The sequence below is a fragment of the Micrasema longulum genome, unplaced genomic scaffold (assembly GCF_059751315.1).
Source record: "Micrasema longulum isolate JH-2025_06_02 unplaced genomic scaffold, ASM5975131v1 h1tg001033l, whole genome shotgun sequence".
Taxonomy (NCBI): Eukaryota; Metazoa; Arthropoda; class Insecta; order Trichoptera; family Brachycentridae; genus Micrasema; species Micrasema longulum.
This window is the reverse complement of record NW_028278221.1, coordinates 197,340-477,245: the sequence shown is the minus strand read 5'-3', so window position 1 is coordinate 477,245 and position 279,906 is coordinate 197,340. Positions and strand designations below refer to the sequence as shown.

The window sequence follows — 279,906 nt, the reverse complement described above, 5'->3', positions numbered from 1 at the left end:
TAAGGACCTTTTACCTCGCTTGCGACCGTGACCCCTCAACCGAGGCTGACCCCCCTGGGGGTCGCGACCTACAGGTTGAAAAACACTGCGATAGGCGATATTCTTAGCCTCTTCCGGAACTATACGAAGTACTTAATTTGAAATTAAGAACAAGTTAATTATTTGGGATCCTATTATGATATGTTCAGTTCAAAAATGAATTATATTTAGTTAGGTATATGTCCACTTCATGTCAGCGCGTTTGCCTACCGTGCAAGAGAGACTCGGGTTCGATTCCAAATATGGTTGATATGATCGAACTACGCTGCACGGGCTGCATGCTGACTGGGTGCGGAAAGGGGGATGATGATAATTTGAGCCAGTATTTTTTTCGCAAATCAATATTTATGTTGATAGAAAAACTGCTGTTATTGTAGCATCTACATTGAAAATTGCAGGATGTGACCCTTTAGAAATTAATTACAAAAATCGAAAATAGAGTCTCTTATAAGGGAGTTCACACCTGATTTGCCATTAACGATTCATTGAGATGGCAAGTTAATTGAAGATATAAATGGTCATGAAACTGTAGATCGTCTGCCAATTTTGGTACCAGGACTTGAAGTCGATCAGCTTTTAGCGGTTCCAAAATTGGATCGTGTAACAGGCGAAGCATGTGCGTCAGCCGTTTACGAAACAATAAAGTCATGGGACTTGAGCGATAAAACAAAAAGTTTATGTTTTAACAGCTGTAAACACAAATTTGAGAAATGGAGCTTGTGTTCTTTTGGAACAGAAAATGGAAAAAGATATGCTTTGGCTGGCTTGTCGCCATCATATAATGGAAATTATGTTAGAAGCTGTAGTGAGTCAATCGTTTGGTCCGTTTAGTTGTCCTGATATCCAATTGTTTAAAAGGTTTAAGAAGAACTGGGACAAAATTGATCAAAGTGATTATAAAACAGTAATTTGTAATACCACGTACTCAAAAATAATAGAAAACGTTCTGCAGACAGGATTTCTTTTGCTCAAAAACAAATTTTGAGTAAATCAACCTCGAGATAACTATAAAGAGTTGTTGAATCTTACGATCATTTAATTGGGAGGAGTTCCTAAAAAAGGAGTTTCATTTGGGAGGCCTGCTGGTCTTCACCGTGCTAGATGGATGGCTAAAGCTATGTATTGCTTGAAAATTTTCCTATTAAAACATCAGTTTAAACTGACGAAAAAGGAAGAGAAAGCAGTAAATGATATGTGTTTTTTCAGTCATAATATATTTAAAATACTGATTTCAAACGTCTGTCGGATATTCAGCTCCGAGAAACGACTTACAATTATTAATTATAAACCAAACAATGGCCAAAGTCACCATGAAAGAAATACTAGGCCATTAATGGTACTTGACGGAGGAATTGGTGTTTTTTGCATTTTTCGACAACGAACTTTCAGTTCAAGATAAGAAAAATAAGGTAAATGCACTAAAAATCGAACTTGTAGAGCATTGCTCAAAAAGAAAGAGCAGTGATGTCAAACACATTACTGAAAAAAGAATTGAACTAGCAAAATAGTTATTTTACTATTTTTAGTAACAATCAAGTAATCAGCCTTTGAAATGCAGTGAATAAAATGTTTTTAGATCGCAGCACGCTCCAATTAAAACATGTACATGCTCAAGATAAACGGTTAGTTAAATTTATTTCAACAGAGAGGGAAAACATTTTTGAGTAGGGAATATGGAAGTCTAGGCATTTACAGGTCTTATGACCTGTCATTGGTTGGTTTAAGTGGCCACTTTACACACACTGTGTAACATTCACCATTCTGCCCATGTTTAAACATCCATATTTCTTCAACTCTTCCATTTGTTGACTTTTGCGAAGTAAAAGAGCTGAAATCTTTATCACGTGAGTGAGATTCACCCGGCTGAACCAAATCACCTACTAGGCAACGCCTGAAAACAATTTTCCAATTTTGATACTTCTTCCTTTACCAGGTAGTTAATTCAACAATGTTTGAGTATGTCCAAATGCTTGCAGACTGGCTGGATTTACTCCCTAGGGAGTTATTTCATATTAATAAATTTAAATATGAATCCCTATTAATAAATTTAAATATGAATAATAATTTCTAGGGAGGAAATCCAGCCAGTCTGCAAGCATTTGGACATACTTAAACATTGCTGAAAGATGTTGAAACTTGGGAGGAAGACTCTGATTTTGAGGCTACAATGAAAATCGTCCATTCTATGCGGGTAGTGAATGAGCGCGGTGTTGCTTTAATGGAGGAATATAATAAATTGATGACAATCGATGAAGAGCAAAAACAATATTTGCTTTTGTTGGTAAAAAGAGTACGGAAAAAAAATATCGTCATACAAAAAATCAGTTTGGTTTAGTTTGATCTATTGAACTATTGACAAATATATATTTTAAACACTGAACTTCCTCATTGGAGCACCGCCTTAGGCAAATACGGAAATAATAATAGTTTTTCGAGTGGCTTTGTGATGGTTATTACCTCGTCATCGAAATCGTGCTCGGCTTCCTCCAAGGCGGCGCTGAGGGGGCGGCCGCGTGGGGCGCGCCCTCCTCGGGAGTCGAACAAGGTATCCTCCGAGATAGCTTTCTCCGCTCGACGGCGGGCGGAGTTCAAGTCATCATCAGCGAATGCCAGGGAATACCTGCAGCGAATTATACGCAGTATATTAATATATACTTCCACATAGATATAGGAAACATGGAAGTCTAGGCATTTACAGGGCTAATGACCCATCATTTGCTGTCATGTTTATAGGTAAGCTGCCAATATCAAGAACCCAAGTATTTATTAAAAATATAAAAAAACCAGTTCCATAACAAATTATTCAAACAATATATAGCAACACTCGAATCGGGTTGTGGTCTTGTGTGGACCAAAGGCCCGAGGTTCAAATCCCAGTCTACCACAACTCGGTTTCCATTTTTCCAGCACAAGTTATTTACGACTTTTAGGAAATGATCTGAAAATTTAAATATTTGAGTAAATAATTATAAGTGATTGTCCGGGCGGATGAAGAATAAAGTTCTGAGTGTGAAATAGATCTGGAACCCTGGACTAGTGCTTTCGACTCGATTGCTAATCTCAGGTAAAAATCCTGAAAAGAGAAATCAAGAGGAGATAAGTCCGCTTCGTAGTGTAGTGGTTGACGCGTTCGCCTCCATGATTGAGGTTCTCGGTCCGATTCCTGCATATTTTCTGGACTAGCAGCTCACCTTCGATGTAACAAAAATGATTCAGATAGGCTGTAGTTCAGGCGGATAGGGAAACGACGAATGATAAGAAATGATTCCCACCTGTCTTCCAGAGACCTGGAGGGCGCCGGGGGCTCCGGGTCGGGCCTGCCCCTCCTGTCCAGGCGGTCCAGGGTCGGCTTGTAGTAGCTCTCGCCCATGTTGTAGTTGCAGTCGTACACCCGCGTGCGCCGACCCCGCACTCCAGGACGAGACATGATGCGGGCTGAAAACGAGCGCTTACTAATTTACGGCCGGAGCCAATTTCAACAGAGAACATTGTGGGCTGTTCTCTTCCATCGAAGGGGAGCAGCGTTGTAAGTGCGCAGAAAATCCTCTCGCTGTGACTAGATTAAATTGAAGTAGTTATTAACATGGAAATAAGCGCTGGTATTTGCGTGATAATGGTATCAATCTTTAGGTGACTTGTACGAAGGGCGTCGAAAGAGTTAGCTTATCCTTTAAAATAATTATAATCTTATAATGGTAGCCGCTTTTGTTATTGGATCATAAAGGTGAACAAACTTAATTGAAATTCGGTATGTATCCGACATAAGCACTCATAAACATAGGCAAAATGGTGAATGTTACACGGTGTGTAAAGTAGCCACTTAAACCAGCCAATGACAGCTCATAAGCCCTGTAGATGGCTGGACTTCTATATTACCTTCTCTAAAATGTTCTTCATCTCTGTTGTAGTATGTTGAAATGAATTTCGTTTTATGTAAGCAAGTCGCATTATTTAAATACAATCTACATAGATGTACAAGTAGATACATATCGCAATGCGGGAATCGTGGTCTCGGTGCGTTATTTTATCTACGATTGGTTCATATAAATGATGTTAGAGTTGATAAAAGTGAATGATGAATCCGATAAAAAATATTCCACAGGCACCTAATATTACTAGAAATAAACTATCGACCACCAGTCCCAAGCGAGAGTTGCAAGTGTATTAATATCTGGCCACGCTTTAGAGTTATTTTAGTATTGCGTTTCGTCCCGTGCGTGTTACAAGCCAAGTTAATGGTCATGATGCGAATATTTCAAAATATAAAAACAACGGTTTTTAAACAAGCGTAAAAATTTAAGTAAAAAATAAAATAATTTGGAAGAATCTCACAATACAAGAGAAGACAATACTAATATAATCTCATATTTCGAGTATGTCTATTTTTTTTAACTTACATCTGTAATTCAAAATTGTTAACTCTATATCTTTGTAAAAATCAACAGATGGGAGAATTTACGATGAATACATTTTCAAACATATAATATACGGTTGTGAATGTTACAAAGATAAAGAAATTCTAAAGCAATAGAAGAGCTTTATCCCTGACGCTAATACTTTTTATTCGTTCCAAGAGAATCAAATGAGAAATTGTGTCGAAAGCTTTAGCAAGGTCTAAGAAAACTGCTATAAGCTTTCTACCACTATCGAGGCTTTGTGTCATATTTTGAGTAACAGCAACAATTGCGTCTGCCGTCTCAGAATGGTTATTTTAAAGATCTTTGCCACTCCCAAGGCATTTCAGAAGTCTTTTTCAAACATTTTTTTTGTTAATTGTTATTATTACACTTGAAAAAGAGATACGACGATAATTTGAGACCAAAGTCTTTTCACCAGCTTTGTAAATTGGAATAATAGAAGCTTCTTTCAGGCAGGATGGGGAGCACCCTGATTCAAAGCTAGTATTTACTATACAGCCTGTAACTGGAAGGTGGATCATCGGTGGCAGAGTTATAGGGGACCTTAATGCCTATCGATTTATCGGAAAATGATTTTCCGAACTATTTGTGTTTTTTATAGAAGATATTGTGTCTATTATTTCTCGAGTGGTTGCAGATGAGAATTTATTTAAGAGGTTGGTTGAAGCTTAAGTCAATAGCGTGTTTTAAAATGTTCTTTGCTAAACTTGTCTCAACTGAGGAAAAATAATCTTTGAAGGGATTAGCAATTTTATCTGCATTGTTAGTAACGTCAGCCATTTTTCCATCAATAACAATATTTTGTATTGTCTGGCTATGTTTTCGAGTATAGGAAATCTCCTTGATGATATTCCAAATTTTTCTGCTATCGTTCCCCGCTTTTGTGATTTTATTTCTTAATTTTTATCAAACAATTTAGATTCAATTTACTTTCCAAAATGTATAAAGTGTGTCCCTCTTACAGATGCATCTTATTATCCCAATAGTTATCCGTGGTTAGGGAATTTTAATGAATTTCGCGTCACGGGGTTAAGAATTTAGAGACGCATTGTTTACACGGGTACTTAGATCGTTAATAAAGAGCGCGCATGAAATATTGGCATCGTTAGTTTCAAATGTGGAATTTCAATTTTCTTGTGCAACCAAACGATTTAAACATTCATAAACAACAGTTTTTTTTTAATAATCATTTTGTTAGCCGGTTCCGGTTTTTTAAATGATATCGCTTCTATCACTGCGTAATGATCAGTTAGACCACATTGATATATAAAAGTACAGTAAAACCTCGATGTAACGGACTAATTGGGGGGAGGGGGTATACGTTAAAGCCGAAAGTAATTAGATGTAAATAAACAATACAAAACACAAACAGAATTATATTTATTGTCTTCGGACACTCGTCGTGTAGTGACGTTGGTGTTTGATATCGATGCGCTTGCTTTCGGTAATCCTGCTTTGAAAAAGAAATCACTTTTTGTTTGCACTTTTGAAGCTTGAGTTATTATAAGTTTTCTGGGATTTCCATTCTCTCCTACATCACACACTAACGCAATTTTATTTATTTTGCTTTAGTTTTAATTGATGTCCGAAACAGTTTGCTTTTTTATGCCATATTGTTCACATGTACGAGACGCAGACATTCCAGACTCCAACTTTTGTACAATTTCTAGTTTTTGATTGATCGTTGGATCGATTTTTTCTGTTTTTCCATATTTAAAGGGTAGGGTTGGGAAAATTAAAATTTATTTACTGGATTACACTAAATGCATTCATTCACTTCGAGTAAACAAGTTAAACTGCTGTAGAGTTGCGGTAATCCCCGGCCAGCGTAGCAAACAGCCAACACCAGTGTGCTGCGTCGAAATCTACATGTTATTATATCGGGGAATCCCCTAATATACAATCGCTCCGGCTAGGTGCAGTCCACGAGCAGGACGGCATTATGTCTCCAATTTTAGGTGCTAGACGTATGACATGATTATCATGGCCGCTAAAAATTGTTTACATGTGACGTCACTTGAATTTAAGTATGTATAATATTAACAGGACGTTTTTATTTTTTTTACATTTGACCGGATATTTTGTCTGTTATATCCTAAGTCCGTTAGATAGAGGTCTTACCGCACTGAAATTGTTTTCAATTTGGCAAAGACGTGATCAGTACAAGTGGAGGCCGTTCCTACTTCCCGCGTGGGAACATTAATCGATGTAGAAAGTCCATGAAAAGATAGCATATTAAGGTAATCATTTGCTTGGGATATTATTTATAATATTTACATCAATGTCTCCCATCACTATGATATTTTGGAGATTCGCTATTTAGTAGAGTAAGATTTAAACTTTCTAAGAATGAAGGAATATTTCAACTACTTGGAGATCTGTATATAGGAAAACAATGTCGAATCACCTATATCGATTTCCGAACAGTTTGATTGCACAATTGATATTTTGTTAATAGAATATGACATTTGAGTTGCAAATCCTTCAACAGTCTGCCAGAAAATGTTCGCGACATATCAACATATTCAAAATTCAAACAGAAAATAAAAATTATGTTCATGGACAGAAATGGAATCAACCCGGAAACTACAGTCACCCTATAATTCTAATAATCCAAGCTAAGCTACCTACACAAGGTTGATACTTGTAACAATGTGTTTGTATTTTAGTTAAATTATTTTCTGTATATTTATGTAAAAAATCTATAACAATTCATTATGTAAAAAAATATATATCACACTAAAATAAAATTATAAAATGCCATCCTCGGCACGGGTTTTCCCAGTGAGGAATACATTGTAAATTCAATTTTGTAATATGTTTTTGTGAAATATTGAATAAATAAATAAATGAAAAGAAAAACTCCATCATTTTTAGTATTGTTTTGTGATGGGTATATTTATTAATGTGTTTCGGTATATAGTTACTGCTAATCCAGCATTCATATAAGATTATAGTATCGAAATCACAATCAAGGATAGGTAGCAGAACCACGAGCTCATAGAAATTCTTATTTATGCTTCTAATATTTAGTGAGAATATTCTAATACATTTTTCATCCAGCAACAAATTGTTCGAAAAATCCAAAATTTGAGTTCTTCGGCCTCATTTATTACAACACACGGGAATGGGCTGAAATTTTCAATCATATCATTGATTTCTCTCATGACGAATAATGAGAAAGATAACAGTTGAGTGTCACAATATCGGCCTTGTGGTGTTGTGGTCAGCGCATTTGCCTACCATGCTAGAGGTTTCGGGTTCGATTCCCGGCATAGTTGATTTGAAATATTATTTAAAAGGGTGTTTTTACATTAGAATATTTTATAATTATTAATTAATAAGATTTACACTATATAGTCCCTAGACTGGTACCTGAAGCGTGAGACTGATCACCTTACCTTCGTGTAACGAAAATGATCAAGATACGCTGAGATTGGTGTACCAATCCAGTGCCCTATGCACCATTAGATGCGGAAAGGGAATGATGATGATGATGTTACAATATTACCAGAAAATGATGAAAAATATATAAGAACAATCATGAATAAAAAATGTTTAAAATTGTGTTGGCTATACAAGGTGTTCATTAACCCTTAGACTGCTAAACAACGATATATCGTTGTTCTTAATCCCTATCATAAAGTTCTAACTAGACTGATGATGACGTCATAATCCCCAAAAGGGTAAATGAATTCGGGAACTGCTTGTTGCACTTAACCGTCAGTGGTATAAAACATTTTCAAAACATAAAAATTACTTATTCGACGGGTTATTATTCAGTTTCGTACCTATTTCAGCCCTACGGAAAATTTAATACAAAAAATGTTTTCTTACGCGCGGTAAAAATTCGAGCATTAAATTGTATGGCAAAGTTTCTTGAAAATTAATAAAAAATAATATAAAATATTTTAATAAAAACGAACTACTTTGAACGACGTCACTTGTTCATATGAATCATCCAAGATATATTTTACTCAAATTTTGTTTAGCATGCATTGATGGAAGTGGTAGCTTTGATAATAAGGGCACTTTGCCCCGCAATCAACAAAAAACCATCATAATACTGTCGTTTCAATAATTACTATTAAAACAATGCGCCTTGAGATTGCTGTGCGAGATCGTTTTTGTTTGTTTTTATTTTCGATTAAGAAAGGGTTTACAACCGCTGTACGAGAATGTGTTGCGGGCGGCACGAGTTGTCTATCTTGCTCACTCCACTGGGCTTGAATTAGATATTTATGAAATGGAAGATTTTTCTTGGAATTGCTATTAATTTTTAAAACAGTAGTGTGTTTGGAAAACAACGTATTCGATAAAATATTTTTAAAATGTATTAATAATAAGATTTCTGATTAGATTCTTGAAAAACTGCGTAGAAGCGTAAGGGTTAAACCCCGTCATATACGAAACCTCGATGATCAGTATGAGCAAGAAGACATATTGGCACATTAAAATAAATTTTTAGAACGATTAATTTTTTTTTAAATATAAAAAAAAACAAATGGTTACTTACTTCTGCAGGGGAGAAACGAAGGGTGTCTGATACACCGTCAACACCCCCCCCTCACTTCTTTCCTGCAGAAGTAAGCAACCATGTGTTTTTTTTTCTAATTTTCTTCGTTTTAAATATTTTTTTTAATATGCTAATATTTCTTTCTTGCCCATACTGATCGTCTTGGTTTCGGATGTGACAGGGTTTAAATAACACCCTGTATACTCAGTTTTTCAGGGCCAGAAGACCACGAAACTTCAGAGGAACATTCCTTACAATATGCTTTAGTAAAAATCATAGCAAAAGATTCCAAAAAGTCATAAAAAAAAAAAATTTCATATATATAATATTAAAATGGAGTAAATCTTTAATTTCTCAGACTCCCTTTCCCTTTCCCTTTCGCAAACTCTACAAAAAAATTGAGATAAAAACGTAGTTGACCAACGCGCAACGAAGTGATACGCTCCAGACGCAGATAAGGTAAGCGGCCGGGTAGGAGAGGGGTAGGGGTTTGTGGAGGGCCTGTTTTTCCGAGAAATTAAGGATTTACTGCATTTAGAATTATAATTTCTTTTTTTTTTTTTAAATGACTTTTTGGAAAAAAACTCAAATGGATTTTTTTTAAAGCTTACCATGAGGAATGTGTCTCCGAAGTTTCGCAGCCTGGCCCTGATAAACGGTGTAAATCAATAAACATGTCGCTATATCAGCGTTTGCAGTTTCCTTGCAAATAATTGCAATATTTTTGGAGCACGTCTATTCTATCTTCATTTTCAGCGTTAATACAATGGAAGGTTTTTTATCTAAGTAAGGTGCACGATATTATTATCTTTAATTGTGTTAATTCAGTTCTAATTGCGGGGATTGAACTGGAAATGGAAGTTTTGCAATGAAAGGATTACTTATATTTTATTATTAAATCTGAACTAAATACATTTTCGTCTTGCAGTTGGCAAGCCTGTATTATTGATTGCGAAAATTTTGGAGACTGTTTGTGGATACCATATCCGCCAACTAGGAGCAGACCCTTTCACAGTAGAGAACTCATTTATATACTCATACATTCAAATGCAAATTAGAAATTGTGGCCAGTTCAGAACGATTTTTTTCTCGATTCATTGCTTTGCTAGTATACAAGTATGTATACATACATACAAAGCATTTTCGAACGGACGTTTTTTTTGTACTTCAGTTTGTTTTCACGGGTCTGGCGTTCTTCACAGTTATTTTTTCGTTTTTATCATTTGTGTCTTTAAAAAGTCGATACATCTTCCCGCAGTAGCCTCGTTTCTAATTACTTCCTCTGGATTATAAAAAAAAACGCCATACTGTGCGCACATTTTTTTGCAGCTTTACCCATTGGACAATTTATTGTGGAATCGTGTAATATACGGAGGACGTGTAGAGGTTAGTCCTCCGCAAGGGCAACAATCATTTCCTCTTCTTTTTAACTTATGGAGATACTTTCTGGAAGCACCATGACCCAACCCTAACTCGTAAGTCCGTCCGAAAGTATGCAATCTCAGCGTCTTTCAATAAAAAAAAAAACAATTTCGTGACTTCGCGTGTAACACTTGATAAATATATTTGGTTCTAAGTATTATATCTGTACCTTAAAAGGGTAAACCACGGGAGTCACATTGAAGTAAATGTTCAGGAAAAAAGTTTTAGCGATTGTGCGATTTCCTAAATATCACAACTTGAATCAAATCAAAAAATAGATAATGTCTACACTTTCAATGTAAAATAATGATTATTTTGATAGTTCGTATCTGGAACTGGTGCATTAAAATGCAACAAACGTCACCAGTTCCAGATTTGTTTTAACAAAGCGGACTTTAGATTTTTATTTCAACTTAAAAACGCATTTTGATGATGAAATTGGACTTGTTTTGACGGTGTTTTATTCACGCATAATTTCTGCATAACTTATAATAACTTCAAAATCCTTGTGTTTTATTTAATCTCTAAGGTACAGTGATATTAATATGCATTTTCTTGCACTATTTTTTAAATGTGTGACTTAAGAATACGGTCATAAGTAGGGAGACTTCTCATTTTGGATGCCTTTCCCCATCATAATTGAAAGATAATTATCATCATCAAACCCATATCCGCACTTCATGTGCATACGGTACTGCATTGGTAAAGTAAATCCAGCTTATCTCGATCATTTATTACAGGACGAGTCGTCCGCGTGTATATTTTAGAGAAACGAATACAAAAATAAAATGCTAAAACAATAATGTAAAGTAAGTATTGATAGAAAATAATTTTCTTTCGCATTCAACTGAGATAATTCAAAAGATATTTCAATAAACAACGGTATAAATACACATAATATCAACATGTTGTCGGCGAAAATTTAAAGTGCTACGAGGGATAGTGCGTAAATTGCCATACATGGGAAAATTATGGTTTAAATTTTTTTTTTTTTTTTTTTTAAATACGTAATTAAGCATACCTAATTTTCGCTGACGTCGACGATATTATGAATGACCGGTGCGACAACTACTCGTACCAATTGATTTTATCAAACACAAAAACTAGTAGGTAGGGTAAAGTAGACAATGATTGCCCACCCTATAGTGATTGCCCGCTATCGCTTTGATCGCTATTTTTTCAGAACGTAAATGCGTTGTTTAAATAAACAGTTTACCAAAAATGACTCTTTTGTTTACAAACACAAAATCTACTTTACCGACAGAAAGCGTGACGTTGCCGAGACGTGAAAAAATATGTCGTGAAGCTCGCCGAACTTTTTTTAATTTATCAAGTATTTCTTACGGAATTTGTTAACGTTTTACTTTTGTAAATATGTTTCTTACTTATGTTTTTTTAATGATAAATTCATGTTTTTACTCTTAGATAAATAGTACCAGGGGTAAGTCAGTTAATTTATATCCTATAAACCTATCTTACTTTAGATTTAACTGGGTGGGCAACAACTGTCACATAAAATTTTTCATATTTCAATGATTGCCCGCCGGATAACCATTGAAATTTGTGGTGAGCAATCATTATATTTCGATTTTTGTTTCTTTACAAGAAGGCGGTTCAGAGTCTGTTGAAGAAATGTATCAAAATTATATAAATTCCCTTTTATTGAAATTTTAAATGTTAACATATATTTTAAAATATATTTTTGGCCAAAAAAAGTTTTTGTAAATATTATTTATATTTATTTTTTCATTTTTAGATTAATGTAAAAGTTTTTGTGTTTGAAATTAGTTTAATTCATAGTTTTTTAACAATAATACCAAAGTGGGCAATCACTATCTTTAGTTGTGGCAATCACTATCTTTAGTTGTGGCAATCACTTTAAAAAAGTGGGCAATCACTGTGATTCTATGAGCTTTATTTTTATTGTTAAAAAAAAATATCGCTATTATACAGTGGAAGCTATTAAATGCAAAGGTGTACGAGATAAATGGATGAAGATTTGAGCGTAGTTATACAGAAAGCAGCCAGTCCACAATTTTGAAAAAATAGATATTGGTGTCATCGGGTGCAGTAAGGTCATTTCTAAGTTCTGCTAAAAACAGCCAGGCCGCTTTCATACAAAAAACTGTAATAATCATCTTTTGAAAATAGTACCGATCACAAAAACGGCATTTCTCAATTTGCAGAAAACACGTGGAGCACTAGAAAAATCTTACGGTACATAAAAAATATTAAAACTGGTAAATACGTAATTAGATTCTTGTGCATTATATTTCTTAAAAACTTATGTATTCACTGTTTATTATTTATCAAAGTTAAAAACATTCCAACTGTTAAGTAGATTTGAATATTCACTATTTTCACTTTTCCGTGGCTGGCTGCTTTCTGTATAACTACGTTCATTTGATGCTAAACTTTGTTATTGTTATTGGATGAGTATGGGCAAACCTACAACCATTTAAAGTCAAATTTTCCTTAAGCGGGCAATCGTTACCTACTTTACCCTACTCTCCGACCAACAAAAATATAATATTACATTTTAGATCCATTCTGACAAAAAATATTCAATTCATACTATGATCATATTTCTATCCGCACCCAAGGGACAACCTTGTTGCTTCGACTGCAGCGAATCTAGATTATTTTTCTATCCGCACCCAAGGGACAACCTTGTTGCTTCGACTGCAGCGAATCTAGATTATTTTTCTATCCGCACCCAAGGGACAACCTTGTTGCTTCGACTGCAGCGAATCTAAATTATTTTTCTATCCGCACCCAAGGGACAACCTTGTTGCTTCGACTGCAGCGAATCTAGATTCTAATCTAGAATCTAGAAAATAATACGATCTCATCGGGGATCGAACTTGGAACCCCCGTGTGTGAGACAAGCGTCTCGGTGCTGCCATAATAGTTTCATGATTTGTAAATATGGTCAACATTATTTTATTTCCCAAAGCTATTGATATTTATAATGTACATAAGGTTTTTGATTTACCGATTGATTGATTGAATGAGCGTCTAATTATAATTTCAAATTCTTAGTTATTCAGAGATTATTTGAGTTTAAAAAAACCTACACAATTTATCAAAATAATTTTAATTTATTATGAGGGTAGATAGATATGATTTTTTAAAATTATAGTCAATGAGGAAGTTCAGTGCTACAGAAATTTGGATATAAAAGATGTTTTCTCATACACCGTAAAAATTAAAGCATTTAGTTGTACAGCGAAGTTTCTCGAAAATGTGCGATAAAATACGTTTTGATAAAAATGAACTATTTTAAAACATGATAGGTTCTGGTCAACAGCTGTTTAAAAATAGCCAATCAAATATGTGTTGTGATAGATTTCCGGTTTCCGGGAAGCCAAGTTTAGCGAGTTTCGTACGTACGGGGTTTACTTTTTAAATGTCAGCTCAACTCACCGAATACAACTCATGACGTCACGGGCGGAGTAATTTCAAAATGACAAAACTTTAAAAATCATGGTGATGATAATACGAAACATAAAAAAATATATATTTTGGCTTAGTGTGATTGAAAGTCCATTAACAAATAATAAAATAAAATAAAAACACCGAACTTCCTCATAATGATATATTATAACGAAGCTACCATAGCAACGTTCTATATATTACATTATTTGATTTCGGTTTTCGCTCGCACGTAGAGTATAATATTGTATTATATCGTCATGTAATAGTTTAAATACATCCTATTACAATTCCTGAAAGTTAATAGGTATATTTAGGATGAGAATCTACAGTACTTCGTTTGCCAATATAATCCAATAAAGTTAATATGGAAAATACGGATGTTCAGTCACGGAAACAATGGTTCACGTAACACATTGCATAAATTGATAATAATTGATAAGCCGCTTAATGGCAGGTTATGATCCATGGAAATCCACACTCCCTTCTCCATGTTTTCCCTCTTTGCTAAGAATCCTATCTAAGATTATGTTTACTTTTAGGCTGAAGCTATTAAAAAAAACAAGTAAAAATGTTTTATTAGAAAGCAGTGAAATGAAAATAGCAAATGCGCACATATTGTATGGCAAGTCGCAGATTTGGATATAAATAACATGATGTAGGATTTGAGGTAAACATTTTGCTGGGCAAAGCTGTAATTCGGATCATCAGAAACGCAAACCTGTCAAAATGAAACAATCGCATTAAATAGGTCAACACATGAAAGCATTATTCCTAGAGAGGACGGAGGGAACTCTCCGGATATAGATAGATCCCTGGGCAGTGCTGAAAGGTCATAACAGGAGCTATTCTGGTAGCAGTTAAATTTATCGTTTCCAAACATGCCCTCGGCTACCCCCAATTGCCGCCGTGACGCGCGTCGTGACGACTCTCAGCGTGCAGTTACGTAAATATCGGGAATCAAGACGATTCGTCTCGAACTCCTAAATAGTTCCTGGCGGAGGTGGTTTAAGTTTCAGAGGATAAAGTTACCGCGCGAAGTGCGCATTACTCGAAACGAAAACGACGACAAATGATTTTAGGGTTCTTGATAACATACAAATATTGTTGTTTTTATCTAGGGCTTTAATCACTGTACATACATAAATGTGAAAGATTCGACGTATTGCGATGCGTTCAGGGTACGTAGACAACAAGCGCAAATCTAAATAATCAACCAATATTCACAACGCGGTCTTAGAGATATTAATCACAACACTTGTACGCACAGAGAGAAAAGTGGTTCTCCACCCTTGTGCAGACGCAGGGGTACAGATATAAGTTAGTGGAAGGCGGAAAGGAAGCGGCCGGTGGATGGGCAGTCTCACCTGAGTGTGGTGTGGACGTGGTGCGCGCGGGAGCAGCACTGAGCGGCCCCAGAGACCAGACCACAAGGGTATAAATACTCCGCGCGCCCAGTACCTCTAGCACAACCGAAATCGCACATCTGTTCAGCCTCTCGTTTGCGTTAATCTTATGTTTAAAACTAAAATTTTGATAAAGAGGATTTAACAATTATTTGACTATGATAGATCTGCTTAGAATACAAGACTAGATATATCCCCCCAATTTAAAAAAAAAGGTGGTATTTTGCTAAAATAGGCCTCAATTATATGATTTTTTTAATAAATTATGGAAAAATTATTAAAAAACAGTATTTACGTACCTATAATATTATATTCATATATGTTAAATATTGCTTTTTAATATCTGTATTAATGTACATATGCATTGTTAGTTTTGTGTCGATAATCCGATGATTACATAAATTATGAGGATATGCGGTGACAGGGAATTGTGGTAAATAGATATTTGAACATGGTTTTCCTGTCACTGTCTTGAAGATTATGCCTGCCGATGCTAAGCGAAAAAGACAACTGCATTTCGGATCTTTTATTCCTAACTATATAATAGACCAAATCGACGTTTCTTTGTCCCATTTTCCGAACCTCAAAACTGAACCAATTTCGTTATTTTTTTTTACTACTGTAGAATGAAATTTTCTGTATCGGTACGTTTTGTGTTTTACAAAAATAGTTATCACATTTGTATACCGGGCGCCCGAGACCTCAGATAAAACCTGGACTTCTGTATGGGTTTTGGGATGATTTTAGTTCCCATAATAAACTGTTCATTAATAAAGCAAAACTATTGAGACATGTCGATGGTAAATATTTATAGTGCCATAATCCAGGGTGAAGATACGGGAATTCGTTTGTATGAAGTAAAGTCAGACCCCGTTTCTTACAAAGTTTGGTTCATAATGCTTTTACCATAACCAAAGAAACAGGTTCGGTTTTCTTAAATGAAAACCATTGACTTATTAGTACACATAGACGCACCACGAGCCCTCTAAAATTATGACATTTAACTCATGCCCAAACACTGAGTCATAACCAACGCGTATTAAGTCGTTCTTTTGCCAGCCGGTTTTGACGTGAGCTTGCTATTTCATTTGAAACCCAAATGCCTGATTGTGCGTGAAAGCGTTTAAAAACTGTTCGGATAAAAGAAAAAAAGATGGTGTAACTTTTTGTATTGAATTCCAAATCTAAAAATAATAAATAATCAAGTATTGAATTTAAGTAGGTACCTAATTACTTGTTTATGTTTAAATTCCAATACATAAAATATATATTTTTTTAAATATATAACTATTTTGCCAATTCCTTTGCTCTTCTACCAATAGTAAAAATGCGATTTTCAAAATTTTGTTAAATGTTAGTTAATATTATTCTATCATTACTGAAAATCCATTAAAAAGAAATACACGGGTAGAAATTATAAGGAATTTAAGGAAGTAATCTAATTGGGATCCATTACAAGCGAATGTTTTTTGTAAACGTTCAAAAACAAACTTTTTTATACAAAAAAAAGCAATGTCCTTCCACTTTTTTTTGTATATATACATATACTCTCGTCGAATGCAGCCCTGGTCAACGAAAAATAAAACATTTACGCTCCTATTTTTTTCCCACCTCATAATTTTGTTGGAAACCGCACGTAAATCGGCCCAGTAGTTATTCAGTCTATCAAGGACGCACATACGAACATTGCCTTTTATATACATATATATATATAAATTATTGTTTATAATTAGAAAAAAAAAAAAAATAATGTTTAGTTCGTGTTTCTGACAAGTCTGAGGTCACGGGGTAGATTCCCGGCAAGGCCGCTGGGAGAAATGTTTATTTGTATGTACGGGTATGACTGTTTTATTACAATATTTTATAGTCCCTGGATCGGTGAGAAAGCTTGAGACTTATCATTTTATTTCATAAGGCGTTCGAATCTTTTAATAAATAAATAAAAATATATTATAAGCGAAAATGTAGTGCCGTATGCACAATATTGTGATCACACGAGGGAATGCTTGTGATATGTTGCAACTCGGTTGATGCTATTGTATTGTACTGCTTACGCGCGGTAGAGTTGTTTCGGTACTTCCCATTACGGCACGAATTTGACATAAAATATTGATTTACGACTCATATTTCACAGCAACATTTCGTAGTTCCTAGGCCGCGATTATAAAGGCTATCTTCATCGGTAGATACCGAGACGGTATACTTAACTTCTTTACTATCTCTAACTACCTTGGTATGTTCTACCGACTTGTCATATCGACATCATATGATCGAATCCAACCAATGAATGACCCCGAAAATTTAGTCCGCATTCCTTCGGGTAAATAATTAAATATTTTTGAAAAATTACAACATTTTTGGGAAAAAATAAATATGTATAAAGTATTTATTATTAAAGTGTAGGTACTTAATTGAAATTTAAAATAGTTCTCATATATATTTCAAACTAGTGGATCCGACAGACGTTGTCCTTCCCGAGCGTTAGCTTGCCTGCTATTAGCTGGTTGGACAAACATTTTTTTCGTAATTAATTACACACGTTTTTTATTTTGGACTTTTTCAAGACATTTATATATTCGTAATAAGGGTTTGTTTTTTTGTTTTATCTCCACGTGTAATTGTCTAAGAGGCCTTAACGTGCAAAATAACTACTCTAGTGCCATAATCCATGGAGAACATACGGGAATACGTGTTGATAAATAAAAGTCAGACCACTTTTCCCCTGAGAGTTCTAAAATTATGACACTCAACTCATGAGCGACGCGTATCTAGTCATTCTTTAACCACCAGCCAGGTTTTGACGTGACCTTGACATTTAATTCGGAATCAAAATATATGAAAAGAAAAATGCCCAATTGTGTCGTAAAAGTGTGCAAAAACTGTTTCGATAAAAGAAAAAAACTTATATTATATATTCGTAATAAGAGTTAGTTTTTCGTTTTATCTCCTCATGCGATTGGTTAAGAGGCCTCGTCGAGTTCAAATCAAAATAATGCAAAAATCGCTCCTCTAGTACCAATAATCCATGGAGGAAATACAGGAATATGTATTAAAAAAATTCAGAGCGCGGTTTACCCTGAGCCCTCTAAAATAATGGCACTCAACCCATGCTCAACGCAAATTTAGTAATTATTTAATCGTCAGCCGTGTTTCGACGTTATCTTGACATTTAATTCGAAACCAAAGGAAAAGAAAGAACTAAGATAGACCAGATCTTGTCTTGAGGTAGTAATTTTCTTATTTTTTTGTCCTAGCTTTAATTTTATTTCGTTGTATTTTATTTCATTTGTACCTGTATTTAGTACCAAAAAATGTGTTTACCATTGTTGGAATGGACTGTATAAGTCCGTCAATAAATAAATAATAATAAAAGAAAAATGACTGTATGGTGAAAACGTGCAAAAACTTTCCGGATAAATGGAAAAATACTTTTTATTGATATGTAGGTACCTAAGTACTTGTTTGTGGTTGAATTCCAAAACATGAAATAATAATTTTTCAAATAAAGAATTCTTTTTGCAAATGTCAAACTCTACGCTACTTACCGGCAGTGGGGCATTCTGTGTAAGAATTCGTTTTTCAAAAATGTCTCGAATGTCGGTTAAAATTTTTAAAACATCACTAAAAATCCATTAAAAATATGTTAACGTGTAGAAATTAAGAAATTGTTTGGAAATTAATCAAATCAGTATTCATTGAAAATAATTGATTTCTGTAAACGTTAAAATACAAACTTTTCTAATTTACAAAAAAATAACATTCTCCAATTTTTTTGGAATATGCATTTCAGTCGAATGCAACCCTGGAAAATCAATGAAAACACATATATGCTTCTAACTTTTTTTTTATTCAATATATTGAAGATGTCATTTTTTGTAAACCTCGAGTACGTGAATTAGAAAATTTTGCAAAAACCGCACGTAAATCTGCCAAGCCATTTTCGAGTTTTTGCGAGACAGAACACGGCGATTCGTTTTAATATATATTTAAGATAGGCCTCTGAGATGGAAAGTGGCCACTTCAAAGCGATTATAAACTCCAATAAATCCTGATTCAAGCAAAACACGCTCGCTTGAACATGATTTTTATAAGACTTTTAACAATTACCAATACGGTATGCTTAATGCTTAATATGCGGTCTGTATTTATCTACCGAGCGATTACAAAGCCGGCTCCTTTAATGTCTCGATAGGTACACACTCAGGTAGATAGTAAAACAGATGGAAACAATATTATAACTAAATTCATTTTTAAGTGGCATCATTTTTACGCCTAGACGCTCTTACATGTTAATAGGGCAGAATCTAGCCGATGAAATAATAAATGATCGAGATTAACTGCAACGGGGCATTAATCAAGTATTATGACAAGGTATTTCCATTTTCTACTTGTTGGGAAAATAGCATAATGCTAATATTTATTTTAAAAATGCGAACCCTCGAGAACGACAAATATTTTATTTTTCGTGCGTCGAAGTTAAGTTGCTCAGCAAGTTGGTGCGGGTGCAAGAGAAAATTATAAGCGCCGTGGGCTGGAGGGTTTCATTACATAACGTTAAAGATAGCGAAAAGACCGTGTCGGTTGAAAATTCGACGGTTGGACACATGCTTCGAGCTCGACAGTCTGCCCACCCGTTCTTGCGATCTCTCTCTCAGTCGATACGATAGTTAGCGCTGTAAATCCGTTGTTAATCTAAAACACGCTCGCTTAATCTCCCCATATCACGGGCGAAAATTTTCTCTGGCCTTTTTGTTTGTTTTTAGAGTCGTCATCATCGTCGTTTCCCTATCCGCACATGGTGAGGCACATGACTCTGCGTTAGTACATCAACCGCAGCGTATCTCGATGTTTTGGTTCCACGTAAGTCTGATTCAATTCTCACTTCAATTATCACTCCAAGTACAAAAATATATGCACTTTGGCGGACTTATTACTAAAAGCAGTACCTTCCAGCCAACCAAAGAACACAATGGTCAAAAGAAAGTTTGATATCAGTTATTGTATTTAGTTCAAATTAGATATGTATGTACGCATACATTATTATTGGGTTCAATTTTTTTTTTTAATGGAATAACCCGCTAAGCCTCTATTTTGAGGCTTGTCAGCAGGTGGGATAGAGGGGATATGAAAGGAGGTAATAAAAAATACACCACAACACCCAGAACAATTGAGAAAAAATCTTTCTTGGTTTTTTTTCTTGCAACTGGCGGGAATCGAACCCGCGACGCCAGTTTCACAGATAGCCGTCTTACCAACTGCGCCACGGCGCCTGTTAGATATGTAATTAGATATGTATGTACGCATACATTATTATTTAGTTCAAATTAGATATTTATTTATTTATTCATTCAAAATTACGCTAGTTTAAATATTAATGAATTTATTAAGGCTTTTTAGGCTATGCCCGTGTCAAGCTACAATAAATAACAATAAAAATACATAGTAAAATTAATTAGATCAAATTATAATGACATGGAATAACAATCTATAAAAAAAGGTAAATGTAATAAATAATTAAATTCCAAAGAATACAATGCAAAAAAGGTAATCAGAAATAATTTTTAAAATATAAATTATAGATGGTATCATTAAAATCAACAAAGTAGTTTTAAAAAAAACAATATAAGAGTATCATTGAAATCAACAGAAAAAGAATATATATATATAAACATAATTGAAATATGCAATATGCCAAATAATAGTACGTACTAAATTAAATTATACAAAATTATATAATTAAAAAAATATAAAATATCAAGATATATAAAAAGCAAATAAAAGTAAAAGTATGGAAGGAAGGCAGATTTGTATTTTTTTGCTAATCTCGAACTTTAAAAAAATTGACAACCTCGTCCCTATCGATGTGCAGCAACCAATTGCAAACATTTTTCTTAAATAAATTGGCACTTGTGGAGTTTTTTATGGCTGCCGGAAGTTGATTAAAAAATTTCGGAGCCAGGAAGGTAAAGTTTCTTTGTACTAAAGATATGTATGTACGCATACATTATTATTTATTTCAAATTAGATGTGTATGTACGCACACATTATTATTTAGTTCAAATTAGATATGTATGTACGTATACATTATTATTTTTGTGTATCGGTTTAGATAAATTGTGAGAACAGAGAATTTTGATAAATAGGTGTTCGAGCCATAGAATTAAGAATAGTCCAGAAAATGCATACGCGCATCAAACAAAAGGCGACTAAACTACTCCTAAAAGGGTAGTTTTACGTTTTGACCCATTAGTTTCTTTGTAGATGTCGCTCAGTACTAACTCCCGATTTGAATTCAACTATGCCGTGTTAAGTCGTTTTAAAGTAAAGTAATACTGCTGGGATCTTAAAGAAATAGGTTGGGATCACATTTCACGTGTAAGTAGCAAATGCATAACTTAAAAATTTAATTATTTTTCCATCTGTCAGATTGTCAAAGAAAACAAAATGGAAATTTTGTTAGTGTTGCCAGGGTAGTCAAATTTTTTACACTACTTTGGTAAGCTAATGAGAGAACTAATGAAAATTGGACCTCTTGGATTATACAACGCTGTGGTGGATATTTGACCGACATTATCTTTAAAACAGCAAATATTATTTAACATGACATAAAAATATCCGTTTTATGTTAAATAAAATTTGTTTTATTTTTTAAGTTCAAAGTTCATTCATTAAATTAATCTTATTCAATTACCATTACATTTGTGTTATGATTATATTTTTCGCGATTTGGCAACATTACGCGGCGACTTCACGCATGCGGGCGGCGAAAGTGGAACGAAGAGGGGTTTTGGACACAGTCCGATGTATTCAAGTATTATAATTCTACGCTCCATCTGGACTATTCTTAATTCTATGGATAAAACCTTTTTAATAAAACCATTTTGTTTTGCTTTTGGAGCTCATTTGAAAAAAACGGACACACGATATTTTACAATCTCATTTTATTTTCTGGTTTTTAATTACTCGTTATCTCTAATTATATTTTACTTACATAATAAATTCTTATATTTACTATTAAAAAAAAATATATGCATTTTTAAAGATAAATGATCGTTATGATTTAATAGTACCTGTTTTAATTAAGTTTTAAGGATGTTAATAATCCGCAAATTGTACTGTGAATAATAATATTTTTTATTATGTATTAGCTCTCTCTGCCTTTTGGTCAAATGGAAAGCGCGTTTGTCAATCATGCAAGAGGCATCGGGTGTGATTCCTGACATGGTCGACATGAAATATTTATTTTAAATCGTGTTTTTTTCACTTTAATATTTCAAAGTCCCTAGACTAAAGCGTATCTTGCCTTCATGTGAAAATATAATATTATGTATTGCTATTGGGGTACTAATGCAGTGCCTTATGCCTCATTAGATCCAGAAAAGGAACGATGGTGTAAAAGAAAAGGACATGCATTTCTATATATTAAGTGAGACGTGCATTCGCCTTTTTCGAACAGTATCGGGGAGGCATTTGAGTGACTGAAAAACCATGTTCAAATTATTCATTAAAACTCCAAGACACCTTAGTCCTTTAAGGCCGTATGTATGTTCAAACGAACTAACTTTGCGATTTTATTTTTCTTCCGATAAATCACATTAAAATATTGGATATTTGTTTTCTAATCCCTGGCAATCTTCTCCATGGCGTCTATTTTGACCGCCAGGTTGCGATCCGTAATCCCGCCAAAAATGGCATCAGTGTTGCCAACCCTACCGATTTTTGGGTTGATCTACCAATTTTGGGTGAAATCTACTGATCCACAGAATTTGGTCGAAATTATTCCGATTTTTAAACATCCTTATATATATAATTTCTCTGTACGTGTGATGTCACCGTACTCCTCTGAAACGGCTTAACTGATTTACGTGTGATTTTCAGAGAAATATAATGCATTTGCAAAAAAATGGAAAGATGTTTTTTTGTGTTAAAAAAATATTGTTTTTGAATGTATACAAACAGCATTTGTTTTTTGTGGATCTCGATCAGATTCTTTCCTTAAATTCCTTATAACTTCTACCCATTTATTTATTCTTATTGGATTTTTGGTAACACTAAAATAATATTAAATTCAATACATTAAAAAAAATCGTTTTCTTACATAAGTACACAACATTGTTGGTGAGACGACCGGAGTTTGACGTTTGCAAAAAGAATGCCATATTTGAAGAAATATTTATTTTATGTTTTGGAATTCAACCATAAACAAGTACCTACTTAAATTCAATATTTTTTGAATATTGACAATTTTTAGTTTTGGAATTTAATCACAAACAAGTACTTCTAAAACGAAATCTGAGTTTTACTATAGTTTAGTTTATTAACGAATTCGGTTTAACTATCGTTCTACTATCAATGCGTTGTTTCACCCGCGTTTTTACTTGAGTGAAATATAACCACAATTTTTTCATTTCAAATCTCAAAAATGGAATATTATGTTTTATTAATTTTTACACATTGCTACACTGTGGAGTGTGACCTTGCAAACGTCAAAAAGGCCAATATATGTAAAATGAGTTAGAAACTAGCTTAAATATATCTTCTCTTGAAGACTGTTGAAATAAATCCAACCTTCTAGTCCTATTTAAAATTCTCAACTCACTCTTTGAAGCGTCTGAACTACTGAGCTCAATAAAATGAAATATCCCAACTAGAAAACTCAGACAAAACTTACCTTTTCATACCGATAACCATAGACCTAACTATGGTTTTTATTCCCCTATGCCCAGAATTCTCAGGTCTGCTAACAAACATACCAGTCTTGATTTCTTTGATAACAAGTTGTCTTCTTTCATACGATCATTAAATCAAATTTAATTATAAACACCTCTCTCCCCCTTCCACTTCCACCAAGTCTTCTATATACCATTGTGCCTTTCTACTTTCTTTTGTAATAATTTTCTATGTATAAATATGTCCTTAAAAATGTCCATTGGGCGTACATATAAATAAATAAATTAATTAATCAAGTGTACACATTATAGTAACCCAGTAATGGAATGAAATTAATTTGAAAGTTAAGAAATGTTAGCAATGCAGAAACTGCAAATAAAATATGTAAAAATAATAAATAAAATAATAAAGTAAATAAAAGTTAAAAAATAATTATAAACAAATATAATAATAAATAAGTGCATTTATAAATATGTTTTTAAAAAAATAAGAACAGAAAAAAAACAAATTATGCAATAATATTGAAGAAAGTCCAAAACATGAATATAAATTTTAATGACATACTCATATATACAGGCGTATTATCAACGCCAATAAGTTATCTCCTATATTATTTAGTATAGGAGAGATGAAAAACGTCTGCGTGACCGGAGAGAACGGTATTGTAATAATGACATGCTCCATAGAAAAAAACATTACTTCTTAAATTTGTCCTGGGTATCGGTAAATTGAATGTAGTTTGGAGTATTGTCCTGTTGGGCACGAGATATTCTAAATAGCTTGTAAGTATAGGGCAATCGATGACATTATTCACAAGTTTAAATAGGAATAATAATTGATCTGCAATCACTCTTCTGTACTCCAGAGTTTGAATTGCATTTGTAGTACAATCAAATTTGTATTTGATTGAATTTGTTTTTCTGTATTCTTTCTAGGTTATTAATATGTGCCTTATATTGGGGATTCCATATAAAAGAAGCAGACTTTTGACTTCTCACATATGTGTTATAAAGCAGTGTTAGTGTTTTAATATTTTTGAAGTCGTTATACATTCGCATTAAAAAACCAAGCATTATATAATATGCTTTATTAATAATTTCATTAATATGAATATCAAATACAAGCTTGGAATTTAAAACTATTCCCAAGTCTCTGATGACGTTCTTTCTATGTACAATTTGATGGGAATTTAGTGAGCTATCGTATGATAATTATGTCAATTTATTTTTATATTTGGCGCCTCCGCTTGTGCGTCCGCGCATCCCAGGTTGGGAGCCGCTGCCTTAAGGAAAAGTTACAGATTTTAAATGTCAACCATACCGGGATACCAAAAAAGACGAAGATTTCAACAAAATACACGTAAACTCTGTACATGAAGGAGCCGGTATATAAACCATCATTAGGTATAGGACTATTATTTATTGACGTCACCCATGACGTCATGGATGTAAGTCACAGGCCCCATGACGCTTGCCCCGTGTGCGATCAAAACATCGAGACTATACTGACAGAACGCATTAAGTTAACAGTCTTTATATATTTGAAATATTTTTTAATATAGGTGGAAGATGTTGATTTCAAATTGTATGCTACGCCAAGAGTAAAGATTACTCTTTTAAAGCTTTAAAAAAATATACAATAAAAGCAAATTGTGGGAGGAATATTTTTTTTTTTTTAAATATATTTGGACCCCTGTATTTAGTAGCCTTACGTGTCATGTACAAGGCTAAGGTACTCGGAAAAAAAAAAGTTTTTGTTTGTCTTGGAAATGGGATGTTCGATCACTGATTTTGGTTTATTACCTTTATGAGTCCAATCACCATTGTTGCAAAGTTCAAGAACAATGGCGCGTGATAACTACTTTTTACTACAGTGTGGATATATGTTAAGGATATTCCATCTTTCCTGCATTCTGCTTCAAGATTATGGCGTTGCAAACTGAAAAATGGGCACTGAAATAACAGATGTTCTATACTCTGTGAAGAAATATCATCGCATGGACAATAGTCATCATTCCTCAATTTAAACCTATATAGATAACTTCTCATAGCTCCGTGTCCGGTAAAAATTTGCGTCGTTTCGAAAGTACTTTGGTGATGATGACGGAAGTTTGCTGCATCAGCCAGCGTTGGGAAAAACATTTTAGTGATTTTACCTGCAGAAGAAGCGCGGTAATGATCCTCTGTGGGAGGAATAATGCGTTGAAAGAATAAAAAATCTTTAAATGCGATTATCCCACAACTTGTTTTAATGACTTATGCATTCTGTCAGTGAAGCCTCGATATGTGATCATTCTCATCCCGTGATGTTCTGTGCAAAAATGTACATGCGTAATTGAAATATTCCATCAGAGATGGAAAAACATTTTGAGAAAATAATTTTAGGCAAATTTGAGACTTACGGCCCGTCATTGGCTTTTTTTGTTTTGAATTGTGGTGATTGTGAACATGTGAACTGATATCTTAAATATGATAAATTTCTTTAAAGTATCGTTTACATGAGAACAGTAAAAAAGATATGACTATTTCATTTCATTTCATTTCGTTTTTTGCACCACAACAGGCCAGGAGGCCTAATTACAGTGGTGAACCATATTACAGAACAACCAGGCTTGAGAAAAATCACATTTTAATTTTTGTGTTCTCACCGGGAATCGAACCCGGAACCTTCCGTGCGTGAGTCAAGCGTCTTGACCACTACTCCACGGAGGCCGCCTTATCTCGTGTCATTGAACTCTGAGAACGGTCGCAGCAGCCTTCTATGACGAGCGTGTTGAGGATGCGGCGGTGGACGGACGCGTGCTGCGCATTAGGCTGGATCGTTTTCGTTTTTTTGAGATTTTTGAAATGGCCATATTGGGGAAAGATGTTCTAGAAACACACAATCTGATACGTGTAATTATCATTTTGAAATTCTTACTCTAAGTATGGCCACAAAGGGGTCAAAGTTTTTAAAAATCTGTATTTTAGGCAATATTTCAAATTGCAAAAAAACAACATTAAATCTCATATTTTAATTACAATAATGCTTTTGTTTTATTTAAAACATTACAAATAATATTTTAAAATATGAGAACCTAATCCCGAGTTGTCTCTTCTTTACATCTGCGGGCTCCCGCCGCGTCATCCTGAAAGCCCGTCGTTGACGGCCTTACGGCTTTATTTGATGGAACTAAGGGACGCGGGATTTACGTGGGACTTCCAGAGGCGTCTGGCGAAGAAATCAGTCTCGTCCCGGCTCCGTGGACAGCCTCGCCTGCGCAGTGCGCAGGACAAAACGCGGGGACAACACGGACAACATCCGGCCGCAGTTCACGCTGCACTTGAGCGCTGCGAAAATTAAGACACGACGGCGTTTAGTACAAGCGAGTTCACGATTTTTTAAAAATATTTGAAGCACTAACTTTGTGGAACATTATTATCTAATATATTACAATTAAATAACTTCGTTTTTGTGTGTATACCGCTTTATTTTTAATAATTATAATTGCCGAAACTAGTTAGTTATTACATTATTTAAAAAAAACTAAGTTATTTCAATGCAATATATTGAAAAAACAAATATGTTCAAAATGTCCAGATTCTCACATTATTTTCTCAAGGAGGTTCATGTTATTCATATTCCTTCAATACTTTCAGGTGTTAAATTAATAGAATAAAATAACAAAAACATAACATAAACTATACGTTTGTACTGCAGGTGATTAAATATTAGTTTGGGCGAATGAGAGATTCCATTTTACTTTTACCCACTCCACTATCCATTTTTAGAGTCCTTTTGAAAATTTTCTCGTTACTAATTGTTTAAATGGATGGCGGTGGAGTAGGTTATAAATTTTGATTGTATAGTACTCAAAATACCTTTGTCTGAAAGTGGTATTGGTTTGTATATGTTTAAGTTATCTTTGTGTTAAGAATCTATTGATAATTCCATTTGCATGTGTTGTATTGTTGGGATTTTTCGTTTGAGTAAGAGAAGTAAAAGTAAGATACATGCGTTTCGGATCCAGTTCAAAATATATGAAATGTCAGAGTAAAAATATATGTAAAAATAATAAGTAAGTTATATTTAGTTGTTATTGTTACAATGAGATTATTGTGATTGAAATACACTCTAAAAAAAGGTACTTTCAAACCAAAACTTTCAAACCTCAACCGGAAACCAACAGTGTAAAAAACTGCCGTTACGTACTCGTATATTATGGCGCTGTGACGACTGATAACACAAATTAACGTCTCTCACAATTTTAATCAGAACAAATCCGTAGACATAATGAAACAAGGTAAGTATAAAAAATAACTAGATTTATCGATTAAATAGGGATAGTTAAATCAAGACTTTGAACATTAAAGAAGTTCGATTCATAAACGTAGTACTGAAAATCTCTCGGTGAAAACTGAAAACCCTGCCCTGCGCACTTTGACAAATCAATAAATCATATGCAACCAGTGCAGCTGCAGGCACGCAGTAAAATATTCCTGTTCATGCTCTCATTATTTACAGGGGTAGTGATAACGATTTATATTTTTTACAAGTAACCTTAGATTTGCTTACGGTTTTCCTCCTAGATTTCATACACGCCTGATACTTTTTCATGTGATACACGAGTATGAAAGTGAATGTATTGATTTTAACGAGATTTCAACCATAGTTTTCCCTTCATCTTCATGCGTTCCGGATACTTTTTCACGCAAAACACAAATGTTAAGGTTTTCCTGAATTTTGATATCGATTTTCTAATTTCTAAGATACAATAGGGAAATGGAAAATTAATCCTGTTTTAAAAAGAAGATTTAAATGGCATTTAAAATTTACTAATGGGGTTCAGAAAAAAATAGGTTTTCATAGTAAAATTCCCGATAGAAAATGTCGTAAAAGATAGGTTAGGAAGTACATTTTCCGCCGTACGGCGCCGGAATTAACGAAGTATGTTCATGAGAAATTAGTTTCAAAGTTTAAAACTACTTTACAAAAATATTTAAACCTTTTTCAGACAAACTGTTTTGTTAGTTATAAGTGTTGATTACGAACTCAAATTTATTTGTTGTAAAAAATATTGAAATAAGTAAGTTTTATTTCAACTTATAGTTAAATTAAATTATGCCGAAAAAATCGAGCCATATTGTTAATAATTAATGTTTTTTTCTTTCATCATTATTTTTTGAATCTGGGTACGTGAATCATTTAATAAATTTTCCGTTATAAAGAACATTGATTTAACTTTAATTAATTAGTTGGTAATGCAATACTCATGTTCCATGAAACTGTTTTGAAACTTCAAGAGAAGATTCTTTAAATTACTTCAAATAAACTTTCATTGTTCTTGCAACAACACACTATCATTTAATGTAAATACACATAATAAGGAAAAGGTGTATGGTTACATATATTACATTAAAGGTTAGCAATGAAAACAAATCAAGTTGATTGATTGAAAAGATATAAAAATATGTAGGTGTGTATACCTACTACTACTATTACTACTACCATCACGCCATTTCCCCGTAGGGGTAGGCAGAGAGAATGGACCGCCACACACGTCTATCCTGGCATACAATCTTAGCCTCTTCCACATTCATACATCTTGTCATACATGCCCTTCAAATGTCTCAAACATGTTTACGTTACTTTTATTTCATTTTTAATTAAGCACTAAATTCGAATACAAATTTGAGCGTATCATAAATATATTCTCTATGGAAGTAAATTAATAACTTTTGTAAAGCGGTATTTGAAACGTTGCTACATATTATTATATAGATCAATCATAACATATTTAAATACACATGAATGGTATTTTTTTTAGTTGTAATTATTTTGATTTTTAATTATTTGGAGAAGAGCGGAGTTTGACATTTGCAAAAAGAATTCTATATTTGAAAATTAATTATTTAAAGTTTTAAAATCCAACCATAAATAAGTATCTAGGTACCTACTTAAATTCAATATTTGAAAATGAATTATTTTGAGTTCTGTAAATCAATCATAAATAAGTACCTAGGTAGCTACTTACCAATGAAAGGTAACGCCATCATTTTTACGCTTATCGGAACTATTTTAATACACTTCAAGACACAACCAAGAATTTCAGTTTCAAATTAAATGTCAAGATCAAGTCAAAACCCGGCTAACGCGGCGGTTAAATAACGGCTAAATACACGTGGGGCAGGACTGAGTTTTTGGGCAAGAGTTAAGTGTCATAATTTTAGAGGGTTCCGGGTGCGACTATGTGTATTAATAGATCGATGGTTTTATTTAAGAACACCGAACCAGTTTCTATAGTTACATAAAAGCCTTATGAAGTTAAGTTTTGTAAGTACACTTAATAATGTTAAATCTTAAGAGGAAATGCGGTCCACAATCCAAATTAAGATTTATTCCCAAGAGATTATTCGTAAAAGTTGGGAGAGTATCATGAAATATGTCGATTTTTGTATTTCGCCAGTATACGTTATATTCCCGACACATGCAGGCCAAATGTACTCATGTAGATTTAGAAATCCTGATGTAAGAAGTTGTGTGTGTGTGTGTGAAGGGTTAAAATTAATAGCATACACATATACGCATAGAGGGCTTATTCAGAAGATAATAGATAATACCTATAAGCTGTTCTCTATTCGCACCCAGTGATGCATAGGGCAATGCAATACAAACTCTGCGTATTTGGATCAGTCTTACGCTTCAGATGCCAGTTCAGAAAAAAATAAATATAGCAATGTAAAATCACATTTTAAATCGATATTTCCCATCCCTTAGGATTCGAACCCGAGACCTCGAACATGGTAGGCGAGAGAGCTTATCACTCACTACACTACGAAGCTGATTTATCTTCAGTCGGATTTCCTTTTCAGGATTTTTGTTTGTGTCAAGTGTACTAAAAAAGAATGATCAAAAAGTACAAAAATAATACTCGTCTTTATGTAACATAAAAATAAGATAAGTAGTTACCTCATCATCAGCATTGTAATTCTATGTCTGTTTTCTAGTTGGAGCATATGGTGTGCACAAACAGCTTACAGGCCTTTCTGTCTGCTGACAGCTCCTGTACATCTTCCCAAGTTAGGTTCGCGTCCCGTAGAAATGCCGACAAACAGTTAGCAGCAGACATCCGAGACGTCGAGAACCTGATGCATTGTAAAGCAAGCAAGCATGGTTAAGGCTCCCGGAAGTCATCTCCGGGAAAAATATAATATGCAGTGTTAGTAATGTAAAAGTGAAAAATTGTAAAGCGCCCTTGGGGTGGTTTTTCACCAAAATGGCGCCATACAAATCAGCCTAATGTATTGATGAGGCTAGCTAGCCGTATCGCATCCGCTTATTACCGGAGGTTGCCGCATCCGTTATCTTATTAACAAACCACCACATATACAAAATCCTTATCATAGTAAGGATACACCTTTTCTCAAACCTCAGTATTTTGTGGTTTTGTACTTTAACATTACTTTTCATTGGACTGACACCTGAAGCGTAAGACTGATCATCCCACCTTCCATGCGTCAAAGATGATCCAGATACGCTGGAATTGGAGTACCAATGCTGTGCCCAACGCACCATTTTGGCACGTGAAAAAATCACCCTTTAAAACATCTATTTTAAATTAATATTTCAATATAAATGCAAAAAGGTTTAAAAAGAAGTTAGTATAAACGTTCATTTTTTTATTTAAATTAGTAAAAAAAACAGAAATTACGAAAAAAAAACAAGTATTAAAAAGTACACGCAACCAGTCAAAGTTTTTCACAAGTATAATAGTCGAACATCTTATATAAGGAAGAAAGTTATTAGAGGCTATTCGATCAGGAGTTTATCTATATATACAGGAGGCCAAATACTTGACGAAAAAACAATGTAGGGGAGCGGGTAGAACACCCCCAGTTAGTTCGATCAGAAATGTTTTTGGTATGTGAAAATGTTTGTAGACAGGTTGGATTTCCTCCCTAGGGAGTGATTTAGATATAAATTTGTTGCAACAGAGAGGGAAAACCTTTTTGAAAAAGGAATATAGAAGTCCAGGCACATACAGGGCTTGTGATCTGACCTTATTTGTATATGTTGAGTTCACATATAATTGATTACCAATATCTAAACGTGACAAATTTGGATTATTAGACCAATATCGTATGAATTGTATATTTTTTGTGCACCATAATGAATTAAATGTAATACATTGCTATATATTTTTTTTTTATTGAATACAACTAATACTGTTTTATCTCTTATGTACATTGTAAAAATAAAAAAATAAATCTCAAACTAAATGTGGGTAGCTTGGACTACAGAATGACCATGGTTTCAAGGTAAATTGTATTTTAATCTACAAATGTATTTTTTCTTATTGCTTTTATTTAGAGTATTTTGATTTAAATTTAGTACTTGTCTTACTCAGCTCTATATAATGGTGCATAGAGCACTGAATTTGTTCATTACTACGTATGTCGATCATTTGTAATTTAGGTGACAAGTGGATCAGTCTTCTTAGCTTTATATCGTAGTCTTGGGTAATAATAAAATATATTGAAGTGATTTTTTTTTCTAATAAAGGAAATATTTGCGTCCTTATTATTTACCCAAATATTTCAATTTCAGGCCCATTTTCAACGGGTGGTAAATAACTCCCTATTAAAAAATAGGAATTAAGTTGGAGTAGAGTGGGGTTTGAACCTCGGACCTCTGATCCGTGAGTCCGCAACACTAGCCACGGGACCACAACCCGATTCACAATTTAAAAACAATTTATGACTGTTAAATATGAAGTATCTACCCTGGACGAGCCAAATGTGCTAACCTCTATACTACGGGGGGGACTGCGCCATTTGATATTTATTTGTTTTAGTGTTTAGCCCGTTTGCGTATCATGCATGAAGTCTATGAAGCAAATATACTATCTAAATTTGTTGCAACTGAAAGGGAAAAGTTTTTGAGAAGGGAATATGAAAGTGAAGGCATTTACAGGGCTAATAACCCGTTATTGGCTGGTTTATATGACCACTTTACAGACTGTGTAGCATTTTCCATTCTCCATACATTTAAACATCTATATTTTATTTTGTTTTATTTTATTTTTCTCATTAAAACAAAACACATTATGGAACTTGTACAATATGTCGGTAGAAATATAGGTATATAAAATGTGTCTCAATTACATTATGAGGATAACTTTCACAATAACATAATAATATTTATGCTAAGTACTTGTTTAAGTGTATATACCTCAACTCTTCCATCTGTTGACTTCTTCAATTTGTTCTGCGAACTGCCAGGGTTTGTAAAAATACCCGCGTACTGAAAACTCTTTACAACTCCTTGGTGCGAAGTAGGCTCGAGAGTGGCTCGATGATTTGGGAGCCACGTGAACTGAAGTACTCTCTTATGAAAGAGAAAATCCAAAAGAAGTTTCTGAGATATATCTACATGAGAGAGTGCGGGTATTATCCTTGGCTCTACCCGAGAGAGTTTTTCCAGAGTATGCTTGGCTACAACAGTTCAGAGACTAGAAGGAATGTGTATTTGACTACACATTTTTATCGATTGTTGCGCAGTATGATCGATAATTCTGAGATTATGATGAGCATTAGTTTGTATGTTCCTGATAATTACCTAAGGCAGCGTCAGCATATATTGTTTTATATTCCGATATACAGGACCACCCACCTGTTAGAAGAGCTACCGCTATGGTGAACAACATCGCTCTGGATGTTGATCTGTTCCATGGATCCGAAGCGATTTTCCGGAACAGGATTCTCCTACAATTTTGACAAGAGTTTCTTTATGTACTTTTTGTCATTTTATAATATGTACGTCTTAAAGTTTAGTTTGTAATGCATGTATTATTTTTTTTAAATGAATTGAATTTAATTCTGTGAAGTAAGCGAGCTGAAACCTTTATTGATGAGGATGAGATTCATCTGGCTGAATTATTTCCTGTTAATACCTAGAGTTCAAAAATGTTTTTCTTCTCTGTTGCAATACATTTAGATTCCAACAACTCCCTGGGGAGTGAAATCCAGCTTGTTTTTAAACATTTGGAAATACTCAAAATATCGTCAAATGTTCAGCACTTCTTAAAACTAAAATTATTTATCACTATTGTAAAAATCATTTTTATCCTCGGTCCTTACGCAGTGGTTTTCTTTATCTATTTTTACACCCTATGGGCTATTACATTTATTACTAATAAATTCAACTGCAGCAGAATAAAATATAAATGAAGTTAAATGTAAGAATAACATAAAAAACCATAAGAAACGATAACAAGTTAAAATAAGAAAATGTACCCACATAGGTATATAGGTATACCGTAAGATATTAAATATATTTACATATATAAATAAAAACACATACATACACACACATAAATATGATATAAATATATACACACACACACATATATATATATATATATATATATATATATATATATATATATATATATATATATATATATATGTGTGTATATATATATATATATGTGTGTACTGTTTATGAAATTTGGTCTATATAAATTGGTTATGTTTTTTATGACTATATTTGTTTATATTGTTTATTATGTTAATGATAATTAGGTTAATTAGATTAAGTACGTTTTTGAAAATTATTATTATGTTAACTTTGTTAAACAAGTAATTTAAGGCATGTTTCCCTCGGCACGGGAGGGAACATTATTCTGTATAAAAAAAGGATATAATAATACATTTCTATATAATTTTTTTAATTGAAATAAACGGCACTTTGTGCCTTTTACATATTAGTTACAAATACAATTAAATATACATACATGTAAGCATAATTATAAGTAATACAGAGCATTTAAAACAATATTATTAATTAAAAAATTAAGAAAGTCTAAAAAAGATAAACCATATAAAATATTACCAGTTATAGAATTATCAAAAAAAAAAGATAATTTGGTATTAGAAATACTTTGAACCAGTTAAAAAAAAACAAAAAAAAACAATTTTGAATAACATAAAAAAATAATATATATATATGTATTATTATTTAAAACTAATACTTAGGTATATAGTATTTATTTATGTATAAAAATATATAATGATGTAAAAAAATGATGAAGAGAAATATTTTGTACTTATAAATTAATTCAAGAAAAGAAATGAAAAAAGACAAAAAAAACAATAATAAAGAGGTTTAAAACAATTCTTAACAATAGTAACAAATAGTTACCTAGAACTATTACCAATGAAATAAAGAAGAAGAGCCGTTCTATATGTACTAAATTTCATGTGAAATGAGTCACCAACGTAATGGTATATATATATATATATATATTTCTTTAAAGAAACATTTAGTTAAATTTAGTAAATAAAGAATTATATTAAGAAATTTGTTCAGGTTAATTTATATAATTATATAAAGACAAATATTTAATTATAAAGAAGTATTAAACGAGTTGTAAATAACTAAATTAAGTTATAGAGTGGGGTTTGAACCTCGGACCTTTGATTCTCGTTCGTTTGCAATATGACTTCAACGTGTCCTACTCATTATAATTGAGCATAATTTTGCGATTGGATGCATGAACTACTTTCAAAATATATTATTTTGTTTAATTGGATAATTTTTGTTGTTTTTCCTAATGTGTATAAAATTAAATTGGTGTAATCTGGAAGCCAATCGGTGGCAGCGAAATATTTGCATTGAAGCTAAGGTCAAATAATAAAAATTAATAACGGAACCTGGTTATTGCGTTACTATAAAAATATTTTCAAGGTGTATATTATAATTATTACTTTGATGGCGTGATGCTCTAATTATTTAGAATTAATATGCACTATAATTATGTTTTAGTTTATTGTTAGTTTCTGTGTCCGCCATTTAACTGCCTTAATATGCTTTTGTTTTCTTATATTTTATGTAAATATTACTTTATTAAGGAAAACAACCACTTTTACAATGTTTCTTGTGGTCTTCTCATAAACTAGGGTTTCCTAGGACAGCGGTGCCCGTATCTTAACGGCCGTAGTGAACGGTGATGCGGTGGACAGCCGTCGGCGTCGTAACGGTGACTACAGAATGGTTTTCTGTGAAAACGGTGTTAAAAGGTGTTGATATCGCCGTTTTCCTAGGAAACCACTCTCTAGTCACCGTTACCACGGCTGTCTACCGCATCACCGTTCACTACGGCCGTTAAAATACGGGCACCGCTGTCCTAGGAAACCCTAGCTTTACTGAGCATTACTTGAAACTATGTGATGATTAAAAAAATAAATAAAATACAAAAATAACGTAAAAACGAACCAAAAAGGCGCTAAAAATCAACAAATTTACTCATTAAATTGATCCCTTTTCAATAAAAATAAATACAGAAGAACTTCGTTTATCCGAACACCAGACATCCGGATTACTAAATATCCAGATCGTTAAGAGGAAATAAAAAATAAAGGATAAGTTTTTAATTTGTATTTAATTGTACAATTAACTTCGCTATACATGTTTAAGTAACAATATTTTGAGTTTGTCCAATTTTTTGTAGACAAGGACTGGATTCGATTCCCCGGGGAGCTGTTAATATTAACATATTACAGCAGAGATAAATAACATTTTAGAGAGGTTATATAGAAGTCTAGGCATCTACAAGGCTTATGAACTGTCATTGGCTGGTTTAAGTGGCCACTTTACACACTGTAACATTCACCATTATGCCTATATTTAAACATCAACATTCCTTCAATTCTTTCATCTGTGGATGTTTGTGAAGTTAAAGTTTATTTATGCGGGTGAGATTCATCTAATTGAATTATTTCACCTACGTACTAGGCATCAACAGATGATAGAATTGAAGGAATATAGATGTTTAAATATGGGCACAATGGTGAATGCTACACAGTGTAAAGCGGCCACTTAAACCAGCCACTGTAACATTCACCATTATGCCTATATTTAAACATCAACATTCCTTCAATTCTTTCATCTGTGGATGTTTGTGAAGTTAAAGTTTATTTATGCGGGTGAGATTCATCTAATTGAATTATTTCACCTACGTACTAGGCATCAACAGATGATAGAATTGAAGGAATATAGATGTTTAAATATGGGCACAATGGTGAATGCTACACAGTGTAAAGCGGCCACTTAAACCAGCCAATGACAGGTCATAAGCCCTGTAGATGCCTAGACTTCTATATTACCTCTCTTAAATGTTCTTTATCTCTGTTGTAATATGTTAATGTTTAAATAAGTTTTTAATATGATTCCAATTAGCTGTATTATTTAAAATGTCTACTATCTATTAAAACAATTAGTAACGAGAAAATGTTTAAAAAGGTTTTTAAAAAAATGGATTGTGGAGCTAGGTAGAAGTAAAATGGATTGTCTCATTCGCCCAAACCAATATTGAATCAACCGCTCCACAAGTGTATAGCTTATGTTAGGTTTTTGTTATTTTCATTGTGCATTTTGTAATATAAATAATAAAGATGTACATATATACCTAGTTTTTAAAACTGTGAATATTTTGTTAATTATCTCTGTTTATTAAATTAGTCTTCTTTGTTTATTCTCAAATGTAAAAACATTTCAAAAAGTATATTATTAAGTGTCCTCGGCACGGGTAACCCCGGTGGGGTCACATTATTCATATTATTAATTATAGTTTGTAAGAGAAAAATAAAAGAAAAATAAATAAATGCAATAAAATAAGGCACTCATTTATCCGGATAGTTGAAGTTTTACTGTGCATACAATATTACACGAAAGCATTAGATAAAACCAGTCATGTGTCTCACATAATTACAATTTTAAAAATCCAGTTAAGTTAGGAAAAGAAAAGAAAAAATACTAAAAATAATTATGCGCATGAGGGTGAGAGTGTGAGGGTGAGAGTGTGAGGGTGTGAGGGTACCGGAAAATAATTTGGTTTTGGAAAATGATTTCGCGTGTGTTTAATACGAGTGGTTAATAAAGATGCATTATAATTATTATCTTTATTTCTGCAAAGCAACAATTTACATATGTGTTTATTAAAAACATTATTGTGCGCAAAATGAGCAACGGTGTTTAAGAGGGTATGCGGTGACGGAGCAATTTGATGAATAAGTATTTGAACATAGTTTTTCTGTCAATCTCTCGCTTTTTTCAAAAAGAGTTACTATATCAGATAAAACTGGCGTTTAAGGAGTTTTAGCTCCCATAAGAAACAATTTATTAAAAAAATACAAAGCGATTGGGACACAGCAATGATGGATATCTTTAATATGAAAAATCATCGCTCTAGTGCCATACTCCAAGGAGAGGTAACGGGAATCCATTTGTTGAAGAAAAGTCAGACCGCGTATCCTCTTAATTAAAGTTTAGAACACAGCAATTATTATGTACATACAATAAATAAATACGCTTTTGATTTTTTCCATTAAAAACATTAATTTCAAAATTTCAGTAAAATGTTAGGCACGTAATGTATGATTAGATTGTAAAGAATCGCTTATTGGCACAAACTTGTATGTATACACAAAGGATAATCAGCGTTACGTTTTCGAGAAAGACTAATCTGCAATATTGAAGAAAACTGCAATATTAATATACACAGAAAATGAAATAATGGATTAACAACATTGGCGATTTTCAGCACCATTCGTGTTCTTGTGATTTGCCCAAATATGCCATCATGAGGGCCATTTTAAGGGGTTGTAAATAACTCGCCATAAGAAAATGGGAATCAATTTGGGGTAGAGTGGAATTCGAATCGCGGACCTTTGATCAGTGAGTCCGAGACACTAGCCATATAACTGAAAAAACAGTACTTTGTTATACATATTCCTTTATTATATATTTTTTACAAAAGTACATAAAATGTAAGCAAATAAAGAATTGTTAATCCTTTGATGAATTTGTTTATTGACTGACTACTGACTATATAGTAAAAACACCCTTATTCCAAAGTCAGTTATTAGGTTATAATGTTTAATTCGTATATTTTTTATTGAGTTCGGAAATAGCGATGCATAATTCTATCGTCGAGCTATAGGTTGGCGTGGTAGCGCTTGTACTGAGCCAAGCCGGCCTGCACCCGGCTGCCGAAGTCCGCCTCCACCTGGGTGAAGTTGGAGATGGCCCGCTCCTGGATGAAGGAGGCCGCGCCCCGCAGGTGGTCCACGATATTGTCCACCAGCCGCTTGCGCTCCGCCTCCGTCAGCACGTCCCGCCAGAGGCGCGCCGGCTGCTCGTGGTTATCCTCGGTGTCGCCGCTGTCGTAGCGACCCACGTCGCCCGCGAGCGGCGCGTGCGGCTGCAGGCGCTCGGCGCGCGCGCACTCCGCGGGCCCGCCGAACGAGTTGGGGAAGTAGTTGGGCGCGCCCTGCTGGTTGTCCGTGGAGCACATGGGCCCGTCGCGCTGGTAGTTGCGGGCCGTCACGCGGTACGGGCAGTTGACCGGCAGCTGCAGGTAGTTAGCGCCCAGGCGGTGGCGGTGCGTGTCGGCGTACGAGAACAGCCGGCCCTGCAGCATCTTGTCGGGCGACGGTTCGATGCCGGGCACGAAGTGCGCGGGGCTGAACGCGATCTGCTCCACTTCCGCGAAGTAGTTCTTGGGGTTCCTGTCCAGCACCAGTCTCCCCACGGGGATCAGCGGGAACTCCTTGTGGGACCAGACTTTGGTCACGTCGAACGGGTTGTACTTGTGGGCCTCCGCCTCGGCGAAGGTCATCACCTGGATGTAGAAGGTCCAGCTAGGGAAGTCTTTGTTCTCGATGGCGTTGTACAGATCCCTGATCCCGTAATCGGGGTCGGTGGAGGCTAGCTCGGCAGCGAAGTCCGTGGGGAGGTTTTTGATCTTCTGGTCAGTCTTGTAATGGAACTTGACGTAGTGGGGATCGCCTTTGGCGTTGACGAGCTTGAAAGTGTGCGAGCCATAGCCGTTCATGTGCCTGTAGCCGTCCGGAATGCCGCGGTCGGAGAACAGGATCATGGTCTGGTGCAGCGACTCGGGGCGCAGCGTCAGGAAGTCCCAGAACATGTCCGGATCCTTGAGGTGGGTGGCGGGGTTGCGCTTCTGCGTGTGGATGAAGCTGGGGAACAGCGTCGGGTCGCGGATGAAGAAGATCGGAGTGTTGTTCCCCACGAGGTCCCAGATGCCGTCCTCCGTGTAGAACTTGACCGCGAAGCCGCGCGGGTCGCGCACGGTGTCGGCGGAGCCGCTCTCGCCCCCCACCGTGGAGAAGCGAACGGCGATGGGCGTCCTCTTGCCGACGGTGTCGAACACCTTGGCGGCGGTGTACTTGCTGATATCGTGCGTGATCTCGAAATAACCGAAGGCGCCGGCGCCCTTGGCGTGCACCACCCTCTCGGGGATGCGTTCCCTGTCGAAGTGCGACATGTCGTCCAGGAACACGTTGTCCTGGAGCAGCGCGGGCCCCTGGGGCCCGACAGTCTGGATGGCGGTCTTCACTCCCACGGGCCCCCCGTGGCCGGTAGTTATGGTGCCGCCGTTACCCTGAAATTAGTAGAATATTATTAGATTAATTGGCTCATAAAAAACAATAAAGATTATAATATTCTCGAATATCTATTATGTATAGACTAATGATTGCAACTACCAAACACTGCCGAGGTTTTACTAAATAAAAATAACATTTTCAATGCATAACTGTCGACTAATAATATAAATAGAATACATATCTACACGCATCATTGTGTAAGGGTGAAACGTCATTGTATATAGATACTTGATTACAATAAAACGGTAACTCAAGTTCCGTATACGTGTGTATAAATGCCCAATGAGTTGGCACTATTCAGTTTCAGTATAATTAAGTATTTTGGTCAACGAGCCAGTTAAATAGAATGACGTGCATTGTATTCATTATGCTAATTACATTATCTTATGTGAGTACACATTCTGATATAAATACCTTAAAAATATCATTTTTATGAACCTACATATCCGAATATTTTTTCCTAATGTATTTTTTATCAGTTTATTATTTTATTTCACGGTTGATAAGTTAAAGTTATATTCTCATGATTATAGTACCTGTTATTTACAAGGGCGTTATTTCTAACGGAACTGTGCGAATATTAGAGAGAAGGAGAGAGATAACAATAAGCTGGTACTCTAAGATTCAAGGAAAACAGTACCTACTGATAACAGAAATATAAAGGTTTTTTTTCAAAGCAAATTTCTGCAAAATATTTAAGCAAAAACGAGAGTAAGTATTATTTGTTTAACAATAAAATGATCACATTTTTCTCGTTATTTATTTAAATTAAAACTCCTTAAAAAAACACCAAATTATGCACAGTTATTGTTATAGCTTAGGTCTGCTTTGAAATGACACTCCTTTGCTTAGGACTCGGAAGCAGGCGCAAATAGATGTAACGTCGTGTTGCATTAAGCAAAATACGACATATTTTGAAATAGGTTCATGCATTTAAAAACGAAAAATTATCACATATTTATACTGTTAAATAATGTAATACCCATAATAAGGAAATACCACATTTTTTTACAATGTTAAATAATTTGTGATCTATGAAATACTTCAGAGATTATTTTTTGTATTTATTAGTGGAATAAAAAATGTTTCTAAATTTATATTATAATTTATTTTGAATCCCCGGGAAAATGCTTTATTAGATTGGCAACGCCTCTTATACGCCATACGCCATGATCTGCAATATTTTTTTATGTTTTCTCGATCCAGTACAAATATTTTGTATAAAGAGACCGTCGAATTATTTTTCAACTATTTTTTGTGCATTATGTATAGAACTGATACACGATAACATACGCTTTTTAAAAATATTTTTTTTAACAACCGAATGCCCAAATACTTTATCAATAAGATAGTTTTAAATAAACATTTCGTAACCGTGTCAGCAAAAATAATGATAGAATTAGGCTATTTGAAATAAAAATAAAAACAGAATCCCAAAATTGTGTTATGTATAAAGGTTTAAAAATGTATGAAGAGACGCCTGAATGTATGAAGAATTAAAATAATCGAATGAATTTAAAAAGAAATGTTACGTTTACTGTAAGATGATGTAAATAATATGTAATTGAAGTAAATGTAAATATTAGTTTATGTATTAGTTGTAAGATAAGCTAACTTAATAAATAAATTAAACAATACGCACACCACATAGCACACTTCACTCACCACTCCAAACATACAAGCAACAAAACATTTAAGTTTGTAAGTGAAAATTCTTGATGGAAGTTCACTGTGATTTATTGTAGAAATAAAAGACGAGGGATACTTTAATCCACAAATTTGGAATATCCAGTGAACGGTTTTATCGCTTTCGCGACATATGATCAATGACATCCAATCAACGATCAATGATCCGACAATGATCCTTAAGACAAAAATAATTTAATTTAATTTACCCTCATATAATTTTGAATTCTCTATCCTTACCTCTGTTTTGTATAAATACATTGAATTTCTTCATCTTCGAGACTGGTATCTTTACCAGTCTTGAAGATGTCGCGAAAGTAATGAAACCGGTCACTGGATATTCTAAATTTGTGGATTAAAGTATCACTCGTCTTTTATTTATATAATAAAATACGAACAATAGTAACAAAAACATAAATTGATAACATATTCTGTATTCTCAATACAAATTGTTAGAAATTTATATTGTGTAGCGATGCTGTGTTAAGTTTATGTTTTTGTAGTCATTTTATAACCAATATTATATCAACAGCACCGTGTGCTAATATAAAAAATATTACGAATGCATATTATAAAGCGCAAAACATAGTACGAATTTCTTATTTTATGACCCCGAGACCAGCTCGAGGCGAGCGCAACTTTAAAATTGAAGATCGCCGATACTCTGTGTAACAAATGGATTACATGTTCATTATACGTACACACACCTACGTAATACATGCCTAACATATACGGATAGGATTTTGGCAAGTTTTATTGTGCGACATGAAAACTATGTTTAATTACTATATATTAATGAACACGACACTTTTACCTTCAAAAACAACATATTTGATTAGATTTAGATTTATTTATTCGTTTAAATTAAGTTACATCTTACATACATTCGTGGTGGGTTTGTTAGGCTGTGTCGAGTTATTTATTTATTAACGGACATTGTCCATGTATACAATTTATAAGGTTTAAATATTACAATAAAATAATAGTTTAAAAGATTTTTAAAAAAAGAAAGAAGCATTGACAAACATAACGGACATCGAGACAAGATCTGGACTATTTATTTAGTGCTCGTTTAAATCGTTGTAAACTTAAATCAAAAAAGTCCAGATCTTGTCTTGAGTTAACAATACGACAAAGGCGGGTCATTGGAGAATTTAGGCCATAGTTTGTTCTATGCTGATCGATGAACAGTACTTCATTGTTTCTCAATCTACGAGTCAGAATATTGAATTTTACTTGTCCCAGTAATGATGGAACATCGATTATACCATTTGGTATGCCGAACATATATATGGAGTCAATATTAGTTCTACGTTAAGCCGTTAATTTACTATTTTATTCCATGTTTTGTGAAGTCTTTATCGTGTGGGTGAGATTCATCCGGCGCAATTATTCCACCAACATCTAACATAGCAACGCCTGAAATTATTTTTCAATTTTCGTACTTCTTATATTGTTGATAAATCCAACTGGTCCAAGAAGAAATATAAAAATTGAAAAATGTTTTCAGGCGTTGCCAAGGAATAGCGCAGTCAGACGAATCTCACTTGGATCAATAAAGTTTCAGCTCTTTTTCAAACATAGGCAGAATGGTGAATGTTAAACCAGCAAATGACAGGTCATAAGCCCTGTAAATGCCTAGAAATGCATATTCTTTTTTCAAAAATGTTTCCCCTCTCTGATGCAACAAATTTATATCTTATCCAGACTGTCTACAAACATTTGCGAAACACTGTTGATCGCATCAACACAAACACACTTACTCTCATACAAATACACACAAACACACCCATTTGTTGTACCACAATTTAAAATGTACTTTTTATTATTTAGAAACTTCGCTGGTGTCTTTAAACCGTATCTTTTTTATGTTATTATATCAGAGAAAGAAGTCTGCTGAGAATCTGGCATTTAGAACGTTGCTTTTTATATTGAAATTGTTTGTGTTTTTCTTTTTTATTTGGACATTTTTTCATTTTCGATGTACATACTTTTCTTTTTTTCCATAATAATAAGAGTTTTTATATGTATATAGAATTGAAGAGATAATATTATGTATATATATTAGAACTTAACTATAAGCACCTGCTGACGAACTGTATTTTATGCAGTTCAGTAGGACTTGATAATTTATATGTTAATTTTTGTATGCTTTTGATAAATAAATAAATAAAAAAATGAAAAATTGTTGACTTTGTTTCTGTAAAAATAAATAATTACTTTACATTTAGATGGATATTAGGCGAACCAATTTTTTTAATGTTTTTTTTTATTGTTTGGGAAATTAATGCCGTTTATGTAAAATAAACCAATATTTGTTTTATCCCCCGAGCGTTGATTCCACTTTTTTTGAATTCTAAGATCTGGACATAAAAAACATTAAAATATATATATATATATATATTAACCTTGTTTTTTTTCAACGGACCGGTTTCAAAGCTACACAAGCTTCTTTATCGAGGTTTACTTAAATAATGAATCTTATCCTTTGTATTTTATTAGTGAATTCTAAATATCATCGAATTATACATCGAAATATATGGAGCTAATAAGTCACGTTTTTTTGTCTTATTGCTCTTGTTAAGATGGGAATTGTAAAATGAGATGGATACGATCTTTACAACTAGACAGGAGTGGATTAAAGGAAACACTGTTTATTTGTTTTTTTCTTATTATTAATCGCTTTTTTAATTTCTAAGATTTCCAATTTGTCTAATTTTAATATTTTATTTTCAACATGAAGAACTTTTAATGCAGTGTCTTTATTGAAGTTATGTATATTTTTATCAGGTAGTTTCCGAATTCAGAAAAAATAAATTATTTAGGCACAGAGTAAGACTAAAAAAAAGAAAATCCCTTGGAATTGACAAAATCCCCAATGAATCGATAAAATATGGAGGCACAAAGGTGGCCACGGAAATAACGAAGTTGTTAAACAAAGTATCAGAACAATCTGAAATACCAAATGAATAGAGGCTGAGCATAATCATTCCCATTTTAAAGGAAGGTAAAAAAAAACACTTAACCTTTCCAACAATAACACTTAAACAAATCATTTGAGTAATATGCAGGTATGTAAATGTGTTAGTAAAATCACGTCGTTTGATTGGCTAATGTCCGTTCCAATGGCTCACGAAATACCTGTCACTCCAGTACGTTTTTAACTCTCTTTAAAGTGATAGCACGTCTGTTTGTTTCAAGAAAAATACAGTAACCATCCCGAAGCTACCAATTTCCGAAATTCAATATACTAGCGAAAATTTTTGCGACATTCACATTATTTAAATATCAGATAATGTACTATTTATATTCCAGAAAGGGCACGTATTTTTTTCGTTTACTGTAGTTACGGAAAGATTAATATATTTATACAGGGTGTTTATTAAACCCTGTCACATCCGAAACCTCGATGATCAGTATGGGCAAGAAGACATATTGGCATATTAAAAAAAATATTTAGAACACAGAAATGTTTTAAAAATAAAATATTAAAAAAACAAATGGTTGCTTGCTTCTGCAGGGGAGAAGCGAAGGGGGCGTGGCCACGTGGTTGACGGTGTATCAGACTCCCCCCTCCCCTTGCCCTCGCTTCTCCCTTGCAGAAGTAAGCAACCATTTGCTTTTTTCAATATTTTATTTTTGAAAATTTTGTTAGTTCTAAAAATTTATTTTATATGTGCCAATGTCTTCTTGCTCATACTGATCATCGTGGTTTTGGATGTGACAGGGTTTAAAGAACACCCTGTATAATGTCCTACAGCAAATATTTCCTACAAATTACCCTGCCAAAGTCCACGAATTAGGTCACTAACTCCTCCACTAGTTAATTACTGAAGAGTCTTATCACAACTGGATAAGACCTTCTCGGAATAGAAATAATTTGAAAGAAAGTTAAAGTAAATTTTAAATCATTTTCGGAATTCCCGGGCATTATTATTCGATTGGAAAAGTATTCATGCAAATACAAGGCATTAAAAGTAATTCTGGGTAATATTCCCGCAAAGCAATGTCCTTTGTGTATACATTATTGTGCATGTCAAAATATGTACATAAATTGAAAATGAAGTATTTATAATTAATCATTTAACGGTTATTAAATAACGTCTTATTGAAGCTAATTTCTTACTTTATTATTTAAACAACGAGATTTATTCTCGTGATGTTTTTCTGGGTTATTGTGCCGTGTATTATGACTCCTTCGATCATCTGGGTTGATGTAAACCAGTGTTTTTTAACCGTATTGAAATAATCGCCCCCTTTAGCACAGTATAATATTCGCCATTGAACAAAAATCAAAATAAAAAAAATACACTTTTCTCTATGTAGGTATGTATTGTATGCAATGTATTTCCTACTGCAAATAAAAAATGATGAGAAGTACAAATAAAACACATTATTATTTTTATAAACATTGTGTATTTATTCCTTCATGTGATCCCTATTTATTTGGCATCATGTTATTGCGCCAATGTCGTAATATTAATAAATATAAATAAATATAACCTCAAATCTCCTCTTGGACTTTGGTAATCGATTTGATGATTTTTTCAACATATGCATTACTGCACTAAAACCCTTCTTTGCTGAATATGAGGATGGAATGCTATGGTGGGTAATTTGACTTCTTCCCACAGAAGAGGGTATTGATGGCGAAAACCCAAAAAGCATTATAAACACATTGATTGAATATTATTTTGGCTTCGCAGTCATTTTGTAAGTAATAAACTGCTCTTTTAAATTTGAACTGATACTTTCTGCGTCTGATAAAAATGGATGTACTCGGACGGTACAAATTTTTCACTCATAGGTGATGTTTTTAACTATTTTAAATGGACCAATATTTCATATGAAGAACATAATAAACCCATTTTTCTATATTGACAAAATGCCCACTCGATTTTCCGTAGCGCCCCCTAAATGCTAAAAATTTTAAAACGCCCCGCCAGAACTTCAAAACGTCTACAAAAGGGCGCTGGCGCCCCGGTTATGAATTACTGATGCGAACGCTGTAACGCTGAACACGGCACAATAACACAGAAACACATTACAAGAATCCGAATGGTCGTGAAAACCTACGAACTTTGACGAGATTTTGTCTTAATTTAGAAATACAATGTATAAAGTTTCGGCAGCTACTGGTTTTTCCTCCAGAACAATAAGATCATTATTATTTTTAACTTTAAAATGTAATGGCAAAGATAATGCTGTCTCGTCGCCAAAAAAGAAAAGAAACCGGTCCAGATTCGTTCGACAAATGCACAATAAGAAAGAGTATTTATGATTTTCACCTAAAGGAATAAATATTACCAACGATCGGAAGGGTATTGCCCGTTCTATGAGAAGTCACCGGCTTCAATGGTTCCGAGATGACACCATTGAAATAAAAAATATTTAAAAAAAACACAAAAATACTCCGTATTATTAAAGGGCAACAAAATAAATCATAGAAAAAAAAGAGTTCATATCTTTAGTTTGAATCCAGGATACAGCATGTTTTTTAAAAGAAGGAAAATTTTGATAGTTTGGAATCAATGAAATATTATCAGTAAAAAAAGAATTAAAAATTTTTGGGCCTATAAAATACGCATGTCTCTGTGCGAGCCTCGTTTTACAATGTGGTATTTCTAGTGCACGATTCCTTCTTTGACTTGATCTATTTGAATTACTTGTAAATAAATTTTGGTTCTTAAATATATATTTGAATGAGGAACTTCAGCCCTACGGGAAATTGAATACAAAAAATGTTTTCTTACGCGGGGTAAAAATTAGAGCATTAAATTGTACGGCAAAGTTTCTTGAAAATGTACAGAAAAAATAATAAAACATATTTTTATAAAAACGCACTACTTTAAATGACGTCACTGGTTCATGTGAATCAACCTATGATCTATGGAGAGCTATGGAAGATTTCCGGTCTGCTTGTCGCTTCTGGACCAATGGGAAGAACTGAATGAGAATAAGCGGAAATGAACCTCTGACGTTACACGCGGAGTTATTTCAGAAATACAAAACTTTGAAAAATCGTAGCGCCGACAATACGTTAATAAATTATTTTTTTTTACTTAGTTTAACAGTCTATTAACGATTTTATTTTTTTTAAACCACTGAACTTCCTCATTACATTGTAAATTAAATGTAAGTAAACAAACTATGCACACTAAACATCACGATTGTATATGACATAAACAACTTCATTTGAATAAATAATAGTCTGGATGACTTGCATGTACTTGGAAATGTATTCAGAATAATTTTAAGTGAGCGAAGCGAACTTTGAAATGACATAAAATAAAATGATGCATAAAAATATTACGAGGTATAAAAAGTACGTGCGTTGTGTTCACAAAACCAAACAAACCATCACGCCATTCCCCCATAGGCAGAGGGGATAGAACGCCACTTTAATCTATCTTGGCATAAATAACTTGCTTCCTCTACATTTTTTAATATTTTTTATTGGGGATATCAACAGTAATACATGTAACAAAAATACAACAAATAAAATATACAGAGAATAAAACCAATGACAGATATCCACAGAAATACATTAAATACTCGTACAATACATACTAGTGTGTTTGTGTGAGTGTAAGTGAGTGAGAGGGTGGGTGTTATATTGGAATGAGGGTGGACATGTGTGTAAATATTCCACAAGTGTCGAAAATATAAATATATTTAAAATATTAAGAATTAGAGATAAAATATAATAAAATAAAATAAGACTTTATTACTGAAACTAAGTATAAAAAAAAAGTATGTTTTAAGACGCGCATTTTAAATGTTATTTTTTTACAATCAAATGGATCAATAAGGGGAAAGTTCAAATTATATTCACTAACAAAACGTATACCTAAGTGGAGAGTTCTGGGCATAGTTCGTACGAACTGCTGGCAGAGATCATCAGTATCTCCGTGTACGCGTAAAAATGAGGAAGATCAGTGGTTTTTATTTATTTTTTAATAGACTACCAAACTAAAACAACAACAAAAAAAACGTGTTATCACCGCCATGACTTTTAAAATTACTCCGCATGTGACGTCACAAGTTTTCCTAGGTGAGTTCGACTGACTCGGGAATTGGCTTCCCGTAAACCGGAAATCCATCACAACACTCTCATTGGTTGATTCGGAGCTCGAAGTAATAATACGCCACCTGCTTATAGTCGCCCACACAGACAAAAATCATTCTATGATTATCAACCACGAAGTTAGCAACAGTTTACAGGAAGACAGCGGGTCGTAGGTACTAAGGTCGAGAATTGCAAGCGCAAACCGAAACCATCCGTTACACGTTCACCAAACCAAAAATACACTATTGTTTTATGCAATAGAGCGAAAAGGCATTTCTTTGAGTGGGAGCGAATTATTATTCTGAGATTCGTAAGAACTAGTGACGTTGTTCAAAGAAGTTCGTTTTTATTGAAATCATTTTTTCATAAATTTTCAAGAAACTTCGTCGTACAATTGAATGCTCTAACTTTTAACGCGTGTAAGAAAACGTTTTTTATATCCAATTTCCTGTAGCACTGAAGTTTCTCATTGATACAAAAATTCAGTACCTTATGCACCATTGTGTGCGGATTAGAAATGATGATAATGATGACAGAAGAGTTTTTTTTTTCAACAATATTTTAACTATCTATGTCCTAACCTTTGTAGGCAATGTAGGTATCGAACGTAAGCAGAGTGGTAAATATTACGTGGAAAAAAAAGTCTGACTCGTAGTGTAGTGGCAGGCTCATTCGCCTATCGTGCCTGAGGTCCCGGGCTCGATTCCTGGGAAGGTCGACTCGAAATATCTGTTTGTACGGTGCTTTCACATTGAAATATTTCACTGTCCCTGGCGCCTCATCCCGCTGAAACAGATAGTCGAGGTATGCTGCATTTACTTTGACAATGCAGTCCCCTATGGACTTTTCGGCGCGGATAAGGGTATGGTGATAATGACCGTTCTATAAATGTTTGCATCTCCGTTGAAAATATTTGTTTGCATTTTGTTATTGTTAGGCAACCGTCTTGTCTATACGGATTATGTAATTTGATATTACTCGCTCAAACGAGTGTTATTTCATACTTTTTATCAAAGTATTGGGAAAAACCAGTTTATTTGTCCACTAGAAACAAAATGGCATATTCACGATACAGCATTATCTTCTCTTATTTGATTGGTTTGTTCATGTGAACTGCGTAACATGTAATACAATTTATGCTTATACAATATAATTGAGTTTCCCTTTCGTTTGATGCTGCCACTGAGATGTTTATAGCTTGGAGAAATAACGCGCGCTACCACTCACAGAGCCGTCCGTACGCATTAAAATCGAAGTAGGATTATCAGCTACGAAGTAGCTACAGTTTGCAGCAAAATAATGCTCCATACTATTAAATATGTACACACTTCTGTTTAAAATTTTGGTTTGGTATTTATTTATTTTTTATCTTAAAATTGCGTGATCATTCACTTATTTTTTGCTTTTAAGCATCAATTACATGTACTTTTTTTTCGCTCCCTATATCTAAGTTAGTAGTTATTATTATTATAAAACCATGTAGGACTATCATATGATTAATTGTAAAGGATCTTTACCGACAAGCCATATTCATTGGCTTGGTGAGTCCTGTAAAAAAAAATTTCAAAAATGTCTTAAAATAACTAAAATGTAATATTGTATGTAAATAATAAATAAATAAATTAAATTAAAAATTAAAAAAATACTCACATACTCGGGCCGAAAATCGCCAAATGGTATGGTGTACCAGATTTTAGACGTATCTCAACATATACTAATAATAACATTACAACAAAGATAAAGAACAATTTAGAGAAGGTAATATAGAAGTCCAGGCATCTACACGGCTTATGACCTGTCGTTGGCTGGTTTAAGTGGCCACTTTACACACTGTGCAACATTCTGCCCATATTTGAACATCTATATTACTTCAATTTGTTCATCTGTTGATGTTTGTGAAGTTAAAGAGCTGAAACCTTTATTTATGCGGGTAAAATTCATCTGATTGAATTATTTCACCTACATACTAAGCAACGCTTTTCAGCAGATTTTTTCAAACAAATTTTCAGGCATTGCCTAGATTGTAGGTGAAATAATGCAATCGGATGATCTCACCCGCATAAATAAAGGCAAAAAAGTTAATTTTATGCAAAAAAGTTAATTTTGCAAATAATTTAGGTTACTTTCTTTTCCCAAACACGGTCGATAAAAATAAATCAAGTGACGTTGATTTCATGAAATTTTCGCACTTCAATTAATATTTGGTATCCGCCGGGTATTTATTTAATCTCTATCGATGACTCTCTTGGGGATGGAATCCAGCCATGTCTACAACCATTTGTCGATATTATAACCCACTTACTTTTGTTAACCAAACACCGATTATTTCTACGAATCTGACGATTTCGCAAGAGCGACGAAACCCGGTATTTGTTCTATAAAACTAAGTGAATTTGGTATAAATCGGATATATCATATTATGCACAAATCATGTTATTCTGATCACAAAGAAATAGGAGAAAAAAACCATTTTTTATAATTTTCATGTTAATTTTAATTGTTACTGTTTTACTGTACAAAAAAAAATGGATAAAGGAATTGGAGAAATATAGGTGTTAAAACATTATGTACATAGGCTGTAGATATTAATTTCGCCTGTGTCTAGGCAGACGAAGAATACAGTTATATGTGTGAAGTAGAACCAGAATCCTGAATGAGTGTCTTTGATTCGATTACTACTCTTAGGTAAAAATTCTGTAAAAGGAAATCGAGCTGAGAAAAGTCCGCCTGGACTGGCACCTGAAGCGTAAGACTGATCACCTTAACCTATTTCTGTAACATATGTAAGACACGCCGCATGCACTTGACTAATTTAGAGCCCTATGCACCATCCGGTGCATAAAAGGCGTTGATGAAGATGATTATGACATATGGTAAGCAGAGTTGTTAATGTTACTTGTTAAAAAGATTACTTAAACCAGCCAATAGGGAAATATCAGTTTTTTTTTCATTTTTAAAGTAATGAAGATATATGAAATAATGACCAGTAAAAAAATTTTTTTTTTACAATAAATTATTTTTAATTAGTAATTTTGAATTCCCGCAAAAACAATAATTATATTGGCCACGCCCCTAATACGTCACGATTCATGTTTATTTGTTTCTGGCCATTGAAATTTGTTTAGAAAATTATCACGAATCTTGACGTCACAACAACCAAGGCCAAAAGTCGCGTTTTTCTTGCAAGGTATTTTTATTAAATTTCTTTTTTACATTTATGTATGAAATCATTTCTCCACAATATCCATTATGATTTTGAAAATACAATTAATTATTCTAAATCCATTTCATAATATATTTTTATCAGTACTTATAGTATGTGATATTTCCCCATTACAGGATATAAGCTCTGTAAACGCCTAGACTTCCATTCCATATTCCATTTTAAAAAGTATATCTGTCCATGCTGAAATATCTATCAACAGCTGTGAATGTTGAAGAGAATATGGAAGTCTAAGCATTTATAGGACTTATGATGTGTCTTTGGCTGCTATTGGGACAAACTCAAAATACTGCTGACGAAACCAATTGGTCAAAGAAGTGTAAAAATTAAAAAATATTTTCAGACGTGGCCGTTGTATTCCGTCGAATGAATCGTATCCGCATCAATGACGGTTTCAGCCCTTTAATCTCACATAAATCAACAGATGGAAGAATTGAAGAAATACGGATGTTCAAACTTAGGCAGAATGGTGAATGTAAACCAGACAATGACAGGACGTAGTAGATAGCGGAGGTGGGTTGCCCACAGATTTAGAGAGGATTAGGGCAAACAGATAAAAAAAGTGTTATTTTTTTGTAGTGTTACATGATAAATGTGGAATTAAAATTTGGTTAAACATTTTTAAGGCATGTTTTAATACAATTAAAAATGTTTCTCTTGGCTCGGGACACCCAATGAGGAAACATTATATTAAATAAAAAATGTAAAATAATAAATAACCCGTAAACGCCTAGACTTTCGTAATCTCTTCTTTAAAATGTTCCCCATCTGTTTTTTTGCACCACAACATGCCAGGACACAGAACACCCAGGCTTGAGAAAAATCACTTAAAATTTTTGCGTTCTCACCGAGAATCGAACCCGGAACCTTCCGTACGTAAGTCAAGCGTCTTGACCACTACACCGCGGAGGCCGCCCTTTCTTTGTCGCTCTGTTGTTATATGTTGCTCTTTTAACACGTTAAAAAACATTTTAGAGAAAAAAATTAAACCACCGAATAAAATATTGAAATATAAATCTGTACCTTAGAGGATAAAACACAAGAGTCCACTTTTTGCCGTTTTGAAGTTTAAAAGAAATTATCGCAACAAGCTATTTTTATGTGAATAAATCGCCCAAGTCCACTTTCGAAATAAAAATCGGAAGTCCACTTCGTTTTAATGCAAAAAACATCAGTCGTCCCAGATATGCTATATTAATATGTACTATTATTATCAAGATAATCATTATTTTACATTGAAAGCTCTTTATAGACTGAAATTAGCTCATTCGGTTCAAACGTTATGTTTTGGAAATCGCACAATCACAAAACCTTTTATCCTGAACATATCCTTCAATGTGACAACCATGATTTATCCTTTAAGGGGGTTCTCTGGTGTGGCGGTCGGATATTTAAGCATTTTTTGGGATTTTTTTGTGAGAACCAATGAAGAGATAGAACTTTAGAGTTTTAATCATTTATTTATGAGGGTTTCAAAAGTATACATATCAATTTTTAGCTAAAAATATTAATTAAAACCAAAGTTATAGCGCTCTAAAAATTGGCGAATTTCTAATTTGTAAGCTTATATCCACGGAATGGACCATTATAAAAAGAAAATTTTGAAAATTGTATTTTTGACAGACTTGGGAAAAAAATCGAATTTCATGTCAGCTTTTTGTTTAAAAAAGAGAGAAATATTTTAAAATTTGGGGTTATTATAGATCATTCCGTCCGTCTATATATGTTGAGTCGACTCTATAAATTTGAAGGGAATCGGCCAAGCCGTTCTTAAGATATGACGGAGGAAAGTTAGTATTGAGAAAAACACGTTTGAAGTTCAAGTACAGTTACAACTCGTACCAGCGCCCCGAATACCTGCCTCTTCTAACTGCGGTATCTTTATAATGGCTTCAAATTTTAAAAATTCACTTTACCAACATATTTGAGATATATAAGATTTTTTGATTTCATCAAACCAGAGAATTCCCTCAAGGTACAGAAATATATTAAGTATGAACGAAAGAATTCCAGCGCCACAGGGCTCTTTTACACGCCTGTTGCCAGGACCGTTACCAACGACAGAGAACTTTTAAATAATGCTGCATATTTTTGTTTTATTTCAAGGTAAATCAATCAAAGAATAATAGACCTATCAATTAAATTATAAAATCTACACGCACATCACAAAACACCGATATGAAACAAATCAGCTAAAACATTGAAAAAGTGAAAAACATTGAAACAACTCAGCTAAAAATAAGTGTAATTGAGATAATTTAATCGCTTTATCTTATTATGCAAACAGAGGATATAAACATATAAAGTTCATCGCAAACAAACACAAGCAAAGTTAAAGTGGTTTATTTTCATTTTCGCTCTTTATTCGCTATATTATCTCATAATAAAATAAAGCGCACGGTGCCAATATGTAACAGTAAAACAATATTATAATACTACGTATAAGTTTATTTGACAAATAATAAAAATCAAATGTCGTAAAAATGTAGGTGTTCGGGGTATATCAATGTGTCAAAGTACGTCAAATAAGTTGGCGAAGAGTGGAGATATGAATATACTAAACAGTGAAAATAAAACAATATTATTATAAATGAAGACATAATGATAAAACGACGATAGTAAAAATAAAATAAGAAATGTAGCATAAAAATACAATTTAATATTTTATAAAGTCATCAATAAAAATATTACAAATCAAATTGTACATTATATATTATATACATACAAAAAGATAAGATATTAGTGATATCACGGAATAATTATTATTGTACTGAACAATCGTTCATTATTTCATTATTCGCACCGAATGCAGCGTATCTCGATCATTTGTTATTTGATGGTAAGATGATCGGTCATACACTTTAGGTGTCTATGAAATTACCTAATGATAAAAACACTTCAAATATTTTACAATAACTTTGCCGGGAATCGAACCCGGGACTTTACGCATGAGAAGCAAACGCGCTCACTACTGTACCACAGTGAAAAATAATAAGGGCTGTGAAAACTGTGGCTTATGGGCAGATATTTGAAATAAAGAAAGCAAATTAGCGGGCTGAATCGAAAATCTATGATTTAAAAAAACTCATGAACGATAGGTCACCAGCAGTTAGTTATCAACGAGTAAATATCAATAAAATGTGTGTATAGTAACAATATGATTTTAATTTATAACATAAGAACAGATGGAGAGTACTAGTCTGGAGTCCCAAACAACATAATTATGTCAATAGAAATATATGAAAAAATAAAAATATTTTATTTTTTATTTATTATTATGATTTTTCGTTTTTTTTTCAATATACATAAGAGGAAAAACAGAGTTTTAAAAAAATAAAGAATAATTACACAGCAAAGAAATATATATTAAAAGTAAGAGTAAACAAATAATCCCACAAAGGCCTGTTTGTGGGTATACAAGAAATGTTTATGATTTTTTGCTCCTATAATAAATGGACAGGTATAATATTATATTTGTATAATTTAAGAAAGAGAAAAGAAAATATTGAAAATATTCTGTAAAGATAAGGAGGTACTTCTTTATTTTAAAGTAATTAAAAAAGGAAATAAAAAATATAAAAAAACATAGAAATATTCCTTATTATTAAAGGGCAACAAGTTAATATCATAGGAAAAAAGAGTTAATATCTTTAGTTTGAATCCAGGATAGTGCGTGTTTGTTAAAAGAAAATTAATTTCATTAATTAACTAAATAAATTTTATTAAACAATAATTGCCCCCCATTGGGGCTATTGCTCTACTATATTCTATTTGGCCAACGAGGAAGACAAAGAGTTATCCCGAAGAAAAGCAATTGTATTAAAGTTGAAAAGATTTGAATTGGATGGAAACAAAAAAGGACTATTGTATAATGTATTTATATTTTATAAACTTATGCCAAAATATTTTAAAAGTTAAATTGTATTAAATAGAAATGTACACAACTATAGATCTACAAATAGGAATAGGATATTTTCAAAACAGCTTAATGTAAATAAAAAAAAAACTGTATGATAAGTATAAGAAATTAAAGAAAACTTATTGATTTAAAAATGTTATGTTTCTTTTAATAATGTACAATAGATTTATAAATTAGTACACAGTTATTAATAATATAATTGTAAATATTAGTTAATATACACATTATGAATTATCAACTAACTAAAGGATTTTTTTGAAAAAGAAGGGGGAAGGGAGGAAAAAGTAATAGTTGATTGTGATTTGTAATATAATTTTTAGGTATTTATGTTTTATCGGCTTATGGAAAACAGCTATTAAATTATTTAATATTTTGCAGAACCACAAAGCACGGTTGGAGTTAGAAAAAATATGTACAGAAATGTGACCTGAATTAAAAAAGATTTATTTCCAAATACATAATATACTTTAAAACGTTTACTTAGCATGGAGGTAGTTTTGTCAGCGATTAGTCAGAAAAAAATCATTAATACTATGCGGACATAACATTCTGCTTCAAACTTTAATAAAAAGAGAGAGAGGTTGTAAGATTCTCTATTCTATATTCTAATAAGGTTGTAAGAGGATGGAAATAGTTATGTTGGAATTAAGTCTATATTTATTACACTCTTGGGAATGATTTAAATGCATTTTTATCGATGTGATAGCAAGTCTTGGTAGTATGTTTTCATTCTTTCACAAAATACTTTTCTTTTTTCTTTTCTACATGAACACCTCACTGGGCACTACCCGAATTGAGGCATTCATTTACACTATTCATATTGTGTTTCTAGTTACAATACTTGGTATCTATAACAATATATGTGCATAATATACATACATGCATGACTGTATACATACGTACACACATAAATGGTCAAAAATAATAATAATATAAAAACATAATAGTAATAAAATATAGGCACAAAAACATACGTACTGTGCAGATATTAAGCGGAGAAACAAGCCACTTTCACGGGCTATTAGGCTTTTATATTAAAAGTGTTTTCACACAATAAGATACATCCTTACATTGCTATATTTTTTTATTTTTAAATTTTGTCTAACAAAATTAGAATGGCTGATGTTTGACCACACGTAGGTAATAAGAACAGGATACGCAAATAATTTGTGTCTGTGTAGATAATACTCGTTACCACAAAATGTACTTATATAACCTTTTTCCTTTTTATTATAAGTATGGTAAAAAAATACCGAAACAGATTTAAGATTTTAATCGATAAATAATTTTATTTTCTTACACGGTGAAATTTGGTTTACAACATTCAACCATATTTATGATTTATTTTTGAGCAGGCATTACCTATGGTAATGATTCAAGAGTGTACATTAATATTATGTTACGTTTAAAAAAAAACTTTATGAAATTAATTTGAACTAAAAAATACAGGTAGATATTGAAAGTTGAATATTTTCCAAAGTTCAACGAAAGTCATTTTACATTCAGTGAATAAACATGAGGAATATAGAAACAATGAAGTAATCAATGCCTATAGGTTAAGAAATGCATTTATCAGTAATATTTAATAGACAGGTATTTTTAGTTGGAAATATTATAAACGAGAATAGCTTTAAACTTAGGTAGATAAGTTTGTTAAAAATATAAAGAACTCGAGGAATATTGTTTTGAATATTTGATCATTTTTTATATTCGTATAATTTGGTTCCATATTACTGTATTTTATATTATTATAACCTTTAAGAAGAGTTTGTTATCATTAGGAATATTATGTACAATTCTTAGGTAGATGTCCAATAACAAGTTTTTTTAACTAACGGGAGTTATTTATTTTTATTTAGTGGTGGATTTGTGTATTTTTGATTACCAAATTATGAAGAAAAAAAACACTTTGCTTAAAGAACACAAAAAAACTAGAGGAAAAATATGTCCTTAGAGTAAAAACATCATGTAATCTTATGTATCTTTGTTTTTAAAGAGTTTGAACACAGGTCTGAAAATGAATGATAAGCAGAATTCTACAGTTCAATAGTTCACAATAAAAACAATGGGTTTATCAAATTCACACATTTAAAACCAAAGTATTTATGTGTATTGGCTATTTTTATCTAAGTGACTTATCTGTTTTGATTGATATGCAACAATTTGAAAATAATACTGTCACAAATGTTCGTAAAAGCAAAACTATAACAAGAATAAGTCGAAAATGGGATTTTTCTCAAGCCTGGGTGTTCTGTGATGTAATTCACCACTGTAATTGGGCCCCCTGGCCTGTTGCGATGCAAAAAAAGGTATCACAAAAATACACACAAGTTCAGTTACTAATGTACTTATTAGCCTCCAAACCCTAATAAATATTTTAAAGATTCTACATTGTTAAATACATAAGTAGGACTTGTTTGAAACATTTTGGCACCTAATACAATAATTAAAAGATATACAAATAAGTTCGTATTTAGAATACTACTTGATATTTTATATTTCAAAAAATGTTTAAAGTTATTTGTAAAAGTACAAACGTATGCAAATATAAAAATAAAAAAAACAAGTTGCTACAGAGACCTTTGGACGCAGCTAAACTGCTTATAATTTAAAACATCAATTTTACAGGCTCTGAATCGATAAAATATTTTTCCGTAAAAGTTATAGTATCGTTGTGTGGGTATTAGAAAACATGAGTAAACAAAATACAATGAATGAAAAAGTGGGCTGAACGATTTGCAATATTTATATTGGAAACAAATCTTACCTTGACGGATTTTTTAAAGTTGACCAATTGGTCGGCTGCTGGATTTCTACCGGCCATTTTTAGACTTTAGTACTTATACTGCGAATCAATAATCAACGAAATCCACAACGAAATGCGACACGTACATGAATGCGGGCCAAACGTCAAAATGATCCTTATATACAAGTTGTCATTATCGAGCAAAGGTTATCTAAATTATCTATGCAAACGAATCATTGTACTACCACAGATTACTAACATAGAACGTGAACATGTACAGTAGGAGACCAAATTATCATATATTTTATTTTATTTTTAATCTTTTAGTAGGTGGAGGGCACAGATATTTTTTTTATTATGTGTGCTCTAATAATTACACTGAATATTTATATTATATATATATATATAGTGCTTCACACATATGTCTTAACCTTATGTTTGAATTAGGATATTTTCTATCTTCATAAATATTTTTTTCTACATCATATTTTTATTACTGTGTTATATAAATTTTTATTTTGTGATTATTGTTTAAATAAAAAAAAAAATCGTTTAAACAATATCGTTTTTCTTCTAATTATTGAAGGTTCAAAAGTTCTTAATGAACACAAATTTGTATCATGAAGCACATTGTCGCATTTTTTTTCATTTGAACCTTGGTATTCCTGTTTACTTGTTGTGGTGACATTTATATGAAGTTGAAGGTGTATCATTCTTCCGTGTAGGGTCAAACCATATATTAAACATTACCTGTCGAGGTTGTTATTTTGTGTTTTTTTTTTGTTTGGACATTTTAAAAATAATGTTAGTACCTAATGTAGTGTAATAAGTGTGTAGTTTAAATTCAATAAAATATTTTTTTGTAGTATCCAATAAAGTCAATTCTGACCTCGTTATTTCGGATATGAAAACATTTATGAGTTGTGTTAAAGCTATCGATATCCCCGTTTTATTTCAGTAAAATATTATAAACGTGTATCTCAGTAGAAGTATATTTCGAACAAAACGCAATTTTTAATTAACAATAAAAACCTTTTTGTATTGCAAAAAACAGATTCCTTTCTACTCGTTATAAGTTCACTTTGAGAATTTTTAATCGTATTCCTTATTTAATCACGCCAATAAAGTTCAAATTGATATCAATGTAGACACTAAAATTATGTACAATAATATTTTAATATTATTTTACTCAAATAAAGTTTACTTAAACATAAATACATCGTTCTTGTAAATATGTGAAGCTTGTTGTGGTCGTTGTTATGTAATTTTTGTAGTAACGATAAGATAGTATAACTCTGTTTAAATATAGTTTTTTATCCATATATGTTTGGAAAGTTTTTGGAAAAATTTGTAAAAACAAAAAATATCCTCCTAGAATAGATATTGGAAATTTTTGCATTATTGAAGCATTCAAATCATCCCAAAGTAGGATTGCCTTCCTTAAAAATAATGTTAATGTAATTTCATGCTTCCACTTTCTATTATTTTGTATCCCAACTCAACAGAGGGCTAATAAAGTTGGGGATTCGTTATTATTCGTTTGTAATACGCATCTTTATACGAATAAATAAAAATATAAAAAATAACACTGAATCAACAAATACTAAATTTTATAGAAAAATACCTCTAAATCAGGGAATTGGAAATTGTGGACGAAAAAAAACCACCATGTCTACAGATGAATGAAACTTTTTTGACTTTTGACAGAAAAACATAGGAAATGTGAGAAGAAGTTGACGAAAATCATAAATGAACTAATTTTTTCAATTTCATATTTTTTTCTGCCAGAACAACTAGGCAGTTAGTCAGATTGAAGAAACCAAAACTGACTCCAGCTATTCACCATATATTCTAATGAAAGTTAAAATTTATCTGAAATTTTATCTTAATAGTAAAATTAAGTTTTCTTTATGAAAAATTTTATGTGTTCACATTTTTTCCCCAAACATGTTCAATTACAGGTTACTGACGAAGATAATTTTCATACAAATATACACATTTTCGTATATAAATATCGATGTTAGTTTAAACCGTCTCAATATGTACCGATGAAGATGGCGTTCACAATCGCGGCGCAAGACTGGATCTGAAGCGTTGAACTATCTTGTCTTAATGCAACAAATTATCAAGATACACTACAGTTTAAGTACCAATGTATAAGCATAACTTGGTGCACATAGATACATTTTGGTGATGTGTTCCATTGAGTTAAATAAGATTAATATTTTCATTTTTTTAAGTTTACTTTTTAGGCAACTGACGCAAGTATTACGTTGAATTTACTTTAGTTACTTTCACAGGGAATGAAAATAGAAAAGTTATTTTTCATTTATATTTTATTTATGTTCCTTTAATTATATTTGTTTTATCACAATATAAAAAAATTTAATTGGTCAACTATATTATGAAAATCCCTCTCCTCCAATTTTCTCATCCCTTAACCTTCTTACGAGCTCTTTTTTCTTCTTCTTTCTCATGTCTTTTATAATATATTATTTTTCTCTTTACTGTGTAACATGTTCTCTCATTATATTTGTGAAAAACTTTAACTGGATGTATGTACTATTTTTTTATATTTTCTATTCTTATATAACAACTGTTGTTTTTCCTTAATAAATAAAAAAAAAAATCTTGTGTTTTAATGTTTTTTACTTTTTACTATGTAAATAAAAGACAAGTAATACCAGTCACCGGTTTCATCGCTTTTACGACAGTTTAGATGCTGATATCTTTATTGTAAAATTGAAAAAGGCTATTTTCAGTTAATCATAGTTTTTAAGTACATATTTGAATAATACTTTTTCTTAATACATTTTTTTCTGCAAAGCGAGTGCACATATCAAGTGCGCTTCGTTCAACTCCGTGTTTTCTACTGACTTAATTTGTCCTCAAATGCTCGCGCGTTGGTACGCGCCTTCTAGACGAAACGGTCGCGTGTATTACGCCTGAGATAATCACAGTGAATTCGCCTTTTCTGGACAAGCTCTTATTTTTACCAGAATTTATACAAATATTTTATCTGCAATTTGAAACATATAAAAAAATGTACGCGCGTGAGGATCCGATTGCTCGGCGTTTCATATATACAATATTTTTGTCGTCCTCGTTGGCTGGAAGCGTGGCGTCTTTTGTAATCCGGCTACTTGGTGATCGGGGGTCTGCGGTCGAGTTTGCCCACGTTGACCGGACGTCCAGTGGGCAAAATGGGCCCGCGCAGAGAGAGGACATACGCAATCGATAATTTCTAGAGTAATAATATATGTAAAACAATGCATTTAGAGCATGCCGAAAAGGTGCAAGCTGTAATAATGCCTAGGGAGGATCATCTGAATACTAAGCGATTTTTGATACTACATTGCTTTTATTGTTATTAATTTTGCTTTTGTTTTATGTTGTCTTAAACCTGTATATGAAAAAAATCATTTTAAATTGTAGAAGAAACACCTAATTTACCCAAAGAAAAATATGAAAATATGAATTCCCATGATTTTAAAATATATTTTTTATAGGTGGAACTAATAATATTCGGCCACGTAGTGTAGTGGGTGCATTTGCCTGCCATGAAAGAGGCCTCAAGTTTGATTCCCAACATGGTTGTCATGAAGCATTTATTTAAAAAAAATGTTTTTACACTATAATATTTCATTGTACCTGGACTGGCATCTGAAGCGTAAAGCTGATCATATTACCTTAATGTAACAAAAATGATTGTGATACGCTGCTATTGGTGTATCAATGCAGAGCCCTATGCACCATTAGGTGCGGAAAAGGAATAATGAAATGAATGAACTAATAATTTGGCCACCCGCTGTATATTCTGACAGTTGTTGGCGCTGCAATCGCTCGTTTCTTTGGCGGGAAACAGATTACCCTTGAAGTTTTCTTGCGCATTTGATTTTATCTGTCAGCTTTCACTAAATCAACAATTCGGTATAATGAAAATTAGGTTTTTCATAATTAAAAATATTCTTACGGAGCACAGACAAGTTTATATGAAACAAAACTTGTAAGCATAATATTTCAAGACAAGCCTTCTTTTTGTGTTTTGTCCAAGATCAGGCGTTGACGAGTATCCCTCCAACCAGTTCCCATTACCGCTACCTGCTCTGGTCACTGAATCATTAATTAACAAATAGACGCTGCGCAGCGGTAAGTTCTGCTGTCCTATTTTTTTGTTGCTGATATTCCTTTGAATACATTGTTTTAATTTTTTTATTGCTAAATTACTTTTATTATTATTACTTTATATTTTTAATTGTTTAATAGCATTTATAACAATAAATAAACGATAATTCAAGGATTAAAAAATATATATATATATAATCTTACAAAAAAGAACGTGGCGTGGTTAGCTTTGAGATGACTGAAAATGGGAATCTAGGAGTACTAATGGATGAACATCTATGCTAGCGAGCTCATACTAATGAATTAAGCCACAAAATATTTTTCAGTCTACACTCACTTAAATTTTTTTACCCAGTAATACCAAATACTACCCATTCTAGATTACTATTATTATTATATCTTCATGTTTTTTTGTTTTTTTTTCTATTAAATATGTTTGGTAATTTGAATTTGAATATTAAAAATAAAAAAAAACATTTTATTGGTTGGTTGTAAGAAATTACCATTTGGCAATACGCCCGCTAATATACAATTTACATCATGTACAAAAAGTTAAATAAATTTTTAAAAAACAGATTTTCGTGAAAATTAAAAAGATGAATATGAAAATATATCATTTTCTGTAGAAATTGAAAAATCAATATAAATGCATGTTTTGACCTTTCATTTTGCAGATTTCTAGAGATATTTGGCCTATTAGAGTATTCTGGTCATGTCTTATTGCGTATGCACATGGATATTTTAATCCGATTGCAGATTGTCTCAATTGTTTATATCATCTCCATGCAGATATTTTTATTTTTTATTAAAATCTTAAAGTAGGGCAAACATATCATACATATTGTTATGTGTGTTCTAATAATAACATTGCAAATATATTTAGTTTATAAATTGTTTATCACATATTTTATTTTTATTATTTTTTATTTTAAATTTTGATATGTTTTTTTCTTCATAAATATTTTTTTCCATTTCGTAATACTTTTTAATTGCTTTAAATAAAATTGAATTTTGTGACTTTGCCTTTTTTCCTAAATGGAAGTCTAATTTTGTTCTTTTCTCTAGTATTGTGATCGTGTTCATGCTGGTTCCGATCAATTTTTTTCCAAAATTCTGTTTTTTTATTAGAGTTTAGAGTTGGAGTTGGTAGCAAGTTTTGATTTATATCTAATGTATGGGAGCGAAGTATGGAATTGGAAAAATAATGATGAAAGTAGGTTGAATGCTGTCGAAATGCGATCCCTCAGGCGAATGTGTGGTAAAACGATGTATGATAGGTGCACAAATGTCGAGATCCGTGAAGTGTGTAAGGCTGAGACATGCATTATTGACAGAATTAAGAAAGGGGTGCTGCGTTGGTTTGGACATGTAGAGCGAATGGACAGCGAAAGAACGGCTAAAAGGATCTACGATGCAAATGTTGATGGATGCAGAAAACGAGGAAGACCGAGAAAGACATGGCACGATCAAGTCCATCAAATACTTGAAGATGGACATGTCAAAAGTAGGAATAATCGGCGTCCGTGCATAAGAAGATGTATGAATGTAGAAGAAGCGAGGTCTGTATGCCAAGATAGAGTGTTATGGCGTTCTATCCTCTCTGCCTACCCCTACGGGGAAACGGCGTGATGGTTTGTTGTTGTTGTTATTAGAGTTTATAATTTCATGAACAAATATCATTGTATTGTAAAATATTCTTTGTTTATATGTTAATAATTTCATTTCATTTACCATCGACTTTACCCTAGTGTATCTGTGCCTGTATGTTTTCTTTGTTTGATAAAAATAAAATGCTACTACAGTAGTTAACGTGTAGTTCAATAATTGCTTTGTAAATAGTTTTGCAAGTTTTGATTTACAACTATATCTTCATTGCAGACCTGAAAACACCAGCGAAGCAATAGAATCGATGTCTAATACACTAAATTGCGTGTCAACATGGACAAAAGAGTATGGTTTACTAATAAACCCATCTAAAACACAAATTATGTTTGCGGGTAGTCAAAGATTGCTTAGTAAGCTAGATGTATCTTCACTTAACCCTCTTAATGTCAATGGTACCAATATTCAATACAGGAAATCCGTAAAAAATCTAGGAGTAAAAATGGATGAACATCTCTGCTGGCGAGCTCATACTAATGAATTAAGCCGCAAAATATTTTTCAGTCTACACTCACTTAGAAGGTTGCAAAAATTCTTACCCATTAATACTAAATTCACCCTTGTACAAGCATTACTACTACCCATTTTAGATTACGCTGATGTTTCCATGACTGATTTAAGCTGTGAGCAACTCGATAAACTTGAAAGACTTCAGAATACATGCACAAGGTACATTTTTGGTCTTAGGAAATATGACCACATTTCTGATTATCGTAGGCAACTGAAATGGCTCAAAATTAGACAGCAGAGAGACTATCACTCTCTCTCACTTCTGTTCAATGTACTTCATAGTCCTAACGCTCCTATATACCTACGTGAAAAATTTCAACGCCTATCAGTTCATGGTTTACCTCTTCGTTCTGATTCTCAAGGCACTCTTTTAATACCCATCCACAATTCCTCTTTCTTCTCTAACTCATATAGTGTCCATGCGGCTCGACTGTGGAATCATCTCCCATCCACCATCAAAGATGTTACTACATTATCTCTGTTTAAATCACGTCTGAAGAAACATCTCCTTTCTCTTCCTTAATCTCTCCTCCTTTCTTTTTTCCTCTTTCCTCCCTTTTCCCTTTTCCCATTGAGTAATAGTTTTGATTTATGGTAATTTTTAAACGAATTCGTTTATTTCTATTTTTATAAATATATCTAGCTTTTTAATCTTTTTTTTCTATGGAATATGTTCTGTAACTTGAATTATAAAAATAAAACTTTTATTTTATTGGTTGGTTGGAAGAAATTGCCATTTGGCAATAAGCCCGCCAATGTACAAATAACATTATGTACAAAAAGTTAAATAAATAAAATATTTTTTGTATGATATATCATTATAATACTAGTATTATAATATAAAAATTTTCTTTGTACTTGTATTTTAGTTTTAAAGCTGTAAAGATTTACTCTTGTCCAATTATTATTTTTAGACTAATGTGTAATGAATAAGAAAGCTCTTAAATATTTAGATTAGCCGCATAGTAATTGATTTTATTTATTTTAATTTTACTTATCAAAAGTAAACCACCATTGAACAAAAAAAATACAATGTTTGCAAATAAACCAAAATTAGAGGCCAATTATAGTTTTCTATATATAAGTAAATACAATAAAAAAAGGAAAAAAAAACATACCCGTGAAAAGCCACTCCATATAATTACACAGAAAAAAAATTAAACAACAATAATAATAAAAAACAACATGAAAATATATTTATTTTTTTGTTGACTCTGTCTTAAAAATTTTTTTTAGTGAGCTAATGCGAAGGAGTAACCCCAGATCAGCCTTTCTTCCTTTCTTCTTTCAAACAAGAGACAGTAAATATACATTGTCTAGGTGTGAAGGTGGAATAATTCAGTAACGCGAATCTCACCCACATCAATGAAGTTTCAGCTCTTTTCTTCCAGATGGAAGAATTAAATAAATATATATTTATTCAAACATAGGCAGAATGATGAATGTTACACATGAATGACAGGTAATAAGCCCTATAAATGCCTAGACTTAAATATTCCCTTTTCCAAAATGTTCCCCATCTCATGGCAGAGAAATTTCTTGCTAAAAACTAAAAGCTTTTCTGTGCATTTGTCGATCTGCAAAAAGCATTTGATAGAGTTGACAGAGAAAAATTGTGGAAGGTGTTATTCGAGTATGGAGTGAGCGAATTCTGACACGAGCTATTGCTTCTCTGTATAAAGACAGCACAGCATGGGTTAGGGCAAATAGATCATACACAACGTGGTTTGACATTCATACGGGAGTCAAGCAGGGATGTGTGATGTCGCCATGGCTGTTCAACATGTATATCGATAACTTAAAGGCTTAAGAATGGGAGCAAAAATGGATGATTTAAATGTCAATTGTCTTTTGTATGCTGATGATGCCGTGTTTCTTGCCTTCAACAAAGAGGAACTGCAATTCTTGGTAACAACGCTCTACGATGTATGCAAGGGAAGCGATTTGCTGATGGATCTCGATAAATCGAATGTGATGGTTTTTGAAAGAAATTAAAGTATGACTAAATGTGAAACCACTGTGAATGGAGTTATACTAAAACAAATAGAGGAATTTGTGTATCTGGGAAGTATGTTTACTAGGGATGGAATGACTGAAAAAGATATTGAAAGGAGGGTGAGTGCCGGGAACAGAGTGAACGGTGCACTTAAATCAACCTTGACAAATAAATGTGTAAATGTCGCAAGAGGCAAAATAACAGTTCACAATGGAGTCCTGGTCCCGACCCTGATGTATGGGGGCGAAGTATTATTACTTGGAAAAACAGGGATGAAAGTAGGCTGAATGCTGTCGTAATGCGATCTCTCAGGCGAATGTGTGGTAAAACTATGTACAATAGATGCACAAGTGTTAAGATCTGTACATTATGTAAGGCTGTGGTAAGCATTATTGACAAAATCAAGAAAGGACCTCTGCGCTGGTTTGGATATATAGAGCGAATGGACAGCGAAAGAACGGCTAAGAATATTTACAGTGCGAATGTTGATGGATGCAGAAATAGAGGAAGACCGAAAAAGACATAGCATGACCAAATCCAACAAATACTTGAAGATGGACATGTTAAAAGTAGGAATAATCGGCGTGCATGCATGAGATGTATGAATGTAGAGGAAGCGAGATCTGTATGCAAAGATAGAGTGATGTGGCGTTCTATCCTCTTTGCCTACCCTTATGGGGAAACGGCGTGATGGTTTATTTTGGTTTTCTCCATCTCTGTTGAAACATACAGTTTTTTTTATATATTTTAATACATTTTCAGGTAGCAAATATAAAACAAAATTAATTTTAAAAGTGTTTACAAATGAGGAATATTGCTAAAATAGTCTTTATGCTCCTCTGGCACCCCACTCACTGCAGAGCCGTCATTATGTCGGAGATGGAATTTACATTCGAGATAGGATTTCTCATTCTTCTCAATGAAGTGTTTCTGGAAGGTCTCCTCACATTTCTTCTCAAATAGACAATTAAAAAATCTTCGCCACTAAAGAATGTTGAATGAAAAAATTATGAGAATGAAAAAAGTTTAGCAAAGTCATTGGAATTACATAAAATGAATTTCATCAAAATTGCACCAAAGCATGTGAAATTTTGCATAGTTCGAAGGTATCTCTTTTTCTTTCTATAATGCTATGGCATGCATCAACCGCCATATACATACATGGTGTGTCCAGAAAGTAATGTCATTACAAGTTATTGAACTTCGTGACAACACATTAAAATCCTTCAAAAAAGGCTCTTCGTGCGTTGATGCATCGGCTCCGGCGATTTTTCCAGGCATCGAATGCGCCACGGTAGGCCTTCTCCGGAATGCTCCTACAAGGCTGCGGTACAAGCTGCTTGAATCCCCTTGAAAGTCTCAAAATGCTTTTCTTTCATGGGTCCTTTCAGGCGTGGAAACAAAAATAAGTCGGGGGAGCCAGGTCCGGACTTTAGGGGGGCTGGGGAATTGTTGGAACCCCAGCTTTGGCCAGGTAGTTGGTGACGAGGAAGGCACTGGGGGCCGGCGCGTTCTCACGATGCAACTTCCAGGCGTCTATGATGTCTAGCCGGATGCACTGAATCCTGTGTTTCAGTCTTTTTAGCACGTTGACATGAAATTTAGCTTACCGGGTGGTACAAACTGGTGATAGTCGGCAATTCACATTGATAAAGGTCACACTACTTTCGCTGAACTTATGAAGCCAGGCATATTGAAATTATAGATTGTACTTGACGTAGACAAAAAAAGTTACATATTACGAAGAATCACTTTTGATGTTTCAAGTTTATTTTGAAATATCTGAATATTCATTCACTATTTAGTAAAGAGAATCTGAAACTTTAGGAACCGTAATATATGGCTTGGTATGCGGTAAAGGGTTAATTACTCCATAGAAAAAAATTGTGTGGGATTTTATTATTTATTTTATTTGGTCATAGGGTTTTTCAGAAGCTCGGGGAGATAATTAAAACAGTATGCACGTTAAATCAGGTATATTAAATTTTGGGTTACCGACAAAATAGACCTACTTGTCATACACACTGTCGATGCTACTCTACATACAAAGTATTAAGAACAAGCATTTTATTACTAAAATTTATAAAACTTTAAATTATATACCAACGAGGCCTCTCTCACTTTAGCGAATTTGGTTAAAACATTATATTATATATATTTTTATACAAATTATTTGGATTCAGTTTTGACATTTATGTTTATGGTAATCCGATAGAGATGTAAAATACATAAGTATATATAATCACTTTAAAATTATGACATGCACTCTATAAATCACACTTAGTTGTATATATTTATTATAATATATACACATAATGCCATAAGTGACGTATGTCGAGCAAATAAATACAATATTATTATGGATCACATATATAATGAAACATATTGTTTCTTATGATGTACACGGTGTGATGTACATATTATAGTAAAAATAGTGTCAATAGTATTGCACAAAAATCATCAAAGAATATGGAATATCGAACCAATGTAATACAATATAATAAAACCTTACAATTAGCTAATAAATCTAGCGTGACTGATAATTAGTTTAAGCCCAAACCACAAAACTTCATGGGGTAGTTATGATATAAGATAATAAAGTAATATGATTGTGATGATTTTACACTTATAAAAATGGATTAGATTAAAATTATTATTATACAAAACAGAAAAAAAAATATGTACCTATGTAAATAAAATTTGAATTCATAAAAATTTAGCTGGCAGTAAACACTTTGAAATGTACAATCATACCTAATATTACATATTTATTTTGCTATACTTCAGATGTTTTGTGACATTATAAAGTGAATTCAGTTGATTAATATAGCATGTATTTGGATTTGTGATCATGTAGGCACCATTATATTTTGAAACATTGTTTCACTAATAACCTAAAGCTGTTTCGAGTTCAACGAATCGATTTGGATACTAAATTTACATAAATATTATTCGAGTATACTTATTTTTTAAATTAATTTTGACATATTCTAATCATTCATATGTGCACAACATGTTCCGTTATCTTCTTAGATAAATAACTTAAGAGATTAATGCAATTAGACATAAGATTAGGTGCTTACTTATGAAATTGTCGTTTATAAAAACTGGCTAATTTAAAAGTGGCTAACTTTCGTTTGCGTAGGAGTTCCAAATTAAGCATTTATATTTTAAAGCCATATTTTTTTCAAACACAGTTAAATTTCGACTAAAACAATGAACCTACAACTAACATTGAACCCTGTAGATAATAGAAGACTAAGGTTGAACATGACCTATCTCAAACTATGACTGAGCTAGCAGCAGCTTCTAACATAAGTAACAAAAGAATCTTAAGTAATTTACATAAAGTCGGCAAAAAGTAAAGAAACTTGAAAAGTAGGTATTATATGAAGTGAATGAGCGACAGCGGCTAGCTTACCTCGATGCCTGCTTTGCCGAGCTGACCACAATAATGAGGGATTCTGATTCAGATCGTGAGCATTCATCGCAGTAGTTGGATAAAGGGGCTTTCATAAAATAATGCCCAAAATGAAAGATCACCCAACAGAAGCAGAACGGTGGTCCTGTGTCGGTGTGATCCACTATAGCTTCATAGCATACTCGCCGGATCTGGCTCCAACTGATTATTTTTTTGAAAAAATTGGATAACTTAAAAAGGGATTTTTTTACTGCTATAAGTTAGTAAAAAATGCCTTCATAGCATTTGTTGACTCCCGCCCACAGGACTTTTGCAGTAAAGGCATCAATAACTACCATTCAAATGGCAAAACTGTATAGATAATATGGGACAGTATTCCGATAAATTCAATACATAAGATTTTTTTTATTTTTAAAGTTGCATTTTTCTATACAAAACAGCAATTTCATGTGTAGGCACCTAATGTATTTAAGAGAATTATTAACAAGATCTCTTTCAAAGCAATAAATACAAAAATCAATCACAAAACCACAACAATACAAGTAGGTCACGCATCTTCCCCTCGTATCAGAACAAATACAAAAATTAAACTTTATTTCCGTATGTCGTTTTAAAAACAAGATTTTATTTGCAAATGAATTTGTCATAATCTACTACATACATATTATGCGGAAATTCCCATATATTAACAGTGGTTATTGCACTATGTATCGCATTTTTAAAATCTAGCTAAGTGAATGTAAGTGGGGATAAATACATATACAAATCAAAACAAAAAGGACATACCTATTTGATGACCTAACTAATGATACATAATATATTATATCATCACCCTAACTTGTAAAACTTGTAAGTTCACAAATGGTCGAAAATGATGGATTAGCATTTTTTGTTAGGACTTCAAATAATTTGTATATTTGAGAAACTTGCATATTCATACAGCGTTTCATTATTTTTTAAAAATATTGAAAAATAAATTGTCACCATTTGCTACAGAAGTAAAAACTGTTTTTACTCTCCCCTAAACAAAAGTAAGTTTGGGACTTGCAAGTTCAAGTTAGGCCGACGATATGTAAATGTATAATTCAAAGCTAATCCATGGTGTTTATAAAAGTAATATACAATTTCAAACCATCTTAAAACTAAAATTTTAGAGTCATTTTTGTTAGATTTATCATAGTCAAATAAAATATAATTTTAACTTTAAAAATAACTATTTCATGGCAATCCATCTCTGTCAATCTATAAAAAGTGAAAGCGTAAAACTATATCATAATAATAAAAATGTTATAACACAGATAAAAAATAGTAATTGATATTTGGGACACTTAATAAATAATTCAAAACGTGTATTTTGATATTCCCCAGACATCTTTTGCTATATAAATTTTGTAATTAAATTTTTAGCTTAATAACATTGAATGGTATCAAAAGTTTTAATTATATTTTGTGTCTTTGATTAAATATTTAGTTTTATTATATTTCTAAAGACTGTGGTTTAGTAACACTATGTGAAATATAAGGCATTTAATATTTACTTTAATAAATAATTTCGTATAAAATCTGCAATATTTTTTTAGCTTTTGAGATCAATTCAAAATTAGACTCTATTCTGAGCAATTAGAAGCTATAATAAGCCTGAAAACATACCATAAGCAAAGACCAATAGTTTCTAGATGTATCAAGATAATGGGGTTGGATGATTTTATCTCTTAACTGAATAAAACAATTAGATTTTTATAAATAAATCATTTTAATACTTCTATACATATATCTATATGTATATGTACGTATATAGTCAATTAAATTTAATGTCATCAGTCAAAATATTGAGGTCTCTTTCGCATTACATACATCGGCAATTAAGTCTAGGGATAAATAATTATTAGGTCTAGGTAAATTAATTTAATTCCTAAATAATAAAGGATAAATAGAGTGAGTATAAATAAAATCTTCAATTTACAGAAGGCAAACGTTGTAAGATGGTGCAACTTGCCATACAATTAAGTGGCTCCTTTCGACTTTAGTTTCTTGAGGATTACCTTCAGTACCTTCTATAGTTTCTCCTTCTGGTAACACAACGCTATCTTCCATTTCACCATCGCCTACAACAGAGTAATAAGTATTAAGAAAAACTATTTATAAGGCGACCGAGTACTCACCTATATTAATTATCATTAAATATTGTGCAAAAATCTGGAAATAAATAATGTTAAAGGAAGGAAAGTATTAAATAACTGTTTCAAATATAAAATAATGGAAAATTAATATTGCAAATGCAAAGGAATATTTTTATAGTCTTATGATTATAATTGAAAACAAATTCAGAGCCAATTATTCATTATCCCTCTTCCACACCTAAAGGTGCATGAACAGTCTATATATATATATGTGTATATATAAAAGGTGATGTTCGTCTGTGCGTTCGCTATATATTTAAAAAAAAAAAACAACTGGATTGATTTAAGATTTGAGAAAGTTTTAAGCTGTTGAAATCCTCAATCTGACCAGTAGAAAGAAAGTTAGGGGCTTAAATGTTTTATTTAAGAAAACTGAATCTGTTTTTCTTGTTATGTAAAAGCGTAATGTATGTATAGACACAAAGACTAATGAAACTATTACAATTTCCAATTAAACTGGCTTTTGCCATCACCAAAAACATTGTACGCTTGGGGTCTTGGGCGCATTGCAATTAACTTAAAGTTGAATACAACAGTAAACACAATTTATGTAATCCACAACATAAAAATAATAATGTACTACATATATGTAAATATCTAATTTTGACTTATTACTTGATATTAAATTTTGAATTGAGTTAGTTTAATCTATATGTATGATTATTATTATTATTTTTATAAAAAATATAAATACTTGAGTTCTTATTACGTATTAACTCAAATATTTTAATTTTCAGACCATTTCCTAAAAGTCATAAATAACGTGCTGGAAAAATGGAAATCGAGTTGTGGTAGAGTGGGATTTGAACCTCAGACCTTTGGCTCGTGAGTCCACATTACTACCACGGGACTACAATACGGTTCAAATTGAGTATATATATATATATATATATATATATATATATAATGTACTCAAATATAACTATAGAAAAGTATTGCAAGGTTCAGCTAGCATTATATCATATTCAATAAAACTTCACATTCTTTGATAGATAATTTTGAAATCCTTTAATTGTATACATAATAGAAAAAGTATTAAGTAAACCAAGGTTATTTTGTAAGCACCATAATAAAAAAAGAGTGCGTGTAAAGCAACTGTGAAGAAAGTGTATTGCATTGTGCATCTTCGAAAATGTTTATTATGTCTTGTGTTGGGTAAACCGTTAAGAAAAAAAATAATTATGCCCACGTAGGAGGGTATACGTGATTTTTTTTTAAAATTTCTAAAGTAATTCAACAAAAACTTTTGGGCAAAGCTCGGTTAAGTCAAGTTTATTAATTTTAAAAAAATGAAACAATGCTTATTTCACAAAATTCTATGATTTTCAACGGTACCTATATACTATATACCATTTTATGTTTAAATAAAACTCTTTACGTTTAAGTTTGTAAGTGAAAATTCTTGATGGAAGTTCATTGTAATTTATTATATAAATAAAACACGAGTGATACTTTAATCCACAAATTTGGAATATCCAGTGACCGGTTTCATTTCTTACCTCTGTTCTGTATAAATACATTTAACTTTTTAATAAATATACCAGTCTCGAAGATGTCGCGAAAGCGATGAAACCGGTCACTGGATATTCCAAATTTGTGGATTAAAGTATCACTCGTGTTTTATTTATATAATAAACTCTTTACGTTTTTGATTATATGGTATGTGCCATTCTACATGGGCACAATTCAATTACCAATAAATATTTAATATGTATGAACACAAATGTATCAAAACTTTACTATGTAGCAAACATACAAATAAACATATTTGTATTAAAATAATACTACAAAATATTGTTAACATTATAATAGGTTAAGAGCATTCAAAATTATTAAATAAAGGATACATACACAAAAATACCCTACGTAATTTTAAATATTAATTTTTTAAACTACAAAATACTTATCTACTCGCAGATTATATTTATGAAAATATTTTTTAATTTACTATACATAATAAAGGTACAAGGTAGATGGTACCGTGAGCCATACTGAAGTAACGGTGTTACTCGACCCATTCCTTTAAATGTTAAGTTAAACAACCAAAAATTATTTGGTCATAAGCTGCACATTTGGTTGATTCACCTCTACATCTTTTGTCAAAAGAAGGGATAGTTTAGTGTGAGAAAAAAGAATTGAGAAAGGCAGATTCTTCCTCGGCGGGTTTTCAGAGTGGTTAGAATTTTGCAAAAGGATTTGTTAGCACAGATGGTTCTAATGAGCATAGTTACGAGTAGGATGAAAACAAAAATGCATTGTTAAATTTCTTAACAGGGTTAATACAATGTGCACAACACAGTTGTGGGTATACATCATCATATACATCATATACATACTCAAATAATGCCTGTTAAAATGTTCAGCTGATACTTTGAGAATGTAAATATAAGATATAACATCCAATTTTATATAAGATGTATCGAGATAAGGGTCTTAATTAACCCGACACAGAGTAACACGTATCATAAAGATTTATAATGTAAACGTTCTGTGGCAGTGGTTCGGTTCTTATGTGAATTTTCAATTAAATCAATTGACGTGGAAAAAGGAAACAAAAGTATACTTTGAAATTATCATTCATCCTTTTTATGAAATGATTGCACAAAAAAAGGTGACATGTTTTTGGTGTCACAATGAGTTGACACTCGCAAGCGTAAGGTGTTCATTTTGGATTACATATTTATCATATTATTATATTTATAAGTAAAATCCTCCTTCTATTATGAATATTTTTAGTGATTTTATTATTTTTAAAAAAATAAATATTTTTTATTGTTTCAAACCATATTGTAATATTTTTTTTATTTATTAATCATTTTTAATGTAAATAATTTGATTTAGAAATACAAAAATACGAGGTGTGTTAAAAAAATAACGGGAATTTTTAAATTTTGCGGGTTTGGAGAATCTGATTGTCAATTTTGCTGCCACGCGTTTTAAACTCAAAACATTTGAAAAAATTTCATGGCATAAGCCAATCGATATGCCAAAATCATCAGCGACTTTTTTGATTGTGATTCGGCGATCGTTCATAACCGTTTCATTCACTTTTCCCATGTTTTCATCAGTTGTTGATGTGCTGGGGCGTCCGGGCCGTTCATCATTTTTTACGTCTTCATGGCCATCTTGGAAACGCTTATACCACTCGTAAACTTATGTTTTACTCATAGCAGACTCACCATAGGTCTTTGTTAACATTTCACACACTTTGTTACACTTTATTTAATTTTTTACACAAAATTTGATACAAATTCTTTGATCCATTTTTTTTAACAAACGAAAATGCCGAGGTCATAAAAACACATCTAACCTTAGCAGCTGCCACAGACAAAGTAAACAATGAATACAGCTGAAAATTTTAGCATACTTCAAGGGCATGTCTTCTTCTTCTTATCAGCCCATTTCTCTCCACTGCTGGATATAGGCCTCTTCCAAATTTTTCTATGTTTTTCTGTCCTGGGCACTCCGTTTCCATCCATGATCCACGAGTTCGACGATGTCGTCAGTCCATCTCCTCTGCAGTCTCCCTACTTTCCTTTTACTTTCATAGGGTCTCCAGTTTAGTATTCTGGGGGTCATCCTATCGACTTCTTGTCTCGCCACATGACCTGCCCACTGCCATTTTTGTTTTCCCACTCTTTCTGCGATATCGGTCACCTTTGTACGGCGTCTTATCTCCTCATTCCTCATTCGGTCTCTCATGGAGACGCCCAACATTTCTCTTTCCATAAACCGCTGAGTGCACTTAATTTTGTGAACACTTCTAGCAGTGAGTGACATGGTTTCAAGACCGTATGTTGCCACCGGCAGAACACAAGAGTTGTAGACTTTGGCCTTCAGATTATTTGGGATTTCCTTATTTCTGAAAACGTGTTTCAGCTTTCCAAAGGCAGCCGAACTTAAACGTGGCAAAACTGTTTCACTCTTTCTAAACTATCTTTCACATCATGACTATATCCTTTTATAATATTTCTATTGTCACATTTTTAAACTTTCTGAATTGTAAATTATTGATATAAAGACTTTATTCTTCATAAACACATGTCACAGTTCAGTAAAAATATGAATATGGTTGTTTTTCCTTCAAAAAACATATTAAGATTTGATAAAAACTAACCCTTAAGGAAAATGGAACGTCACTAAAGAGTGTATTTGTTTGAAAAATGTACTGAAATTAAATACCCATTAAGAAAATAGACAATTAAGGCTGTAGTCAAAATGAGGAAATCATATGATTTGCCATTTTGAAACAAATGTTTTTTTTTAATCGCACAATAATAAAAAAAATAAAAAACATAAATTAGATTAAAACAATAATTTTTTAAAGGTTCAAAAATATACTTAAAATTTTTATGTAACTAAAATATAAGTACTTTTAGAGCGCAGATTACGCCATTTCAAATTTAGACTAAACTTAGGTATCTGGGATCTCAATAAAGACTAAGTATTGAACTAAAATTTGTTTTAATAATTTTAAGATAATAAATTGAACATTAAAGTGTCCGAAGCAAAATTTTAATTTTAGAAAAGAAATACAAGCATTTTAAATCACATACACTTTTGTAAAAATTTTCCTTTATTTCTATGTAAAATTATGTCTTCGGTAATATATTAAAAAAATATTTTTATTGAAATATTTTAGTTTAAACTTTTTTTTATAGAATTGTATTCTCTTTTTTTCTTTTATGTGATTTAAAATGCTTGTATTTCTTTTCAAAAACAAAAAAACAAAAAAATTTTTTTTGCTTCGGCCACTTTCATGTTCAATTTATTATCTTCAAATTATTACAGAAAATTTTAGTTTGATACATAGTCTTTATTGAGATCCCAGATACCTAAGTTTAGTCTAAATTTGAAATGGCGTAATCTGCCGGTCTGAAAGTAATTATATTTTAGTTAAATAAAACTTTTAATTATATTTTTTAATAAAAATGCCTTTAAAAAATATAGTTTTTATCTAATTTAATTTGTTTTATTTTTTATAATTGCGCGATTGAAAAAAATAAATCGTTTTAAAATGGCAAAATTGTAAGATTTCCTAGTTTTGCGTGCGTTTTACCAGACTACAGCCTTAAACAAAAAGAAATTGTCAAAATTTGTGTACATACTGTTTGTTTACCCAATAAAATAAATAAAATAGTAGAAACAGGCCAATTACACTCCACCAACTTTGAATTTAGTTTGAGACAATAGTTAACCCTTTATTTGTTTTTTACATGATTTTATTTTTCAGTTTGGACGACATAATTTGGAATTTTTTGACACATTAAATGAATTTCAAGGGTGACGAAAAAAGTTAAGTGTTTTGCATTTGTATGAGAATGTATGGAAAACATAAAATTGAGGAATAAAAACGAGGTTTTACTGTATATCTTTATACAGATATTGATATTATTAACGGATTGTGTGAATACTTTAACTTAACTAACAATTTTATTATGTATGCTTAAAAAGCACAAGTTTTATGTAATAGTGAAATAATAAAAAATTCTATCAACGCCGATAGTAATATCTTTCACGTACGTAATTTTACGTCAGTTATTATTTCTACTGAAAATAGCTTAGTTAAATCAAAACCAGAAGACAAATAAATAATGATTTGTTGTAAACAAGAACCACACCCAAATAATGTAATACATGCCCATATTTTATTTACCATAAATTGGTTAGTTGTGGTTTTTAGTATGCAGTGCAGGCAAATTAAAAAAAATACATACAATAAGGAAGTTCAGTGCTATGGGAAATTGGATATAAAAAATGTTTTCTCACACGCAGTAAAAATTAGAGCATTTAATTGTATGGCAAAATTTCACAAAAACTAAATTAGAGCATTTAATTGTACGGCAAAATTTCACAAAAACTAAAATAAGAACATTTAATTGTATAAACAAATTAACTACTTTAAACTGCATCATAAGGTCTTCCGCATCAACCAATGGTAGAGTGTTGTGATAGATTTTCGGTTTCCGGAAAACCAACTCACTCTTTCAGGAGAACTCTCGTTGGAGAACCTGTGACGTCACGGGTGGAGTAATTTAAAAATTACAAAACTTAAAAAAAAGTCATAGCGCTGATAATTCAATACAATGAAATATTTAAAAAAATTAAGCTTACTGTGATAGTCTATTGACAAATATATTTTTTTTAAATAACACTGAACTTCCTCATTAAAAATAAATACATATTTATGTAATGTTACAGTAATAATAAAATGACGATATGATGTGATATGAACAAGAATATCAATATTATTTGAATATCTAAAATACTATTTTGAAATAAATAAGCAATTAAAGCAACTTCACGCGAAAAAATAAGTGTAAATAAAAAAATAAGATAATGTTAGACTGATTTTCAGTCTTTTACTAAATAATTCAAGGATATTGAGTTATATCTAGTTTTTATACAGGATTAAGATCAAACACTATAAACCGGCGAATTAGAATTAGGTATGTTTGTAATAATTTTTACAGTTGAAATTTAGAATTCATAAGAAAACATTTCTGCTTAAAGGATAACTTTGTAACAAACATATAATTTTTGCATTAAGTGGTTCTGCTAAGAGTAAAACCCAAAGAAAAATGCACCCAATGACACGCAACCAGTGTGAGTAAATACATAGAACTTGTGTTAATATACATGTGGGTGACAAAGGCTAGCAGGATACAAGTGAGGGTCTCGGCCGGAGTTGGAACCACACCGGAAGGAATGCAATGCATACAGCACCAACAGGATGTTAAAATATTCCCGGGATGACTTCACAAGTGGAACGCAAGTGTTATATGACAAAGCAAACGGGTTAGCTCAGGACATAGAGGAACATTGTCTCGTCCAACTGGTGAGACAGTTCCGAAGGAGGAATGTTGAGGTAAATAAACCAGCTGTGAAACATACCGGTGATATGTTTGTCTCGGAGTAAATGGGTAACTAATAAAACAGAGCCCGAGTAAAGTCAGGTTTCGGGGAGTATCTGCCAAACTATGAGGTGGGAAGCAACATCTCGCGCGTCATCCGCATGGTCTTCTAATGAAAACAAACAAAAAAGACACCAATCTCCATAGATACAACAAAAATATAAACTCAATTTTCGGCATTTAAAAATAATAAAAGTAAATAAAAAGCATCAAAACAAAGGGAAAAGAGTTGTGAATATGTGCACCCACGTCCCTAAGTATTTTATTTTTACTAGAAATAAACCATTTTAATAGCGGGTTGGGTATAATTAAAATAAAATCTTATATGTAAATGGTTTCGGCATTAAAATGATATAGCTGTCTAATACAGAACTGTAGCGAAGGGAGGACAAGTATGGGCAGAGTAATACCTATTCTGAAGTCTATGTAGCCTTCTCCTCCTGACATGACGAGCATAGGGGCGGGGGTGTTAGGAGTGCCACCGGATCCGGGAACCGTCACGAAGAACTTTACAGCGTCACGATGGCCATGGAAGCTCAGCTGAGCTAATGCCATGGAACAGTATGGCACCAGTCCCACAGATTTACCACCTGAAAATTGCAATTAACCATTTAGATACATACCAAGTATATTACAAATCCAATATTTAAACTTGGTTGTGGTCTTATAGTAGTGTTATGGACTCAAGGAGCAAAGGCCCGAGGTTCAAATCCCACGCTAGCACAACTTGACCTCCATTTTTACAGCACAAGTTATTTTTAAAATATGGACTAAAAATGAGAAGAAATATGAATATAAAGGAAGGGAAGTATGCATGCAAAGAGTGATGTGGTGTTCTATCCTCTCTGCCTACCCCTTAGGGGAAACAGTGTGATGATTTGTTGTTGTTGGTGTTGTCTAAAAATTTTGATATTTGTATTCAAATATTAAATTTTTTATAGCAGGTATAATATAATGTCTAATCTTGGTACAAACTCAATTTTTTTTTCATAAAAAAATAATATAGACACTAAGGCCCGGTTGTTTGGTCTTTAGTAAAAGTAGAGTTTTACTATAGTTTAATTTACCAACGATTTTGGTTTTACTATCGTTCTACTATCAGTGCGTTGTTTCACCCGCATTTTTACTGTAGTAAAATGTATCGATTCCAAAGCTCAAAAATTAAATATTGTACTTTTTTCATTTTTTACAAATGGTCACACTGTGGAATGTGACTTTGAAAACGTCAATACACGGAACAAATTAAACCACGTGACAACATGGCATGGTATTGAGTAAACGCAACACAATAACATCAGTAAACAGAATCTTATAATTATTATTTTTTTTAATACAATTTAATAAAATAAAACCCGAGTTACAATAACAATATTATAATATCTTATTTGAAAGCAAGAATGATAAGAAAAAATAAATGACAACTAAAATACTGTCAATCCAACAAGATAGCAAATTTTAGCTCTGGAATATTATAATGTAGGAATATAATATAATATTTATATGTTCTTTGTTCATGCTATTATTTATAATTTATAAAAATATTCTAAAAGTTTTTTAAAACTTTAACCGAATTATTTTTAAAAAGAAGACAAGATTTGACTGACACAAAATTGTCCGTCCGAGGTTTGGTGGAATAATACTGCCAAATTGTTTTCAATATGTTTTCGTTTTCTTGACAATAAGTACAAAATTTTATCATTGAAAGAACCCTCCGATTTATATTGATCATAATAAGCGTAATTCATTCCGTATTCGTAAATAAAATCAATTCTGAGAGACGTAAGCAAATAACGACAACCGGTAAACGTCAAAAAACGACGCCATCTTGATTATTCTACTATAGTAAAACGTTTTACTCGCCAACATTGGCGGGTTAAATTTTCAACTAATGGTTAAAGACTTTTACTATCCACCATTAGTTACTATAGATGAAACAACCCATTTTGTCAATTTTTTACTATTACTAACGATCAAACAACCGGGCCCTAGTTTAGTGGATATTAAATCATACAAGGCTCACCTCACCTTAATCAGTAATTTCATTTTAAACTTGGGCAATACATAAAAACAAAAAAAAAAACTCCCTCCCTAAACACAAACATTTTTCTCTATTAGAAATTATGTATGTAATGATTGTACATACTCATACATGCATATTTAAAATAAAATTAAAAACTTGGTTTTATAATGTATGTTTTTAATATTTTATTTTGTTGTTTTGTTTTAGGGAATCCATCCTTATAAGGCTGATTTGTGTCATATTGGTATAATATATCTATTCCCCAGATTAAAATTTTATGTCATTCAGAATAATAAACTTTGAAATATACCTAATAACATCTGGAGATAATGCTGAAAGATCATGAGAAGAATTTTATGCGTGCCAAATTGTATTCAAATAACACATGATCACTGAGTTCCTCCGCCAAGGCCGCACTCGCAGGAAATATTATTTATTTATTTATTATCGCCCAAAGGGCTTTTACATAGGTTATAAACAATTTACAAATGCAATTTAAAATGAAAAATAAATGTATAAAAACAAATGAAAATCTTAGAAACTCAATTTTTTTTTTTTTTTTTTAAGAATAGTTGATTCTTGAAGTTTGATAAAAGTATAGCAAATGCATTTGTTTTTTTGGTCATCGGTGTGTTTGTTCCCGAGAGAGTGAATTCTCGGGAACAGAGAATTAATGTGCGAATTTGATTTAGATATATTAATGTATCTAAAATAAATACGAAGCCTCGTTAGAGCCTATCAAGCACATTTAAATATATACATTTGACCAAATCAGGAACATCAAAAAGATTATTTACAACTTTATACAAAACAAGCCGATATGTTAGCTATTATTTTAAAAACTTTATTATTAAAAACAGATGTTAACTGAATATAAAAAAAAAAAACAGATATCTTGCTATTATTATCTAATAAAAGTTATATGTTTGATACTAGCAAAAGATATACATGTTTTTTTTTTAAAATAAATATTTAAATTTTGGTGGCCATTTTCAATGAGTTGTAACTTTAATTCAAATTCAAATTCACTCTTAGAAAATGGAAATCAAGTTGGGGTAGAATGGAGTTTGAACCTCGGACCTCTGATACGCGAGTCCGCAACACTAGCCGCGGGACCACACCCTATACATATTATGATACATTAAATGTGATTTTATGAATACTGATTTTTATTTGACTTAAAATTTAAGTAAAACCATTTATTTTGTCATCAAATGCTACGAATTTATTCACATGGTTTAGAGAACAGGTTGGTTTTGATTATTCCGAAACATCATTTCACTATAAGTTTGGATTTACTTGGAGAGCACAAATGCGCGCTCACCGATTTCATTAAAATCTTTTCTGCATTAAATATTCTTTTAAATGTAAATAGTGGTGATCCCGTTTGATTTGTGATTTCGGTATCAACACTATGATATAACTTACTTTTATTTGGTGTAGTTGGAGGAACTTCTCCTGCTTTGGATAGTGGAACAGAAATGATGACTCCATTTCCAGTACCGATCCACAGTCGGCCCGCACTGATGAGAAGTGCTGTGATTCTCACTAAAGAGAAGCCTAACTTGCCCGTCCCCAGCATCTTGCCGACATACGGTTCGATATCCACATCTTGAAGGTGCTCACACGTGTCAGCTTTGTACAGTCGAATGGTTGAATCCAGTCTGATAAGAAAACCAAGTATGTAGTCTTGTTTTATAGAATGGAATAATCGTAGTAAGGTTGAATATTAGAAATAGTGCAAGATAAATACTTTTAGAGCTAAATAATAGACGGTCAGGCAGAAATGACTCGCTGATTTAAAAGGTTAATTATACCAAAAACAAACATATATACATATTCTGAAAAAACAGTGTCTGCCATTTATTTTCGGATATGCACCCTAATAGATTGCTCATAATTATTCTCCCTGATAAATTTTCGTGTACCCACAAGGACCACCAGACTCCAACACATGTTCCAGTCTGAGTACAATAGGACAAACTTTACCCACCATTCTCCCCTCCCCTAGTGAGCATCCACAGAACGGCTAGTAATTATGATGAGCTGATCAGCTATCCTATCCATGGAATGGTCACCCCCTCAATTCTCCTCGTTTTTAATGTGTTTCTTTATTCATCTTCACTTTATTTCCTTTCTTCTTTCTTTCTTTTTTAGAATAAATAACATATTTGGTGTAATAATTATGATTTTATTTTGTTATTTTCTGTAATACTTTATGTACTTTTAACTGTATATTGTAAGAGCCCTCTGGGTGTTTATTAAATAAATATATAAATACCTTTTATTAATTTTTAAAATTATGCACATATGCTGACCTTTACTAATAGGGAGGCGGTTACGAACGCCATCTTCATCTGTACATATGAAGTTTTCTAAAATTCTTCAAATCCCGCTTTATCAACATTTTGATACACGTTTTTAGGAAGCTATGGCTATCGATGAGAAAAATGAAACGTTTTATTTAAAAATTAGTAAAGAACATGTTATTGAAAGTATTGTCCATCGCTAGCGACTAATTTCTCCCTTCTGGCAATATACGAATACCATCTCGAAAAAACAACTTATATTTTAAGATTATCCAAGAATCGAACCATTTTTTGGCATCTTCATAAGAATGGAAGTGCTGCTGAGCAAGGCCATGAGTCATGGATTGGAACAAGTAGTAATCGCAAGGTCCGGTGAATACGACGGGTGAGGTAGGACTTCCCATTTGAGCGTTCCTTGGTATGTTTTGACTGACATTGCAACACGTAGCCAAGCATTGTCATGCTGCAAAATGACTTTATCTTGTATTTTTCTTTTGGCCGTTTTTCCTTCAATGCTCAGCTCAAATGCATCAATGAGGAAGTTCGGAGGTTATTTTATTTGTTATGTGACATAATAATAGAAAATCATACTGATTTTTTATTGTTTTACGATTTAATCTCTTCCATTGAAAGATGCGTCGTTTTATTCTTCTTTTTTTTTTCATACAACTACCCTTATTCATACCTAATGGTGCACAGATGACTGCTTCGTAAAACTGCCGTGCTGAGGCAAAAAGTCGCATCTGCAGAATTGCAAATTTTACATTAGATTACTGTTTTATGCTTTGCCAGTCTGATTACTTTATTATTTTTTCAGAAGAGAATATCCCATATTAGTGGAGCAGAAATGACTTGTTGATCTAGTAAATATGTGAGGCTATCGAATATCTATTACAAAAAAACGCAAAGCTATTTTTTTTCAGTTACGACTTTTTGGCTTAGGAGAGCAGTACATAATTTTACTTACATGAATGTAAAATAATCAATTTAATGTTTCAACTATAATGCGAGTGGCCTGTTGTCTTTAATTTCATATATAAAGAAAAATTAAGTTTTCAGTATGAAAAAGAGAATATGCATAATTTTTTTTTACAAACATGTTCAATTACGATTGACATAAATTTAGATTTTACTTTATAAGTAGTCAAAGATAACTCTGTTAACTCCCCATTGTATTCGGGGCCCTGGGATTAATACAAGGTGGATAAATTTGATTATTACCTTATTGAAACCCAAACGCCATCACCAAGTGGAGCCAACTGTCTCACTTGACTCTCTTTTCTGGGATGAGCTTCGAAACTGTGCAAGATCTTGTGAGTCCGCGGAGAAACAACGTAGATACGACTGCGGTGACCGCACCACACAGTGTCTCCTACGCTCGCCAGACACCTCACTGTAGACAAAATAAATAGTTGCAAACACACAACAAAAATAATCGCGAATAGCATTGTAACACGATGAGTGGTCAAAGCTTAAACGGGATATTACCATGGGTAAATACATCGTTAAGTCAACATCCCAAAGTTGTTAATCCATGAATAAATAAAATTAATAAAAATGAATATAAGAATCAGCTGACGAATTGCATGCTTACAATTCAGCAGGATTTATACCATATGATCAAAAATAAACGGGAATCTCTAATTTTAAATGCCCACGCTGCACCAATCGGTAGTTTTTTTGCAGTCACGTTGGAAGCACTGTTTTTGACAATCTGTCAAAGTTTGACGGCGATCGGATGTTCAATATTCTGTCAGCATCTGTTTGAGTGAGTGGAAAAATTGCTGTGTGGCGATTTTTACAGTGGATAAAAAATTGGAACAAGTGTGACTCAAATTTTGTGTTGTTAATGAAATTTAATGTGCCGAATCATTGAATGTTGAATAAAGCCATTAGAGAATCCTGTACGTCAAAAACACGGGCATACAAATTGTATAAAAGGTTCAAAGACGTTTGTGAATGTTTATATGATGATAAACATACTGGACGTCCAACAACATCAGTCACCGAAGAAAACATTGAATCGGCAAAGCCAATCGTGTTGAAAAATGTATGTGTACCAATCCGAGAGCTTGTTGTGTTATTGAGCACCTCATATGGATCGGCAGATCATATTTTGACAGATGTTTTGGGCATGAATCGCGTCGCTGCACCCCTCGTTCCAAAAGCATTGAATTTGTGGATTCACAATTCAATTCAACAAATGGAAGGACAATTCGTGGATTTCACACCGCGATAATACGCCATCTCATACAGAGTTGATTGTTTCGGAGTTTTTGGCCAAAAATTCAACTAATGTCAATAATAATTTGCCAAGCACCGCATTCTCCAGACCAGGCCCCGTCTGAATTTTTTATTTTCCCAAGACTAAAATTGTTATTAAGAGGAACGCGCTTTGAGACGATTGATGTCATAAAAGAGAATTCGCAGTGAGAGCTAAAGGCCATACCTTTGCAGGCCTATAAAAAGTGCATGGACAATTGGATTAAGTGTTGGCATCAATGTATCGCCGCAAAATGGCGAGTATTTTGAAGAGGATAATAATGAAATTTAATGAAAATTAAAATTTTGCATTTTTTTGGCAAATTCCTGTTTATTTTTAATCACAAGGTATAATTGTAAATATATTTTTTAATCTTGCTTTATATTTTTGAACAATTTTTTTATATCATATATTTTGAAATATTATTGAGATTGAGCTTTAAAATATATTTTGTAGGTAGTTAATTATCTAGTGTAGTCACACAATTTTATGTATTATATGCTGTTTTAGGTAGTGTGTTTAAAACCTTCGCAGTATATATAAAAATTGAGTGAAATGCAGATTTGCAATTTTGGCAATGGCTTAACGATATATATTTCTACTTTTATATTTTATGTATGACAATTTTAATGCCTGACTAAGGAAGGATTGAAACGGGGGAAACGCTTAGGATGACAAAAGAAGATAAGGAAGAGGTCGCATACACAATTAAGTCAGGAAATTAAAAATTAGAATCAAGATATTTCACATCATCTATATAATATTAAGACATTTCACAGTGCACATAAATCGCCTAATAAATGCAAACGCAAAATTCATTCAAAACGATAAAATAAATCGCAATACGATGTAGACATATTTCCATTACGCTAGTATATTTAAATTATATGATTATGTAGGGAATATCGTGGCATATATTGTAGGATTATCTGGTCAAGGAAGAATGAATGCATTTATAACAAAATTCCAGGTTTCATCATTCGATACTAGAATTTAAAACCACCATTACAAAATATAAAAAAAATAAATGATAAACTTCTTATAAAAAAAACTGACAGTAAAAGTATATCACACCCCGGCGTAAAAGCAATTGATTAAACCATTTTTTGTATATGTAGTAAAACAGTTCTTTCAACTGCACAAATTAAATTCACAACTGAATTTAAGATAATACGTATAAATATTGAAATATTTAAAAGCGTGCATAATTTTTTGCCATGAATTTTTTAATATTTTTTCAGCAATAAATCTTATTCCTTAAAAAAAAAACAATTTCTCAAAATAAAATTCCCAAAAAATATTTCCAAATGAATTATCAAATTTTGCAATCCATAAATTATTTTGCCAGGGTGTGATCAGAACTCATTTATTTATTTAAAATATACATGTAAATTACATACCTGCCAATTACAATGTACATATAAGTATTTAACACAAGCAAGATTGTGTTGATTTTGTTATCTTGCATATATACGTTTGTCTGATTCTTATTCTTATTCTTAAAAAGTATTATTTTTTGAGTGTTAAAAAACTGTTAAATTTGGAACTGAATTGAAATTTATTTTAAAAAATGTAGATTACCTGTCTGGCTATCATGACTGGACATACCTGAATGCTGCGGACCGCCGAGGGTGATTAAGTGGTACCGGGACAGATCCCAGGTCCCATTGGATGCCCGGGCAAACACTCCTACTGTTCCATCCGCCAGAGCAACTACTACTCGTGACGAACACTCCACTATTGCCAAGACCGCATCCTTCAATTGAACTCTAAAAAGATATATCATAATTGAGATCAAAGATGTTTATCAGTTGAGGTATTAAGGTGTTTGTTAAGACGACTGCCTCACGCATGAAGATTTCGGTTTTGATTTTTAGTAAGATCACAATAATAATATGATTATTCTCAAACTTGTGTGTTTTTCAGATTAGTACAAATTTATTATTGAATTAAAATGTACAAATTTGGAATAACGTTGGCATCATCAAGACTGGTATCTTTACTGTTGATACAAATCTATTAAAATCAGGAAGGATAAGGAAGTATTCGTATTTAGAGCATTAGTTAACTTAATTTTATGAAAAATTGTGCACAAAACTATACCACACGTCTTTTCATGATATAGAGCATATTGTGATGAAAACAAATATAATAAAATCTTCAAAAAAGCCTATAAGAAGACATTTAAAACCGGGTATAATTTGACCCAACACCGCCACGTACATATTTGTTTGACCCAGCGGGCTTTAAGAGTTAAAGGTAGTGTAACGTACGCGTTACCACGTGTGTGTGTGCGCTGGTTCGTCACCCGCGTCTGCCGCAGTCAGGCTTCCCGGCGTAAACGAGAAGCCGCGCTCCCAGACAGAGTCAAAGACAAAGTCGGAAGGTAGGGGCACAGCTGCGCCGACCGCAAGTCAACCTCAATAGCCCTGAAAAGGACTTTCCACCTGGTCCAAGTGGTGTAGAGAGGCGAAGGCAGTCAGCTGGCAGAGCGGAGCAAGTGCAGGAGGGCGAACAGGGCGGACGGCTGAATAAAATACGTCTGAACTGTTCAGAGTTCGGAACTCAACTGATTTAATTATTGACAGGTTACACGCCTTATAAAGCGATGCGCGTCGGGCCCCGTGAGTCAGCCGTCCCACCCGCTTCGGCTGCCTGGGAGTGGTGGGGGTAGCTCACCCCCGCCACTAGCCACATGCCGCCGGCCGCAGGTGGCGTAAATACGGGCTATTTCGTCGGCAGCCGCGACGCGCACAACATGATTACAATTTTATTTATGATATTCTGTGGCTATATTTTGCCCCGGTAATACTGAGGCCAGGCTCGAAAGTGAATACTTTAGCTTTATTGAGAGCCTAGCACTCAGTCGTACATATACCGGGGATTCTATCTAGTTATTTGATTACATATACATATTTTATATTACGCGTCCGGAACAGGTAGCATTGTGAATGTTACACAGTGCATAGTAAATAACCCAGCCAGGTGACACATTTCACATGGCCACTTGTCTTCATCGCAACCAAAATATAAACGAAGTGAAGATGTATTATTTGCAATGAAATTACATGCTGAGATCAGTGTTTGTACATATTACAACAAATGATTTATAGTTAACAGACACGTTACAAGTACTAAGAAAATGGCATGGTGGGTGGGTCTTCCGTGCCTTCCTTCTCTAACGGACTTCTATCATTATCAAACATGATGCTATGCAGAAATACGCCATTTTGTGTGTTAAAAAAATGCTTTAATTGCACTGCAATTGTGAAAAACAAAAAATACATATCATTTCATTCTTAAATACAATCCAGTTTGTGGATAATCAGTTGTATTTTACAGGAGATCAAAAAGAAGAATAAAAACCTTATTTGTGGAACACTAAGTTCACGTATGTAATCAAATGGGTTTTCAATGAATGTAATATATATTTTTATATACAATCACAGAAAAAAACTTTCTAGAAGTTCCGAAAACATGCATGTTGGAGAAATTGTCGCACTTTGACTGTTTTTTGCCAGCCATATTTATTTCCTACAATTTACAAAACAAGGAGCACCATTTTATTAGTTTTTAATATTACATTCGATTGAACTCATTCAGGAGAAAAAAAAATTACATTAATATCGCAAAAAAATGCAATGAAACCATTTTCTGCTTTATCTTAGACAAGCGGAACCCGGCAATGCTTTGCTATTGGTAGATTTGAGTACATACTCGTATATACTTTAAATGAACACAATCAAACATTTGATATCAATTATTGTATTTAGTATTTTTGTGTTTCGGTTTACATAAATTGTGAGGACAGAGAATTTTAATAAATAGCCGCCATTTGAACATTGTTTTCCTGTCACTGTCTTGCAGAAGCCTCCCCGATACTGTGCGAAAAAGACAACTGTATGTCAGACCTTTTGTTAGAATATACAAAATTGACGTTTTGTTGTCCTGTTTTCCGCACCTCTAAACTGAACCGATTTTGTTATTTTTTTTAGAATAAAAAAAATTGTATCGATACATTTCGTGTTTTTCAAAAATAGTTATATTTGTATACCGAGCGCCCGAAGACAGCAGATAAAACTGGGCTTTTTTACGGCTTTGGATGGTTCTAGTTCCCATAATAAACATTTTTTATAAATACAATAGGGACATGCCAATGGTAAATATCTATAGTGTGTAAAAAATCACTGCTCTAGTGCCATAATCCAAAGAGAAAATACGGAAATATGTTTGTATGAAGAAAAGTCGGACCGTGTTTCCTCTTAAGATGAAACATTATTATGTATACTTGAAAAACTTTACTAAAAAATCTTCAGTAAAAACCATTTGGATAAACGTAAAAAAGATGCAACTTTTCATTGGTAAGTAAGTACCTAGGTACTTGTTTATGATTGAATTTCAAATCTAGAAATAATTTACGGAATTTAAGGAAGTAATCTGATTGGGATCCATAAAAAACTAATGTTGTTTGTAAACATTCAAAAACAACTTTTTTTATGAACAATAAAATTCCATCCTTCCAATGAGGAATTCCAGCCCAACCCGGAATCAAATTTAAAAAATGTTTTCGTGTACACGTGAATATTTAAAAATTTTGAAGTAGGATGAAATATCTCAAAAACGCACGTAAAAATAAATAAAAAATGTTAAAAATAGTATTCATTTTAAAATCGTAAATAATGACGTCACTCCTTATATCTACATGTAGTATTTCCGGTTTCCGCTTTAAAGCCCCCGCACCTTGTAAGGAACGTTTTGACCATAGAAAAAAAAGAGTATAATTTGTACAATTTGACATTTCAACCAGAGGTTATGTCAACTTTCTAGGTTTTCCTAAATCGAAACGTTCGTAAAAACAACCATAACATAGAAATAAGCAAATTATGATCAACTAAATGAAGTAATCAAAGCAATATTCCATAGATTCTTGTCAGGTCAGTGAAAGTAAGAACGCCAACCGTTTCATGACGTCACTACTGAAAAGTGACACACTGATTACAGTCATTTGGCGCGGTATTTGATAAATGTAACTTTAAAAAATCGTATCTTTGTAAATAACGCACAAAAAAAATATATATATATTTTTGCTTAGTTAAATAGTAAGCTAATAGAAAAAAAATAATTAGAAAACAGTGGAATTCCTCATTGTTTTATATGCATTCTGGGCGAATGCAGCCCTGGTGAAAGATAAAAAAAACATTTACACTTCTAACTCTTTTTCTACTTAATAAATTGAAGATTTTAAGAGCTATAAATCGGTAGTCAAATGGCAGAAGGGACCATCTGTATTTTTGTCTATGTTTTAGTTTTCAAAAGTTTTAATTAATATTTCAGTAAATACACGAAGATTTTTTTTTGAAAATCAGTGTCATTTAGAATGGTAATTTATTATTAAAAAGCAACACTAAAATATTTTAGTTTAGGATTAATGTCTTGAAATTGAGACGTATTTCAGCACTCCTGAACATTTTTGAAAATTACAGATGGTCCCTTCTGCCATCTGACTACCGAAACGAAAAAGATCTACATTTTGCTAAAAAACCGTACGAAAATCGGTCCAGTAGTTATGCAGTCTATAGACACATAAGAACATTGCCTTTTATATATATAGATGTGTAGCTGGTAAATGAAGAAATTGTATATTTATTATATATCAGTGTTGATAACCATATTGATCAGAAATCGCTTTCATGGGTTCAAGTAAAATTAGGTTTTGTTTAGCATTTTGTCAAGCATCTAGTTTAAAGATGCGAGTATCCTAACATTTATAGATTCTGTGTTATTTAACGAGTACTTTACCTTCCGAGACAAACATTCCACTCTTTGACAGCGGAATGCAGATAAAGCATCCCACTCTGTGCGCCGAGCCACATGGTTGGTAATGCAGTCGAAGGCTTCGGGACAAATGGTTTGTTTTCTTTCTCTGCGGTAGTTTCTGGAGGATCGGTAAGTGGCGGATCGTCATCAACATCTGCTGCAACTTCAGCTTTATCTAATTCATTATCGCTTAATTTATTTTCCTCCGAGTCAGTTGGTGTCGCAATTGTGTCTTCTCCAACTGTTATCTGCAACGAAAATAAAATATATTCCTCACAGTTTATAAATAAATTCATACTCATTACTACATACTTTCAATCTTCTTTACTTCACTTAAGCAAGGAAAAAAGCTTAAATATATATATTTTTTTAAATAAATATTTGCGCTCTTATGATTTACTCAAATATTTCATTTAGAGGGCCATTTTCAACAAGTTGTAAATAAATCACTGTTAGAAAATGGGATTTGAACCACGAACTATTGATCCGTGAGTACCCTCAATACAATGAATTATAATATATTTTTAAAAAACTGTTTAGTCAAAAAAAACTTGAAAAATCTATTTCTCAGCATTTCCCGGTAAGGAATACATTATAAGCAAATCATATGTATGTTTATAACAATAATCTAAAAAAATAACAAAAAAATGGATGTTCAAACATAGCCAGAATGCTAAATTGTTACACAGTTTGATCATTGGAACAGGGTTGTGGTCCTGTGGTAGTGACCCGACTCACAGATTAATGGTAGGCGTGTTAGCCTACCATGCTCGAGGTTTGAAATATAGATCTTCCATCAAATGAAAATTATTTAGGTGTGCTGCAATTGGAGTACTAATTCATTGCTCTATCCACCGCCAGGTGTGGATAGGAAAATGATGATGATGATGTTTGTAGTTACGACAAAATAAGATTGAAGATACAAGTAGCAAACAAGAATTATAATTACCAGAGTAACCAATCCCGCCGGCATTTCTACTTGGCCAGGATTGTTATTAAAGGGGGCAATGGCAGCCAAAGCGGTATTCTGGAGTTCCGTTGCTGTTGGCTCAATTATTGTGTTGTCATTATCATCTTCAAAGTCCTCGGAAGTAACACCAGCCACTGAGGCGATGCACAGAAGGTGGTTGTCACACACACTAAATGTTGACAAGATGTCGGCTGGATTATTTGCATCGATAACCTACAAAATAGAAAATATCATCTTGTATGCCGAGTAATAAAGCATAACTGTTACTTCATTTCGTTTAAATATTTATATCTATACTATTTATTCAAACTTTGCTTCCATACTGTAGGGATTGCAAGGTTCACACTCGAGCCTTTTTTTCAATGTGTATATTTATGATATCGGAGAATGTTCAAGTTTGCGCAATTCCTGATCTGACATCTCGGCATATCATATTGGATATGAGGTTTCTTTATGAAATTGTAAATAATTTAATTGATAGCCCACAAATTGTCAGAAGCATTATATATATTGAGTCCATGTCTGTCATTATGTACTTTTCAGCATTGCATGCTCACAGACTAATTACACGAAAAATAGCCATTTTCTAATAATACAGGCTACCTGACAGATTTGGTGACACCCACGTATTACACTGTAAATACAACATTTTTGTCAGGTCTAAATATATCTGTAGGATTTTGGTTGTTGATGCAGGGTTGTGAACATAAGAAGCAAGGTTGGCTTTCAACATGCATTTATTAAACAGATAATAAATGTGTGTGTGTCATTGATTACTGGACTTGATTTTTACACACACTACCTACATCTAATGAATTATTTTGAAATGTTTATAATAAATCTAAATGTACATGAAAACAAGATGTGTAAAAAGCTTAGTTGCGTTTTTATGAATTAGATTGAATTTATCCTAGTAGAAGCTGGGTATAAAGGCTAAAAATCAATAAATCCTCAGGCAAACGCCAATATTGTGAATTTGCATTTCAGAAAGTTTTAAAATACATATAAACAAACAAACAAACTATCACGCCGTTTCTCCGTAGGGGTAGGCAGAGAGGATAGAACGCCACAACACTCTATCTTGGCATACAGACCTCGCTTCCTCTACATTCATACATCTTCTCATGCACGCACGCCGATTATTCCTACTTTCGACATGTCCATCTTCAAGTATTTGATGGACTTGATCGTGCCATATCTTTCTCGGTCTTCCTCGTTTTCTGCATCCATCAACATTTGAATCGTAGATCCTTTTAGCAGTTCTTTCGCTGTCTATTCGCCCTAGATGTCCAAACCATGCAGCACTTTCTTGATTCTGTCGATAATGCATGTCTCAGCCTTATACACTTCACGGATCTTGACATTTGTGCACCTATCATACGTCGTTTTACCACACATTCGCCTGGGGGATCGCATTTCGACAGCATTCAACCTACTTTCATCATTATTTTTCCAATTCCATACTTCGCTCCCATACATTAGAGTTGGCACTAGAACTCCGTTGTGAACTGCTAGTTTAGCCTCCTGCGATAAACATTTGTTTGCCAAAGTAGATTTCAGTGCACCGTTCATCCTGTTCCCGGCACTAGTCCTCCTTTCAATATCTTTCTCGGCCTTTCCGTCCCTAGTAAACATACTTCCCAGGTACACAAATTCTTCTACCTGATTCAGAATATCTCCGTTCACGCTGATCTCACATTTAGTTATATTTTCATCCCTTTCAAAAACCATCACTTTCGATTTATCAACATTCATAAGCAAATCGCTTTTCTTGCATACATCGTAGACTTTTGTTACCAAGAATTGCAGGTCTTCTTTGCTGCTAGCAAGAAGCACGGCATCATCCGCATACAGAAGACAGTTAACAGTTATACCACTCATTTTTGCTCCCATTCTTAAATCTTTCAGTTCTTTTATACAGTTATCGGTGTATATGTTAAACAACCATGGTGACATTACACATCCTTGTTTGACTCCTTTCAGAATACTAAACCACGATGTGAATGATCCATTCACCTTCACACATGCTGTGCTGTCCTTATACAGTGACGCAATAGCCCTTGTCAGGTTACCATTCACTCCATACCCGATTAAACCTTCCACAATTTATCTCTGTCAACTCAATCAAATGCCTTTTGCAGATCGACAAATGCGCAGAAAAGTTTCTGGTGTTTAGCCAGAAACTTTTCTGTCATATTTTGCAGAGCAAATATTTGATCCATACATCCTCTTTCATTCATAAATCCACTTTGTATATCCCAAACTCTATCTTTAGTCACTTTTCTTAGTCTCTCAATCAGTATTCTGCCATAAATCTTTCCAACAGCGCTCAAAAGGCTGATAGCTCTATAGTTTCCGCAGTCCACCCTAGAGCCTTTTCCCTTGTATAGAGGCATAACAACAGCTCTCCTCCAATCAGGAGGAGTGTATTCCTCCTCTAAACATAGGTTAAAGAGCTTATGTAGCTATACAAAAATTATTTCTCCACCCGCCTTTATAAACTCTGTGGCAATGTTATCATAACCTTGCGCTTTCCCATTCTTCATATACTTAGGAGCATTTTTAATTTCTTCCATACTTATCTCATTCTCATCGTCATCTGCATTTATGTTTATTTATTTATTTTGTTTATTTGGATAACCAACAGCTATAATTATCTTTTATATATATTACAAAACAAATAACAAATAAGCCAATTACAGGTTTTCACATGTAGCATCACAGTGAGTTAAAAAAGATTCTCGAACATAAAATGAATAGTAATTAAATGTAAATTCAATAGAAAAGAAAAAATACTATGAATTATTTCGAAAGCAAACGCCGTACGTCATTAAGATTATTTGCAAATAAATCTATGTTAAATGATTTATTTATTACATTAAAATTATTAAAAGTTCGCCATAAATATGAATTTTGCCTATAATTAGATGAAACAAGAGGTATGTTGGAGAAGATGGTTATTTCTTAAAACTTTGGAAGGAACATTGATAGAAAGTTTGCATAGTAGTTCAGGACAGTCAATTGAACCAGAGGCAATTTTAAGTAAATAAATTATATCCGCTATTTCCCGACGTTTTTGCAGAGGCAATAGGTGATGTTTTTTACATACATGAATATACTGGTCGGATTTAAACTCAAGTTTCAACCGGAAACACATGAACTTTACGAATTTTTAAAAAATATTCTCAATGCGTGATATCTGCACATTGTACATAGGATTCCATATTTGTGATGCATATTCTAAGTTGCTTCGCACTAATGTACTGTAAAGGATTTTAAGTGTCTTTGCCATAGTGAACGACGTAGAGCTACGCATAACAAAGCCAAGCGCACGCGATGACTTTTTTATGATGCCGTCAACATGTTTACTTGAGAAGGTGGTACGCTGGTTATATTTTCTGTGTGCGTTTCGTACACCTCCTCAAAATATTCCTTCCATCTTGCTTTAATTCCACTATCATAAAATTTAGTTTTAAGCAGATTATACTTCACTAAAACAGTAGATCTGATGGAATTTTTTTAGAAAGTGTATGTATTTATATAGAGCTAGAATATATTTTATCTACATAAGATCTAAAAAACATTCAAATTTTCATGAATCATAATCAACTCAGACTGTGCTAAAAACTCCCTTTGCAAATGGTGCTGTAATGTCTTGTTACATTATGCAAAAGATGAAATATTCTAAAACAAGGGTATCTTTAAAAAAAAAAAAAAAACAAGTATTTTTTGTTAAATAATCTATTTTCCATAACTTAAAAAAATAATCATAAAACTTAAATTGGGTATAAAAAAATATGACTTCATTATTTACAAAACAGAGATATAACAACATTCTATGTAGACTTATGTGACATCATAGCCATACGAGTTATGGGTTTAGTTATCTCAAAATTCTTGTAAACAAATAAGTATAGATACTCGTAAGTACCCCCCAGAGAAGGTAATTTTTTTTTTAACAAAATTTTTGGTATGATAAAAATACTTTAAAACTCTATTTTACTTTATTATTATTATAGTATTATTTTACTCTACTTTCTTACTTTTAAAACAAATTTTTCTTTAAACTATTTTTATCTGGTTTTGTTGAGTTTTTTTCTTCTTAATAATATTTTTCAGAGCATCATAAACAAAATTATATATGTTCATTATTTTATACGTATACAGTATTTTGTCTGTACTCTTTTTATTTGATTATTAATTAAAACTAATGTCTGAGCACCCGATGACAAACTATTAATTAATAGTTTGTCGGGACAAAATATATTTTAATACTTTATTTTCTTTATAATGTATTAATATTGTAAACATGTGTATATTTGATTGAATAAAGACTATGAAAAAAATTTTTTTTTTTAAATCCAGAAATGTATAGTGACGGCAATTTCTGTTAAGTAACATTTTAAAGATTGTTCAGGAGATTAATAAAACAATGTACCTTTTAATTAGAGATGAAAATAATCGACTAAATTTACTAATCGAATGATTAGTCATCGAATGAATGAAATAATCGAATGAATCATTAATTTCCGGTATAATATAGACAATAGACACAGAAATTTATTCAAAGACAAACTCCGTTTTTTGGGAGAAATATCCATGCTTTGGAAATGCTAAGTACTTTTTTTTCCTTTATAAGAAGAGCCTTCGAGCAAAATGTGATAACATTGGCCAAAAACAAGTGACATAGATTTACAAATTAAAATTAAAAACAACACAAATAGAAAGAAATAACAATATGGACACAAGCAAAAAACGATACCTACATTGTATGAAAACTTCAAGTTAGTTACATTCTAGAATATTTTCAAATGTTTTGAATTTTTGTTTTACTTAAACTAATAATATTATATGAAAAACAGAAGTCACGTTCTAATACGGATTTTATTTCTAGAAAGCCAGGACGTGAATACGAAAAAAGTCGTGTATTTATTGTAAGTAACCCTAATAAAAAAAGTATTACAAAAAATATATTTAAAAAAAAAACAAATTAATACTGTTTTTCAAACAAACAAATGGGAAAATGGAGACATGGTTTGAAAATTTAAAAATACCACCCGTAGAGCAACAAATTATAAACCTACATAGGTAGGTACGTCAGTTTGTTTTTTTTTAACTATGGCAATAATAATGTAAACCATGATCCTTACTTATAATTATGGTCTGTGGTTATCATTACTTGACATAACCTAATATTTATCTGCCAAACAAAGGATGAAAATTAAAATATTTTTGTTTCATATTTATTGTTTAGGTCACGCGTGTAAAACTACAATCAGCTGTTATTGTGTTGATATTTCAGATCGGACGGATTTGATATAAATTTTATTATTATTAAGTACACAAATAGGTTAGCAGCAGACCTATAAAAATACGTCACTTTATTTTCAACTATCACGTCTGCCAGATCCCAGCGCCCATTGCGTCATAACGAATTAGTTGGCGATGAAAGTAGTCGAATGAAAGTAGTCGGCGTAATGCTCGCCTATTGGTCTATTTGTAGTCGAATGAATTTAACGCACGCCTATTGGTCTATTTGCATTCGAGTGAATTCATTCGACTACATTACTGCATTCGGGCTTTCATTCAACTGAATCAAGTAATTGAATGTAGTCGACTACTTCCATGGCTACTTTTGATCATGGATATTTTTTATTGATAACCAAAAGGAAAATTACGTAATCTGATTTTGAAAAAACATTTAAGGATATTTCATCACTACGAAATTGTGTAATCTTAAAGAAAAATTAAAAATATTTACTTTTAAAAAGAAAGTTCACTTAACAGATATTGCTGGCGCAACAACGGTACATTAATTAAAGTTGAACTTACTGTAACAGTACTATTGGAGTGCGTGCTAGAGCAAATCCACACAAATGAGGACATGTTTGTTTGCTGTGGCTGTGCCCAAAATGTCAGGTTGTCGGGATCCCCATGAGCTTGGTGAGTAGTTGCTCCCCTAATCTCATCAGCCAGGGAGGAAGGACCCCCTTCACCATCTGGGAGGTGGCCTCCTGACATGTTGACACCAGCACCGCACCAAAACTTGACTCCGGGATTAGTTTCAGTCAGGGGTCTGAGAGGAAACAAATTCATTATTGACAGATATGTTTTAACAGAGATGAAGCTCCTCTCTAGGCATTAGCTGGTTTAAGTGATCACATTACACACTGGTAACATTCACCATTTTGCCTATGTTTTGACATCCATTCTTTCATCTGTAGTTTTTTTGTGAAGTAGAGCTGAAACACTTATGACTATGAGTGAGATTCTACTGAATAACTTCATCTTACCCTCATACCAGAATTGGAAAAATGATGAATACATATGATATGTTGGATGTGGTTCGCTTCAAGAGAACAACATAAAATATACATATGGGACTTCATTGCATCGTTCCAGCATAATTAAAAATTTGTTTCGAAGCATCTTTGAAGAACATTTGGACATGCTTGAATACAGTTGATTAAATTAGTTTTTTTTAAATCAAGTTATACAAAAAACGCGTCATGTTTTATTTGATGCATCAAGGTATATTATTATGTTTAACTATTCTTAAATCTCTGTAACACTATCGAATGTTGGATTATATGCGGAGACGACGGCTTACTAAGGATGCTGGGTTATGACCTCATGGCAAGTGTTGTGGACATACAAATCAAGAGATGCGAGGTTTGAATCTCGCTCTATCATAACTTCATTCACCTTTTCTAATAGAAAATGATAATGACGTCAACCTTATAAATGTGTTGAAATTATTTTTTCAACTCAAAAATTCATGTTTATATTTTTGTTCAATGTTGAATCGACATAATGATGAAGAAAACAATTACTTACATCACCATAATTAGTGAAAAAAAGTGTTATTTAAAAAATTCACATTACATTTAATAATAGAAAGATGGAATATTTCTGTGTTTGAATCTTGTGCAGCTAATTGTTTATCGGCATAAAAATAATGTTTAAAATTTACCTGCAAAATACTGGAACAGGAACTGGGACTCCAGAAGACGAGGATGTTGGTGGCGTAGGAGCTTTATTTGGACGGCTTGGTAGACTCCACCCGTAAGCATGCATTCGGCCATCTTCTTTACGAACATGTGCTCGAACCTGGAAAGTTCACATAAAGTCAAATGCATGGATAATTTAAAATATTAAAATAAATTTTGTTTTCAATTGATACCTAAATCACTAATATGCTAAAAAAAGGTCTCCTAGCATGGAAGATCGAAAGAGAGGAGACTACTTTTAACATTGAAATATGCATGCAAATAGCAGCTTTATTTATGATAGTTTCTCCAGAAGTATAATATACAATTGTAATATAGGCTAACTTAGGAAATAAATAAAAATAATAATAAAAAACAATGAGACAAATCAAAAATAGAGGAAATATACACCACAATAACACACACACATATATAACGAATAACAAAGTGTGATTAAACCTGTCGGTACTGGTCTCGTCTCTCATTCTTCTTCTTCTGCTGTGCGCGGTCTGATGATGCAGAGTTGTGGGAGGAAGTGTCTAGAAAGTCAGCGTGTGTGCGTGAGTGTCTCATGCGCGCTGGGCTGCCCGATGGCCGGCTCTGGGAAAGGTGAGTTGGCGGTCGATCCCCAGAGCTAGAAGTATACACAATGCGTATATATAAAATCATTCTCTCAAATAATATTTCATCCAGTTTTATAACACAACAGTTCCTTTGTCGAGGCATAGGAGACGACAACTGGAATTAAACTTACCTATACCAAGATGCATAGAAAAGTATTAGTAATAGTGAATTTAAAAGACAGTGTAAACTGTAAAAATTGTAAATAAGACACAAAATTGCTTGCATCGTTTTAATTGACTTAAAAAGGTTAATTAAAAAAAAAATATATAGAAGTGCATGAGTAAAATTAATATTAATAAGCAGCTTGATTTATACGTGGGGAATCCATAAATTATGTCTTGTTTTCTCAACGCTACAGACTAAAAAATATTTACACCACAGCGCGTTCTTATGGGTTTTTAAACCGTTTTAGTGCTACGCTTATTTTGCAAGTATGTTTGTAATTTACCACGGTGTTTTTGTGTTGTAAGATAAAAAAAAGGTTGATATTAAATTAAAAAAGGCTTTTGGTTTTGTATCAGAAGGAGGAAGGCTAAACAATAATTAATAAAGTTTTCAAAACACGCACCAACCGCCATATATGGAATACCACACCCAAACAAAACGCGTGCACGCACAACGACTGACAAACGCTCACTAATAACTGCAGCGCGCAAGCGCCACACAGCAATATTCGCCACTGATGCGTGCAACGCGACAGCGCTGCTTAGCACTAAAACGGTGACATTCAAAATAAATTTGCAAATAAATATTGCTAATTCTGATATATTAAAAATACCAAAATATCACCGATATATCGGTATCTGATGTATCCTCAAATTAATCATCTAAGAAGTTTGAAGAGATGGAGACTTTTTTGAGGTCAACAAAGGTTTTGGTTTTTTTGCATCACAAAACTCAATAGATGGAAGAATTGAAAGATATATAAATATTCCATACATAGGTAGAAGGTGAATGTAACATTGTGTAAAATGATCAGTTAAACCAGGCAATGACAGATTTTAAGCCCAGTAAATGTCTAGACTTATACCTTCTGAGATTTTTCTATTAAAGAGTTTAGACAATGGATTATTGGAAGGAAACAATGAGGAAGTTTAGCATTATGAGAAATTGGATACAAAAAATGTATTCTTAAGCGCAGTAAAATTTAAAGCATCAAATTGTACAGCGAAGTTTCTTGAAAATGTATGAAAAAAAGAATCAAAATGACTTCTGAATCAACCAATGAACCAATGATAAGAGAGTTGAAATACATTTCTGGTTTACAGAAAGATAACTGGCCAATCAGCAGAAATCATCGAGAAGAAGGGGAAGAGAACATGAGACATCACATGCGAAGTAATTTAAAAAATACAAAACTTTAAAAAATCATGGCATACACAAAAATTTAAAAAAAATAATTTTTGACTTAATTTAATAGTCTATTAAAAAATATAAATAAAACCACTGAACTTCCTCATTGGATTAAGAAACATTCCAATAGTTTTTACTAAGGGGGTTATTATTTAAATTATAAAGTTAACACGTGCATATTTACTTCAGCATGCATAAATTGATTTTGAGTATTGTTCATATTGGATGCATATAAATTGATAAGAAAATGTATTATTTACCTAAAAAGCTTGTTAAAAAAATTCCATATGGTTTGTTTTTTATCTAATGATACATTTCTATTTGCTCGCATCATTTCAGTTAGACGAACGGCTTCCTGTAGTTCCATGAAACGTTCCTGAAATATAAAATTATTGAATTAAGTCAATTGACACATCAAATACATTCGATACTATCCGTCTCGTATCTGTATAGTGGTTAGAGCATTTGAACACCATGCTGATAATATAATTGATTTAAAAATGTGTTTTTAACTGTAATAATTCATACTCATAAATATTACGATTTATCATCTAGCTTTTATACGATAAATTTACTATACACATTATATTATAATTGGTGCACCAATGCTGTGTATTCTTGTGATAAAGTCATGAAGAATACTTTAGAATTTATGAATAAAAACCTTTAAATAATTATATGTATTATTTATTATCAATATATTATATTGGCCAACATTAATTTATTAACGGCTGCCCAGTAAAGCTCCATTAAAGACTCGGTACACCAATGCCGCAAGTTCGTCCATCCGTCTTCATTTTGAACTCATAACTACCCATCGAATTTCGAGGATCCTTCTATATACCCACATCTCAAAGGATTTCAACTTTTTTATACTTTTTTCGCTCAGGGTTCTTCATTCTGTACAGGAGCACAGGGAACAAATAGCATCGCACCATATGCATTTGAAGGTTACGATTAATATCATATATATCAATATCATAACTGGACAACACTTTTCTCATCTTAAAGAACCTGGATCTAGCCAACTCTATATGGAAATTTATTTCAATGTCACAATCACAATTTTCGTTCAAGTTGCATCCAAGATATTAAAAAAATTTCAGCTTTCCCAGTTTTTCTCCTTTAACCATCAAAACCCTACCGTATATTGACTTGAATAGGTTGTTTGTTAATAGTAATATATTTTGTTTTACTTGCATTGAGCTTAAGACCGGATGTGTACAAAAAATATGATAAAATGTAAAAATAAATCAATAGATATTCTTTACAAACATTGGTTCAGGAGTAATTGAGGGTGTTCCGGTGAATTGGCTGTGATAACTTTATTGTCAGCATATTGTATGTTATTTAGTATCTTTTAATTGATCTTTAATCCTACCTTGACTTTGAAAAGCGTGGCTTCAAATATTTTTTCGGAATATAAATTGAAGAGCATCAGAGAGAGAATGCATCCCTGTATGATTCCTCTCTTTATCTTTACCTCTTCAGAGAGTTGTTCAACTTTGACCGCAGCTTTTTGCTGCCAGTATAAATTGGCAATTATCCTAATGTCCTTATCAAGTCCGGAGGATTTTAATATTTAGATCATATTATCATGTCCCAATTTGTCGGATGTCTTCTTAAAGTCGATGAAGCGTGAATCTACATTGCGGTTGACGTTCCTACATCTTTGAATCACGACTTGGACACCAAACAGTGCCTCACGAGTTCCTAGGTCGCTTCTAATTCTAAATTAAGTACCACCAAATTTCTCTTCAACTTTCCTGTAGATTCTTCCATAAACAACCCGAAGAGAAATTTTCAGAACATGACTCGTTAAACTAATTGTCCTATGATCACTGCATCTCTTAGCCTTATCTTTCTTGGAATATCAATAAATGTGGATTTGAGCCAATCTAATGGAATATGTCCAGTATCATTATTTTTTTTTCTTCTTCAATTTTTTCTACATTTTTAATATTATTTCCATTTGTAAATACGAACTGCAAACTTTTAAATACTTTTTTTACTTTGATTTTAATTTTTAAACAACTTCCATTTATGTTTTTTTTTCCTTCTCTTTTTTGTACTTATTATTATTGTATTAAAAAATAGTTCATTGATAACCTTAGATATAATTATGATATAATATGGAAACTTCACTGGTCCATTAGAGTTAAGTCTAACTGTGTAAAATATAAAACTATGTAACCGTATTAAATGCTTCCAGAATAAAATAAAAAAAATATAAAAAAATCATAATAAATTGAATTAAACATATTTATCAGTGTTCGTATTCCATTTTTGGCTGAGAATTTTCAACACTTCAGCAGGTATCCCATCTGGTCCTGTTGTTTTATTATTTTTTGCTAGATTTATCCATTTTAAAACTTTATCCCTTGTTATCATGGGCCCTGTTACTGCATTTTGTATATTGGGTTCTAGTAACATTAAATAATTTAGGATGTCAGAGTTTCTAATAACATTAAATAACGTATTCATTCCATTTTTCTAGCTTTTGACTAACACATATTGGCAGTTTGTCATTCCTGTCTTCTAAATTACTAGTGACAGTATTGTTTCTAAGATTTCCAGAAAGTTCTGTAAGTTTTATATGCATATTGAAGATGCCATTTTTTTTTATAGGTTTCAATTTCTGCAAATTCTTGTGCGTGCCATTCTATTTTTGCTTTTCCGATTTCCTTCCTTACACATACAAATAATTTTTTAAAAAATTTGGCAAATACAAATACACACATTACAAATAATAATAGAATAATAGACACATTAAAAATAAAATAATAATATTGGCTAACATGCATGCCTATTTTCCTTTCTATTGACATCTAAGTATTTTTTTCTGCAACTCATCAACTAAATAACTAAACCTGTCACAGTACATCTGAATTTTAAATATTTGTCTTTGAGTGACAGTATGGCAGCGGAGAGTTAGTATTTATCATTATTTCGATTATCGAATTATTACATCAATCGCAGCATATCTCGATCATATTTTGTTAAATGAAGACAGGGTGACCTGTCGTATGCATCAGCTTCCAGTCCAGTCACTGAATTGTAGTGTTAAAACACATTTAAAAAATACATATTTCACTCCAAATACATCAAGAATTGAACTCAAACGTCTTGCAAGGTAAGCAAATGCGCTAACCACTAGATTATTTTATTTATAATATCCGGTTAATTAAGACTCTAATCTCAATACATACATATTAATATGTTTTTTTTTCTTATCATATTTTGACAGTCTCAAAGTATCTTAGCAAGCAACAAGGTTGAATCATTATGAAGTTTATGTATATATTGTAATTGAATACTTATAGCCGTGTCAGACATAATCGACACGAGGGACATACCTTATATTGGTTACGTTCCATCAAAACTCGAGCCATTTCAACCCTTGTAAACTTCTTTCTTTGAGCCATGGGTACATCGGCTTCTTCGTTTTCACCAGATCCCTCTTGGCCTGACTTGTTGGTTCCGACAATGCCTTCTTCTTTTATTTTCCTTAATTCCTCTTCCAATTCTGAAATATGCTCCCTTTGCCGTTGTCTGGCTATATTCAAGGAGGATACTTCTTCACGCAATATCTCTTGTTCACCCATTAGTTCATCGACTTTTACTATAAGATCGTCCTTTACTACATTTAGGGCATTCCTATAAAGATGAAAACCAGAAGAATTAGAAATATTCTACCAAGTGGTGACTATTTACAAACATATTAGGTACAACAAATATTCATTTATTTTTTCGACTTGTAGTGATAAAAATAATTATATATCAGGCTTTCTACTGTAAACATTTATGTAATTGAAAGATTCCTCGAATAAATGGGTACATAGCTTCAAACTCACTGCACCCTCAATGTTAATTAGGGATATTCTTTTGGTTGAACCCGAGGTTCAATGTAAAAAGATGACAGACCTAAACTAATTTAAAAACAAATATAAATTAATTCTTGGGAGTAAAAGTCGAAAGACCAAAGTCAGTATTAGGTGTTTCCCAAGAAATTGTCTTATTGTTTGAATCAGCATTAATTTTGTGGAATAACATGATTAAATATATAATTAATAAAACACTCTGTTCTTAGACCACTGAGTTTATTTCAAAGGACTCCTAGTTTTGGAAGACAAAGATCCTTCAATCTACTATAATTTATTATTATATTATTACCGCGAACCCACACTCACTGATAATGTAATCCCATTTGATAACTCACATCCTATCGCATATAAAATGGCTAGCTTTCATTCATTGCTTAACCGACTTATTAATATACCTATTATTACTATAAATTACGAACATAAATTCGATATTATAAAACAAATCGCTAAAAATGATGAACTAATAGAAAAAATGATAAAAAAATAAAATTAGAAATACATTTATAGATAAATACTTATACACATAATAACGGTAGAATTGAAAAATCTTGGCAAAATTTTTTATATACTGGCCGGCCTACTAACTAAAAAAGTTACTAAACTATTTCCTTTACATATTCAACTTGAGAATAACAAAAAACTTGAGAAGTGGGTACCATATGAGCTAAATGAACACCAGCGAAGGGCTCGCGTTGATGCCTGCAATGCTTAGATGAGTCGGCCTAATAATGAGGGATTTCCGAGTTGGTTCATCACTTGTGATGAGAAATGCATCTTGTACAACAACTGTAGTGTTCATTGCGGTGGCAGCGATTGGATAAAAAGAGGCTCCAGCCAAACAATACGCAAAATGAAAAATAATTCAAAGGTCACTTATAGTAACGGTATGGTGGTCCTGTGTAGTTGTTATACACTACAACTTCATAAGATCTTACTCGACTGTTAACTGCAGATTAGAAGAATTGCAGACAATGACAGAGAAGCTTGCAGCAAAACAACCGAAGGTGGTTAACTCTCATCGCCGCTGCTGCTTCATGACTACGCCAGGCCATACACTTCACGGCAGACAGTCTCTCGAAAGACTTTTTCAGCAAAAGCACCAATCAAAAACTGATTAGATAATATGGGACAATATTTCGACTAATTTTCATACAACAGCAATTTTATAGGTATGCACCTAATAAAATCTACTCAATTGATTATATTGTTTCAATTGAATATAACGTAACATTTTCAATGTAATTCATATTCAATTAATTATTAATAATATCAAGAATGATAAAAAATAGTCAAAATCAACTTACTTAGTAGCTAGGAGTTCGTTGTTTTCTAATATGAGATTCTCTACCTCCTTACCCATTCCTGGAAAATAACAAAATGTATCAGACAAGAGCAGATTACGACTAGTTGAAAAATAATAAAAGTAAAATTTCAATTAAGGAAAATGAAAAAAATACATGTTTTGGGTTTGATTAAAACTAAATTGTACATAATGTTAGTAATGAATAATTCATATGGTGCAATTTTTTACAATAACATTACTCTAACCCTCACTTTGATCTTGTAAAGAGAATATTATGTTTTTAAAAATATTTTCAGACAGGCAACATTATTTTTGTTCTGTCAAGACATTCTAGACGCTGACCATCTGTAAGTTCAGTTGGCACAAAGAAGCAGGCACTCACTTACAAGGGAGGGGAGAATCTAAGCTCGTATTAATTTACAAACATGCATATTACCTGCCCTTTTTCAGTAAGTGACCGAAAGCTAGATCCTGTCAGATTCGCTGCTGGCCACACCATCAAACCAGTGGGTTAAATTTTTAAGCGAAATTTATTTTTAAATCTAATTACAAACTACGTTGTCAATCCAGTTAGCTTTTTTTTCTATCTGGTGGTTGGTTTAATGATTAAAACAGATCACTCTTTCTTTTCACACACTTCACTAGCTCACAATAAATATGTTCATACACAAAAAAATATACAGTTCACAATAATAAATGGTACATTCAGGGGTTAAAATTATTTAAATTTTACTCTAATTTATGTACTTCATATTTATTTATCATGGTTGCAAAAAAAGTAAGTATGATAAAATTGTTGTAATGTTCATTAAAAGTGAATTCCTGAAACAATATTTTCAGTACTTTTGACACTATTAAACTATGTTCAAAAATATCATTTTCAACTAAAAGTTGTATTATTGGTTTTATGAGAGACATTACACGAGCAAAATTTGTTGTTACTTTGTGTGTATTATTGAATTTTGAATAAATGTATTTGTCAAAAAACTGATTGAATGTCTTGTACCAACGGTGTTTAACCAGCAGGTGTTGATTTAATAGACGTATTTCAAATGCACCTAGTAGGTACTTTTTTCAATTAATTTAAATTCTAAAGAATAATTCGACGACTGGTTGAATATGGAAAGATTGTAGATAACTAATACATAAATTATTCATCTTTTTTAAAACCTCGTATGTTTTTGTGAATCTTACTACATATTAAAAAAAAGTTTTATTATAGAACACCTCCGTGTTAGTAAATAAAGATTTTAGGAGATACACATTAGGAATAGACAAAAAAGATGCACATTTACAGATGGCTATAAACTTAAAACTTACCAAAGTAATTGTCATTGACTGTTATTTGAAGAAATGAATCAGCGTTGTCCAAGGCAGGAGGCAACAAGACCGGGAGAAGAAACAAATAATTTAAATGTAAGTGCAAAACTTATTAGTAATTTCCATTAAACACAATTTCAGAAGCGTTTACTGAACTCTGATATTATTTAAGGAAATAGCTCAATAGTGTGACAAAAATTATTCTAGTCTGTCTTGCATAGGGGCAAATCGAATGAGGGGCTCAGTGCCACGGAAAATTGGATTTGAAAAATGTTTTCTTACAGGCGGTAAAAATTAGAGCATTAAATTATAGGGCAAAGTTTCTTAAAAGTGTACAAAAAATATATTTTAATAACAACAAACTACTTTGAACGACGTTACTAGTTCATATGAATCAACCAACGATAAGAGAGTTGTGGCATATTTCCGGTTTACTTATCGTCAACAAACTAATCGACAGTACTGACCGAAAAGAAACGGAAGAGAACTTGAGACGTCACACGTGTAGTAATTTCAGAAATACAAAACTTAAATCATAGCGCTGATAATACAATACACAAAAATTAAAAAATTAATTTTTTGGCTTAGTTTAATAGTCTATTAACAAATAAAAAATTTAAAACACTTCTGAACTTCCTCATTGAAAAGTTTGTTGATATTAATTCATTCAGCCCGTCAAGTTTATCAGTATTGAATAAAGATAAAATAAATATTACAAATATCAGAATTCAACAAAGCGTACTGTTGACGAAAAGCGGACTGTAACGAAGAAACGAATTTCATTCAGTTTTGTAAAAGGTTGGAAATATTTGAAGAAAGGAAAGGAACATGGAAATGGACCTACCTTTGATACGATGAGGATGTTCTTCAATTTTAGGCACTGGATGATGAAATTCACTATGAATTATGCAACGATTTATGATAACTTTTACAACGACGCGCAACAAATCCAAGAAAATGTATGCAATCTAATGTAATGCCAAAATGTTGTTTTGTTTTGTTCCAAATCCAAATGTTTTAATTTTGTATTTCTTCTATCTTGATGTAAGGTAGGTACCATAAGGATGGGTCAAGGGAAGAATGGGAAAGAAAGGTAATTGACCAGGAATAATATAGATAAATGCTGTTATTTACTAAACACATACATCATGCAGCAGAATTAGTTGTTCTAGAATGGTATATGTAGTTTCACAGGCAAGTTATGTGTATGTAGTTGGTATAATGGAGATTCAAATAAGCTGGAGAAAGTTAATTTTTAATATACATAATGAATGCCCATTACAGATGATGATTAACTCCCTACCAGTAATTAATTTATACATCATCTATGTAAACTAGAACAAAGAATAAGATTTTGTCAAGTCAATAGTTAAATATGCTTCAGAGGATTAATAGACATTTTAATGCAATCATATAATCATGGGCATCATATTTGAATTGAAATGTTGTTTCACCATTAAAATAATATGTACTTAAAAGATTTTTGATAGTTAAAGAATATGAAACAAATCGTAATTTAGATGGAATAATAATATTTTTGTAAGGCGTAAAAAAAATGTGTGTTAGTATACAAAACAGACCTGAGGAAGCGTATTCTCCCGGGTGTACCCAGCTCCCTAGAAAAAAGGAACCATTCAGTCTGTGTTTAGTCTTTGAGAATTTTAATATGCAAACATAAAGCACTTCTGTTATTGAGAAAACAATTTGAGTGGTATTAATGATAGCTGGTATTAAGAAAAGACTAAACTATTTTGAGTACCACATAGTCAAACTCAAAAAATGGTGGAAAAATCAAAGTAAAACAAATGTTGTTAACACAGTTACGTTCTATGTTTCTCGAAAGCAGAAGTTCAAGTGATGGCTAATTACTATACACTTCAGAGGACGGTTAGTCACTGCTCGGCAGAAATACACAAATATGGCAAGCACCTGTAATATCTGTGGAATCGTCCCCCTCGTTGAGATTTGAGTCTGCATCGTGGAATGACAGTTCTTGATAGAGAGTATTACCACTTCGCTGCTCTCGTTTTGTTTGCGATCGTCCAGATACGACATTATTTTGCGGTGTAACAGGAGAAGTTGCCTGAAAATTGATGAAAAAAATAAATTACTATCAGACATCAAACAGAACAGACAATACCAATATTATTAATAAGTCCAAATATTTGTAGACTAATACAGGAAATTAAACCTACAAAGGATATTTTTTTAAATAGATAGATATCTCAACAGAGATGAAAGAATTATCATTGATAGATATCAGAACCAAGATGAAGGGATTAGGTAATGTGGAAGTCTTTGTATTTACAGATTTTATGACTGTTCATTGGTTGGTCTAAGTGATCAATTTACACACTGTTTAGCATTCACCATTTTAAAGAATAACGCCAAAAAGTCATCTAAAACTGAGAAACTAAAATTAATTTACAAATAGTATGTAGAACTAAAGAAAAATAGATGTTTAAACACGGGCAGAATTAAACACGCTGTGGAACATTCACCATAATATTGTGTTTAAAGTGTAGCCAGTAAATACCTAGACTTCCGTATTCCCTTCTCAAAAATGTTATCCATCTCTTGATGTCATCTTCGAAATTCCCTTTTCCACACCCAGTGATGCATAGGGCACTGAACTGGAAAACCAAATGCAGCGTATTTTGTTCAACCGTTACATAAAGGTATTCAGGAAAAAGAATAATACATGACGGTAAGGTGAACAACTTTACGCTTCAGGGCCCCGATTACAATGAGAACTTAACAGAGTTATCTTTGACTGTCTATAAATAAAAATCGATATTTGTGTATGAAAATGAGTATATTTGCATGACCATTTAAAGTATCTTCACTGAAAATCTATAATTGAACATGTTTAAAAGAAAAAAAATGTATGCATATTCTGCTTTTCATGCAGAAAACTTAGGTTTACTTTGTAGATGAAATTGAAGATAAATGTTAACTTCCCATTGTAATCAGGGCCAAGGTGTCAGTCCAGGAACGAAATATTGAACGAAATGAGGAACGAGAAATGAACCCAGGACCTCAAGAGTAGTAGGCGCTCGCGCCAACCACTACACAACACAACAAGACATACTTATTTCCACTTGATTTCCTTATTCAGGATTTTTGTAATAATTTTCAAATATCAGGTGAGAGCAGCCACCGAATCGATAACACTCAAACTATTTAATTATTTAACCCGATAACTTGTTCTAATTCACACACAAAACTGTATTATTCCGCCTGGACACAGAGATGTAATATCTTTCAATTTTCATCAGGGGGAAAAATCCAGTACCTAACTACAAACGATTGAACGTACTTAAAATATCGTTCTTCTCTTAGTGAGAGCGGCAGGTATCCTCAAAGTTGGCAATCACTCTGGCAAAAGTCACTTTGTCCTGTGCTACCTGGAAAATCTGTTCCATAGTTGTGAAGCCGGTCCAGTTGTATATTACCCAGCTAGAACATCTCCTTCTTCCAGCCTCTCGGTGACTTGCCCTCCAAAATTAAATGAAGGGAGTGGTACTTTTCTCCACGCATTATGTGGCTCAGATACGAAATTTAAGAAAAACTTTTATGGTGGTTGGGGTAGTGATTTATGATTAGCATGGGATTATTTGATTGAATTGTTGATCTGTGTTAATTTTGCGGGGTAAGAAAATGGTAGATGCGGACAAAAACAGCCTGCAGCCAAACAAACTACAGCAATAAAAAATCCTACCTTTGGAAAGTCAGGAAAGGGGATCAGTGATAGAAATCCGGATACTAAAATCTCTAAGTCCTTTCTTCCAGTAGTGCTCCGTTTTTGAAGGCGCACGGAACACAGCACTTTCACTAAATTCAACTCCATTAATATTCAGACCTCTTTCATTGTTGTTCAGCACTGTCTTAAAAACATAGTCAGAATACAAGGTGAAATTATTGTTGATTAATTAATTTGTTACCTGATTGTGTTGTGTAACAGGGTCTGTCTGATGAGCTCGTTCTACGGTCTGTACAGCTGCCAGCTCATCTCCTAGGGGTGGGGAGGGAGGGGATGGGGAGGCGCTTACAGGACTTCCCCCCATACTCTCTGTGTGCTCCATACCACCCCCTTCCAGACAAGCGTAACCAAACGAAATTGGACCTGCAACACATCAACCAAGATTTTAGAAATTCTGATAAAAAATGCTACAATCAGAATGTCATCATCGTCATTTCCCTAGTGAAGCATAGGGCACTGCATTATTAAACCAAATGCAGCGTATCTTGATCATTCGTTACATGAAGCAAGATGATCAGATCACAGGTGCCAGTCCAGGGACAATGAAACATTTCAGTGTAAAACTACCTTTTAAATCAGTTCGTCGATGTCATAAAACTCATGGTCAAGCGAGCATTTTTTACCTAAATTGAGATTAGAAATTGAGAGGTAGATAAAGATAGCGTTTATAATTGCGGCCTAAGAACCTTAAGCGTGGTAGGAAAATACACCAACCAGTACACACTACGAGGCCGAATTATCTCCACTTGATTTCTCTTTTTCTCGATCTTTATCTGAGAATAGCCATCAAGTTAAAAACACCTATCCGGGATTCCAGTTCTATTCCATACAGAATTGTATTATTTGTTTAGCCTGGACACAGGAATATTTATATTTATTATTGAACGATTAAACACTCATTTTTTTCAGAACATATCACATGAAGACAATATAGTAATGCTTCAGATCAAGTCCAGGGACTAGAATATGCCGGGAGTTGAACCTGAGACCTCTGGTATGGTAGGCAAACCCTTTAGTCAGTACAGGAGACATACTAATTTCACCTCGATTTCCGTTGCCAGGATTTTTACCTGAGTAGCCATTGAGTCAAAAACACAAAAACACACGTTCAGGGTTCTGATTTTTCAATTTCTTGGAAATTCTTAAAATGAAGCCCAGCATTTGGTAAGCCTTTTCAACAACAGAATATATATTTATAAATATATTTTATACCTTCTTATTCTTGTGTACACGGGGGTCAGTGCTAAATAAGCTGATGTCACTGCGACCTGTGTAGATCTATTATGACGGATCCCTGTAAATTAATTCTCCCCCTCCAAGTCCAGGTCTTTAAAGGAGCTGGCTAGTGTGTGGAGGGCAAGCGTTCTCATATTGTTTTCACATACACAGCTATGCTGAACAACATCGCTCTGGATGTTGATCTGTTGCATGTATACGAAGGGGTTCTCCGGAGCAGGATTCTCCTACCACTTTGACAAGAGCCTCTTTCCTGTGTTTTTTTTCTTTTTATAATATCTACGTCTTGAATTTTAGTTTGTTATGTATGTGTTATTTTAAAATAAATTAATGAAATTTAATTGAATTTAATATTGTCAATCTCTTCCTCCAAGCCCAGATCCATTAAGTATCGGGCTATTAGGTAGGGGGCGAGCGCTCCAACATCCTCAGGTCTGTCAGTGGTACCCTGAGGATGCGGCTCCTTTTATGATATAAATCACATTTACATGGAATGTGTAAACATCATCTGCAATGCAGAACCTACATCTAGAAATTTTAGAGGTTCATTCTAGCGCGGTGTTTATTCAATCTGCAAGAGCTCTAGTGATAAACCTCATTTAATTTATGATATTTTATACTAAGTATACATTATACAAATATTTTGTAAAACCTGTATTCATTACTATATACATATTTCGTTTTTCGTGGAAAAATAAATGGAATATTGTTAAAGTCCGAATCGAATGACTGAATGAGTCAGTAAATAAATAAATAATTGTAATGTATCTTACCACTTGATCTTGTCATTGGGTTTAATCCCATCCGACTTCTATTTTCTACACGGTCACCGGCAGCACCTAACAGTAGTTTGGTTCGTTCCATATAGTCAACATGAGTCTTGAATAATTCTGTGTATCTATCGTGTAACTTGGCGTACTCCTGAATTCACCAAAAATGGCACAATGAGTAAACAATGAAATCAGACGAGGATACTATTGTTACACCATTATCACTATCACCATTATCAATTTTAGTTTTATCTCTGTGACTTTCTAATTTGATAAAGCTTTTGTAACAAAGGTGTAAACTACCACTTTTCAGATAAAATAATCTGGCAAAAGAGTTCATATTTACACTAGCAATATGTAAACCAAGATGGATCATAGATATAAAGTAAACACATTATAATTCAAAGAATCTTTATCTAAAGCGGAATGAGCAGGAATGAACTTGCCTTTTTTAACTCATTCTCTCTTTCTTCAAGACGACTAGCATGTTCCAGGGAATTCTTATGCTTAAGTTCCAACATTCGAACAATGCTTTCTAAAGCTTCCAACCTTCCCGATAGTTCTTTGCGTTCCCCTTCAGCAATGTCTTCAATTTCCAAAAGCTGAAAAATTCACATAGTCTTTGTAATATTTAAAACAGCATACTGAGCACAATATTTACATTAAATATCATTGTTTTTACTTCAAGGTGAGATGTATTTAACACACAACATAATATAAATAAGTTTATTAGAAAGTAATTCTTATCGGTTTACAGATTAAATCACAAAACACATTACAATACAAATATCAAACTAAATAAATATACTAAATGTTTAACCACAAAGTTCACGCTTTAAATATTAATAAATATATATTATTATAGAGCTTTTTAATTTGTTGACAAATTAAGAGAAAGCCTTAAACTTGTATATAATTAAAATTGCGCTTTTTGGCCATGCAAAATTTACACAAATAGGACTGTAGAGTTGTACAATGTAGTGCAAATAAATCTTTTCAAAACTGAGTATTTAATTATGAGTAAAAACAAGTCAACAAAGATTGCCAACCTTTTGTTCAGATTGCTTCCTGGCGCCCTTCTCGCGCTCATATTGGGTGACGAGTTGCTCGTTGTCCTCTCGCAGAAGCTCGAGCTCCACGTCGTGTTCCTGGTTACTCTGGTAGGCGGCGTCCAGGCACTCCAATACGTTGACCAGAAGAGGCATCAACTTCTTCACCACGTCCTCGTCGTATCGAGCGATCATGCGCTCGAATTCGCGGTAAATGCTTCCCGCCAGGTTCTTCACCTTCTCCGACATCACAACGCGAGGGTCTTCGTGAGTCCCGTAAATTATCTCCGCACCCAGACTACCACCAGACCCGTCGTTCATATTCATGATGACTAATCGAATCACTTGCGTCGTCCGCACAGACGATAAGTGGATAGTTCAATAGAAAAACTAGAGAGAGTATTATTAGAATATGAAGATTAACGAAAGGTATGGGTGATTGAGCTCTCCCATGCTACTTTTTCTTGACCATTCGTGTGACAATATGTAATGACAATCGCCGTCACCGAGAACATCACTCAACCACAGAACTAGAATAGTTTTACAATACCATAGAAACAGCGATGAACAAAGGTAAGTTGGGTAGGTAAGAACTTCTATTTCAAACGGGGTATTATGGATCAATATTTTCACCGAATAATAAATATAATATAACATAATTTATTTTTATAGGAAACATTAACATAATTCTCAAAAAAAGTAAATTGAGTATTTTTACTACAAACAGTATGAATTTACCTGTGGCATCGATAATTGAGCATAAAAAGAGTTATTTTTTTTACTCAGCAGAACGATATGAAAGAAAATTATTAATAATTTGCAAGTTAAATTTTTTAATGTTTTAAAGGACTATGTTTTACGTTCACAGCATATCACATTGAACGTGATTACTTATAAATCTACGTATTTATTTAGAATCATACATATATAGATACATAAATTTACATGCCTATTATGTACCGGTGAATCACGACAGATTATTGATGTAAGTACACATTACTGAAGATCGATGGATAAATATATATCATTTTATATTGTACGAAAAGTTATATACAATAAAAATAAACATCATTATGTCCTGCAGTATCTACCTAGATTCATGGATACAGTAGCTTTCAGTAGATGATTTGAAATTAGTATTGTCGTAGTTGATTCTGGTAAGATTATGTTTGTTAATATTTTAATATTTTGCTGTAAGTTTCTTTTTTCTGTTAAATAGGCGCTATCAGGTTTTGGCAGGTTTTTTCTGTAAGTGCCTATTTCAATAAATGTTGAAATTTTGTTATTTTAGTTTTATGTTTATTATTGCAATTATTATTTGATGCTATTCTTGTATATATATATATATTTATATTTATGTTGTCTATTGTTTGTATCTATATTGTTATTCCTTTCTGTTTGTGTTAATCTTATGTTTATTGTAAATTCATGTAACTTGTTTTTGGCCGATGTTATCAAATTTTGGAAGAAGGCCCTAATAAAGGAAAAAAACAAAAATACAGAATCGTGTCAATTTTGGTTTATACTAGGGTTGTATTTTTATCAAATTAAAACGCAGTTTCACAGATACCATAAAAATTTATTTTTAGATACTACATTGAAAAATTTGTTCATATTCACATTTATATAATATCATTTACTAAGCACACAGTAAACCACGCGTCTCTTTTAGGGCGTATAAAGAACCAAGACTAGTAATTGGCACTTAAAATAATAACACGCTACTGCTATAGAGCCGCCCATACGGTCAAAAATCATTATTGATTGTATTATCAATCACGCTATAGTTTACAGCAAAACAATGAGCTATATGTACTCAGGTCGAGAATCGCAAGCACAGTGACGAAATCGTTGGTTGTAAGTCTTTTATTTAACAAAAAAACCATGTTAAAAAATTGCAAAGTTTTTGTTCTATGCAATAGAGCGACATGGCATCTCTATAGCTGAAGCGCGTTATTACTCTGAGAATATGTATAATGAAGAAATATATTCTTAGAAAAAAAATATCTTACACGTCATGAGAAACACATTTGACATTGATTTATAAATTGAAAGCATCAACGTTGTTTGGTACGACAATATATTAAACATTTCAATAAATTGGCTTCATGTATGTATTATGTGTCTCAAAATTAAATAAACAATAATTAACTTATGTTTGACCACAAAGTTAATGCTTTAAATATAAATAATATAAACAACAATTATTTTACGAAGATGCAGCATACAATAATACATAAATATTCTTTAACAACACTTAGACAACATTTCTTGATAACACCATAAGAGAAGCGAAATGTTTTTTTAAAAATATTTTCATTGTATTCCAAACATAATTTCGAGTACGTAAATAAGCGTATGAATTTTTTTTATTATTATTTTGATAAAAATAATGTATTTGTCATTGTAAGCCTGTAGATCCTAATCATCTTTGTACTAAAATATGCCGAATTTCGGTACCTGTAATAATCAAGGTATATACATATTTTCTAAGTAAATAAAAATATGAATATAAAAAATATAAAAAAATACTCTTTGCTTCTTTTGGTAAGAGCTACTTTATTATTTTTTTAAACAGTAAGTAAATTTTAGTATTCGCGCTATGACTCGGCAAAACGAAAAATATGTTATTCTTTTTTTTATCTATGAATGGCAATGTTCGTACGTGTGTCCTCAATAGACTGAATAACTACTAGACTGATTTACGTGCGGTTTTCAGCGAAATGTAAATCTTTGCCGTGAGCATATTTAGACGTAGTTATGCAGAAAGCGTCCAATCCTAAAAATGCCAAAAATGAGTTCAATTCCGATATCGATAGCATACTACGATATCTTTATGTGCTGAAAATGTCCAAGCTCCAAGTGCTATACGTTTTTGCCAATAAAAGAAAAAAAAAAAAATTGAGCTGCAGAAAACGGTCAAACCACTTCGGCGTTTTTAAATTTAATATAACAGTGATAGCCGTGATGTGGGTTAGAAATTTCGTTATTTGTCAAAAAAATATTACACTTGGTGCTTGGACGTTTTCAGCACATAAAGATATCGTAGTATGCTATCGAAACCGCCATTACTCATTTTTAGCATTTTGAGGGCTGGTCGCTTTCTGCATAAATACGTCCATTTATAGCTCTTAAAATCTTCAATGTTTTTAGTAGAAAAAAATTTAGGAGCATATATGTTTTTTCATCGTTTACTTTTTTTATTATTTTTTTATTTAAGTTTTTGTACATAATGTTATTTGTACATTGGCGGGCTTATTGCCAAATGGCAATTTCTTCCAACCAACCAGGGCTGCATTCGTCTAGAATGCATATTTATACAAAAAAATGGAAGAATGTTATTTTTTGTGAATAAAAAAGTTTGTTTAAGAATGTTTACCAACAACGTTCGTTTTTTATGGATCCCAATAAGGTTATTTTCTTAAATTCTTTATAATTTCTACTCTTTTTATTCTGGATTTTTGGTAATACTAAAATAATATTAACTGACATTCAACACATTTTTGAAATTCGCATCCCTAAATAAAGTACACCCCTGTTAGTGAGAAGAGCAAAGTTTGACATTGACAAGAGCGAAGACCTTAAATTTTTTGTATTCTATTCTTTAACGTAAGTACATACATTGTCTACCTTTAGTTCCAGGGTATTTTGATTAAAATATAAAAAATGGCACGTTGTAAAATATATCAACTAAGTATAATAATGATAATTATCACAATTGGCCTGAGTATAAAAAACAACAAAGTAGGTACTCAGTTATACATGAAATAAACTGCCTCGAAATTAAATTACACTTATAGAAACAAATACAAATAGTTAAATAGCATAAATATTTACAAAACTACTACATTTATATAAGTCATGTGTTTATTAAAATTTTGTCATACATAAAACTAAAAATTAGGTATACCTAATAAGCAAACGCAATTTTGATAATTCTCAAATTGTAAATTATTATAACAAGGAACTAAATAATAGGTACATTGGTACATACGTATAAAAACATTACACACGAGTCGGGTAAATAACCATGACTTCTTCGTATCCTCTAATTATAAACGCAGATTTCATTTCCAAGTCTTGGGTTCGAGATCCCACCTTGTCACAACTTGATTTCTATTTATTGTGATTTTGACTTATCCTAACAACTCAAAATAGATAAAACATGTTCTACATAATATCAAATTACATTTGACAATAATAATGAAATGAAATCGTAAAAGATGTAAAAACGCAGTCTTTCATTACGATTGATTTGTAAGACTGTCAAACTTTTTTGCTATAGAGTTTACTCTTCGATTAAAACACTAAAAATAGAAGTTTAATAGGTAACCTTTACACTCCCACTTGGTACATTGTACACCTGTGGAAATTAAATAACAACTTGAAATGTCAAAGGCAATTCCTTGTGAAATTTTAAAAATCGCCAACGGAATGTTTACATTTGTAAGCATTCCGTCAACATTTGTTGAAGGAGGTATTTGGTGATAATAATATCATGTCACGTGCGCGAGTTTTTGAATGACATAAACGGTTTTCTGATGGTCGGGAAGAGGTCGAAGCTGATGAACGTCCCGGTAGACCTGTGATTGCAAGAACTAAAGGAAACGTTCAGAAAACAAATGAAATTTTGCAGTAAGATCAACGTATGAGCATTCGGGTGATCATCTGAGTAATCAGAAATACTACAGAGAACCTAATCAAGCTAAGGGAAAGAGCAAGAAAGAAAGGACCGGACAAGTGAAATAACGAATTATGGATTATGTACCAGGACAACGCACCAGCTCGCAATGCCATACCCGTGAAGCAGTTTTTAGGAGATAAGCGCATTCCTGTGCTTGATCATCGTCCGTGTTCGCTAGATCTCGTACCGTGTGACTTATACGTTTCCAAAAGTGAAAAATTTAGTCTTTGAACATGTAAAAGCCAAAACGGAAGAGTTGTTGAAGAGGCTGACAACCGGTGAGGTGCAGTATTGTTTTGAACAATGGAAGACACGTGTGCAGCGGTGTATAGACAGGCGAAGAGAGTATGTTGATGGAGATAAAAGTTCATTATGAAATTATTTGCAATAAATCAAACATCTCACTCTAGTTTCGTTATTTTATTGCCACATTTTGTAAATAATTAGTACGTGGTATGTAATAAGTACATTTAATGGAAAATCAATCGCTTATTCGAAATCTCAAAAAAATTAATCAAAATATATTTTATTTTTTTTAGTTATATATATTATATACATATATATATATATATATATAATAAAAAACACAAAAAAAACAGTTTTTTTTTTCTCAATTTTCTCAACAACTTATTTAACATTAAAGCATTATTGAATTTCGTTTTTTACATTGATTACTAGATAACATGAAAAAAATATTTTTTTATATTGTTGTATCTATTTTAAAATCAGTATACAATTAACAATCTTCGCTAGAAAGGCGTAAAACAAATTTAGCAAATGTCGACTTATAAAAATAAGAAGTATTGTCTTAATATTTTTTTTTACAAATGTAATTGTGATGTTAAAATTTTGATATAAATATGATTTTCACTCCTGTTGAATATATTTTAATAAATATATTTGTTTACATTTTATCATAGAAATTATGTATAAAATTATATATTTGATAAAAAAATAAATTTGCAAAAAATCTGTACTTTTGTTTATGTATCAAATGTCGTAGATTAAATTAAAACTAATATAAAAATAGATCTTTTATTTAAAAATAAAAAAAAAAACATCAACAGAGATCAGTTTTAATAAAAAATATTTACTTGCATTTAACCTTAAGATACTTTCTTCTGAAGTTGTGTGTTTTGTGATATTTCATGTAGCAACAAATATCTGTACAAAATATACACAATGCTATTTATGTAAGATGTCTTAAGCGTTAATAATAATTTCGTAAATAGTAAACATTTATTGTAAAATAAAACATACTCAAATATTATATAACTTATTTAGATGTAAAAAAAACGAAGATACAAAAATAAAGAAATAGATATTTATGAAAAAAACATACCTATTAAACATTTTATTTTACAAATCGTTCAGAAATTTACCAATAATTTATAGATTACAAATATTTTTTAATGTAGAACTGCAATCCTGATTGCTTTTCAAATAAATCAACTCACATATTCACATATTTCAAGTTTCACATGGAAAATAAGAAATCTGTGACCCGAGTCGACTGAATCGAAATAATAACGATAATTCTACATTATTGCATCTTTTTAATAATAACAATTATGAAATTAAAAAACAATACAATTTTAGAAAAAAGATCAAAAATTAAGTTTCTAAATTAAACACAAAGCTGCCAAAAGCTGCTATTATAGTAAAATGACAACCTTACCATTTAAGTTAAAAGTACAATATTTTAAATTGATTGTTTTAATAAATAGAATAAGTAAATCAAGATTGACAAAAATCTCAACAGAGATGAAGATCGTCCTTCAGAAATGAACATGCATGTTAATACATGTTTTTCAAATTTACTATTCTGCTTATGTTTGATCATCCACGTTTCTTCAATTATCTGTTGATTTTTGTTAAGTAAATGAGCTGAAACAAACATGTTCTTCATATCTGCTGAAATATCCCTCGAGGGTTATATCAAATAGGTGATGTCTGTAAAAAAACGGCATTTTTCTGAACTACATTTGTTTGTCCATGTTGAGATTTTGGCTCTGGGAAGAGAAGAGGAGTTGCGCCTGTTGTTGAGACATTTGCATAGGAATGTATTCATTTGGGTCGACTATTTGCTGCAGCGATTGGTCGATGATCGCGCGCTGAGACTCAGTTGGAAACGCTGGACCATAAATATCCGCGGCTTCGGTGCTTGGTGATCCCTGGATGCTGTAAGGCACCGACACCTGGAAGGAAATAAAGGATTTCAGAAATCAATTTTCAATTTCGACATTTGAGGGTACTACTTGCAAACCCGGCAAAATCCAAAATTTAAAAAAAGTTACATATTAATGAGGAACTTCAGCCCTACGGGAAATTGGACACAAAAAATGTTTTCTCGCGCGCGGTAAAAATTACAGCATTTAATTATTCCCGCAAAGTTTCTTGAAAATGTACGAAAAAAATAATAAAAAATATTTTTATAAAAACGCACTACTTTGATTGACGTCACTGGTTCATACTCGTATGAACCAACAAATGATGCGAAAGTTCGGAAGGATATCCGGTTGATTTACCGTAAACGAACCAATGGGAAAAACTAACAGGGAACAACCTCTGATGTCTCACGCGGAGTTGTTTCAGAAATACAAAACTTAAAAAAATCATAGCGCTGATAATACGAAAAGTAAAAAAAATATTTTTTTGGCTTAGGTTAATAGTATTTTAACAAATAAAAAAAGAAAAAAAAGACACTGAACTTTCTTATTGAAACTTATTCAGAATACAATTTTTTACAACATTTTTTACATTGTCATTTAAAAATACGGCTTAATTTATAAGAGTTGACTTTTAAATTTTCGGCTTTGTTGCTAACATGGCAACCAATACTCGAGTATTGCAAAGTTGGTAATGTGTAAAATTAAATTTATTATTTCACTACTGTTTCTTGACACAATCATGCTTATGTCATCACTGCTTACGTATAAAATATTTATTGATTATAATAACAAATAAGTTGAAGTTAAGTATTCTATCAGTTTTTTGTGATTTGCTCAAAATAAAGAAAGATGGATTTTGCCGGGTTTGCAAGTAGTGCCCTCATTTAATCATCGGTGCGGCCATTATGCGAAGCAAAGTGTCATCGCATTCTTCCCAAACTAACCACTCTCTAGAGACGATTCAGAATACCACCCCTGGGCTGGAATTCCAAACGCTCTCGCGGCCGTAGAAAAACCATTTTTCTCATGTATTTACAAACAAAATACACGAGATAAAGTGTTTTCTACGGCCGCGAGAGCGGTTCAGAACACCACCCCTGGAATGATAAAACGTCAAAAATTAATGCGAATCGTGACGTATAAGGGGCGCGGCCAATGGAATGAAGCGTTTTCGCAGGAGTTCAAAATTATAAATTTTAATAAATATTTTTTATCAATGTTTGATTATGTCCAAATGCTTGCAGACTGGCTGGATTTCCTCCCTAGGGAGTTGTTCATATTTAAATTTATTTCAACAGAAAGGGAAAATTATTGAGAAGGGAATATGGAAGTCTAGGCATTTACAGGGCTTATGACCCGTCATTGGCTGGTTTAAGTGGCCACTTTACACACTGTAACATTCACCATTCTGCCTATATTTGAACATCTATATATATTCCTTCAATTCTTTCATCTGTTGATGTTAGTGAAGTTAAATAGCTGAAACCTTTATTTATGCCAGCCATACTTAAACCAGCCAATGACGGGTCATAAGCCCTGTAAATGCCTAGACTTCCATATTCCCTTCTCAAAATTTTTCCCTCTCTGTTGAAATAAATTTAAATATTTTTTATGTTCACAGAAAATTATTTTTTACTCGAAATTATTTAAAGTACATAATTATTGCAAAAAAGTAATATTTCCCTATTGTCGCTAAAGCTCCTTATCGTCGTCAATTTAATGGTTTTTTACTTGAAATAGGGAGAAAATACACAGATCTTCCATGTAACGTAGTTATGCAGAAAGCAGCCAGTCCACAATTTTGAAAAAATACAAAAAACTGTAATAATCACCTTTTGAAAATAGTGTCGATCACAAAAATGGCATTTCATAGTTTGCAGAAAACACCCACCGAACTTAAATTTTTTATGGTAGTTTAAAAACTTTTAAAACTAGTCCAATACGAAATTAGACTATTTTTTATTATACATATAAAAAACTAATGTATTCATTGTTAATTATTTGTCAGTCAAAAACGTTCCAACTGTTCTGTAGATTTGATTATTCACTCTTTTCACAAAGGTGCAATTATCTCAGTTTCACTTTTTTGTGGCTGGCTGCTTTCTGCATAACTACGTTTGATGCATAGTAAGGTTTGTTGGCTATCACGAGCAAACTTAATATTAAAAGCCGTCTGGGCGTATATAGACAATAAATAAACTACAGTGGGACCTCTTTTATCTTTAAACCCGATTTTCATTGTTTTCGTCATATTTGCGTCGATTTTCGTCATATTTTGATAACATAATCATCATTCCCTTTCCGCACCTGATGGTGCATAGGGCACTGCATCGGTACACACATCGCAGCGTATCTTGATATTTTTTACCACACGAAGGTAAGATGATCAGTCTTACGCTTCAGGAGCCAGTCCAGGGACTAAGAAATGTTAGAATATTTTTTACACTAGAGTGTAAAAACACCCTATTAAATAAACTTTTCATCTCAAACATGTCGGGAGTCGAGCCGTGATAGGCTCGCATGATAGGCAAATGCGCTAATCACTACATTACGAGGCCGAAATATTGCGTATTGTTTACTATTTTAAATATTCACTGTCCATTTTCTAATAGTGAGTTATTTAAAACTCATATTTAAATTTATTTCAACAGAGAGGGAAAAAAATTATTTTGAGAAGGGAATATGGAAGTCTAGGCATTTACAGGGCTTATGACCTGTCATTGGCTGGTTTAAGTGGCCACTTTACACACCGTGTAACATTCACCATTCTGCCTATGTTTGAACATCCACATTTCCTCAACTCTTCCATCCGTTGACTTTTGTGAAGTAAAAGAGCTGAAACCTTTATCACGTGGGTGAGATTCATCCGGCTGAACCAAATCACCTACTAGGCAACTTTCCAATTTTTATACTTCTTCTTTTACCAGGTAGTAATTCAACATGTTTGATTATGTCCAAATGCTTGCAGACTGGCTGGATTTCCTCCCTAGGGAGTTGTTCATATTTAAATTTATTTCAACAGAGAGGGAAAAAAACCTAGGGAGGAAATCCAGCCAGTCTGCAAGCATTTGGACATAATCAAACATGTTTATTTAAAACTCGTTCAAAATGGCCACCAAAATTGAAATATTTGATAAAGAACGCTAATTCTTCTTCCAACCAACTGAAAAAATGAAGGTGTTATTAGATAATTTAAGTTTTCATATTGCTCTAAAAAAATATTATTTATAAAGTATTATTGTAGCATTATTATTCTTTTTCATTACCTAGTTAAATACTAGCCACTTAATTTTTATGTTAAATTATTCTCAACTTTACTTTGTAGAATTTAGAACATAATACGAGTATTTTCTCATGTAGACCATCAGTAACAAAGGCGCAATTGTAACAATAGTGATTTACAGCAATTAAAATAGAATAAATTTTTTCATAGGGTTGTGGTCCTGTGGCTAGTGTCTCGGACTCACGGACCAAAGGTATGTGGTTCAAATCCCACTGTACCTCAACTTGATTCCTATTTTCTAATAGTGAGTTATTTACAACTCGTTGAAAATGGCCCTCAAAATGAAATATTGGGGTAAATCATAAGAACGCAAGTATTTCGTTTTAAAAAAAAAATTACATAAAAAAAACCATCGGTTAAAGGAGGGATGTAAAAAAATATATCGAAAATTGTATTAGTAAGGGCAAAAAATAAATACTGTAAAATGTTCGCAGTACCATATTACAAAGTTTCTAAGAGTAATCACTCACATGATTACATTTTATTCATTTTGTTCATTCTGTTCATTCTGTTCATTCTGTTTATTTTGTTATTTTATTAATTTTGTTTATTTTATTCACTTTTGTTAACTTTTGTTAACTTTTGTTCACTTTTATTCACTTTTGTTAGCTTTTGTTAACTTTTGTTCACTTTTGTTAACTTTTGTTCATTTTTGTTCATTTTTTGTTCATTTTTGTTTATTTTTGTTTATTTTTGTTTATTTTTGTTTATTTTTGTTTATTTTGTTTATTTTGTTTATTTTGTTTATTTTGTTTATATTGTTTATTTTGTTTATTTTGTTTATTTTGTTTTATTTTGTTTATTTTGTTTATTTTGTTTATTTTGTTTATTTTGTTTATTTTGTTTATTTTGTTTATTTTGTTTATTTTGTTTATTTTGTTTATTTTGTTTATTTTGTTTATTTTGTTTATTTTGTTTATTTTGTTTATTTTGTTTATTTTGTTTATTTTGTTTATTTTGTTTATTTTGTTTATTTTGTTTATTTTGTTTATTTTGTTTATTTTGTTTATTTTGTTTATTTTGTTTATTTTGTTTATTTTGTTTATTTTGTTTATTTTGTTTATTTTGTTTATTTTATTTATTTTATTTATTTTATTCATATTATTTATTTTTGCACCACAACATGCGAGAAGGCCCAATTACAGTGGTGAATTACATCACAGAATTACATTACAATTTACATGTATTACATCACATTTTCATGGATGTACCTTTTTTATTGAATACTTACCGACCTTACTGTGTGTCAATGAATAAAATTAAATATAATTTTAATGAACTAATAAATAACGGTTATCCTTCATACCTGCTAACTTTGTGATTGTCAATTCCAATTATTTCTTGATACGCAACTTTAATTAAAATCACCATTACTCGGGTAAAATTGATCGCTGATTGCTTCAGAAGTCAGTTAACCTATATTTTACGATTCTATATCGGCCAGTCATTAATTACATATCTTAGCTGACGAATGGGTACTTTGCAACGGAAATGGATAAACAAATAATTACAACAGGGATGGAGAATACCTTAAAGAAGGGAATATGGAAGTCTAGGCATTTATAAAACTTATGACCTGTCATTTGCTTGTTTAAGTGGCCCTTTACACACTGTGTAACATTCACTAATTTGCCTATGTTTGAACAAAGCACTCTTGCATAGTAGGCAAACGCGCTGACCATTACACCACGGGGCCGACAATGTTTGTATGCTTTTACGTTACTTTTATTATTTTATTTTATTACCAACCTTCTAAATGGAATGTCAAGTAGACGAAAGTGAGCATTTTCAATACCTCTTTCTGTTCGCATTCAATCGAGGAAATAAAGCTGCTAAAGCTTCTTGCGATATTTGCGCAGGGTATGAAGAACTTGTTGTTTAATAATGACGGAGAATACATTATTGTCTATTTTTTTGCAATTCTTTTTCTGTCCTGTGTCCTTCCTTTGAAAAAAAACGGACACATCGTATGTTTACACCTAAGGTTATAAGACAGGTCATATATGCGTTATGACCTGTTATTGTCTGGTTTATATGATCACATTACAAATAACGATGTCCATGTTTCAACGTCTTTACACATTTAAAAAAAAAAAAAAACAATTGATGTATTACTTTTTTACATTAATGATATGTCGCCTCTGGGTGTCAATCTATGGACGTATGACATGGTGGTACTCATACAGGAGTCGGCTCATCAGCTGTCAATTTCGAAAATACAAATATACAAAGGCTCAGAAATCAACAGTACGGTAAAGTCAGTAGGTACCTAATTATGTGTCTATTTTACAGATTTTACCTATTAAATAATCACGCAAAAAATCTGTCCATCTCTATCTTTCTCATTTTCGCAAATAAAGTATGAAGAATACGTAAGAAATTGACGAATGTAAAACGTAAAAGGATTTTTTTACTTGCTTCGTCTTGAAACGGTATATTTGACGTATTTGGTGGCAAATTGTAGAATTCGAATGACCGACCACAGCCTATCTAAGTGATTTCAAATGAAGAACACAAGAAGACAATCTAAAAGGTAATCGAAGAAAAACTTAATAAAAATGACGCAATGAAGCAACAGGTAAACAATTTGGAGGAATAAGGATAAAGGCGGAATATAAAATATCAATAGTTTTATTGAATAAAATGACTTACATTAATAATAGGCGGTTGAAGTCCATATCTGGCCATTACTAACTGCTCTGATACTCTCCTCAGCTCTTCTTGTTGGTGAACAATCATTTGTTGTAATTCTTCGTGTTTTTTCTGGAGCTGCAATATAATTTCTTATATCAATCAGAAAGTAATAAAAATAAACTAAATAAAGGATTAAATTCAGAAATAAGGTTAACTTGAAAATGATTTATTTCAAAATATTTTTTTGTCAGCAGAATTTCCTATATATGTTTTGAGACTGCATTTTTTAGTACCCACTCGTATAAACACCATTGGCAGAAATAGGGTAAAACCGGGTAATGCCGGTCAGGAGGTAATACCGGTAATTACAATATTACTCGTATTACCACGTTCCCGCGCACGCACACTTATAAAATGGGTGGCGTAACTATATCCCGTGCCGCTGCGCCGACTGTCGATGTCGCTCAGTTTCCAGCACACGTTTGGGATAAATGTGCATAAATTGTTTTCACGCCAAATTGATGTAAATTTTCGAGGTCAGACAATAAGAGGTGAGCTTTTTTTTTGTTACGTTTCTTACATTATTAGTTATAATTATTCTAGTCTAATTATCAAGCATTTCAAGTATTCTTCGATTTTGAATTTGTCTCAACAGGTTTTTAACCTAAAAATATATTTACAGAAATGTTGATAGGCAGGCAATTCCAGTCAAGTTGACCGGTATTATCCGCAAGTAAAATTAGTAGGTACATAGTCAGTTTTTTGGCTCATTTTAATTTAGTATTTCAGAATGTCTTAAACATGAAATAGACCACGTTCAAAGGCATCATGGAGCCAAGATCGGTTACATAAAGCTTTTAAACTAGTCGATGAAAGGAAACCGATTAGAGAAGCAGTTCGATCTACTGGCGTACTATTTTCAACGCTTTAGAAATACTGAATAACAATAACTGGAATAGCTCACAGCTAGGAAGACATCCAGTCTTCACAAGAGAACCAGAAGATAAAATGGCTTCCCAGGTTAAGTTCCCAGCGAAAATATTGTATGGCTGCACTTCGCTTCAGATTAGAAAAATTGTCCTATGCTAATGCTTTTTTTAATTATTATTTTTTTAGTATAGAAATTAAAGACGAGTGATACTTTAATCCACAAATTTGGAATATCCAGTGACCGGTTTCATCGCTTTCGCGACATCTTCGAGACTGGTATCTTTATTAAGGAGTTCAGTGTATTTATACAAAACAATAGTAAAAATGGAAATTCAAAATTGTATGAAAGTAAATTAAATAAAATTATTTTTATCTTAAGGATCAGTCCTTCCACATCTTTAAGATAAAAATAATTTTATTGAATTTACTTTCATACAATTTTGAATTCTCTATCCTTACCTCTGTTTTGTACAAATACACTAAACTCTCTAATAAAGATACCAGTATAGAAGAAATCGCGAAAGCGATGAAACCGGTCACTGGATATTCCAAATTTGTGGATTTAAGTATCACTCGTCTTTTATTTCTGTAATAAATTACAATGAACTTCCATCAAGAATTTTCACTTACAAACTTAAATGTTCCATTAATATGCTCTAAAAAATAATATTACTAAGCATAATTTTAATGAAACTCTTGAATTAGCTGGCAAGGGATCATGCTAATTGGGTCTGGGTGTGACTCTCCCGAGGGCTATATCTGCGACTTATATTTGAACAAAACTTTACCGGTATTACCAACCTAGTGATCGCTATTACCTGCTCTGGTGTTTAATACCGGTGAAATCCGTTTTTTTAAATTTTTTTACTATGCCGAAATTGAATAACTTATTGATCTCAATGATTATGATTATGTTTAAAGAATACTTAAAGTATAATAGGTAAAAAGTTTATTAAACAAATAATGATTAACAGCTGATTAGTGATTATTTCTCCTTAAGTGACCGGTAATATCCATTCTTACCCTACGAGATGTGTTCATAAATACTATTTAATACCGGTTTATGATGCTCCACTCCTGACCTGTTTCTATGTTTATATTAATTTATAAGTGGAGCATATGAATTATAAATTTATTTTTCTTATTTTATATTTTGTTATACTACCTGGACATACGAACCTTCGTAGATTACCGTATTTTGCGGACAATAAGACGCATCGCGACGACGCGCCCCAATATTTATTTATCAAACTTTAGAAAAAAAAGCACCTTAATTTTTGGTTCAATTTTCAGAGTTAAAAAGTGTGTCTTGTGGTCCGAAAATACGGCATATACACGATATTTATTATAATGTTGCTCGACCCGACACACGACACCCTTTATAATTGTTACAAACAGAATATAAGATCTTATGATTTTGAAATCAGATAAACAGTTATTTAAATTGCCATTGTTCTAACTGAAAGATTCTGTAGATACCTAATTAAAATTAAATAAATTAACTATCTATGTATGTCGACTTTCCACTGACATTATTTCAAACTCGAGTAGAAAGGAAGCCAATGTGTGTTCTAAAATATGCGGCAAATACATTTTTAGCACTCGTTAATTTGAGTGTTTAATTGAATTAAAATTATTGTTTTTTTAGTATTTTTGTTTCTTTCAAAGACACACATTTGTCTAAGTCTTTTATCCACCGTATCTCTTCGGATATCGACATCTTTCATGTTATTGAAAGAAAGTTCAAAGAGGATAGCTTTCATAATATACGACTGCACTCTGCAGGGTACTTTTATTTTACATTATTTCTTATTCAAATTCTATTGTTATTATTTTTCTAGTAACGCATTAGCTATTGAAACGTATTTTTTTAGTGCATATTAACGTATCGAATAAATAAATTTTAAACCTATTATACTAATGATTATTACACTAAACCATTATTATTATTATTATTATTAATCATAGTTTATTAACAAAATCAAAAATTACTTTATCTACTACATACACACTCAGGTAATAGATTTCTCTGAATCATGTCTAGTCTGCTTAACTAGGTACAACCTGTTTTAAGGCAGACATTTTTATGCAAAAATAAACAATAAAATTACTACCTACTAGTTAATCTACTATACAGTTGTACGATATTAATTTATTATTTAGGAATGTATTTTGAGTAAATTTTCCGATTTTTCTTGACCTTAACCAAGTAACGAATTTTTTACAAATTTATTAAATTAAATCCAGGTCATAGTTTTGCAATCTTTGGGTAACATATTGAATATTTTGGGGCCCAGAAACCTGAAATTTCTTTACCCGAATTCAGAGTTTGTGATAAACCCCATGACCCATCCACTAGTTTAACTTCTGGTAGTGTGGGGGTGTTTCTTTTGGGATTTGATAGAATAATTTACTTTCACAAACATTGTTATTCTAAAAATATATAATTGCCTTATATCTAAGATCTCAAATTCCTCAAATAACTTGATGCCCCCGGTACCTGAAGGGCTTTTTAAAAATTATTTTAATGATTGATTTTTGAGCAGATTCGAGAGGTTTTAATATCGATTTATTAGTGCTTCACCATCCTATTATGCCATAAGTTATAATTGAGTAACATAAAATAAAATATAGTTGTTTGAGTTTAATTAGGGATAAGATGTTACGTATCAACTTGAAGAAATGGGAATGTTTTCTAATTTTTTGTGTTTTATATTCTATGCATTCTGAATTAAAAGATATTTTGTCATTAAAATGAGAAATTGAAACGGTAACCGCAATCCGGTGGTTCCAGCCCTCCCTACATTGGCTGGTTCAAGTGGCCACTTTGAATATTGCATAAATAAAGGTTTCAGCTCTTTAACTTTAAAAACATCAACAGACGAAAGAATTGAAGGAATATAGATGTTCAAATTTGGGCAGAATGGTAAATGTTACACAGTGTGTAAAGTGGCCAATCAAACCAGCCAATGACGGGTCATAAGCCCTGTTGATGCCTAGACTTTTAAGTAATAACCTTCTCTAAAATGTTCTACATCTCTCTTGTAATATGTTAAAATAAACAGCTTCCCAGGGAGTTAAATCCAGTCCTTGTCTAAAAAAATTTGGACAAGCTCTAAATATTATTAGTTAGTTTTAGATTGAGAATTCACCTGTTCTTGCATCTGCGCTTGCACCGGTGTGATAAGGATCCCTACCTCGGGAGAAGGCGGAAGGGCTTGGAGTTGGGGGAAGCCGATGACGGGCTGGACCGGCAGCGCCAAGTATTGCGAAGGTTCCAGGTACTGTGGGTTATGAACCGGCCTGTGGACAGCCAAGTCCTGCGGCTGCTGTACGTCATGCGTCAAGTTACTCGGGACGATGCACGTGGAGTTCTGGTGACACTCACGAGACGAGGAGGCCTTCTCGCTCTGTCTTGATCTAGCTCTCTAGAAAAATTAGACGCGTGTTTTTATCAGGGAAAAAGTTAAGCCGATTTACGAAAAAACACGGGAACTTGAATTCAAAATGAATCAATACTGGAAAGTATACGTACTCGTATATACTCTAGGCATAGAATTAAAATAGTCCAAAAACCGCATACCGGCTCAGTACGCAACTCCTGATTTGAATTCAACTATGCCGTGTTGTGTCCTTTTAAAGGGTAGAAATACCGCTAAGATCTTAAGGAAACAGGATGCAATCACATTTCATGTGTAATTAGCAAATGAATGTGTATGTAGCAAATGTATTACTCAAAAATTAAATTATTTTTCCATCTGTCAGATTGTCGAAGAAACAAAATGAACATTTCGTTGGTGTTGCCAGGGTAGTATTTTTTTTACCCTACTTTGCTCATCTAATGAGAGAACTAATGAAAATTGGATCTCGGATTAAACAACTATATTGTGGACATTTCACCGACATTATCTTAAAAACATCTGATATTATTTAACATGATATAAAAATATCCGTTTTATGTAAAATTAAATTTGTTTTATATTTTATATTTGTTTAATTTTTTATAGTTTAAAGTTCATTAATTCAATTACTCTTATTAAATAACCCTTTACTTATTTACTCTGTTGTGTCAATCAATATTTTCGCGTGCACAATAAAATTTTAGAGAAATTAACAGATTCTTTTTTTTTACCTTACATTTGTGTTATAATTATATTTTTTCCCATCGTGCAACATTACGCGGCGACATCACGAATGCGCGCTGCGAAAGTGAAGCATAGTGGGGGAATTATTGGGCACAGCCCGATGTATTCAAATATGATTCTACGTTCCTTCTGGACTATTCTTAATTCTATGACTAATCATAAAGATTGAAGAAACGAAGGTTTACAAAATACATTTATTTATTATCAACTAGAGACGTTCACTAGAGGTGCACATTCATATCTTAAACGTTCACTAGAGGTGTGCATTCATATTTCATATTTTACACGTTTACTAGAGGTACAAATTCACAATATTCTAAATCTTACACGTTCACTAGAGGGGCACGTTCACATCTTACACGTTCACTAGTGGTACACATTTACATCTTACATGTTACATGGCGTAAAAATTCATATCTTACATGTAAGATGTATTAGAATTTTCGACTACGAGTACTATTATAATTAATATAACTGTTTTATAAAAAAATTGACAATATATTATATTAAATAGTACAATTACGCATTCAGTTTGTGAAAATCACAAAGTTAGTGCTTCAAATACAAATTTGAATACATTGTGTATCTATTTTATGAACATACGAAAGTATGGAAAATACAATACCTTAAACTGAAACGATCTTGGATCTGACTCATAATATAGGTTCTGAAAAGAAAGTAAAATTATTTTAACGGTGTTTTACAAAAAGGTAAATAAAAATTTTAATAATAAAACAATAATAACAAATAATTCTTTAAATTATTAAAAAACAGTAAATACAGTTATTAGTTTTTCATAGTACAGTTGGAAAACTCCAAGAGTTTTTTTGGGGAAGATACATTTTATTGACACAAAATAAATACATAAATTATATATTCAGTCAAAATGGTGCAAATATGAATTATTTAAGGTACCATTGGTCGATAAAATCCGTAAGCAATATTCAATTCTATAAATTCAATATTGATGGTAAAAAATAACTTTAAACTAAACTTTTCATTAAGATAAAATAAAATTAAACGTTAAACATTGTGAAAATAGTTATACGGATATACCTTGTATATCAAGGTGAGGAACTAAAATTATCGAGGTTCTTAATAAATTTAAACTTAAGTTTAAAATATTAAGTCATCAACCACCTTCATTAGTCGTTCCTTTCTAGAATAATATTTCAATGTTTCATTTAAAAAAACGTATGTATAAGTTTTTTTTTTGTTAAGCAACTCAAAATATTATTTTATTTAAAAGATTTATCACTATTTTGTGTGAAATAGAACCAGAATCCTGGACGAGTGTTTTCGACTCAATGGCGCCTTAGGTAAAAATTGTGAAAAAGGAAACCGAATAGAGAAAAGCCCACCTTGTAGTGTAGGGATTAGTTCTTTCGCATACTATGCTTGAGGTCCTGGGTTCGATTCTTGGGAGAGTCGACATGAAATATTTGTTTATAAGGTGGTTTTACACTGCAATATTTCATTGTCCCTGGACTTGTGGTACCCGAGGCGCAGGACTTATTTTTTTTTTTTTTATATATATATTTGGACCCCTGTATTTAGTAGCCTTACGTGTCATGTACAAGGCTAAGGTACTCGAAAAAAAAACGTTTTTGTTTGTCTTGGAAATGGGATTTTCGATCACTGATTTTGGTTTATTACCTTTATGAGTCCAATCACCATTGTTGCAAAGTTCAAGAACAATGGCGCGTGATAACTACTTTTAACTACAGTGTGGATATCTGTTAAGGATATTCCATCTTTCCTGTATTCTGCTTCAAGATTATGGCGTTGCAAACTGAAAAATGGGCACTTAAATAACAGATGTTCCATACTCTGTGAAGAAATATCATCGCATGGACAATAGTCATCATTCCTTAATTTAAACCTACATAGATAACTTCTCATAGCTCCGTGTCCGGTAAAAAATTGGGTCGTTTCGAAAGTACTTTGGTGATGATGACGGAAGTTTGCTGCGCAGGACTTCACCTTACCTTTTTGTAATAGACGATCGATATACGCTGCATTTTTTTAATAAATGCAAAGCCCTATGCACCATTAGGTGTGGATAAGCGTTCACTGTACACTAAAACGTGTTTTTACACGAAGGATACGTTTTACACAGTTCCGTGTAGAGGTGGTAATACAAAATTAAACAGTTTCACAAAAATAAATTAAACTACTCACGAAAAACTGAGGTACGAAAAAAGTCGGGATATTATTAAACGATATTGATCAATCGAATATATTAAACTTGTGTCCGATAATGAACCAAGAGCCTATATAACCAAAACAAAAGCACTGCTTAGAACTGCAGGAATGAAGAAATTGCACAGTATTCTGGGAAAGACGCTAAGGAACAGGATCAGAAATACTGTCATATGTGAAGCCTGCAACATCGAAGGTATCGCGAGAGGGGGCAGGAAAAGGCGACGATTCTGACGCAACCGCGTGGAAGGAGGAGATACCAAAAGACTTCATAACGTGGTAGCGAACAACATGCCAGAGGGTAGTCGTCAACCTGGAAGACCTTCAAAGAGTCGGCGAGACTATTGAAGTTCAGTGTCCCAGAAGACCTCTGTGTAATAAAGAGATCGCCGGTGTATAGGGTATGGGCACTAACAAAGCAATGTGTACGTACATAATATATGTTTATGTTCCTAGCGGCGCGAGGCGGCCGGCTCTATTCATTCGGGTTTTGCCTTCCTAGTCCTTGCTATTATAATTGCATTTAACGAACCAATTAATTGTAATCACTTGCGCCGGGAGTACTTAAAGATCCAGGCAAAGAATTTCACAGTACACTAACTTGAAAAATATCTGACCCCTCCTAAGGAGAGGGAGAAGCGTCAGATAGGAGCAGTTTCATAAAACAGCTCAATTTATGAAACGATAACTTTTACTGCTACTATTATCGAATAACTAAAACGCCCATATCTAATTCCGTATAAAAAAATATAAAACATGACATCAAATTACTTTAAAAATCTCATACGCCAATTTAGTAAAAGTGTGAAGTAGGGAATTATATCACTAGTATACATACATTATATGAATTATTAAATTAATGTTTAGAAAGAAAAAAAAATGTCCTGTGTAAAAAGAGATTCCAATGAATTCGTCGACAATTAGTTTAGTTACATATTTACCGAGCTATGGTATGTTTTGGAGGATAGTCTGGAGATGACAGAGTCTGCTGACATGGAACCCGTGTCGGAGCCCGGACCCGAGCTGTGGAGCATCGAAGACTGCCTCTCCTTATGGCTGGACGGTACAGGGGTGACCGTGAACCTGGCCATCTTGGGTGCCGCTTTGCATCGGATCCGTTCGCTCGTCTTTGCGCTGGAGTGGTTATTCGGGTGCAGTAACACATTTTGCTCCATGTCCAAGTGTTCATCCCCACCAAAATCTTGTTCGCAGTTCATCGAACCATTTTCTACGTCTTTTAAGATGTCGGTGTAACTGAAATGGTAAAACAAAATGCAATTTAACCTAAATTTAAAAAAAACTTTGTTTTTAACATCACACGAGTTTATTAAATAATGATCATAACTGTTTTCGGACAAAACACTTTTATATATATATTCAGTTAGGTTTCATCATCATTCCCTTTCCACGCATAATGGTGCATAGGGCACTGCATTGGTACACCAATTGCAGCGTATCTTGATCATTTTTGTTACACGAAGGTAAGATGATCGGTCTTACGCTTCAGGTACCAGTCCAGGAACTATGAAATATTCTAGTGTAAAAACACGTTTTTTTTAAATAAATGTTTCATATCAGCCATGTCGGGAATCGAACCCGAGACCTCTTGCATGGTAGGCAAAAATACCAAAAACAACTCAATATAAAAAAAAATAAAGACAAATATTTGATTTACATAAAACAAACAACTTAAATAACTAAAAAATAATTACGGTGTTTCCAACTCAAATCCCCTAAAGGAAAATCTAGTCCTGGGCTCGCATTGAAATAAATTAACATTTATTTTCAAAGTAAAATTAAGTTTTCCGTATGGAAAATAGAATACGTACACATAAAGTTTTATTTTCTAAACATGTTCAATTAAAGGTAACCAATGAAGATATTAAAATATAACACACAAATATACCTTCACATTTTCGAACAGAAGTGTCGATTTTACTTTATACCGTCTCGATATTTACCGATGAAGATAGCGTTTGTAATCGCTGCCCTGAACCTCTCTCTTAAATATTGATTTGTTCCTCGAGAGCATAAGGTAATTCTTAACGAAAATATGAAACTAATTATTCATTGATGGCTGAAAGGATTTTGTTTTTTTTTTGAGAAATCGTATCAGAATGTTTTTTTTTGCGTCGGCACTTTTTCCGTTTTTCAAAATGAATCATAATAATAAATATATATTGTATACCGTAACCTCCGAAGACGTCAGATAAAACTGGGCACAATTATAACAAAAATAAGATAAATTATTGCTATTTAATTTTTTAAATTGAATACTACGATAAGTATTTTAAAAAAAACAAAATTGTTTCAGTTTTGAGGTGCGGAAAACAGACAACGAAATCCCGATTTCGTCGATTTTAGTGAGGCATAATCAGTCCGATGTGCAGTTGTCTTTTTCGCACAATATCGGGGAGGGAACTGCGAGAGACTGACAGAAAAACCATGTTCAAATACCTATTCATAAAATTTCTCTGGTACCGCATATCCACTTAATACGCTCTTCCAAAATATGAAGCACCTCGGTACGATAAAGGAGAGATGCCTTTGAGCAAAAGTTAAATGGTTGCCTCGATGTAGCTGGTTTAAGTGGCAAAAATTCCATTACTTGTCAATTTGGACATTCTCATAATATTGTTAGTAGTGTCGCTTTATCATCTTATCTTCATGTAACCAAAAAGATCAAGATACGCCGTGGTTGGTGTGCCAATGCAGTGCCCTATGCACCGTTGGGTTCGAAATGGAAATAATGAATTGATGAAATTAGGTGTTATTTCCCATACCTGATTACACGATGCGTACAAACAACGAACTCCGGCTTGGAGTTCCACTGATGATATGTAATATAAAATCTTGTTTGCAACCAAATCCACTGTTGTCCTTTGGTTAGAAATCTATAGAAACACGACGTTCCTTCTCCCTTTTGCATCACTAGAAAAAGGCCAAGTAAATGCGCTTAAGTCAGCATCACAATATTACCAAAATTCTCTTGAAAGAGTCCAAAAAAAATTCGTGAGGTGTATAAATTTTAAACATAGAATCAGTCATGAATTTTTAAATTACGATTTTTTACTAAAAACATTAAATTTGTTTAAACTTAACGATAGAAGAAAAATTAAAGACCTTTTAAATTTATTCAAAATTGTAAATTCAATATGGGATTGCCCTGAACTTTTATCTCTCATTAACTTCAGGGTGCCTGGAAGAATGACTAGACAGGTGCCACCGTTTTGTAGCAACAATTCACGGACAGTGTATATTTGAACTCAGCAATAGTTATTCCCACGTATCTGATATATTTAGTGTAGGGTATTGTTCCTATAGAACAAACCTTTTGAACTTTTTGAAAGATGGTGAATGGTAATTATATTTATTTATTCATGCATTTCATAATATATACAGTTTTTTGCTCACTTTGCCCAGCTGTATAAAACAGTACTTATGATTTTCTTGTTGTATTACTGTAGAATGTTTTATTATTTAATTTAGTTTTTTACATTTATTATTGATTTTTTTTAACTTTCTACTGAATATGCTTAATAATTTTTAGGTTTATTTTTTTTGGGTATAAATAAATTTATGTTTTTTTTTAAATATTAAGCCAAATATGTTAGTATTATAAATTTTTGTGAAAGGCAGATTTGCCGTTTATATTAATAAAATAAAATAAAAATAAAATTACCATTATTTTAATTTTCTTTATTTCTCAGAGCAATGAAAAAGTTTAGTGGCTTTCTGATATTTGTTTTAATCAATTAATCAACTTTTAAACTAATCATTTTTCATATAAAGTTTATATTTGAAGCACTAACTTTGTGGTTATTCATTATAATAAAATAAATAAAACAACTTTTTTGGTTAAACAACAAATTAGTGGTTAAAAACAAAGTTGTTTTATTTATTTATTTTAAATTAACTAATTTAAAATTAGTGGTTAAAAACAAAGTTGTTTTATTTATTTTATTCATTTTAATCCTTTTTCTTTCAATTTAATTTTTATGCATCGTATTCTCTTTTAAAGTTTTGTAATTCTGAAATTACTTCGCGTGTGACGTCTCAAGATCTCTTCCGCTTCTTCTCGATCAGTTCTGCCGATTGATCCGTTGACGTTTAGTTAACCGGAAATCTCCCACAACTTTCTATCATTGGTTGATTCATATGAACTAGTGAAATCGTTCAAAGTAGTTCGTTTTTAGTTTTAAAAAAAATGTTTTTTTTCGTACATTTTAATGCTCTAATTTTTCCAAAATTTAAAACCGTTTTTCCCTTATTATAATTAAAAAACAGTTCTAGGAAAAATTAATCTAATTAAAAACATATGGCACAATCTGCATTGCGAAGTTTTTAAATATTTGTAAATAGTCCTAGTGTGACAAAAGCGATTTGTTCTTAGATTGATAACACGCCTATGGCTAATAGAGTCGCCCATACGGACAAAAACGATTCTACGATTAATAACCACGAAAATAGTTACAGCTTACAGCTATACAACGGGTCGTAGGTATTCGGGTCGAGAATTGCAAGCGCAAACCGAAACCGTCTGTTATTAAACTAAAAACCTAACCAAAAATTTGGAACACTTTTGTTCTATCCAATGGAGTAAAAGGGCATCTCTATAAAATTATTACTCTGACGATTTATTTGTATTTGTGACGTATTTGGAAGTCTAAAAGGGATTAAAAGGTACTTCTTTATTTTATAGTAAATAAAAAAGGAAATAGAAAATATATTTTTAAAAAAACATAAAAGAGTTAATACCATTGGTTTGAATTCAGGATAGTGCGTGTTTTTTAAAAGAAGGACAATTTTGAAAGTTTGGGATCAAAGAAATATTATCAGTAAAAAAAAAAGAATTAAAATTTTTCGGGCTTATAAAATATGCATGTCTCTGTGCTAGCCTCGTTTCACAGTGTGGTTTTTCTAACACACGATTCCTTCTTTGAATTGATCTATTTGAATTACTTGTAAATACATTTTGGTTCTTAAATATATATTTTAAACATTGAAAACAATATAAGTTTAGCTTCCTGGAACAATTGGAAAGAGGGAAAAGTGCGATTTTTTTTAAGCATTATTTTTAAGATAAATTTTTGAACAGTTTCTAACGGTTTAATATGGTTGTTATAAGCTCCCCCCCATCCAATTTTTCCATATGAAAGCGATGACTGTACAAGTGCATAATATACTATTTTAATAGTATAAAGCTGGGCGTAAATACTTAACTGTTTGACCACATAGGTTAAATATCTCAGTTTATTAACAATTATTTCAATCTATTATCTATTCTCTCTGCCTATTTCTATGGGGATAGTTTGTACGTTTAAAATAAAATGGGGGTTTTTGTACTCACGGGCTTCGTGGCATGTCACCACTTTTTCCAAATCATCAAAGTGATAATAGTCATAGCCAGACGTCCCTAATACTTCGAAAGGTAAGTATCCAATGATCGGGGGTGCTCTGTGATCCAAGAAAAGAAATTTCCATTCCAAACTGTGTCTTGAAGTGAACTCACTTTTAGTGCAGTCTATCACCGACATTTCTCTAATGAGCAGGGGTGTTGTGAGTCGACCGGTACAAATAAATAATGATCTGAAAACAGGAATGAGTGAGAGTCTTGATAAAGATATTAAGCCCTGTGCCCCGATTAAAATGGGAAGTTAACATTTATCTTCAATTGTATCTACAAAGTAAAATTAACATAAACATATTTAATTTTTGGTTACCGACAAAGATACTTTAAATGTTCAAGCAAATATACTAATTTTTGTACACAAATATCGATTTTTCTTTACATACTGTCGAACATAACTCAGTTAATTTCTCATTGTAATCGGGGCCCCGGATCTTATACTAAATATTACACCCTAAAAATATTTATTTATTCATAACATAAATTTACTTTAGACAAACGATTTGTAATAATTCGTCATCATTCCATGTCCGCTCCCTAGTTGGAGCATATGGCATCCACAAAAAGTCTCCATGGATCTCTATCGGCTGTCAGCTCCTGTGCGTCCTCCCAAGTTAGGTTCGCGTCCCGTAGTTCTGACATAAACTGCCGCAAACAGTCAGCGGTGGACGTCCAGGACGTTGAGAACCTGATGCCTTGTAAAGTAGGCAAATGTAGTCAAGGCTCTCAGGAGGCAACTGGCTTGGCCCAGCCAAGCGTATCGCCTCCGCTTGATGACAGTTGTCACTGGAGTTTGCTGCGACCGATCTCTTATTTCTACTATGTTCACAAAGTAAAACCACCGCGCACCCAAGATTCTTCTGAGACACCTAATCTAAAAACTCAGTTCTTTACTGTTTTGGCCCCAGTGAGGTGCCACGATTCGTATCCATAGAGGAAAATAGGTGTAATGCGGGCGGCATTTGGTTTTCACTGAGTATATGTCTGTAATAATTACACCATTGAATCTTTAATACATATTCAGTTGACTGATAAAACTCTCTAAATGAGAAAATTTAAGAAAACCAGTTAAAAGTTATCTATTATTTTTCGAGCTTTATCAACTGATAAAATTCTTCGAGGCCTAGTTTTAGAGTTAGCGTGTATAAATTCACTAAAAGTACTTTTTTATATTATTCTGAAAAATATTTTTTTCGAAATTTCATTTACTGAAACAATTCAAAGGAACTAAGATAGTTTCGTGAGTATTTATCATGTCCAAAGTATGAAGAAAGAAGACTGAAAGAGACTTTTATTGAGTCAAACATTCAAATAGATTTTTTCAGTATAGGCAACAATGCATTTAAAGGGTTTTATCAATATACCGATGATTTAGTCGTTTTAATGTTTTTCTTTTAATATTAGTTAATGGCGCATTTATGTGCCGGGTAAAATGCTCTATAAGAATTAATTAAAGGCAAATTATACGACATCTTGCTGACATAACTTTATTAGCATAATATGATATTCATGCTAAAAATAATCTAACGTTTTTCACAGGGTTTGTACTGTAGTGAAGAAGATGTTATTTAAATAAAACAATTTTGTACAAATGCGCAGTACATATAAATTACGAGATAAAGATAAAATAAAAGGAACAAAATAAATAAATAATAATAAACAAATATTCGTATTAAATATAGGACATACATAAGCATATTATTATGTATACTCTCGTAATAATAATACTGTATGAATATAAATCTCATTTGTAAATAGTTTAACACATGTGTCTTAACTTGAAGTCTGAATTTTAATATGATATTTATTTATTTAATAAACGCACAGATTACTCTTAAAATTTGCCAGTGCCAATGTTACATATTTAAAAACTACATATATATTTAAACTTATGAAGGGGGGGTAAGGAGGATATCACCGACAAATTTGATTGATTTTGATAAATTCCAATTAAAGTTTGAGGATAAGAAGTTTAGGAGAGTGAAGAAGGGTTTGCATGTTAGTAGGAAGGTAGGAGTGTTTTGATATTTCAGGAAGGAAGGAAGGGAATATTGTAAAACATATCTTAAATCTAATATTTTAATATTCTTATTATTATTACATATTCATATTATACAGGGTGTTATTTAAACCCTGTCACATCCGAAACCACGATGAGCAGTATAGGCAAGAAGACATATTAGTATATTTAAAAAAATATTTAGGACGAAGAAATTTTTTTTAAATAAAATATTTTTAAAAAAACAAATGGTTGCTTACTTCTGCAGGGAAGAAGCGAGGGGGGCGCGGCCGTGCGGTTGACGATGTGTCGAAATACCCCCTCCTCGTTTCTCCCCTGCAGAAGAAAGCAACCATTTGTTTTTTTCTATATTTTATTTTTTGAGATTTTAGTCGCTCTAAAAATTTATTTTAATGTGCCAATATGTCTTCTTGCTCATACTGATCGTCGTGGTTTCGGATGTGACAGAGTTTAAAGAACACCCTTTATAGAAATAGTTAGCTTTATAACAGGTATTTACGTATAGAAAAAAACAAAATCACAAAATAGCTTAATGTATAAAGGGTTAAAACTGTATGATGAGATGCCTGAAAGTATGAAGAATGAAAGAAAACTTACGGATTTAAAAAAAAAACGTTATGTTTATTGTAATAATGTAGTTATGTAAGAAATATTTAATAAGTATTTGTTATAATTGTAAATATATTAGTTAATATACAATGTAATATTAACTAACTTAAGTAAATAAATAAATAAATATAATGGAGCTGCAAGGAATATTTTCTTATACTTTTTTGTATACATATTTTCCGAAAATGAGGATTTAAGATTAATAATTATTTATTATTCTTTATTATTTGAGAGTATTTATACACTAGTAATATCTATGTAGACAATAATATTTTTTATTGTAGTGTAGTGTGCAATTCGGAGTAAAGTTCCGAGGTTTTTTAAATTAGCTGTTTTTAAAAATATATACACAGCATACTCACCATAGTATTTAATTTTCAAATAATATGAATCAGTACCTATGCAATATATGTTAATTTTATTTTATTTTTCATCCATCGAAAAGTCTTCTGCATATTGAGTTAGAGCGCACCTATGTGGTCTAATGGTGGAATATTGGGGTTGAGAATATGACAAGGGTTAGAAAATACTTTTTTTATTTACCTTGAATAGTTATTATCCTCTGCATTTGAATTGAATAGACTCCCCGGGGAAATCTCTCCCATCTCCCGAGAGTCAATATTTGACCCTAAAAAATAATAAAATTAAATATACAAAATATGTTAATACTAGAATGGGTCAGACTGATAAAGAAAGTTATTTGGCCTATCATTTAAATACTTAGAAAATCATCATCCCCCTTCACGCACTCCGTGGTTCATTATCAAACCAAATGCCCCGCAGTTCGATCATATGTTACATGAAGGTACGGTGATCAGGCTTACGCTTCAGGTGCCAGTCCAGGGACAATAGACAATAAACAACAAAAAGTTTATTTAGAGACTTTTTTCAATGTTTGTTTTTATTGAGCTGAGGAGTTGCATTACATTTTATTTGCGAAAAGAAATTTCTGCGGCAGAAACGTTGAGAATATTGCAGAAGGCTTTTGATAACCAGGTTTTGCCACAATAAATGTTTACAGGTGGTATAAACAATTCAAAGCAGGCAGAGAAAGCGTTGATGGCAAAAATCGCCCCGGACGACCATCAACACCAACTGATGAACAGCACGCCAAGTAAATCGAAGATCTGGAGCTCAAAAATTGTCGATTGACAATAAGGTACCTTGCTGATCCTGTTTACATTTCATTTGGAGCAGTCCAGACCATTATGAAAGATTTTTTGTCTCCGAAAAGAGTGAAATCTCGTTTGGTACCAAAAAGACAATTTTTTGGGAAAAACAGCGTCGCGTTGAAGTCTGTGAAACAGTGCTTTTTGACTATCAGGATAAGATTAAATGATGATAACTGGAGATGAGACTTGGATCTACGCATACGACCCGGAAACAACCAACCAATCAAGCGAATACCGTACACAATGTGAGTCAAGACCGAAAAGATGGCGCCAGCGTCGTTCAAAGATCAAGATTACGTTAAAAATTTATTCGTCGAGACTATTTCGCCAAAGATTCAATTCATATCGTTCCACAACCATCGTATTCGTCTGATTTTTCAATTTTTAATTCATTTATTTAAATATAACGTATACATTACAAACATACGTTTAATACGTACATATTATAAAAAATTTAAAAAAATACATGAAAGAGATTCATGTCAAAGTAGTAGGACAATCCTGCTCCGGAAAACCCCTTCGGGTACATGGAACAGATCAATATCCGGAGCGATGTTGTTCAGCATAGCGGTAGCCCTTCTAACAGGCATAACCATCTGCAGGTTAGTCCTGTATATCGGAAAATGAAACAATCTATGCGGACACTGTCTTGGGTAATTATCAGGAACATACAAATCAATGCTCATCATCTCAGAATCATCGATTATACCGCGCAACAATCGATAAAAATGTGTAGTCAAATACACATTCCTTGTAGTCTCTAAACTGTTGTAGCCAAGCATACCCTGGAGAAACTCGGTCGGATAGAGCCAAGGATAATACCCGCACTCTCTCATGTAGAGATATCTCTAAAACTTCTTTTGGATTTTCTCTATCATAAGAGAGTACTTCAGTTCATGTGGCCCCCAAATCATCGAGCTACTCTCGAGTTTTCTTCGCACCAAGAAGTTGTAAAGAGTTCTCAGTACACGGGTATTTTCTCTGGCAGTACGCAGAACGAATCCTAACATCTTCAATGCATTATCACTGATTGTCTCTGTGTGTTCATGAAATGTCAGGGTGCTCACAAATCTAACGCTTAGATCCTTAACATTTGACGTTCGTATCAGATTCTGGTCATTCATTTTGTAGCGAAAAAACTGAGTTCTTTGGGCCCTAGTGAAAGACGTGACCGAACACTTGGAAACATTAAACCTAAGTTTGTTACGCCTGCACTAAACACCGTGTGACTTTTGGCTTAAGACACCGCTCCGGGGAGGACACCGTTTTGACACGATTGAAGAGATAAAAACCGAATCGGTGCGCGCTTTAAAAAACATTCCGAAAATCTACTTTAACATTGGAGAAAACGTTGGCATAAGTGTACTGTATCGGGAGGTGAGTACTTTGGAAGGCGATGAAAAAAATTAACAAGAGTAAATAAAGATTTTAAAAGTTATAAACAATTTCTCCTTATTCTTTTATCACAGTATTATGTTAATTAAAAATAATGTAATATTATACCTTCTAAATATTATTCATCCACAAAACATAAACAATTGGTGTATTTTTTATTATGGTTAGGTATTCGTCATCATAATTCCATTATTTACATTTACTGGTGCATAGGATAATAAATTGGTACACCAATTGCAGCTAATCTAGATCATCCTGTTACATAAAGGAAATATTTAAGATTGTAATTTAAGAAAATAAATACTATGAATATAAATTTGTTGCAACAGAGACGGAAAACAGTTTTGAGAAGGGAATATGGAAGTCTAGGCATTTACGGGGCTAATGACCTGTATTGGCTAGTTTAAGTGGCCACTTTACATACTGCGTAACATTCACCATTCTGCCTGTATTTAAACATCTACATTTCCTCAACTCTTCTATCTGTTGACTTTTGTGAAGTAAAATAGCTGAAACCTTTATCATGTGGGGAGTTTTATCCGGTTGAACCATTTCACCTGATAACATTTTTTTTACTTCAACTTAAAGTGTATCCAACTCTTTTTGTGCTATGACAACTAGAAGTGTCGACATAATGAAGAAAAGAGCTCTGCGCTGGTTTGGACATGTGGAGCGAATGGACAGCGAAAGAACGGCTAAAAGGATCTACAATGCAAATGTTGATGGATGCAGAAAACGAAGAAGACGGATAAAGATACGGCACTATCAAGTCCATCAAATACTTGAAGATGGACATGTCAAGAGTAGGAATAATCGGCGTGCGTGCATAAGAAGATACATGAATGTAGAAAAAGGGAGTCCTGTATGCAAAGACAGAGTGATGTGGCGTTCTTTCTTCTCTGCCTACTACTACGGGGAAACGGCATGATGGCGGCCTCCGTGGTGTAGTGGTCAAGACGCTTGACTCTCGCACGGAAGTTCGAACACAAAAAATAAAAATGTGATTTTTCTCAAGCCTGGGTAATCTGTGATGTAATTCGCCTCTGTAATTAGGCCTTTTGGCCTGTTGTAGTGCACAAAAAAAAAAAAATTAAATGAAATGAAAAAAATGAATGGTTTGTTTTGATTATTTTTGTTTTGTTTAAGTTAAGTGAAAAATCTAAACCTTCATTGATGATTTCCATATTCCCTTCATAAAAGAGTTTTCCCTCTCTGTTGCAATAAATTTCAATCTTAATTCCCTAGGGAGTTAAATCCAGCCAGACATGGCATAGACATATAAATACGTTTTAATATACTCAAAATATTATTGATGATATTTATGAATTTTATATTATTAGTAAAATTCTATTGAAAATTACAGTTGCTTTAAAAAACCTATTATAGCAAATCATGGCTTATTCACTGTGTCCAGGCGGACAAAGAATGGCTGCTCTCAGGTAAAAATCCTGAATAAGGAAACCGGGTAGAGATAAGTCCGCCCGGTTGTGAAGAGGTTGGCTCGTTCGCCTACCATTCACGTCCTAGGTTCGATTCCTGACAGGGTGGACGCGGAATATTTATTTCGAAGGTTGTTTAAACGGCAATATTTCATTGTTCCTGGACTGGCACCCGATGCGTAAGACTGAGCTCATTACCTGCATGTAACATACTGCATTTGGTTTACAAATGCAGTGCGCTATGCCCCTATTTATGGAGAAATGGGAATAATGATGCTCATAGAAAATAATATTATGCAATTAAATAGGGCTAGTACAAAGGTAGGGGAATTCAATTAGCACATTACATACTTATAAAATTTAAGCATATATTTACTACAAAGGATAATAATAACACTATATTAATAATAATAATAAACAAAAAAAAACAAAACAAACCATCACGCCGTTTCCCCGTTAGGGTAGGCAGAGAGGATAGAACGCCACAACACTCCATATTTGCATACAGATCTCGCTTCCTCTACATTCATACATCTTCTCATGCACGCGCGCCGATTATTCCGGCTTTTGACATGTCCATCTTTAAGTATTTGTTGGATTTGGTCATGCCATGTCTTTCTTGGTCTTCCTCTATTTCTGCATCCATCAACATTCGCATTGTAAATATTCTTAGCCGTTCTCTCGCTGTCCATTCGTTCTACATGCCCACAAACCAGCGCGAAGCTTCTTTCTTGATTTTGTCGATAATGCTTGCCTCAGACTTACATAATGTACGGATCTCAACATTTGTGCATCTATCGTACATAGTTTTACCACACATTCGCCTGAGAGATCGCATTTCGACAGCATTCAGCCTACTTTCATGCCTGTTTTTCCAAGTCCATACTTCGCTCCCATACATCAGGGATGAGACCAGGACTCCGTTGTGAACTGCCAATTTTGCCTCTTGTGACAAGCATTTATTTGCCAAGGTCGATTTAAGTGCACCGTTTACTCTGTTCCCGGCACTCACCCTCCTTTCAATATCTTTCTCAGTCATTCCATCCCTAGTGAACATACTTCCCAGATACACAAATTCCTCTACTTGTTTTAGTAAAACTCCATTCACAGTGATTTCACATTTAGTCATACATTCATAATAATAATAATAACACAATATTATATTTATTGATATGTTTAAACTGCTTTAATAACTTACCAAAGTATCCAATAAATTGTATTAATTCATAATATAATGGTTCGTTTTGAAAATACAAACTACCTCTTCGTAAATGGCAGAAAAACGTGGTTTGGTTATCTAAAAAGAAACAAAGAATAAAACGTAATTACATATAATATACATTTTAATTTAATTTCATTCATGCAACTGAACTATTTTTTATATATATTTTATATTTGTAGCACTAACTTTATGGTTATTCATTTTAATAAATTAAATAAAAACAGCTTTGTTTTTTACCACTTATTTTTTATTTTTCCTACCGACCGGTTTCAAAGCTATACACGCTTCTTTATCAAGGTATACTTAACCAATTAATTCTAACCTATTTTATTTTGTCAGTGCTGCGCATGAAACTAATAAATCAAGTATTTTTGTCTTATAAGGGTGGGAAGCGTAATGTGAGATGAGATTAAACTGTAATGATCGCGACTCATTTATTTATTGACACTTTATATACATATACAATAAATATACATATAAGGGCGGGCATATTGCCTTAAGGCAATTTCTTCCTACCTACCCAAACCGTTCAGTTTGAGAAAATTATAAATACATGGACATATTGAATCTTACAATTTTATACAAAAATTAAAAGCAAAGATTAACAAAAATAAATATATGTAAAAAAAAAATAACACTTTACTATGAAGAGAGGAGAGGGGATGGGAAGGAAAGAAGAAGGATAAAGGAACAATTTAAATATTAAGATAGTGACATTTCAATCTTGACTTAAATGTAAATAAAGAAGGGGCGTCTCTAACATTAGTGGGTAGATTATTCCACAATCGAGCGGCTACTACTGTGAAAGAGGAGGCAAAAAAATTAGAGCGATGACAGGGTATTAAAAGAGTTCTCTCGTTACTAGAACGAAGAGATAGTCCGTGTTGTGAAGACTCATTCTACATTGAGAGAATAAAAGACACTTTAATATTAGAGTAAAAGAACATTTAACATTTTTTTCTGAATTTGTAAACCACTGATAGAAAATAATCACAATTTCAATAAAGACATTGGACCAAAAGTTCTACATGTTGAAAATAAAATATTAAAATTAGACAACTTGGAAATCTGAGAAATTAAAAAAGCGATTCCTAATAAGAAAAAAATATATGTAAAAAAAAAAACAATATTTTCCTTAGTCTACTCCTGTCTAATTTCAAAGATTGTACGCATCTCATATTACGCTTCATACGCAGCATTAAAAAAACAAAATAGGATGTAATTCATGAGTTAATTATACCTTGATAAAGAAGCTTGTATAGCTTTGAAACCGGTCGGTATCAAACACATCAAATGGAAGGCGATCAAACTACTCTTCAAGGAAGAGTTTTACGTTTTGACCCATTAGTTACTTTGTAGACGTCGCTCAGTATGCAACTCCCGATTTGAATTAAACTAGGCCGTGTTGTGTCGTTTTAAAGTGTAGAAATACTGCTGGGAACCTAAAGAAACGGGATGGGATCACATTTCATGTGTAAGTAGAAAATGCATTACAAAATGAACAAATTGTTAGAGTTGCTAGGGTAGTCAATTTTTTTACGCTACTTTGCTCATTTAGAGAGAACTAATACGAATTGGACCTCTCGGATTAAACAACGCTGTGGTAGACATTTGACCGAAATTATCTTTAAAACATAAAATATTATTTAATATGACATAAAAATGTTCATTTTACGTAAAATATTTTTTGTTTCTTAAGGTTCGAAGTTCATTAATTATATTACTCTTATTAAATGACCCCTTGCTTATCTACTCTGTTGTGTCAATCAATGTTTCCGGTGTACAATAAAATTTTAAAGAAACAAATATTATCATCTTACATTTTGTATTATGATTATATTTTTCACGATCTGGCAACATTACGCGGCTACTTTACGCATGCGCGCGGTGAAAGTGGGAAAAAGTGGGGGGTTTTTTGGACACAGTCTGATGTTATTCAAATATAATTCTATGCTCCTTCTGGACTATTCTTAATTCTATGATTACAATATTGTTAGAAAATGGTTTAAATTAACGTGTTCTCTTGAATAGATATCTAACCTGCGCATTTTCATAAATAAGTATTGCAGAAAATGTATGTTATCGAATAACTGTCCTCTCATAAAAATTGAAAGATATTTTATTATTATGAACACACTTCAACGAATTCGACCTAAATATTTAAGATGCTACTTTGCTACAATATTTTAAAAGTATTGTCTTACCTTTGTCGGGCATACCTTGTATTCCAGCAAAATTATCGCTTTGGTTTTGCAAAACATCAAATAAGTGTTTCTTGTCATCATCGTATGTAATATCAAATACGGAAGTATTTAAAATATCGTTCTGTAATATGTAAATTATTATACATGGTTAGAAGAACAAGAAATCCATATTGAAAGGAAATAACATGATTATAATATACATATTCATATCGCATCAAAAAGATACTGGTTTGTATCCTTCGCACAAATAAAATGTGTGTCTTTATTAAATGATGGAAATTAAATATGAAAAAAGGTTTTCCTACACGCGGTAAAAATTAAAGCATTTAATTATACGGCGAAGTTTTTCTATAATGTATTAAAAAAATTGACTACTTTGAAGGACGTCACAAATTCTTCTAAATAAACCAATAATAGAGTGTTGTGATAGATTTCTGGTTTACAGGAAACTAACTCACCACTCACTGAAAAGAACTTGTGGCGTCATACGCGGAGTAATTTCAAAATTACAACACTTTAAAAAAATCGTAGCGATGATAATAAGATACATAAAAATAAAAATGTATTTTTGAGCCTAGTTTGATAGTCTATTCTAGTCTAGTCTACTAAGAAAAAAATATGTCGTAATTACAATAAAACTCCAATTATCCGGATTAATGAGCCATACGTTATAACATACAAATGTATTTAAACGTGTCCAGGGCTGCTATTCTGAACGCATTTATAGCGCGGGATAGCGCGTACTTACATATTAAATACGCATATTACTTTCACAAAGAAACGCGATGGCCGCTAGCGCCTTTTTTATTTGTTTTTGTAAAATGTCCTTTATTGTTTATTTCTTGATAACGATTCTGATATTTGTCAATTCGGATATTTGGCAATTCGGATATTTGGCAATTCGGATAAACGTAGTTCTACTGAAACTACTTTCATACATTTTATTTAAATGGTTGCATTATTCCATAATAATATGAAAAACAGTTGGAAAATTTTTAATATGGAAAAAAAATGCATTAATTCTATAAAAATAACATAGAAAATATAAAAAAAATTAAAACATAAAATGTAAATAAAAAAACTAACACATCGCAGACATAACGAGTATTTGACAATTTAACAATCGTAAAATTTACTCTAAGACCGAAAAACATTTTTTTTAAACTGGATTTATCTCATTTTAATTAATCAGACAAAAAAAAATTAGTAGGTAGCGTGACCAATATCAAATAGTATTCTATGTTTTACAGTGAAACTGATAATTGACATTTTATAAATTTTACTTAGAACAATACTTAGAGTAATAACCTAATAGAGTCGCCCATACGGAGAAAAACAATTATATGATTATTGACTACGGAGATAGCTACAAATTACAGCAATACAACGGGCCGTAGGTACTTGGGTTGAGAATTGCAAGCATGAAACCATCCGTTACACGTTTGTTGTTAAACTCAAAACCAAACTAAAACCAAAAATTTGGAACGCTTTTGTTCTGTGCAATAGAGATTAAGGGCTTCTCTAGAGAATTATTACTCTGAGGAATTATATTATTTTTTCTTAAATAAAATATTTGAAAAAATTCTACACCATGAATGAAAAAGCAGAAAAGCCCCAAGTTGTTTTTACGAGTATATTTCAATTTATTTATCAGTATATTTTAAATAACCTACCTTGAAAAAAAATCTAACATTTTAATTGCATAAAAAATATCAATAAAGAGCGATTAATTCGCACATAATTTACTCATTAATTAATTAATTCGCATATTGCAACATAATTTTAATACATATATTCGCATTGAAAAAGGAACATAAACAAAAAAAATTTGACTAGGATCTATAAGGGCTAATGTCGAAAATCGTAATATCGCAGGTGGGTAAATTATTTAGACATTTGTTGGCGTTATAATGAACTGTTTGGCGTATTTAACAACATATATTAATAAAAAACATTACAACACATGTACGTGTGTATAAAATAGTTAAATATCCGAGTTTTCTAATTGACATTGAGCCTCTACAAAATGGTGGCAAGAAAAAAATGAAATCTGACATTGGCCCTTCTAGATCCAAACCACAGAATTATCAAAAAATAAACCAATAAATTAGATCGAAGTTATGGTCATAGACTGAAATAAAAAACAAACCTGATTAAAAAAAAATATATCATGGTCCCCTAAGTAAAAAGAGATAACTTTGCATAATAGAAAAAGAAAAAAAAGTAGTAAGGAATGTGGCGTTTTTAAAACGAGAATCGAATCAGAAAAAAGAAAAATATATTATTTAGAGTATTTTTTTTTATATAATTGTTTCCGGTGTGTTAGCTCATTGCGAAGAACTGGAAGTATTATTCAATAAGTATAAACCATTTAGGCTGATGCTTAGCCAAACATATATGTAACTAAAGAAATAACAAATAATGAGGTAATGTGTTCGAGTTACAAGACTGTCAGATGTGATTCGTTAAGTTGGCATACAGGAGGCGTAATTATCGTAATCCTAAGTAAAATTATTATAAGATAATTTCTAATGAGGTTCTGCAAGAAAAAAAACTCGCGATACTCGTTGTACAAATTAAGAACAAATTTATAACTGGAACACAAAATGGAGAGGTGTGTTATTCTCCAAATCAAGTAATTAATAAAATTAAAGTAAATAAAGTTTTTATTTTATTTATGAAAGCTTTTTCGACTTGCGTCAGTCCTTTTTTGTTCCATCACTTTTTGATGCCGTTGACCTAATCTAAATTACCGCGGTTTAATATATTATATTGGTAGATACAATTTTTAGTGATAAGGTTATTTAATCGGTAGTCAGATGGCAGAAGGGAAACTATTGTGTAGTTTTTTGTTTTTTATTTTTAAAAAGTTTTAATAAAATTTTCTTTTAATAAACTTAGATAAAAAAATAAAAAAACATCATCATTTAGAACAATAATTTATTATTGAAAAGTAACACTCAAATATTTTAGTTTCTGGATTAAAGTCTTGAAACTGAGTCTTATTTCAGCTCTTTCGAACATTTTTGAAAATCGCAGATGATTATTTCTGCCATCTGACTACCGAAACAATATTTGATAACTCAACTTAATGGAATAAGTAAATAAACTATAGTCCTTAAAATGTAGCATGATTAGAATGACAGTTGTCAGAAAAAGTGACGAGATAACTTTGTAGTAACGTCAAAGGAGTTACTTATATTGACACACGAAATATCATTTGTATATGGCGTGTTAATTTATTTTTTTAATACAATGCTTGAAACATAAATCAACATTTATGTATAAAATCAGCTTTAAAACTTAAGAAAAACTAAAATAAAATCAATTATTAACGACGTTCTTATAAGGTTACATCATTTTGCAAAAACGTTAGAGATGGGACAAATAGATCAATGTTAATTGATCGAATAAAAAAATAATTCATTTGATATTTTTTCATGAAAAAAGTAAAAATGTCTCATCTTTTTGTGAATAATTGTGTTAAACACAATATAATAGGCTTGTTTTTGCGTTTTTTGTATCAATTTTCGGAAACAGAGTTTCATGATTGCATGAAATAACTGATCAAATCTATATTTTATTTTATTTTATTTTGGAAAGCCAACAGATTACAATGTTTATTAATTACAGTGTAGGTTAAATTATATATTAAGATCCAATTACAGGCCTTCTCGTAAGCTAAAAGATAAATATTACCAATAAGAAGTTAAGAATAGATATTAAATTTGGATATGTATGTACATTTTACAGTGCGGATAACATAATAATAAGTATACATACATATGCAGCGAGTATAACATTTGCGATAATTATTGAGCCTTATAAGAAGAACAACTTAATTGAAGAAAATAATAATTATAAAAATAAAATAAAAAAACTCAAAAACTAAAATAAAATAAAGTGTTTATAATAATTAACCAAATATCAAACTCACATACACATGTACATGTACATATCCATACACAATATAACTGCACAGGTAGGTATTTCGGTTAAATAAGATATTATGTAAGAGAATATTAAAAAACATTTATAAAAAAAAAAATATAAAAAAATAAAAATTAGTGTATGATCAGTGATCAGTAATTTTCCTTCACTAATGAAATTCGTTTGACAGCTGTCATTCTAATCAAGCTATATTTTAAGGACTATAACCTAACTAACGGTAAGGTTATGCTTTGGTAGGTGTATGTAATATGTACATACATTTAGCAAAATACTAGTAAAAAGATAATTTAAAGTTTGAAAATAAAGACAAAGCATTATTCAAGCCTAATTTTAATTCTCGTTGCTTAAGACATGCATAGTATATTTATTCTAAGATCTGCATAATATATTCATAGCTTACAAAATAGTTCTCTTATGGATTAGAGATACGGGCTCGCAATTTATGTTTATAATATGAAGTATTTTTACATCAATAATGGTATAAAAATATTCTCGAAAATTTGTGTATGAATTTTCAAACTATTGTAGGGCCAATTTAATAGGTCACATTTGACACTTCATCAAAATTCAACCACATAACCTTGTAAGGGCGGTAGTAAAATATTATTTATTTTTTCGAATTTAGAACTGCTCAATTGCTTCACTTTTTTTCAATTACGATTACATATTTATTGTAATAATGACAAAAGAAGGTAATTTTATGATTTACTTTCACTAATAAACCATTCTAAACATAATAAACTTTTTCTGTTCTAAACGTCGTTACAATGTTGCATCAGTGAACCCTTTTTCTTTTTAAACACTAGGGATGTTAACCAGAAAAATCGAATGTTGATAGTTTTGTTAAATTATGTATATATTTTATTTTGTTCCTTAAATTTAAGATAGAAAATAATAATGGGACAGGGATTCGACTTATGACTTTGAAAATAAAATTACAGTACCTATAAGTACTTTTTTATAGCAACTGAATTCAATTGACATATATTATGTTTAAAGTCCGAATCGATTCATTCACTTTAATCGATGTTTTTAAGCAGGTTACCTCACTATGAAGCTAAAACTGACAAATGTCAAATGTGACCTATTAAATTGGCCCTACTATAGCTGTATTTTTTTTAGCTGAAGCTATGATATAGCAGGATTTCCGAAGACTTTTTTTAAATATCAAAGGCACTGATTCAAATTAAAACAAAATTTGTTCAAATATTCAAAATTATACGTTTACTTTCACACATACATATATTATGTAAATTCATATACTGTTTAGGATTAATATTTTTTCATGTTATCATAAATTAATAAACGCCAATAAAGACTAATGCAAACTGGTATAGGAAACACAAACTCGTCAATTAAATAGCAGCGCTAAGACAAAAAAATACAAACATGCTTAAATTATATAAAATAAAGTAAATTCCTCCTTCAAATATTAATTTAATTTTTAATACCAGTATGAATAGTAAAAAATACTCGTACTGAATTAAAGAAAAGGGTGTGAATATCAGTATTTAATAATAACAATACCTTAAAAAAGCAAACAACGGGTCATAAAACGCGGTTGATAAAACTACAAAAATAACAGATTTCAAAATAAAATACCGCCAACCCTCTATTTACTACAATCCTACTGGTAAAGATTTTTTCAGAGTTGTAAGTATTTACAAAATTTATTATAATAATTGAAGGCATGTTTGTCTTAACATTTATAATGAAAAGTGATGGGAGGAATTGATCATTTAACATCTTAAATACTTAATACGAACCGGTAAATGGCCGAGAAGTGGTGTTATACTCTCTGAGGCGTAACATATTTTTCCGTCTGTAGAAAATACCATAACAAAACCATCTAGAGCTTCTAGAATCAAATGGGTGAATTCTTCGTTTGAAAGAAATGACGGTTTCCAGTCCTCTTGTATTTCGTATACTCTCGATCGCACAGAAATTTCTGGGAAATAAAAAAATTGTATTCATCTATTAGCTATTGCTACTTTATTGTATTGAGATAACCAATTGCTTTTATTCACAATTTAGTGGATTCTAAATAGTCAAAAGAAGACAATTTTTGTATCAATATAACCTGCTGCGTACATAATAAAGAAGCATTAAAATATTAGACTTCTTCAGGAAGGTGTATTTAATAATATAGCTGGATTTTATCATCAATAATGCACATTGAAATAAATATAGATATACTTGGTTTTTTATAGCCATACCGTGAAACTTCAAAAGAACATTTCTTATTGTGTGCTTTTAAAAATATCCTAAATTTTTTTGGGAAAACCGCATTTTTAATTTTAAAAAAAAGACGTATTTGAGCAACGAAGCGATACGCACCGTACGCGGAATAGGGTAACGGCTGGGTAGGATAGAAGAGGGTTAGGGGTTTATGTAAGGGATGCTAGTCCGAGAAATGAAGGAAAGTTCTAATTTTCAAATTATAAAAAATAATAAATAAAGTTTTTGCAAAAAAATTGCTAGTATTTTACAAATGTTTACCTTGAGGAAATGTTGCTCTGAAATTTCGTGGTCTGGCCTTAAACCACCGTTTATTTTAGCAGCGTTTTTTGTATTCAGACATTGATTCTGTTAATTTCAGGGAGTTCAATCAGATTTTTTTTGTAACGGTACATTTGTTAAAATTCTTTACAATAAAAAAAAAATTGAAGACGGGGTATGAAAATAAGTTTCGTAAGCGCTTGTTATTAATACATGAGTTCATAATTTAAAAAAATAAAAAAAAATCGCTTTCAACTATTCATAAATCTTGTAACAAATCCTTGAATTCGAACAGTTTCTTGCCCCATTTTCCGTCCCATATCGGCCTAAAGTAAAATGATAACTTACCATTGTGGTTCTTGAGAATTGAAATAGTTGATTTGAGGACAGTAGACTTGTCCATCTTACGGCTATTTGTTGAGATCATGGAACTCAACTCGTTCACCAAAGTGTTAAATTGGTCCCTCCTTTTCTTCTCGCTAAGGTTGCGCGATTTCCTACAACAAAATAAATAGACGGTAAATAAATGCATTGACTTTCATATTCCAAACGGTTGCATCGTATGGAATGATTGGATGGCGTAATTATTTGGCTATTCTCCGAAAAATAATATTTAAATATTTAATTACTCTGTACGTGTGATGTCACTCGACTCCTTCTAAACGGCTTAACCGATTTACGTGTGGTTTTCAGAGAAATATAGATCTTTGCGCTGTGCGTGTTCGTGGATATTAAAGGCTTCAATATAATGTGTAAAAAAGAAGAAAAGAGCATAAATGTTTTATTTATCGATCTACCAGGGTTGCATTCGAGGAGAATGCATTGATAAAAAAATGGAAATTTTTTGTTTTTTTGTGTATAAAAAGAAGCTTTTTTTTTAATGTTTACAAACAGCGTTTGTTTTTTGTAGATCACAACCAGATTCTTTCCTTAAATTCCTTATAATTTCTTTCTATTTATTTCTTTTTACTGGATTTTTGGTAATACTAAAATAATATTAAATTCAATACATTTTAAAAAACCGTATTCCCACATAAGTACACCCCTTTGTTGGTGAGAAGACTGGAGTTTGACGTTTGCAAAAAGAATGCCATATTTGAAAAAGTTTTTATTTTATTTTTTGGAATTCAACCATAAACAAGTACCTACTAAAATTTAATATTTGAATATTAACAATTTTTAGTTTTGGAATTCAATCACAAACAAGTACCTAGGTACCTATTTATCAATAAAAAGTATTTTTCCAAGGCATGCCAACGTTAGGGCAGGACAACGTCTGTCGGGTCAGCTAGTACAAAATATAATGCAAAAACTGCCCCCCACGTACCCCTCAGATACTCAAGTCAAATAATTTGCAAATAACTGTCAAACAGCTTTATGACAGAGCAGTTTTAATTCATTACTGGTTCAATAAAGAATGGAACCCGATAAAACGTTCAAAAACGATTTTCAAATAGCATGATTTTATTTTTTATTTTATTGAATAAATTCACGGACAATGTCCAATTTAAACAAATCATGAATCGAAATAAAAAACAATAATAATACAGTAAAAAATAATAGAAGCAATACAACAAAGAAAAGTTAATACATTAGACAGGCATTATAGAAACCGGGTTAATTCTACAAATATACGATAAATTTACTGGGAATATTTTTTCAGTTTATTAGTAAAAAAAATCAATTTACAATCAAAATAATTAAGATCTTGATTTTCATTTACAAATCTAATCATTCGGGGTAGAGGCGCATGGAAACCATAATTAGTCTCACGATGACCGAGGAACAGACTTTAATTATTTCTGAGTCTACGTGAAGGAACATCAAGAGATATTTGTTGGAGAATAGTCGGGACATCAAATAAACTATTAAATATTTGAAACGTGCAAATTACGTCTGCATTAAATCGAAGTTGTGAGAGACTGGATATATTAAGAAAAGTTCCATGTCGGTATAGTTATAGTTATCTCTTGTGATTCCTAGTTTATACGCAATTTTTCTTATAAATTTATGCTGAACTGATTCGGTACGATTTATATGAGTAACATATGAAGGAGACCATATTACGGAGCGTATTCAAGAATGGGACGAACAAATGAGCAGTCAATTGTTTTTAGAGTTAGCGTGTATCCAAAATCGGAAGTAGCTATATTAACAAATCCAAAAAATTAGAGAGATTTATTAATGATATGGTCAATATGTTCATGAAATGTCATTTGTTGTCTAGAATAACCCCAAGATATCTTATTGAAGTTACAGCGGAAAGAATTTAGTCATTAAATTTATAATCAAAAGTAATATTTTTTTAGATCTACGGTAAGAAATTATTTGGCGTTAATTTTTAAGTTCTCATTAATTATCTTTATTTCTTAAATAGTATCATCATCATCCCCTTTCCGCACCTAATGGTGCATAGGGCACTGTATTAGTACACCAATCCTAGCGTATTTCAATCATTTTTGTTACATTATGGTAAGATGATCAGCCTTACGCTTCAGGTACCATTCCAGGGACTATGAAATATTCCAGTGTTAAAACACACAATTGTCTACAGAACTCAAATTTTGCAAAATGGGTTATTATTTAGAGATAATTTCATTTGTGTAACAAGATTCAAGTAATTTAACAAATAACAGAAATATTCCAGATATTCTACTTGAACCATTAAAGATGCGACAGAAATGAGTCTACTTATACGGTGTTTGCGGACCAACTACTGCTTTACAAAATTATGACAGGAATAGTTGACTGTACAGAACTACTTAGTTTAATAACAATACATGTGCCAGCCAGGATTTGTAGACGGTAGCACCTGTTTCATGTACCAATAAGTAAAACATCGTATGTTAAAAATGATTTTTTTCGTAGGACTTTTTCAGTGTACAATACAAAATTTAAAGATATAGATTACACAAAAATCACACTGTCAGATTAAAAATTTACACTAAAAATGCATTATGTAACTTAGTAGACATTATAATAATAAACATGTACATCTCCCTTCCCCTCCTTATCCTCTCTTCAAGCATTCTTGTCCTAATCCCGCCCAATTTATCTGTTACTTCCAACCCAATGGAGATCGGCTTTCGTTATTCCACTTCCTAAAAATGGCTCCCCGGCATCCAAAAAAAATTATAGACCCATCTCCATTTTGCCTATCTTTTCCAAGGTTATTGAACGAATAGCTTACAAAACAAATTAATTGTTATCTGACACTCCATAATCAACTTGATCCTCTGCAATCTGGTTTTCAGGCTGAACACAGCACTACTACCGTCTTAGTTAAAAATAACTGACGATATTAGACAAGCAATGAATGATAAACGTCTAACGCTTGGGTCCTACTTGATTTTAGTAGTGCTTTTAACTCTGTTGATTGACTGTTGATTGACCTTCTTCTCGCTAGACTTAAGTCCTTAAATCTATCTCCATCTGCGATAAATTGGTTTTCAACGTATTTATGTGGCCGTCGACAATGCGTTACAATGGCAGATGTCTTTTCAGGTTGGATTGATCTTACCGCCGGTGTGTCACAAGGGGGGGGGGGGTACTTTCTCCACTTTTATTTTCCCTTTTTATCAATCCAATAACAAAAAACCTCCCCTGTTCGTACCATTTATATGCCGATGATTGTATATTCATTTCGAACCAGTTGACATTGTTAAAACACATAAAGTAATGTCACTTGCACTCGAGCATATCTCTTCATGGACAAAAAAACATGGACTTCTCATAAATCCAACAAAAACCTAAATTCTACTTGTTGGTAGTAAACAAATGTATTCAAAAGTGAATTATTCCACACTTCCTCTTTTCAAAATAGATGGTACAGAAATTCCATTCATGACTTCAGTCAAAACGTAGGTATTTTCATTCATAAGCATTTAGGGTGGCACGATCAAGTTAACGAAGTTAGTCGTAAACTTTATAGCAGTTTGCACTCACTTAAAAGATTACAGAATTTCTTGCCAGTTGTTGAGCAAACATTAGTCCAGAGCTTACTTCTTCCACTCCTTGACTATGCGGATGTATGTTATCCAGATGCTAACTCTGAATTACTTGATAAGTTGATAGCAGAATATTTGTATTCGTTATATCTTTATCTTCGCAAATTTGACCACATAACCGAGTATGAAGAAACATTCACATTCTATCACTTCTTCACAATATTTCAAATAATCCCACTTCGCCTGTTTATCTGAGAGAGCTCATCCAACCTCTTTCACAACACGGACTATCTCTTTGTTCTAGTAACGAGAAAACCCTTTTAATACCCTGTCATCGCTCTAATTTTCTTGCCTCTTCTTTCACAGTAGTAGCCGCTCGATTGTGAAATAATCTACCCACTAATATCTAACACCTTCTTTATTTACATTTATGTCAAGATTAAAATGCCACTATCTAAATATTTAAATGGTTCCTTTATCCTTCTTCTTTCCTTCCCACCCCCTCTCCTCTCTTCATTGTTTAGTGTTAATTTTTAATTATTTAATTAATCTTTGTTTTTAATTTTTGTATAAAATTGTAAGATTCAATATGTCCGTGTATTCAATATGTCCGGGTAGGTAGGAAGAAATTGCATTAAGGCAATATGCCCGCCTTTACATGTATATATATTGTATATGTATTTAAAGTGTCAAATAAATAAATTTACAATAACTAAATGTTCTTAAAAAATATATTTAAAAAATTCTCTGATTATTGAAAATTATTTACGAGTACATAAAAATAACATTTTTATATGTATAATCTTATATGTATTTATTTGATAGTAATATATTTTCTTTACTAACTTTGTATACATTGTGGAAATCTGTTATTAGTTCTGAGTTTATACACTATATCTGTTTGTTTACTATAAATATGTATCTAGAACTGTTGATTTCCCAAATAAAATAAAATAAATACTACTAGAACTAACTAATACTATTCGTACCACTTAACGAATGATAGAAATGAGTCTACTTATATTTCTGAGACCGTCTTATACTATTTGTGTTGCTGAAAATATGACACACATTCAATTCAATTCAATTAATTTATTTTAAATATAACATATACATTACAAACATATATTCAATACGTACATATTATAAAAAATAAAAATAAATATATGATGGAGATTCATGTCAAAGTAGTAGGAGAATCGTGCTCCGAAAAACCCCATTCGGATACATGGAACCGATCAATATCCAGAGCGATGTTGTTCAGCATAGCGGTAGCCTTTCTAATAGCGGGCAGGTTGTTCCTGTATATCGGAGTATGAAACAAGCTATGCTGACGCTGTCTTAGGTAATTATAAGGAACATACAAACCAATGCTCATCATGATCTCAGAATTATGGATCACACCGCGCAACAATTGATAAAAATGTGTAGTCAAATACACATTCCTTCTAGTCTCTAAACTGTTGTAGCCAAGCATACCCTGGAGAAACTCAGTCGGGTAGAGCCAAGGATTACACGCACTCTCTCATGTAGAGATATCTCAGAAACTTCTTTTGGATTTTCTCTATCATAAGATAGTATTTCAGTTCATGTTGCCCCCAAATCATCAAGTTACTCTTTTGAATATTTATTTTATTAAAACCAAAGTTTAATAAGCACAAAGTTGTTGATTTATGTTTTGAGTAGTCATAGAAATGTACTGTTAATACCATTGATGCAGACATATACAAGGAAATTTTTTACTTAAATTTGTCTTTCTTGCTTACCGTAACACTTTATTTACTGTGTTTGCTTTAAAGAATTTATTTCATAAGCTTATATCTTTGCATTTTTTTGTTTATATGCTTACTGTTTTTTCTTGCATACCTTTGTTATTATTGTTTTTTTTTTACTTTGTAAAACTTTTCATTTTATCCTTTCTAACTAATTTCACATATTTTTTCTGTATATTCTGTGTTTATTATTTAGTATGTTAGCATGTATTTTACTTTTATTTTTTAAATGCCTTTTGGGCGTTAATAAACATAATAAATAAATATACTCGTAAATCACAAAATGAACAAAAATGCTGTTATACTCTTATGTCCGCCTATCAAAGATATAAAGAAAGATAAAACTTAATAACTAGAAATATTCATCATCATCATCATCATTCCCTTTCCGCGTCTAATTGTCCAAAGGGCACTGCATTGGTACACCAATCGCAGCGTATCTGGATCATTTTTGTTATATGAAGGTAAGGTGATCAGTCTTACGCTTCGGGTATCAGTCTAGGGACCATGAAATGTTCTAGTGTAAAAACACTCGTTTACATCATATTTCATATCAACCATGTCGGGAATCGAACCCGAGACCTCTTTCGTGGTTGGCAAATGCGCTGACCATTACACTCCGAGGACGAGTAGAAAAATAACAATAAATTAATCAAAATAATAACCAACATAATCTTATAATAGTGATAAATTTTAAATTTAAAAAAAATAAACGCACGAGAGGAATAATGAAGTTAAAATATTACCTTCCTAATACAAAAGTAAACTCGAGATAATACTTATTTCTTTCTTGGTAATGTGAGTAGGTAATCCTTAAAAGTAGTACCTAGCATTGGATTTTATATCTGACTTCATTGCCAAATGGATTTTCGATTTAAGCATTTATTGAGAATAAATGTAAGGATTTCATTTTAGAAAATAATAAATTTATTAATTAATTAACATTTGTTATTATTATTTTATTTATTTAAAAATGAATTTATTCATTTGCGTATTAAACATACTATCACATACAAAAATATTTGTGCATCAAAGTAGAAAAGATCCAAATTATGTTTGGTACTGCTATTTTATAAATAAGATTCAGTTTTCTAGATAAAATCGATTCTTTTGTCATTCAATGAAAATTTTTAAATGTTGGTGTAAACAAATTCTCAACGAATAAGAATAAAAATATAAATTAAAAATATACGAGAATTTTAAAACATAAACCGAAGTTAAAGCATACCCATGTGTTATATTATTTTTAAAACAATAATCACATGTTATTATTGGAATTCACATAAAATGTTTTAGGGCAGAATTAATTAATGTTAATAAATAATAGAGTCGTGAGACTACAATAAGACTGTATCTGAGTTGAATAATCGTATCGTAATATTTGTTAACTTTACGAATTTATCGCATTTATAACAAATACGTGGGCAACGCCAACGTGCCAACATTTCAACCCCAAACACTGCATAACTTCAAGGGAAAATCAAATAAATAAGGCTTCTATTCTGAAAACAAATCTTTGTAACTTTAAAAAGTTAATTGAAACTTTTACAATTTTCTGAGTTAATTAAGAAACAGTTTCGTCAAGATTCTTCTAACAAATTTGATACTCTCCATCACCTACCACACTCGCCAGATCTTAATCTAACTAATTACCTTTTTTTTTAATTTGTAAAACATTTTATAAAGGAAAAAAATAGCCCGAAGAGTCGGTGAAAAATGCCTTCATAGCATTTATCGACCCCGCCCACAGGCAGTGGGCCAAAGCTGTACAGAAGTGTGTCATAAGATATATTATGTATTGTATTATAATCATTATTATGGATAACTTATAAAGCCCTAAAATTCATTAATATTGGTTTCATATTGTCCAATGGATAACTAATATTACGCATCCAAGATCCTAATTAAACAAGTTCCTGGAGTTGATTAACTCAGGCCCGTAGAGCCAATTGAATAAGACCATGAGAATGGATTCATTAATAGAGCTGATTTAATAAGGCCAATAGGACAGATTCATTAAGGCCCACGGGGCCGACTCATTGAGGCCTTAGGGCCAATTTACTTTTATGTATCAGTCGGCAATAGCTCACTGTTATAATTTATTTAAATCAGATTTTTCTCTTTTCTGTTTTAACCAAACTTTTAGTTTAGATATTTGACATATGTATTTATTTTGTGTGGCTTTGGTAGCGTTATTTTTTAAGTGAGATATTCTTCTTTAAACCTGCGTGCTCTCACCTTCCTGGAAGACCGTCAATGAGGATCTTTAGACTTTATTCAGCGAAATTAAGGGGCGCTGGATTGCCGTGGAAAGAGGCAAAAATGCTGGCTGGCGATAGGGTCTCCTGGAGGCAACTGGTAATGTCCACATGCTTCACATAGGAGCGGATGTAGAAAATAAGAAGAAGAAGATTCTTCTTCTTTACTGAATAGAAAATCGATTCTGAGGCCCAAAGAGCAGATATTTTTAGGTGCCCAAAATCCTTATCAACTGAGGCCCAAAAGACCGAACAACTGAGGCCCATTAGGCCGATAAAACGAGGCTCTAAGGACCGAATTTCCTGTTATGTAACAGAAGTTATTATATTCAGTCAGATGAATCTCACTCGGACCAATAAAGGTTTCATCTCTTTTACTTTACAAAAGTCAAAGGAAGAAAGAGTTAAAGAAACGTGAATGTTTAAAAATAGGCAGAATGGTGAATTTAACAGTGTGCAAAGTGGCCAGCCATATATGCTTTGTGTACAAAATGAATCAATTAAACTAAACTAAAATTATAAAGTGGATTCCTCGGTACGGGGTTTCCCAATAAGGAATACATTGTTATTTCAATTATATAATGTATTCTGGTGAAATATTTAGTGAAAAAATCCAGTAAATGACAGGTTATAAGCTCTGTAAATGCCAAGACTTCCATGTTCCATTGTGAAAATGTTTTTCATCTCAATTACAATAACTTTTAATGTAATACATTATTTTCATATTTAAAATTTTGGGAAGGATCAGAAGATTTATTGATAAGGACTCTTGCAAAACTATTTACAAAGAAATTATTGAACCACACGTTAACTACTGTAGTAGCATTTTATTTTTATCAAACAAAGAAAACATAGATAAACTAACTGTATTACAAAATAAAGCCTTTAGAATCATTTTGAAAAAAACAGATACACGAGGGTAAAGTCGATGGTAAATGAAATGAAATTATTAACATATAAACAAATAATATTTTACAATACAATGATATTTGTTCATAAAATTATAAACTCTAATAAAAAAACAGAATTTTGAAAAAAAATTGATCGGAACCAGCATGAACACGATCACAATACTAGAGAAAAGAACAAAATTAGACTTCCATTTAGGAAAAAGGCAAAGTCACAAAATTCAATTTTATTTAAAGCAATTAAAAAGTATTACGAAATGGAAAAAAAAATTTATGAAGAAAAAAACATATCAAAATTTAAAATAATGGTCAAGACATATGTGATAAACAATTTATAAATTAAATATATTTGCAATGTTATTATTAGAACACACATAACAATATGTATGATATGTGTGCCCTACTTTAAGATTTAAATAAATAAATAAAATTTAAAAAAACATTTTTCAATAGAAAACGGCAATTTCATAGATTACCACCTAATACCTACATGTCTTCAACATATTGCATTATTTATTCACAGATTGTGTATTCTCTAAAACGATCTCGATCTCTGCTGTAGTGTGTTGTATTGATCACATTGTGATTCATAATCGTTTCCTTCGAATCTAGTGATTGAAGTGCATTTCAATAAATTATACATTCTGCTCTCTAACTACTCATTCTGTAACAACATTACGTATGGAGTACTATAATTTAATAACTTCATATGAAACCATATGAATACTCGTTTTAATCACTACATACATATCGACGGTAGAAAGGAAACAAAAGGAGCCAATGAAAGTTTTTTTTTTCAATTAATAAAAAATCTCTTGTTTCAAATGTTTCTTTAAATTATGTAGTAGGAATTACGTCAAAATAATATGTAAATATCGAGGCTATACTGACAGAATGCATTGTCAACAGTCTTTGTATATTTCAAATATTTTTTTTTAATATAGGTGCAAGATTTTGATTTAAAATTTTCCGCTATGCCTAGAATAAAGATTACTAAAAAAATCTAATAAAAGAAAATTGTGGGAGAAATAATGCGTTGAAAGAATAAAAAAGCTTTAAATGCGATTATCTCGGAACTTTGTGCGGAATGAAGTAATAAAAGAACGGACGCAGCAAACTCCGGTGACAACTGTCATCAAGCGAAGGCGATACGGTTGGCTTGGCCATGTACTGCGGATGCCTCCTTAACCACGCTAGCCTATTTTACAAGGCATTAAGTTCTCGACGTCCTGGACGTCCACTTCTGACTGTTTGTCGGCAGTTTATGTCAGAACTTCGGAAAGAAAACATGACCTGGGAGGACGCAAAGGAGTTGGCAGCCGATAGAGATACATGGAGGCTCTTTGTGGATACCATAAGCTCCAACTAAAGAGCGGACATGGAATGATGATGATGTTTTAATGATTTAATGCATTCTGTCAGTAAAGCCGCGATGTGAGGCTTAGTAATTTTTACCTTGGTAGGGGAAAACGAGGTGCCTTGATACAGGGGGAGGGTTGATAAGTAAAAGGTTTCTTCCTTATTAGCAGAAGAAGAAGCTCTATATTTGCACCATAGAAGGATTTCATCTATTCTCAGATCCATACTAGCGCTGCTCTCACCAAAATGTTTTTTTTTTATATTTGTGTGACACTTTCGGCATACCACACAAAAATATCTTTGCTCCAGGAAATTTCATAGAAATCTAAAAAAAAAAACTTTTGTGAATGTCTTTGCGATTTAGTTAAGTTCATGGATCACTTTGTTCTACACAATTTTTACACAATTTCCATGTTGTGTAAAATTGACGAGTTACATGCATTTTACTTTTACATAAAACTTTTCTGGCAAATGTACGGGGACGCTTGAAACGATTTGAAACAACATGAAAAAAGCGAAGTTGGCAAATCTTGCTCCGTCGGGAAAGCAGCGCTGAAACACAAGCTGAAGAAAGTGACATTACCGCACAGAATTGAGCGAATGTGATTTTACATCATTCTAAATTCAGTTCCAAAGAAGTATTTAATAGATACTAAGAAACTGCATTATATGCAACAATACTTCGACATCATATGGTAAAAATGCAGTCATCAATAGGCTTCACTCTCTAGGCAATGAGTACCAGGACGTTGGTGACTCATTTCACATGAAATTTAGTACATATAGAACGGCTCTTCTTCTTTATTTCATTGGTAATAGTTCTAGGTAATTATTTGTTACTATTGTTAAGAATTGTTTTATACCTCTTTATTATTTTTTTTTTCTTTTTTCGATTCTTTTCTTGAATTAATTTATAAGTACAAAATATTTCTCTTCATCATTTTTTTACATCATTATATATTTTTATACATAAATATATACTATTTACCTAAGTATTAGTTTTAAATAATAATAAATATATGTATATTTTTTTTTTAATGTTATTCAAAATTGTTTTCTTAGTTTTTTTAACTGTTTCAAAGTATTTCTAATACCAAATTATCTTTTTTTATTTATAATTCTATAACTAATAATATTTTATTATTTTATATAGTTTATCTTTTTTAGACTTTCTTAATTTGTTAATTAATTTAATTGTTTTAAATGCTCTGTATTACTTATACTTACATGTATGAATATTTAATTGTATTTGTAACTAATATGTTAAAGGCACTAAGTGCCGTTTATTTCAATAAAAAAAATATAATAATAATAATAAAAAAATATGCATATTGAATCGGGTTGTGGTCCGTGGCTAGTGTTGCGGACTTACGGATCGGAGGTCCGAGGTTCGAACCCTACTCTACCTCAATCTAATAGTGAGTTATTTGCAACTCGTTGAATATGGTCACCAAAATTGAAATATTCGGGTATATTAAAAGAATGCTAATATTTATTTTGCGATAAAAATAATAAAATAAATCGTATTTAACAAAAATATTTTTTAATTTATTAATAAAGTAAAATTAGAGAATAACATAATTTCTTCTTCATATCAAGACTACTATATTAACCCGCTTACTTTCCCCGTATCTTGGGCTTGCTACAATTTCCCTCATATGACGAAAGTACAAATAACATAATAAGTATGAAAAGTATTGCAATGTTTGTTTAGAAGAATGAATTATTATTAAATACACAAATGCATGGTGCAATTATTTAATCGTCACGATTATTAGTATTTTAAGTAAAAATCGCTAACTAAAAACTGCACCATGCCACCCCGTTTTCCCCTAACGATTCCGTGTCCGTAAAATACAGTTACGTGTGTGAAATAGAAACTAAGCCCTGGACGAGCGTTTTATACTCGAATGCTACTCTCAGGTTAAAATCCCGTGAAAGGAAATCGAGTGGAGATTAGTCCGCCTCGTAGTGTAGCGGTTGGTGCGTTTACCAACCACGCTCGAGGCCCTGGGTTCGATTTCTGGCGGGGTCAGCATGAGACTGATGACCTTACCTTCATGTAATAGATAGTCGAAAAGGCTGCATTTGGTGTACAGATGGGGTGCCTATTCACCACTGAATGCGGAAAGGGACATTATGATGTAACCCACTAATTATTTCAAAGTTCTGGTGTAGTATACACAGAAGTATGCAACAAAGTAACCTTACGCGTCTACTAATGATAACATGGTAAGGTTGGTACTTTTTTTGTATGTTTTTAAATATTTAAATTTTTTGTTTGTATTCGATTTTTTTCTTCGTATACCTCTTTACATTTGGTAAAATTTGTTCACTGCTGTATAAATATTCAAAATATATTTTGCCGCAATATTATTATCTTTTACAGAATATTTTATTTTTTATTTCTTATGTTACACAAAAATATTATAACTGTCCATTATTTATTAAAGGAGCAAAAATTCATAAACTATTTCTTGTATACCCACGAACAGGCCATGCCTTTGTGGGACTTTTTTGTTTACTATTTTTACTATTGATATGTATTTCATTGCTATGTAATTATGCTTTATTTTTTAATACTCTGTTTTATCACTTATGTTTATTGTAAAAAAACAAAAAGTAAAAATAAAAAAAAGTAGGGGAACTTTTCTCTCGGAATGGGAAAAGGGGCTGCTTAAGATAATTCCCAAAGGGAACGAAAAGCAAAGATCTGACTCTGGCGTTTATCGGCCGATCACTTTCCTCCCTCTTTAGGGGAAGGTCTTCGAAAAGCTGATAAACAGAATATTTGAAGTTACTTTATCTCCTCCTTGTGGTCGTCAGTTTGGTTTGGCTCTAGAGAAATCGATCGAGCATGCCACTTATTTTGCTAAGGATTGGTTTAGTGGTAGAAGTGACAAGTATATTGTCGGGGTGTTTCTGGATATATCTGACGATGATTCACTCTAAGCTTTCTAAGGTCCAAGGCCCTATTCCGGGTAATTGAGGAGTATTTTTCAGGAAGAAATGTGTCGGTCATCATGGTAAAGTAAATGTTGGAAACCTTAAAGGTTGTCCACAGGGATCGGTCTTAGGACCTACCCTGTGGAATGTGCCCTTTGACGATTTGCTTCTGTTTTCGCTTACGGAAGGGAGCTCGATTGTAGCCTACGCAGATGATGCCTTACTTATTGTTACAGGAAAATCGAAAGCAGATATAGAAGCAAAGTGCGAATCAGCGATTGACACAACAGTCGAATGGAGCAAAATAAACATACTATATTTTTCACTCGAGAAAGCAATGGCGATGCTTATGAAGCGATACTGAAATAGAAGCAGAAACCAAGTCATTAAAAGGTGCGGGAGAAGCATCCGTTTCTATGGCTTTTTCAGATACCTCGATCGAACTCAATCATACCTCAGTCATGTCAAGATTGCCTCTGAAAAAGCTAAGAATCTATTTGGGAAATTACGAAGACTTTGCTGGGCTGAGTGTTATGCAAGTAACAAATGGAGCTTCAGTATAGTTACATAGACTGGATGTAGGGAGCATTATTTCTGCTCTTCTGTGTGGGCAGAGGATTTTTTTACAGGCGCGACTGGGGCATGTGATACAAAATAAAATGTTTGAATTAAATTACAAATTAAAAAGCTTTAGTTGAATTTATTTATCTATGGAATCACTATGTAAAGCGCCCTTAAGGTATTATATTACGAAAATGGCGCTTTATAAGTTATCCATAATAATAAGTACTGAACTGTGGCACCGGACGTACATCCGGTTATAACGGGGATTTTACCAAAAGATTTATAAGTTAGAGAACATCATTAAATGTGCTTTGAGATCAGGGACTCCGGTGACCTGGGAGTTGAACTGAGGCCCGAAAGAGGGGAAATGGCTTCTTTGTTAAAGACACGAGGATAAGACATATATAAAAATTGTAATATAGTTGGGATGCAAGCAACGTGGTCATTCATGCCGGATTTGTCTGACAGGATGGATAAAAGCTTTTCAGTGTGTGATCATCACACCGCACAAATGGTTTCGGGTCACGGGGAGTTTAAGGACAAGTTGCATAGCTTAGGCTTTGCCCCAGACCCGAACTGTGTGCGGTGGTGGACGTTAATCTGCAGAACGAATTCCGTGACATTATGACATTATGAAAGATGAGAGAGATGTTATAATCGCAAGTCTAGGTGAAGTGATGAGATTTGTGTAAAACAAAAATCTTTTCTCATTAAAAGACTATCTTAAAGCCTTCAAACGATTTGTGGGAACTTAGGTGTAAGGATGGGAGGATATTGCCCTGTGATGACAGGGTAATTGCGCTATTGGATCGTTTGACCTTGTTGCAAGTGCTGACTGTTTTCGTTGTTCAGTCCCTCCGGGAGCGGGGGCGGGAATGTCAGAATATCCCACGGCCATTATTATTTCACATCCAGCCCGTGTCTGGGCGGATGACGAATAAAGTTCTGAGTGTAAAATAAAACCAGAACCCTAGACTATGTCTACTTATAGGTAAAAAAAATAAAAAAATAATCGAGTAGACAAAAGTCCGCTTTGTTTTGTACTGGTTTGCTCGTTAGACTACATGCTTGAGGTCCTAGGTTCGATTAAAAATACATCATAATTTTTAATACAAAATTTTGTGACTTCAAAAAAAAACTTTTTGAAACACTGTAAAATAAAACATATGTCAGTGTGTAATAAGTTTATGTTCCTTTAATTATGTTTATATTATTATAATATCAAAATTTTGAATTGGTCAACTATATTCTGAAAATCCCTCTCCTCCACTCCTCCACTCTATTTCCTCATCCCTTAACCTTCTTAAGAGCTCTTTTTTTCTCATGTCTTATATAATATATAATTTTTCTCTTTACTGTGTAACACGTTCTCTCATTATATTTGTGAAAAACTTTAACTGGATGTATGTACTATTTTTTATATTTTGTATTCTTATATAACAACTGTTGTTTTTCCTTAATAAATAAAAATAAAAAATAATAAAATTATTTATATAATTATTTATTCGGATTTATTATTAGTTGCTGTTTGGCTCACTGAACATTTATTGGTGAATTATTGTGTTTTTATCTGTTTTATAATAGGTTTTTTCTTCTCTGCGTTTTAAATATTAAAACATAAAAAGTTATATTGTTTTCGAAACGGCTTTGCATTACATTGATTTTTTTTAATAGATTAATCAAAATAAAACAAATTAACACAAATAATAATAAAAAATAGTATGTCTTCACGGTGTGTGACTTTGCTATTTTGCATGTGTTTGATTGTTAATAAATATTTCGTGAAGTAAAAGAACTGAACCCTCCAGTGAGAACAGAACATCTTTACCCATTTTCAAATTTTCACACTTTTAAACCAGTTACAATAATATAAATCTTTTAGATGATGATTTATAATTATGCATTTTATAATTCAATTATATTTTTTAATGGAGTAATATTTTCTACGTATTAAATAATTAAATTTAAGAACCCTGAATGCAGAATAAATTTACGAGAAATTGCTGGACTTAAAATTTAGTTCAATGTTTTAATAAACTAAAACGTGACACTGGAAAATATTCACGCTACATTTATCTTGGTAGAGTTATTCACCGCAGTTTTTCATAGCACGTGTCACTTTAATCAAACACGTGAAAATAAGATTTTATTATCATTTGGTTTGATTTGGTCAACTTTTTTCTCCAACAATGTTTGAGTAAGTCCAAATGCTTGCAGACTGGCTGGATTTCCTCCCTAGGGAGTTATTCATAGTTAAATTTATTTTAACAGAGAGGGAAAACATTTTCGAGAAGGGAATATGGAAGTCTAGGCATTTACAGGGCTTATGACCTGTCATTGGCTGGTTTAAGTAGCCACTTCACACACTGTGTAACATTTACCATTCTGCCTATGTTTGAACATCCACATTTCCTCAACTCTTCCATCTGTTGGCTTTTGTGAAGTAAAAGAGCTGAAACCTTTATCATATCCATATCACTTCCATATTCTCTTCTCAAAAATGTTTTCCCTCTCAGTTGCAACAAATTAAAAAATGAATAACTCCCCAGGGAAGAAATCCAGCCCGTCTGCAAGCATTTGGACATACTCAAAACATTGTTGAATTACATACAGAATTTTTTTCTTCATCTGCCTGGACACGGAATCGACTGCCTGGCAACCCTTTACCTGGGACCAAGATATGCTGAGATGTGGAACTTCAAAATGGGTGAATGTTGGTTACACAGTATAATGTAATTGTTGAATAGGGAAATATCACATACTACGAATACCGATAAAAATATGTGTAATGGATTTAGAAAAAATAATTGTATTTTGAAAATCAATATGGATATTGTAGAATAATGTTTTCATTCTTAATTTTTAAAATAAAAATGTTAAAAAACACGCCTTTATAAGAACGCGATATGATTGGTCGTGACGGTGGTGACGTCACAACCCGCTATCGTCTATGATGTTTGTCATTTAGTCGAACTGTTTGTACAGGCTGGTTAAGTTGCGTGTTTTTTATATACGATTCTGACGTTGTGAGTTATATATTAAGTTATTTTTGTAAATTATAATTAATCTAGAGTGATATAGAAGTAAATTAAAATAATGGAAGACGGATTTTCAAAAGCTCAATCCGATAATTTGCCGAAAGTAGATGCTATAATGTTGGCGTCTTTTTTTTCTACTAATATGCAGTATATTAGTGCTGAAATCCGAGGAATAAAGGCTGCTAGGTAAGTAATTATTATAAATATTTATAGATTTTAATGTATTTTTCAATTATATGTGTTGATGTTTGTCATGAATCATTTAAATATTATATTAAACATTCCCCGAATACAAGTGTCATTCTAACCTCGTTTTGTGTTTTGGATTAGAAAACCAGTTGGCATTATAAATTGTTGATATATTAAACATCCTACACTTAAAACGAAAGTATATAAATAGTTAACAATGATGACAAAGTAATATCGATGTGTATCATTCATTATGTAAAATATTGATTGAAATATTACTTGACAAGTCAGTATCATAACCTAATTTTTCGTTCCCGAAGGTTAAGAACGAAGTTTATACTATTGTATGTGTACATTTATAATCCGTGTTCTTTCTAAAATGTATGATTTGCTTTTTAAATCTATACTTATTATTAGCATTAATGTACTTGGCATCAGATAAATGTTATGTTCAAGACATAAATATTTTATTTGAATCACTAGATAGATACTGACGGTTATATATTTTTTTTACACAGGTCGTCCAGGGAAAATTATGGCGATAATGCAATTGGCTACGTGCAAGTTAAACGAATTGGAGCGTTGTGTTTTGTAAAAGCACGTGTCACACCGGAGCATAAAGTACGCCAAAAAGCATATTCCGTTACTTTGGTATGTAATGAAAGGGAGGAAATAGTGGAGTCCTGTGTATGTGAAGATTGTCCAGCAGCTCAAGGTTAGTAGCAATGTGATTTATTGGTGTTTCTAAAAGTACATTATCTGACTTGTACTTTGTTTAGAGAAAACAAGAATAAAACCATTTTATTATATTATTTTCAATGTTTGACCTGTCATAAAACATACTCAGAAATATCTATTATATTTTCAATGGACAACTAAAACTTTTTGGTATAAACAAGTATTTTGTCCATCAGATTAACTTATCCCAGATTAATATTTCATAATATGAAGAAAAGAAAGGTGTAAAATAGACACAAATAGTCCTTTATTGAAATCAACCGTATTTGACGCTTTTTACAGTTTTTAAATTGCATACCATCTTTTAAAAAGGAGTTAAAAGATTTTTACCTGAACCTTTCTCATGGACTTAAGTGAAAAGAATAAAACATGTTCATGTAATCCATAGAATTTAAGTCCAACATCATATTTAAATGGTAGGACCAGTTATTTAAAAGAAAGTAAAAATACTCATTTATTTTCAGGAGGTTGCAAGCACGCCGTTGTTATTTTGTCATGGCTTCATCGTCGAAGTGAGGAACCATCTACAACATCAACCGAGTGCTACTGGAAGCGCTCAAAGATGGCTGAGATTGGATCTTCCGTTAAATTTATTACCGCTCAAGAATTAAGTACCAAAAATCCTATTGTAATCGAAAAAGGTGATGGTTCATTTCTTTTCAATTTAGTGAAAAACACTGAACCCTGAGACAAGGGATGTCATTTTGATGGGTTATTTTAATGAACCAAAAGGTGTTGAAAAGTTAACAATAATGCATTTGATGGATGATTTCTCATATAGGAAAATTGGATCTACAGCTGAACAATTCATAAATTATTGCAAGAATAATATGAACACGTCATCTTGCAAGAATGCTGAAAAAATCACATATAAACAATCCAACTGCGCGCTATGGCATAAATTACGCTTTGGACGTATTACAGCATCCAAAATGTATGAAGCTGCACATTGCAAAATGATTGATGGTTCGTTGGTTGAAAACATTTTAGGTGCTAAAATTGTAGAGACTGAAGGAATGAAACGAGGTCGACATTTAGAACAAGATGTTTTCCAAGAATTAAAGAAAACAAATAAGAAACTAAGAAAATGCGGATTCATAATTTTAGCTGAATATCCTGTTTTTGGAGCTTCTCCCGATGCTGTATGTGACGACTATATAGTTGAAATAAAATGCCCAACCAAGAAATCATCTGCAAATAAATATTTTACAGGTAATGAACCGAGCCCCAAATTCATGGCACAAATGCAAATACAAATGCATCTCTCAAAAAAAAAAAGGGGGCTTTATTGTGTGGCTAGTCCAGACTTCGAGACCACAAAACAAACCACACAATGCTTTGTGAATTATGATGAGAAATTGTGTGAAGATTTATTAGCTAATGCTTTAACTTTTTGGTCCGAAGCCATATTCGACAAATTGAAGTTTCAGTTATAATTTATTGTTATGTTAGTAATTATTTATACCCTTATTGGTACTGTTTAATGTACCAATAAGTAAAACACATGTTAAAAATGCTTTTTTCCATATGCCTTGTTCAGTATACAATACCAAATTTAAAGATGTAGGCTATACAAATATCATTCTGTCAGCATTAAAATTCACACATTCACTCTGTCCGCATTTAAAATTCATTATCTAGCTTGATGGATGCTATAATAATAAATATGTATATTTTTTAACTCTCCCCTCCCCTTCTTATCATTTCTTCATGCATCCCATCCTAATCATGTCCCATTTGTAAATAGCATTTTTCTCTTTTATTTTTTTGTTACCTGTTATTTTTATATGTATAATATTTCTTTACTAACTGTACAATTTACGGAACCTGTTATTGGTTCAAATTCCATGCAATTAATATGATGTTATGAGCTATAAATACATAAGTAGGACTGTTCCGTTTTCCAAATAATTTATTTTTTTAAATTGTCAATGCACCCAATGTTTCATCTTTTTTATATATTTTGATTATTTGTAAGAATGTACCTTTTTTATAGAACAAATAAAAGCTGATTTTGTCAGCATTTAAATTGATTTTTGACTATTTATTTCATTTCTCTTTTACTTGCATACTTATTGTTTTGCTTGTTAGTTTACTATTTCTTGCTGCTTTTTTTTAGTTTTCTATCAGCTGCGGTGGAGGTTGCCACCTTGCAAAATATCTGAGCATGTTCCATTTGATTGAACTCTATGGCAACAAATGTGTAAAATTTGCTTGTAGTGGTTAACCAATACACCATTTTTATTTATTATTTAAAAAAAAATCAATTTGGATATCATTTTTTTATTTCAAGAATATGATATGGTCATAATATGTTTTACATACTGTTTTTTGTTTTGTTTTTTACTACTAAGGGGCATTTACAAAAAACATACATGCTAACGTACTTAAAAATAAAACACAAATAGGTAAATGTATAGAAAAAAAAAAGTGAAAGTAGAAAATATTTGAAATTTTAAAAAAAGAATGAAGGTAAACACAAAAAAAAACAGTAAATATGTAAACAAAAAATACAAAGATATAAAATAATAAAATGAATTCTGTACAGCAATCACAGTATATTTACTTTATCAAGTGTTTCGGTAAGCCAGAAAGAAAAATTGTGAGTGAATGAAATAATCGAGCAAGCGTATTATCACGAAAACAAAACAAAGAAAAAAGAAATCCGTGTTTGCCGATACTTAAATGTGATAAGATTAATTGAGTATATCAGTAAATAAAAACAATTATAAGGTAATACAAATAAACAAGTATCAGAAAATGGAACTAGAAAATTATAATATATGTGATATAAACCTATAAGTAAAAAGTAAATGAAATATTATGAAAGTAAATAAAATAAACTAGATGCTAAAACAGTTTCAAAAGAAAAGTAGAAGGATACAAATTTAAAACATAACGCATACATACATGGTGAGATTTTTTATATTGATAAGAGAAGTAAGATATAAAATGAGAATAAAGAAAAGTCCATAAATAACAATGACAATTGCGGTTAAGAGATATAAGTTTTTAGTTTATGTAAAATTATCAATATTAATAAGAATTGCAATAATTATCAATAATAGTTTGACGAGCTGTTACAAATAAACGTGATATTTAAATACAATAACAAAGAACTACTGGTCGAGAGGCAGCGGTCCAAGTAAGGTTCACCGGAGGATAAAGTCTTATTCGTCACTTAAATTTTGATCAAAGTATCCCTCAGATTTATTAATCCGCAAACAATAACTATGATACAATCCAGTATTTGAATAAGGTTGTGGTCGACGGTGGCATGCATTCTAAGCATATGGAACTCTCTGATTCTACTAATTACACGTTCCACATGTATCCGCAGAGCGGCAATTCTTTTAGATTGTTTCACCTCTTGTGGTGTACAATTTACATTGGCATAAACACTTGGTGGGCGTACAATTTCACAACCCTGCTGTTGCAACTGATGTGCAATATTTTTAAAACCTCTGTCCGCCATTACAGACATTCCCGGTTTGAGGAAATTAAAAAAACCACAATTTTCTGCAATGGTTGAATCAGTGGCACGTCCTCCATATCCAACTGATATAAAATTAACCATACCATCTGGTGTGCATGAAATTAAGTATTTCAGTGTATTGCACCCTTTGTAATCAGACCATGTGAGAGATTGATGCAACGGATTTGAAGGTCTTTCAATTTGAATTTCGAGACAGTCAATAATGGATTTTACCTTTGAATATCTTGCAATAAATGATATTGGTAGCCGTCGCCTAATATTACGCGCAGATGGCCAAATTATCAATTCGTTTAAATACTTAGCTAATACAGGCACAGTTTTGTTAAAAATTCTACCAACAGTAGCAGGTGATAAGCCAAAATGTGCTCCAAGTAATTTATAAGAAAAATCAAGCCTAATCTTTTTTAGTGTAATTAATATATGCAAATTAGGAGCTTGAGAATGGCTGCATAAATGTGCTATGACATGATACATTTTTTGAGGTATTCCCAAATACAGCTGAGGCAATCTTTCTATAGTCAATAAAAAGCAGGTTCGAATATTTTTTCCTAGCAAGTCATTATCCACTTCAATGTCATTATACTCCGAGTGGCTACTACTTGCAGTGCTATGGTCAGAAGAAGAATCTGAATTTTCAGTTGTCATGGCCTCTGACAATGCTGTTTCTTCTGAATGAATAAGATTAACTGGTGGAAACTTTATAGGAGAAGACCCAATATCCTTGAAGTCATTCTTCTGTACTCCTATAGAGACATTGCATTCTTTGCTCCTGTATTTAGCCTTTATGCTAACTTGGATAGCCTTTTCACAATTTTGATTACACTTTGAAGTCCAAGTCGAGGGTTGAGTCGAAGTTGAAGGTCGATCTGAAGTAAAAGGTGCAGTCGAAGTAGAGAGTTGATTTGAAGTCAAAAGTGCAGTCGAAGTGGAGGGTTGATTTGAAGATAAAGGTGCAGTCGAAGTGGAGGGTTGATTTGAAGTTGAAGGCGCAGTCGAAGTAGAGTGTTGAATCAAAGTCGAGGATTGAAGAATTTCTTCAATTTTTTTTATACGATTTCTTCTCTCACCACTTTTTCGGGACATTTTAAAGGCTTTCTGGCAATCGAAGATGCGTGGAATAACGTTTTTTTTAAGTAAAATCTTGCCTCCCATCATTTTATACCTCATGTAATTCTCCAAATCATCTTCCAACTGTAACAAATAGAAAACCTTATGTAAATAGCAATATGTTATTTATACACTTGAAAAAAATATCATTACAATACAGAAATGATCCGAGACTCATTGGATAAACAAAAATACTCGCTATGAACGTAAAAATGTATAATATATCGATAGTGTGTCGAAAAAATTAATTTCAGGTTATACGAAATGTCAGAATGTCCGTAATGAATGACAAACTAAATACGTATAAAAACATATTAATACTTTAAATAATACTTACATTAAAGTGATCTTCACAACAATAGATAGTGGATTTGGAAGTAAACTTCCTATTTTTCTTTATATCTCTCTTCATAGCGAGGCACCATTTTCTTCGAATTGATGCATCTTTGGGCACATATAAAAACAATTTTTCTGGCGTTGTCTTCGTAGTATTCCTGCATCTGGGTACGATACAGTATTTATAGTGCTTTATTCCAGACATAATGCACAAAAAATAGTTGTAAAATCACTAATGTATGTAAATAAACTCGGATGAAATAAAACACAACGGTATCTCCGTACGAAATGACACAACATCAAACTCAATAGCGGCTTGTGACGTATGAGGGGCGTGGCCTATGTAATGAAGTGTTTTCGCGGGAATTCAAAATGATGAATTTAAAACTACTTTTTCTGCTACTAATAAGCGCAAAAAAAAATTTTTTTTTAATTGAAAGTATTTCATATACCCTTATGTATTCATAATTGTAAAAAAAAAAAAACGTGATATTTCCCTATTGGCCATAACCCCTAGAAACGCATATACTTTTGTATTCATCAATGTTGAAATAAGCACTTATTCAAAAAAATATATTATATATGTCGTATTCTTCCAGAAGCCTTGATTTAAATTTCAAACAAAATATAGACCCACTCATAGGCCATGCCTTCGTGGGATTTTTTTTCGTGTTTATGTAATATTTTTTTTGTATTTGTAACTTATGTATACCTATTGTAAAATGCGAAGAAAAAAATATAATAATTTTTTTAAAAAAAGTATATGTCAATCTTGATGAACTCACTGGGGTGTTAAATACGGTACTTGTCAACAAAGATTTGGACTTAGGTACATTCTTAAAAAGGATTTTGAAAAAGGAAATCAATTACACGGTTGTTGAATAATATTTGGAAGGGTGAAGTATTATTTTGATAACATCCCCACTTACATAACCGTATTAGAATATATTTTCTAATTGTGTCAAGTGAATCTTTTCCCTAAATTTCAGATACTTAGACACGCGTAGCAAATAGGGTGCTATTTATACACACAAACTCAAGTTATAGTAGTAAGTAGTTGTAGTAATAAATTTGTATATTATTTCACTGACTCCATTGATCAAATGTTACACCACTGTGATTTAAAACTATCTGACTGTATTTTGGTGAATCAACCACAAAGTATGTTTGTACCTAGAGCGAGTTTATGTGATTGTTATTACAATTGTAAGGAACATAAACAATTCTTATATGTCAGGTATACATGGAATACTTGTGAATGATGTTTATCATTAGCGGAATCAATCATTAGGTACGTTATTACCAGTTGGGGCCTTTCTTGTAAAACCAACATGAAAAAAATTCAATCTTTACAAAAATCGGCTCTTAAATTAATTAACAGATCAGCTAGAATTGATAAGCAGAGGTACCCGAACTTTTAAAAAAGCAAGGATGCCTGTCCGTAAATGCTATTCAATGGCTCAAATTTGTTACTAGATATCGATTTGATAGCAACTACCAGAAAAGGTATATACATACACATAATACAAGGCTAGCACAACGTTAAAGCTTGTCAGTACCGAGGTTTGTTAACAAGTATGGCCAAAGAACACTTCATTATACAATTACTAAAAATTTTGATAAGATTCCAAAGCAGATCTTAAAAGAAAATGTTGACAAAACTTTTAAGGAAAAAATAATTAAATGGCTCATATGTAACAAGGCTTTATATTGATTATTATTTTATGTTAACAGTCATCTATTTAATTTTTTGTTAATAAATTTTGTGTTAAAATACGTATGCTTTTAGTTCTTAATAATGTTTATATTACCTTTTAAAATTATTTAATTTCGTTAATAACGTTTTTCTTTGTAAAAGAAAAATAAGAAACCTGCTGACAAGCCGGTTTCGCGGTTTAGTGGGTTTCATTATTTTTCCTTTTTTATTTTCTGTTCATGTTTACCTTCTTAAATATATGTATATAATTTTTAAATGAAATGATTTTAATTGAGGCCCTCTGGCCTTTAACAAAAGACGATCGTGATGCGGCGCTCAATTCGAAGGCAACTGGGACATGCAGTTTTTCCGGTGACTCACCCAGAGCTGCTACACCGATCGATCGATCGATTATTGTGGTAACACCCAAAAGCAAAGAGTTTTCAATTGGATTCAGGTAAAAATTCCGAATAAGGAAATCGAGTGGAGATAAGTCCGCCTCGGTGTGTAGTGGTTGGCGCGTTCACCTACCATTTTTGAGATCCTGGGCTCGATTCCTCGCAGGGTCAAGGAAGGACGTGAAATATTGATTTTAAAGGTTGTTTAATTTGAAAATTTTCATAGTTCCTGGAATGACATCTGAATACATGTAGCAGATGATCGAAACACGTAGCATTTGATTTACAAATGCACCACTGGGTGCGGAAATGGAAATGATGATGATCTGCTTTGTCAATTCTCTTTTTATTGAAACAGTAATTTGAAAATGATTTTGGCTGTAAATATTTAGATCCTCTGATAAAAACACTTTTTTTATTGACACCCTCAATTTCACCAGTTATTTTTAATACATTTTTGTTCCCTCTTCACAATAAGCTTTTTGTAATAATTTCAATACAACCCCGTCGCGACCCCCAAAAGAAGCCACAGTTCATTTCAGTACGGGGACGTGGAGGGTGAATGCTGTTTTATTTCAAATTGTCACTTCGGGCGTAAAATTAAAACTCAACAATAAAACGTAGATATACTATACGAGTACAAAGTTCAAGCCTGTAAGCGAAAATTCTTGATGGAATTTATTACTGAAAAAAAAACGAGTGATACTTTAATCTCAAATTTGGAAAAAACCAGTGACCGGTTTCACTGGCAAAGATTTCTCAATTCGACTGCTCCAAGAAAACATAACGAAAAACCAATACATGGGCCAAATATTTTGGGTGAACCAGTGAAGGATTGATTTGCTCCGATTTTTCTAACCTCCGTTGCAAGAGCAATCTTCGGGGTGAACTCATTTCCCTTTCGCACCCAGTAAAATTAAAATATAAATAAAATAAAAGTTGCAAGCAATGGAAATAAGTTAATTGCAGTGTTCTCTGATCGTAAATTATTTGACAGCAAAACGATTATCCTTACCCGCATATTATACAATAAGCAAAAATATAGCAAAAATACCTCCGTGGAGATTTAAAAAGAATGATTTTGGAGCGCCTTTTGGGCCATACTTGGGACATCATGAATGATAATCAGCATTGTGAGATACTAGGCCAGGTTTTTTTTAAATTTATTTATTCATACAAATACAAACATATTACAAAAAAACATAATAAGGGCCCTGTGTTGAGTTGAGATGTTGAGGATACAAAATAATGGAAAGTGGAAGAACCTTAGAGTATATGTATATACTCTAAGGGAAGAACGTACATAATTAAATAATAGCAAAAATAAAAAAATAAATATTATTGCCCACAAATACATATCTTTCAAAGGGCATCTGGAAAACACGCTTAATAGTATATAAATCTATGAAATATCTCGCAGCACTCTCCTGCAATGGTCTCTTCCCTTAAGCTAGGGTTTCCTAGGAGAGCGGTGCCCGTATTTTAACGGCCGTAGTGAACGGTGATGCAGTGGACAGCCGTCGTAACGTCGACTAGAGAGTGGTTTCCTAGGGAAACGGTGTTAAATGGTGTTCATAACACCGTTTTCCTAGGAAACCACACTCTAGTCACCGTTATGACGGCTGTCCACTGCATCACCGTTCACTACAGTCGTTAAAATACGGGCACCGCTGTCCTAGGAAACCCTAGCTTTAGACAAAATCATGATACCAATGTTTTGAGGTTTTTTTTTTAAATACATCGTTTTACAATAATTATTCAAGAGAACAAATTATTAATAAAGTTAGAGACCTGATTTTTAAATTGGGTTTAATGTTCAAAGTGTGTTACATATTTTATTTATTTATTTATTTATTGATTTACACGCCCAATGGGCTTTTACATATTTTAGAAATTACATTTAAGTGCAGCAGTGAAACATGAGTATGTAAATTTGGTTAAAATTAAAGATAACATAAGAAAAGCTAAAAGATACAATAATAAGTAAAAATCAGGAAATGTACCAACATAGGTATATGGTACATAGAAAAATATTTAAAAAATTTACATATGAAAACATTCACGCATACATATACATATATATAAGTTTATACATTATTATAGAGATACATGAGAAAAAAAAATAGTAAATAAAGAAAAATATTAAGAAATTTTACATAAATTAATTTATAACCTTTTGAATACTTAACCTATATTTATATAAAGACAGACAAAATATATCAACTTCACCATACTCGTTACCTAGCCGGTGTAGTCTAGGTATTGGTGAATTGTAATAATAATTGTGACTGCCAGGAGATTCAAAAAATAACGTTAGCTGCCGAGTATTTCGAAGAGGTACTTTCAAGCTGATAACACTAGTTGATTCCGGGACGTCCAATACGCCATTTGCTATTTTATATAAATTTAATAAGTCATTTATAATTCTTCTTTTACATAGAGTTGACATATTTAGTGTAGATAATAAATGATCATAATCAATATTTTCAGTGGGTATATTAAGTTTGTAATTGATGAATCTAAGGAATTTACGTTGTACTCTTTCTAACTTTAAAATATGAACATTGTAATAAGGTGACCAAATTGTTGAATTGAATTCTAAATTACTTCTAACCAAGGCAGTAAATAGCTTTTTGAGGGTAGTGATGGAATTAAAATCCTTTACAGTTCGCTGCAAATATCCAAGACATTTCATTGCAATGATTATTGCGTCTGGTATCAGTAAAATTAATATGTTCCGTAAAAACATAAAACATTCCTGGGTACGCATTCTAATAGGAAGATAAAATGTATCTTCAATTTTATCTACAAGGTAAAATTAAGTTTTCTGTATGAAAAATATAATATGTTTATATATTTTTTCTAAACATGTTCAATTGCCGAATACCGACAAAGATACTTAGAATTTTCATATAAATGAACACACTTTCATACGTAAATATCGATATTAGTTATACCGTCTCAGTATATACCGATGAAGATAGCCGTTCATAATCGCGGCCCTGCCTCTATGAACCTCCTCCGACTCCCTATAAAAATATTGTGTCAAGGCACGAACGTCAGGGAATCTATTCTGTGTATTTACATCAATGTCATCCACTAGAATATTTCACAGTCCCTGTCCTCGCGCCTGAAGGCTGCAGACTACAGTCTGATAAAAAATAAGGAAATCGTGCGATTTTGCCATTTTAAAACGCCGATCTTTCATAAAACATTACAAGAAAAACTTTTTTTTAAGATATTAAAAAAATACTCTAAAAAGTTTTGTATAAAACTAAAAAATAATTACATGTCGACTGGCAGATTGTGTCTCAAAATTCAGACTAAACTATGTGCCTACATTGGTAATTGGTACTCATATACACATAAAAAATGTTACAATGATTCAAAGAACACAAATTAATTAAACGGGTAAGCTCTTAAGGGAAAATATTAATTTTGTTTTTTTTTAAATACAAGAATTTTAAGTCACAAAAAATTGTAATTTTCTTAAATGGCAGGTTAAATTATGCCTGGTCAAAAAAATTGTTGATATAGTTAAGTTCTTATCCTTTTTTTATTCATCTCGGTCATTTTAAAATTTTGCCAAAAACATACTGTAGATATGAAATATTTTCAATCAAAATATTTTTCTTAAAAAATATATGAAAAAACATTATTGTGTAAAAAGGTGTTAAAAGTTTAAACGAAACTATTTTAATTACTATAATTTTATTGAACGATTGGTTAAGGCTAGGTTTTAAATTTAAATTTAACTAAGAATTTAAGGAAAATACCGCAAAATTTGTGTTATTTAAAATACTTGTAATTTTTTTATAAAAATTAAAATTTTGTATTTTCCTTTGATAATTTTCTTGCTTTATTTATTATCTTTTGCAACAAATTTGCGTAATCTGCCGATGGAAATGTAATTATTTTTTAGTTACATAAAACGTTAAGTATTTTTATTATACACAATATCATATTACATTTTTGTTTTCATTTCATTTTCATTGACTTAATCTTATTGATCACGCGATTTTGAAAGAACGGCGTTTGTAAATGGCAAAATCGTATACTTTTCTTATTTTTTATCGGAATAAGACCAATCATCTTATCTTCAAGTGACTCAAATGATCAATATACGTTGCGGTTAGTGTACCAAAGCAGTGTACCACTAGGGAATGATTACATAAAATCAATTGTATAATTACAATATAATATTATATTATAAATATCGGCATTTCATATTAAGTATCGAGCAATGTGTGTGGGTAAAATGTATTGTGTGTATTTGCGTGTGTATAGCTTATAGCGAGTAACACGTAATAGCGATAATTGATAATTGGCGGAATACATTTCATTGAGTAGTAAATTATTAAATAGAAAAGGTTAATAATTACCTCTTCGTGTCATCTTTATCATCGGTGTCATCGTCCATCATCTTGTTTATGCAATTTCGTCTTCCAGATTTACGATGTGTCCCGCGCACTCATAACCAACTGTAAATTTCCTATTTTCACCCGATTAGGAAATAAGCAGCGTCAATTACATATGATCATCTTACAAATATTTTTTTATGTTTAGTTTTAAATCACCCCAGTTTCGAGCTTAACAAAAGAAATATGTCATTAATGTTTTCTTTTTATTAGATGCATTAAAACAGATGCGATAAATGTAGCGATTTACGTTTGTAATAAAACAACTTTGATTCAAAGTTAATTGGATAACGTAGTACACGCTACAAGTGTTTTCCGAGGAAAACCGACGGTCCGGTTTTTCGCCTTGGCTGCTAGTTTTCCGACGAGAAACCCAATCTTCACATTGTCCCTACACTTGTGACCGAGTCAGCTGCTCCGGTTTCGTGCACAGGTGTTCACGAATAACCGCATTGTTTATGCGGTTTGAGACTCCGCGAGTTCGGGAAGGAATGGCCTGGCGCCTGGCCCGGTGTCGCGTCTCGCACTGAAACTGCAGCGCATTGAAGCATCGTCTACTCGCGGTAACTTTGCTAAATGTACTCCTAACTACGTACCTCGCGGATCTGCTCATGCGCTAAAGTACGTGTACAACCATATTATCAGTTTACGTAATCAATGATTCCTCTATCACTCTATACGACTACATCTGCTTACAATCAACTAAATATTCCTCTGCAATAACATTATTCTACGATGCATTATCTTCAAAGCGAGACGTTCTGTAATAAAGAACTAATTACAACTTACCGGTAAAGGAAAATCTAAATCATAATACATTCATATTTTCACATTTTATTTGGGAGTTTTACAGCTACAAAAATAAGTCATTATCATTCCCTTTCCGCAACTATGGTGCATAGGGCACTGCATTGGTACACCAATCGCAACGTATCTTGATCATTATTATTATATGAAGGTGAGGTGATCAGTTTTATGCCTCTAGGTCTAGGGACTATGAAATATTCTAGTGGAAAAACACCCCTTTAAATAATATTTCATATCAACCATGTCGGGAGTCGAGGTATAAAATAAGTAGAAATATATTAACAATACTAGAGCCAATTAAAAAAATCCACTGTTAATCTAATAATACATAATATAAGTGTTTATAAAATTGTAAAGGTGCGTCGTTTGAGGGTGCGTGTGTGGGGGTGCGTAAGTTGAAAAAAAGTTATCTAAAACGCGTATTTATGTTGAAAGGGGTGTATAGTAGAGAACTTAGTGGGAGGTTTGACCATTTAATAAAACTAATAAAATGGTTTATACCTACTTTCGAGACCTTTTTAAAAATATTTATCCTAGGTACTGCTATTTATTGATTTAATTTGTGTTTTTTTTTTCGTTTTTTTTTCTTTATTTATTTATTAATATACACGGCACGCAATGCCTTTTACTCTACATAAATACAATTAATTTTTTAGAATATAAACACTTCAATGTGGAAAAGAAAAAAAATACACATATAAATGTATAAATATAATATAATATATAATGTTACATAAATACTATAACACGGCAGTTTCATATAAAGAACATGCTCAGATATAGATTATTAAAATTAAAATAAATAAAACAATGTGTAAATATAAAAATTTTAATTTGTTAAAGAAAATGATTTTTCTAAGGGGTACAAAATATAAATATATTAAATACAAAGAGCAATAAAATTATTTTATATCTCAATAAAAAAAGGCATAATTATAACAATTGAAATTATTAAGTTAAAGTCGGCCTCGTTGTGTAATGGTCAGCGCGTTTGCCTACCATGCGAGAATTCTCGGGTTCGATTCCCGGTATGGTTCATATGAAATAGTTATTTAAAGGGGTGTTTTCACTCCTGAATATCTCATAGTCTCTGAACAATTCCATGTAACAAAAATGATCAAGATACGCTGCGATTGATGTACCAATGCAGTGCCCTGTGCACCATTAGGATGATGAAATAATAAAAAAAATGAAGTATACAGATAATAACAATGGTACCAAAAGAGATGAAAACATGGTATTAGTATTTGAAAGAAAAGTATTAAGGAATATATTTGGTGCTGTCAACCAAAACGGAGTGTGGAAGAGAAGGTTTAATCGTGAATTAGAGGCACTGTATGGTGAACCCAACATTGCACAATTCATCAAAATAAGAAGATTACAATGGTTGGGCCATGTGCACAGAATGAATGATAACCGTACCACAAAAAGGTTCTTTATACCACTCCGGAAGGCAGACGGAGCAGAGGCAGACCAAAATTAAGATAGCTGGATGATAATGTGGAAAGTGACATTAGAGCGATGGTGAACTGGTGAAGAGCCGCAGGGTGCAGGGACGAATGGAGACAAATTCTGGAGGAGGCCAGGGCCCACAACGGGCTGTAGCGCTACTCGTACGGATGATGATGATGATGGTACACAATAAATAGTACCCACACAAAATTAAAAATACAGGACACTGTTTCTTTTTTAAAGGAATATCCCGCTAAGCCTTTATTTTTAGGCTTGTCCGCAGGTGGGACAGAGGGGATATGGAAGGAGGTAATGAAAAATACACCACAACACCCAGACCAATTGAGAATAAAACCTTTCTTGGATTTCGTCTTGAAACTGAAAAATATTAATTATAATTATGTATTATAATAATAAGAACCTTATTTATTTATCGTCAATTTATTTTATAAATATATGAATGGGCATGCGACAGTTAAAGCGTACATTTAATGTATTTTGACGTCTCTGCCTGCGGCGGGAATCGAACTCGCGACGCCAGTTTCACAGTTGGCCGTCTAACCAACTGCGCCACGGCGCTGTCTATGATTTAACAAATGTGAATTACCGTTCACCATTTTTTAAATTATTAAATAAAGTTGAATTTTATAAACTATACTTTATGTTTAAAAATATCAGCAACGTTGGAATAGTTATTGCCGAGTACACGGAGTCGATTCAGAATAGCATTATAGTACTTGACGAGTCCTTCGTCCTACCTTGAAGTTAATGAGTGCTAATATACATACATGTTCATGGAAAGAGAGAGAGAAGAGAGGAGAGTAGGGACGATACTATACTATGTCTTCTTCCCTTTGTATAATTTTTATTTCATTTTATAATATTTTTTATTGAGGTATTTAATTTGTTCTCCTCTCATTCTGTATTCATAATATGTAAATATGAATGTGAACTCTGTAATTGGTCTTAATCCATGAAATTTTTTTTTTACCTAGTATTTATTAAAAATACTATGATTCTATCGCAGATTTAGTTTTTCTACTGACATATCTTAGTGGAACTGCATTTTAATTATAATAATAAAAATACGTATACAGTTTTATTCCACTTTTATTTATTCAAACAAAACTTAAATTCATACAATGAGAAACTTCGGGAAATTAGATACAAAAAATGTTTTCTTGCGCGCGGTAAAAATCAGAGCATTCAATTGTACAGCAAAGTTTCTTGAAAATGTACGAAAAAAATAATAAAAATAATTTAATGAAAACGCACTAGTTTGATTGACGTCACTGGTTCATATAATTCAACCACCGAACAGGGGTTGATCAAATTTCGTATTCTAAATTTTGACTAATGTTTGACACAAGACCACACCCACTTCACAAATCTAGGTATTTAATATATCTGTGAAACCAACTAATGATGTGAGAGCTGCGAAGGATTTCCGGTTGGCTAGCCGTAAACAAACCGATGGCAAGAACTAACAGAGAACAACCTCTGACGTCACACGTGGAGTTGTTTCAGAAATACAAAACTTCAAAAAATTCATAACGCTGAAATACGATATGTAAAAAAAAATAAAAATTTTGACTTAGTTTTGTAGTCTTTTAACAAATAAAAAATAGAAAAAAGACACTGAACTTCCTCATTGTTATTACTTTATACTTAATTTAAACTCTTTCATTTCCATAATAACATAAAATTATGATTTACAACTCCTGCTTGCATTTAAATATAACATAGAAATTTGTTTGTTTTTTTTTCAAATTTTTACCAGTCTGACGATGTCAGTCACAACGAAACCCGGTCACTGGTAAAAAATATAAATAAAAGTGGGATAAAACCAAATACGTATTTTTATTATTACAATTTCCATAGTAAATAAATATTTTTGAGATTTTTATCTAATCGATTTCCTATTTGAGTTTTTTTTCTGAGGACACTCGTCAAGGATTCTTAGTTCTATATCACACAGAATTAACTGTATTCTTCATCCGCCCGGAGACTGACAAATATTGCTGTTAACGCCACTGAACTTGTCAGGAATGTAAAACGGAATCGTTGGCACCGTTGACTAACGTGCTAATCACTAACCCATGTGGCGGACTTATCTCCACTCGATTTCCTTTTCAGGATTTTTACCTTGGAGTATCGATCGAGTTGAAATCACACGGGTTGTATTTCCGGCAATGTCGACGCGAAATATTTAGTTTTCTTCACCGCAATAGTTCATGGTCCCTGGATGCCCGAAGCGTTTGACTGATCACCTTGCCTTCAAATTATGGCTGATACACTCAGTACCAATGTATTGCCCAATACACCCTTAATAATTCATCAATCAATTTATTTATTCATATTTTTTCTCTTATAAACTATATTAATACTAAAAATAATGTGACCTCACTGGGGTTACCCGTGCCGAGGACACTTAACAATATGCTTTTTTAATATTTTAACATTTGAGAATAAACAAAGAAGACTAACTTAATAAACAGAGATAGTTAACAAAATGTTTAAATAGTTTTAAACACTACATATTTATGTTTATAATTAATTGATGTACATCTATATTATTTATATTACAAAACACACAATGAAAGAACAAAAACCTAACATAGGGTGTATACACTTGTGGAGCAGTTGATTCAATATTGGTTTGGGCGAATGAGACAATACATTTTACTTCTACCCAGCTCCACTATCCATTTTTTATAGCCTTTTTGAACATTTTCTAATGGTGATGAAAGACTGAAAACAGTCATATTTCTTTGGTTTTACATTGTAAATATTATTTTTCATAGTATGTTAATTCTTTATTATACGAATCTGAAAACTGATCAACAAATTGATTAGAAACCACAATGAAATTCTTAGCAAGAAATCTTAATAATTCAGTCAGATGAATCTCATCTAAATCAATAATGGTTTTAGGTCTTTAATTTCATTAAAATTATCAGATGGAAGAATTGAAGCGACACAGATGTTCAAACATAGACGGAATGGTGAATGTTACACAATTAAAGTGACCAATAAAACCAGGGCCCCGATTACAAAGGCAAGTTAACATTTATCTTTAATTTTATCTACAAAGTTAAATTATGTTTTCTGCATGAAAAGCAGAATATGCACACATTTTCTTCTTCTAAACATGTTCAATTATAGGTCACCGACGAAGAAACTTTAAATGTTCATGCAAATAAACTCATTTTCATACACAAATATCCGTTTTTCATTATAGACATTCGAAAATAACTCTGTTAACTTCCCATTGTAATCGGGGCCCTGGTACAGGTTTGTTAGGAAGAGCTGGCGCAAACAATACATTTATCCATTGCGCTTGTGTAATATATGTAAATAAGCGCATGGTATGACATACGCGTTATGAAAATAATATCTATCTCTCTCGCGCTCGTGAGCGTGAAGAGACAATTATTGCTTTGTTTGTTGCTAATAATATGGTAATAAATATAGGTACACGGGATGCTCCTGCGGTCGTCTGAATTTTGCTGCGATTCTTAACCGTGAAAATATATTAATACATGTTCAATGTATGGGTGTCGTCCGAAATGGCGAGTCGTAGCGGCCTGAAATTTGGACACGTCATTTTAAATGCGATTAAAGGTTACCATTGCTATTTTCGAGTAAAATTTGAACTTCATATGTATGCTTAGTGCGGCCCTGACATTTTGCCCATAATCAACTGTCATTATCAACAGTAAACATACTTTAATTCACAAATGTATCTCCCAAATTGAGAAAAAATAGTATCTGAAGTAAATATGTTGATATAAGGAAAGTTTTTAAGCAACATAATACATGTGACGGGACAATAAATGCCAAAAATCAATGTAAATCATGGGAAAATTTTCAGAATCAATTACCTGTGAAAACTGAATCCTTTAACACCCTTGACGTTCCTACTGCTGCAACCAAACATACTGCAATTCACCATAGTCGATTTTTATTTATTATAACGTAAATATCCAAGTTCTTCACCATTCTTTAGATTTAAAATGCGTTTGTGTGAGGTTTGTGAATGCGCCAGCACTTGTAAATCGATATGTAACTGTTGTAACCAAACATAGACCTTGGAAAAACTTAGTAGGGTAGAAGAGCCTCAGAGTAATAATTCGCTAGAGAAGCCCTTTAGCTCTATCACGAACGCTCTGTAGCGAACAAAAGCGTTCCAAATTTTTGGTTTGGTTTTGGTTTAGTTTAACAACAAACGTGCAATGGACGATTTCGGTTGACACTTGGAATTCTTGACCTGAGTACCAACGGTTCGTTGTATTGCTGTTTATTGTAGCTAATCGTTATGGTTGGTAATCATAGAATGTTTGTTGTCCGTATGGGCGACTCTATTAGCCAATAGCATATTTTGACTCTAAGGATAGAGCCATGGATTATATCCGCATTTTCCCGTGTACAGAAATCGAAGAAATTTTTTCTGAACTTTCTCCGCCACATATATTTACATATTTTTTTTCTATTTAATATAATTTCTTTTTTGCATTTATAATTGGTTTACATTAGTTGAAAATACACAAAACAACTGTTACATTAACACAAAAAAACCCACAAAGGCGTGACCTGTGTGTGGGTATACATTTTATTTTTAATTGAAATAAAGGCTACTGGAAGAACACAATAGATATTAATAAGTTAAAAAATTAGTTCTGATATTAGAACACAATTTCTTGGCACTAAAAATGGAAAAATTATAGTAAAAGTATATTCTATTCATGAAAAAAGAAAGTATTTAAATCCGTTTTTTAAATCCATAATTTCAATACAATAAGAGTACAATATATTAATAAGAAACATTGTAGCTAATTTTACAAAAGGTTTACTTTTTTAAAGCCAATCAACAGGCTTAAGTAAGCCCCAATAGATTTGCATTAATGAGTAATACATAATCTAAACATTCTTAAAATCTACTCAAATTAACAAAGTATATTATTAACAAAAGGTATGTATATAGCATAATCTAGGCGGAAATTGCAAGTGTGACATCGCGAGTCAGGAGAGACAACACCGCTTGCTTCTTAAATGCCTGCTCTTGCTGTAGGATCACATCGACAGTACCTTATTTACTTGCTTAACGAGGTTTATTTTTTTATCTAAAATTAATCTTGGGACATGCTTAATAATCAACAAGCGTTATGTGCACATTACTGGGCAACACACGCGTAGATACTAAAAAAAAACATTAAAAAAGTAGTTGGTATTTGGCGCGGGCCTTTTAATTAATTAATTTATTTATTTAATAACCGCCTAGAGGGCTCTTACAGTACACAGTTAAAAGAACATAAAGTATTATGGAAAATAACAAAAATAAATTAATCGTAACCATTACACTAAACACGTAATTAATTTATTAAAAAAAGAAAAAGGAAATAAAGAAAAGATGAATATAAACACACTAAAAATGAGAGAATTGAGGTGATAGCCAATTGATGGATAGGATAGATAATTTGATAGCAGCAGGAGTGGTGTGGAGCAAGTCCAGCAGCTCAGCATAATTATTAGCTGTTCTGTGGATGCTCACTAGGGGAGGGGAGAATGGTGGGTGAAGTTTGTCCCATTGTACTCACACTGGAACATGTGTCGGAGTCTGGTGGTCCTTGTGGGTACACGAAAGTTTATCAGGGACAGTAGTTTTGGGCAATCTATTATGGTGCTTATCACTTTGTGCAGAGTGAGGTCAGCAATTGTCCTTCTGCGGGAGAGCAATGAGCCTATGAACAAGACTTCAATTAATTTGTATTTAGGTATGTCGCAGCCAAATAGTTAAATCAGCCACTCGATTGGACGGCTCGGCTGTTCATTAAATGCCGGCATTTAATTGAGTGATTCTCAGCCAAAATGTTGAAAGCAACATTTAACGAAAAGGCTAACGTCGGCGTCGCTTAGACTTCTTAATTTGAATACAAAAATAATAATAGTTTTATTTTAAAATTTATTTTGCTGTGTGAAGTTAGGTTAGATTAAGATAGGTTGGGTTCAATTTAGTTATAAAAACTGTTTTTTATTTATTAATCTAACTCCAAACTATCCTGAGCAAAGTAATATTTGCGTTTTTAAGTTTTACCCAAAATATTTTAATTTAGTGGCCATTTACATTTAGTAATGTTATAAAATGGGGAACAAGTTATGGTAGGACAGAATTTGAACCTCCCATCTGATTCGGAGTCCGAAACCACAGGATCATAACCTGTCTCCATAGAATTAAGAATAGTTCAGAATGAGCGTAGAATCATATTTGAATAAATCGGACTGTATCCAAAAAAAAACCCCTTTGCCCCACTTTCGCTGCGCGCATGCGTGAAGTCGCCGCGTAATGTTGCCAGATCGCGAAAAATTTCATTATAACAAAAAAAACGTAATATAATTGTATTATTTAAAAAAAATTCTCTTACTTTTTTTTACACGCGGAAACATTGATTGACGGAAAAAGTAGAAAGGTAAAGGGTCATTTAATAAAAGCTATTGAATAAATGAACTTTGAACTTAAAAAAAGAAACAAAATTTATTTTACATAAAGCGGATATTTACGATCATACGTGCAGTTTTCAGATAAATGTACATCTTTGGCACGAAAAGGTTTATACCTCATAAAATCTACAATTTATTAAGTACGAAAAAAGTTACGAGCGTAAATGTTTTTTTATTCATCACCAGGGTTGCATTCGGCGAGAATGCGTATACAAAAAAATGGATGGATGCATAGAATTAAGAATAGTCCAGAAACCGCATACGCACATCAAACAGAAGGCGACTAAACTACTCATAAATGAGTCGGTTTACGTTTTGACCCATTAGTTTCTTTGCTGTGTTGTGTCCTTTTAAAGTGTAGAAATACTGTTAGTAAAGAAACAGGATGGGATCACATTTCATGTGTAATTAGCAAATGAATGTGTAAGTAGCTAATGCATCACTTAAAATTTTTATTATTTTTCCATCTGTCAGATTGTTGAAGAAACAAAATGGAAATTTCGTAAGTGTTGCCAGTAAAATTGCAGACTATATCAAGAAATCGAAAATATAAAAATAAATTTTACATTAACTAGATTTAATATCTTGTATATATATATTTCTTCTGTAGGTGTGATGTCACCGTACTCCTCCTAAACGGCTTAACCGATTTACGTGCGGTTTTTAGAAAAATATAGATCTTTGCACTGTGCGTGTTCTTAGATATTAAAATCTTCAATCGAATATGTAAAAAATAAGTTAAGAGCATAAATGTTTTATTCGTCGATCTACCAGGGTTGCATTCGAGGAGAATTCATTTGTAAAGAAATTTAAAGATATTGTTTTTTTGTGTATAAAAAAATCTTGTTTTTGAATGTTTACAAACAGCATTTGTTTTTTGTGGATCTCAGTCAGATTATTTCCTTAAATTCCTTATAATGTCTACCCATTTAAATATTTTTATTGGATTTTTAATGACACTAAAATAATATTAAATTCAATACATTTTTAAAAATCGTATTCCTGCATAAGTACACCCCTTTGTTGGTGAGACGACCGGAGTTTGACGTTTGCAAAAAGAATGCCATATTTGAAAAAATATTTATTTTATGTTTTGGAATTAAACCGTAAACAAGTACCTACTTAAATTAAATATTATTTTAATATTGACAATTTTTAGTTTTGGAATTTCATCACAAACAAATATCTAGGTACCCACTTATCAATGAAAAGTATTTTGTCAACGTTTGGGCAGGACAACGTCTTTCGGGTCCGCTAGTGTAATATAAATTGGCGATTTAAAATTTTGGATGTCCTAAAATAATTTGAATCCAATTATGTTTTTATAACGTGGAAAAGGAAAGAAAACAATATTTCAGTTTATGCGCGCTGCGCACAGTTTTGAAGGATCTCCAAATTTGAAATTTCGGAATGCTCCTGAAATGTCATAGACGAGAAAGTCATCAGTATCTTTCTTATTTAGGGTAAAGCGAGCAAAGAGTACGCACTATCAAAGAGTACGCATCGCAATTTATTTGGTGGTTTCAAATTACAAAACTACGATTTTCATAGGTGGTCCAAACTGTCAATCGGTATGCCGTTCAAATTGTATTTCTTATAAAAAACCGTTTTATGTTTTTTTTTGCGGTTTTTATATTAAAATCGAAAAGAAAAAATTATCTGTTACAAGACTAGGACTATTATGGCAAGTGTATTATTTTGTTTTTTAAAATGATAATTTAACTATTTTCAAGTGTATTTGTTTTTGTCACGAATATGTCGTCAAATTGGTGCCTAAGCAAAGAGTACATATGCGTATGCTCTTTGCTTGTATGAAAAAAATAAGCGTATTGTTACTGAATTACTTACCGGGGGATTCTTTGCTTCTTGTAGGGTACATAAACTCTGAATTATTCTTATAATGATTTTAACATTTTATCAAAATGCTCTACGCTACTAAAGAAACACATGCTTTATTAATTTTACACAATCTCTCGTTACATTTAATCTTAGTCGTTATTGAAATGGCTCGAGAATTTGGAGTAGTTCTCTTGAGCTTAGCACCATACACTACTCATAAACTGCAGAGTGTTGATTCAGGCTTTTTTGGGTCCTTAAAAAAACTTATGCTTTAGCTTGTGATAGCTGGCAAGTCACTTACTCTGGCTTTGCTATCAAACAAGTCAATGTGGCACAAATATTTGGATCTACTTACTATAAGGTGGTGTTTATAGAAAAGGCTATGAAAGCTTTTGAAAGTTGGGGAAATTGACTTTACAATGACAACGTTTTTTAGCGGTATTAATTTCGCTCCGCCGGAAGTAATGCATTTGCCAGTACCATCAACTCTATGGCCATCGACTAATATGACTAATAATAACAATCAAGAAACAGATGTTGTTCCTATTATGGCACCACTATGTTTAGCTGGTTTAGCCTATTTGCTACCATCTGAAATTAAACTTACTACCAAAATATTGAATGCAAAGAAAACAAAATACAGAAATGTTCTGAAGTACTAACGAGTTGTTTTCCTCACAAAAAACAATTAGAAAATAAAAAAGAAAAAAAAAATATCAATAAGGTGGAAAAGGAATGGCAAAAAATTACTGGCAAAATAAAAAAAAGCAGGCAATAAACCAAAAACTGACGATAGACCAAAGAATTCAGATGATCAAACTAGCCAACAAGTATTCCGTTACCCTTATTGCAAAGAGGTATACGTTGAACCACTGGAAGTGGATTGGATACAATGTTTGAGGTGTGAAACGTGGTTGCACGATGAGTGCAGTAACTACATTGGTTTTGGAGCATTAAATTCAAATTAATTTGTAAAAGACAAATTAACAAGTGTCCTCGGAACGGGTAACCCCAGTGAGGTCACATTATTTTTATTATGGTTGTGCGTACTCTTTTCTAGTATACTAGGTAAGAGTACGCAGAAAAATGAAATTATGTTTCATTGCTTATTTTTTTATACTTTTTATAGTTCACTTACCAAAAACATTTTATTTCGTTTCCAAAAATGTAGTATTTTCATAAGGTTGTGATTTTTTGTCTGTTTTTTCATTATGAAAATTATTGAATTGAAAATAAAATGTTTGTTCCGTGCGCACTCTTTGCTTGATTTACCCTATGTCAAATGTTTTGGTCTTGGTTTGCGCGTTATGGTCATCGTTCCTCTTTGCTTTTGCTGTCACCACAGACTAAAGATATCTCATTATTTAGTCTGTGGTCACTACTGTCATTTGTCTTGTCATTGATCGTCGTCATTTTTCAGGCAGTCATTTTGTTACGGTTATATTGATAAGATAATCAAATTATTTGTAAAGTTAGTATTTAATAAATGTAAACCTTTTTTCAAATTGGTGATTGCATTTATAATGATGAGTAATAAACTTGTACTTATCCTCTCAGTGACGGTATTTCTTGCGTCGCAGATTGGAGTAAGCCAACTTTCATTTTATTTTTTTGTTATTGTAATAATTTCGTGTATAAGTATGAACTACCAATTACTGTTTTATGTTTGTTTTTCAAACATTACTCTTAAACTGTCGACAAATGAATGGCCTTTTTATATTCAGGTTGTTGTTTCGATTATAAGTCTTTCAATATGTTTTCGTTTTTCTTGTTTTCAGGCCCAGTCATACGAAGACAAACGTTGTAAATGTGTTTGTCCAAGTCCTTCAGCTGTGATAAATAGTACTCAAAGTTCTCATTCCGGACGCAAGCTTTACATAGCCAACGTCCCACCAAATAAATGGTAAATATTTAAAACTTCAGATGACTTTTTAGTTTTTTCTAGACTCGCTCGGACTAAAGTTTTTTTTTTTCAGCAATTGTGATGGTGTTATATTGCCAAGTGTCGGTGATGAGATCAAAGGAAGAGAACAAGAGTTTTGTCCCCGATGTGAATGCATTTATGAAAACCGCAACACTACTATTATAAAGGTTTGTGTATTACTTTTACTGACAGATAAATTATATAAATTACGGTCCATAGAGATGTACGTCCTTTACATGGAAATATTGCTAAATCATTACTAGTTCAGCGCACGATACTGCAACATTGTGAATTGTTACTCCAACCACACAAGTTTTAAAAATACAACCACAGTATTATCGCAATATGAACTCTAGAATTGATGACAATTGTTGTATAGTGGCCAAACATTTAATTGAAATACATAATGCAAATTCATTTTTTAATATTTATTTTTACCTGAGGCTGTAAACCTAAATAATCAATGTGTAGGATTAGTTTGTTGAAGTTGGTGGAGCTTCAACCCTGGTTAGAGATTGACAGAAGACACGAGGTTGCTGTTTAATGCGTATTTATTACATGGCAAATAAGATACAGCACTTGGTTGTGTAGCGTGAGCGTAGCGGCGATGATGGGTTGAGGAGAATGCACTTGAACTACATGCTGGAACTGAGTGACTGTGTTGAGCTGAGTCTTTGGACTGGCTGAACCGACTGATGCTGAACTGAACTGCCGCGCGTTACCACGCCCTGTGGTCTGTTTATAGGCCTTGTTCCTTTGTTGTTCATATCTCCATGGTAGGGACGATGTTAATGCACTGCAGAACGTTGATCTCGTGTTTTGCAGAATATCAATAGAATTAAAAGAATTCAATAGAAAATGCTGACTTGCTTCTTGGAGTCATAACTATATTTCAGATGAAATTATTTAGCATGTGTGGGTGTTTCATCGATCATGGACTATGAACCCCACAAATGTACGAACAATAAAGACATATCTAAAATGTTTGTTAAATTTTAATAGCTTTTCCCAGTTCACAATATCGTTTTCATAAATTTATCTTCTCTTGATGTTGACCAAATTAATGCTCCTATTTCTTGTATTTTTTATTCCTTTAATAAAATTCATATTTTTGTATCTACAGGTCGTGGTTATCATCGTCATCTGGAGCATTATGCTTCTCGTAGTGTACATGGGATTCTTGATTTGCCTGGATCCACTATTAAACAAGAGAGCCAAATCATCGTATCAAGAACATACTAATGAAGAAGTAAGAATGCATTTACTTTCACCGAACTGAGTGTTCAATTATAGTTTATTAATTTAATGTCATAAAAATATTCAGAGGTCGGAATTTTTTTCCTACAGAGCATTATTTATAATCACCAATGTTTATAAAAAAGTAAGTTAATTTTATTTTGTAAGGGCAAGAATTCTTTACGTTGTAACTACAGTAAAAACCATGTTATTTATTACAAAATGCAAACTTGTCATATTTTTTCTTATCACATTGGATGACAAGGAAAATATGATCTGCTCTGCCTATAAATATTTTTTAAAAGGTTGAAATTTAAGTCAGTACCGTTGATTTATAATCGAGTGCTGTTTATGGAGTTTAGAAAAAATTTACATTTAGTTTATTATGAGAAGAAAAGAGTTTTGAACAAAGTCAGTAAACAATACTAATAGCAGAGTAAAATAATTACTATGTATCACAGCTTTATATTTAAGATGGCTGACATCAAATTTATTTGCTCATGGTTTAAAAAAGTGAACACATAAGAAACAAAATTAAACTATAAATATCATTTACATACTGTGAACACTAAATTTATTTAATCATTACCTGGATACATAAACAACTCTGCTAATCAGAATTAGCTTTGAGCAAAATTATTGATAGTAAAAACATGTGTTGTTTAAAAATACAAATTTCTAATGTCCTGCCAATGCCGACCTCTGTTCTATGTACTAGAAATCACATATCATTTATATTGATTTGTATTAGTTTAAGAATTTATCAAATTATTGTTAACTTTTAAGTCTGTGATAGCAAAAATGTGCCTTATATAAGATGTAAAATGTGATATATTTTTTGAATAAACGATTTTAAATATTTGGTGAAGGTGTAAAACCATTTCATTTTTAAGGAGGATGGCTCCGTTAGTCCTGGTGGATCTGCTCACCCCATGGGTACTAGAGGAAATGTCCTCAATCGCGTCGGTCATCAACAAGATAAATGGAAACGGCAAGTTCGAGAACAACGTCGCAACATCTATGACCGACATACCATGCTCAATTAAACACCAACTTATGCAGGAATTAAATCTTGAACAATGTATGTTTAATTAAATGCAATAAATTGAAATTATTTTATATATTAAAATTTAGGCGAGGCCAGCCTATAATTTGTTTTTCACCAAATAGCGATCATTTCTTTGCTGTTGAATTAAGTTTTAAGACTATTGACTTTGAATTGTGCGATACCCAATGTGAATTATGTAAAAGCAAAACCCCGAGTCCATCTGCGGTAATGATTTTTTATTTGTGTTTCTATGATAGCACCCACAAAATTCAATATTATTTTCTGTCAGTTTAAATATATTAGAATTGTTTCTTCTAAATTCAATTAATGTTTAAGAGGTACAACAAAAATGTTTATCGAGTCTAAATTTCAATTTATTTCATGACCTTTTTGCTTTTATTTTATACAAATTATTTTCCTGGAAAATAATTTGTGAAAAAACTCCTCGATTTAATCTACATATTTGATATAATGTGTTATTAATTTTGTTTATTTAGATTTTTGGCAAAAATTGGCTTTAAAATCCTATTACGTTCTTCTCGCCCAGAAAACGTTTTTATGAGATGGCATTTTTTTTATACAGGAAATTCTGTTATCATTAGCGTGCACTTAAATTTCATATTAAACATAAAATTATTTAAAAAAAATAACCTAACACATTTATCAAAAATGTAAGCTAGATTTTCATCAAACGGAGTTTACCAGTAAAAATTGACTAATTGAATCTGCATTCAGTTCAAACAATTCATAATAATGAATTATAATCTTAGAAAAACTTACTATGATTACTCGGCGTTAAATTTTTACATTCTTTCAATATTTTTGTAATTGGTATTGGTGAGAGAAGTAATCCTCCAAAGTTTTCTTTTATTTATTTCTATAAGTTAGTTTACGTTAGGTGCTAGATAAAAAAATATTTTTACTAAATATAAATATATATGCATGGTAAATTACTAAAGTAAACAAGAGACTTCTGAAATTGTTTCATATTCTTTTCATTTGTAATAATGTTAGGCATCTCATCATACATTTTTATAAAAAAATTGTGATAATTTAGTGAAAATTCAACAAATCAGTCAAAATATGCATAATATTTTTTATTTCTTATGTAAAGTTATGTTATTTTTCAATTGATACACTAAACTTTAAATAACATTGCAAATTACGAGTACAATATTTTCTTAATGGGTTATATCCCTGCATAATCAGTTATATGTATATATACAAGAACATAATCTGTTAATTAAAAAAATATTTATCTTTGTGTATTATTAAATTGTATTTACATAGTACCTTTTAATTAAAAAGTTTTATTTACCTGTCCCATTGCTGGCTTTAAAATGGTTCACTTATTAGTGTCGTAAAAACTTATTTAATAAAAGGCAAGTTGCGAGAATGCATCACAAAGAATGTGTTTTTACTGTTTTTGATCCTTCATAAATCAAAATTATATTTTGTAAGTACCATTCCCTTTCTCACTTTATCATAGTACGATTTTTCTAAGAATGGTTCCCTGGCATTTAAGTGACCGTGATGTATATTATTGATCAAATTCCAATTCAGAGTAAATCGATTTGATTCCTGTAAAATTATAATGCTCTCAGTATTGATGTAGACATTTCTGACTGCTCATTGAATTTTTATAGAAAATTACTTCATGCAGCTAATTATTTAGGATAGTTGCTGAATGCATAGTCATGGTTTACGATCAAGGAGCATGGAAAAAATGTGATAGTGTGTTGTGACACTGTCAGGTTGAGTTTAGATAAAAATTAGCTGGTCAATATTCACAAATATATTATATTCTAACATTCAAAATGGCCATTCTTAAAAAAGTTGTACTGTTATAACCAAAATGGTGGAAGATAATGCATAATAGTGATTCGAAAATTACGTACTAATTTATTTGATTTATTATGGTTCACAAACAATACGTACGAAATTGGTACAATAATCACAATTTGTTATGTTTAGATATTGTTCATCAATTATATGTGAACGAAACATGCGCAAATAAGTCAAAAAAAGGTTATACACAAATATATATTTTTTATTATGAAATGATTTATTTAGTATATTTGTTTTTTAGTTATTGTATTGCGAACACTTGGTGTTGTATGCGAAACATGTTGCGAATCATTCTCATAAAAATTGTACCTGCACAATATGATGAGAAATTACTTCTGTATTTACAGTAGGCCCTCGACTTTCGCATATAATTGGTTCCTGAAAATGTGTGCTACGTTGAATGTTCCAAAGTCATTAAAAATGGAAAAAAAGCATCAAAAATTGTATTTTCAAATGTTTTTTAAAATTTTTATTTATGTTAATGAGTCATGTTTAAGCGCTTTCAGGTGGTACCTTTATCAATTTGTCAAGAATTAGTTAAGGCTGTAGTCTGGTAAAACGAACGCAAAATTAGGAAATCATACGATTTTGCCATTTTAAAACGAATGTTTGTCAAAAATCGCGCAATAAAAAAAATTAAAAATTATGTATGAGATAAAAACAATACTTTTTATAGGTATTTCTATCAAAAAATGTACTTCAAAGTTTCATATAACTAAAATATAATTACTTTTAGACCGGCAGATTACGCCATTTCAAATTTAGACTAAGCTTATTAATCTGGGATCTCAATAAAGACTAAGTATTGAACTGATTTTTCTTTAAATGATTTAAAGATAATAAATTTAAAAAGGAGATGGCCGCGGCAGAATTTTATTTTTTTGTTTTTGAAAAGAAATATAAGCATTTTAAAGCACATAAATTTTTGTAAAATTTTCCTTTATTTCTACGTAAATTATGCAATCAGTAATACCATAAAAAATTTAAAAATATTGAAATAGTTTAGTTAAATCCTTTTTTTATAGAACTGTATTTTTTTTAAATTTATTTTTTTATTTATATATAATTACTTTCAGACCGGCAGATTACGCAATTTCAAAATTTAGACTAAGCTTATTAATCTGGGATCTCAATAAAGACTAAGTATTGAACTTAAATTTTTAATAATGATTTGAAGATAATAAATTTAAAAAGGAGATGGCCGCGGCAGAATCTTATTTTTTTGTTTTTGAAAAGAAATATAAGCATTTTAAATCACATAAATTTTTCCTTTATTTCTACGTAAAATTATGCAATCAGTAACACCATAAAAAATTTTAAAATATTGAAATAGTTTAGTTAAAACCTTTTTTTATAGAACTGTATTTTTTTATTTTTTTTCAATACGATAATTCTAGTTGTAATATTCAATTTTAAACAATGTCTTATTTGGGTTTTTATTACATTCAGATCGGCCCTCAGACAGAGATAATGTAGAACTATTACTAGTTCAGATCTGCCACTTAGTACTACGGCGCCGTAACAACTAATTGACGTTTAGGTATAATAACACATTCCTATTGGTCAAATTTTGTATTTGCGCTATTTCACGTTGGCGCTTATATCCATCGAAAAAAAAATCCGCGGGAAATTCAAAACTTTCCCTAAAAGTTTTTACAGCTCATAGCTTGATCATGAGTAATAGTTAAAAATCAGAAGTATTCACTTTTTTTCCAAATTGTTACTTTTACCACGGATTTTTAATTATTACTACTGATCAAACTACAAGTTTATATTATGAAGGAATTAAAGCTTCTCTATCATTAATGATTCTGCATTTCGAAAATAATGAGTTTTGGGAATTGATTGCCAACCCATAAAATTTAATAAAAAATCTTACTTTCCTTTTTTGTGATTTAAAAGTGAATTCACCACATTTAACAACAAACTTTTATAAAGCAAACTTGCCCTAACACTGATCATTAATGGTAAAGAGGCTTTGAAGACAGAGGAGATGAAAAAAAAGACACTTTATATGGAACATGATTTTTTTAATAATTTAGTTTACGTTGTTAACTTTGATTCAGTGTTAAGTTGGATAAAAAAACGCCAACATGGAACACATACTTAAACATGACAATTTTTATTTTAAGTTCTGGAAAGAAAAACATGCTAATTGAACGCTTCAATACATATATGGATATATTTAAGTTGATATAATACAGATTTATGCAACAAAAAAAGATAACATTGGAATACAATACTTTCTGAAGAGCTAAACTTATTTGAATTCTATATATATATACTTATATAACATGTTTATAGTTTTAATGTATATATTTTAGTCTTTATTCAGAATAAAACATTACATTTAAATTAAATTTGATACAACTTTAAAACGCATAAAAGAAAAATAATGTGTCGTGGTTCAGATTAGGGCTTCCAACCCTGCAGCTGATTTTCAATCTAGGTTTTTGCAGAATGAAAAAAATTCAATCCAGTGAAATCCTCGTATTAGCGGGATCCTGCATGTTTTAATGCATAGCTTAAAGTTCCATTTACAGGAGTACAATATAAAAGATATGAAAATATTGTCTAATAAACAGCATCAACCACATAAGACAATATTCTGGGACAATACAATAATTCCACTTGGATCCTGGGAAAGAACAGTGTTGTATTGTTCACTTGTAAACGGTTGTTATATTTTGTATTTAGTGTATTGTATTATCGAGACATAATCGCAAAAATATTGTAACCAACAAAAACAATATTTTTAAGGAGAACACTAGACTTATTCCTATCAATGAACAAGGAATACACTTTGAGAATCAATCTCTGGACTATTTATTTTATTGATACCATAATAATATCTTGTTAAAAGATATATGACTGTTGACAGATGTGGATAAAAATCTATATCAACCAATACCGTGGGATCTTGCTACAAGTGGGATCAGAAAATCAATAGGGATCCTAGTATAACGGAATGTGCACATACTCCCAGTTCAGAATACATCAACTTTATATAATACAAAAAATTTCAAAATAATTAGCCCCTTTTCACATCAAAATTTCTTTCTGGAAGTTATGATTACAGAAAAATTTAAAAATGATAGAATAGCTCTTATCTCAGAATATAATTGCAACAGCTTAATGCTACTTATTAAAATAATATCTACTTATTGCACATTAAAAGCAAAAATGTCATATTTTGTGTACTGAACAAATAAAGTGAAGTCCATATTTAAAAAAAATACTGTATGTTAGCTAAAAAAAGACATAACATATTTAATTTGCAATAATGATGTGAACAATAAAGGTCCATATTTAAAAGAAATACTGTATTTTAGCTATACAAATACATAACATATTCATTTTGCAACAATAAATAAATAAATAGATCAATAAGAATTGTTTATTTAAAAATATGTGATAAAAACCATCTGTATTTATATGCAAGAGTAAATAAATAACAGTTACTTAAATACAAATTAATGATTTTAAAATACAAATTAATGATTAATATTTTTTGCTTTTTACAACAGCCAATTTTTGTAAAACATTTAGATTCGAATCAAGTAAAATTACTTCTAAAATTACTTACATTCTAAATAGAATCATATTTTCCTGACAATATTTTATTTATTTCCTGTGTCTAATTGAATAGTTGTAATTTGAAAATCAGCTTTACAAATTTTACTTTTATTACATTTATAACCACTCAAAATTTAAATTTTCCTCTATTATATACTGCAAGTTTTTATGGATATTTGATTGAATAAGATTATTTGGATTATTTAAATACCCATTAATACTTTCAATCCACCTTGTAAATAAATTCAGAAGGCTATTATATGCTAATTTTAAATAATAACCAGTTCTCTCTCTCAACAATACATATTTGTGATGAATTGAAGCTTCTGACTGAGTAAGGGATTGTTTGCAGGCCTCACAAATATTGTCACTTAACAATCTACGACAAATCCAACCAGCAGAATATCCATGGGCTCCAACTTTACTTCTCTCCTGTTGAGAGCGTAAAATAGATACATCATGCACAGTAATGCTATTGCATTCTGCTATTAACAAACTAGATAATGACATCCTAGATTCATTATTGAGCTCAGGTTCTGAAAGTAATGTGGGACCATCACGAGAGAAACTTAAAAACTCTTTCAGGTTTAGTATCATGCGCCCTCTATCGTCTTCACAGTTAAGTGTCGGAGAGTGTGACGACAAAAAATTACTAATAAGTGCAGACTTAAAAGTGTTGACAAAGTCTCTGCATGTTGGATTCACATTCTTTCCATTGTACATTCTTATTGTACCAAAAAAGTTTTCCAATGGATCTTGGTTGAGACGTCGCAGAACTAGTTTTTTATTACCAGCCTGATGCAAGTCTGCCCAGAGCCCTTGAACACCTTTGATGGTCAAAATATAGTTTTTTAGAGATGGTACAATCGTCTCTCTTCCTGAATTCAAATTTCATTTTCTTCAATTTGTTAATAGCATCAATCCAAAATGCATGGTGTGTAGACTGCGGTGTAGTAATGTATCTCATTTTACCCTTGGAAAAGTTGGTAGCACCATTTGTACTGTCGGAGAGTTTGTCGAAGAATAAGACGACATCACTGGTGGCTAACAAACTTAATTTTTTGGGTGATGACTCTGAAATAGAAAAAAACAAGTATTTATTAAAGACTAAATATTTTTAATTCATATTTTGATCTCATCCGGCACATTTAGATACATACCAAATTCTGCAGCAAAACGAAGAGCAGCAACCGTCCTTTCATTCAACACTCAGTTGCTTACTTTCATTTTTCGGATTTTATCAGGTATAATGTGTGCATCGTGTATTGATTTCAATAACCTCACATCTCCAATCCTTGCGTCACCGTTCATACACAAAAATTAAATCATTACAACTTGAAATTTTAGCCTCAGTTGATGTATTTTTATTGAGAAAATTATTTTTTAACCCCTTTATCAAATGGGGGAGGTCATAAATTATAAAAACCTTATGACTACATATTTCAAAAAATGTTTCATCTGCAAACAAATTTCAATAAAACATTAAACATAATATAAAACTGAAGTAGTATTATTTAAAATATTTGTAAAGAAAATCTGAATGTAATTTTGCATTTATAAACTAAGGAAATAAAAATAATTCTATCTACCGTTTTAGAAATTAATTTGTAGAATTAATTTTAAATAAAAAACACTTTGTATTTATACACCACATACGAGTTTAATATTAGTTAGTACACAAGTCTTGGGTATTCAGAATTCATCACCCATCATTAGGTGTAAATACAAACCTTTGCAAGTTTATGTTAACATTTGATGATGGGTAATTTTGAATACCAGAACCTTGTTTTCTAACTAATATTAATTTCATGATTGACGTATAAATGCAAAGTTTTTTATTAATAAAATATTAAAAATAATTATTACCATAATCTTTCCCATTAATCAAATACATTCTTCGTGTTTCTTCTCTTAAATATTTAAGTGCTCCAACATTCGTTGCACCTTGGTCACATATACTGGCCTTAATAATAAAACCAGTGTCTGAAACAGCAGCGTACACTTCCCGAATACATTTAACTCAATGGCAGGAGTTGTCCCTTCACAGAAATAGTAAGCAATATCATAAAAAATCTCCCTTATCATAAAAACCAGGGCATGGTCCGCAAATCTGAAATAAGAAAAAAATATATATTCTCAAAATTATGACATTACAAATGGAACTAAATAATTTGTTTGCAATACTAAATTTTTTTTTAAAAACAAACCTGGCTTTTTCTCAATTCCAAAATCGAGAAGCCTTTGGAGTCCTTCATTTTTCACACCAAAAGATAGTTATGGTGACAGCGAAATTATTAAATATTAATTAATATTTTTAAAAAATGCTCGTGTTTGCATTTATTCCTGTTCGGAAACTCAATCCTCCAAGAAGTCTATATAAGGTTCGTCTTGAAGGCGATGCAAAAATTTTCTGCACGAGTATGTAACCCTTGGGAGAGTTTTTCAACAAAGCAAGGGACAAAATTAGCGCAGTTTTGTGGTATATAAAATTTTTATTTTTGCTTCCTTGGCTATATGTTCTTCAGTAAATAAAGCCGGTGCTGCTTCAGGAAGTAGCCTACAGTTTCCCTCAATGAACTTTGCCTGAAAATGTCTTTGACATACGCGAAATGCATAGCGAATTCTACTATGTGATGTGTCTAATTTTGGCAAAGCGATATAGTTTGACGATGTCCCCGGATACATGGCAAGAAAGCATACTACACTTTTTTGACATTGTTATAATTATCACAGGCGAGAAAAATAGAAGAGAAAAGGTGAGAAGACACACGCACGCCGTAGATTTAAGGTTAACACACGTTTTAAATTTAAACCATTTTTCACACGCGCTTTTTGCTTTTAATAGAAGAGAAAAGGTGAGAAGACTGACACAAACCGAAAAAATAACGAAAACAGGACACGCACGCCGTAGATTTAAGATTAACAAAGGTTTTAAATTTAAACCGTTTTTCACACATGCGCCATTTGCTTTTTCTAACTGTGTGACGTCATGATGCGACATCAGCGCTCGTACGTAGCAAGTGCGTAGCGCTTACTCGAAATAGCGATGCGATACTACCAATTCCATTACTACCAACACAAGGGGGGTAAAACTCCATGACTACCAACACAAGGGGGGTAAAACACTTCGCAATAGGGACTGTCACCCCAGTGCCCTCAGAGCGGCCGCAGACGGACGTGTTTTCTGTGCTCAAAATTTTAATGCCTTTTTCAAAACAAAATTTAGTTCGAAACATATTATTTTTGTGTTCCTTCTAACACAATTTAAACCAGGATCAAAACCAAGTTATTTTTTGAATGAATAGTTTGTTCGAATTTGATAAATCATTCAAAAATGTAATTTCACGTCATATTCAAATAACAATTAACGGCGTCATTTTACTCGTACACAAAAACGGTCAAATTGCACATTTATCTAGGACATACCAGCACTCGGTAGGTACTATGTACAAAGTGTACACTAAACAGCCATATAATTATTACAATGTCGCGAACGCAGCCAACTTCATTGTGATGGTTTGACGTTTTGCTTAGCCGGCCTCAGACTAATAATATTTTCTATCAATCAGAATTACTTTATTATAGAAATCAAAGACGAGTGATACTTTAATCCATAAATTTGGAATATTTAGTGACCGATTTTATCATAACAATGCCGAAAAAACCAACGAAAAAACCAAACGAAAACTAAATCAATCCCAATTTCCAAAGGAGAAATGCAATGTAAGTTGGATTTGATTAATTTATTAGTATTAAAATTTAGAATACAAAGGACAGACATTTGATTTACATAAATCATTGTATCACCATTACAAATAAATGTAACAGTTTATTATTTGCTTATTTTAGGATTCAAAAAAGCTCAAATTAACTAAGGCCTGTGGAGAATACACTGTAAGTTATTGTCTTATTTACTTAGATAAATAAAATTCCTACAACATTTTACAAAACAATACTAAATGTACAAATAAGTTTGAATTTGGTAATGTATCCCTAAATAAAACACGTTTATTGAATTTTTATTTTACTTTATTTGTTTAAAAAGACCAGAGTTTATATTGTGACGCATTCCGTCGTTTGAAAATGTCCTAACAAGACGAAACGCGTCACAGTATACGCTCTTATATATTTAAAAAAATAAAGTACAATAATTAATTAAGTAATAAAGTACAAAGAATTCTACCAATTGTCTGCATTCACAATAAAAAAGTACAAATAATAATTATTATAACCCTTATTTTCTAAATATTGACTATCAATAAGTAGGGTTATATTTGCCTTTTGGGTAATATGCAAATTGAAATGTTTTAGGGTGTTCCAGCGAAATATCTTTCAACTGATATTCTAGAAGATGACGGTTGTCAGGTTAGTATTCATATCGAAGTAGGAATATTTTAAGTATTTACATTAAAATAGCTAATGAAATCTAAATTGGATTATGATTATTAATTAATCTGTATTATTTCAGGCGCAACAGCTAGTTCCAGAACTGCTAGCACAGCCATTACACCCCTTTAAGTTGGAAGGCAGGAGAGTTGTGGACATCCAGGAATTTTTCACTAAAATCCAGGAAATATTTTCTCATTCTTCCATGTTTGATTGCAAAGGAACGAATATGGTGATTGTGGATGAAAAGTTGCATGGCTTTAATTCTATATTAAATTTAAAATGTAATATGTGTGGATTATGTTTTTCTGTAAATTGTTGCAAGGACAGATCGAATGAAATGAGTTTAAATGAATCGTTTGTGTCTGGAATATCGAGTATCGGTTCTGGATATAGTGGTTTGCAAGAGTTGACTGCTGCTGTTGGAATTCCTTGCATGAGTAAATGGAAGTATTTGAAGATCAATAAGAAAGTGTGTGAATGGTGGGATACTGCGAAACTTAAAGTTATGGAGGAGGCAACGAAAGAAGAGGGACAACTGGCTACTGCGAATGGTGAAATTGATGAGGTAAACCAATGATAACTGTTGTGGCTGACGGGTGTTGGTCTAAGAGATCATACAAAACCAACTACTCGTCTAACTCGGGCGCAGCTTCTATAGTAGGGTTTCGTACGGGGAAAGTTCTATATATGGGTGTTTATAATAAATACTGTGTGATTTGTGCTAGAGCAACTAATAAGAATATTGAGGCACCAAAACATGAATGTTTTAAAAATTACTCAGGATCTTCAAGTGGTATGGAATCGGCGATCATTCTGAAAGAAATTTGATAGAAAGAAGAACGGTTTTACAATCAGATAGCGGGGAATGGTTAGAAAAGTGTAGAAATTTACTCACTGCGTCATGGTTTGGTAAAGTTTGTAAAAGAAGAATAGGAATTAGTTGTTCAGGGTTAGTTAAAAGTATGCCATATAGTAAATCGCTAAGTAATATTTTTTCTATTAAATATGGTCAGGATTATGAACTGACCGCATTAAACCAATTAAGCCTTCAAGAAAATATCAAATTTCAGAAGTGTGGGCTGTTTATTGATAGTGAATATTGTTTTCTAGGCGCCACACCAGATAACATTAGTACGGATCATGGCGGTATCATTATAGAAATAAAATGTCCATCGTCTGCTTCTAATATGACTATGACTGTTGAAACCGCCATCGACAGTGGTAAAATTAAGTTTTGGAAAAGAAATAGAAACCATACCGAGTATTATGTAAATCAGAATCACGATTGGTATTACCAAGTTCAAGGACAGTTGCATATTACTAAAAAAAATATATGTCTTTTTGGAGTGTGGACCGGAGCCCAACATAAAATTAAAATCTTTTTATTTAAACTGTTTGCTTCCAGAGCTTGTTGACCCCCGAGTTACACGATCCATGCCTATCAGAGATCCACCAAATGTTCTCGAGGCTATCGAAAACAAAAAAGTTGCCCCCAATAAAGTCATAAATTGTTAAAAAAAGCTGTTTAACGAAAACATCCCATCAACCAGTAAAAGTTAAATTATACTCACCAGTTTCAGAAAAATATTTACCTAAATCAGCTTAGAAATTCCGCCCTCTTTCAACTATAATGGTTTTTTTTTTTTAAATTTATGTAGATGTTGCTTTTATTATTTTTTTAATTTCTGTTTCCAGATACACAACTTTGATTGAACCTGTCCCCCCTAAATCAAGACCATTGTAACATGAAATATATTCTTAGTTCTTTTTCACAATGTATTTTTCATAAAATAACTAGCGATCTATTGTTATCAAAAATATTGGGATTCTTTACTGGTTCTTCCCAATAATATATATTTTTGAACCATTTGCACCTTAGTATTTTTTCAATAAAAATGAAATTTTCCTCCACAATTTGTTTATTTTTACTTACAAGCGGTCCCACGATCAATTTCTGGCAGGGTTAAGTGAAATATTTTTTTTATGTGTTTTTACGTTGCAATATTTAATTCTCCTTGGACTGGCACGGGACTGCAGGATTGATCATCTTACCTTCATGTTATATATTATTAAATACGCTGTATTTTGTTTTCAAATGCAATGCCTTATGCACCAATAGGTGATAGGGATGATGATCTATCCAAAATTCTATTTACTTCGAAAAGGTTTAAAACACTTGTATATATTTTTAAAATATTTTACGTCACTCTCACATAGGTGTAAAAATAGAAATAAAACTATTATGTAAGTAATTTAGCATATTTATATTTTCTCAATGCATATTAAAATAATCGCTTACAGTATTTTGTCAATACAAGGTTTCCACTCTATGCACAAAACTCTTAAAATGCTTGAATTACCGTTTTAGTTTTTTTCATGTAAGATTATGTAGACATCCTTTTAGTATTTTCTGAGTGGAATACATGCTTTACTATATAGAACTTGATACACAACTCTTAGATAGGTGATTAAATGTGCTTTTATAGGTTTTTAGTGTAAAAGTTGGTAGGCACCCTTTTGACTTTATTCTTTTGCATTATTCTTTTGTCTGTTGCACCTGGAATGAAATGTATTTATAAATTTTACGTAGATTAAATGCAATGCTTACCTTAATTGATAGTTATCATGGTTTTGAACTTAAATAGTAACTAAGAAAATAAAATCAATTAAAATAATATACACAATACATTCTTAACCTATAAAAATATTTTTAGGTATTTGGCCGAGTCTTTTATCATTATATGTTGTTAATTTTTTAGAATTTATCTACCATATTTTTCCAATTTTATTACGAAATACATGATCAAGTGCAAATTCAAAAAACTTATCAGTTTAAAGGAAAAATATTATAAAATGTCATACTGTCAAAAAATGTTTTTACTTACGTAATTTGATGAGATCAAATAATTTTTCTCTTGAAAACAATATTATGAAGTGCATTATTTTTTTGGCATTCACTTTAGTGACATGGTGCATTTTCATTAAAACATAACAGTGTTATCTGTCAACTTCGAAAATACAAATATCCATAATTACCCAGAAGCCAGAAATCAACATATGTCACAGATTATCCGATAGTTGTACAATTCTACATTATCTCTGCAGTACGCTAGTCAGGAGTGCTATTTATAGATTTTACCTATTAAATAATCACGCAAAAACTCTATCTATCTCTGTCTTTCTCATTTTGTCAAACAAAGTATGAAGAGTACGTAAAAATTGACGAACATACAATGTAACAGGATATTTTTTTTGATTGCTTTGTCTTGAAGTGGTATATTTTACGCATTCGGCGGCAAACCGTACGATTCAACTTACCGACTACAGCCTTAAATAGCACCCTTTTTTTTTCTTGATAAAGAGTTCTATAACATGCCGTGTCTTTCTCAATCACCCTATGTACTTAGGATACATGTTCTCCATTGGAATCACATTCTTCCACGATAGTAAAAAAATTGTCAAGATGGATGAAGACTTCATTCATATTTTTGATTGTTAAAGTCTTGATGATTTTATCAGCTTCTTCTTCCTCACTTTCAATTGCATTTTATTTTTCAGTTATTGCTGAATTATGTATCCATTTGACAGAGGTACTGAGTGAAATTCCATCAACTCATTAACATCTTCACTGTTGAGATCCAAGTTCAGTTAATTCTTAGGCTAACTATTTCATCTGTGATAGTTTCTAGTTTCTTCAGAATTTAAAAAATCACATTTCATTTGTGGGCATAATTGATTCCAGGAACCTTTCATTGTTGACTTTTGTTTCACCACACGAGTCTCCAATATTGCTTATTGGATTCTCGAATCTAGCTATTACTATTTGACTGCGGGAGTAACTGCATAAAGACAAAAAAAAATTGCATTATCTATGAAAATCTGTAAAAAACATAATTTTTTTAAATGTTCAAAAGTAGAATGTATGATAGTCGAGGGCGGCCTGTAAATGTATTTTAATTATCCAATTTAGGTTCTTGTTTTACTATAGCATGTCTGATATATATATAAAAAAATTATATAAGCGTTATGTTACAATTTCACTGAATTTTAAAAAAAAAATTATTTTCACATAAATGGCATAAATTACCCTTAATATAAAATATTATTACATATAAATACAGAGTAAAAATGATAAAATTGCATGACCATACGAACAGTCAATGAATGAATCGATTACTTTATAAAGTTATAATAATATTAGGCCTGTTAAAATTCTTCTATTGGAAAGTTGAAAGATTTTCCAAAGATAACAATTGATTATAATGAAATAAATCTGCTGTAATTTAGTTCAAAATTAATATATTTTAGAAATTTCTTATGGATGCACTCATGCGAATCAGAATGTACACTATAATGGGGCGATTTGACTGCAGAAATATATTCTAGATGACTTCTAACCAGAATAAAGTGACTTTATTGGTGTGATATTTTTTAATTTACAGATAAATCCCAACATACTTAGCGCCTCATTTGAGATCTTGTCAATAGGTTTGATAAATGTAAGTTTATCATCAAAAAATATGCCAAGATCCCTAATAAAATCAACTCTTTCAATTGTTGCATGGTTCAAAAATAGTAAAAAATTACTGCTAATAGTTCTTAGTTTACCAACATCACAACAGTTTGTTATTAATTATTACATTAAGGTGCGAAGCCAAATCCACCATAGGCTCAGTTGCCACAAGGAACAAGACACTTGCTTACAAGAGAGAGGAGAACAATATGCTCGTGTTCATTTATAAATGTGTATATTCCTGTCTCTTTAACCTAAGTGACGGAGCGCCAGATTCCATTAAATTCGGCGCAAACTGTCTGCCAATTATTTTTAAATATATTGAAAGCCTTTTATAGAAGTCAAATAATTTAAAGTAATTGAATCTTGTTCAAGGCCTGTTATAATATTATACTTTACTTTTTAAATATCTGTCTCATTTCTCTTGCGTAACTCTTATATTATTCCACCTGCGCTTGATTTGTTTTTCAATATCTACATATTTAAAATCATCAATTTATGGTGGTGAGTATGGCACTGCTTAAGTACAGGCCAGATGAAGAGTCTTACGCTTTAAGTGTTGGTCCATGGAGTGTGAAATATTCACACTATTGAAGTATTTTATTTAAACACCCTTTAAAATAATATTCTGTGTCCATTATTGGAAATCAAACCCGAGACCTCTTGCATGGCAGGGAAATGCGCTAACCACTAGACTACGAGATATTTAAACATTACTCATTTATGATTTCTTTTTTTGCATCATAAGAGACCAGGAGACCCAGTAATAATGTTGAATTTCAGCGCAGATCACCCAGGCTTGAGAAAATTCATATTTTTATTTACTTTTGTTTTCACCAGGAATCGAACCCAGAACCTTCCGTGTATTTATCATACAGTAACTTCAGCATACTGTAACTGTAAATATTTGTTGATATACAAATGTCATATTAACTAAAGAAAACAATAATAATAAAATGTTTATTTACTTTACTTAATATTCACACTTTTTTACAGTTTTTTTTTGTTTTGTAATTACTATTATAGTAAATAAAAAATCAGCTGCACTTTCTAAATTGTAATTGGGTTTTTGTGTCAGAAAACATTTCATGTTATCGTTTGTCGTAAAATGACCGACTTAATATATATTAACCTACATAATATAAGTTTTGTACATATTTTGTTTTTACTAACTGTTTTACATACTGTAATAATCATGTTAATATTTTTTGACATGATCAAATACCATGTTATATATTATTATACAGAATTGAAGACAAAAAGTGAGGCTATAATTGATAAATATTTGGAGACAAATTCTGTATTTTGACTTCTTAGGATTATACAAAAACTAGTGAATATTGTTGTACTTCATTATAAAATCAACCACCCGTAGCAAATTATGCGAAGCGACAAATATTTACTATAAATATACAACATGTGCTCCTTGTAATGAACTTAGCTCTAGGGCCCGGATGCAGAGTATACTCTGGCAAAAATTACTTGGTTAGCACCATGTGAAGTAACTACTGAAGGAGAACAAACGCCTAACAAGAATTAATCTCTCTGAAACTTCTAGGTGTAGATTCTGCAGTGTAGATGATAAAATACCTCTACACGTGTTATGTAAATGTGAGCTTTATATCACAAAAGAAGCCGCATCCTCGGTGGACCATTCGAAAACCTGAGGATTGAGAACACTCTCTTCCTATCCAATAGCCCATTTCTTTCAATTATTTAGTTGAGGCATTCATAACAAAAAGGAAATCACATTAACTTCAAAATTTAATATTGGAAATAAATTCACAAAAATTGAGATACAGTGGGTCTCTTAAAATTTTCAGGCAGTCACACATTGTTAAATTTTATAATCTATTTAAGATAATGAATAAATGATGAAATTAAAATTTTTATCATTGGCCTCAATTCTTTGGCTAGAAAAAATATTCATTTCAGTGAATTGATTAATTTTATTAGCATGAAACTGAACATCTTACTACTTTATGATTGCTAAATAGATAGCGCTGTTAATTTGATTTAAATTGCAATGCCTTGTGAACCATTGTATGTAAAAAAGGCAAAGGAGAATATTTTTTTATTTATTTATATAAAGGTACATATTACAAACTAATACTTACATATTCCTGACTCCATGAGGCCTACATAATGGAAAGTGGAAGCATACATATTATTCAAGAATACGAAAATAACAATTATTACATTAACATAAATTCTAATCTTTAAGACTACAGGTGTCCAAAGAAGCCACAATACCCAACTAGAGAGATGGGATTGGCAGCATAAATATATTTTTTAATGTCGTGAACATACATACAAGGTGGTGCAAAAGTCCTCACTCGATTTCATAAGGCAGTAACAATGTAAATTAAAAATATTGGTTCCGTTTGTTGAATTTGTTCATTTATATGTTTAGATTTTGTTCCATTCATACCAGATATTCCAGAAATTATGCATATTTGGGCCCATTTTACAGCATTTTCTATGACTTTAAAACTTTTGGCCATTAATTCCCCACTTTTAATCTAATGTTCTCCTTTGGACCACCAAGATCTGTGGCTTGTTCATATAGAGTCGTGACTTAAAAAAAAAACAAAGAAGTCAGGGCTTCGATAGGAAATTTTAAAAAGTTATTTTTAATTGTTTATAAAATAAAATCGAATTTTCTGTGAAAATGTGGATATTGTTGTAACTTTTTTTATCAGAAACTTGTTCAATAATTACATGTTACCAATGTAGATACTTAAAATGTTTATACAAATATTAAAATTATCGTATAAAAAAAATCTAGTTTCTTTTTCCACATCTGCTGCTAAATGGAGCATGTCAACATCATCAAACGCCGCCAGGAGACTATGGCTAGCCAGTACTCTCGCCTCCTCCAAAGTCCCTTAGTTTTGATAGGTAAACCCAAAAGATCGTCATCAACGGCTGTTAATGAAAAGGCGGACTGTAAATGAAAAACGAATTTCATTCAGTTTTGTGATTTCGAAATATTTGAGAAAGGATAGGAACATGGAATGGATACCTACCTTTAATATGGTCTGAATGTTCTTAAATTTCTGGCACTGGATGACAAAATGAACTATAAAATGTAACAATGTTTTTAACGACGCGCGACAAATCCAACCACTTTTTATCCGATTTTATGTGAAGTTAAAAATGTTGTATTGTTTTTTGTTCTAAATCCGAATCTTCTAATTTTGAACTCCTTCTATCTTGATGTTAGGTAAGTACCATAAGGATGGGTCAAAGGAAGGATGGGAACGAAAGGTAATCGGCCAGGAATAGTATCGATAAATGCTGTTATTTACTCAACAACGGCCTTCCAGGACGGCAAGAGCCCGCAGGTGTAAAGAAGAGGCAACTCAGGTTTAGGTTGTCCCGAGGCATGCACAGCACATGTACAAGCCTAGTCCACCGCTGCATCCTCAAGATGCTCGTCATAGAAGGTTACTGCGTCTGTTTTCGCACTTCAATGTTAGTTATGAAATCAAACCACCTTATGCCTAGTATTCTCCTCAAGCACTTACTATCAAAACTCAGAAGTTTGGTGTTTTGAGCTTTGGTAAGTTGCCAAGATTCGTACCCATATAGGAGTACTGGCATTGTTCAAGAGTTGAATAATTGGCATTTCATTTTGACCGAGTATAGACTAGAGTTTCAGACAAGACATATCGCGTTAAAAGTTGCTCCAGCAATCCCTAGGCGGGATGCGAGCTCTCTCTGCCCATTATTTTAAAGAGGCTGATCAGGGTCAGAACAAGATTTGATAATCTGAGTATTTTTGGTATTAATATTAGCTGAAAACTGATTTTACTTTTTGTATATAACTATTGAAGATAACTCCCGTCGTAATGTGGGCCCCGCAGTGCAATTCTTAACGCTTTCAAGGGGTTACTAGAGGTAATTTGCGTACTAATAGAGAGCTTTCAGAATTGCACTGCTGGAGCAGTCAAATCTGGTTATCTTGTGGGCCCGTGCAAATCACCTAAAAGCATGAACATATTACAACAGAGATGAAGAACATTTTAGAGAAGGTAATATAGAAGTCTAGGCATCTACAGGGCTTATGAACTGTCATTGGCTGGTTTATGTGGCCACTTTACTCACTGTGTAACATTCACCATTCTGCCCATATTTGAACATCTATATTCCTTCAATTCTTTCATCTGTTGATGTTTGTGAAGTTAAAGAGCGAATGTTACAGTGTGTAAAGTGGTCACCTAAATCAGCCAATGACAGGTCATAAGCCTTGTAGATGCCTAGACTTCTATATTACCTTCTCTAAACTGTTCTTCATCTATGTTGTAATATGTTAATGTTAACAGCTCCCCAGGGAGTTGAATCCAGTCCTTGTCTACAAAAATTTGGACAAACTCAAAATATTGTTGCCTAAAAGCAGTCGGAAAATGTCCGCTTCAGAATGCCCAATGCCACTCGTGCTGTAGGTGCCTGCGGTAACACCGTCCTGCTGGAGCCACATGTTCTCCAAGCCTAATTCGTCAATTTGCAGCAGCAAGAGTCGTTGATCATTATTCTATAGTGCTCACCAACCAACAACGCTGTCCTTGAAAAGATATTTCAAGCTACAAAATTCTGCCAAAAAACATTTAGATCACTGACTTCCTGATTACAATGGAAAGTTAACAGAGTTATATTCGACTGTCTAAAGAAAAACCGATATTTGTGTACGAAAATGAGTATATTTGCATGAATTAATTGAACATGTTTAGAAGAAAAAATTGTATGCATATTCTGCCTTTCATACAGAAAACTTGAAGATAAATGAATCAGGACCCTGATTTTAACATTAGTAGCAACAAATTCTGTCGGCATCGATAACATGTTTATTGGAAATTACTCAAAAGTTAAATTAAAAACGAAGAGAAAAACATTGCCTATTTCATTTTCAAAATATAAGTTATCAAAAATTAATATTATTTAATATATTTTTTCCATGTGTTTTTCGCTTAATTTTTTAATTTACGAGTGATTTTAGTAATTGGTTTTGTAATTATTGTTGATTCGATGGGGGTAATATATGATTCCTTATTCCTTCATGAAGTTTGATTTAAAATGAACAATTTACGCAGCGTCTCCAGAAAAATAATACATTATCATAGTACGTGACTATTCTTAATTCTATGTAGTACGTATTTGAGTTGTTTATCGGTGTCTGGTGTAAATGATTTATTTTGTATTAATGAATTAAGATTCAGGAATTCTGACAAATAAAGTAATCCGCTTCAGTAGTCGTTTTATATATGATTTTTTTAGGTTATGTTTTTAAGGTTCATTGACAGATAATAATAAATAAGTCATAAAAGTAGGTAATGTGTCAGCCAATAGACAAAACAGTGTAACTACATTTTTATTAATTTTAAGTGGTTATTTTATTTTTACTAATCCGTTTTTAATATAGTAGAACTCCGTTTATCTGAACTTCAGTCATCCGTATTGCGAAATATCCGGATCGATTTCAGGAAATAATAATTAAAAAAGGGCCCCCGGCGAAGTAATTAACATTGCTGGACATATTTATTTAAGTTTTTAATGTGATTCCCATCCGCTGTTTTATTTTAAAAACAATAAAAATGTGAACTTAGTGTAAATTTTGCGGTTTCTTTCAGAACGGTACCTTCATTTAATGGTTAATCCAACTATCCGGATTTTTGCATATCCATATAACGTCTGGAAGTCATTAATCTGCAAAATTGGAGTTTTACTGTACATTTAAGCGTAGGTATATTATAATTTAAAATTTATTACCTATCCACTCAATGTCGATGAATAGTATGCATGCAATCCAGAAATATCTACCCGTCACATTGTAATTCCATGTCCAGGCGTATAAAAAATACGGTTCTATGTTGAGAAATAGAACCAGATCCCTAGACGAGTGTTGTCAGCTAAAAAAGATAGAATTGTTTGTTGATTCAATGCTCACCGCCAACAGGATTCGTGTTTTACATTTGTATTTTATTTACACAGAACTACTATATTGTTGGCTATAATAGTTGTATTTTTGTTCGCCAGTTAATCAGAAAGTACCATCAGGTGAGTTTCCAATGAGAGCCAAATAAATAGGGGTAAAATTTAAACTCCAGGCAAAACAAGAAAAGGTCGCTCTACAAAAACTTTTGGTAGTTTTGACATCAGTGCTATTTGCTCCGAAGGTGCATTTTTTATAAAGTTTGAAAAGAAGTTTCCACACTGAGAAGTGTTGTACTTAAAGAAGACATAGTATAAGACATTGACGGTAGTCACGAATATTAAAGGGAAATCTAAATGTCGATTGGTTTTGCGTAAAAAAATGCATCACATACCGTGAAATTATTGTAGAAAAATATATATTGTAGCGAACGGAGAAGCGTACTTAAATGTTTTATGAAAATTAGAATTGTTACTTACGGGGGTGGCCTTTTCCATGCCGAGGCACATAAAATAGGTATTTAGTTACCTAATTTATTAGTTTTAAGCATTTTTTGAATATTCATTGTTTCGTTAAATATGGAAATACCTTGGATGAAAAAATTGATGACCTCATCATTCAAGTAAGTAATTGTAACAGCAGCACCTGTGACGCAGAAGAAGAAGCAGGGGTGGTATTCCGAATTTTTTCTATCCCCTAGAGAGTGGTTAATTTGGGGATTTTTTTATGCAACTGCACTTTGCTTCATTTAATAGCCACACTGATGATTAAACGTCTAATGATGTATAAAACTGTTTATAAAACGAATGTGGTTTGGTCAATTCAACTTAATTAAATGTTTTGGGTAATGCTTAAGGCCGCAATAATGTTTTAAATGAAAATAATTATGTTTGATTTCGCGTCTTTATATATATGACTTTTAATCACCATCATCATTACCTTTCAGCACCTAACGGTGCATAGGGCACTGCATTGGTACACCAATTGCAGCGTATCTTGATCAATTTTGTTACATGAAGGTAATGTGATCAGTCTTACGCTTCAGGTACCAGTCCAGGGACTATGAAATATTCTAGTGTGAAAACACCCATTAAAAAAATATTTCATATCAACCATGTCGGGAATCGAACCCAACACATCTTGTATGGTAGGCAAACGCGCTGACCATTACACCACGAGGCCGACATTCCAAATAAATCACTCCCTAAGGGGTAGAGAAGATTCATAATACCGGCCCTGAACTCGAATTTTACATTTTAATTAAGAATATTCAATTATAAGATTTCAATATGTACTACAGTGATATTAAATAAATGTAAGCAATTTCTAAACTGCGATTTTTATTTTACTATGTTCATATTCTTTACTGTCTAAACTCTAAACACAAGATTGAAAAGGTATATGCAATTATAATTTTGAGATCAGTAGATATCTATATTGCAATGAAAAAAAAAAGTTTTTTCTCTGATGTTTTTTGGATTTAGAAAAAAAAAAATAGGTTACAGTGTTTTTCGATTCCACCATGTTTTATATTTTTAATATTGCGATTTAAACAACTCGCGATCTGATTTGTTTTTTTTAAAAATATATTTTAACAAGCCTACTCGTTTTTTATTGGTTGTAGTTTTAGAGTAATAACACGCCTATGGCTAATATATATATGGGTCGCCCATACTGGGAAAACCCATTCTATGATTATTAACCACGAAGTAAGCTACATATTACAGCAATACAACGGGCCGTAGGACTCAGGTCAAGAATCGCAAGCGCAAATTGGAACCGTCCGTTGCACTTTGTTGTTAAACTAAAAATTAAACAAAAATTTGGGACGCTTTTGTTCTATGCAATTGAGCTTAAGGGCTTCTCTAGAAAAATATTACTCTGAGGTTGTAGTGTTTTATTTCAGTTCTGTTAATTTAAATGTTACTATAATGAGCTCCTAACATTATTTTATATTTACTATCAGGAATTGTAAGAAAAAAAAAAGAATTTTCAAAACTTCTATTAATCAATTCTTCCTCTACCGGCGATGCATAGGGTAATGCGTTGATACTCCAGTTTTATCGTAATCGGATCATTTTTGTTTGTCGTAAATAAAGTGCTCAGTCTTGCACTAAAGGTGCCCCTTGAGAGAAAATGAGATATTGTTGGGTAAAAAAAAATATTTCACATTGACCTTGCTAGCAACTGAGCCCGGAACCTAGCGATGCCAACCTTTACACTAAGAGGCATGCTTATTTTTATACGATTTGTATTTGTTTGGATTTTTACTGGAGAGTAGCCAGTTTGTGATTATATTTCACACACAGAACTATATTCTTCATCCACCCGGTCACAGAAATTTCAAACGTAAAGTGTGTGAAAAATTCTGTAAGATTTATTATTTTTCTTTTAATGTTATTAAACTTTTTTTTATTGAGAAGTAGTTTTTTTGGTGCTTAATGAATCTATTGAAATTATTAGAAGTCGTAAAAAGCTCAGAATTCATTTATCTGGTAATGAGTAAGACAAAGTTGACTACATTATTATTTATTATATACCTAAGTCTCATAAACTCATCGCAAAGTTGGACTAAAAATAAAATTATATGTTTTATTATGACAAAAAACAAAAGTGCATTCTTTTGATCCTAAAAATAATAATTTTATAGAAGTTTCAACTGCATTTAATCAGTGTGCACTCTTCATAATAGTTTAATTTATAAGGGGGTACATTATATACAATAACTAATCAAACTTACTGGAGAAGTGGTGAATAAAATTTTGTTCAAAACAATAATTTTTTCTCAGTACCTACCTATCTAACCACGATTCAACCGGAAACAATCTTTTTCGAGAAAAATCTAAGCAGTGTTCATTCAATTTGTTCTTGTTCCTCTTGTTTTCTTCTAAAAGTGGCATAATCTATGGGTTCGTCTTTCGGAGGGCTTGTGTGTCTGTAGATAGTGTTGTTGTTGTGATGATTATTAGTAGTGTTTTTATACAAGGTAATTTGTGACTTCGATGGTACCGTTCACGTATATTATTGATAAATTAGTTTTTGGTTATTTTTTGTTAATGTCTTCTCATTACGCTGTGTAATATTAAATATTATTCTGCGCATAGCTGTCTAGGTGGCAGATAGAACGTCATTTGCCAAGATGATACATATAGCCTTTGTAAATGTATTTTAACTATTTAGCTGTAACATTACGAGTGATTTCATTTAAAGTAAATTCAAACTTTTTGCAAACAGGATAATGCCAATCCAGGCTCCACAATGGACCGATTTTCTCACTTGTCCTATTTGTTGTCGAGAATTCGGGTCTGCTCCCCGAAGTCCAATAAGTTTAGGATGTGGACACACGGTATGCAAACTTTGCTTGGCTCATCTTCATCGGAAACAATGCCCATTCGATCAGGTGAATATATATTTATAATACTGTGACCTTTGTACTCCCGCAAAACATATTTTCATTCAGTCACCGTACTTAATGCGAGTAAAATGAACCCATCGTGTTTATTAACTGCCCACATTTTATTGTCTTTGTTGGATCTTGCTCTTCAGTATGATAAATTTCTAGGGTTTTCTAATTGTCGATATAAATATGGCCCGATTGTATTTCCCCCCTTATATCAGTTAGTAATTCATATTCCTGTAACCTGTTGAATCTCACATGAAATCACGAAAACGATATATCTTTATTATTGATTTCAATAATTATATTAAAATATGTATTTATAAAACAGAGGTATTCTTTAATTGCTGTCAAAATAATTAGTATTCACTACACCGAACTGTATGCAAATCTTTTAATTTTATAGTAGGTATAGTATTTCCTAAACCTTGGTTCGTATAATTGTAATTATCTAATCATCTACTTCATTATATTTGCCATTTTAAGACTATCTCGAGAAGAATTTTCTAGATCTACAACTTGATGAACAAAGAAGCTACTTATTTATATTCGAGTAGTTTATAATAAAATATGATATCGGAATTGGTTGGTTTAAATACAGTATGTGAATATGAAAGATGTCAACATAAATGGTTTAAAGAGAATCTAAAACGATGCATTTTTATAACTTTGTGCTGATGATAAGCTGCATTATACTTTCTTGCCAGTTGAAATAATACAATGGCTGTAACTCAAATCAATTCTTTTGTGACTCATCTCTCATCCATTTGCGCACAAAACTGCATATCCACCAATGGTTATTTACGCTGATTTGATGATAAACAATCATCTTTAGCGTAGTGGCTGACTGATGTTTTAGTTTCGGCCAATTTCGGCCGCGCTTTCGGAAATTTCGACTCAGTCAAAACCTGCAATCAGGATGAGTCTGATCCACATTATTAGCATCCGCATCCGTCGGACAGTAATTTTTGTCGGATTTTTAATCTTTTTTTACAAGCAGACTTTTGAAAAGTTAATTCTAATAATAATTAAAAGGTTATGTATAAAAAAAAAATATTAGCACAATTAGAGATCTTAAATTGTTGTCCATTCAAATAATTATTTATTGTATTCTATTATAAAAAACAAAAACTAGACTGATTTTGCGATTTGTTGTTGTGTTAGTAGTTCTAAGATCTTTCTTATTTATCTTTTGTAATTTCTTAATATTTACATGTAAGTTATATGTATTACATAAAAACGAACCAAAAGCGCTAAAAATAAACAAGTTTATTCATTGGATTTATGCCTTTTATATCATTGTGTATTTTATTTAACACTTATTTTATGAATTTCCAAGTTATAACATTAAATATGCCTAATTTTTTTGGTTTCGAAGTGACTTTTAAATTATTTTATGTTTCGGTTTCGACCGAAACTAGAATAGAAACCGAAATTCGTGTTCAGCTGAAATCTTGTTTCAGTCACTACTTCAAGTCACTACTTCGTTCATGTGTAGATACAGGCTTCTTATAAAGATAAAACAATAATGAAATTTAAAACTAGGCCTTTTATAATTCATGTCCTTGTTTAAATGCTAGTCTTATTGACAATTCATGTATATTTATTATTAGATAAGTGTGTAGCTAGCTCCCACATAAAATAAACAAGCTACCGTTCACCCGATCATTGTAAAATCATGACCCGGATCCAATTTAATACATTTAGAGAGAAGTCAGAAAATTAGTTCACATAAAGTTCTGGGTTCGATTTCCGATAAGGTTTTTTCATCACAGTATTTTATAATTTCTGTAAATTTTCATCTAAAGCCTGGCCTGACCATCTTGAGCTGTAAAATTAAACTTAATTTAATTTAAAAAAAACCCCAAGATATTGTGCAATTGTACCAATACAGTGCCCTTTGAATAAGGGAAGAATGATAAATAATATTATCAAGATTAATTAAATATTCTGACCACATATGTTTTTTCTTATTTTAGTATCCATATCGACGCTAAAAGGGAAAAAGTTACAAAGCAGCATGTAGCAACTGTACAGAAGGGCCAATAAAAGTTTTTTTTAATTAATTAATAGAAAAATCTAATACCTACAAATTATTTTTTCGTGATTCCTACATGATTGAAACAAAATTTTCAATTTATATGAAAAACTTTGGTTGGATCTTCTGTAAGGTTGCTACATGTCGCCTGGTAACTTTTTCTTTTCCGTTTTTATTTTTGAATGATTAAATATGCTTCACTTTTAGTGGTAATATGTGTACCACTTAACATAGGGCTTTTAGTCTCACGGTGCACTAGTAATGCAATAATGAAATAAATAACACAGTCATAGGCATATGAATATAAATAAGATAATCTGTTGCAACAAATTTAGACATACATAGGTATTATTGATTACCCAAAACATGTGCTTGATCATTTTTTCATTTAATCATGTCACTCGCAAAGTACACACCATAACAATTAACAGTTTAATTACTTAGTCTAAGATTCTGATGAAAATGTTTCAGACAACAATAAATACGGACATAGAAAATCTGGTTGTGAACACCGCCCTTCTCCAACTTGTGGGAGTTCCAGCTCCAGCTCAGCCTTACCATCCTCCAATCATCAGATCTCTCCCGGAAGAAGAAAGGCACTGTTATGATAACAGCATTCGGTGTATTGAAGAGCTCGCACTTTACCTCAAATATAATGGAAATGGTAATTTATTTTGAATGGAAAAATCATGGCACTGTTACAAATACATACCCACAATCAAATTACATGTATTTGATGTCCTGATGATGCATTAATTAAGTCTCAATAAGATTAAGACATATAAAATGAGATGGGCTGTGGTCCCGTCGTAGTGTCGCGAACTTCAAAATCTAGAAGTTCGAGGTTCGAATCCTGCGTTACTACAACTTGTTTCCCATTTAGTAATTCGGTTATTTCAAACTTTAAAAATATATAATATTTATTTACTTTTCTCTCTGGTGTGCTACGGCCCCTATAGAGTTTTGGCCTTCCTGAACTGTTGCCTCCGACTTCGTCTGTCCTCAGCCGCTGTCTTTCAATTCGTCACCAGGAATAGCTGCGCTGTATCCTTTCTCTTTTCACCCTCTCATCTCAGCTTAAGTCTTCTCACTAGTTTCCTTCCACCTGAATGTCCACTCATTAGTCAGGCGAATCAGGCATTTGCTGTACATGTCCGGATTAATTTATTCACATTAGTTTTGCCCTATGCACCATTAGGAGTGATGGCACTGATTTGACTCTGGGTTTTGTATTGCTATATGTGTATTATAGCATCACACATAGTTGTTTAAATTTTTTTAGATATTCCATGATTGAAATCTTGAAATTGGTTGATCAATATTTAATCTAATACAATTCATTATTCAAAATTGATTTAGCTTATATACTCAAATTTTCTAGAACGTCTCATGTAATCAGATTCAGACTATCTATAAGTAGACCTTCTCTCCTTCTCTGGTAACAGAATTCACTGTGGGTCGACAATAAGCGTTTGATAAGAGTGTTATGTCTATTCCTGCGCTATTTTTAATTGTTTTACTTGATATCGTCCATATGAAGAATACTACTAATAGCTTTAACAAAGTGTTGTTAGAATATGCTTTATTTTAATTTGGATGAAAACAATATGGATTTCACCTTATATGACCCCTGTGAAAAATATATACTAAACTTTAACCCTTTCATAGTGATAAGCTACAATGATGGTGAGGTAGCATCCAAAAATGATGATTTTGCTCATAGCTCTTTCCTTTAACTTACCTCTTGTTGGTTGACAAAAATGTATAATATTAATTTCCAAAATCTCTGCCCAAATAGACATTGTCTGTAGTACGCTTTTGCTTTTCAGGCTGCTTCTTTTTAATTTTTTTTTATTATGAAAATATATTATTCAGCATATAAAATATCTCATTGCTTGCTTTAGTACATGGGGTTTCCGGTTTTGATCCCCGGTGAAATCACAATAACTTTACAGAATGTGACTTGCCTATTTGTACCATTCATGGAGAAAAATATGAAAACGTGTTTTTAGTGGGTAACTCAAAAATACTGATTTTGAAGTTACCTAGCTTGAGTAATTACCCTACAATATTCGCTAAGTGTTTACCACTGTTATTGGACTTCATCAAATATCATACATTTTATTTCAGCTGAAATTCAGAATTGATTGTAATAAAATCAGATTGTTCAGTATAAAAAATTTATTCTTTAAAAAAAAAAGTAAATTCTAATGAGATTTCTTTTTTCTGAAGGCGGGTTAAGTGCAAAGAAGCTGTCTAAACCGATGCAAAGGAAATTGGTGACTCTGGTGCAGTGTGCTCTCACAGAGGAAGAGGGAAGGGGGCGTGCATACCGAGCTGCTCGCTCACTTGGGGAGCGGGCGGTCTCCGAACTTATCCTTCAGCATCAGGTAATATTATAGTTTCACTAACACTAGTTAGGAAATGTTCTTTCCGGTCTAACAATAAAAAAAATGGGATTTGTTCTCTCCACCGCTTTTTTCATCCATGTTCATGTCATCGGCCCATCTTATTTGTGGCTTTCCAACACCTCTTTTGTCTGCCCATGGTCTCCATCTTATTATTCTGGGTGTCCACCTGTCATCGTTTTATCTCGTCAAGTGTCCTGCTCACTTGCATTTTAATTTTACCGTACCATCCATGATATCTATGACTCCGGTTCGGCGCCTAATTTCTTAGTGTTGCAACGCGGGCCAGGTGTTCACTTGCGCGGTCCCGTGTGCGATTCAAGGGTCTGACCTCGTGGTTTGCGAGAAGTCAAACCAGTTTGAACTTGACGCGCACAGCACAACCTTTTAAGCTATTTGTGTAGATTTGCAAACAAGCGTTGTTGTATGGCATATAAAGTACTAAGAAAGAAGAAAGTTAACCGTTAGAAACTAGACATCATCCCAAGACAAATAGCTATCAGGTCATGCAAGGGATACAGAACAATCTCCCTGGTATCAGATTAGGTTTTGAGTGGATTTCCTGATTTTTGGAAGTTACCGATTGGACCATTACGGTGGCGGTTCAATAAGAACCCGTGTTAGGAATGAAGATTTAATTTTATTTTTAAATAAATCATTTATTTTTCAACATAGTCCCCTTTTAGAGTAATACACTTTTTCCAACGTCCCTACCATTTTTTTAATCCCTCCAAAAAATAGGTTTTGTTGAGCTCTGCAAAATTCTCATTTGTTTTCCCTCTCTAAATAAATATCATTAGTACCATGTTTAACTCTCAGTGTTTTCCATTGAAAATAAGAATTTCCCAAGAAATACAAATCTTTGGCATCCATTGTAATAAAATGATTAACACCCAACACATGACCAAATCGCGCAAAGTCCGCGCTTCCACTGTGGAGACCTGTCACGTGTCAAATCTTAAATGTGACATGTTTTATATTTTTTCGCAAACCGTGTGGTCAAATTGCACGCGGGGGCCTGGCCTGCACCCCGTCCCGCAAACGCTCTACACTATGGCCATGGACTTTGGCATGTACCGAGCATATGTCCTTCTATGGAACGTTGCATGCATTTTAGTTTCTGGTTACTTTTCTGCGTCACAGGCATTATTTCTAGTCCATATATGGTTGGGACATAATAGGCAATTAAAAAATTATGGCGTAAAAAAGTTTTACCATATAAATTATTTAACAAGACAAAGTGTATACAGCGGGTAAGTCGAGTTCTGAAATTTAGTAAAAAATATAACTATTTTCCACTTCTGTAAATCGTAATGGCAGCGATGAATCAATGCTTGAGCAGGAAATAAAAGTTCTAATCTTGTGGGTTCGCAATGGAACCAGTTCAGAGGCAGACCTCGGAAGAAGTGGACATACTATGTGGAAAAGGACTGAAGTTAGGCAGGCCAGGGATCTGGAGAAAGGTGGCCAGAGACAGTAGCTACTAGAAAAGGATGAAAAAATCAAAGGACATTTTATTTTAAAACATATAACATATATTTAAGGGTTTTGCTGGACTGCATGTTTTAATATAAATTGCATCCATTATTCTGCGTTTGTCCGTGTTGATTGGCAGATTGAAAATACAGTTCTGTGTGTTAAATAGAAACAGATTCCTGAATGAATGTTTTTGACTTGATAGCTACTACTGGGTAAATGTCCTGAAAAATAAACTTAAGTAGAAATAAGTCCAGTAGTTGGCATGTTCGCCTAACATGCTTGAGATCCCGAGTTCTATTCCCAGGAAGGTTGACATGAAATATTGATTAAATAGGTGATTCTACACTGCAGCATTTAATTTCAACTGACGGAATGTCTCAATCGAATATTAAAATAATGACTTTCAATGCTCTTCTTGATGCTTGGCAATCGCGATTGGAATCTTCCCCTTCAGGGAGGGTTACCTTTCTTTTTTTTTTCTTCAATCCGTTAGCGCTTAGAATCTCCTTGGGTTATCCCCAATCACTGGACTACTTAATAAAAAAATATTTGTTTTTAATATTGTTGACTCCCCTTCATGCTGCTGCGGATATCCTAACTGATCTTCTGAACACATCCTGTGGTCTTGTCCCTTTCCCCTTTTCTATGATTACCGAATAGAGCTTCTCGCTACTATCTTTAATACTAAAAAGAATTTCAAGGCTTTTAAAAAGTTTTGTAATCATTTCGGCGAATTGATCATATCCAATCAATTTAATCCCAGTCAGTGAAGAGTTCACTACCCTCTTTTCTCAATCCAATGAAGTACATATTATGTACTCCTGGATTTGGTTGTCACCAGAGTTTGCTGCGTCTATTCTCCTATTTCTTTATTCTTTACAAAGTTAAACCACCGCACACCCAAAATTCTTCTGAGACACCTATTCTCAAAACTCAGAAGTTTGCTCTTTTAGTAAACTTCTGAGTAAACTTCTTCTCTCTTTTTTGAATAGGTGTTATGCATTCGTTATATAGGAGGCATTTGGTTTTCACTTAGTAAATATCTGATCTCCAGACAGCCTTCATACTGTTGAATGTGGCGCCTGCTATTCCTAGCCGCACTCTCAGTTCTTTTTGAAAGCTGCCATTTTCCGTAACATATACTCCCAGGTATTTGAAACTCTCAACCCTTTCGATGGCTTGGTTTGACAGAGTCAGAGGATTTTAGGCATGAAGTATTATACAGTACATGGGTTTTTGCAATACTGATTTTTAGGACCATTGACTTAATTTTCAATTATAACCGCATCATTAGCATACTCTAGGTCGCAGAGAGTGATCAGAGACCAATTAACTGGAACAAAAAATAAAAAGGAAGTCAGGGACTACTTATAGTGTCATATCAAAAATAATATCAAAAGAGAAGTTAACTGTTTAGTGGCGACATTGAGGAAGTTCAGTGGTTTAAAATAAAAATATAATTAATAACAGACTATCAAACAGGTTTATATGACATTTATTTTATTTATATTTTACAAATTTATTTATAAACAGGCACTATAAAGTATCTAGAAGATATTTCTTCAGTTCTTTTTTTTTTTACAAAATATATATTCGCTTGCCTTACTGCTAGAGGTAACCCAGAAACCTGCAATTTTAGTGAATGTCTATTTTAATTGGAAATTAAAATTTGCAGGCGTGGGTAAAATATTGTATGTCTCATCAAGCTAAAACAAATTCAGTCATTTTAGAGTTACAAAATCTTCCAGTGAATATTGCATCGGGCCTATACAGTCATAAATCCTTTTTTTTGTTAGTCATCTACTGAATTATTATTTTTCAAAGCTGTTTTTTTGTTTAAGGAATTACCCTGATAGCTTTTATTTTTAGAAGCTTGTCAGCTGGTGAGAAAGAGAGGATATGGAAGGAAGTTATGAAAAATACACAACACCCAGATCAATTGAGAAAAAATCTTGGATATTTTTCTTGTAACTGGTGGGAATCGAACCCGCAAAGCTAGATTTACAGTTGGCCGTCTAACTAACTGCACCACCGCACCTGTCATATTTCTAAATTCTATCTGGTTATTGTTAATTGTTAAGACATCGATTGGAAACCTGTTTTTATAGCATAATTAGAAGTATGTAGATGAATCATGAGAACCAATACTTATTATAATATCATTCTATGTTAGTAGTGCTCATGGCCAGAATCGATGGTTGTTCAAGGTCGCTGTTTTAATTATTTTTCCACTTTTGTACTTATTTGCGTTTATATTATCTAAAAAAAATATCTAATATTTTTTATTTATTTAAATCTTAAAGTAGGACACACATATCATACATATTGTTATGTGTGTTCTAATAATAACATTACAAATATATTTAATTTATAAATTGTTTATCACATATGTCTTGACCATTATTTTAAATTTTGATATGTTTTTTTCTTCATAAATATTTTTTTCCATTTCGTAATACTTTTTAATTGCTTTAAATAAAATTGAATTTTCATAGGAATAATAAATTAAATATAGGAGGGTCATCGGGAAAGTAGTACCCGTTTGGGAATATAAAAAAATATAGTATATATATAAACAAATATTAACGTTTTATTAGTAAAGAACATAGTCACCTAGCAAATTTAAGTATTTGTCGTAACATGTGATGAGTTTTTGTATCCCAGTGTCGTATTCCTCCGCCGCCAGTGTATTGAGATACGTAGTCACAGCTGCTTTCAGCTCTTTATCACTTTCAAATTTCTTTCCTGCCAAAAAGTCCTCGAGTTTTGTAAACAGATGGTAGTCTGAAGGAGCCAACTTTGGACTACAGGGTGGACGGTTGAAAGTTTCCCATTTGAATTGTTGCGCAAGTTGTTGTGTTATGCCAGCCATATGAGGCCTGGCATTATCGTGGAGGAGGGTGACGCCAGTAGTGACAGAATGGCAGTTTGTTTGGCTATTGATTGTCTTTGACTCTCAGGTGTTGCATAAGAAGCCCATATTTCGTCGCCAGTGACTAAGCGAGTTAAGAAAGAGTCTCCTTCATCAGAAGAACGTTCCAAAAACGTCAGTGCTGCAGCCGTACACGTGGTTTTGTGTTCATAAGTAAGACCCACCTTGCACAAATTTTCGCATAATGCAGGTGGTGTTTAACAACTTCATGAATAACTGTTTGTGAAACATTACAGAAATGTTCACAGATCTCATCAATTATAACGTGCCGATTTTTCTTAATGAATTCATCAATTGAACTCAGCAGTTTGTCCGTAATGACTGACGGGCGTCCCGAACGCTCGTCATCATGGGTGTTCTCTCTTCCTAAGTTGAAATTACGACACCAGCGCTGAATAGACGACTCATCCATAACATTGTCTCCATACACCTCCTTCAATTGCCTATGAATATCGTAAGGTTGCACATTTCTTGCATTGTGAAATTAAATCACAGCTCTAACTTCACAACTGGTGGCGTTCTCTATTCTCTTGAACATTATAAACACTCGCAGAAACAACACAGTCGATACCAGCAAGATGTAACGTTGCACACAGACAGCTGAAATACAACAGAACGTGTTAGTACTTGCCCGGCGGCTACTCTATTTTCCAGCGCTCCGCACAGCGTAAACGGGTACTACTTTACTGATGACCCTTGTAACTTCAATAGGTATTTTCTTTTTTTTTTTTGGTGTTCCCGTATAAGTTAAATTCATTCCTATGTAACTTATATATTTCTATGAATCGTAAATTATATCTTGTATCTTTTGTTTTTTAAATAAATTAAGCTTATGTGAAAGCACTAAGAATATATGTTTTTTTGTGTGTTGGCTGGCAAGTAAGTGGTTTTTACTTAGTTATTTATGAGGTCATTGCAAAATAGATCATGTAGAGGGTTTACTCAATTAAACACACTGTGTTTACATTGGCATTCCATTCTCCATCCACATATTTCTTTACCACATTTGGCAAAATTGCAGGCTATATCAACAAATCGAAAATTTAAAAATAAATTTTACATTAGCTAGATTCAAATCTTTTATATATATAATTCCTCTGTGCGTGTGATGTCACCGTACTCCTCCTAAACGGCTTTACCGATTTACGTGCGATTTTAAAATAATAATAAAGTTTGACAATTTCATATAATAAAAATCGAAATAACAATATTTTAATATATTATTTGAAAACAAGAACGATAAGAAAAATAAAAAGACAACAAAAATACGGTAATCCAACAAGCTCTGAAATGTTATAATGTAGGCATAATATAATCATAGAATTAAGAATGGTCCAGAAAATCATATTTGAATACATCGAACTGTGTCCAAAAAACCCCCCACTTTCGCCGCACGCATGGACGAAGTCGCCGCGTAATGTCAGATCGCGAAAAATATAATCAAAAAACATTTGTGTTAATAAATGTTAGATAATAAAAAATAAACAAAAACTATTTTTAATTTCACTAAAATTTTATTGTACTCGCGGAAACATTGATTGTCACAGCAGAGTAGATCAGTAAAGGCTGATTTCTTCTTCTTCTTCCAAGTCGGTTCCTCAATGCTGAGGATCGTGATCACCATGAACACTTCTAATTAGTCTGTTCTACTCCAGTCTGTCCTCAGCCTGACGTACTGACTCCTCAAATTTCAGCCCCGTAGCCACCTTTATTTGGTCAGTCCATCTATATGGGATTCTACCCTGGCTTCTCCTACCTTCAACTCGGCCAGACATTATTGCTTTTTCTAGATTGTCTGGCTCATGTCTAGCAATATGTCCAAAGAAAGACAGTATCCTTCTCAAACACACCACTGATAGACGAGTTGTAATATGGAGCTCTTCCAGTATCGATCAATTAATGCACTTTGAATTTAAAAAAATAAAACAAATTTAAAACAAAAAAAATAATAATTTACTGTCATGAAACTGAACAACCGAAGTTTGGTAGAAAAATACTGTCAAATAGTTTTAAAAATGTTTTCGTTTTTTTTAAGTAAAAAAGTCATCGTCGAGCACACTCTCCGATTTAGATTGCATAAGCATTGATACGCATATTCCATTCCGTATTCGGAAATAAAATAATACTGAGAGACGTGAGTAAATAAAGACAACCAGTAAACGTCAAAAAATGTCACCATCTTCATTATTCTACTATTAATGTTTTACTCACCAACATTGGCGGGTTGAATTTTTAACTAACGTTTAAAGATCCACCTTTAGTTACTATTAAACAACTCATTTTTTCTATTTTGGACTATTACTACAGATTTTTTACTATTACTTACGATCATACAACCGGGCCTTAGCCAATCGGTGCAGGATAACGAGGTATTGCACACTTTTTTTGGTTTTGCTTTGGGCAACAGCAAATCACACAATGACGAAAAGAAAAGATTGAAATGTCAAACTCAATGTCAAACGTCACTTAGTATATAGTTTATCGAAAATTTGAATATCGAAAAACGTTTGCTGAACCAGCTAATGGCAGGCAAGCCAATGTTCGGGCAAGACAACGTCTGTCGGGTCCGCTAGTAAACATATATAATAGAATAATTATAAACTCCAAGGTTCAGCCAATCATTATTTTATTATTTATAGTGGATTTCATATAATATGTGTAGTATTACATCTTGAGTAAAAGTAATATCATCCTCTTCTTAATCTAATTTATATAAAATTATACAACTTGTTTAAAATTAAATGGTGTTCAGTTGCTTTCACTATGTGTTGTAGAATTTTGCACATTATTTAAAAACTTTGATATTCGTTTTATCCAGAATCCTCAACAATTAAGCGCAAATCTCTGGGCAGCAGTAAGAGCCCGAGGTTGTCAGTTCCTCGGTCCAGCCATGCAGGAAGAAGTATTGAAACTTGTATTATTAGCCTTAGAAGATGGCTCAGCTTTATCCCGAAAGGTAAAATGTTTATTCATTTAAAAAAAAAGTTTGTTTATGCCACTGAGTTATGAAATTATGTCAATCGGGTCAAACTATCCATCTTTAGACCACAATTAATATCTTGCTATAAATTACTATTATCTTTTGAAAGGTATAACCGATGTTTACATTATAAATGTTATATATTAATCTTTTAATATGTTAAGGTTCATAGTACTTACATAGACATTTAAATAAATATTTGTTAGTAATTTTTCTTAAGCATTGAGCATAATCTAGGACAATGTTATGTGATTTACAAAAACATAAAGGTTAATGTTCATATTTATATATTTCAGGTTTTAGTGATGTTTGTTGTACAAAGGCTTGAACCACATTTTCCGCAAGCTTCGAAAACAAGTATTGGACACGTGGTTCAATTACTATATCGTGCTTCATGTTTTAAGGTAATATATATTTTTTGTATGGTATATCATTTCGCCCCCTTTCAAACGTACACCACATATTCGCTCAACTCGCAATGCTCCATCTTCATAGCTTAAATTTTAAGTGTTCTGGGGACATGTGAAGTCTGTTTGCCCAGGCAATTATGCGATTTGCTCTTACGTTTCATATCATTTCAATTTTGTGAAAATTAGACGGTAAAGAAAACAGAACATTTCACACATGCTAATGGCCCTGGCTTCCACATCTAAACATATGCATGTATTATTAATGTATTTTTTTGCATCACCGTTTTAGGTATCAAAGCGGGAAAGTGATTCATCGCTTATGCAGCTTAAGGAAGAGTTTAGAACATATGAGGCCTTACGACGGGAGCATGATGCTCAAATAGTTCAAATCGCTACTGAGGCTGGTCTGCGCATTGCCCCTGACCAGTGGAGTGCCCTCCTATATGGAGATACCGCCCATAAATCTCATATGCAGAGCATTATAGACAAGCTGCAGACACCACAATCCTTTGCGCAGTCTGTGCACGAACTGGTTATTGCGATGCAGCGAACGGGTGACCCGGCTTGCGAACTAAGGACCCACCTGGAATGCCTCGCTGAAATCGATCCTAGTCCGGGTAAGTTTCTTATTATTCTCGTTAGTGTGAGCGCTGTTCTCCAATTTTGCAGTATTGCGTACAGATACAAATATTTATGTGTTTATGACACTTCTGCGTCTGTTTCTGTCCTTAATAAAGTAGTATCATTTCACAACTCTAATGAGGAAGTTTAGCCCTGCAAGAAATTGGATACAAAGAATGTTTTATTACGCTCAGTAAAAATTGAATTGTACAGAAAAGTTTCTTGAAAATGTATGAAAAAAAATTATAAAAACTAACTACTTGGAACCACGTCACTAGTTCATATGAATCAACTAATAATAAGAGAGTTGTGAAAGATTTCCAGTTTACGGTACGTCAATAGACCAATCGGCCGAACTGACCGAGAAGAAGCGGAAGAGAACTTGAGACATCACACACCGAGTAATTTCAGACATACATATTCTTTAAAACATCATTGAGCCGATAATACAATATATAATTTATTTATTTTTGTTTAGTTAATAGTCTATTGACAAATATTTAAAAAAAAATAAAAACACTGAACTTCCTCATTCAGAAAGAAAAAAAACACAGTATAATTGATATTTAAGTTTGTATTAATTATATAGATAGATTTTAATGAATAGTTCTAAAACTTTTAAAAAAAACTCTAAACTTTCAATGATTTCATTTTGGTATTTCGAGTTAGTCATAAATAAATATTTTGTATTATCTTATGCGATAAACATCTTAAATTTTGATATATTGTTTTTTCATTGTTTCTGTGCCTTCATTTTACAATGCGAATTCTTTTTTTGCTGGCTGTATTATCTTTCATATACCATGTTCATACAGTGCGATTTTGATTTATAATGAACTCGGGCTTATTTAACCTAATTTCTGCATCCTCATCCCATCATGCTAGCCAGTAAGCGCGAGCGTCATCTCACAGTGTGATTTCATTTTATTGCTTACATAATCTAAACAAAATATGAATTCCATTGCATTAATTACATAGAAAAAATCCTTACCCTTTTCAGCATCCATGTACATTTATTTTTAAGATTTGAATTTAACTTATAAATAAACTGGAATAAAGCAATTGCAGTTACTGAGATTTGTTTATTTTATTCTGGTGAAGTACCATAATGTAAACATGGGTATCCTTATTAAGTATATTCCATAATGTCTAGACTACGTTTTAATGTACTGGAAGTATGACCATATAGCCCAGCATCATACTAGGCAGAAATGTATTTATAGCGCAAATTAAAAATGCTGTGATAAGAGATCACAAAAACATAAAACGGATGCTTAGAAAATCTTTATACATATATTTTTAAATTATATGTATATAAAAATCTGACACAGGTTTTACCCACTGAGGTACATCCATATCTGAGACAAATCATGTTCAAATTAATCCCTATGTATATTTTTTAATTTGCACGACAAAGTTAATATAGATACTGCACCCCGTAGAATGAGTGTTTTATCTTTTGTGCATAAGTACGAGGGTTGTCTTTTTAGTTTAGCATAGAAACCTTCATCTTTAGTTAACCTAAATCCAATGTTTCAGTGCAATACATATAGTGTTGTAGCTACCGCGAATTGTCAAAGTTTACAAGTTATTTGAAAAATAGAATTAGCGGAGAAAATTTTCGTGCAATCATCTCAACATAAATGCCTTGTCGAGTTGGTTTCTGTTTTTGGCAATGAAGCGCCACATCAATCGACAATTTTTTGTTGGTATGGCAAATTCAAACATGGACGTCTGAGTCTTAGCGACGATCCAAGGACAGGTGCACCAAAAAGATCGACATGTGACATATCGCTAGATTAAAGCATCTTTGGGGATTTCAAAAACTACACTAAAAAAAATAATTTATGAAGCATTCTGCCTAAAAAAATTGTTTTTCGTTGGATACCGCATCTGTTGACCGAAGAACAGAAAGACACTAGCATCAATTGGTGTCAAAAATTCTAGACCGTTTCAACGCAGGAAACTCTAAAAATGTGTGCTGCATCTTCAGTGGTGATGAATTATGGATTTATTCATATAAACCTGAAAATAAACGCCAATCGTTAGGGTGTTCCAAGGTGAAGAAAAGCCGACAAAAGTCATCCGTTCTCGAAGTGTGTCCAAAAAGATACTCGTAGTTTTGAAATGTCTCAAAAGCAGGTTATGTAGCAACAATTCCTCTGCAAGATCAAAGAACTGTTACTGCCTACCAATCGGCATTTGTTTGCCGGAAGTTATCGCTGAGCTTCGAAAAACCAACCCCGAACAACGAATCGTCCTCCTCCAAGATAATGCCAGTTTGCATATAGCTCGCAAAACAATAGAATTTTTAAAACAACAAATCGTCGAATTGCTAGACCATCCTCCAAATAAATTTATTTTATGGAAAAAATAAAAAACATAAAATTAAATGTTATTTTTAGATTTTATATATATTAATTATTTTATAGCAAATAAGCTTTTTTCTTTAGACCGTAAAATGATTTTTCTACCTTTCCGAAAATCAAGAACGTACTGCGTGGTCAAACTCTGTCACCAAAAGAAGCAGTCGACACCTTCGAAAATGCAATTTAAACTGTACCAATAGCCGTGGAATAACTGCTTCCAGAGTTGGTTCGAGCGTATATGAAAACGTATACGACATCGAAGTCTAGAACTAAGAATAAAACAATGCCATTGTATTAAAGTGATGAAATTGAGCAATACCAGTGTTATAAAATTGTATTCAAATAAAATATATATATACAGAAAGCAATGACTTCAATTTACAGTGTTGATCCTTTTTAAATATCATGTAATAAGGTCTTTTCACATTTTGAAAAATATTTTACAAAAAATTATGATGGCAATGATATGATTTTTTTTACTATGGGACAAACAGCATGTTACATTACTGCGTCATACTTTTATGCAATGTTAGTAGCGCAGTCGGCGGGCATCATGGGACACTTATTTAATTTGATGTACATGCAATACGATCAATTAATATATTATGGCTCTCAGTGGTTTCACATCCATTTATCATTTTAATAATCTTTGAGATTTAAATGCTTATAGATTTGCTGATTTGTTTTTTTTGACAGAGTTGGGATCTCCCAGTTGGCAATCATTGTCTCAAGCTTTGGAGGCCGTGAAGTATGTGGAAATGGGATTCGTTCATATTGTTCACATGGGAAACGCTAACCGGGATACTAACCATAACTCTCATCAACCACACAGGAATCCCAACTCCAAGGTTCAAGCACAGCCGGGAAACAGCACTTCTAGTACAAATCTTCAAGGTTAATTGAAAACACCCTAAACTCTTCTTTGATTTATATTAAACCATTATGTCTGAAATTGAGTTGTATATCCCCACACCAATGCACAGTAGAACAGTAGTTTTGTCAAATTGAAAAAATATAAATAGCATTTTCCATTTATATTATACCAGCTAATGACATATAATAAAAAGACATGTTATTCCTATACAATCTACAATGAAGATGTAGTAAATATTGTGTTACCCTCTACAATTTCAATTCAAGAGATAGCAGATCTCGATATGCATGCAATCATTAATATAAGAATAGATATATATTTTTCCTTAGCTCATATTTATTTCTGTGTAACTCGTTACCATAGAATGTACGCGAGCAGGCAGATTTCAAAATGTTGAAAAATGTAGCCAACTATCTATTTATTCCATAGATTGGATTGTATTTATGAATGAAACAATATATCTGTTTTGTTTTTCACAGTTGCAGTGCAATCAAAGCATTTTTTTTTCACCGGCATATTTCTGTGTAGCATCTCATCTGATCATGATAAAAGTCCGTTGGGGAATGAAGGAATGGAAGGCAAATTGAAACAACATTTTCTTTGCACTAGTAACGTGTCTATTTAATTATACTTCATTGATATGCCAGCGGCAACATATGAAGGCTTACAATAGTGTTGTAGCTTTTTTTTCTTTTGATTTTCGATATGAATTTTTCAATTTGGATCAAAATATTGTGCTCAACTTTTGAACTATCTATCCTACCGAGGTATTACGAATCTCCTTCTTCCCGATATGTGTTTTTAAAAAGATATTTATCTACAAAAAAAAAACTAATATTGTTTTTTTACTGTGGCAACATTTCTTCCGAAGCTATCGAGGGCACCCGTACCCCACGGTACACATAACTGGATGTGAAAATAATAATGTTCGATTTTTTTTTGTAATTGTAATTTATTTCAATTTTAAATTGTTTTGATGTGATTACTTTTTCTCACATAAGCCTATTAAAATACGAAAGAGAAATAATAAAGTTTTAATTTGACGTTGAGGGTGGAGTAAAGTCGACAGTTAAGACAGCACCATTTAGCGGTTGAGATTTAAATATTTGAGGTACTTACAGAAAAGTTGCCACTATGAAAAATAAATTGACGCTGGAAAGGAAAAAGTTACCAGGCGACATATAGCAACTTTTCAGTAAAGCCAATTGACATTTTTGTTTTTTTTTAATTAATAAAAAAATCTCATACAAACGTATTATAGTGGTGTGATTTCTACCTAATTTAATTTAAAAAATACAAAATTCTTTATTAATTAAAAAAACTTGAATCTTCCGTAAAATTGCCACATGTCGCTTGGTAACTTTTTTGTTTCCAGTGTCAAAATATTTTTTTCAATAATAATTAAAGTTGGCACGATAGATAGACGTAGTAAAAAAAGTTTAATAAGCCGTCTCGATATGTTTCAATGAACATAATGTTACATACAAACATTTAAAATAGTTTTTAAAGAACAGATAATTTATTTTTTTGTTACATTAAGCAAAAGACGAGATAATTTGAAATGCAGGTATTTAAAAACAATATATTACATACTGTTTAATATGTAATCTATTTTCCATTATTCATGTAATTAAGGCCGGTTTTAGCGAAATACGACTTCATTATTTAAAAAAATATAACACATCATGTATTCTACATAGACTTATGTGATATCATAGCCACAGAAGAAATAAATAAATATGTAATTAAGTTTGTATACAATGAAGAGAAAATTACTTAACAATATTTTGAGCAGGGAATATGCGAGTCTAGGTCTAGTTTACAGGGCTTATGACTTGTCATTTGCTGATTTCAGTGATAATGAAAAACTAATTTTTAAAATTACGTTTTGCTATTAAAGCTTTATATTTTTATAATTGACATTGTTGTCTACAGATGATGAATTAGTTTTTGCACGATTCCAGTGTCTAGTCCGAGCCAAGGTGCGGGGCAGCAGAGCGGTGCACTGACGACGCACTCCCCCTCTCACCAGGGAGCCAGTCCGCCTACCAAGTACAAGGTGTCCATGTGCCACGTCATCATGCAGAGGGGAGTGTGCCCCCGGGGGGATGCATGCACGTTTGCACACAGCGAGGAAGAACTAGACAAGTTAGTTGATGTCAAGAACAAAAAAAAAAACACTAGTCAATGTCGGCCAGTCCGTCAATAAATAAATAAAATTAAATACTTTTTCAATTTTTTTACCAGAGAGTAGTCACAGTCGAGTTTAATAATAAACAGTACAATAGTAAACATATTTTTTAATTCTGAATTTCATCATTGCATATTGTATTATTCTTTCCAGATTCAGACCAAAGCATAGAAAGAAGCGTATGATTTATTCTCCGCCGACATTGAAGCCAGAAAATTCTGTCAATAACAACAGTGCATCGGGAGGAGACTCAATGCCATACCAAAGTATTCACAATGAAGTCCAGTTTCACATCAGGCCTAAACCTAATGGAAGTATCAAACAACCGCCAAGCACACAGGCCAATTACAGGCCATTAAATTTTACTATTATTGAATATCCTAAGAATGAAAATGATCTCCTACAAATGTATCCAATACAGTCTGTTGTGACGTTTGATCCGAATAACATAAGAGACTATAATTATCAGCAGCCAGCAGTCAACATGGCTTCCGGTATGATATGTTTTAAATATATATTTTTTATATACAATGCTCTCTAACTAAACTGCCGCGCCTAAAACTGGGTATGTGTACCAATTAGTAAAAGCGGCAAAATATAACACACACATACCAAATATGCTAAAAATTAAACTGGGTTGTTGTTCTGTGATGGTGTCACCAATCGATGTATCAGAGGTCCGATGTTAGATTTTCTTATGCAGTTATTTATTATTAATTAAAAATAATCCCAAAATTGTGGGTAAATCATAAGAATACAAATATATTTTTTTTTACATGTATTTTAAAAGATAACTTTTTTTCCTGTATATATTTTGTTTAATTAACAAAAGTTTTTTACGTAATTTGGACTTACAACTTACAGTTTTATATCAAAATAGATGTCATATCAGTATATTCATTGGAAGTATAGATTCAAGAATTTGCTATGATGGACATATCCATATTTTGATAGTGTTTTTTGTAAAAAACTTATTTTTGCAATTGCAGTTGTCCATAATTTGCATAGAGACCAGAGAACATATTAACCGCGCGAATGCAAGAGCATAGATCTCAGGTGTAAGTTTTGGCACAGTGGAAGTTTTAAACAGAATGTTTCATTGCCCATTTTTTCCAGTTTTTGTATAATTACCTTACCGTTTTGATGCCAGTATATCCAACAGTGGTGAAAAAATGCATAGTTTTGTGAAGTGCAAAATTTTAGTTATTATTCTAAGAATGTCATGTTATAATATAACGTAGGCATCATTGCAGAGTTAAAAACTAGCGATGAAAGTAGTCGACTACATTCAATTACTTAATTCAGTCGAATGAAAGTCCGAATGCAGTAATGTAGTCGAATGAATTCACTCGAATGCAAATAGACCAATAGGCGTGCGTAAAATTAATTCGACTACAAATAGACCAATGGGCGAGTTTTACGCCGACTATCGAATGAATTAGTAATTTCGAAACTAATGAATTCACTCGAATGCAAATAGACCAATATGCGTGCGTTAAATTCATTCGACTACAAATAGACCAATGGGCGAGCTTAACGCTGACTATCGAATGAATTAGTAATTTCCAAACTTATGAATTCACTCGAATGCAAAAAGGAGATCTGTGGCGGGTATGTCGACCAGGTACACGGAAACACACCAACTCCAGCAAATCTGGACAGTCAATTAATGAATTTATCACCTTAAAAAGTAATATTAGGTCAGTTAGGATTCTTCTATCAGAAAGTCTTAAAAGATTTGCTGAAGACAACAATTGTTATAACGTAATGGGCGCTGGGATCTGTCAGACGTGATGGTTGAAATAAAATGCTTTTGTTTTTTTGTAGTTATGTCAGCACAGGGAAAATAAAAATGTACATAATTAATATATAAAGTGCATCATTTAACAATAAAATAAAGTGACGTTTGTTTATGGGTCTGCTGCTAGCCTATTTCTGTACTTAATAATAATAAAATTGATATCAAATCCATCGGATCTGAAATATCAACACAATAACAGCTGATTGTAGTTTTACATGCGTGACCTAAACAATAAATATGAAACAAAAATATTTTAATTTTCACCCTTTGGCAGATAATTATTAGGTTATGTCAAGTAATGATAACCACAGACCATAATTATACCCATGTAAATATTCTAAATACCATAAAGTAAGGATCATGATTTACATTATTATTGCCATAGTTAAAAAAAAAAAAACAAACTGACGTACCTACCTATGTAGACTTATAATTTGTTGCTCTACGGGTGGTATTTTTTAATTTTCAAACCATGTTTCCATTTTCCCATTTGTTTGTTTGAAAATCAGTATTAATTTGTTTTTAAAAAAAGCATTTTATTAGGGTTACTTACAATAAACACTCAACTTTTTTCGTATTCACGTCCCGGCTTTCTAGAAATAAAACCCGTATTAGAACGTGACTTCTGTTTTTCATATAATATTATTAGTTTAAGTAAAATAAAAATTCAAAACATTTTAAAATATTCTAGAATGTAACTAACTTGAAGTTTTCATACAATGTAGGTATCGTTTTTTTGCTTGCTATCGTGTTCATATTGTTATTCCTTTCTATTTGTGTTGTTTTTCATTTTAATTTGTAAATCTATGTAACTTGTTTTTGGCCGATGTTATCACATTTTGGTAAAAGGCTCTCTCTTATAAGGAAAAAAAAGTACCTAGCATTCCCAAAGCATGGATATTTCTCCCGAAAAACGGAGTTTGTCTTTGAATAAGTTTCTGTGGCTATTGTCTATGGTATACCGGAAATTAATGATTCATTCGAATGAGGAATTTGATTATTTCATTCATTCAATTAATAAATTTAGTCGATTATTTTCATCTCTATTAAAAACACACAAATATATAGTGAAACCCCTATTTTACGTTTTTCAAAGGGAGCAACAAAAAAAGTGTAAAACTGAGAATAACTTTAAAAAATAATAATTAAGAAAAAATAAAATTTCATTAAAATATAATTATCGTATAACAAGACTATACTAAATATACTGCAGAAAAATTGTAAGAACTGTCATGATTTGGGATTATTCATATTTACCAATGATTTAATAAAAAATATTTTGTATTTTTTCAAGCAATACTAAATGTTATTTTAAATTGGATTTAAAAAAAACTTGTGTAAATAATTACTTAAATAAATAATAAAAAAATAAATCCTTAACCTTTAAAACACGAAAATAAAATTTTAATTTGCATAAAATGCATACAACGAATTTTCTCAAAATATTGGGAAAATTTATTTATATGGTATATCACTTTTTTTAGTATGGCACCACAAAATTACAACCATCATTTACATAGCGGCAATTTCACACTTTTATTTATTTTATTTTTATTTTCTTTTATTTAGGAAACATACAGTACAGTTACATAGTTTTATATTTTACACAGTTAGACTTAACTCTAATGGACCAGTGAAGTTGCCATATTATATGTAAGGTTATTAATTAAAGTACAAAAAAGAGAAGGAAAATAAACATAAATAGAAGTTGTTTAAAAATTAAAATTAAAGTTAAAAAAATGAATAAAATTTGTAAAAGTAATTAAAAGTTAAGAATTAAAATAAAGAATGAAAAACATGCTTAGATGTAAAAAATAAAATAATATCATCTTTTTAAAAAGGAAAAACATAAATATACACATACATATTTTAAGGGATTCAAAGAAACGATGCGTGAGAATGTATTGAAAAAAATGGGACCTAAATATTTCGGTGTAAAAAGCGGGAAAACGTAAAATCGAGGAACGTAAAAACGAGCTTTTAATGTACTTTATAGATAATGATCTAAAATTGCAATCCATCGGTGATTATGTTCCATTTTAACAAAAAAGTCACTAAAATAAGTGCGTTGGGGTACATTTTGCATCGCGCTAGTTCGGCAAAGCAAATTATTTTGTTTTAAATTCTTCTGCAACATTTTCGAGAGTGATCTCAGAGCAATTAAAAGGTTTTATTACTGTGTCTGCAGGTAATAGAATGCTACCGACAACCTCGCAGGGCGCACACAACATTGATCTCTCAAAATCGAATTACATGTCTGAGAACTACAACAATTTACCAACCCTCGAAGCTAATGGGTAAGTTTTAAGATTTAAAAAAAAAATTAGCATCCAGAGCATTGGCTGGAGCATGTACTGCGGATGCTTCCCTAAACTCTCCCTTTTTTACGAGGCATCAGTTTCTCTAGTCCTGGATGTCCAGTGCTGACAATTTGTCGGCAATTCATGTGAGAACTACAAGACGCCGACTTGACTTGCAGTTAGCAGCCTGCAAAGAGCCCCGGAGTCTGTTTGTGGACGCCATATACTCCAACTAGAGGGCAGACGGAATGATGATGATATTGAATATGGTCGAATAAAATACTCGGCAAACTGCTAATTAACTACTTTAGAGTGCTTTTATTTGAAAATTTATTTATTAACCCTTACGGATTATTACATTCATTATATAAAAATAATATATAATTTTTTATTTATACTCTGTTGTTGATAATAATATTTTTTTATATGTTTTGAAAAGTTTGTCCGAGTCTTTTTGTTTAGCTTTGCCTGGTAGTTTATCATATAATTTCAGTCCCTAATTTATTAGTCTCGATTATCCTCGTCTCATTTTGGAATGTTGTATGTGATATTGTTCTGATATTCTTGTCCATGTTTATTACAATTTTTTCAAGATTTAGTTCTTTGTCTACGATGATATCAGTATTTTTATATTTGAATTGTAATATTTGAAGTCAGGGATAACTGATTTGTATTTAACAAATTATGAATAGTATTTTTGGTACAATTTTAAAATCCCGGAGCTTGTTTGCAGTCGTTCTAAATAATTGCTTTATTTATTATCAATTTTATATTAATATGTATATTATTTTTAGGTTTAATCCAATATGCGAGGAAAATTTGATGAACCATAGTTCCTCCATCAGTGTTACGGAAAATAAATCAGACAAGAATTTGAATGCTCTTTACAAACTAAAACAAGACATCATTGCCCAATTGGAAAGAGCCAACTACCTCCAACAGCAACAAGCTCAGTACTCTGCTTTACAGCAACAACAACCATACAGCCAGATTACAGTTTGTATGTATTTCATCCAGTTTTTCAATTTAATTTTAAATAACATAAAAAAAACATTTTATAATAATTTTTTAATAACATTATAACTAGCATTATCGACAAAATTAATAAAAGAGTCCTGCGTTAGTTTGTACAAGTAGAGCTAATGGACAGAAAAAAAATGGCTAAAAGGATTTACGATTCGAATGTAATGGATGCAGAAATCGAGGAAGACATGGCACGACCAAATTCAACAAAGTTTTACGTTTTCAAGGGAGCAGCAAAAAAGTGTTAAACTGAGGAAAACACTAAAGTGAGGAAATGAAAAACTGCAGAAAAATTGTAAAAGCCGTCATTATTGGATTATTCATATTTACCTATGATTTCAATTTTTTAAAATATTTTTTTCAATCAATACCACAATGTATTTTTTTATTGAATTTAAAAAAAACATGTTTAAATAACTAAAAACACAAAAATGAAATTTTGAATTTACATAAAATGCATACGATGATTTTTTCCCTAAATATTGTGAAATTTTGTTTATTTGGTATCACTTTATTTAGTATTGCACTACAGAATTTCAACTGTCATTTACATCGCGGCAAAACTGTTTCACACTTTTACGATAACTGTTTAAACATGAACTTTTTTCTAGCCCCCCTTCAAAGAGACATGTTTGTGCGTTCGGATTCTATATTAACTGATGATGACTACGTACCATTTGAGACACAAGTTGCAAGTAACTTTGGGCCAATTTCTCGGGCAGAACCACTACAAACAATGGCTAACCAACAGAATTCACTACTGTGGTATTCCAATAATTTGCAACAGGTAATGATTTAAACATTAAAAAAACACATTTTAGGGGGACCATAAAAAAATTGCACATTTTATGACCTGCCGTTTGAGTGCAGTTTATGTCCAGACATAGTGAAGTAAACATGTCTGAGATTTTTTATGTTTTGAACTCTTGTCTGGCAGTATTTACGTGTAATTAAATTTTTATTACTGTTAAGGGTAAAATGTCAAAACTGGAAAATGATGAAGGACACTCCAAGCATTGTATGTTACCAGGGCTTGAATGCCAGCAAGGCTGCTAATGCCATTAAATAAGTTAGTGGTGAAGTGCTAACAGTATGTAGATGTCAATTTTGTTCAAATTGGACGATAGAAATTTAAAAGAAGCACCTAAATGTGGACGGCCTTCAAAATTCCTGGTCGAGTCAGATTCTTGTGATTGAAGAATTATTGCGGAGACTCAAATCTCCATGGTCAACTGTACAGTTACATTTACCACGTATCGGCAAAACCAATAGAATGGGAATTTGTGCTAAAATGCACAATTTTTTTATGGCCCACCTATTATTTGAATATTTGTGATTATATTATGTATGTATGTAAATTACTGTGTAAAAATTAAGAATTTAACTGTGGTTCAACAGGGTTTGATACTTAAACCTCAGTTCAGATCCGCAAAACCACCACAGGACTATGACCTGATTCAATAATTATCTTTTATCACATTTTAATAACACTTTCCTTAATGATTTGTCACTTTTCCAATCTCCATTTTATGTAAAATGTAATATAGTAAAACCTTTTTCTTTGGTTTCTCAATTTTGTTTGTCCCGTTTTTTACATCCCAATTTTCTCCATGCATATATATTCTCATGGACATATTTCTCCAATTAACACTACGTTCTTCATCACTTGGTTTTACGTTTAAAGACTTCCAAAATTCATTTATTGGGCCCTAAAAAGCTGAAACCAGGTCGACATAAAAACAGTACTGAATAATAAAAGCAGGTAAATTACAAATAAAGGGTTAACTATTATCTCAAACTCAATTTGAAATGGGGGCAGTTTAATTGACCATTTTATTTTATTGCCTAATTTTCTTAAAGGCTATTCTGCATTTAATTTTGATACATTTTTCAAACAAATACATTCTTAGTCATTTAAATAACAATTGAAATTCCAATTCCAACAGTTGAAATATTTATTATTTTAGAAGATATTTTGTTTTGTAATTATTTGCATCATTAAGCAATCCTGTATCGAGGCAGGAATGATTGATTACCTATTTCTACTTATGGATTAAATAAAGGTATTGCATTTCATTTTGTAGGTTAAATAAAATTTATTTACATGACTTAATTGAGGAATAATTTTGTTCCAAAACTAGTTGGCTTATTAATAGCCTATGTAAACCTTTGAACACCAAAATTGTTTTTAGATGTCGTATACTCCATTCCAGTCCAACCAACAGCAAGTTCCCACAAGTGTAAATTCACTTCAAAACAATATGAAGTCGCAATTGAGGCAGTTGGAAAGGAAACTAAATACGCTGAAGCTGGTAACAGAGATGAGAGAGAAAGGGATCCCCGGAACAGACACGGATAGATTGGCCCAGGAACTTCGTACCATTCAACATGGCATACACCAGAGGGAGCAGCAAATGAGACAAGTAAGTTTGTAATTTTATGCATCCATGTGGATGAAGAATATAGTTCTGTGTGTGAAGTAGAACCACAACCCTAGGCGAGTGTTTTCCATTTGATGGCTGTTCTCAGGTAAAAATCCTCAGTAAGGAAATCGAGTGGAGATAAGTTTGCCTAATTGTGTAGTGGTTGAGATCCCGGGTTTGATTCCTGACATGGAGGACGTGAAATATTAATTTTAAAGGTTGATTAAACTGCAATATTTCATTGTTCCTGGATTGGCACCTGAAGCATTAGGCTCTCGCCTTACCTTAATGTAATAGATGATCGAAATATGTTGCATTTGGTTTACCAATGCAGTGCCCTATGCCCCCACTGGGTGCGGAAAGGGGAATGATGATGAAGTTTGTAGTTAATTTTTGAAATACTAACTTTATGATTTTCCTTTTTACTCTAAATGATGTTAGTTTTTCTGATACTCCCGTGATATTTTTGGTTGATTAAAGTTGTTAGTAATCAGAATGGTTTTTAGGTTCCCCTGATAAAAACAGTTATTGATAGTTATGCGGTATTGAATATCACCAACAATACGAAGTGTGTCCGGGCGCTAAAAAGTATACCTGCTTGTGAAATTTGTAAATGCTTTTGCACCACAATAGGCCAAGAGGTCCAATTACAGTGTTGAATTATGTTCATCATGTAACGCCCAGGCTTGAGAAAATCTCATTAAATTTTTATGAAATCACCAGGAATCGAACCCGGAACCCTCTAAGCACGAGGCAAGTGTCTTAGTCATTAAACCACGGGGCCGCCAAATAGGTGAAAATCCCAAAAAGTACAATCCAATAGAAATTAGTCCACCTCGTGGTGTAGTGGTTGGTGTGTTTCTCTACTACACTTGAGGCCCCGGGCTCGATTTCTGGCAAGGAAAGCGTGATATATTTTTTTGGAAGCTTGATTTACACTGCAATGTTATGAAACATAAAACATATCATATCTACATGTAATAAATGATCGAGATACGCTGAATTTGGTGAACCAAAGCCGTATTCTATACATCATCAGGTGCGATTAAAGGAATGATGATGTATATATTACTTCTTAAAAATCCAGTGCCTGAACATAATATAATTAACATTAATAGTGATTAAAATTTATTAAAAAATACAGTCAAGCAATATATAATTTCACTTAATATTTTTTATCATTTCAGGGTGAGAGTTACAGCCGAGACATGCCAAGTGCCGCAGCTCCAGATTTTAACAACCAAGTAATTCTGAGAGTGCCTGCAAAAAGTAATGATGCTGAGGTATGATAAGTATTTATTGTATACATACATTAGGCCTCGTGGTGTTGTGGTCAGCGTGTTTGCTTACCATGCAAGAGGTCTCTGGTTTGATTCTCGACATGGTTGACACGAAGTATTTATTTAAAAAGGTGTTTTTACACTAGAATATTTCGTAGTCCCTGAACTGGCACCTGAAGCGTGAGACTGATCATCTTGCCTTCGTGTAACAAAAAATGATCAAGATACACTGCGATTGGTGTACCAATGCAGTGCGCTTATGCACCATTATGTGCGAAAAGGGAACGATGATGACACATATATTATATAATATACTCCCAACTCATTCCTGGGGTGGTTTTCTGAATGCAATAGCGTGTGTAGAAAACGCATTTTTGGCACGTATTTATGTACTAAATACACGCTAACAGAGCGATCTCTTCATGCACAAGTCTGTTCAGAATACCAGCCCTGCTCTCACTGTACACCCTTTCTGCACTAATTTACATTCCACATTACTTCCTATTGTCGTGGAATCTATTTTAAAGTGGTATTTGTTAGTTTTTTGTTTGTCGGCCTCATGATGTAGTGGTCAGCACGTTTCCTACAGTTTAGGCATTTACTAAGTTCACAAAACTTGGATTTTTAAAAACCATGTGTGTTCATTTTTCAATATTGTCGGCGAAAAATCCAATTAGGTACTTAGACACTTACATAGCTATCATAAACATAATCCGATCCCAACGTCCGGCGGTATTTATCCTTTACGTTAGCCGACCGTTAGATTCTTATTTTGAGAATGATGTTTTTAACAATTGAATAATGCTTGTATAATTTTTGACAATATTTTTGTTCGGTATGTCCGAGAAGTAGCCCGTTATAACAGTGAATAATTGTATGGAGAAAACCATGAACTAAAATGTCAACTAATGTTTCGTCGTTACATCCGAGATCTCGCTATTTCCGTGATCGTTATAACCGAGTTCAACTGTATTAAAATAAAATAAAATCACTTTGTTTTTATGTACCACTTATATTTTTTTATAATTTGACAACCAACTAGTTTCGGCAATACTATGCCTTCTTCAGGGTTAATTACAAACTAACATAACATGTATAAAATTTTCACAGTGAAGGTAGAGTTGGCGTGGCTACAGGGGTAGAAAAGAGAGGGGGTAGAAAATAGAGGGGGTAGAAAATAGAGGGGGTTTGTGTGTGGATTTAGGGAGAGGAAACATATTTTAAATGGGATTATTACTAAGATTTATTTAATTATTAATAATATTTAAATTTTTATTTACAGTCTTTCTAATCTCCAATATTTCAAAATAATCAAGTGCATATCCTTTTTTTTTGTATGTAGAATTTCCATGCCATCTTCAAAGTTGAATGAGTGACTATTTGTTAGGATATGGTCAGCAAACTCAGAAAAATTATTGTTTTTAAGAAGATTTCTCATATGTTCTTTAACTCTAGTTTTAAAAGTACATGATGTTTTTCCCATATAAAATGACTTGCAGTCATGGCACATCAACTTGTAATTGAAATAATAATGTTCCACAAAGTGCTTCAAACATCAAAAATAGAAAATATTTAAATTACATTTTCTTCAACTTTACATGAGAGTGGTTTAAAATCGTTTTTGACATTTTATGGATGTCGCAATTTTCACACATTTGTCGTTGTTCTTTGATCACGACGAACTGCAGAGAACAGATATTTATTGGTAAAGAGAATCCAAATTATTAAATAAACAGATAATAAGGTTACATTTTTAAGTACTCTTTTCACAGATTTTAAACACCAGTAATATTTAACACTGACTTATTAGTCAATGTGAAACCGGTAGATTAGCACCTAGCACTTGATAAATAATACATATATATTTTTTTTAGGAGGCTTATGAAGTGGGCATTGCCAAAGATATTAGAGAGTTGGAACTTAAGTGGGAATACGAGTTGCAGGAGGTAGAGAAACGTTGGTCAAATGAAGAAGAAGTACACAAGTGATTATATAAAACTATTAATGCTATTGTATTTCCTTTTTTTCTATGAATGACAAATTAATCTAAGCTTACAATTCCTCTAAACTTTAATTATATTTATTTTCTAATTTTCATTTTTTGGTGCCTACATAATGTGTGCTACCAATTTTCGTTTGTTAGAATTCCCAGTTCTTATGAAATGAAGTTTTATTGTCAGATATAAATAGATGTAATATTTTAATTTTTACCACTTTTCGAGTATTAAGACGGAATGCAAATAATATGTACATTTAACTGGTGATTCACGCTTATTAAGATACCCAAAAAAGTTTATGTACTTATTAAATGATGATAAATGCTAGGAGTTGAAATATTATCTAGAAATAATAATGTACAAATTATAATTATTAATTTACCCATCAGTGTTTGGAAGTATAACAGTACAAGTCAAAATGCAATGTTGGCCACAAACGGTTTTTCTTTTCTGATTCTAATTTGATATTTGATTTCTTAATTTGATCAACTTGCATACAAAATATAATATAATTATTGCCGTTTTATAAAAGTAATGCACAATGGATCATTTTACAATATTGTTTAATATTTTAATTTTTCTTCCTTGAGGAATGAGGTTCGGTGTGTAAATTGTAAGGATAACTTTTTGTTATTTGTTAATGATAGTTGTCTGAGAGGATAAGCCTGATGTTAATATATTTTCACAGCACTAAAATCTGTGTTCTATTAGAAATGTCTACTTACAGTCAAATAGTAATTAATATACAGACTATTATGCACACAACACTGATGGTATCCGATTTCCTAATCTTTTAAATATATTTTATGGTGCAATAGTTATAAATTTATATTGAAATAGAGATCATAAAGCCAGAGTTTTGTTCGTATACAGACACATTTGGAAATATAATATTAACAAGGGATGTTCAAAATATTTTTTTTGTTATTAAAAAAAACTTCCAAAAGAATGAAAATAGAGTTTTTGAGTACACTGTGCTACTCATTCTATCACACTTTATTCTAACCGGCATTCTCTTGCTTTATGTAATCTATCAATAACATAAAATATTATTTTATACATGTTTTGCATTTCGGACAGTATTTTTTTTAAAACATAATTGGAATTCATTTTAATTCTTTATTTTTATTTATCTGGTCAGTCCATAAGTTCTTGCACATTTTTAAGGAATTAGGAAATGTTTTTTTTCTTTAATAAATCAATGATTTATTTAAATGATTTTACGGGTAAATGTCCAATTGCATTTGTGTTAAACGCCTGGATTTTATTTAAGAAATTGAATTTAAAAAAATAAAAAAAACATTTGCATGGATTAAAAAAATAAAAAAGATTTTTGAATGTAGTTTTTAAATGTAATGACAATTAATAATATTCCTGTTAATAGTTCGACATAGTTCTCAGAGTTCAAAGTAGATAAAACCAAACATTTTTAATAGGTAAAAGTGTTTTTTAATAATATAAATCTTAACAGGTTTCTCTATAAACAAAAAAAAAATGTATTTTCATACAAGTTCTCTTTGCTGTTGGTAAGGTTTTTTTCTCTATCTGTCTACCGTCCATATTCCATTTTGTATCACAATCTCAGAGTAATAATTAGCTACCTACTTATATTTTGCTCTATTGCATAGAACAAAAGGGTTCCATTTTTTTTATTTAACAACATGTAATGGACGGTTTTGGTTTGCGCTTGCAACTCTCGACATAAGTACCTATGGTCCGTTGTATTTCTGTAAACATTAGCTAACTTCGTGATTGATAATCATAGAATGGTTTTTGTCAGTATGGGTGGCTCTATAAGCTGTTAAAAATCTTGGAGTACCACCGATGGATGAACATCTATAGTAGTGAGTTCATACTAATGAATTATGCCGCAAAATATTTTTCAGTCTACACTTACTTAGAAGCTTGCATAAATTCTTACCCATTAAAACTAAATTCTCACTCGTACAAGCATTAATACTACACATTCTAGATTACGCTGATGTTTCCATGACAGATTTAAGCTGTGAGCAACCTGATAATGACTATATTTTCGGTCTTAGGAAATATGACCACATTTATGATTATCGTAGGCAACTGAAATGGCTCAAAATTAGACAGCGGAGCGACTATCACTCCCTCTCACTTCTGTTCACTGTATTTGATACTCTTAAAGCACCTATATACCTCCGTGAAAAATTTCAACGCTTATCAGTTCATGATTTATTTACCTTCTCGTTTTAATTCTCAAAGCACCCTCTTAATACCCATCCACAATTCCCCTTTTTTCTCTAACTCATATAGTGTCCATGCGGCTTGACTGTGGAATCATCTCCCATCCAATATTAAAGATGTTCCCACAGTATCTCTGTTTAAATCACATCTGAAGAAATATCTCTTTTCTCTTCCCAAATCTATCATTTCCTCTGTATTCCCTTTTCCCATTGAGCAATACTATTGATTTAAGATAATTTATATACAGATACAGTTATAGTTATTTCTAGCTTTTTATTTTATTTTCTATTGAATACATTTTGTATCTCGAATTAAAGAAATTAACGCGCTTCTTCTACAGGTAAAATCACTAAAATGTTTTTCCTAACGCTGGCTAATGCAGCAAACTTCCGTCATCATCACCAAAGTACTTTCGAAACCACCCAAATTTTTACCGGACTCGGAGCTATGAGAAGTTATCTATATAGGTTTAAATTAAGGAATGATGTCTATTGTTCATGCGATGATATTTCTTCACAGAGTATCGAACATCTGTTGTTTCAATGCCCATTTTTCAGTTTGCAACGCCATAATTCGAAATATATATAAAAATAAAAAAAATAAATTAACTGTTATTTTATTGGTTGGTTAGAATAAATTGGCATTTGGCAATGTACAATTTACGTTATGTACAAAGGGTTGAATAAATAAATATAAGCGGGTGGCATATTATTACTCTTGAGATTACAATACGGTACCCATTTTAAACACCTGTCATAATCCCGCTGAGAAACAACTCGCATTCGAAGCGAGTTAAGACAGAACTTTAGGTGTTAATTTACTGCCGGCGGCTTCCGTTAACTAGCGACGTACTCTTATATTTTTTCAAGTTTGGATACCATCCCTATCTCCTTTGGATGCTGATGTACCGTTTTATGTGATGAATTTATAGCCTTTCTCAATTTTATGATTCTGATGTTTTTTTAAAAGTTGTTTTTACGAAATGATTCATGTTGAATTGAACATAAACATTGTTGCGTTCGAACTTATGGACTAACCTTATATCATCCGGTCTATACCAAAAATTACAGATATGCAAAAAACATCATTTTGAGATATGAATTAAAATTAGATGTTAAGAACTGGTATTATAAATGGTATTAAAATTGTTACTAAACCAATTACATATAGGTAAATGTCTGTTTTTATTATGCAAGCTTGTATTGCCTGGTTTGGTGGTGTATACTATTTTAACTTTTGTGGTATATTTCACTCAAAACAGAAGTGCAGGTTCACAATTTGGTATTGACCCGATGATATGTAATTAGATTAATATATCATCATTAGACTTGTAATTCACAGGTGAAGCGTTGTTTGAAAAAACTCGATTACTTATTCCCCCATAAATACAACAAATGCATACTTTTGTTAGTGTTTTTTTTTTTTTAAATAGTATCTAAACTAAATCATTTGTTGAAATAAAAATGATACTACTGAATTTTTTTTTTTTAATGAAAATAATTATTTTTATTAGTGCATTTTCAACAAATTATAATACGAAAATAAAATTTAATGACAAATCGTCGCCTTCGTGGTTTAAGGCTACAATGAAATTGCCTGGCAATTTTATTTGGGTCGGAGTGAGTTAATTATTAGTTGACCACAAATATGTGGAAAAAACTTTATTAAATATGTTTCACGTATATGCTTTAGCTCACAAACAAACTAATTATAGTGATAGACTTTTTTTTATATATTTCACATTTTTTGTTAGAAACACATGTTTTTCTTAAAATAGTTCTTATGTAATTAGTTAGATAATCTTCGAAGAATAAACATGAGAATTGTACATTATTTTGTTGATACAAACAGCTATTCATAAATCACGTACACTTGCCAATCACAAGAGGCTGACTCTTTTTTGGTAGGTTCAACCTGAATTTTTTTTTCCTTTAAGTGTGTTTTGATGTTAAATATTTTTTTATTAAAAAAAATAAAGATGTCATTGAAATAAAGAATAACTTTTTATCACAAAACAGTACTAGAGTCAAAACGGACCAAAGACTAATTGTTCCGCAATGAAAAACCTCATATGCTGTGTGGAAACCAACAACAAACAAAAAATCCATCAGATGAACAAAATTGCTTATGTTTTAATATTATTAATTACTTCTCAGGTATCAACAAGCCACAATTCAGTTAATACTGTATTAGTTGCTGACAAATCCCTCGCCGAAGGATACTGTGATATTGTATTATTGTTTCTTTTATTTATATTAATTTGTTATGCATCATGCTTGAGGTCTCTTGTTTGATTCCCGGCAAGGTTGACTTGAAATACTGATTTAAAAATGTGTTTTTATACTGCGGTATTTCATTGTCCCTGGACTGGCACCCGAGGCGTAAGACTGGGCGCCTCGCCTTCATGTCACATATGATCGAGGCATGCTGTATATGTTGTACCGATGCAGTTAATTTATTAACTTTAACAATAATTTATATCCTACTTACCGAACACAGTTTCTTCATTAGGATAGAGATAAGACTCCACATGTCCAAATGAAACTGTTTAATGGTTTTCCTTGGTAAAACTGTTGTTTTTAGTATGTTTGTGCACTAAAGCATTATGCATAAGGTACGGCTCTTCTCAAACTAGATATTACAGAACTAGTGATGATATGCACAGACAAATAATTTTATTTGTAACGAGTTTATTTTATTGACTATTGATAATTTTTTGTGTTTAGAACAATACTTTTGACTTTCTCTGTTATTCCCAATAGTAGAGTCCTTTTCCAGAAATTGTACTCAAACCAAAAATAAATACACCAATTCATTTTACGTACATCCGCAAATCTTAATTTTAATATTTTCGAGTTTCGGAAAAGAACCCTATATTTATTATTCTAATGCCCCTCTAGCACTTCCCCTCCTCTACTTTAGATTTTCTGTTCTGTTGTAATTAAAGTCGAGTTGAGGTAGTTGAAAGTGCAATATTCTCATTTATTAATGTTACTTATTATGATTTATGACTATGACTGATGTTCATATAACAGTAATGTTCATGCATCGTTAAATAAGCTTATAAACATTATGTTTTCACAGTTTGTAAATATTTAAGATGATTATTTGTGTTATAATTGAATTGTTTTTATTTATCAGACAATGTTAATTCAGGAATGTTTAAATCAATTTGATGTGGTACTAAAATGTTTTGTCTAAAAAAGAGAAGTTTTTTTATACTGCATCTCTTTAACCTTATGTATGGATGCCAGACATTTAAATAATAGATGAGATCTCTAAGCCAAGCAGTTTTAATAACAAATATGATAACTTATAAAGCGTTGCTTTATTACAAACATAAAATATGATACTAAAAAGGACAACTTATAAAGTGTAATTTGATCACAAACATTGATAATAAAATGGATAACTTATAAAGTGTCATTTTATAATAATAATAATGATATGCTTTTTAAAAAAAAATAATGATAGTAAAAAGAACAACTTATAAAGTGCCATTTTAAAAATAAATTATTATTAATTAGGGCACACATAAACACATTTTTATGTGTGCTCTAATAATAGCATTTTTTATGTTTAATTCATAAATTGTTCATCACATACATACACATGGAATGCTGACTAACACATATAGTTTTAACAGTTTGAATTTTGTTTTTTCCTCCATAAATGTTATTTCCCATCATATTATTTTTTCTGCCTTATTAAAATTAAAAATTTCACCTTTTTTCTAATACAAGCCTAAATATTGATAGTAAAACTGATAATTTATAAAGCATCACTTTATTATAAGCATAAATAATAATCGTAGTAAAAAGGATAATTTATAAAACATAGTTTTATTATAAACAAATGATAATAGAATGGATAACTTATAAAGCGCTGTTTTATTATTAACATGAGCAATAATCTATATTAAATAATAATAATAATGTAACTAATAAAGCACCGTTTTATTATTAAAATAAATAATAGAAATAAGAAAAAAAAAATCCCCAGCGAAAACTTTATGTTAAAAAAACATATAACATCGAAATATATGTGCCCGCCACAAATTAGTTTGTACAAGTTCAGTTATCTTCGGTTACACATATCGTCGGTATACTGATATAACGCTCTAAATTTCAAAACTTTAGAAAACAAGTTAAAAATGCAGTTAAATGTAATTTTTACAGCTCTGTCCTCTAAATTCTTTAAGGTTTCATTTCAAAGTTATCACGCATAAAAGCCTCAGAGTAATAATTCACTGCAGAAGCCCTTTGTTGCATAGAACAGAAGCGCTCCAAATTTTTGGTTCGGCTTTTTGTTTAACAACAAATGTGTAACAGACGGTTTCAGTTTGCACTTGCAATTCTCGACCCGAGTACATACGGCCCGTTGTATTGCTGTAAACTGTAGCTAACTTCGTGGTTGATAATCATATAATGGTTTTTGTCTGTATGGGTGACTATTAGCCAGTGGCGTGTTATTACTCTAAGATAAAAGCCCACTAAAGGTACATTTAAAAAAATGTGTTACGTGGTGAAATCCATTAATTCTAATCACCATGTCCAAAATATGAATAAGTGTAAGGAATGTAGGTATATTGTTGGTAACAAAAATATACCTACAGTCGTCTGCATACCCACACAACTCAGCAAGCCATTCTAGATGTGTCTCTCCTAGTAAATAGTCACTCTCTAACCACAGTAATATTAACTATTTACAATAAGTCAACCGTACAAAGCGTTATTACTGATCTTATGTACCATTATAGAAGACCGGAAAAGACTTGTCGAGTCAAACATTGAAAGTGGTTTTTCTCTGAATAAGCAATAATGCATTTTGAGGGTTTTATTGGTATACCAACAATATTCGGAGACCAAAACACTGAGTTACAGTAGATAACTGATACATTTTTGTTAAAAATAGACCAAATGAATTTTTGGTAAAGAGTTTTTGCACTAAAATAAATTGTGTACTGTGTAATTATGGTACAAGGTCAAACACATGTCAACATGCGCATGGTGTGGATCGGGTTAACAGGCGTCAGCAGTCGATAATTCTGATCTTATATTTCATCGCTGAATTGAATTGAACTGCAATTTGGTCACTATTGTCATATACTGATTTTTAATTTTGGCTTAGTGAATTACAACAAATTTTAATTCATTTAATAATATAAATTCTAGTATCCATTTTGGTATTTAAATCCCACACAAATTTTAACACTTTTTAATAGGACCGTTTAGCAAGTAAACAAGAATAAAAGATGTATCACTTAAGATAAAGATGATTGTAAAAACCTAGAATTTTCCGAGACCAAAGTTTACAGATTTTTTTATCAATAACATATTTGATATTGAATATTAATTTAATTTTATGCAGATACAGATTTTAATTTTCAGTGACCTCAAATCACGTTTAAATAATTTTTTAATTAATTAAAGTGCCTTAAACTATTTTAAAAATTGCTCTAATATATATGTTCTATTGTATTAATTATAATTTATGAAATTTTATGACAAAATGATTTAGACAAAAAACTATGACAAAAAACTATTTTATTTGTCAACTGGAGAGAGTGGCCTTTATACCATATTATTTAAATTGTTCTGGCTTCAATACCATAGACTTACCCCATATCCGGTTGATTTAAACACTCATAAGCAATATAATATTATGTAGAAATTGGTTTGTGTATTTCTATTGTAATTGCACTCTACTATACTATAAGAATGTAAAGTGAAAAGATGAATCTTTTCTGCAATGTACAAGCAGGTTGAACATAATGGCTATCAGGGAGATTTATATAGAAGTAATAGAATTAATTACCATGCTTGTTGCCTCAATATACAATTCATATTATATTTTATGGTTTATATTTATATTATAGAATTATGTATTAACTTATTACATACCGGTACATACTTTATTTATATAAAAAATAAATATTTAGTAACAAATTAAGCACTGAACAACATACATAATATTAAAAAAAGAAATAATTATTTTCCTTTGTTTATTGATAAGAAGCGAGTTGCTTTCTATCCTGATTGTCAAGTATACGATTCTTTCAACCAAATAATTTACAATAAGAAAGTTAAGCTTTTTTTAAGTACTTTTTTTTACCGTTTTATTCAACTAAGCCAAAAAATGTTTTTAAACTTGTGTTTTCCGCCATTACGTTATTTAAAAAAAAACACTTTCATTTTTACTTGTGACGTCACCCTGCTTCATCACCCTTTCCGCCTAATTGTTCTATGACTTTCTACAACATTAAAATTGGCAAATGATTGGCGAACTAAATTATGAATTTTGACATGGGTAGGTATTTCAAATTATTCTATTTTGATTTTTTTAATACATTTTAACGAAGTTTTGCCACACAATTAAATGCTTGTATTGTAATCATTTCCAAGAAAACTTTTAAAATACAGTTTCGGGCAGGACTCTAAACTTCCTAGTATTTTGTCTCAGTTCCCCAAAAAACATTATCCAACAAATATTTTAGAATTTACCAGCTAATTACTCTGTTTTACACACCGCCACCAGTATCATTATTTATATATCACTCAGATACAAACACCGTTCCTACTATACTTTTTTTTAACAAATAAATATGTCAAACATAAAATTAAGATAGTTATGCTTTTATCGTGTAGATATTCAGTGTAGTTCTTAAAACCTTAAATAAAATTGTAAAATCCCCATTCTCCCCACCCGAGGCAGCAAGCATGTCATAAATCCAACTTTTAGAAATGTGTAAATAATATTTGATATTGCGTATTTTTGTTACAAGAAAATAAATTGTTGCTATTGAAAAATCTCCGTACTGTTACACATTTTTATATTTGCATAGTAAACCGGTAATTGAAAATAATATTCTGAATCTATTTTACTGCTGGAAGGTAATAAGTAATAGTCTTCTATGAACTTTGCAAGTCAAATTAGCTCACCTACTATATAAATCTAGATTTAGTATTTTTTTACGCCATAAATTGGCCAATAGGTACGTTTTGTTGTTCGACAACGTCAAGATTTAACCCAATGGGTTTAGTTATTACTACTTTTGTATTGTGTATTTATATTTCAATAACCATAACATTCAATAAAAAAATGCATATAATTTTGTTTTAATCTAGAATAACTTGGAAATGGTGTGACTTATTGCAACCGCTCGTTGTTCAGTTTTGTATTTTTTTTAAAAGTGTTTTAAATTCAATGTATCGAAAAATAAATACTTTAAACAGAAATTTAAAATTAAGCTGTAACTTTGTAAATACAATTTGAATTTAAATATTCCACTGAGCATCCCAGAAACTTAAATCCACACTGTCACCCATAAGGTTTGTTTAATGTCTCATCAGATAAAAGTTAGCTCTGGACTTTTTTTCATTTTCATTTGGTGTAGAAAAATATTTTAGAAAATTAATTATAAATGGTGTAGTGAATGTTCTTTTATGTAATTTTTGCTTAGTTTATTACAGTTTTTTCAGATAATAGCATGATTGTTGAATGTTTTCTATTGACAGCCAAGATTCCTCATTCGATGCCCATATTTTCAATTACAGATTTGTAATTCTCTGTATGATTTATTTGATTGATTTTTGTGTTTTGAACAAAACATATTTCGCTTGTTATTCATTTTTATCCTTCTTTGTTAATGATTTTGGTATTACACTGAAAAATATTTTACTGGTACTGATAGAAATATTATTAGTGTAAGATTTATAATGATTTGGAGGATAGTGATTGAAACATTATAAACCATAAATAAATATTGACGTTTTAAAGAGTCGCTATTGTGATTGAAATATTATATTTATATATTTATCATGCTGTGTATGAATATATTCAATCAATATTAGGGGGTTAGAATCTTAATTGTTTATATTATTACTCCTGAATGAAGTATTTAAACCATTATGCACAATATTTTAACGCAGTTATGTTCTCCGATCACTAACAAAATGAATTATTTTAGATTTCTTAACCAATAGTTTTTTATGCGTTTTATTTTTAAATCGTAATTTTGTTAGTTTTATAGTACCATAGATATTTTTATAAAGCAACATGTTTTTCAAGTAAATTACTCAATTTAAAAATTACTTAGGAAAATTAAAATTGTGTATAACGGTAATTTGACATAAAATATGTATTCGTTCTGACCTCTAATATTGATTGTAAGTAGTTAATGGGTGTTAAAACATTTTCGTTGATAGAAGGTGTACATCCCAATAGCTACTTACTCCTTGCATTTGTTTAAGAATGCGCTCATGATATTTTTTAGTGTCTTTCTTGGACAGGCAGCTCAAGAGCCTTATATTCATTTTGGCTTAACATCTTACGGTCACCATTAGTTTTGTGCAAGAAGCCATTCTTTGTTATATCTTAATCCTTTTTTAATTTTTCATTACATTATTTGTTGAGGTTACATTGAACAGTAATTTGAAAATTGTATAGTTATCAGAACATAATAATTATGTTCTCTGATTACTAACATCTCATGTAGGTGGCACTTAACTTGAATACCAGTATTCATAAAATAGCAATGACTATTTTATTTCTTATTAAAACCTCAATTAGATTCTCAAATATGAATTTATTGAGGAGTGTTGATCATCCTTTGCTTATGATGGTAAAATAATACCGTTCATGTTAGCAATGTTAAGGTGAAAACCGCAGGCTTATTACACCAACATGATATAATTATTGTACTTACATGTTATGTTACCTCTTTCACTTATACTTTATGCTAATATTTCCCTACATCGCAATGTTGTGCTAATAAGATTGCGAGTATCGTATTTAGCTAAAAAAATTAAATTAAAACAAATTCGCTAAGAGTTTTAATTTGATAAAAGCCCGAAATGTTCATTTTCAATGTGACGGATGGAAGACTTTTCATTAACGATATTATATAAAACTGTATTACTGCTAGTGCAAGACTGTAACATTTTCAATGAAATAAAGGGGTTTTGAGTTCATCATTGTTTTATTTTCAATTATTGCTTTGTTTTGTATTTTCTGATGTAATAGAACAACCAGACAGAAATTGTATTAATCTGGAACAAAACATTCCTTTTATCCATATTAGAACATGGGTGGAGAACACTTGAAAGTTTAGACATTTACAGGGCTTATGAACTGTTGTATCTGGATCATGTTAACACATTGTGTAATATTCACCATTTGATGTGATGTCATGGGAACTTTAAGAGGTAGAGATGTGTAGTTCAAGGCCGGAAACATTGAACTAGAGATATGTTTCTCGCGTTGTTCGCGAATGAAAAGAGCACTGAACTAAATGTGTCTTCGTCTCATTTGGATCTCTAGTTCATTCATTGACCGAGATTGTGTCTGTCCCCTGTCTCTGTGGTTAGAAGGTAGATAAGGTACCTACATATACGCTCTGTATCTGTACACGGATGGACACGGGATTGCGCGGTCTGGGGTGGAGTGGAGAACGGGGACAGGCCGGGGAGATTCCATGCGTATATTTGTATGTACTTCTTCTTTGGGAGATTATAATACAAGTAGGTAGGTGTTGTGGATAAATGTTTGAAGTTAGGGCAACGCATGGTATGGAGGGCGGCAGGTTGTTAAATTTTTTTGCACAAAGTGAAATGTTTTTTTTTTTATTTACTTCTGCGCTTGGTGATTTCGTTTTTGTTTTTTTAAACAATTTAATTTATAAATTTTAAGTAAGTTCCGTAAACCTTGACGAAGGACCTTGTTTGCTTTGAAATCGGTCGGTGGAAAAAAAAAATTATCAACTTTGTTATTAACCACTAATTTATTTATTCAATGATTTAATTTATTTTTGTGTAAGTGTTTTTGGTGTTTTGGAAGGGTTAAAACAGCAGTTACATATTTTTTACTACCTCTAATTGATATTTCATTAATGCCCTTTAAATCTGAATAAGTAGTTAGTTTGTTCGCTCGAACTCATTAGATATTATATCTTTTAAAGTTTAATAAAGAAACACTTTTATTAATTTATTTATTTATTCATTTCAAAATTACATTCCTTAACATACATATTCACTTAGCTTTTACGGCTTTCTATGATGAGCGCATGTTAAACCTTAATAGTTAGCATAAAAAATATAAAGTAACTTTAAACAAATAGCGATTACAATATTACCATCGAAGAATAACAATTCAAATAGAAGAAATAACATTGAATAATAATAATAAATGAAACAATGTTAAAAATTATAAATATCAATCTGATTGTAGAATAACTTATTAGTAGAGACCGGAAAATTTCGCGATCGCGATAAAACGAAAAATAACGCGAAATTCGGTATTTTTACAACTAGTAATAGTTTTACATTATCTCTGATTTTTACGCGAATAACGCGAAATTTTGTGTTTTTTGAAAATAACGCGAAATTCGGTGTTTTTGTAAAATAACAAGCTTTGAACAGCCATAAAATATTTCGAAGAATATTTTAAGTTGCTAATTTCACACTTGTTTCTCTGCGTCATTCTATGGAATCTTGGCTTGAAACTGTCAAATTTGTGTTGTTATGTGCCGATTCTGATGAATATGAAAACAAAAAAAAATATTTGTTTTGCGACGAAACTACCGATTCTTCAGGCTGTTGTGTGTTCACAATATTATTTAGAATTAATACAAGTCATGAAGAGGTAAAACTGTTTGTGGCAGGGGTAAAATTTTTAGAGTCAGCCAACGCTACAAATTGTGTCAGGGCTATAATAGATGCCCCGAAAGACTACAATATTGAGTTTAAAAATGTGAAGGGTGTAGTGACAGATTCAGCGTGTTACATGACTAAATATGTTGAGACGTTGAAGGTGGTTTTGGGTGGCCATCTTTTGCATGTGCATTTAACACATATATATTCCGCGTTTTATGTAATATTTGCTATTTTTTTTAAATTCAGTTTTAAAAAAAATATATTACCAGTCGGTTTATAATATGTAGTTTATATATTCAGTGTTTTAATGTTGTATTATTGTAAAATAAATATTTTTAAAACAAAAAAACGTCTTTGACTTTTATTATCAACCCGTGCAATTGGTTCTAAAAAATAACCGCCGGTTTTCAAAAATAACACCACTTTTGGCAAAAAATAACACCGCTTTTCACAAATAATAACACCGCTGTTTTCCGGTCTCTACTTATTAGGGCTTATTTTCCATTAGTTATCCATTTTGGGTTAGGCCCATTATTGATTTTGAAATTTTATTTATATATTTTTTTGCATTTAAAACCTGCTTTAAAAAAATGTAAAGCCCGCTAAGAGGATTTAAAATATTTATAATTTAAAGCAGGCAAAGCAACTAACTTTACATGAAATATAATTGTGCTAATTAGTTCCATAAAAAATGCTTTATAATATTAACATTTTCTCATTAATAGGACAGTTTTCTACAGGTCTGCAATATTATAATATCTAAAGAAAAATATTATAAAACCGATAAAAGAAAATCATTTTGATAAACCAGCCAAAGGTTTAGAACTATTTGCTTCATTCGCCGCTCGTACACATTCGGTTCAAGCAAACAAAAGAACTAGAGACACGAAAGATATGGAGATACAAATGATATGATGACCTAAATGAGCCGAATGAGCAAAAGATACATTCGTTGAATTCTCTTCACTTTAGTGATGCAGATCAAGTGATCTATATATCCCACGTCTATTAAGAGGTAATATACAACAAAAGGATACAAAAATATTGCATTAATGACAAACACTATCTAAGTGGAACTGAAGGTTTGTTGATAACTGTCAATAGCGAACTTCTGAATGAGTTTTCTGTGGTTTCCTCTTCACTGAGATTAAAAAAAAAATAATAACATAAAATGCTTTTTTCTCTATTACAATCCACTTTTATATATTTAATTAAACTTGAAACTGTAACTTTCCAAAAAAGAGACTAGCTCTTGTTTATTTATTATTTATAAACGTCCAAAAGTTGCAAACTTTACCAATAGTTTTAAAAATTGGAGCGCAGGTTATTGAGCAAGTCCATCAATGCACATATTTAGGATGTTGGCTGAATAATATATAGGATCACTTGTAAGAGATCAAAGTTAAAATAGAGGTGGGGTGAGACTGCTTTTTCAAGATGTGTGACCTTCTTTGCAGTAGACACTTCAATTTAGACCTCTGAATGCCCATAGTACGATGTTACATCTTCTCTGTATTTTTTTAAGGCCTCAAAACTTGGACACTCACCCAAGTCACTTTTGAAGTTTGTTTGAAGCATTTAAACTGCGGTGCTACAGGAGGATATTGAAAGTCTCCCGGGTGGATAGAGTCGACTTCGACAAATGGAAAAAGATAGAGGTACTAAATGCAATCAGGAAAAGAAAATTTGCGTATGTCAGACATGTGATGGGAGGCGAAAAATATAACATATTCGTCTTGGCAATCCAGAATGCCTCCACTGGGACGATTGAGCCTTAGTTTTGACATCATATCCGTAAACCCATGTTTCGTCACCTGTTATAACACGTTTTAGTAATTCTGCATCGTCGTTGACATCATTTAGTGACACCTGAGCAACTTCGATTCGCCGCTGTTTTTGTTCGAAATTCAAAAATGTTGGAACAAATTTTGCTGCCACGCATTTCATACCCAAAACATTTGAAACAATTTAACGGCATGAGCCAATTGATATGCCAACATCATCAACGACTTCTCTGATTGTGATTCGGCGATCGTTCATAACCATTTTATTAACTTTTTCCACGTTTTCATCGGTTGTTGATGTGCTGGGGCGTCCAGGCTGTTAGTCACCTTTAATGTCTTCACGGCCATCTTGGAAACGCTTATACCACTCGTAAACTCTTGTTTTACTCATACTAGACTCACCATAGACATTTGTTAACATGTCACACACTTTGTTAAACTTTATTTCATTTTTTACACAAAATTTGATACAAATTCTATGATCCATTTTTTTTAACAAACTAAAATCACCAAGCTCATAAAAATAAGTCGAACCTTAGCAGCTGTCACAAAGTAAACAATGAAAACAGCTGAAATTTTTTTGCATATTTCAGGCTGCGAAATTTCTAAAATTCCTTATAGTTATTTTCTGAACTCACCTCGTACGGAGGGCTTTGGATATCTCAAGAGATGAATACAATGTTGTATAAATTGTGCATCTACGAGGGGCGTTCAATATATTCTCGGTATGGGTATGAAGGAAAAGACTTTAGTTAATGATTATTTTTTTATTTCTCAATATAGTCACCAGAGTTGTAAAAATACCGTAGCCTACCAAATCGCTCGGTAGTCTACCGTTTCCTACTGTAGTTTTGGTAGTTTATTTTTCAGGTAAAATATATGAAATATTTTGATAAAATAAATACTTTTTTACTTTGATTTTGTTATTCTTATTTTATTTTGAGCCCCTTGCCATCTCTTAAGTAGTTTATTAATGAATAATTTAATGTTTCGTGACAGGACGGCTTCTTTTACTATGCAAAAATAAGCATTTCGCCAAATTTGAATTTTGCAACTGAACTGACTACTAATGAATTCTCGTTTATCCAGAATGAAGAACTAGAAGATTTATATATGGAAATAGAAGATCCTCTTAGTATGAAACTGTATGAGCACCTGTATTTTTTGTATTTGTTATAATTTTCATGTTTCTTTCAGGTAAATACAACAAGTACCTACACATTTTGAAAGTCATATTGTCCTACATCGTATATGTAATATTTTCCTTTAAATTTATTAAAAATATGGTTCAAAATTTAATTAACAGCCTTTTATTTATTTACCTTCCGGGGATAAGTTTAAGGATGATTCAATTTTACAATATACACACGTAACGTTGCCATACGCCATGCCAAGCGCAATAATGAGTATTGAGTTTGATTACAAAACATGAAAAGTAATCACTTAAGAGACAACAAAAAACACAAACACAATAAAAATTAGTAATATCTTAATAATTAAATATTGTTTTATTCAAAATATGAGGCAGTGCCTTATGGACTAACATTTTCGACCTGTGATGCTAAAAGGAAAATTTATGTGAGAAGGGTGAAATTTTTTCAACTTAACAGTGCCCTATAAATTGAAATGAGGTGGTGCGCTATGGACGAAAACAATAAAATATTACTAATCAAATATTACTAGTCATACAGCCATTTTGTAAGAAAAACGTTTTCTACCAAATCTACAGTATTGTACGGTAAAATACTTGACTATAGAATACCAATGGTATAAATCAGGCCTTATAATAATAAAATATTACCTATCAAGTGATTATACATCCATTTAACTATTCATTCATTGTTGCACTCTTCATATCATATTCATATCTACAATACCGAGAATATATTGAACGCCCCTCCTATTGTCTGATTTTGTTTGAGTTTTACTTTAAGACTAATTTTTAAAAAAAAAATAGATATAAATAATTTTACACATGTACTGAATCGATTTTTATGCAAGATATTTGCCATTATTCTTAGTAAAAAAAAATTTAAAAGATTTTTCTACACATGGAATGTTTTCACCTGATGTATTTAAAACTTTCAAGGCTTGGGAAAAATAAACAAAAGAAAATTTTTAATTAAAGACTTTTATTAATCCAATATATTTGTAGAGATGAAAATAAGCATAACAAGGAACACGATAATATGTATTGCTTAAGGTATGTAAGATTAGTGATATATTAATAAATTGTAAATATTCTTAATACATAACTATTTTGCTACATTTGTAAATTATTATATATTTTGAAGAAAGTCAAATAACAGTAAACATTGGTGTTGAACATCGCTTGGTATTAACATATTTATAGTATACACAGACGAGAATGCTATGCAGTGAAACTGTAAAGAGAATTCACAAAATCTCTTATTATATGGTAAATTTTAACACAATTGCATCGGTGGTATTTTGAAATGCTGTAAGGAACAAAGTATAAATTGTTCAGAAGGGGGAAAACCAGCGTCGTAGCTAAGGTCACGAGTGCCCCTGGCAAGATTCGAGTTTTGTGACCCCCAAGACTTATTTTCTAGGAAGACAAAGAGAAAAGAAGGCTGTGGGTCTGTAAAGTGCGCCCCCCTGAGTTGGGGACCTTTTTTGCACACAAATATTGGACAATAAAAAACAGTAATTATATAATGGCAAAAGTGAGATATCCATTTGATTTTATAGGCGTTCTCTTTCTTATCCTAAAAAAATTGCACTGTTTCCCTTACATAATTTCAGATTTTTACCGGCGATATGATGAAAGGAATTATTATTGAAGATATATAACCTAAAATTGAAGTCTGAATTACATACTGGAATAATAATGTAACAAATGAACGCAGTTTTGTTTATTGTAAGCCAATTTAAAAACAGTATTTACAAGATTTTACTCAAATAAGGATTAAAAGATGTTATAAATTTCAAAATATTTGCTTATTTTGACTGGGTTTAATTATATTTGTATTCATATATTTCTACCTAAATATTATGAAAGATTTTGTTGCATTTTTATGTTATTGTTTAAATTTTAAGTAAAATATTTTTTGGAGATACAAGATACGTAATTTCATCGATAAGTAACTGTGGAAAAAGTCGATAGATTGCTTTAATGAAAAATCGAGGAGACAACTTAGATTTCCTAAATAAGCGGTTCCGTTATTTAGTGGCTACGATATTCGGCGAGCGTAACAAGATAGTCGTGTAAACGCTAACCAGAGATGTCAACTTAAAGAGAGCTGTGCCGTTATCTAGCTAGCGGCCTTGATCATATAATTTTACTAACTTATTTTTATTTTTATAAAACTGAGACGTACTGCGGTGGAGAATGGACAAACTAGAATCTGGACAATTTTAGCATCATGAGTAGGTGTATTTGGAGGATAAGGAGTCATTGCAAGTTGAAAATTATCATTTGAAGGAGAGTGAGATGTTTAAAAATCATGGTATGGAGTGAAATTCAAGATTAAGAGCAAATTTAAAAGTTTCATGATTTTCTTACAAAATCAATAAAAATTTCATCATTTTTGAGAGTCCAAATCATGTTTGAACTCATTTTCAGGAGCAAGAGTGTTGACTACTACACGAGAAACAATGTTACTAAACTGTTCTTATCGCTATGACTGGCTCCTGCAAATGACGCCACTGCTGTTAGACATTCTGCTCATAATCTAAGCTCTCTGGGAAACCTGCGCTATCTGGTTCGTAGACATTTTAGTGACATCATACACTGCTACACGACAGTACGGTTCTCTTGGTAACAAACTTATAATGTAGCTAACAACAATTATACAAAAAGTTACTTCATCCACAAATAATCATTACATTAAAAAATATTTTTAGGATTTGGGATAGTTAGATAGCTAAGCCAGGTCATGTATTTTTTAAACTCTGAATCAAATTCAGTAATTATTCCAAAATGAGTATTATTTTATAATGAGAAAAAATTTCAAATCAAGACAAATACATCCTTGGTAAGTTAAACACAAAATTATAATACTCGCATGGTAAATTTCCTACGCAGTCAGAAACTAAAGCATAACATGTTTGTAGCCTATGTTGTACTCTTTTCACTTTGGTTGAAAGGACAGATTAAAATATTATTATTTTCATCAAGATGTAAAGTGCATTTCCCTTATTTAACATCAAGAAATCAACAACTTTCAGTTCACATATTAAATCTACTATTAAGTTAATACATAGATTTGTACGCATAGCATTAACATTTATACCTACATTTTATTATACAAGAATTGTTTACGTAATATTAAAATCCAATAATTTTTCACTCATTTAAAAAAAACTTCCCATAATAAATAATATCATTTAGCTTAGAGTCCTCTTTTAAAAATATTCCCATTATGATTCATATTATGTTATTTCTCTCTTTCATTAATTTAAATATTCAATAATATAAATAGTAAGTTAAGTGGTTCTAAATTAGTGATGAGACAGTAACCTCGGTTGACGTATAGCTAAATATTAAAGTGGTTTATACAAATTAAACAAAGAAGTTTATTCTCTTTTTCATCACAGTCCGACTTGGCACATGCCATGTCCATAACATTCGAGTGTTTGGGCACTGAATAAAATACAAAATGCTGCTATTTAAAATTTGTCACGCATCGTAACGGAATTCGCTCTTGCAACTTACATGCTAGAGACAATCTGAACATTCAGGGTTTTTTTATTCTTAAGTAAGACCATAATAAAAATAAAAATTAATAATGGTCAAAATTTCAAAAAATTACCCTGGATGTAGTTTTTGCACGAAGAAACACAACACACTGATAAATTGGAGATCAAATTATTTATATAGTTTTAAGGATATGAGCCGCACCTATAAATTCATTCTTTGTAGTTTGAAATACATACTTCATTTCAAAATTAAGTTTGAACTTATTTTTGTATTGTCTATATTCATTTGTAATCTGGTATATTATTCGTTATATACATATTAACTCATTGCTAGTATTGTCTATATTAATTTCTGAACGAGAATCTATTAGATAAAATATGACAGTTCAAATAAGGCATTGAATTTTCAAGGTATGTAATAATTTGCGAATTAGGTGGTGCCCGCAGAATTCGCACATACGTTATTCTGAGACTGCATTGAGAGTTTTAAGGAAATTATTATGTTAAGTAAATGTCCCCATGTAGTTGAACGTGGCTGGCTATTAGGTCAGTCCGAGCCAGCATTCAAATTATGAGGCAAAATTTAGGAAAAAATTTTGCTAGTTTCAATTACCATTAGCAAGAAAATTTTGCTAGAGTTCCAATTTCTTCAGTTTCAATTTCTTCAATGCTCGAGTTCCGAGGTACCACTGTATATTATTTGATTACATACCTTTAAAATTTATTTAATCTAAGGACATTTTGCTCTATTAAATAGTTTTGGTACAACCAAACTTATCTTTCGACACTATGATTTTTTCTTATAGTAAAAGAGGTTTGGTGTCTTAAGCTATGGTTTCCTAAAAGAGTGGTGCTGTTATCTAGTGGCCATTGTGCAGTGATGGGGTGGGTGTAAAAAGACTGCCATCTTAACGGTGACCAGATATGTTAACTTGCTTGGTGCCATCGTCTAGCGGCCGTAACGATCACCTAATTCAGTTAACTCATTTTAGTAAAACTGAGATGCACGGCGCCGGAAAATGGACCATCTAGACTTACTTCGTATTGTAAGCATAATTTAGAAGATGAGGAGTCATTGGAATATGCAAATGATATTTTGGAGATGTTTAACAACTGCGCTGATACTGAGGGTGCACTTGAAATTGGAGTGAAATTTTCATGATTTATTACAAAATCAATCAAAAGTTCGCGATTTTAGCCAGTCAAAATCACATTTGCAGTCATTTTCAGAGGAAAAAATGCTACATGAGAAAAAACGTTTCACAATTGTACTGCTATGAGGGTTTCCACTTAAGTTTTGAGATATAGCAACACCAGTGTGAATATGTCAAACCTGACATTGTCATCGTAAAGTTTACCATTTTTAATGGTAAACGTACTCAGAACGTTTTGTCATACGAGTGATTTTTATGCTGTTTACGGAGACTTGAAAAATTAATTTTGTTAAAAAATGGAACTAAATCGAGAACATTTTCGTGCGATGATTTTCAATGACTTTCGACGTGGATTAAACCAACAACAGTGTGCTGATCAACTCGCTGCGACTTTTGGTGATCAAGCACCATCCCTAGCCACCGTGTTTTGCTGGTATTCTGAATTTAATCATGGTCACACTTCGTTACAGGACGAATTTCGTGATCTAAAATCGGCTGTTGTGCCAGAAAAAATCTATGCTTTGCGTGAACTGATATTGCAAGATCGTCATGTGACATACCGTGAGATTGAGGCATGCTTGGGCATTAGTTCCACTCGCATGCATTCAATATTGCATGAACATTTGGTCGTCAAAAAGATTTGTTCACGTTGGATACCGCATAATTTGACAATCCCTTAAAAAAAGGCTCGTGTCGATTGGTGCAAACAAATGTTAAAAAATAACAATCGCGGTGCTTCAAAAGACGTCTATAAGATCAAGACAGGCGACGAATCATGGATCTATGGATATGAACCCGAAACTAAACAACAATCTACTGTATGGGTCTTTCAAGATGAGCCAAATCCAACAAAAATTGTTCGCATACAAAGCTTTTCGAAACAAATGGTCGCCTGTTTTTTCGGAATAACTGGACATGTCAACACCGTTCTATTAGAGCAACATAGAACGGTCCATTCTGAATGGTACACCACCATTTGTTTGCCAGAAGTGTTCGGAAAAATAAGGGAAACCAATTGCAGAAGACAAATCATTCTCCACCACGACAATGCAAGCTGTCACACATCAGCTCAAACAAGTGAATTTTTTGGCACTCAAAACATCGAATTGATTGGTCATCCGCCATACAGTCTTCAAGGAGAATATTTTGAAAAACAATAAATCCATCTTCGATTATAAATATTTGTTTTTACCTGTCTATCTCAAAACTTAAGTAGCAACCCTCGTATAATGGTTGTCTTGTAAGCTGCGGTACCGCTAGTCGACATTCTGCTCACAATAAATGCTCTCTAGGAAATCAGCACCCCCTGATTTGTATAAACAATGTTGTTAAAGACGGACACTAGATGAAGGTACCGCTTTCTCAAAAAACCATAGACATTATTTTTCAGGCAGTCTTTTTATCTGTGGCTTGGATCTTTAAGAGCCAATGTCGTAAATCGGAACTTTACAAGAGAGGAAAACAGAATATAAATAAAATAAAGCAATTTTTCAGGCATCATTTGTTTGTTACAGTAACAGTATAGAACGAATTTAATTATCAAGTACGTGAATACATTCGTATTAAAAACAATTGACATTTATCCTTGTGAAAATGTTTGAAAAACAAAATCCGACATTGGCCCTTTTAAATTCATGCCACAGCTGATTTGTGGTAGTACTCATTACCTACTTTCATTGCTAATAAAGTAGGTGATACTTAAATAAGATTAACAATTTTGCTACGGTTTTAATAATAATTTGCTTGTTTAAATAACTAAAATATGAAAACCTTTTAAGAAAATATATTAAGGTAAAAAAAACATGTGTACATGAGTATTATGTACGTTTAAGCATTTTCTCTTTTTCCGCAGATTTCCTCCCCCATACTCAAAACCGCTTTATTCCGGAGATTATCACAAAGATTTTATACGGTTTTCATTAAATTGCTCAAAATGTGGTTTTTAAAAAAGACGCAAACAGGACCCGAAGCCGAATATTTCTTAATTATGGTGCGGAGGAAACATCACAAATCTGACTGTGCAGGACAAATGTAAGTTGCAAAGGAAAACAACACATTGGGCTAGGCAATCAAACTTTACAATGTAAAATCTTGTAGATGTTTGATATGTCAAAACATTTATACAGATCTAACTTTATTAAATAGAAATTTAAAATTTACATTAACTATAATCCAATGTATTTTATTATATAGAGGTTTCGAAGAAGGTAACTATTTTATGTTTAATTATTGCTTGCAATTTATTTGCTCCGACACTTATGTTTGTACTGCATTTATGTGGTGTAATTATATTATATTGTTTAGGTAAAACATACACCTCTCATACTTACCATAATAATGAAAATAAATATTATAGAAAATAATAAAATTAAAAAAACAATAAATTATGAAAAATGTTCTTTTAATAGCATAAAAAGTGTAATTTTAAAAGACTCCGTACATATCACATTACCACTGTAATGATAATGTGAATTGCGTCATAGAGCTTTGAGTTTTATTTCATAGTTGGTACTTGTACATTTTACACAACACTAAATCACAAGATATTCTTTGTAAAAGTTTAAAGAGAGGAAACAACATTAAAAAATGTAAATTTTCTTTATATTAAACATTTTACGACTTAACCTCCAGAAATTTTGATAGTCATTACCCGGAAAATTAAGCACGAAGAGCCTTCACAGTGAATAACTAAGAAATTGTAAATATAAATCTAGCTTTGCTAAGAAATAAATAACAAATGCCTTCTCATAAATAATTATATTACTATAATTATATTGAAAATAGCATATTTTAAAATATATATATGGAGGTACGTGAGATTATCTTGTCTTTTTATTAGTTTGTTGCCATGTTTGTTCCCAATACTAATTAATATTAAGAAGACATTTTTTAAACATTTATAAAAATAAAACACTCCCAGGTTATCTCACCTCGAGGAGGAAGTAACGAGCACTATATGTGATGAAAAACCTCTAAATCATTCCTTTTAAAGGGTAATTTAATAATGTGATATATGTCATAGAACTTGAGTTTTAAATCTGTACATTAAAAAGAAATCCTTTATTAATGTTAAAGAGAGAAAATTAAATTGAAACATAAATTTTCTCATGTAAAAATATTTTAAAACTGAAGAAAAATAAAAAAAGAAAAAAGGTAAATTCATGTAAAATAAATGTGTATTCTTTTTCAGAGGAATAGTATTGAGACACATAGTAAGGCAAAGAACATGATTATGTTTAAATATTCTTACGTACTAGCAGAGATTTAGCTAAACAAGAAATCGAAGAGAGATTGTTCCAATAGTTGTTGCTTATCCAACTAAGTACAGTAATGTTGCGAGCGGGTCATTGCGAAGGAACATTACTACACATGAGCAATATTCCCATAGCACCAAAATAAACATTCCTTCAATACAACTTCCTATAATATTTATCATGAAATGCAATCAAAGGAAAATTAATACCATAAAATACTCTTTTTATTTAACAAAATAAGATCCTTCAAAAGGAATTGAAATGAATAGCGAAAACTAGACACTGATGTAAATATTGTCACTCACCCGTACATCTTTGATGCATATTACGCTAATGAAATATAAAATGTGATTTTTGAAATGTCAAAAGCAATGTGTACAGTTAAGAGGAAAAACAGTTTTAACCTTTTTATCGCATTTTTTTTATATCTAAACAAACTTATATTCTGAATCAATCCTACAATGCACACTATTGGGTGTGTATAAATTAATGTTTATAAAAGTTTTTTTACACAAATTTGATTGAATATATACATATATAGAGCATTGTAGGATTAATATTACAATATATAATATTCTTTGGCAATTTTTTTGTTATAAATATAATTTGCTAAGCATTTATCGCATTAGGTATATTATATTATATAAATACATGTCATGTTGGCTTAATTTTTCAAGTTAGCATCTTTGAGTTTTATGAAATAACTGTAAAAATATTTTTAGCACTTTTGAAATTGCTTTAACTATGCTTGCTTGATACTTTTATTACTTTTTAAATTTTTTAAAAATTTACTGTAGATACTAAGTTTGAAACATCAAGCCAACAACTCTACTACAAATGTACAAACAGCTAAATATTTAAGATTAAAAAATTAACTACTTAAATTATGTTAACGCAAATACGCAAAACTTAGTATATATAATATACCTTAAAAACTTCTATGCGGAAATTCATTTTTAGTTAATGGCAATGACAGTTATTAAAAAATCTGAAAAATCAAAGATCTAATCCGTTTAGATTATTTATAAATGCTCTTTAATTATGTTACATTAGATAATTCATTTAGCTACGATATTGTAATACGATATAATATTATGGCTCAGTGGGGAGTTTTCTACCAATATTTAAACGAGTGTGAACAATAATGGAAACCTCGAGGTTTCTTTCCAAAAAGAATATGAAAAGTATACTTTTGGAATGTGATGTGAAATAATTAGTTACAAGTTTTATAATTACTGATCGTAAGAATAAAAATACTAATAAATACAGTTACAAGAAAATTAATAAATATTAAATGTAAAAAATATTAATTACTACAAAGTACATCTTAATGGATCAGAAAATAGCAGTCTCATCATTGTAAGGAAGGTCATCCGATAGAGTGAATACATTTCAGCATTACTCCGGATTACAAACTACACAACTTTAATGATAAAAAAAAAAAAAAAACACCTATATTATAAATGTAATGGGACTTACGAGGGCTGATAATATTCACAGATTTAAAACAAAAAATAGATATTTCTATGGCATAAAACTGTAATTAGTTTATAGCAAAAAGATTTTCTATTTCTAGAAAAAACCTAATGAAAAATTGAGATATTGTATTTCTGCTTCTGGAACTATGAGCCCCCGTAATGTTTACCCTCCTGTGTATGAATTATTTATCTAACCTATAACTATCAATACTATGGAACTCCAACCGTTGGAATAACCACAAATACCTAAATATTAGAAATGAAGAAACACTTAAATGTAAATTGTGAATAAATGAGATCTTACTGCCTATAAATAAAGGTGAGAAACTGGTACTCAAATGTTCCTACAAGTATTTTTCAATTTTAGAACACAATAAAGACACAATATTATCATGCCGCTTGGGCAGGAATATAAATTAACACCTTCGTACAGCAAATTTAAATTGCAAAATGGAGTATATAACTCTATAACGAGAGGTGTAAAATGAAACCGAGTAAAGAAGCAATT

The 279,906-nt window shown here is 32.1% G+C and overlaps 8 protein-coding genes and 5 long non-coding RNA genes across 19 annotated transcripts; 5 read left to right on the top strand and 8 right to left on the bottom strand.

Annotated features, from left to right (window-relative positions):
- Nucleotides 1-2,409: 2,409 nt before the first annotated feature.
- Nucleotides 2,410-15,282, bottom strand: LOC148277443 (uncharacterized). The gene is made up of 3 exons (XM_088232889.1): nucleotides 15,198-15,282; nucleotides 3,312-3,474; nucleotides 2,410-2,659 (listed from the first exon to the last, which is right to left on the bottom strand). Exons 2-3 carry the CDS (start codon nucleotides 3,464-3,466, stop codon nucleotides 2,425-2,427), a joined length of 390 nt encoding a protein of 129 aa, XP_088089015.1. The 5' UTR covers nucleotides 3,467-3,474; nucleotides 15,198-15,282; the 3' UTR covers nucleotides 2,410-2,424.
- Nucleotides 15,283-26,981: 11,699 nt separating this feature from the next.
- LOC148277442 (uncharacterized) lies at nucleotides 26,982-33,819 on the bottom strand. Its single transcript, XR_015823481.1, has 2 exons — nucleotides 33,558-33,819; nucleotides 26,982-27,235 (listed from the first exon to the last, which is right to left on the bottom strand). It is a non-coding gene; the product is annotated as an uncharacterized LOC148277442 (long non-coding RNA).
- A 4,843-nt stretch (nucleotides 33,820-38,662) lies between these two features.
- On the bottom strand, nucleotides 38,663-59,149 carry Cat (Catalase). The gene is made up of 2 exons (XM_088232879.1): nucleotides 59,019-59,149; nucleotides 38,663-40,350 (listed from the first exon to the last, which is right to left on the bottom strand). Exons 1-2 carry the CDS (start codon nucleotides 59,073-59,075, stop codon nucleotides 38,881-38,883), a joined length of 1,527 nt encoding a protein of 508 aa, XP_088089005.1. The 5' UTR covers nucleotides 59,076-59,149; the 3' UTR covers nucleotides 38,663-38,880.
- On the top strand, nucleotides 40,359-41,742 carry LOC148277441 (uncharacterized). The gene is made up of 2 exons (XR_015823477.1): nucleotides 40,359-40,742; nucleotides 40,888-41,742. It is a non-coding gene; the product is annotated as an uncharacterized LOC148277441 (long non-coding RNA).
- A 10,102-nt stretch (nucleotides 59,150-69,251) lies between the features above and the next one.
- Nucleotides 69,252-116,012, bottom strand: syd (JNK-interacting protein syd). 4 transcript variants are annotated; one of them, XR_015823478.1, is made up of 21 exons: nucleotides 115,476-116,009; nucleotides 114,873-115,028; nucleotides 114,430-114,577; nucleotides 112,602-112,783; nucleotides 110,587-110,740; nucleotides 110,238-110,273; nucleotides 108,658-108,675; nucleotides 107,339-107,396; nucleotides 105,507-105,807; nucleotides 102,411-102,526; nucleotides 100,633-100,807; nucleotides 100,158-100,294; nucleotides 99,017-99,260; nucleotides 93,164-93,397; nucleotides 92,197-92,462; nucleotides 88,006-88,166; nucleotides 85,356-85,527; nucleotides 83,254-83,489; nucleotides 80,216-80,395; nucleotides 79,786-79,914; nucleotides 69,252-72,816 (listed from the first exon to the last, which is right to left on the bottom strand). XR_015823478.1 is itself a non-coding variant. In XM_088232886.1 (20 exons), exons 1-20 carry the CDS (start codon nucleotides 115,800-115,802, stop codon nucleotides 72,671-72,673), a joined length of 3,447 nt encoding a protein of 1,148 aa, XP_088089012.1. In that variant the 5' UTR covers nucleotides 115,803-116,009; the 3' UTR covers nucleotides 72,283-72,670. The 4 variants fall into 4 exon arrangements, 3 of the variants coding, with proteins under 3 accessions (XP_088089012.1, XP_088089013.1, XP_088089014.1); XM_088232886.1 differs by lacking the exon at nucleotides 79,786-79,914 and having other exon boundaries at nucleotides 72,283-72,816; XM_088232887.1 differs by lacking the exons at nucleotides 79,786-79,914; nucleotides 108,658-108,675 and having other exon boundaries at nucleotides 72,283-72,816; nucleotides 115,476-116,012.
- Nucleotides 116,013-122,027: 6,015 nt separating this feature from the next.
- Clk (circadian locomoter output cycles kaput protein Clock) lies at nucleotides 122,028-187,143 on the bottom strand. Of its 2 annotated transcripts, none has more exons than XM_088232880.1 (13): nucleotides 186,580-187,143; nucleotides 157,794-157,942; nucleotides 156,713-156,894; nucleotides 150,996-151,116; nucleotides 148,768-148,866; nucleotides 144,107-144,191; nucleotides 140,875-141,113; nucleotides 138,308-138,455; nucleotides 136,466-136,778; nucleotides 133,948-133,989; nucleotides 132,330-132,605; nucleotides 128,266-128,382; nucleotides 122,028-122,357 (listed from the first exon to the last, which is right to left on the bottom strand). In XM_088232880.1, exons 1-13 carry the CDS (start codon nucleotides 186,618-186,620, stop codon nucleotides 122,139-122,141), a joined length of 2,031 nt encoding a protein of 676 aa, XP_088089006.1. In that variant the 5' UTR covers nucleotides 186,621-187,143; the 3' UTR covers nucleotides 122,028-122,138. The 2 variants fall into 2 exon arrangements, with proteins under 2 accessions (XP_088089006.1, XP_088089008.1); XM_088232882.1 differs by having other exon boundaries at nucleotides 151,011-151,116.
- On the top strand, nucleotides 174,152-177,197 carry LOC148277438 (uncharacterized). Its single transcript, XM_088232895.1, has 3 exons — nucleotides 174,152-174,423; nucleotides 174,945-175,141; nucleotides 175,629-177,197. The coding sequence occupies exons 1-3, from the start codon at nucleotides 174,296-174,298 to the stop codon at nucleotides 175,850-175,852; spliced, it is 549 nt and encodes a 182-aa protein (XP_088089021.1). The 5' UTR covers nucleotides 174,152-174,295; the 3' UTR covers nucleotides 175,853-177,197.
- On the bottom strand, nucleotides 177,432-180,440 carry LOC148277437 (uncharacterized). The gene is made up of 2 exons (XM_088232894.1): nucleotides 180,105-180,440; nucleotides 177,432-179,851 (listed from the first exon to the last, which is right to left on the bottom strand). The coding sequence occupies exons 1-2, from the start codon at nucleotides 180,306-180,308 to the stop codon at nucleotides 178,346-178,348; spliced, it is 1,710 nt and encodes a 569-aa protein (XP_088089020.1). The 5' UTR covers nucleotides 180,309-180,440; the 3' UTR covers nucleotides 177,432-178,345.
- An 11,441-nt stretch (nucleotides 187,144-198,584) lies between the features above and the next one.
- Nucleotides 198,585-202,826, top strand: LOC148277435 (uncharacterized protein CG1161). Its single transcript, XM_088232878.1, has 5 exons — nucleotides 198,585-198,797; nucleotides 198,990-199,114; nucleotides 199,188-199,302; nucleotides 200,259-200,384; nucleotides 201,265-202,826. The coding sequence occupies exons 1-5, from the start codon at nucleotides 198,735-198,737 to the stop codon at nucleotides 201,415-201,417; spliced, it is 582 nt and encodes a 193-aa protein (XP_088089004.1). The 5' UTR covers nucleotides 198,585-198,734; the 3' UTR covers nucleotides 201,418-202,826.
- Nucleotides 202,827-206,798: 3,972 nt separating this feature from the next.
- Nucleotides 206,799-209,858, bottom strand: LOC148277434 (uncharacterized). The gene is made up of 4 exons (XR_015823475.1): nucleotides 209,051-209,858; nucleotides 208,710-208,953; nucleotides 208,004-208,301; nucleotides 206,799-207,917 (listed from the first exon to the last, which is right to left on the bottom strand). It is a non-coding gene; the product is annotated as an uncharacterized LOC148277434 (long non-coding RNA).
- Nucleotides 209,859-210,326: 468 nt separating this feature from the next.
- On the top strand, nucleotides 210,327-213,146 carry LOC148277433 (uncharacterized). Its single transcript, XR_015823473.1, has 4 exons — nucleotides 210,327-210,566; nucleotides 210,693-210,737; nucleotides 211,155-211,208; nucleotides 211,312-213,146. It is a non-coding gene; the product is annotated as an uncharacterized LOC148277433 (long non-coding RNA).
- A 331-nt stretch (nucleotides 213,147-213,477) lies between these two features.
- On the bottom strand, nucleotides 213,478-214,376 carry LOC148277432 (uncharacterized). The gene is made up of 2 exons (XR_015823474.1): nucleotides 214,118-214,376; nucleotides 213,478-213,789 (listed from the first exon to the last, which is right to left on the bottom strand). It is a non-coding gene; the product is annotated as an uncharacterized LOC148277432 (long non-coding RNA).
- Nucleotides 214,377-224,575: 10,199 nt separating this feature from the next.
- roq (RING finger and CCCH-type zinc finger domain-containing protein roquin) lies at nucleotides 224,576-255,500 on the top strand. 3 transcript variants are annotated; one of them, XM_088232884.1, is made up of 16 exons: nucleotides 224,576-224,663; nucleotides 224,912-225,077; nucleotides 227,584-227,776; nucleotides 229,345-229,502; nucleotides 236,750-236,887; nucleotides 237,208-237,315; nucleotides 237,611-237,938; nucleotides 241,008-241,205; nucleotides 243,150-243,333; nucleotides 243,530-243,870; nucleotides 247,366-247,474; nucleotides 248,272-248,477; nucleotides 249,112-249,287; nucleotides 250,714-250,923; nucleotides 252,111-252,206; nucleotides 254,078-255,500. In XM_088232884.1, exons 2-16 carry the CDS (start codon nucleotides 224,916-224,918, stop codon nucleotides 254,189-254,191), a joined length of 2,721 nt encoding a protein of 906 aa, XP_088089010.1. In that variant the 5' UTR covers nucleotides 224,576-224,663; nucleotides 224,912-224,915; the 3' UTR covers nucleotides 254,192-255,500. The 3 variants fall into 3 exon arrangements, with proteins under 3 accessions (XP_088089010.1, XP_088089009.1, XP_088089011.1); XM_088232883.1 differs by having other exon boundaries at nucleotides 250,693-250,923; XM_088232885.1 differs by lacking the exon at nucleotides 241,008-241,205 and having other exon boundaries at nucleotides 250,693-250,923.
- The last annotated feature ends 24,406 nt before the right edge of the window (nucleotides 255,501-279,906 follow it).

Bases quoted from the DNA above. Each gene is read 5' to 3' on its own strand.
- roq (XM_088232883.1), top strand. From the start codon at position 224,916: ATGCCAATCCAGGCTCCACAATGGACCGATTTTCTCACTTGTCCTATT. The intron at 247,475-248,271 runs GTAAGTTTTAAG...TATTATTTTTAG, and splicing joins CCAACCCTCGAAGCTAATGG to GTTTAATCCAATATGCGAGG. The intron at 252,207-254,077 runs GTATGATAAGTA...TATTTTTTTTAG, and splicing joins CAAAAAGTAATGATGCTGAG to GAGGCTTATGAAGTGGGCAT.
- LOC148277437 (XM_088232894.1), bottom strand. From the start codon at position 180,308: ATGTCTGGAATAAAGCACTATAAATACTGTATCGTACCCAGATGCAGG. The intron at 179,852-180,104 runs GTAAGTATTATT...TATTTGTTACAG, and splicing joins GTTGTGAAGATCACTTTAAT to TTGGAAGATGATTTGGAGAA.
- LOC148277438 (XM_088232895.1), top strand. From the start codon at position 174,296: ATGGAAGACGGATTTTCAAAAGCTCAATCCGATAATTTGCCGAAAGTA. The intron at 174,424-174,944 runs GTAAGTAATTAT...TTTTTTACACAG, and splicing joins CGAGGAATAAAGGCTGCTAG to GTCGTCCAGGGAAAATTATG. The intron at 175,142-175,628 runs GTTAGTAGCAAT...ATTTATTTTCAG, and splicing joins AGATTGTCCAGCAGCTCAAG to GAGGTTGCAAGCACGCCGTT.
- Clk (XM_088232880.1), bottom strand. From the start codon at position 186,620: ATGATGGACGATGACACCGATGATAAAGATGACACGAAGAG. The intron at 141,114-144,106 runs GTAAATAAAAAA...TCCTGTTTTCAG, and splicing joins GAGGATAATAACTATTCAAG to ATCATTATTTATTTGTACCG. The intron at 122,358-128,265 runs GTAAGTCATTTT...ATTTCCTTCCAG, and splicing joins TTCAACCGCCTATTATTAAT to GTGTCGGTGCCTTACAGCAT.
- LOC148277443 (XM_088232889.1), bottom strand. From the start codon at position 3,466: ATGTCTCGTCCTGGAGTGCGGGGTCGGCGCACGCGGGTGTACGACTGC. The intron at 2,660-3,311 runs GTGGGAATCATT...AATTCGCTGCAG, and splicing joins TCCAGGTCTCTGGAAGACAG to GTATTCCCTGGCATTCGCTG.
- syd (XM_088232886.1), bottom strand. From the start codon at position 115,802: ATGAATATGAACGACGGGTCTGGTGGTAGTCTGGGTGCGGAGATAATT. The intron at 110,274-110,586 runs GTGCTTGCCATA...CCTTTTTTCTAG, and splicing joins CGATTCCACAGATATTACAG to GGAGCTGGGTACACCCGGGA. The intron at 100,808-102,410 runs GTAAATAATACA...GTATACTTCTAG, and splicing joins TTTTTTAACAAGCTTTTTAG to CTCTGGGGATCGACCGCCAA.
- Cat (XM_088232879.1), bottom strand. From the start codon at position 59,075: ATGGCCGGTAGAAATCCAGCAGCCGACCAATTGGTCAACTTTAAAAAA. The intron at 40,351-59,018 runs GTAAGATTTGTT...TACTAATTTCAG, and splicing joins ACTTTAAAAAATCCGTCAAG to GGTAACGGCGGCACCATAAC.
- LOC148277435 (XM_088232878.1), top strand. From the start codon at position 198,735: ATGATGAGTAATAAACTTGTACTTATCCTCTCAGTGACGGTATTTCTT. The intron at 198,798-198,989 runs GTAAGCCAACTT...TCTTGTTTTCAG, and splicing joins TTCTTGCGTCGCAGATTGGA to GCCCAGTCATACGAAGACAA. The intron at 200,385-201,264 runs GTAAGAATGCAT...TTCATTTTTAAG, and splicing joins AAGAACATACTAATGAAGAA to GAGGATGGCTCCGTTAGTCC.